Raw genomic sequence first — 212,596 nt, 5'->3', positions numbered from 1 at the left:
GTGGCTATTATTACTATCTTTTATGATATTACATGGATGATTAATTGTCAGCTAGAACCGGTTACCCACTGTCAAGGACACTCTAGGAAACTTCCTTCCAAAATGAGGGTTACATGCACAAAGTACAACCCTCGAGCTCTGGGGTTCCCCAAAGACCCATGTGGAATGGACATACTAGTGGCAATGGGCATTCTACACGGAGGTCTTGTATCTCTGTACCCACTACACTAGCCCCTTACAGCATAGGTGTTGGAATTAGAAGTGCTGCTTCCCTCACCCAATGGCTTCAAGTGGTTTCCACCATGTATAGGGTTTACAGTTTGAGTTCAATGACTCTCAGCGCTCCCACTATGAAAATTGTTCAGCAAACCTGCCTTCTAGATCTTGGGTAGCATGCTTCTGTGCGAAACCGACTTCCATTGTCAGGATTTCTCTCAGTGGTGGCTGTTCTTTGACACTGCACTACATCAAGGGGCTCTCTGTAAAAGTTAATGGATTTTAACTCACATTTCTTTAACTCTTCTGAAATCAATGATATTTGTAAATCAGGTACAGATCTTCCACTGTGCAGAGTCTGTGCAAAAGGGTGGACAATACAATGGCAATGGCAGACTCCTCTCCTTCTGTTCAGACCAGATCAATGTATAGAGGATCTCTTCTAGATTTCAGGGGTGATAATCAGAGCACAAGTTTTCAGAAAAATCTGCCAGTGCATTCCGCAATCCAAATGTTTACCCTTAAACCGTAAGATAGTAGTTGATCAGATTTTTTGGTGTGGGCATTATTCTCAAAGTTTGCTAGGTGGTAATGTGCCTTCAGAAAATAAATATTGTATTAAATCATGGATCCCTGCAAATCTCCATTTTTCCTTCTAGTTTCTTCACTTTTCCAGTTTTAGTATACCCAGTGCTCCTTAAACATATACGCACAGTAGAACATTAATTGAAGAGACCTAACTTTAAAATGTCATCAAATTTTAAGTGTTAAAAAGGGAGTAAAAACCGACATGAAAGTAGATGTCTGTTTAAGTATACATTATGTGCATAAAAGTTGGCAGTGTCTCTTTGAATTAAAAATTTCCTCAATGCAAATGTAGTTAATGTGGTCACAAAATAGATGTTAACATGTATCTGTAAATAAAATATGATCTATACCACATGCTTGTCTATTATAAGAGATTTTGGGTAGAGCAGGGGATAGATGAAACTAAAGAAAGAACAAATAAAGGAAAGGGATTTTTTTTAAATAGACATTGTATTCAATTTTATATAACAAAAAGTATTTTAGGCACTGAAGTCACATAGGAATTATATGTATGCAGAGTATAGAACTGAGTCAAATTTCAAAACACTTAGTAGTGTGTATGTGTTCATATGTGCACATGAACAATAGTGTTATAATATCAACTCCTGTAGCAATTTCATGTTATATTTATAACTCTCTTATAAATGCATGTACAAAGCCACAGAAAAATGTATAGGGTGAAATCCTCCCCCACTGAAGTTAAAGAGAGTTTTGTTTGACATCAGTGAAGCAAGGATTTTACTTCAGGTTCAGATTTTGCAACAGTTAAAAGGTATGGAGAAAGACAAAATGCATCCCTCATCTCATCACAGTCACAATCCCTCTTGAATACAGTAGCTTTTGATGTTGTCCAAATTATCAGCATAGTGTCCACTGTCAACTTTATTCCCTAAAATATTGTTCAGTGTAGTTTTGTCTGAATTCAAGCATGACAAACACACTGATCAGTTTGGTTTCCTGTTAGATTCTGTAGTTATTAAAACAAATTCTTTTGAATAGAATATTAACCAGGGTGAACAGATGTTCTGTTTTTAAAGGGACAGTCCTGTATTTAAGCCCTCCTGAAGGTTTCCTGAAAACAGGCAAATTGTCTCATATTTTCTGTCTTCCCCCTCAAATGCACACACCAGTACGGGCAGGATCCCTACTAACCAGCAGTGAGTGGGGGCATGGAGGGGGATCCAGTGGCCAACAATGGAGTTGGTGTGCAAGGCTTGTGCTGGAGCAAAGATGCAGTATGTGGGACTGGTTGCTCCCTTTGATGGTCTGTCAGTTCATCCCTCACCGTGCAGGTTCTTATCCAGCAGGGTCCTACTCCTCATTCCATTTTTGGCCAACACTGGCTGCACACTGTGAGTTGAAATGGCTGGTGAGTACAGGCAAAGGCCAGTTATATTTTGCCTCTGCTGCACATCCATCAGCCCTTAATGTGCTCCCTTCTCACTGTCCTCTCCCAGGTTTGCCCCTTTGTGCCCTCAGCCTCGCTGCTCCTCCATCCCATTCAGCTGCATCCTGCTCCCAGCACTATGCAGAGAACCAGCCCATGGTTGGAATACTCAGTTCACCAACAGCCTGACCAACAGGCTCCTTCCTTCCCTTGTTGCCTCTGGCTGGGCTGGTGCCTAAGACCCTCTGTCTTGGGACACTGACCAGGAGCAGTTCCAACGCCCCACACAGCACTGGCACAGTGAAGCATCTCTCTCTCTCAGGTAAGCTCTGGCGTGGTGGGGGAAAGCTATTTCCATCCTGTTCATATCCCAAACCTGCTGGCTGCACAGCAATCCCCTGGGTGGGGACTTAGCATCATCTTCATGTCTCCCCGCCTCCCCCCCCCCCCACGCACTCTAGGTCCTTTCCCCAATGAGCACAGAGCTGCTCCATCACTGCTGAACTGCGTCTCTGGATAGGTTCATTGAAGCCCCTGCAGTTAGCCCTGGTGCCCAATGTATCTTTAGGGCTTGACCCCTTGTTGCTCATGCTATAGCTGAGGAACAGGAAGCAGCAGGGTTACATTGGTGGCCAGAAGCAGACTGGAAGTGTTACCTGCCTTTTGACAATGTGTGGGCAGAAAGGAGCCATGGGATGGCAGGGGGCAGTGATGCAGAGATGATCTTTGCAAAGATACAAGCCAGGCCATCCCTTCCCTCCCCACCTCTGCCCTGTGGCTTCCACACAGTGCTGAAAGGCAGCTGCTGTCGGCCACATTCTGGTCTGAAGCCTAACAAATATGAGGAGAGAGGATCATGCCACCTTGTGTGCCCCACCCCTAAGTGTTGTATTGGAAAGACACAGCATCAGGTACCAGGAGAGGTTGGTCAATTCCTGTGGTTCAGCAAGGCATGGAGGGCAGAGATCACTGGGCAGGGAGGGTTGGGTTGGTTGGTCCCTCCCCATGTGAGAGAAGAGTATTGGAGTGTTTGTGTGTAAACAGCTCTATGAGTATGGAGGGGTGGAGTGTGTGTGTGGGGAGGGGTGTCACTCCTCTCCCTGTGAACCTTAAAGAAGGTAAATAAAAATTCAACTGCACAAAATTTCTTTTTAACAGGGGCACTGTCAACTTGCTTTTAATCTGAATGTTTGTACTGCATAGCTCTGATTGATTGCCATTGAACTTGTGTTCCATATTCAGCATAGGGAAATATGGTCACCCTAATGTAAACAAATCTAGAGAAAAAATAAGTTACAAATTGTATCTTGTAACTGCCAACTATTATGCATTTTAATAAAGGATAATATTATTCAGCATAGAAAATGAGGTTTGCGAAAATAATGTGAAAGTCTATGATGTTAGGACATTGGGTCTTTCTGAACATTTAGATATCTGGGATCTCTATAATAAACTCTATTGCTTAAAACAATTTTAGGAAGAACATTTTAGCCATCTTTGAAGATTATTATGCATTGCAGATTCCATTAAAGTTTTCTCCTTTGGCTTCTGCTTCTTTGTACAAAACAATGTCATTATAATAACTGAGAAAGACTGGGTCATATCTGAAATATGACACAACAAAGCGAATCAATCATACTGAAATAAAACACTGTGTAACTTGTGAGGGCGCTTGTGAGGACCCAGGGCCCAAAGGGTAGGGCCAAGAGAGAGAAATACTTCTCTGAGCCTCAGTGGTAGTGGGAGGATGGGCTCAGGTTGTGATCCCAATCCCCTTGAGGCAAAAGCAAGGTTATAAATCTTGCAGAAGAACCTGCAGTATCAGTCCAGGTCTGGACTATCATTTTGTTACCTTTTCATATTCTGTCCACTCATGTGGCACAAGAATAAATGACCTTGAAGTGAAGGTGAAAAGAGAGTTGGGCATAGCTAACTGCTTTATTACTAAACTGGTGAGCAGGTCTATCAGGCTACATACCCATAAGGTCCTGTCAGGATCAGTTACCAATGTGCTAAGCATTGTACAACCACACTTGAATATATTTCTGCCCAGAGGAATTTACAAACTAAAGTGGGATTCTACACAGGTATAATATTATTCTTTTGACGAAAATTACTCATGAGTATAAAGGGTTTGTAGATTCAGGTTCTAAAATGATGTAACTGCATAAAGATCCTTTTGAAAAGACTGAGAGTCTTTTTTCGTTTGATGAAGCAAAAACTTTACTTATGTCATGCCTCGATAAAAGGAACAAACGGCAAATAGATGCGGGTCTACAGGGCTCAGAAATCATCCTATCTCAGTGTCTGTCCTTTCTAATTTTCAGTAAAGCATTTTTATATGGTGTGGTAAATCACTATATAATAAAAAGTGCATCTCTCATGCTATCTATGCTGCATTTATATTAATATTTTTTACAATACTTGTAAATTGTCTTTTTTATTTCTTTTATAGCGTCTGGAATGTTTTGAAGTGTTAGAGTGATTTTTTAAGTTGTTTTCTTTAGCATTTTGGGCCAGATTTTCAGATGGAGAACATCATCATGATTTCACTGAAGTCAGTGGAGATATGTTGATTTATGTCATCTGAAGTTGGGAACTTCTGTTTTTACTATTCATCATTATAATTAATTATATTGATTTCTGGTTGCAACTGAAAATGATAAATTAGATTAAAAGGACATGTGCAATCAAAGGTTCTGATCTAAAAATGATTCCACACAGCATCTTATTGTCTTCATTGTGTTCCATCCACATTAATTCAATTACCAGATTAGGACTAAAATTACTAAAAGGCAGTAATACATTATTGTTTAAAACCTCCACTGAGACAAAATAAAGGCTTGCTATTCCCCAGAATCTGACAAAAGGCATTCACACATGCGTATACAGCTGGCCAAGTGGAAACATTACGACCTCTGCATCCTCAGCAACTACTTAGCTTCTGAATGAAATTATGTAGATTCATTTTAATGTCAGAGATAGAAAGACAGTACATATAGATTAAGATTTTCAAATGTGCTCAGTCTTTGCTTAAATTCATTGAAGTCAATAGTGAAACTGCCATTGATTTCAGTGTCAGGCCCTGTCTGCACAAAATGGAAAATTGCCACTGCTGTGATTGATCTTCCAGAGTTCCATTTAGCAAGTCTAGTAAGCCTCACTACATTGAACTCAGAGGGCACACCCACTGGCATCCGGTACCTCTGCTTTTGTGAGGAGTAAGGGAAGCTGATGGGAGCATTTGCTTCCATTGGCCTCCAACTGTGGGGATGCCACCAAGCTCGGCTTAAGGTTAAGATGACTCCAGCTATGTATTCTACATAGCTGGAGTTGCATACCTTAAGCCAAACTAATGGATCTAGGGTAGAGCTGGCCTCAGTTAAATGAGAACAGTTTTGAAAATTCCAATCCTATATTTTAAATTGTATAAATATATACAATATATAAATATGTCTAAAAATAATTAATGCATTCAAATCTCTTGTGATGTTGATATATATATTTTAGCCCTATTTTTTTAAGGAAAAATCTGGGGCAGAGGATAAATTATGTGACCAATGCATATCAGCGGTATACATCAGATTGCAAGCACAATCCACTAGACCAAGGTAGTCCATAGCCACTTCTTGGTGAGCTAGAATGACTATAGCTTCTATCAGCAACCTTCACTTGTGTAATCCAGATGAAAGGTCAAAGATGAACAAAGAAAAGGTTTGTGAGAAGATACAGAACTAAACTTGAAATCTTTGTCTAAGTAACTTGATAAAGATCCACACTACTTTAGTAGTGACCAAAAATAGCTAAATTTAAAAAAATTGTATTTTGACACTATTTAAATTTTATTGAGTGGGAAATAAGAAAAGGTTTTAATGTCTCTGCCTTTCTCATTGCCTGTGGTTAAAATTGCCTAACACTTTCTTTTTTATGTACATTCTCTATATACAAAGAGAGAGAGAGAGAGAAATTGTACTTAAGGGTACAAATAAAACAAGTCAAGATTAGCAAAGTTAATTTTATCTGTATTACTTAAAAAGCTAAAAAGATTTATTAGGGACTCTGTCTCATACTTTTCCATAGAATGAGTATGATATAATTTTAAATAATTATTGTTATGTAGCTGGAAAATACAATTTAGAAAGGAAAACATTACTTTACAGTAGTATTAAGGAAACAAATAAAGAATTATCTATGTTTTTGCCTGTTTTAAGTATTTTTAAAAATACTTAAAAAAAAAAGGAGAAACATCAGACACCATTCTCCCCTCCACCCCAATTCTTTGCCTGCGCCACTGCTTAAGGCTACTAGTAATAACATTTTGTAGCATTACTATTATTTATTAATAATGGTTGTCTTAAATTATAACATATTTTAAAATAATGATGAAAACAGCAAAATGTATATAATTATTTCTTTCTTTGAAAAGGAATTAATTATAAAACTTTGCTTTAAATTATTATTTTCAATAATGTGAGCATTATTTTAAGCAGTGTTATTTCCTTTGCTCAGAATACCATTTATAATCTTTGATAAACACCTATTTTTGTATGAGCAGAGAATGAATGGTTATTTTCCAAATATGCATGTTCAGTTGCCTGATGACACTTCACCATTTATATAAAGCCTAATCTGAAGACAGACCACTGGAATATGTGTGCATTTGTTTTGGGGATGTGGGTTCTGGGGTGGGGCTGCAAATGGGGGGTTTGAGGTGCACAAGAGGACTCAGGGCTGGGTGTGAGGGCTGGGGTATGGGAGAGGGTGTTGATTCTATGAGGGAGTTTGGGGTGCAGGAGGAGGTTCCAAGCTGGGGCAGGGTTCAAGTACATGAGGAGGTTCAGGGTGCAGGCTCTGGGCAGTGCTAACCTCAGGTGGCTCTGGCATTTTCTGGGGATGGAGGAAGTCCGCACAGCTTCTGGGAAGCAGCCAGCATATCCCTCCAGATTCTAGACAGAGGGGCAGCCAGCGGGCTTCATGCACTGTCTCCACTCACAGGCACCACCACTCACAGCTCTTATTGGTTGTGGTTCCTGGCCAATAGGAGCTGCAGAGCCATGCTTGGGGCAGTGCCTATGGGTGGAAGCAGTATGCAGAGACACTATGAATCTAGCTGGGGTTGGCTGGCTCCATGCTCTTATGACCCCAGCTTCCCAAGAACAGGTGGGATTGGCTGCCCTGGCCCAACGAGGAGGGGCTGGGATGTTCCTCCCAAAGGTGACACATGGAGCAGTCACATGACCATCCCGTTATATTGTGCCCTTCCAATATCATCAGGCACAAGCTGTCTATGGACTCAGCTGACCCAGGACACGCGCTGTATCCTCCACTGCTCCCAGGCACCATCCTCTGCTATTCCCGTTGGCCGTGATTCTGGCCAATAGGAGCAGCAGGGAAAAGTCTTCAGGCAGCACTTCCCTGCATTGCTGTTTCCTCAGCCAGGCAGGAGGGGCAACTGCAGCATGCAGAATCACTTCCTCCCCCCATCAGACAGAGCCTGTGGGTTGGATATAGACCCAGCTTGTCTAACTCTGGCCCAGGAGGCCAGGCTCTCCCACTCCACCATCAGGGAGCCCCGAGCCTCAGGGGCCAGATCCAGGCAAGCTGCAGGCCAGGGCTGTGGCTTCCCCACCCCTGCAACAGAGGAGTTATTAATAGAGTTGGTCTGATAATTACTGATCTGAGTGCAGGCAGGCATGGGTTCATTAGCATCTGGAGCAGAGATTTCCCAGTACGCTCCTGCTTTCATTGTCCTAGAGTTCAGCTGGGTTCTTGCCTTGGAATTGCTGTTCTCAATTCTGTATGCTAACAGAGATGCTTTTCTACCACATATTTGATGTAAATGAGGCTAGGGGAGTTTCCACAGGGGTTTAGGTGTGCCTTTTCATTGCTTTATGAAAGTCTTTCTTTTGATCATCTTTAGTTCAAGCAGAGGCTGGGGAGGTGAGGTCTTTCATGAGAGACAGCCTACAGGATGATGGAGAAGTATCCTTCTGGTTTATGTACAGGGAGGCCAGGTGTTCCGGGGCACAGATGGGGATGTGTGTCCCGTTGATTGCCACTCTTCCCCCCCCCCCCTCAATTGGGGAAGCCCAGGGTGCCAAACCCGTCGATCACTGTGTCCACATCAGTGAGGCAGATGACTCTGCGGAGCAGCACTCTATTGATGGTCTTGACCACCTGCAGAGGGACACACAAAACTGAGAGTCAATGGGGTGCCAGGGTGGCTGAAAGTGCTCCTTCCCTGCCACTGCCCTGCACCCCCACTCCCTAGGAGCAACCCTCCCTGCAATCCTGGCCACCGTGGGCAGTCCGTACTGCAGGTGGGACAGAACAAACCCTCCCGGGGAGAAGGACTTGTACCACCTCTCCCGCTTTTCCCTAGGGCAGCCCATCCCCTCCTTGCACCCCCCTCCTGGCACAGTGGCTGGAGATAGCCATATGTGCATAAGCTCTGCTCCAACGGTGGATCTCCCCACGCTGAACTGGTTCCCCACGGATTGGTAGCTATCCGGCGTGGAGAGCTTCCAGAGGGCAATGGCCACATGCTTCTGGAGGGGAATGGCGGGCATGTTCCGTTGCTGCAGAGCAGGGGCAAGTCACTCACAGAGCTCCATGAAGGTGTCCTTCTTCATCCTATAGTTCTGGGTCCATTGTTGTTCTCCCCAGCACTCCAGGACGATGTGGTCCCACCAGTCGCTGCTGGTGTCCAGACACCAAATGCGGCGGGGCACGCTGGCATCCAGGAGCTGCAGCTGCTCCTCCACGTACCCCAGGAGGGTCCGGATGATGGCATGAGGGTTGGGCTGCAGCAGATGCTGCAAGGCCGCCTGCAGAAAACGCAGCCAGGTTTGCAGCAACACATCCAAAAGAAGCTCCAGAGTGCCCAGGGGCGGCTCTGGCTCCATGGTGCAGACTGATGTGGTGTCCGAGTAAGGACAACCAGAGCACGCAGAGAAAATAATGCTTTGCTGTCCCTCAGCGAGCTAGGGAAGCAAGCAGGGAAACCTGAGTACTGGCTGTCCAGGGGGGTCCCTTTAAGCACAGGCCTCAGATAGCCTCAGGCAGCAGCCACACAAAGTAACTCCTGACCTGATGCCCTGCTGGAACCAGTTTCCTCAAAGATCTTTTGAAAAAGCCTGATGTTTTCAAAAGAACCGCGTCTAGACCGCGGTTTTACTTTCGAAATGGCGCTTGATCAAGAGTGCCATGACGCGATTATGCAAATGAAGTGCAGGATATTTAAATCCCTGCTTCATTTGCACTTTCGAAGTGCCTCATTTACATCCCTCTGTTGACAGAGGGACATAGTCTAGACATAGTTTTACAGTTCATAATAATGTGGTCCTGCAGGTGTCTCTGAAATATAATGGGATCCTACCTACCATCTCTCCGAGTGTGCTAAAACCTTCCTCGCTGAAATCCATTTTCCATTTTCTTTATTGTATTCACACGCACACAATATTCCTTAGAATCATGAACTCATAATTGCACGTTGCTAAGCTTTCACCTGTGCTGCCTTCCACTTTTAAATGCTCAATCTATTCCTCCCTATTTGTCAAAATCAAATCTAGGACATCTTCTCCCCTAGGGGTTTTTTACACCTTCTGAAATAAAAAAAAAATGTCTCTAATGCATTCTAAGAACTTTGTTGGATAATCTGCATCCCACAATATTATTATCCCAACGATATTTGCATTGCTCTTGTCCTTCATTACCACTACATCCTATGTTTTGGATGATTTTGTTAGGCGTTTATTAAAAAACCCCATTCTCCTCCTCTCCTTGATTAAGCAATCTGTAGTATATCTTGTTTTTACCCCTTTTATACCCAGAGGCTGTGTCTAGACTGGCAAGTTTTTCCGCAAAATCATCTGCTTTTGCGGAAAAGCTTGCCAGCTGTCTACACTGGCTGCTTGAATTTCCGCAAAAGCACTAACGATCTCATGTAAGATTGGCAGTGCTTTTGCGGAAATACTATGCTGCTCCCATTCAGGCAAAAGTCTTTTTCCGAAAAACTTTTGTGCAAAAGGGCCAGTGTAGACAGCAGAGAGTTGTTTTCCGCAAAAAAGCCCCGATCGTGAAAATGGCGATTGGGGCTTTTTTGCGGAAAAGCGCGTCTAGATTGGCCACGGACGCTTTTCCGCAAAAAGTGCTTTTGCGGAAAAGCGTCCTGCCAATCTAGATGCTCTTTTCCGAAAATGCTTTTAACGGAAAACTTTTCAGTTAAAAGCATTTCCGGAAAATCATGCCAGTGTAGACGTAGCCAGAGACTTTCAACAAAGCGGTGTCCTGTTTTCATCTCAACCTCAGTCCAAGAATATAAATTTTTTATGTATAAGGCAAAACTTCTTCCCCCTTTTCCCCTGTCTTTACTGAGCAAGCTATACTCTACTACAGCAAAATTTCAGTCATGCGTATTATCCTATAAAATCTCTGTGACCCAACTATGTCATAGGGTGTCTACACTTGCACCCACTTTTGAGAGAGGGATGCAAATGAATAGTAATAGAGATGTAGCCGTGTTAGTCTAATCTTGCTGAAACAAAAGAGAGGACTATGCTGCACTTTAAAGACTAACAAGATGGTTTATTAGGTGATGAGCTTTCGTGGGCCAGACCCACTTCCTCAGATCAAATTCTGGAAGAGAATTGGCATGAGCATATATACCAAAGGAATACAATGAAAAAAAGTGAACATATTATAATACTGACCAATCAGATTTAGAACACAAGAGAGGTGAGGAGGAGGGCTAGTGAAGACATTCGAAATTGCAAATGAAGACATTCGAAAATGCAAATGAAGCCGGGATTTAAATATCCCACGCTTCATGTTCGCGTTATGGCGCTATTTCGAAATAACAGATGCTGTTAAGATGCAGTTATTTCGAGAGAAAACACTTTTCTCAAAATAACCTTTATTCCTCATGCAATCCCGGCTTCATTTACAATTTCGAATGTCTTCTTTTGCATCCCTCTCTCGAAAGTGGGTGCAAGTGTAGACATACCCACAGTTGTGTTATTGTCTTTCCAGTTTATTCCCCATATATCTCACATTCGTGTACAAACATCTAACATGCTGACTTGATTCCCCCATCCCCACACATGTTCATGCTTGCCTCGCTCTTATCCCTGCTATAAAGGCTTAGTCCTCTCCCCGCCGCAGAGTCTGACCCTTCTCCCAGGTCTCCATGATTCTGATTTACCTGTGGATTTTTTCTCCTGCCCCCATTGAACCTAGCTCAAAGCCCTCCTTGCTAGGTTAGTCCATCTTTGGCTATGTCTAGACTGCAGAGCTTTTCCGGGATACTGGAGGTATGCTGAAAAAGCTATGTATGTCGTGTCCAAGGAACACATCTGCTTTTTCAAACAATTTCTGAAAAAGCAGACACATTCTTTTGCCATTCCTGTAATCCTCATTGTATGAGGAAGAAGGGATGTGTTGAAAGAGGAGGTTTTTCAGAAATTTGGCCCCGGGTAGATGGGCCAAATTTCGGAAAAGCTTCTTCCAAAAGAAAAGTGGAAAAAGATACGCAAATTGTGGTTTGCAATTTGCATACCTTTTCCTGACTTTTCTTTGTAGCCCAGACATAGCCTAGCTCTAAAGATGCTTTTTCCCTTCCTTGATAGATGGATCCCATCTCTGCTTAGCAGTCTTTTCCGGAACAGCATCCCATGTGGTCAAGGAAACTGAAGACCTTCAGGCGACACCATCTACAGAAGATGCATCTGTCTTTGCCTGATCCTCTACCCTTGACTGTCCTTTCCCCTTGCCCAAAGTTGAGGCCAGCAGCCAGAACCCTGGCATGTGGGGCTGGCAGCCAAGAGCCCCGGGCATGCGGGGCAGGTAGGAAATCCCCAGATGTGTGGGGCCGGTAGCCGGGACCCAGGAGCACTGGGTCAGAACTCAAGACCACAGGTGCTGGGCCAGGGTCCCAGAGGTTACTGCTCCTGTCCACCCTTAGCTCCTTTCCTGGGTCTAAAACCACTGCCCTCAGTTCCAGTTTGTCTGGGAACAGGAACAGCACAGGGCAGGGTCACCAATGGGAACTACCTCAGCCTCCCATCCTGCACTCCACCCTAACACACCATCAATGCCCTGTTGTGATTCCTGCACCCCACCCCACTCACCTACAGGCTCCTGCTGTTAGCCCTTCACACACAACTCCAGCTGCCTGCCCTGAGCCCCTCAAACACTCAGCCCCTGCCATGACCCCCCTCCTAATTCCTGCACTCCCACACCCCAACCCTCTGCTCTGAGTCTTTCATACATCCCAACCGTGACTCCTACACCCCCTATGTCTCCAGACTGCTGCATCTTCCCATCCCAACCCTCTGCTCTGAGCCCCCCACCCTCTGAGCCCCCCACACTCCATCTTAGGCTTAAGTGTCTTACAGATACTGTCACATCACCCCCCCCCCCCAACCCCTGCCCTATGGCCCCTCTAAAAGAGGGGGTGGGTTGTGATAGAATGGGTCCTGTAAGAAATGTAAGTTACTTTCACCCTGGTGGTGGGGGGTGTCTTGATTCCACGCCCCATGGCAGGGCTGGGCTCTGGGGGGCAGGCACAAACCCCGCAGTGAGCTAGCACGGATGCTGCTCGCTTGGCGACCGAAAGTGAGGGCAAAGAAAGGGCAGAAACGTCACTCCTCTGCTGCGCATGCTCCGTAGCGCGGCTCTGGTCCGCCAGGGCACCAGCCGGCTTGGTTGCAGCGGGCTGCGTTTGAGCTGCGTTACTGGCTCTAGCTTCTGTAGCCGCTTCCGGGAAGATGGCGGCGTGGCGAGCGGCTCTGGCTGCGGGGGCCTGGCGCTCCCTGCGGGGGCACGTCTCTGGGCTGCGGGTCCCCCGGAGTCAACGGCGGCGTCTGGGTCTGTGGGCGGCGTCTGCCGCCCTGCTTGGAGGAGGCTCGTTAGCCGCGAGTTTCAGCGGCTGGTGCGGGCGGCCAGCGCCCGGCGGGTTCCTGACGGTGCTGGCTCAGGTAAGGGACCAGCTTCCCCCGGCCCCGGGCAGGAGCTGTTAGCCGCCGTTCCCACCCGCGCACGGACCGTAGTGTCTGATACCTGCTAGAACCGCCCCCCGCCGCTCCCCCACACGCACGGTAGCCCAGGGCAGCGTCTGTTACTTGCTGTAACCCCACCACCACCACCCACGCCCGGTAGCCCAGGACTGGGGCTATTACCTGCTATAACCTCCCCCCCCCCCCCGGACATACACAGACTGTATTTAGTGGGGCAGAGGGCAATAGGCTGGAGTTGTTACCTGCTGTAATGCACCCAGCCACACATCCCCCCCCCCCCCCAAACACACAGATTTGGGAGCCCAGCAGGGCCGTTTTCTACTAGTTCTCTTTGCTCCCCCACCCCAGCTGACACAATAGCCTAAGACAGGGCAGCTTCTCATTGACCAACAAAGACCATTGGTCACAGTGCCTGCAAATTGACACCATGTCACCTGTTGCAGTGCAGTTTGTCAGGAAAGCCTGGGAGGTGAAGAGAGGTGTGGAGACAAATAATTACCCTACTTTGGGTCAGATACAGTGTGTAAGATACAGTGGAAGATGATGCATCTTTGCTTAGGTACAAGCAACATGAAATTAACTGATAGCAACCCATAATGATCATACTTTATCTGTCTCAATACTGTAGATAGACTCCTCCTGGAAGAGCCCCCATTGCTCAGTTCATCTGAGGTCAAGCAGGTGCGGGAATGCATGTGTATGGTCCCTTTGACATCAGGCAGCAGCCAAAACGAATAGTATTTCACTTTAGACAATCCTGGTCGTGTTTAAATGAATGAGTTTGGCCTTTGTCTTCAGTGGAAGCAGGGTTTTCCTCTTAGTATAGAGTGCCTTTCTCCATTCACAGTAAACCATAATTACACAATAATGTAGATAACTTAGTTGCATTTGACACAAGTATGCATTCAGTTAGCTTTGCCTGTAATTGTTCATTTACAAAGTTTGTCTTTTGCTTCACAATCTAAAGTAGTCACTTCAACTAGCATTTTTGCATTTAAAGATGAGTATTTCACCAAGAGAATGTGTTTGTCTTGTCATTTGTCTGAATTGCATAGCACACCACCCAGTAAAAATATTTTCCAGACAAGTCCATGTATTATTTGTGTTTGTGTAATCACTATCAGAATGTACTTGCCTATTAAGCATCAATATGCAAATACAGGCAGTCCCCGGGTTACATGGATCCAACTTACATCAGATCCCTACTTACAAACGGGGTGAGGCAACCCCGCACTAGCTGCTTCCCCCCAGCAGACCAGGGAGACGCGAAGCTAGCGTGCCCCTCCCCCAGCAGACCAGGGAAATGCGGAGCGGCTTTTCTCAGCAGACACCTCAGCTTGAGAATAAAGGACTGAGGGAAGTGAGGTGTGGGAGAATAAAACTGAGCTCTGGAGAAATGTTTGGCTAGAGTTTCCCCTACAATATGTACCAGTTCCGACTTACATACAAATTCAACTTAAGAACAAACCTACAGTCCCTATCTTGTACGTAACCCGGGGACTGCCTGTAAAGGGTTACTGTCAGGAATAAAGTGAGGTGGCAAAGTTTGCAGATGATAGAAAATTACTCAAAGTAGTTAAGCCCAAAGCTGATTGCAAAGAGTTACAGAGGCATCTAATAAAGCTGGGTTGATAGGTGCAAAGTAATGCTCATTGGAAATCATAATCCCAACTGTACATATAAAATGGTGAGGTCTACATTAGTTATCACTCTTGAAGATTTTCAAGTCATTGTAGATAGTTTTCTGAAAACTTCTGCTTAGTGTGCAGTGGTAGTCAAAAAAGCTAACAGAATATTAGGAGCCTTTAGGAAAGAGAGAGTAAAATATCATACTGTCCCTATATAAATCAGTGGTACACCCAGAACGTGAACATTGCAGGGAGTTCTGGTTGTCTCCATCTCCAAAAAAGATATGTTAGGGTTGAAAAAAGTTCAGAGAAGAGCAACACTGCTTAGGGGTATGGAACAGCTTTCATGTGAGAGATTAAAATGTGAAAAGCCTAGGACTATTCATTTTAAAAAAGAGATGACTAAGGGGGAGTATGATAAAAGTCTGTGAAATCATTAATAGTGTAGAACGTTTTTCACAATCAGTTCATCCAATGAAATTAATAGGCAGTAGGTTTTAAACAAAATGAAGTACCTAATCCTACAACACTCAGTCAACCTGTAGCGTTCTCTTGTCCATGGATGTTATGAAAGCCAAAAGTATAATTGGTTCAGAAAAGAATGAGATAAGTTCCTGAAGGATAGGCCCTTCAATGGGTATTAGCCAAGATGGTGATGAATACAACCATGTGTTATGGTGTCCCTAAACCCCTGACTTCTGGAAGCTGGAACTGGAAGATTAGGGATGGATCATTTGATAATTGCCCTGTTTTTGGTCATTGCCTTTGAAGCATCCAGCCCTCACCACTGTAGTCGAGATTGGATACTGAGCTTGATGGACTCTTGATCTGACCCAGTATGGTAGTTCTTAGGTTTATAGATGATAAAAAACAAAAACCTTTCTCTTGAAAACTTCAAAACATTATTATCCATATTAACTTTATCCTTTTGTTTTGGGAGTGAAGTCTTTTTTTTCCCTTAGGAGATTAAATTAACGTGTGACTAGTTGGATAAGTGGACATGCTTATAATGCTGTCAGTTCTGATTAGTGGATTGGTTATTAGGAAATACGCAAGAATTCTAATCTGCGAGTACTTCCATGAGCAAAAATGTATACTTATCCTGCCTTGTAACTAATAGTGAACACATTAAAGAGTGTAGGTCAGGCAATTATATACAATTTCTAATCCTTGGTTTATTTGAGTTGCATCATAGAGAGGCTAGGATTATGTTAGTGTTGCAGTCCTTAATGTAGAGAAATGACACTTTTCGAAGACCAGGAGAATAGTTAAGTGTGATATTTTTATTATGACTTAACTCTTAGTCCTGTCCAGCATTCCCAGTAAGCTGTGCATTTGTGCTGTCGTTCAGGAGAGATTCAGATGCCACCCAGCTGATTACTAGAGCGCCCATTGGTAAACTTTGTTTCTATTGGTGGTGCACATAAAATGTGTTCCGTACGTAGATGGAAAATAGCTGCACGTGGATGGAAAAATTAGAGAAAATACTGGTCTTGTCAACCTTGAAAATACTCTTTTAATAACAACTTAGACTTGCTATATGAAGGACCCTGTGTTATATAGTTGTAAAACCAACTAAACTAGATCTCACTGCTCCAGCCCATAGGACTGCGGGCACCTAGCTCCCACCTTAGGGCGGGGGCTGGCTCTGCTGGTTCCCAGCCCCTGCACCAGTAAGGGTGATGCTTACCTGATAACTGGTTAACCAGTTATCTATTCACATCCCTAATAGCAATAATATTATTGAAACCCATTGTTCAGGCCCGTTAACGTGCTTCTGGAAATAGTTTTAGATTGAAAAATGAGTACTTTTGTTCATAAAGAGTAGTTTCTTAATTACAATCAAATGCAACATTTAAAATACAAAAACATCAGATTACTATTTTAAGGATTACAAAAAATCTTGTCAAGGGAAATTTGCAGAGGTAAGTATTTATGTATAATTAAAATGATTTGGTGTAACTTTACTGGAGATGCTAGCAAATATTTATTTTTGTAAATGCGTAACATCTGAATTGGAGGGGCAGTTATTAGTACAGGTTGAACTTGTCTAGTCCGGCACCCTTGGGACCTGACCTGTGCTGAACCAGAGAATTTGCTGGATAATGGAAGATCAGTAGTGTCTAGCTCAGGGCTACTCAACACATGGCCCATGGCCCCTTTGTATGTGGCCTGCAGCACCGAGTCACTTCCTGGGCCACCTGCCTTCCTCATCGTTGGGGCTCCAGCAACAGCGTCAAGCCACGAGCCGAGCAGCTTTGAAACAAGATGCCTTTGCTGGGGCTGCCAGCTAGCAAGGGGGAGGGTGGCAAGAGGCGGCGGCAGAGCACGCCTGCCACATCTGCCATAGCGGCAGTGCCTCCCTATAAGGAGAGCCGTGCTGCGCGGCACTGAGACAGGCCACGTTGGTGTGTGCACGGGATGTGCGCCGGCGGCGGGGCCAAAAGGCAGCAGCAGAGCACGCCTGCCATGTCTGCCACAGCGGCAGCGCCTCCCTGAGCTAGGTCATGTTGGAGCTGCCAGGGGCAGCAAGAGGCAGTGGGGGAGTTGTGCAGCGAGGCACGCAGCAAGGTAGTGGCAGAGCTGGGCAGTGAGAGACGTGGCAAGGGGGCGGCAGAGCTAGGCATTGAGGCTGGGGTGAGAAAGGTCTGTGCTGGGGCTTGGGTAGGGTTACCATATGTCTGGTTTTTCTCAGACATGTCCTTGTTTTCACATGTTAAATCACCGTCCAGACCGGTTTTTTAAAAGGCAAAAAAGTCTTGGATTTTTTGCCCTGCAAAGGGGATCAGGGAGGTGGCGGCGGTACATGCCTTCAATGGAATGTTCAGAGCCGCACGCCTGGAACATTCACAGCCACTCTGCGTGCGGGCCCCAGCGCCTGGAGGGAAAAGCACATGGCTCCGGTGAGACCCAGGGCATTAGCCTGCACCCCGCTACATTTATATCCCTGACTACGCGAGGGAAAGGAGGCTGGGGATGCCTGGCTCTGGGGAAGGGGAGGGGCATTCTGTTGGAGCAGGAGAGCTGAAGGGTGTCTGGTTCTGGGGGAGGGGAGGGGCATTGGGTTAGAGCAGGGAATTGGGCGTTAAAACTTCTGACTTCTTACCTTTCCTGTAGGTGGGTAGTGGGTCTGTTGGTTAGATTTGGTGGGTTCCGGTCTCTGGTCTGTAAGGACTGTGGGAGCTGGTGCTTGATGGGGTGGGCAGGGGAAAGGAAGGGATTCTGGGAATCGGGATTCCTGGGTTCCTTTTCTAGCCACGCCACTTCTCCACTCGGTGCCTTTAACTTCACATTGATTGTATTGGCAGTTTTTGTTTGATTTGTTAAAATTATGACGCCAAAGCAGGAGTAGTCAATATAATGGTCTTCTGTTGATATGCGTTTTAGAAATTAAATTGCTGAACTGTCATTTCTCATTAAAAGTTCTGTCATATGGACGGAAATCAGGTAAATATTGTACTTTATTAATATCAGCAGAACTGACTTAAATGGGGCCTGTGTGTTGTATAGTCTTGCCTTAATTTTTGTATTCATGCCCATCAGTATGAAAGAAGCTATTTGCATGTATTTGCATAAATATTTTCATATATATGCAACCACACTTAAGTTGCGGCCCTCAGCATGTGATGTGGGTATTATTGTGGTCCCCGGGATTTCCAGAGTTGAGTAACCCTGGTCTAGCAGCATTATCAACGCTTCCACTGTCTCTGGGATATTACAAGACATTTGGGGTAAATTAGAGCTAAGTAATAGTACATAACACTGAGAGCTAGGACTAGTAGCTGTAAGCAAACTTTATGGATCTATGGGAAACTTGGCCACACCCATGATAAGTGGACATCTGACTAATTAAAATCATGCCAGACTATGGATGTTGCCTGACAAGAGTGTGCTGGATTAGAGAGGTTCAACCTGTAGTTTGTTCTGTTAGTAGCATGTGTTATGTTTGATACTTTTTTTTTTAGACACAGATGATTGATGATTTCATTGATTCATTGTCCTGTTGAATATACAGGCTTGCAAACTATCCTTTGTCTCTCAAAATCTAGCTTTTTGATTATGACCATCCTAAGTATTTTTTCATTGTGTAGTATCATGGGAGATGATGCAGACCCCTGGGACAGAGCTTAAAAAAAGGGACTGTTCCAGCCAAAATTGAACATATGGTCAACCTGGCCTTAAAACAAACAAAAAATTGGTAGCTTATTTTTGCATTTCTTAGAGAAAAGATATTTAAAAGCTTCATACTTGTGTTCTACAGACATGGCCGACTCAATCACATAGATGAACTAGGTGGTTGCCTAAAGGTGCTTAGTTAGACTGAAGTGAATTTTTTCCTCTATTAAAAATATTAATGTTATATCTTATAAACAAAAGCTGGTATGAGATAAACAAGTATCAAATACTGTACTTGTAATACAGTGTATCATGTCATAAGTTGAGTTATATTATTTATTTCACATTGTGGAGCATAGCTGTGTATGTAAATACAGTTAAAAAGTGTCATGGCATAATTTCAAGAGTGCCTCCTGGGAGCGGGGCCTGGCAGTTCAGTCATTCTCGGTAGTCCAGTGTTGGTCATGCAATTGAGATGGTGTTGCTCGCTGATCAGTGACCTGCAACAACTGCTCTACCATGTTACAAGCCATGATCCCAAAGACAATGTGCCCACAAAGAATTTGTATTGTGTTGAACTTGAAATATCTGGTAAGAGGTTTTAACAAGATTATAAAAAAAAATCACAAGTACTTGTAAGATTAAGATTGTTTATTTATTGTAAACTATTACTGTTAAAGTAGTAGCAAAGCCCGGATTTTTTGAATACCTGGCTGCTAATGTTAACAAATGTCACTTAATATATGCATCCCTTTCTGTTCTAATTGCAATAATGTTAGATAATAATAGATTTTGGCCTTCTGTTTAATTTTTAAATAGTTTTAAGTGAATGTTAAAATGATAAAATAACTGTAAATTTACCAGCTTTATGTTACTGCACATGCAAGGACATCATGGTAACTCACCAGGAGAGGTTTCAGTAGGTAGAAAACTACATACTCTATTGTCCCATGACAATGCAAATTCATAATTTTTCTCTTTCCATATGTTATTTATTCCACATTTAATCATTCTTACCAATTGTTTTAATTGTTTATATTTTAGTTTAATGTAAATAGTATAATACTTTCTAAAGGTTTCCACAAATTGATGGCCCAGTGCAAAAGAGTTAAAACTCAAACAGAAGCTTCAGAGGGATAGCTGAGTTAGTCTGTAACAGGAAAAACTAAAAAAAAACCCCAAATAATCTAGTAGCATTTTAAAGACTAACAAAACATGTAGATGGTATCATGAGCTTTTGTGGGCACAATCCACTTCCACAATCCACTATGACAATCTGAAGAAGTGGGTTGTGCCCACGAAAGCTCATGATACCATCTACATGTTTTGTTAGTGTTTAAAGTGCTACTAGGCTATTTGTTGTTTTTTAACTCAAACAGACTTCATTCAGTATCAAGAAACGAAGATTTTCATAGCTTCCCAAAAATCAGTTCCTTTGGAAGGAAGACAGTTTCAACTTGAAATGCAACTGTTTATAGTGCTGACATGAAACACTGTGTACAACTCAAAATGGTTAAAACTTTAAAGTGTCAGCTACCGAGCGGTTTGCCCTATATAGTATAATTAGAAAATTTACCTGCTGTTGCTCAGGTCCTTAAATCAATTTTTGTTTTTTGGAAAATAAAATGAAAACGTACGTGCTTCATTTAAATCATTGCTCTGGGATGGGGATGAAGGGTTCAGTATACAGGCTGACCTGGGGAGAGAGAACTACTCCAGCCCTCTCTCAGCACAGCAGCTTGTGACCAGGTGAGAAGTGCCTTTCCATGGCCACTGCAACTCCAGCAGGCATAGCCAGGGAAGGGGTACATATCCCCTGGCTGAGACAGGTCCAGGTTTGTCTGCCCCCTCTGCTCCCCAGCTAGAGTAGGGATGATAGATATTGTGTAATTGAATAATTGTGTAACTGCATGAAATCTTAGCGTTTACATGACTATTTGATAGTCCTCACGGATAGGGCCAGCAGCCAGTGTACTCCCAGCCCCATTCCCAGCAAGCCCCATGTCACTCCATGCTAATGCTGTCTCTCTATTGATGGCAGGTGTGAGCCAGTCAGCCAGGGGAGCTGTTTAAAAACTAGTTTCCTGTGCAGATCGGCTGCCTGCTGCCCCACGCTGCTGCCCCACGCTGCTGCCTCTCATACAGAGGTAGCAGCAGCCCTTGTCTGCAAGGATCTGAGCTCCCCACAGACATCCTCTGACTGATGGAGGCAGCAGCGAGGAGGCCAAGTGGTACTGCGGAGCTGGTGCTGGGGGAACTGGCTTTTAAGCGACCTCTTCTTAGCACCGGCTCTTGCCTGCCCCTTCTTGCTTCCTCTTGCAATCCTGGCTCAGTCCAAGCTCACACCAGGTCCAAGAGCTACCCTTGCAGTGGCTCTGCAGTTTAAATGAAATAACAGCCGGGCATGAACTGGTGTGAGCAAGGACTAAGGAAGCCTTCCCTTATCGACTAATCATGTAGTTGATAAAAAATTTATCAACTACACAATTAGTGGATTACCTACCTCTTAACATTCTTAATAGAGAGTACATTTATAAAGGTGTAGACCAAGGTTACTCAACTTTGGAAGCCCCAGGAGCCACACAGATACTCACAGCACATGCCGAGGGCTGCAGCTTAAGTATGGTTGCATATGCGTGCAAATAAATATACATGCAAATAACTGCTTTCACACTGACAGGACATAAATACAAAGATTAAGGCAAGACTACACAACATATAGGCCTCATTTAAGTCAGTTCTGCTGATATTAATAAAATGCAATATTTACCTAATTTCCACCCATATGACAGCACTTTTAATGAGAAATGGCAGTCCAGGAATTTATCTACTAAAACGCATATCAACAGAAGACCATAATATTGACTAATTTTTTGTTTTGGCTCCCACCTGCAGTCCATGTGTTGAGTCCTGCATAAACCCAAAACGCACTGCGGGTCACAAACAAATGGGCTGCTGGCTGCATATTGAGTAGCCCTGGTATAGATGATACCAAAATGGGGTGGGTTGCAAGTGCTTTGGAGGACAGATCATAATGCAAAATCATATGAACAACCTGAAGAAATGGTTTGAGATAAATAGGATGAAATTCACTAAGGACAAATGCAAAGTACTCCACTTAGGAAGGAGTAGTCAGTTGCACACATACAAAATGGGAAATAACTACCTAGGAAAGAAAATACAGGACTATGTAGCACTTTAAAGACTAACAAGATGGTTTATTAGATGATGAGCTTTCATGGGCCAGACCCACTTCCTCAGATCAAATAATGGAAGAAAATAGTCACAACCATATATACCAAAGGATACAATTTAAAAAAAATGAACACACATGAAAAGGACAAATCACATTACAAAACAGAAGGGGGATATTGGGGGGGGGGGGAAGGAAGGTGAATGCCAGTGAGTTAATGATATTAGAAGTGGGCAAGGGGAAATGTCTGTGAGTTAATAGTATTAGAGGTGATAATTGGGGAAGCTATCTTTGTAATGTGTAAGATAGCTGGGGTCTTTGTTAAGTCCCGTGCGGAGAGTGTCGAATTTTAGCATGAATGCCAGTTCAGAGGATTCCCTTTCAAGTGCAGATTTGAATGTCTTCTGAAGTAGGATGCAGGTTAGCAGGTCATTGAGACTGTGTCCTTTCTGGTTGAAATGACAAGCAACTGTTTTTTCTTTGTGATCCTGTCTAATGTCTGTTTTGTGGGCATTGATTCTTTGGCGAAGTGTCTGAGACGTTTGTCCAATGTACATAGCAGACGGACACTTTCGGCACATGATAGCATAGATTATATTTCTGGAGGCGCAGGAATATGTGTTCTTGATCTTGTAACTCACTTGGTTAGGTCCAATAATGGTGTCAGCAGAGTGAATATGTGGACAAAGCTGGCAGCGGGGTTTGTTGCAAGGGAAAGTACCAGGGTTGGTATTAGTGTGGTATGTCCTGTGGTTGTTGGTAAGGATCATCTTGAGGTTAGGTGGTTGTCTATAGGAGACTATGGGTCTGTCTCCCAGAGCTTCTTAGAGTTTAGTGTCCTGTTCCAGTATAGGCTGTAATCTATTGATAATGTGTTGGACAGGTATAAGTTGGGAGCTGTAGGTGATGACAAGTGGTGTTCTATTGTTGGTTTTCTTGGGTCTGTCTTGTAGTAGATGGTTTCTAGGTATTCGTTTGGCTCTTTCAATTTGCTTTTTTATTTCTCCAGGTGGGTAGTTGAGGTTTATAAATGCTTGGTAGAGATCCTGAAGTTTCTGGTCTCTGTCTGTCTGTGGGATTAGAGCAGATGCGGTTGTATCGAAGGGCTTGGCTATAGATGATGGATCGTATGGTGTGTGCTGGATGGGAGCTGGAAGCATGTAGGTAACTGTATGAGTCAGTGGGTTTTCTGTAGAGGGTGGTGTCTAATTTTCCATTGTTGATTTGTACTGTGGTGTCCAGGAAATGGATCTCTCGTGTGGAATGGTCCAGGCTGAGGTTAATGGTGGGGTGTAGGTTGTTGAAATCTCTGTGGAATGTCTCCAGTGTTTCTTGGCCATGCGTCCAGATCATAAAGATGTCATCGATGTAGCGTAAGTAGAGAAGGGGTAAAAGGGGACGGGAGTTGAGGAAACGTTCTAGGTCAGCCATAAAGATATTAGCATACTGTGGGGCCATGCGTGTACCCATGGCTGTGCCGCTGATCTGGAGGTATAAGTTGTTCTCAAACTGGAAATAATTGTGGGTGAGAACGAAGTTACATAGGTCTGCTACCAGGTTGGCAGTGGTGTCCTCTGGGATAGTGTTTCTAATAGCTTGTAAACCCCCCATCCCCCTTCTGTTCTGTAATGTGATTTGTCCTTTTCATGTGTGTTCATTTTTTAAAAATTGTATCCTTTGGTATATATGGTTGTGACTATTTTCTTCCATTATTTGATCTGAGGAAGTGGGTCTGGCCCACGAAAGCTCATCATCTAATAAACCATCTTGTTAGTCTTTAAAGTGCTACATAGTCCTGTATTTTGTTTCAGCTACACCAGACTAACACGGCTACATCTCTATCACTATTCTACCTAGGAAAGAGTACTGTGGAAACAGATCTAGGTGTCAGTCTATCACAAGCTCAATATGAGTCAACAATGTAACTGTTTCAAAACAAGCAAATACCATTCTGGGATTTATTAGTAGGAGTGTTGTAATCAAGACATGAGAAATAATTTTCCCACTCTACTCTGCACTGATTAGGCATCAACTGGAGTACTGTCCAGTTCTGGGAGTCACATTTCAGGAAAAATGTATACAAACAGGAGAAAGTCAGAGAAGAACAAAAAAAATTATTAAAGGTTTAGAACACATGACCTATGGAAGACTAAAAGACTTTGCTTTGTGTAGTCTGGAGAAAAGAAGACAGAGGGAACTTGGTAACAGTTTTCAAATAGTTAAAAGTTGTTATAAGGAAGATGGAGGAAAAATTATTCTCCTCAATCTCTGATAATAGGACAAAAAGCAATGGGCTAAAATTGCAGCCAACGTGGTTTAAGTTGAACATGAGGAAAAATTTCCTGACAGAGCAGTTAACCACTGGAATAAATTGTTTAAGGAGGTTGTGGAATCTCCATAATTAGAGATTTTTAAGAGCAGGTCAGACGGACACCTGTCAGGGATGGTCAGGATGGTGCTTGGGCTTGCCATGAGTCCAGGAGACAAGATTTACTGACCTTAGGAGGTTCATTCCAGTTCTATGATAGATTATGGGGTCATGAATTTTTGTTTGTCAGTGACTTGTCCATGATTTTTACTAAAATTACTCATGATTAAATCTTAACTATACTTACATTAGGGATGTGAACGACTGACTAGTCGACTATCCTATAAGCAAATGCTTATGGGATAGTTGACAAGCTAGTTGACTAGGATGCTTCAGAGGGCAGTGCCGCGTGGAGCCTGAGGCCGGAGCCTGGGGCCAGACCCTGGGCTCCATGTGGCTCTGCCACTTTGATATGCTGCATGCAGCCCGGGGCCAGCTGGTAGTCCCCCGCTCCGCACGCAAGTTAGGGCTGACCTCAGGCTCCATGTTGCGCTGCCACTTTGTGACACCATGGGGAGCAGGAGCCTAGCGGGGGACTGCTTGAGTCCCCTGTTGGCCCCATGCTCCTTGCAGCGCTTTTGCCTTTGAACTGTAGCAACAGCCCTTACAGTGTGAGCTGGGATTGCTCTGCAGCCCCTGTCTGTGCGAGGTCCCAGTGGAGACCTGATGGAACAGCCTCTGCTCTCAGCAAGCCTGGGCTGCCCTGGATAGTCTGCTTTGCGGCAGATCCTTTCCCCCATCCCTGTGCTGCTGCCTCTGATAGAGGCAGCAGCGTCGGGGGACAGGCAGCACTGCCGAGATGGTGCGGGGGAACCGGCTTTTAAGATGGCTCCCCCCCAGCACCGGATCTGCTTATCAGAGGCAGCAAAGGGGGAGAAGCATGTAATCGAGTAGTCTACTAGGCTTATTGGGTAGTCGACTACTCGCTTACATCCTACTCTCTATGCCATTACATAAATCATTGATGAAGATATTGAATAAAACTGGACCCAGAACTGATCCATGTGGAATTTCACTTGGTATGCTCTTCCAACATGACTGAACCATTGATAGTTACTCTCTGGGAATGGGTATCCAACCAGTTGTGCACTCATCTTATATTAGCTTCATCTAGGTCATATTTCCCTAGTTTATTAATAAGAAGGTCAAGTAGGACTGTATCAAAATCCTTACTAAAATCAACATATATCACATTTACCATTTCCCCATCATCCACAAGGTTCTGTCAGCTTTCTTTGACAGGATATCAGGTTGGTTTGACGTGAATTTGTTTTTGACGTACCCATGCTTACTATTACTTATCAACTTATTATTTTCTAAATGTTTGTAAATTGATTCCATGATTTGTACTACATACCCCTAACAATATCTTGGGAGTTCTTAGAGGCTTCAGGGGTACAGCTGTTGTTCTGGAAGGGTTGCTCCAGGGTGTTCACTAGTGCTGGGGGGATGGTCTGGGGAGAAGCAGCCCAGGGCTACCGCAGCAGTTGTTGGCGGGGAGTGGTCTGGGGCCACCGCTGTTGTGGGGAGACCAGTGCAGCTAGTCTCAGGGCTGAGCTCGTCTTGGAGACCTGGGGCCACCAGTCACATCTGCTAGTGGCAGAAGTCATGGAGGCCACAGAATCTTTGACTTCCATGAGCAACTCTCAGCCTTCTATATAAACTGTCTTAACCCCCGATCTCGTAAACACACATGAATGTGAGCAGTCCCATGGTGTTTGATGGAACTACTAATGTATGAAGTTAATCGTATCTTTGCAGGATGTGGCATTTAATCTATAATTTACATATAAATCTGTTGGATTATGTGGTCCATATTTAGTACAGGAAAACATTTTTTATGTTTATTTGTTTTAAAGCATGGTTCCAGCTGAGAAAAAACATTACAGTTAAAGTAATGTGACTGTTGATAAATATAGACTATGGTGTCCCTAGACTCTCTATTGGTCAGAGACTGGTTATGGGGTCACTTGATAATTCTCTGTTGTGTTCACTGACTCTGAGGTATTTGGTATTGGTCACTGTCAGAAGACAGGATACTGGGCTAGATGGACCTTTGATCTGACCCAGTATGGCCATTCTTATGTTATCTTGGGTAAAATTGCATATGAATTTTTAATGATGTGTGGAATTGCCTGTAAAACCAAGAAGAAAATGTAAAAGCTAATCTAAAGAAGCACAAGAATTTTCTAGCATATTACAAAGGGGGGAAAATTGCTCATTGCTTTTTGAGATTGTTTTATTTAAAAAATATGAAACTATTTTTGTGCCAGAACTGTTAAAATGCAATTTGCATTAACTTATGATTTTATGTGGTCTCAGTAAAAGAAATAATTCTAAGTTTCGCTTGTAATAGAAACACTTTGAAAATATAATCATGACAGAAAGGCTTTTTAAAATCAGAATGGTCTGGATATCTCACAAAATACTATTAAAATAATATTTAAAATATGCTTTCAACGTAAGTAGAAAGGTAAAATGACTTGTATTAAAATAGGCTTCTGAAACTTAGGGAGTAAGGGGGAAAGTGCACAATTTGCTGCATTCCTGACTCTGGTTGGGGAACACAGGGGTCAGATGAGCTGTGCACTTTGCTCTCGCTCCCTGACAGGGACAGGATGGGAGAGAGCATTTAGCACTGGTACAAATTTTATTTAAAAAAAAGATGAGTTGAGGACCCGAGCAATAATGTGTAAATATGCTAGTTATATATAATCTACAACAATATCTGATGCAAACTTTAATAAAAACCATGCATGTGCCTTGTGAATATATTCTTTCTTGAATTTCTCTCCTGTTAATTTAAGGATGATAAACTTGATAAACATAGAGTATTTCAGTTTAAATGTACAGAACAAAAAACTCCCAGGAAAATAACACTGCTATGGCATATTAGTCTGCAGTGGATAATTTTCAATTAATAACACTCAAAATCTTGGGCAATAGTAGGATGCTGGATGTATAAACTAGCTCCTCTACTTTTTTTTCTTTTATGGCATCAGTAAATATAAATGTATTTATAAACAGCTCTGCTAGAATGAGATTCAGTTCAGCTCTTCTTAGTTCTCCATTTTTTGTTTTCAGTGTTTCTGAAAGTGTTCCTTTTGTGCAGCAGTCCAACCAAATAAGGTAACCTTAGCTACCTCTTGTTTAATTCAGTGTGTTTTAGAGATACCTTATGTATCAGATATCCCTCTAAGCAGTCTAAATCAATATTAAATATATCACAAACATCATTCTCTGCATTACTGACATACAGTTATTGTCATGCCGTGTGCCCATAATAGAACATAGTATAGTAGGCATGGAATCCGTAGGACCATGATTTAGAAATTAATTATAGACTTAGATATTACTTATGGATGTGCATTTGTTTCATAACTTTAAATACATTATATCCATTTCAGCTTATTGAGTGAAAATATACTTATATTCTAAAATTTTGGTTTTGAAAATATTTACGTTTATTCCCTTTACTATGAATGTAGAATTTCTTTATACAGTTTTCATGGTTATAAAACAGCATGATGTCAAATCTAATAAGGGTTGGAGCTAAAATGCAAATCTTTTTTAGTCTGATCTGTCATATTCTGCTTAGGACTTTCACTGTTGCAGTGTGAACTGGGTATTAAAATAAAAATTTAACTAAGCATTCTCTCTAGACCGGGGTGGGCAATAATTTTTGGCCAAGGGCCAAAATTTTTTGAACTGTCCCCAAGCCATCCTGGAAAGGGCAGGGACTAAACTGTAGGGGTGGGGCCAGGATGCTTCTGGGCTACCCCATCCATAGACTATGATTGGTCAGGGGGTAGGGGAGCCCCTTTGTCCCTCCTTTCCCACTAGGCACCTATGCCTCTGGCAGGGCGGGAGGAGGCTTTGCGCGCGCCCCCTGGACAGTCAGGGTTTGGCGGTGGGGGAGCACATGACGTCTCCTCCTGCCTTTTGAGGAGCTCATGGTGCTTCAAAACACTGTATGGTCCTGCTGGAGCAGGAGGAAGTTTTGTGCACTCCCCCGCCCGCAGGCTCTAATTGGCCTGGCGGGCGGGAGCAGAAAGTCCTTTGCGGGCCGGATCAGCCCACTTATTAGACCAGATCTGGCCCCCCGAGGCCCTTTTGCCCACTCCTGCTCTAGACAGTCTGATACATGGGGCAAATTGGGTGAACTACTTGTTTAATTCACAGATGTAGATTTTTTTTTCCAAACTAATTTTTTTTTATTCCAATAAACATAACACATTTTTGGCTTCACATTTTAAAAGACAAACAAATGAGCTAATTATAAGCATTCTTCCTATAGCAAACTTACAAAACAGAGGTTTTTCTGACCTCTAGGCAAACTGTTTTCTGCCATCTGTTTTTAGGACATTAGATGGGAATGAGAAAATTCATGCAAATACAATATTCACTCTGGCAGGAAACCCAGACACTCACTGAAGAAGGGCTAGGCCTTTCCTCAAGAAAACATACCAGGAAAGAAATTGTCCCAAAGGAAGCAGAATGACAGAAGATACGCAGGAGTGGTCTCTGATATAGTGTTACCTAGTTTAGGGTTAATATGATCTTTTATTAGTCCCACCAACGACAATTAATCAATTTTGCCCTAGAAGATATTAGGCCTGTGAAGCTGGAAACAGTCTACTATGGTTGCCTTTATGGCACTACAGTGGCTTTCGATCTGTATTGTAAAAGCAAAATTTTTCTAAAACTTTTAAAGAATTATAAACACAGACGTTAAGTCTGTAAAGCCATAATTGAGATGGGGACTGGTGGACAGCTGAAGCTTATCTGTTGTAGCTGTTTTCTTCAGTTTTGCTTTTGAGACTGCCATGAAGCTGTCCATACTTTTCATCGGTTCTGAACTTTTGGGTCAGAGAGCAGAATCAAGGTAAATGGAGACGGTGGTTCTTTCCTTTGAATGTCTGTCATTGCAGACATCCAACTTGGTTGCAAGGACCTTAGACAATGGCTTGATCAGTAGCACAGACCCTAAAAAATAAAACGCTTTCCCATGCTCATGTGTAGTACAGAATTGAACAGTAGTGTCAGGAAGAAATTATATCTACCACTCTGTACAACACCTCGTATGCTTTGGTGCTAAGTAACATGCACTGTACTAAACTTATGAATAGAACTATATTAGCTGATGAGATATTTGGAGGTAACATATTCTAATTAGCGGGCCCAGTGAGGCAAACAGTGGTGTGTGTGGTTTTTTTTTGCAAAGACAAGGAAATAAGAGCAGGCACTGTGAATTCCAAGAAAATGAAACAATATTCCAGATATGTTAACTTACGTATTTTGAAATGATGTTAAGGCTGGAACTTCCAACAGCAGTTGAAATGCCATTATAAAAGTTTTAACTTTAATGATGTGGCTGGGTAGAGAGAGCAAGAAGAATTTTTTCCAAGCAATGTAAGGGTATTATGCAGGTGAGAAGAATTGAGAGGAAGAGCAGTTCTGCTTTCAGGGCTGTCACACTGTCTTGGTAGAGCTCCCCCAATGGCATCCCAACAGGCTAGATCCATGCATTCTTAAGCTTCCTTTGGTCTGAGCAGGCTGCAGCATTGACTGTCTTTGGCCTCTCTGGCAAAAATTTTGGGAACAGAAACTTTGCTTGTTACCCCCTTACCAAAATTGGATCCCATGGCACAGCTGTGCTGGGACCCAAGGATCTGTGCAGACTCTCCAGATGCCACAGTCATTTAAGTACTTCTTTTTCCAGAGCTCTAACCTTGTAAGCACTCTAGATTTACAGTTCATCTCTTCTGAGGCATCTAACAGTGAAAGCAAGCACACAATATATGCTTCCCCAATTATCACCTCTAATATCATTAGCTCACAGACATTTACCTTCCCCTCCCTCCTTCTCTCCCCCCGCATCCCCCTTAGGTTCTGAAATTTGATTTGTCCTTTTCATATGTGTTCATTTTTAAAAATTGTATCCTTTGGTATATATGGTTGTGACTATTTTCTTCCACTATTTGATCTGAGGAAGTGGGTCTGGCCCACGAAAGCTCATCATCTAATAAACCATCTTGTTAGTCTTTAAAGTGCTACATAGTCCTGTATTTTGCTTCAGCTACACCAGACTAACACGGCTACATTTCTATCACTAATATATGCTTTGTAACAGTCCCAAAAACCAGAACTTAACTAGCACAAGAAATACATAGGCCTAGATCAAATAAATGCCTTTGTGTTTCCTTGACTCGGTTTCCTCACTATTTAGATCAGACTCGAAGGAGTCCAGGATACCTGCTCCTGCACTGGATTTCTCTGTACCACTGAGTCTTTCAGCCAGTTTCCTTTGACTTGGCTGTTTCCACAGTCAGAAGTGGACTCCTCTGCTATGAAAGCATGCCTATTTTTATCTTTTGTTTTTCCTCACAGTTCCTCTGTTTGTAAATTCTAGCAATAATTCCTGGCATCTCCACTCTGCTTTTGGATTCCAGTCCCTGCAGAGAAGTTGGAGAAAACTGATTTCCATAGGCCACAACCATGCTATTGTCCTGATGTGCTGTCATTTGAATGGGACCCATCAAAGTTTAACAAACCTCTATTGTCAGTGATCTGGGAAATAAATGTGACAACAGATGGTGGATTCCACACACACTGAGGCATTTAATTATACAACAATTTTCTAAGAGCAACCAGAATTCATAAGCTGTGTATAGACAGATTCTCTAAATTACCAGAATGGCCAAAAGTCCATTTTTATCTTTTGAATTTCTATTATCATAACTTGGGTCTTACTCACAGCAGTAAATTTTGTTCATGTTTTCAACAATTGATTGCAGCTACACCAGTTTTAAAATAGGTGTAAGTGCTAATATTGATCAGAAAAAACATTTCACCAAATGATTCATACAAGTATGAATTAGAATCTGGTAGAAACATCCTAAAATTATGAAAACATTTTTATGTGAAAATATACACTAAATTATTTTTTTAAATAGTATAGCAGTAACCATGTCACAAAATGTCTAACATTTTCTAATGTAGTCCAGGCCTTCAAATTGAAGGGAAATCATTGTGGTAGGCCGGGGATATTGATTTGCGCATCAAAATCAAATGAATAATGGAGACAGAACTGCTTAAGTAATGCACAATTTGTTTTTGCACACTTAGATTAAGTGTACAATGAGCAGGTTCTGTCATGATGCCTTGATTTGAATTCATTTGAAATAGCTGTTTTCCAAAATCCCACAAATTATTTGTCTGTGCAAGCTGTTTTTTCCTATTTAAAATATATAATTAACATTGACAACTTTTATTTAAATCGGGTGTTCAGTAGCCAGTGTTTCCCAAGCTCCTCAACAAAACCTTAAAATGACTATTGAAGCATACAGTTTTATAGAAACAAATGACAAATACTCTGTTGGGTGTCAGATGTCTGGCTTTTGTTGCATATCTTCATGGTTATCATTTTGCACGTCACTTTTTTTTCCCCAGCTGGAATACCTGTGACTCTTTTTTTCACGTGTATTTCTATTTGAATAGTCCTGTAAATAGAAATCTAATCCTCCTTTTACCACTTTTTAATAAAAAAACCTGCTTGCTTGGGGTATCTGAAGGTCATGATTTCACTTTGGAGAATAAAATGGCAAAAAAAACCCATAAACTTTTCTGTTTCTTTCTGGAAAATTTATTTTAAAATATTGTAAATTCTCAGATCATTTGTGGACAATAAACAATGTTAGGAGTATAAAATTACTTTTGCAAAAATTATTTTTTTCAACTGTTTTTTTTCCCCCTTTTAATTCTTAGTATGCCTGTTATATGGAATGTTCTTCCTCAGAACTCCCAGGACATTGTATGAAACTGCAAACATTCTTTTTTCCCAGCTGCTGTTAAATTTTGAAAACTGACAGTGTTTAATGCCAAATAAGTATTGTATTATTTTTCTTCATTAATCTTGAGATTTATATTCTCATTCCACTTTTGACCCAAAAGGTTCAAAAATCGAGAATATTAAGATATTTCTGTACACCAAAAGTGATGCATAAATTATACTTAGGCCAGGTCTACATTAAAAATTTAAGTTGACTCAGCTATGTCTCTGATGGGCGTGAAATATCCATTCTCCTGAAGCAGTGTAGTTGAGCCAACTGACCCCTAGTATATAGAATGATAGGTATTCTGTCAACCTGGCTCCTGCCTCTCAAGGAGGTGGATTAAGTACAGTGATAGGAAGGCCGCTCCTATCACTGTAGTATGTGTCCACATAAACTTTGGATAGGCTAGAGACCATTTGACTGTCCTCCTCCATTGCCTAAAAATAACTCCCTAACTCCCATAGAAAAGTGACACAGGGTTCAGTCTCTGAGGATTTTCAGCAAGGATTGCACAGGGTCAATCTCTCCACATTCAAGTCTCAAAAGGAACTAAAAAAATTAATTTAATTGAACAACTTCATAAAATCTTATAGATTTAAAATCTTAAGAAACAATCTAATATTACAGCATAACATGGCTATTTATAATCCAGACATTATCTTCACTGGGGTTGCCATGTGTCCGGTATTCAACCAGACAGTCTGTTTTTGTGCCCTCTGTCCAGTAAAAAAATTCAGAAAATACCAGACATGTGCAATGTCCGGAATCTTCTGCTTTTTTGGCTCGGTGCCTGATGGAAGCCTGTCGGGGGAGTAGTTGGGGAGGTGGGACCATGATCGGCCCTAAGAGACTTCCTGTGCCGATTGCTGCCCCCCCCCCCCCTTGGTCTTTAGGCTTTTTGCCAGCAGCCATTTTGTTTTCTTGATCAAGCCAGAACGCAGCTTCCCTGCGGAATTAGGTAAGCAGGGGGTCTGGAAGCTGAAGGTGTCGCAGGACCAGGGGGAGAGGCCGGGGGCTGGGCCCAGTTGCCGAGTGTGTCGTAGGGTTGCCAGGTGTCTGGTATTTTTGCCTCCTGGCCAGGAAAAAATCAGAAAATACTGGACATTTTAGGTGTCCGGTATTTTCTGAATTTTTTTTACTGGACAGGAGGCAAAAATACCGGACTGTCCGTGTCACTACCGGACACCTGGCAACCCTAAGAATGAGATAATTTAGCTAAAATAGTTTGACTAAAATCAAATGAAAGCATGCAATGAAAATAGAAAACATTATTTTTCCCTCCCAATTTCTCCCAATTAACATTACCCATGCTTCCCTGTTAGAGGGTTAACAATATCACTAACCTGCTACAAAATACTTCAGAGTTAGAGAAAACAGCATACTTTCTGCTCCTGAGCTCAGCGTCTCCCAACTCACACAGGCCGCATACCCTTCTGCGGTTGCCCTGACCATTTGCCCTCATGGAGTCTGACCAACCTCCTGCCAGCAACAGAGAATCTATTGGAGCAGACCCAAAACTACTACTACACAGTTTCACAACTGGATGTGGAGTATGGCCCATATGCTGAATCTGTTACGCCAAGCCTTTTAATCAGGCCAATCCTGCTGGGATTCTTAGGCATGGAGCAGTTCCACACCGCTCAAAGTGGCTGACTGCTCCATTGAGCTCTGCACAGGAAGGGGGAACGCTTCGTATACTGCTCCCATCCCCAGCACAATCTCTTAGCTTCTACTGGCCGGAAACCAGTGCTGCCCAAACACAACTCATTCCTACCTCCCGCAATGGGTCTCTTAAAGAAATATCTCCCTAATTGGCACATGAGCATTTACACGGAAGCATTACAGCAGTGCAGCATTTCCAGTAACAAATATAGCCTTACATGCAGCCATTCAGGTATGGAAAAATGTCTTGTATTAAGGAGAGGGAAGGTTGATATAAACATCTCTGTGAAAAACTGATCTAGTCTGTGTGCCATCTGCTCATTATATGTATTCTCTCATTGCACCTTATACCTGCATAAGAGATCCCTAAATATGTTGCTCCGTGAAATATTTTTCATAGTTGACCTTGGACACATGTTCATAAAGGATATATAAAATGTTCTAACTTGAAGTTTTACATAAAAACATGAAGAACACATCTGTGCATTGTCATAAGTAGAGTAACTTGATATCTTGATGCGGCACCTTCCGAATAACACTTTTGTTTCACCACTGAGAACTTTCACTTCACATCACATTCATTTTCTATACTCATGCTATAGACATGTATATACCTCAACTTTTCAGTCAAATGTATGTCTCAAAATATAAGTACATAGACTTCATAAAATGTGGCTAGGATTCTCGTGCTGCTTCTCATTGAAATTAGGATGACCAGGTGGCTAGTTTTCAACCAGAAAGACTGATGCTGTCCAGTCAGATCTACTTACTCAATGTCCAAAGGCCATTTATTGCAAGTGTGTGTGTAGGGTGTTGAGCAGTGTCCCCTCTAAACGGGGCAGCAGCACAGCTTCACAGGTTATTAATCAGCCCCTCCCAGTCAGAGGCTCAAGGCTCCATGCATGGAGTTGACTGACTGCGTGGAGCTGATTGATCACCTGTAAAGCTGTGCTGCTGCGCAGCTTAGAGGGAACACTGGTGTGAGTCATCATGCAGGCAGAGTCCCTCCAGGCCCATGCAGGGAGAGGGGGGGAAAAGCAGGAAATGATTGAGGCAGAGGGAAAGTGGAGTGAACAAGGGGCTGGACCTCAGGGGAAAGGGGCATGGCAGAAGCAGACTCTCCAGGGTGGGGAGGGGCAAAGTAGGGGTGAAGTTTGGGGGGAATGGGCAGGGGCAGATCTTCAGGGGAAAAGGGCAGAGAAGGAGAGATTCCAGCATTCATGACGAAGTGTCAGGTTTACAAATATAACAAAGTTGGCAACCCTAACAGAAGTGCATATCACACCCAGCATGCTCCCCTTTGTCTTCCTCATCATCAGCCTTTGACTGTGCTGTGATATGTGCCCTATGGGGCCGATGATTTTTTTTGTCACATCTGTTGAGAACTGATGAAATGCCTTTTCCATTTAATTTAAAAAATTGCTATGAAATGTAAGACTTGTACATAGTACTTATTTTAATATCATCCTTGTAGTAGTCATATAATCTGCCTTATTCCATGAGTGAGCTGTGAATCGATTGATTATGGTATGTTCAGTTAGAACTTGTTTTGAAGGACTTCTGATATATTCCCGTTTTGGAATGTTTCCTTGTATACAGATGGCATGTGAATATTTTGAAACCACATTTTTGCGAAAGGCAGAATACATGCTGATTTTCTGAGGACACAGCAGGTGATATAGCCAATGGCAGGTGTATCTTTATAAATCAAAGGAATAAATTCTCACTTTCAGATATTGGATATGAAGGAACTTGGATTGTAAATACATTGTTCAAGGACCTTGTCCTGAATTATATTGTTTAATCTACTTGTGCACAATCTGTTTCCTCTTATCAGTTTTGAATTTGAATTAAACCTTCAGGTTTGATTGCTTTTTTATAGTGATATTATGAGAGTGGATGAATAGATCTACTGTTCTACACCACTCATTATTTTGTATATTATCGTGTAGACATATATTCATCGCTTCTCTAAGATACATAGGCTCAGTCTTTCTTCAGAGAAGTTTGTCCATTCTCTTTATTGACCTCTGAACCCCTAGTATTTCTGCTATCTCCTTTTTGGAGAAAGTAACCAGAACTGAGCACATTTAATTTATAGAATAAGAAATAGATTCCATGACCATTAAGAATTGTAGAATGTCTGAGGCCCAGTCTTAAGTATGTTGTGTTTAACAGAGTGTATGTTCTCCAGGTAAAGGAGGAGTAAATACGGGACCCTTGTGGTAAGTGGCTGTCTGTAGTGTGTGTTTGTGGTGCGGGGGAGGGGGGTTAATTGCTGTGTCCTGAACTTGTGTGTGTGGGTTGGTTAGTTTGAAGGAGCTTCTAAAAGGTTTGAAATCTAGAATCCTCTGTTAATTGGCTGAGCCTCAGTGACGGCTTTATAAGCTACCAAGGCTTTATAAGCTGTGAGTCAGCAACCAGGGAGCTTGCGAGCAGAAGCAGCTAACAGGGAGTTTGGAGGGGGAGGTTAGAGGGCGCTAGTGACTTCTGACCTTCTTTAAATGTAACTTTTATAATAATCTATATTCCAGACATTTAATAAGAAGCCCAGTTTATACTTAAACTTATTCATAAGAAAAATAGAGACGGAAGCCCAGCAGATGAGTGGGGACTATCCTGTTTATTGCATCGAGTGTAACATGTATGATTACCTGCCGTGTGGGTGAGTGGCATATGTGTGCACCCGTTGCAAGGAGCTCCTGACCCTCAGAGACCGAGTTCAGGCTTTGGAGGCCAGGGTGGCTGAACTGGAGGAGCTAAGGGAGATAGAGAGCTATGTTGATGAGACTTTCCGGGACACTGTAGCACTGTCCCACCTCCAGTCTGAGAGCGCCAGTGCTCTTAAGGAGGATGAAAGTCTCAAGGGAACAGAGTATTCAATGGGAACAGAGGGAAACCAACCCATAGTTGGCACCCTCCTTCCAGAGGATGTTGCGGTATCCTCTCACATTGAGGATACCTCTGAGGGGGAGGGAACGCCAGTTGTTAGGAGGAGGCAGGTGTTAGTAGTGGGTGATTCAATCATTAGAAACATAGATAGTTAGGTTTGTGATGACCGGGAGAACCGTATGATCACTTGCCTGCCTGGTGTAAAGGTTGCGGATCTCTCGAGCCATCTAGATAGACTTATGTGTAGTGCTGAGGAGGAACCAGTGGTCATGGTACATGTAGGTACCAATGACGTAGGGAAGGGTAGGAGAGATGATCTGGGAGTCCAAATTTAGGTTGCTAGGGAGGAGACTGAAATCCAGGACCTCTATGGTGGCATTCTCGGAAATGCTTCCAGTTCCACGCGCAGGGCCAGGTAGGCAGGCAGAGCTTCAGAGTCTCAATGCATGGATGAGACGATGGTGTAGGGAAGAGGGGTTTGGCTTTATTAGAAACTGGGGACATTTTTGGGAGAGGGGGAGCCTATACAGGAAGGATGGGCTCCACCTAAACCAGGGTGGAACCAGACTGCTGGCACTAAACGTTAAAAAGGCCGTAGAGCAGTTTTTAAACTAAGAGATGGGGGAAAGCCGATTTTATGTGCATCTCCGCACCATAGGATGGAGACTTCTCTTAGAGGAGAATCCATTGATAGAGATTCTCTAAGCTGTAGTCAGAAAGAGAGGGGGGGGAGAGGACAAACCATGGGCCAGAGCAGACAAACAACCACATATAAAGGAATCCAATGCATCAGGGAAGGGCAGACAGATAAGCAGTGGCAAATTTTTAAAGTGCTTCTACACAAATGCTAGGAGTCTGACTAATAAGATGGGTGAACTAGAGTACCTCGTATTAAAGGAGGAGATTGACATAATAGGCCTCACTGAAACCTGGTGGAATGAGGAAAATCTGTGGGACACAATCATACCAGGATATAAAATATATCGGAAGGATAGAGCTTGGGAATAGTGACCATAATATAATAACATTTAACATTCCTGTGGTGGGAAGAACACCTCAGCAGTCCAGAAATCTGGCATTTAATTTCAAAAAGGGGAATTACACAAAAATGAGGAGGTTAGCTAAACAGAAATTAAAAGGCACAGTGTCTAGAGCCAAATCCCTGCAAGCTGCATGGAAACTTTTAAAAGACACCATAACAGAGGTCTAACTTAAATGTATTCCCCAAATTAAAAAACATAGCAAGAGACCTCAAAAAGAGTCACCGTGGCTTAATCACCATGTAAAAGAATCAGAGAGAGACAAAAAGGCATCTTTTAAGAAGTGGAAGTCCAATCCTAGTGCGATAAATAAAAAGGAACATAAACACTGTCAAATCAAGTGTAAAAATGTAATAAGAAAAGCAAAAAAAGATTTTGAGGAACAGCTAGCCAAAAACTCAAAAAGAAATAACAAAATGTTTTTTTTTAAGTACATTAGAAGCAGGAAGCCTGCTAAAAAACCTGTGTGTTCCCTAGACGATCGAGATATAAAAGGAGCAATCAAGGACGATAAAGCCATTGTGGAGAAACTAAATGATTTCTTTGTTTCAGTCTTCACAGCTGAGGACGTTAGGGAGATTCCCAAATCTGCACCACCCTTTAAGGGTGATGAATCTGAGGAACTGTCCCGGACTGAGGAGGTTTTGGAACAAATGGAAAAACTTAATGTCAACAAATCTCCGGGACCGGATGCCATTCATCCAAGGGCTCTAAAAGAACTCAAATGGGAAATTGCTGAACTATTACCTATGGTTTGTAACCTATCCTTTAAATTGGCTTCCGTACCTAATGACTGGAAGGTAGCTAACATGACCCCAATATTAAAAAGGGCTCTAGAGGTGATTCCGGCAATTACAGACCAGTAAGTCTAACTTCAGTACCAGGCAAATTAGTCAAAACAATAGTAAAAAATAAATTTGTGAGGCACGTAGAAGAACATAATTTGTTGGACAAAAGTCAACATGGTTTCTGTAAAAGGAAATCCTGTCTTACTAATCTATTCGAGTTCTTTGAAGGGGTTAACAAACATACAGACAAGGGGGATCCCGTAGATATAGTATACTTAGATTTTCATAAAGCCTTTGACAAGGTCCTCACCAAAGGCTCTTGTGTAAATTACATTGCCATGGGATAAGAGGGAAGGTCCTTTCATGGAATGGTTAAAAGACAGGAAACAACGGGTAGGAAAAAATGGTAAATTTTCAGAATGGAGAGGGGTAACTAGTGGTGTCCCCCAAGGGTCAGTCCTGGGACCAGTACTGTTCAACTTATTCATAAATGATCTGGAGAAAGGGGTAAGCAGTGAGGTGGTAAAGTTTGCAAATGATGCCAAACTGTTTAGGATAGTCAAGACAGAAACAGACTGTGAGGGACTCCAAAAAGATCTCACCAAACTGAGTGATTGGACAACAAAATGGCAAATGAAATTTAATGTAAATAAGTGTAAATTAATGCACATTGAGAAAAATAACGCCAACTGTACGTACAGTATGATGGGGGCTAATTTGGCTATGACAAATCAGGAAAGAGATCTTAGAGTTATCGTGGATAGTTCCCTGAAAACTTCCACACAGTGTGAAGTGGCGGGCAAATAGGATGCGAGGAATTATTAAGAAAGGGATAGAAAATAAGACACAGAATATCTTATTGCCCTTATACAAATCCATGATACGCCCACATCTTGAATACTGTGTACAGATATGGTCTCCTCACATCAAAAAAAGATATTTTGGCGTTGGAAAGGGTTCAGGAAAGTGCAACTAAAATGTTTAGGGGTTTGGAATGGGTCCCATGTGAAGAGAGGTTAAAATGACTGGGACTTTTCATTTTAGAAACGAGGAGACTGGAGGGGGATATGATAGAGGTATATAAAATCACGAATGGTGTGGAGAGGGCAAATAAAGAAAAGTTATTTATTAGTTTCCATAATAGAAGAGCTAGAGGACACCAAATGAAATTAATGGGTAGCAGGTTTAAAACTAATAAAAGAAAGTTCTTCACACAGTGTGTAGTCAACCTGTGGAACTCCTTGCCGGAGGAGGCTGTGAAGGCTAGGACTATATCAGGGTATGTCTACACTACCACCTAGTTCAAACTAGGGTGGTAATGTAGGCAACCGGAGTTGCAAATGAAGCCCGGGATTTGAATTTCCCAGGCTTCATTAGCATGTTGCTAATGCATGTTGCTAGTTCGGACTCCGTGCCCGCGACTACACGCGGCACGAACTAGGTAGTTTGGATTAGGCTTCCTATTCCAAACTACCTGTACTCCTCGAAATTCAAATCCCGGGCTTCATTTGCAACTCCGGTTGCCTACATTACCACCCTAGTTCGAACTAGGGTGGTAGTGTAGACATACCCTCAGAGTTTAAAGAGAAGCTAGATAATTTCACGGAGGTTACATCTGTAAAAGGCTATTAGCCAGGGGATAGAAATGGTGTCCCGGCCTCTGTTTGTCAGAGGCTGGAGAAGGATGGCAGGAGACAAATCGCTTTATCATTGTCTTCAGTCCACCCTTTCTGGGGCACGGGTTGATGGCCACTGTCGGCAGACAGGCTACTGGGCTAGATAACCCTTTGGTCTGACCCAGTATGGCCGTTCTTACGTTATGGTCTTATGCATGCATACAGACTGATAATAGATTGTGGTGGGGTCAGGTTTTCCTTCAACTGACTCTGTTTCAAGCTGCAGAGATAAAAATTACTGTGTAGACATGCTGGCTGAGGCTGGAGCCCAAGTTCTGGGACCCTCCACCCATGCAAGGTCCCAGAATTCAGGCTTCCTCTTGAGCCTGAATATCTACACCGATTTTATTTATTTATTTATTTATTTATTTATTTATTAAATCTTGAAGCCTGAGCCATGCAAACCCGAGATAACTGATCCATGTCAACCATGGTTTTTATCTCTACATATACACAGTCATTTTCTTCAAAAATGTCCTTGTGTGTTGTCCATTAATTAGCGAAATAAAATCAAAATCCTTAAAATATGCTTGTAATTCTAATTGAAAATAAATACTCATCTGTGCATGTTACATAGCATATAGCTTGTTTAACTATCTATACATTTTAGAAATATGTTTCTGTCCATCCATGAGTCTGTTTGTTCAAGAACTCCTCCTAAAGTTAAACTATAAGAACTAGGACCACCATATTTGTCGTGCAGCTTCCTCTTATCCTAACTTAAAGCAATGTCAGATTTGGTTGTCAGGACAATAGGATGTGCTCGGAATTCAGTTATATCTCATAAAATGGAAAGGAAGGCATCTGGCAGGGGGAACAGTTATACTATGCAATGACCATGGAGGGGCAGCAAGCACCCCAGCTGAAAGCCATTAGCTGGCAGCACCTAACACCCCAGCCTTCTCTGGGGAGCTGCTGCCTGCTGCTGCTTGGCCCCCCCAGCCTTGCCTTGGTGAGCATCAGTGGGCTGCCTCCATGGACCCTTCCCCCAGGCCAGTCCCAAAGCTATGCTGGTGGCTGGGATGCACAGCTTCCTTCTTGCTCCTGGGCTGGCTCTCCTGCCCCTGCCAGTGGGAAACCTGCGCAGCCCACCCCCAGACCGGGCACCGCCGATGGGAGCCCTGCTCAGTGTCCATCCCACCCCCCGTCCCTAGGCTGGCTTCAGAGTGAAGCCGGTGGCGAGGACGCGTGCCCCCTCTTCCCCCTCTTCCCCTTAGAGGGGGGCACACTCTGGACCAACCCAGGGAGAAGCCAGCAGCCAGGCTGTTCAGCCCCACCCAGGTGACGCTGGGTAAATCTTCTAGTAACAGATAAAACCAAAATTTTGACTTAACAGATAAGTAGGATCACAAGACTTCATAAATGGCAGTAATACCAATCCCAAGCATTCAAAAATCATGAAACAGGCCCTAAAATAACATGAGGTCTTTTAATTTGCTTTCTGGTTTTTGACCTTATAGGGTTTTCAATCTTGTTGCTACAACTATTGGATCTAGAACTTTCATTTAATGAAAGCTGAGATGTTCACGCAATGACTTGACTCTGATGTGTAAAAGGGCAACAACTCCATTTAGCTGGGTTTTAAAGAAAATGACAAAAAAGTCCTTGCTAAATAAATACTAACCATATGATAATATTGTGAGTGTTAGTAACACTGAAACATGCATATGAATAATATCTTTTTTGAGTGATCCACGTAACTTGGGATTTTGACTTTGTTTAGAGATTTTGTGTTGTACAGTTGTTTACAAGTCACATAGTAGAAGACTTTTTGTTGTTACTACAACATAAAAAGTCCTGGCATAGGCCTTTAGATGAGATAAATCTGTTCTAACAGTTAAAAATGCAGTTTTACTACAATAGAGAACAAATTTGTGACAATGGAAAATATGCACAATGCGGTAGAGATCAGTCTTCCTAATTTTCAAAGTTTTTGTTACTAATAGGTCATCCATTTCATGGCCCATCTCCCACCAAAATACATGGTTGTTCTTTTAGTATATTGTTTTGGGTTGTCTAGTTAAAATATAACTGATTATTGCTGCCTTTTGTGCTGCCTCTTATAAATAGAAGAGTCCTCCACTATTGTGTGCCTGACAACTATTCATAGCATTCAAACATCCCATTAAATTACAGTATAATACTTCTCTCATTCATTTCAATGATGAATCCAAAGATATACATTTTAAATAAAAATAAAATATTAGATCTAAAAAATAAAATGAGAAGCTGACTCCACACGGCTACCTCTGACGCAGAGGCAAAAGCGCGGGGCAACAGATGGTGCATGCCAGGAGCCAATTTAAAAGCTGGCTCCTGGCATGCACTTGCTCCCAGGTAGTTGACTGCTGCCCTGCATTGCAGTTGTATGAAACTGCTGATATTTTCAGCAGTTATACAGTTACCCAATTACCCACATTTTAAAATCCCTTCTAGTAACAATGACAAAGCCATGTTCAGATCTTATAGAAAAATATACCTGTCCATTGGAAGTCAACAGGAGTAGGGCATCTAACTTTCCTTTGTGCCTTGAAAAAACTCCCTCTTAGGGCATGTCTAGAGTACATCCCTTTTTCGAAAGAGGAATGTAAATTAGAAGATTGAAATTGCAAATGAAGCCAGGATTTTAATTTCCTGTGCTTCATTTGCATAATGGTGGTTGCGCGGTCTTTCGGAAAAGGGCTTTTCTAAAGTGAAACCGCCATCTAGATGCGGTTGTTTCGGGAAAAACAAACAAACCTTTTTTCGAAATATCCTAGACATGGTTCTTTCGGGGGGGAGGGTAGACCCTTTTTTGAAATATCCTGTACTTATTTTTTTAGGCGTATAGGATCTTTCGAAAAAGGTTTTTTTTTTCCTGAAAGAACCTTGTCTAAACGGTGGTTTCACTTTCAAAAAGCCCTTTTCTGAAAGAACGTGCATGCGCCATTATGCAAACAAAGGACAGGAAATTCAAATCCTGGCTTCATTTGCAATTTCTATCTATCTAATTTACATCCCTCTTTTGAAAGAGGGATGTAGTCTAAACATGCCCTTAGTGTTCATATTGTTGAGAGAAATATGCATCTTCAGCTCCTTGTGTAGATAAAGTATATATGCAAGATAGTTATTACTTATGAACCTGAGTATTGTGTGTCAAGACTGTTCTATATATTTGATTTATATACTTGCTCCCCTTGTTTCTTTCCTCTCACCTGTGGTGAAAAGCCCTGGCCAGATGGTTCTTCCTTCTATGTCTTTGTGATTACACAAATTCGGAAGAGGGAAAAATTATGCAGGGCATATATTGGAACATTCAGTGGATTCCCTGGTTCTTGAATATGTAATTCTATTGTTATAACCCATATGTATCTAGTGTAGTTATGATCCCCACTTCTGTAGTTTTTGAGCACTTCATAATCATTAATGGATATATACTTCACAATACCTCCTGTGAAGTAGGGTACTATTATTGTCCCTATTTTCATGTATTGGGAATAGAGGCACGGAGAAACGAGTTAGCTTGCTCAAAGCCACACAGGAAGTCCATGATGATTCAACCTCAGTGTCTTAAATTCCAGAATATTACCATATCACTGGACCATCTTTCCTTTCTTGAGGTGCCAAATCATGGAACATGGTCCCATTTTGTTAGGCACTATATATGCATAATGAAAAGATAATTAGTGCTCCAAAAAGCTTACAGTCCAAGTATATGAAGAAAGACAATAGGTGGAAATTTTCTTTAGTGATGTACTGTATAGTATGTTATGGATCTATATCATAATTTACCTAGAGATTCTCAATAGACTTCTGTTGCTATCAGTTTTATGGGACAGCATCAGCATACTTGAAATATAAGGCAAATGACACTATTTAGCTGTGTATTATTATGCACAACTCACCTCTATAAAAATATTTGGTTATATGGGTAGTCCTTGACTATACTTATTGAGTGAGAGGTAGGGATCTAAATGGTTAACCAGTTAAGTGGTAAGCCTCACTCTTAATGGGTGAGATTTACTAGTTCTGGTTAACCAATAGGGGCTGGACTAGCTCCCCACGAGCTTCATAGCTTCATGCGGGTGGCTACTTGAGAACCACAGGGCCCGTTGCAGGCAGAGGCTACTCCATCCATCACAGGCCCCCCCCCCCTCCCCCCCCCCCCCCCCCCCCCCCCAGCAAAGGTTACATGCTGGCTCCCAGGGAGCTGGCTGCAGAGCTTTCAGCAAATCTTTCCTGGTAACTTATTTAATCTTTATATCTCCTGCAGCATGTGTAACCTCTAGAATTTTTAGCAGTTACCCAGTTACATTTTTAGTCAACTTTGAGAGGTAATGTTCTGGGGAAAAAAATACTTGGTAAGTGATTAATAAATTGTTCATCTTGTTCATATTTACATCAGAAAATCATCTGTGTTCTTTTTCTGGAAGCTGTATTGCTAAAAATACGTTAAATTCTTTTCTTAAAAGATTGCATGTTATATAAAGTCTGTGTAATGTGGTCTGCGTTTTTTGTTGAGTATGTGAAGTGTTGTAACTGCAGACATTGGGAATTACCTCATATAAGAGAGGAAGTTATTTTTCTTTCCTGACACTGGGAATGTAGTACTAAGAATTTTCTTTAAAAAGGCAAAAATTATAAAATTGTGTTTAATGTGCGTCTGGCTTTTAACATTCTGGAAAGTTCAGTACCTAAGCTGTTTAAGCCTTAGACCTAAATAGTTGTTCCCAGCTGCTGCCGGTTTATACCCTGGTGGTGGCCGGCGCTTCTTACCAAAACATTAGAATTCTTTTGAGTATACTATTTTGACCAGTTTTAAACAGTTTCTTGGTAAGATTTTCTATATCACTGGTAGAGGTATTTGTCTTCCTTCTTCTCTAAGGCTCCGTATTTCATGCATCCATGAGAATTGGGACTGTACTCATGTTTATTAAATAGACAGACCCACAACAATCCTACATTACTAAATAATTTAAACCATATTTTCTTTAAAATGTATAATGCATGTGGGCTAAATTTGGTGAAACTGGTACAGAGTGCTGTGAAGTATACCCAACATTAGTCAAACCATACTAGCTGAGAGATGAAACTCATCTGGAGCACAGACAGTGTTTTTGCAAATTCCTCTGGTCCTAGATGTAGGATATATGCTAAAATATTCAGGGATACACATCTCTTCTTAAGTGTTTCCATTAGCATCTAAACTAACTCAAGAAATAAATATTTAAGATGCAACAGACCTAAAGAATAAACAATTATGAAACTTAAAGACAACAGTGTTCAGTAAAAAGTCCTAACGCCAGGATAGAGCTGAAAGTAACATACCAAAATAAATATAATTTTTCTTAGCCCCCTCTCTTACCTTCAACAGCCTCCCATACCACCCTGCCCCATCCAAATAAAATTAAAGAACGTAATGCAAGCACTTGGAATCTTGCCATGTATGTACTCTGATGTACAGAGGTATACCCACATTGTTGATGATTCTTGCCCATATGGGACTCCTACAGATTACTCTTTCATTTGTGCTTTTTCTTAACTTGTATCAGATATACTCCCCTCTCCTGAGATAATTCCTCAGTCTCCTACTTCTTACGGCATTCTAGTCCTTTTTGCTTTGTAGAAGTTTTTGTACTGCATGGGCAACCCTCCCAAAAAACTAATGGTTTCTTTTTTGAGGAGTGTCACTGTGGGTGCTCCAATGTAGGTGTCTTGATGCCCCCAATGCTTGGAACCAGAACTTTTCAGCAGCAGTACACTCCCCCCCCCCCCCCCCCCATGCTACCAGCCGCCCATCAGTTCCTTTTCAACCATTCCCGGTTTGGTCAGAACATAGCAGCGCTCCATTCATTACTTGCAATTTACTAGTAAACTTTAAAAAACAGCGACAAATGGTCTGGTAGCACTTTATAGACTAACAAAACATATAGTTGGTATCATGAGTTTTCATGGGCACAGCCCACTTCTTCAGATGACCAGTTTTAAGTTTAGGATGTGCCATACCAAAATAAATAGGGAAGAAGGGAGAGGGGGGAAGGAGGAGGAGAAGAAAAAAAGGAGGACCGGCGGGAAACAAGGAGCAGAGAGTATGAAAATATCAAAGGGAAAAACAAGTAGGCAGAACTGGCAATCTTTAAACACCTGAAGATTGAATAGTTAAAAAGAAGCAGATAAGGATCAAAGAATAACAATAGATAGGAATGGTAAAATGGTAGTCCGTCGTGTCCGACGATGACACCTTGAGCTTGCACAGGCTCATTGGTTGTGGACTCACATGTGGCTGAGGAGTCCAAGCCTTGAACGGCATGGGCGTTCACAGTGGGGGCAAAGGAATTGTCCTGGCTCTGTTGGTGTGGCTGCTACTGTTGCTTTTCTCCTCTCATGAGCATCAATTAGGTGTATGCATCGCTGCTCTTTGACGTTGTCATACGCGTGTCATACAAGAGCACGCCAGCCTGTTCGGTCTTCTGCATGCTGCTGTAGCTGCTCTGGCTTTAATCCGGCATGAGCAATGTTGGGCGCTACGCAGTCTTTATACATCTTGTGAAGCCTACCTTGATTCTTTTTGCCCTGGGAGAGTTCGCCATAGAGGAGTTGCTTAGGAATTCTTGACTCCTCCTTTTCAATTTTCTAGGTCTCCAAATAAATGCACAAAAGTCACACCTCACTCCATCCCAGGAGTTCATAGGAGACACACTGGACGACATAAATGCACAGGCACAACTTCCCGTGCAGAGGTTCTGAGCGCTCTCCATGCTAGCAAAGACAGTCGTAGACAGCCCGACAGTGTCCACCAGACAGTCCCTGTAGTTGCTGGGCCCACTCCACATACATGGTTCCCCATGCCAGGCAGCACATGAGATACCTGCAGTTGTGGCTCCATATGTATTTTCAACCGTACAGGGATCACACATAAAAAATTCTCAGCCCCACAAAGAGGGTCAAAGAATAGCTCCTGTGGTGGCTCCAAGAGCACAACCTATGTTCGAGTGTCTCCTTCCAGTGGGAACCCCCTTCCATAACCATGGACACCTCACTAGAAGGATGGGCAGCACACACCGACGACCACAGCACTCAGGGTCGGTGGTCAGCAACAGAAACCACTGTGCACATCAACATCTTAGAACTTTGAGTTGTAAGGAAAGCATGCAAACACTTTCTGCCATTGATTTGGGGCACCCTGTTTCCACAACGCTATCTAAAGAGCCTGTGGAGCATGCAGCGGTCCAAAGGGTTTAAACAATGTGTTTAGTGTGGGAAGCGTATGCCTACAAGTAACCCACATGCTGAATGTTTGCAGTGTCTTTGAGATGGCCATCTTCAAGATGAGTGTAGCATCTGCAGGGATTTCAAGACTTGTATTAACATGAGAGAGACCAGAGATTTAATTTAATAGAATCACAGAACACTACAATTGGAAGGGACCTTGAGAGGTCATTGAGTCCAGTCCCCTGCCTTCACGGCAGGACCCAGTGCTGTCTAGACCATCCCTGATAGATATCTATCTAACCTTCTCTTAAATATTTCCAGAGATAGGGATTCCACAATCTCCATAGACAACTTATTCTAGTGTTTAACCACCCTGACAGTTAGAAAGCTTTTCCTAATGTCCAACCTAAGCCTCCTTTGCTGCAGTTTAAGCCCATCGATTCTTGTTCTATCCTCGGAGGCTAAGTAGAACAATTTTTCTCCCTCCTCCTTGTGACACCCTTTTAGATACCTGAAAACTGCTATCCTGTCCCCTCTCAGTCTTCTCCTTTCCAAACTAAACAAAGCCCAATTCATTCAGGCTTCCTTCATAGCTCATGTTCTGTAGACAGGTGCAGAGGAGCACACAGATCGGACAGAGACATCTCTTAGAGGAGGGTCTATTAATAGAGATACTCTATGTTCTAGTCAGGAGGAGAGGATGGAAGTGTCAGATCAGATGAGACACAATCAAATGAAAAAGACTCTAACATATCAGGAAATGGCAGACAGATAATCAGAAAAATAGACCTGGAAGAGACCTCAGGAGGTCATCGAGTCCAGCCCCCTACCCAAAGCAGGACCAATCCCAACTAAAGCAACCCAGCCAGGGCTCTGTCAAGCTGAGACTTAAAAACCTCCAGGGATGGAGATTCCACCACCTCTCTAGGCAATCCATTTCAGTACTTCACCACCCTCCTAGTGAAATAGTTTTTCCTAATATCCAACCTACACTTCCCCCACTGTAACTTGAGAGCATTGCTCCTTGTTCTGCCATCTGTCACTACTGAGAATAGCCTCGGTCCATCCTCTTTGGAACCTCCCTTCAGGAAGTTGAAGGCTGCTATCAAATCCCCCCCTCACTCTTCTCTTCTGCAGACTAAACAAACCCAAATCTCTCAGCCTCTCCTCATAGGTCATGTGCTCCAGCACCCTAATCATTTTGGTTGCCTTCTGTTGGACCCTCTCCAATGTGTCCACATCCTTTCTATAGTGGGAGGCCCAGAACTGGATGCAGTATTCCAGATGTGGGTTCCCCAATGCTGAATAAAGGGGAATACTTGGGATTCTTCCATCCCAAGTGCAGGACTCTACACTTGTCCTTGTTGAACCTCATCAGATTTCTTTTGGCCCAATCCTCTAATCCATCTAGGTCACTCTGGACCCGATACCTGCCCTCCAACGTATCTACCTCTCCTCCTAGCTTAGTGTTATCCACAAACTTGCTTAGGATGCAATCCTTCCTCTCATCCAGGTCATTAATAAAGATGTTGAACATAATTGGCCCTAGAACTGATCCTTGGGGCACTCTGCTTGAAACCGACTGCCAACCTGATATTGACCTGTTGATCACTACCCGTTGGGCCCAACAATCTAGCCAGCTTCCTATCCACCTTAAAGTCCATTTACCAATCCATACTGCTTTATCTTGCTGGCAAGAATATTGTGGGAGACTGTATCAAAAGCTTTGCTAAAGTCAGGGTATATCACATGCACTGACTTCCCCATGTTGACAGAGCCAGTTACCTCATCATAGAAGCTAATCAGATTGATCAGGAATGATTTGCTCTTCGTGAATCCATGTTGATTATTCCTGATCACTTCCCCTCTTCCAAGTGCTTCAAAATGGATTCTTTGAGGATCCCTGTCACATTACTGAGTTGGAGGGAAGCAGCCAGATCGCTGCTGCACCCCTAGGTGGGGGTGTTGGCCCCAGATATTGGTGTGGGGGGAGCCATGTGGGGTATTGAATGGGAGATTATTGTTTGTTGATCTTATGTACGCTATTTATGTGAGTGTATAATGTCTGTGTGTGTAGGTAGGAATCTGTAATCTGTGTGGAAGCTGAATATTTCTGTGAATGTGGTTAAGCATGACTATGGACAGGCTGAGTAGTGAAGCCCTGTGGAACAATGGCCCTTGATGGCCCAAAGACACACCTAAAGCAGGAGGGCGGAGACCCAAGAGCTGCCAGCAGAGAGGCTGAGGACCAGGTGACCTGCTAGATACTAGAAGAGGCCAGGAAGGAGGTATAAAGAGGCCATGTGGTCGATGCCATTTGGTTCTCAGCTCAGCACTTCATCCCAGAGGCAGCATTGCAGGGATTGAAGAGCCCGGAAGACCTGTGAACCCATCCTGATCGTAGGATGTGCAATAAGAACTTTTAAACCAGCAGCTGCAACACCTCTGCTAGAGCCTGCATCGAGGACTGGGAGATTCGGTGCATGTAACGTACTGTACTTTAATAACCTCACTCTCAGGCTTTTCTTTCTTGTAATAATAAACCTTTAGATATAGATTCTAAAGGATTGGCCCAGCGTGATTTGTGGGTAAGGTCCAGAGGGTAAATTGACCAGGGATCTGTGGCTGGTTTCTTGGAACCGGACAGAACTTGTTCGGGGTAGGTGGGATTGGGTGCTAGGACCCCCCACCTGTGTATGAGGCCCGGGGCCATCTGGGGCACAGATATTGCTGGGGTGTCGGAGGGGTTTTGCTCGGGAGGCTTCAGGCAGGTTGCTGAAGCGCTCTGTGAGACTGGTTTGTGGCCTGTGTGGAGAGGTCGCCAGTCAGGGGCTGTAAGTAGCCCCGGATTTGAGCAATTCGCCCTGAGCGGACGCCTTTAGCTGTGCCCAGACACGGCCCGGCCCGTCACAATCCCCTCCATTGATTTTTCCAGGGCCTGATTGGCCTGTAGTTTCCTGGATTGTCCTTCTTCCCTTTTTTAAAGATGGGCACTATATTTGCCTTTTTCCAGTCATCCAGGATCTCTCCCAATCTCCACGAGTTTTCAAAGATAATGGCCAAAGGCTCTGCAATGACATTTACCAACTCCCTCAGTACCTTTGGATACAGTAAATCCGCACCCATGGATTTGTATATGTCTAGCTTTTCTAAATAGTTCCTAAATAATTCTTAAATAGATAAATAGTGATAAAATTGTAGAGTGCTTATACACAAATGCTAGAAATCTAAATAATAAAATCGGTGAACTAGGGTGCCTAGTTTTAAAGGAGGATGTTGATATAATAGGTATCACGGAAACTTAGTGGAATGAGGACAATCAATGGGACACAGTCATACCAGGGTACAAAATATATTGGAAGAGTAGAACAGGTAGTGCTGGTGGAGGATTGGCACTATACGTGAAAGAAAATGTAGAATCAAATGAAGTAAAAATCTTAAATGAGTCAAAATGTTCCATAGAATCTCTATGGATAGTAATTCCATGCTCCAATAATAATATAACAGTAGGGATATCTTATCAACAACCTCATCAGGACAGTGATAGTGACTATGAAATGCTAAAGAAGATGAGAGAGGCTATCAAAATGGAAAACTCAGTGATAGTGGGGAATTTCAACTATCCCCATATTGATTGGATACACGTCACCTCAGGACGGGATGCAGAGATAAAATTTCTTGATACCTTAAATGACTGCTTCTTAGAGCAGCTGATTCTGGAACCCACAAGGGGCAGGCTGTTCTTGATTTAGTCCTAAGTGGAGCGCAGGAACTGGTTCAAGAAGTAAGTATAACTGGTCCGCTTGGAAATAGTGGCCATAATGTAATAAAACACCTTAGCAGCCCAACACTGTGGCATTTTATTTCAGAAAGAGAAATTACACAAAAATGAGGAAGTTAGTTAAACAGAAATTAAAAGGCACATTGACAAAAGTAAAATCTCTGCAAGCTGCATGGAAATTTTTCAAAGACACCATAATAGTGGCCCAACTTAAACGTACATCTCAAATTAAAAAACACAGTAAGAGAACTAAAAAATTGCCACCAAGGCTTGGCTTAACCAAGTAAAAGATTGACAGATAAAAAGACATATTTTAAAAAGCAGAAGTCAAATCCTAGTGATGAAAATAGAAAGAAGCTTAAACTTTGTCAAATTAAGTGTAAAAATATAAGAAGAAAAACCAAAAAGGAGTTTGAAGAACAGCTAACCAAAAACTCGGAAAGTAATACAAAATTTTTTTGCTAAGTACATCAGAAGTACGAAGCTGGCTAAACAACCAGTGGGGCCCTTGTACGTCGAGATGCTAAAGGAGCACTCAAAGATGATAAAGTCATAGTGAAGAAGCTAAATGAATTCTTTGCTTCAGTCTTCATGGCTGAGGATATTGGACAGATTCCCAAACCTGAACCATTCTGTTTAGGTGACAAATCTGAAGAATTGTCCTAGATTGAGGTGTCATTAGAGGAGGTTTTTGGAACAAATTCATAGAATCATATCATAGAATACGAAGACTGGAAGGGACCTCGAGAGGTCGAGTCCAGTCCCCTACCCTCATGGCAGGACCAAATACTGTCTAGACCATCCCTGATAGACATTTATCTAACCTACTCTTAAATATCTCCACAGATGGAGATTCTACAAACTCCCTGGGCAACTTATTCCAGTGTTTGACCACCCTGACAGTTAGGAACTTTTTCCTAATGTCAAACCTAAACCTCCCTTGCTGCAGTTTAAACCCATTGCTTCTCGTTCTATCCTCAGAGGCCAAGATGAACAAGTTTCTCCCTCCTCCTTATAATACCCTTTTATATATCTGAAAACTGCTATCATGTCCCCCCTCGATCTTCTCTTTTCTAAACTAAAGAAACCCAATTCTTTCAACCTTCCTTCATAGGTCATGTTCTCTAGACCTTTAATCATTCTTGTTGCTCTTCTCTGGACCTTCTCCAATTTCTCCACATCTTTCTTGAAATGCGGTGCCCAGAACTGGACACAATACTCCAACTGAGGCCTAACCAGCATAGAGTAGAGCAGAAGAAGACTTCTCATGTCTTGCTCACAACACACCTGTTAATGTATCCCAGAATCATGTTTGCTTTTTTTTGCAACAGCATCACACTGCTGACTCATATTCAGCCTGTGGTCCACTATCATCTCTAGATCCCTTTCTGCCATACTCCTTCCTAGACAGTTGCTTCCCATTCTGTATACGTGAAACTGATTATTCTTTCCTAAGTGGAGCACTTTGCATTTGTCTTTATTAAACTTCATCCTGTTTACCTCAGACCATTTCTCCAATTTGTCCAGATCACTTTGAATTATGACCCTATCCTCCAGAGCAGTTGCAACCCCTTCCAGCTTGGTATCATCTGCAGACTTAATAAGCGTACTTTCTATGCCAATATCTAAATCATTGATGAAGATATTGAACAGAGCCGGTCCCAAAACAGACCCCTGCGGAACCCCACTTGTTATGCCTTTCCAGCAGGATTGTGAACCATTAATAACTACTCTCTGAGTACGGTTATCCAGCCAGTTATGCACCCACCTTATAGTAGCTCCATCTAAGTTGTATTTGCCTAGTTTATTGATAAGAATATCATGCGAGACCGTATCAAACGCCTTACTAAAGTCTAGGTATACCACATCCACCGCTTCTCCCTTACCCACAAGACTCGTTATCCTATCAAAGAAAGCTATCAGATTGGTTTGACATGATTTGTTCTTTACAAATCCATGCTGGCTGTTCTCTATCATTTTGTCACCTTCCAAGTGTTTTATAGATGATTTCCTTAATTACTTGCTCCATTGTCTTCCCTTGCACAGAAATTAAACTAGCTGGTCTGTAGTTTCCTGGGTTGTTCTTATTTCCCTTTTTATAGATGGGCACTATATTTGCCCTTTTCCAGTCTTCTGGAATCTCTCCTGTCTCCCATGATTTTCCAAAGATGATAGCTAGAGGCTCAAATACCTCCTCTATCAGGGTATGTCTACACTACCCCCCTAGTTTGAACTAGGGGGGTTAATGTAATCATACGGAGTTGCAATTGAAGCCCGGGATTTGAATTTCCCGGGCTTCATTTGCATAAAGCCGGCCGGCACCATTTTTTAAAAGCCGGCTAGGTCGGACCCCGTGCCGCGCGGCTACATGCGGCATGGACTAGCTAGTTCGGATTAGGCTTCCTATCCGAACTAGCTGTACGCCTCGTGGAACGAGGTGTACAGCTAGTTCAGATTAGGAAACCTAATCCAAACTAGCTAGTCCGTTCCGCGTGTAGCCACGCGGCATGTGGTCCGACCTAGCCGGCATTTAAAAATGGCGCCTGCCGACTTTATGCAAATGAAGCATGGGAAATTCAAATCCCGGGCTTCATTTGCAACTCCGTATGACTACATTAACCCCCCTAGTTCGAACTAGGGGGGTAGCGTAGACGTACCCTCAGCTCCTTGAGTATTCGAGGATGGATTTCATCAGGCCCTGGTGACTTGCAGGCATCCAACTTTTCTAGGTGATTTTTAACTTGTTCTTTTTTTATTTTATCTTCTAAACCTACCCACTTCCCACTAGCATTCACTATATTAGGCATTCCTTCAGACTTCTCAGTGAAGACCGAAACAAAAAAGTTATTAAGCATCTCTGCCATTTCCAAGTTCCCTGTTACTGTTTCTCCCTCCTCACTGACCAGTGGGCCTACCCTGTCCTTGGTCTTCCTCTTGCTTCTAATGTATTTCTAAAAAGTCTTCTTGTTTCACTTTATTCCTGTAGCTAGTTTGAGCTCATTTTGTGCCTATGCCTTTCTAATCATGCCCCTGCATTCCTGTGTTGTTTGCCTATATTTATCCTTTGTAATTTGTCCTACTTTCCATTTTTATGACTCCTTTTTTATTTGATGCAAGATCTCATGGTTAAGCCAACGTGGTCTTTTGGCGTATTTTCTGTCTTTCCGACACAGCGGAATAGCTTGCTTTTGGACCCTTAATAATGTCCCTTTGAAAAACTGCCAACTCTCCTCAGCTTTTTTTCCCCTCAGTGATGGGACCTTACCTATCAGCTCTCTGAGCTTACGAAAAACTGCCTTCCTGAAATACATTGTCTCTATTTTGCTGTTCTCCCTTCTACCCTTCCTTAGAATTGCGAACTCTGTGATTTCACGATCACTTTCCCCCAAGCTGCCTTCCACTTTCAAATTCTCAACCAGTTCCTCCCTATTTGTCAGGATCAAATCTAGAACAGCTTCCCTCCTGGTAGCTTTTTCAACCTTCTGAAATAAAAGGTTGTCTCCAATGCAGTCCAAGAACTTATTGGATAGGCTGTGCCCCGCTGTGTTATTTTCCCAACATATATCTGGATAGTTGAATTCCCCCATCACCACCAAATCTTGGGCTTTGGATGATATTGTTAGTTGTTTAAAAAATTGATAAACTTAACAGTAATAAGTCACCGGGACCAGATGGCATTCACCCAAGAGTTCTGAATGAACTCAAATGTGAAATTGCAGAACTATTAACCGTGGTTTGTAATCTATTCTTTAAATCAGCTTCTGTACTTAATGACTGGAAGATAGCTAACGTGACCCCAATATTTAAAAAGGGCTCTAGAGGTGATCCTGGCAATTACAGACCAGTAAGTCTAATGTGATTACCGGGCAAATTAGTTGAAACTCTAGTAAAGAATAAAATTGTCAGACACATGAATGAACATAATTTGTTGGGGAAAAGTCAACTTGGTTTCTGTAAATGGAAATCATGCCTTACTAATCTGTTAGAGTTATTTGGGAGAGTCAACAAACATGTGGACAAGGGGGGCATCCAGTGGATATAGTGTACTTAGATTTCCAGAAAGCCTTAGAAAAGATCCCTCACCAAAGGCACTTACTCGAAGTAAATTGTTGTGGGATAAGAGGGAAGGTCCTTTCATGGACTGATAACTGGTTAAAAGACAGGAAACAATGGGTAGGAATAAATGATACGTTTTCTGAATGGAGAGAGGTAATTAGTGGGGTCTCCCAAGGCTCTGTCCTGGGACCCATCCTATTCAACTTATTTATAAATGATCTAGAGAAAGGGGTAAACAGTGAGGTGGAAAAATTTGCTGATGATACCAAACTGCTCAAGATAGTTAAAACCAAAGCAGAATGTGAAGAGCTTCAAAAAGATCTCACCCAACTAAGTGATTATGCAACAAAATGGCAAATGAAATTTAATATTGATAAATGTAAAGTAATGCACATTGGAAAAAATAATCCCAACTATACATACATGATGGGGACTAATTTAGCTACAACTACTCGAGAGAGATCTTGTATAGTTCCCTGACAACATCCACTCAGTGTGCAGTGGCAGTCAAAAAAGCAAACAATGTTAGGAATCATTAAAAAAGGGATAGAGAATAAAACTGAAAGTATTTTATTGCCTCTATATAAAACATCTTGAATAGTGCGTACAGATGTAATTGTCTCATCTCAAAAAAAAAAAAAATATTGGCATTGGAAAAGGTTCCGAAAAAGGTAACAAAAACAATTAGGGGTTTGGAACGGGTCCCATATGAAAAGAGATTAAAAAGACTGGGACTTTTCAGCTTAGAAAAGAGGAGACGAAGTGGGGATATTATAGAGGTTTATAAAATAATGACTGGTGTGGAAAAAGTGAATAAGGAAAAGTTATGTACTAATTCCCACAATATAAGAAGTAGGGGGTCACCAAATTACATTAATAGGCAGCAGGTTTAAAACAAACAAAGGGAAGTTTTTCTTCACTCAGAGCAAGTCAACATGTGGCACTCCTTGCCAGAGGATGTGGTGAAGGCTAGGACTTTAACAGAGTTCAAAAAAGAGATAGATTGATTCATGGAGGTTAGGTCCATCAATGGCTGTTAGCAAGGAAGGGTAGGAATGGTGTCCCTAGCCTCTGTTTCTCTGGAGGTGGGTGATGGGAGGGATCACGTGAGGATTACCTCGTGTCCCCTCTCTCTGGGGCGGCCTGGTATTGGCCACTGTCGGCAGACAGGATACTCGGCTGGATGGACCATTGGTCTGACCCAGTATGGCCATTTTTATGTTCTTATGTTTTATTTAAATTATCGTATCTTTCAAAACTTTACAGTGTTATTTTTATGAAGTTATTTTTATTTTGGATTAAAATTGTTCCCTTTAATATTTTTAGTAAATTTTAAATTTCATCTCTATAAACTCTTGTCTTTTATCTTAACTTATCATAAGCCCTTACTGTTTAGGAGGAGAGCTTGATGAAACAGAAAAACGCTCTGAAATATAAAGTAGATACAGATACATGCACACAAAATATTGATTGAACGTCAACTTCTAGTTTTTAAGATGGATTTTGTTTGTGTTGGCATTGAAAGCCAACCTTATTGTTTATTTTTTTTAGGATGCCATCCATAATGCATCAAATTATTTTGTCTGCTGACTTAACGATGACTTTTATTCTTTTTTTAAGTAGAAGCTTTAATGACTAGCTTGAAGCCATGTTTTTTTGAGGGATCAGTTCCATATTTCGACTGATAACATGAACTACGTGGATAATTAACAAGTTTTGAATAATGAATGAATAAAATTGCTAGGAATGTAATTTGCATGGTATAATTTCCATTTTCAGACTCTTTGTTTAAAGACTGCTAATTAAAATAGTCACACAATTAGAGTTTCTTTAGCAAAGAATCCTGAAAAAACTGATCTTGTCTAGATTTCCTTGAAGGTTATGCTCACAGTAGTGTTAGGAAATAAGTTTTTCTAGCATGTAGTTATTGTAACTAATTATTTAGGAGTGTATTGATTCTAGAGTACTGGTTTGGAATACTTTCTTATTAAAACCTTTAAAAAATCTTGACTGCACACATCTGTTTTAAAAATGAATGAAAAATGTCTTTTTCTTCTTTGTACAAATGGAAGCAGAAGAAAACGATAGTGCTTTTATAGAAAACTTGCATCAATAAATGCCTAATTTAACCTTGGTGATAGATATTTAATAATTATCTGCTTTAGCATGTGAATATAAGTTTATAAATAAAGTGTGTATCTTAAAAGTAGGCTTACATCTTGTTTTGCTTTTTATAGTCTGTACCTTCTGCATACAAATTACAAAATGCTTTTCTGTATGGTGTAAAACCCAGGAACAAATAGGTCATTACATTTCAGATAGCTTTCCTAATAGCAATAATTTATGGTAACTTTTGCTTTTCTGGGTACAGGTCTATGTTTCATGCAGGTCTTCTGGTGGGGACTCTTCAATCATGACATCAAACATCTTGCATCTTGGTTAACATGCTCCATTGATGCTTGAGTTGAAGTAAGCTGATAACATTTACATCATAGTAAAGCCTGAAGCACAACAAATATTTTTAAATGTGGCACATTGTACTGAACTTTTCATAGCTTGGGATGCATCCAAATTCATAATTACACTTACGGAGTTCCTTTCTGGACTTTGAAATCATTATGAAAAATGGACATTGCTAACTAATAACGGAGCGGAATCTTAAAGCTTCTGATCTCCAGTGTTAAATCTTTTGAAGTGAAAAAATAATAGCCTTAGAAAAATTTGATTGAAGATTACTTTAAGAAAAATGGATTTAATAAGTGGTTGCATAATTGGCTTGTGACCTGTAAAGGTGAGAGGTGATAAACAACATAAGCATGATAAAATAATTTGGCTAAACTTTTACTTTTTAAATAATGCTTTCAAATTCTATTATAAATTGATTGTAATCAAAATGGCTATATTGTTTTATTGTAAGCTCCAGTAGAGAGCATAAGAATTGCCACTTCATAAATAACAATAAATGTGCTCTGGTTATCGTCTGGTCTGGCTAATTGTTGCCCTTCCCATGCTTCCTACTAAACAAAGGGAGAACACAAATTTTACATCAGCTAATAAATTAGGTTGGGTACAACATTTGGAAATATCCATTGTTTAGTAGCACTTGCACTTCTGAACACTTGCAAGCCTAAGTATATTTTGTGCTTCTTGAAGTATTTAGCCAAGAACTTTTACATGTAGATATTCTTTGCAAGATAATCTTTCTCCTTGAGCTCTGCTAGTCATGAAGAAGACATGGCAATTTCTCTGTCTCATCCACATATATGACTATCTCATTATGAGCACTCTTGTTTCCAGTTTTATGTACAAATGAGGAAAATTGCCTTGGAATTTGACTGTCTTGATTATTGTTACAATATAATTTAAGAAGTTGGTAAGGTAATACCTTTTATTGAACCAACTTCTGCTGGTTTAAGAAAATCTGTGCATAAGCTTGAAAGCTTGTCTCTTTCTCTCCAACTGAAGTTGGTCCAATAAAAAACATTCTCGCCCTCCTTATCTCACGTACAGTGTTAAACACTGTTCCCAGTCCACTTTTACATTAAAAAAAAAAAAAAAAAAACCTTACAAGGCAAGTCATGGGGGAGGAGGTGACTTGGACCTATTTTGGGCACTACCGAAAATTGTACAAAGCTGGAACCCATGCATGGGTATGTTTTCATTAGATAAGTGCTGCTGGAAGAAGCAGAGTCCAGATATTTGCTCTGTTGTGTGATGACATAAAGAAGTTGTAGCGGGAGATGTTTGCTGACACTGTAAATGTGTCTGGCCACTTTTAGCCCAATCATATAGTCTCCATTATTCACCGATGGTCTGAATATAATGTAATCTGCCATGCCTTACTACATTCATATCTCCCTATTGCAGTCTCTTATTTATGTGGCACATATTTTTAGGTGTGATAGATAAAAGTTGTATGAATAATACGCTCATCAAGCATGCTCAACCAGCTTTACTTTTTTTCTTAACACCTTGCCTTGCATCTCTTTTAAGCAGTTAACCTAATCTTCATGTGTTTTGTCATAAAGACAAAGGACTAGGAGCATGGGAGTCAGCTTCCCATAATACAGTGTTCTCCATTCCATAATTTCATTTGCGATCCATATTTTTTATGCCTTCTTTTCAAAATCCCACAAACTTGCTCGTCCTTTCTCACTGTCCACCATCTCTTGACAGAAGCATGGGGTCTGCCTAACTCGACACTGTTGTCATGAGTGTTGCAAGATTAGTATGCCTAATCCAGCAGTATTTGGAAAGCCTTAAGAGTTTGTGTGGAGCCTGATGATTTTGGGGGGGCTAGATTGCTGTGGGACCATGATGTCCAACCAGTTCTGAAGCAGTAGCCTCTGAACTAGCCACATTCAACTGGCCAAATAGCCATATTGTTCAAGCCAAATAGCCACATGTGGCTAGTTGTTAGCATGTTGGACACAACAGCTCTAGGACATAAACAGTTCAAGGTTGTTGGTGGTGTTCACAGAGCAGGTGAAGATGAGTTTTGGGCCTGAGAAACAAGCACTGACTGGTGGGATTGCATTGTGTTGCAAGTTTGGGTTGATAAGCAGTATCTGCATAACTTTTAGATGTGCCAGGCAATATTGCTGAAGCATATCCCAGAATTCCACCACCGGGACATCAAAATGAGATCTACACTGGCAGTTGATAAGTGAGTGGTGATTACACTATGGAATTGTTTTTACTGGTGGCTGCCAAGTGTGCAAGACCTTTAATCATCTTCTGTTATGCAGTGCTATGACTCTGGGCTATGTACAGGACATAGTGAGCAGTTTTTCATCAATGGAGTTCCAAAACTCTGATGGGATTATCAGTAGCTCACACATCCTTATTTTAGCACCAGACCACCTTGCCACAGATCACATGAACAGAGAAGAACTGTTATTCTATGATAAACTTAAAAAACAACAAATGATCTGGTAGCACTTTATAGACTAACAAAACATGTAGATGGTATCGTGAGCTTTCGTGGGTACAGCTTATTTCTTCAGATGACCGGAGGTTTTTTTTGGTCATCTGAAGAAGTGGGCTGTGCCATCTACATGTTTTGTTAGTCTATAAAGTGCTACCAGACAATTTGTTGTTTTTTGAAGGAAACATCTTACCAAGGTAAAAGGAATAAAACAACCATTCCCAGAAACCTTTGAAAATTTCAGGGGTTACACATTGATGTGCAGAGCTGCCTCCCCAGCCCCCATATGAGAAGCAGCAGGAGAGGGTGGGTTATGTGACTCCACGAAAGCCGATATGCACGGTCGAGCCAGCTCCCTCTCCTCCCCCTTCCCGTGATGCTGCCTCTGATACTGAGGCAGCAGTGTGGGGAGGGAGCAGCTGTGTGTAACTGTGAAGGTTAATTGATGAGCCCAGGCTCATTGGTTAACAGTTGACACATTTACATTATTACATCCCTTGTTTGTGGGTCAGTGTTGTAATAACCCATGAAATCAGTGTCTTTTTTAAGACCACAATTTTAATGTCTAGCAAAATTATGAATTGTAGCTCCTAGGCTTATCTTTTAAAAATGTTATACAAATTTCCTTTGAAGATGAGGATTGTTAGGTCAAGATAAGTAAGAAATGTTCATTAATAGGTGACATGATATTTTTGTCTTAATATTTTCCTGTGTGAATTAATCTGAGAGCATTGTGATTGTCTGGTTTCACCCACATCATTATTGGGGGCAGAGTGGGATTTGTGGGTATGAACTGCACATCCCTAATCCTCAACGAGAACCCCCTACTGGAACCAACATTAGCTGGTATCAAACAATTACAGGGCTTACTGAATGGAAACACCATCCTGAAAGAGAACTTTCTTGAATGTTCTCTTCTGACTTTCACACAACTCCAAACTTACCATCAGATGCAAGCTCCACACAGATTAGAGCACATCAACACGAAGTGGCACCATTCCCTACCACCAGAACAGCAGAAATAAATCATAGAGCTGGAAGAGACCTCAGGAGGTCTTCAAGTCCAGCCCCTTGCTCAAGGCAGGACCAATCCCAACTAAATCAATCCAGCCAGGGCTCTGTCAAGCCAACACTTAAAAACCCCCAGGAGTGGAGATTACACCACCTCCCTAGGCAACCCATTTCAGTACTTCACCACACTCCTAGTTTTTCTTAGTATCCAACCTGCACCTCCCCCACTGTAACTTGAGACAATTGCTCCTTGTTCTGCCATCCATCACTACTGTGAACATCCTTTCTCCATCCTCTTTGGAACCTCCCTTCAAGAAGTTGAAGGCTGCTATCAAATCCCCCCTCACTCTTCTCTTCTGCAGATTAAACAAACCCAAATTGCTTAGTCTCTCCTCAGAGGTCATGCGCTCCAGCCCCCTAATCATTTGGTTGCCCTCCACTGGACACTCCAGTGCGTCCACTTTCTTTCTATAGTGAGGGGCCCAGAATTGGACACAATACTCCAGATGTGGCCTTACCAGAGCCGAACAAAGTGGACTAATGACTTCTCTAGATCTGCTGGCAATGCTCCTCCTAATGCAACCTAATATTCCATTCACCTTCTTGGCTACAAATACGCAATGTTGACTCATATCCAGCTTATCATCCGCTGTAATCCCCAGGTCCTTTTCTGCAGAACTGCTACTTAGCCATTCTGTCCCCAGCCTGTAACAGAGCTTGGGATTCTTCCATCCCAAGTGCAGGACTCTACACTTGTCCTTGTTGAACCTCATCAGATTTCTTTTGGCCCAGTCTTCTAATCTAAGTCAGTTTGAACCCTATCCCTGCCCTCCAATGTATCTACCTCTCCTAGCTTAGTGTCATCTGCAAACTTGCTTAGGATGCAATCCTTCCCCTCATCCAGGTCATTAATAAAGATGTTAAGAAAAACTGTCCCTAGAACCGATCTTTGGGGCACTCTGCTAGAACTCGACCACCATTCTGACATTGAGCCGTTGATCACTGCCTGACAGTCTAGCCAGCTTTCTATCGACCTTACAGTCCATTTATCCAATCCATACTCCCTTAACTTACTGGCAAGAATATTGTAGGAGACCGCATCAAAAGCTTTGCTAAAGTCAAGGAATATCACATCCACCAACTTCCCCATGTCGACAGAGCCAGTTACCTCATCATAGAAGCTAATCAGATTGGCCAGGCATAACTTGCTCTTTGTGAATCCATGTTGACTATTCCTAATCACGTTCCCCTCTTCCAAGTGCTTCAAAATGGATTCCTTGAGGATCCCCTCCATGATTTTTCCAGGGACTGAGGTAAGGCTGACTGGTCTGTTGATTCCTGGATTGTCCTCCTTCCCTTTTTTAAAGGTGGGCATTACATTTGCCTTTTTCCAATCATCCGGGATCTCTCCCAATCTCCACGAGTTTTCAAAGATAATGGCCAAAGGCTCTGCAATGACATTTGCCAACTCCCTCAGTACCCTCGGATGCATTAAATCCGGACCCATGGTTTTGTGTGTGTTTAGCTTTTCTAAATAGTTCCTAACCTGTTGTTTTCCCACCAAGGGCTGTCTACCTCCTTCCCATACTTAGTTGCCTAGTGTATTAGTCTGGGAGCTGACCTTGTCCGTGAAGACAGAGGCAAAGAAAGCATTGAGTACTTCAGCTTTTCCCACATCATCTGTCACTAGGTTATCTTCCTCATCCAGTAAGGGCCCCACACCCTCTCTGATCACCCTCTTATTGCTAACATGCCTGTAGAAACCCTTCTTGTTACCCTTCACATCTCTTGCTAGCTGCAATTCCAATTGTGCTTTCGTCTTCCTGATAACTCCCCTGCATTCTCAAGCAATATGTTTATACTTCTCCCTAGTCAGCTGTCCAAGTTTCCACTTCTTGTAAGCTTCCTTTTTGTGTTTAAGCTCACCAAGGATTTCTCTGGTAAGCCAGTCTGGTAGCCTACCATATTTGCTTTTCTTATTGCGCATCGGGATGGTTTCTTTCTGTGCCTTCAATAAGGCTTCTTTAAAATACTGCCAGCTCTCCTGGACTCCTTTCCCCTTCATGTAAGCATTCCAGGGAATCCTGCCCATCAGTTCTCTGAGGGAGTCAGTCTGCTTTTCTGAAGTCCAGAGTGTGTATTTTGTTTCTCTCCTTTCTTCCTTTGGTCAGGATCCTGAAATCTTTCATCTCATGATCATTGCTTCCCAGGTTGTCACCCACCTCTACTTCCTCTACTAGTTCCTCCCTGTTTGTGAGCAGCAAGTCAAGCTGCGCTTGACTCCTGGTCAGTTCCTTCAGCACTTGTACCAAGAAGTTATCCCCAACATTCTCCAAAAAGTTCCTGGATTGTCTGTGTACTGCTGTATTGGTCTCCCAACAGATGTCAGGGTGATTAAAGTCCCCCATGAGAACCAGGGCCTGTGATCTGGAAGCTTCTCTCAGTTGTCTGAAGAAAGCCGCGTCTACCTCATCTGGTGGTCTATAGCAGACACCAACCACAATATCACCCCAGTTGCTTCCACCTCTGCACTTAACGCATAGACTCTCAACAGGCTTTTCTCCCTCTATATACTGGAGCTCATATGGATATATATGTATCTCATAGAACTGGAAGGGACCTTGAGAGGTTGTTGAGTCCAGGCCCCTGCCTTCATGCCAGGACCAAGTACCATCCCAGACAATTTGCCCCAGATCCCTAAATGGCCCCCTGAAGGATTAAACTCACTATATACTGCTCTCTTACATACAATGCAGCTCCTTCTCTTTTTCTCCCCTGCCTGTTTTTCCTGAACAGTTTATATCCTGTAAACCTGCAGGCATATCTCTACTGCTACAATGATCAGCCCTTCTCCTCCTCCCCCGCCATGTACTCAACACACTAGTCACAAACCACATGTCTTACACATGGCTATCACAACCTGTGGTGTACCTCATCCAGTGGGGAGGGCTCTAAGTTACTACAGAGAATTCATTCCTAGGTGTCTGGATTTTGCCTGAATGCTCAGGGTCTAGCCGATTACCCTATCTGGGTTGTGGAAGAATTTGCTCTCGGTCATATTGGCAAAGATCTTGATAATTTTTCACCGTCTTCTGCAACATGGAGAGCAGATAACTTGCAGGTTTAAACTAGTATAAATTCTCTATACATCCAAGTCTTTAAAACATAGACTTCGGCAACTCATCCAGAGGTTGGGGGTTTATCACAGGAGTTAGCATTTGAGGTCCTGTGGCCTGCAACATGCAGCAGGTCAGATTGAATGATCACTATGATCCCTTCTAGCCTTAAAGTCTGTAAGTCTATGACGAGTGGGGAGCCTCAGGCCCAAGGGCTGCATCCGGCCCCTAGCTTGCCTGGGTCTGGTCGCCGAGGTTCCAGGCTCCCCCACCACCACCATTGGGACCCACTGCCCCATCACTGGTCTGGAGCACACACAATCTGCTAGCCTTCCTCCTCCCCATCTCCCCCCCCAGCTCTGGTGTGTGCAAGTGTCTTCCGCCTTCTTAGTCAGGGGCTATGTCAGTGAGGAGGTTGGGGGTTTATTTATTTATTTGTTTATTTTTGCTTTTCACTTGTGTGCAGCAACCCCTGATGATTTTTCTGTGACTCAGCAGCCCCCACCCAAAAAAGTCCATCTTCCCCTCCTCCCCGTCTATAAGATAATCGTTGCCTCAGATTGTTTACAAACTAAGATGAGATAGCAGTTAGATACAACAAATGGGAACACAAAGTAAGAATGAAACAGTGCTTGCTGATAGATGGAAACCAGCTGTCACAACACACCAAATGCCTGACCATTGTTGACTTAGTTCACATGCACCTATAAAAAATCATGATAGAGGGATTTGAAGAAAATAAATTTGGGTGTTTACAGTGAGTTCCTGCCTTGCATGTAGAGGGCTTGTTCAGTGATCTTAGAAATGAAGGTGGAAAGGAAAATGAGGCAGTAGATGGACAGCCAAGTGAGGTGAAAGATGGGTTTATTTAATATGGGACCAGCTAGGTATTTTGTATACTATAATACATTGTATATGTTAACTTCAATATATCTAAATGATATTTTCAATAACTTGCATATTTTATGTGCATTTCTTAGGGATGTGTGTAGTTGACTAGTCAACTACCTGATAAGCCTTGGCCCCTTCCCCCGCTGCCCCTGATATAGGAGCTGGGGGAGACGTCTTAAAAGCTGGTTCCCCCAGCACCATCTCCGCAGTGCCACCTGTCTCCTCCCTCCTCTCCCCCCAACTGCCCCCCGCTGCTTCTATCAGAGGCAGCAGTGTGGGCGTGGGGGCACAGAGGCTGCTGAGAAGCAGCCTCTGCCCATGGCAGGCACAGGCTCCCGCTGGGACCCTCTGCTGACAGGCGCTGCTGGACCTGGTGTGAGCCAGAACTGAGGAAGCCTAGCTCAGTCCTAGCTGGTACCGGGTCCAGGACCTACCCACACTGTGGCTCTGCAGTTTAAATGTAGTAGAAGCCAGGCAGAGCTGCAGCAGGGGTAGCTCCCAGACCTGGCATGAACCAGGATTGAGTGCCTTCCCCTATCGACTAATCGTGTAGTTGATGGAATTTTTATCAACTACACGATTCATGAAATACCCGCTTCTTAACATCCCTAGTATTACTTAAGATGGAAGAGATGGAACTTATTTGCTAAACTAGTCTGAAAACAGGTGAGGGCTGCATATGGCCTGTGGGCCACGTGTTGAATAGCCCTGGTTTAGGCTATAACTTAATGGTGTATTTTAGCTGTTATGTTCATAACATTTAGCTGAGTAACAGTGCCTTTAGTACATGCTAAAATGGTTGAGTTGCAGTGTAGAAGGAGACAAGAATGTTCAGGGTCCTACGTACGTTATAATTCAGCCAGTTTAGCACCTGTTACTGCATATACTGTTTTGTCTGTGCTAGACTCTTCAAGTGTGTTAGCTAATGTACTAACAACACGCATTTTATCTTCATCTATAGAAAGTCTATTATGAATTCCTGACATCTAATATTTCATGCAAAAGGAATTTTCCTCCTTTCGGTCAGTAATTTGGAAGTTGGAATTGAACTGACCATGTTTGCAAATGATGCAAAAAAAACCCAACCAAACCTATAGTCAAGGCTATTTGACATTTTTCATTGTGAGACTACTTTCAGCAATTGGGAAATTTTCCGTGCTGGAAGTCTACTTCAGGCTGAGGCATTTTTGTTTTCTTTCATTTAGCTTTTGCAGAGGGCACGTTAACAAAAAATGATTCAACTATTTCTCAGAACAAGGTTAGAGGAAAAATACATTCCTTCATCCATGTTAAAAAATGCTTGCTATCAGTAAGATCTAGCATTTCTGCTTTGTAGTAGGGGCTTGAAATTTGGCAGGGGCATTAGCACAATGTCAAGGGCATGACTTTTTATCATCTCTGTAAAAAACTTTCCAAATTTGGCCAAGTTATATGTCTCTGAAAATTGCTGTTTTCACATGCTCAGTAGGGACTTCAAATTTGGCAGATAAAAATTGTGTGCACTTGGCATGCCACAACTATGGCTGCAATGCTTGAGCAGGCTTTGCTTGCTATTGCTTCACTCATTAGCTAGGGGCCACTGTGGCATCAGGCACAGGAATTGTCAATGGTGATGCTGTTTCCTGTGGTCTCGGTGCTCCCAATGTTGGTGCCCAGGTACCAGCAGCTATCTAATGAGAATACAGAGCAGTAGGAAACGGAGCCTGAGTGGGAGAAGTGGAGGTGAGAGGAACGGGGTAAGCTGTGTCACTGAGACTGAGTGAGGACTGAAATGAGGATTCAAGGCAGTAAGCAGAGGACTGACATAAAGGAATGGTGGAGGACTGGAACTGGTATGAGGAGCTGAGTGGTGTGGGATATAAAAAGCTAAAAGGGAGCTGCCAGAGAAAACTGAGAAGGGGTGTGATTGAAATGAAAACAGGCTGGAGGAGCAAGAGGGCAGAAAGTGTTGAGATTGTCAGGGATAGAAGTGCAGAAGTATCAACAGCCATCCTGAATGCACTCCCCTCAGAACTTGAAATAGAATCTGGGATTCCTGAATCCTAAACATCCCTTACTCTCAGTAAATAACTGTGAAACTCATTGGCAAAATGTCTTGTTTCCTTGCTACATAGAGATAGCAGCAGAAGGCTATTATCAGTTACCCTGTTAGCTCCAGTGCCAGAGGTCTGTGCTGTATCTCTAAAGGCGTTAACACTGTTGCTAACTAAGTGGGAGTCAATATAATTCCTTGTGGTGTATTTCTTTTTGCAGTTTGCTTCTTTAAAACTTGAGAAACTACATCCAAAAAACTACATTAAAATAAAGTTAAGATTGCAAAATCAAGCAGGAAATGCCAGAATTAAGGTTGCCTATGATAGTGTTAGTTCAGCATCCTTGTGTATATGTATTTATGAATACAATAGACTGTTTTCTCCCCAGAGCCTCTGCTTTGTTCAAGTGCACAGGAATGAATCACAACTGTATAGTGAAGGTCATTGTTGACTATAGAAATCTTGTCTAATTTGTTGCAGAAATCAGTGTGTGTAATAAGGTAGAAGAATGTCAGAAAAGTTAGTGTTGAATGCCCACCTGGAGACTTAGATTGTATTCCTGCCTCTTTAGCAATGTTCCTCTAATGCCAGGCAAGTCACTTATAATTTTTCACAGGTGGCCACTGTCTGTGTGTTCCCAATTTTTTTTTCCTGTGTGCCCAGCTTGTAACACTTGGATTCTGATTTCCAGAAGAGCTCAGCATTAAACAACGGTAATCGGTGAAAGCTATGTTGTGAACATATGAAGTGTTACACATGATTGTCATCTCAAATTGAGCACCTAAAATTAGTGTGAATATGTCATTTAATCTCTCAGCACACCAGTTCCCCACCTTAAAATGGGAGTAATATTCTTTTGGATCACATAGGCATTGTGAAGATTAATTAATTAGTTTTTGTGAAGGACTCAGTTGCAATAGTGATGTGCACCATGGAAAAGTCAATGAATAAATTAATACTTTTATAGTCATAGCTGGATTAAAATAGTGTGCAGTAAGTAAGGGATGAGGTCATACATTGAACAGTTAGGATAAAGCAAAATACTGAATAGTTGCTCATTAAGGAAGACTTTTCCAACCTGTTCACTGAATATGGCAGAGTCCATATGGCAGAGAAAAATAGCATGTGTTCATGTAATTTAAAAATGTAGTCATAGTGCATATGACAAGAAGGCTGAATTCTGCTATTTCCTAACTCCTGAGTCCTTGATTTTAGAACCTTAACATTTTTACTATAAGATTTGTATGTGAGACTATGCAGGAAGTAAAGCAGAGAGTAGGAGTGGTGGTGTATCAATTCAAATATGTGCCCAGTGCATAGCATGGAAAACAGTTGGAATTCTGTTTTAAAAAAATGCATGAAGTCAGTAGTTCTGTGGTGGATCCTACAGTACTGGTGTTCTCCCACAAGTACTTGGTGACAGGAAAACTAAGTTTTCGTGCAATTTTTTTCCTGTATTTGGAAAATTTACACTAAAGGAAGGAAATTCAGAGCTATGCTACCCAGTTCACCTCTTGTTTCAACTGTTTTGTAAAGTGGATTTAGATACAGACTTGATGTCTGAGTGTGGGCAACTGCCATTCCTTTTAGGAAATTCTATACTTGCAGAGGACCAAGTGTGAATAGAGAAGGACCATTTATGATTTCAGTAAGCAGCCTGGAGATGTCAGATGCAGAGAAGCCATATCTTGTTCTGGAAAATTGCATTAATATAACCAGAAAAAGTTATCAATAAATGTACTAACAATATTCCAAGTAAAACCTGCTACCATCCGTATTGTCTTTAATTTACAGGTGCAGTAGTAGTATGCAGTGTATTAATATCTGAAGATACGATAATCTCGGTCCTTGCTCTTGTATATGGATCTGATAAATCCATTTTCTAAGGAAATTTGGAGAATTTGCATTTTTACAGAAAATCTTTAATTTTTACATGTTGTGGGAAAAAAACATATTCAGTAGAACCCTGTTTATCTGAGCCACCCTTATCCAACTTTTTATTAACTGAATCACTAATCTGACAGTGGCTGGGACTTGAATCAGTCTTGAGCAGCTGGTGTTCAGATGGTCAGCTCCAGGTGACTGGTGGTTTGGCTATTATGAAGAGGCTTAGATAAACAGAATTCTCCTGAATATCGATAGAATATTGTGTTTAGCTGATACCTGTATAGTAGCTAGGGAAACTAAAGTTCCACATTTCATTTTAATAATGGAAAAATGTGGATTTTGGGGATTTTTTTTTAATCTGAAAATTTTACGGGGTTATCACAGAGAACTAGGATTTCTGTAAGTAACTGAATCAACCCACAATGATGAACATGTTTGGATAGAACAATCATTTCTTATATTTTTGAATGACAAAATGCTATGATTCAAATATTTTGCTTTGGAGACACGAGCAATAGTTACATTGTCTATTATTCTCGAGTAGTCATGTAATTGCTACTCTCACTTCTGTTAAAATATATTAAAGCAGTCTCTAGGAACGCTTTTTTTTCTTCTTTGTGCTCTTTTAGCCAGATCTTTACTTTCACCTGCAGATGTTGTTACTGAGATCCATGCCTTTGTCATGTAAAGATTAGATTGATAGTGTGCTCTAGATTAGGGATGTTAGTGACTTTTTTTGAGGGGGGGTGGTGGTAAATGTGACATGTTTACATGTTTTGGGGGGGTGGCTGCATGGGACCCATCTGTCCCCCACCACTGTGCTGCTGCCTCTGAAGGCAGCAGAGCAAGGGGGGAGTTAGCAGTGCTCACAGGGAGCCTGCTTAAAAGCCAGGTCCCCACAAGCAACTGCTCCCACCTGTTCCCTCCCTTCCCCCTCACACTGCTGCCTCTGATACAGTATGTATCAGAGGCAGCAGCACAGGCAGAAGGGCTTACATGTAACTGTGAAGGTTAACCGATGAGCCCAGGCTTATCGTTTAACTGTTTAAATGTGTATACTAACACATCCCTACTTTAGATTTGTCTATACCTTTAAATCAGGGGTCTTAAATGTTCTCCCTGAGTGTGCTGTGCTTCCCTGTGGTTCCCACTATTGCAAGGAGTGTGAGAGCCCCCCTTTCCCTTGAGGACTTCTGTGGCCCTACACTATGTACCCTCAGTAATCCGTGAGGGTGCATCCTTTGGGCAGATAGGGTGTTATTGGAGGAGAGGGTGAGGTGATGGCAGGAAGGGATAGGACTTGGGGGACAGGAACAGATAGCCCCCTCCTGTACCTGATGAGACTCTCAGGCTAGATTGCACAACTGCTCCAGCTGGGAGTTGGAGACCCCTGTTTTAAATCAACCTAGATATTAAAGCTAGCTCGGAATTCAGCAGGAGGCATACCAACTGGTATATCTCCTTGGAACACAAGAAAACCATGACTCAGGCATCTATGCTAGTTGTTTAGTGGCTTCTGAGTGACTCTGAATTATTGAATTTTGATCTATAAAATCCTTAAGCTTTTCCATAACCTTACTCAGATATGACACATGATTGGAATTATTTACCATAGATAATATTCTGTTATGTTAAAATTGTAATGTAAAGCACAATTGACCGGTATTTTTAGATATACCATTTACTTTGATGTATTTGGGCATATCATTAATAGCTTGAAAGAAGATGTGATGAAAAATATCTGCTAGAAATCTAGTGTAGCTGGGTATAGAAATTTTGTAAAGATAGATGGAGATGTGACACTGCATTGTATCATTTACTTTCCACTGTTCTCTTAGCACAAGAAAAATTCTGTTAAAACAGGAGACAAGCAATGTTGTTACTGCTGGATGAGAATGCTGCTTGTTAAGACTGGCTAGCCACATCAGTATGACTGTAGAGCGCTTAGTTTTGTTACTTAAAGTGTGCATAAATATGTTTTCCAGTAATACATTCATTGCAACAAAAATACTATATATACAGTCCTTCCCACCTAAGTGATGCTTTTTATATGGGAAAACTTCCTTTCCAAACATTTTTTCTTGCAGTGCAACAGTTCTCTAAATCTTTGAAGCAGATATCACAAAGTTGCACTCTTGTTGGTTTGCTGTTTGAATGCAAATGATTTTGTTGAAGCTGTCTTTGGCTTATAGTATTCTGATCTGTCTTGAAGTTACTGAGGACAGTTATGCAGTCAAGGTTTTTAGATTGCATAAGCTACTAAGGAGAGGCAAGCAGGAAAGATATGATGGCCACATCATCTTGTGAAGTAACTAAAGGAGGGATCCATCCATATTGGATTGATGGATGGTGCCTCATTTTAAATTATATATCTGAGTTCTTGTTACCCCATCTCCAAAAAAGGTACACCATAAATATGAACAACTAAAAATATTTAGCCATGAAAATATTTCTATAGTAGGAGAGAAAAGCTTTATTAAAATACTGCTATATTCAACAAACACAGAAGTACAATTACTTGTAACATTCAGTACTTCCCAAGTTCTAACAAATAACAAAGGGTATGTCTACACTACCCTCCTAATTCGAAATAGGAGGGTAATGTAGGCATACCGCAATTGCAAATGAAGCCCGGGATTTGAATTTCCCGGGCTTCATTTGCATAAAGCCGGCCGGCGCCATTTTTAAATGCCGGCAGTTCGAACCCCGTGCCGCGCGGCTACACGCGGCACGGAGTAGCTAGTTCGGATTAGGCTTCCTAATCCGAACTAGCTGTACTCCTCATTCCACGAGGAGTACAGCTAGTTCGGATTAGACTTCTAATCCGAACTAGCTGTACTCCTCGTGGAATGAGGAGTACAGCTAGTTCGGATTAGGAAGCCTAATCCGAACTAGCTACTCCGTGCCGCGTGTAGCCGCGCGGCACGGGGTTCGAACTGCCGGCATTTAAAAATGGCGCCGGCCGGCTTTATGCAAATGAAGCCCGGGAAATTCAAATCCCGGGCTTCATTTGCAATTGCGGTATGCCTACATTACCCTCCTATTTCGAATTAGGAAGGTAATGTAGACATACCCAAAGGTAAGAGGAAAGCATATTACATTACATTCTTATGTTATTTTTTTCCTGTTACAAATTATTATTTAATATAGTAATTATAATAATAAACTTCTACTCACATCCATCTTCTTTTCATTATAAGTCCAGACAACAAATACTAACAACATTTTGGGTAATAAGTAGATTGACTTGAATATAACTGGTATATTTAGAGCCTAAGATGTTAGACAATGGATTTACCATGAATTTAGTCTCAGGATATAGATACATAAAATTATAGCACTGGAAGGAGCCTTGAGAGGTTAAGTCCACACCTCTGCACTCATGGCAGGACCAAGCACGATCAAGGTAATCTCTGACAGGTGTTTGTCTAACCTGCTCTTAATTTCCAGTGATAGAGATTCTACAACTTCATTAGTCAATTTATTCCAATGTTTAACCATATGACAGGAGGTTTTTCCTAATGTCCAACCTCTTGCTACAACTAAAGGAGAATATTTTTTCTCCATTCTCCTTGTAACAAACTTCTATTTATTTAAAAACTTTTATGTCCCTTCTCTGGCGTTTCTAGTATAGACTACACAGCTCCAGTTCTTTGTCTTCCCTTATAGGCCATATTTTCTAGATCTTTAATTATTTTTTTGTTGCTCTTCTCTGGACCTTCTCCAATTTCTCTGCATCTTTCCTGAAATGTGGTGCCCAGGATTGGACACAATGCATGAGTTGAGGACTAATCAGCACCAAGTAGAGGAGAATTACTTCTTATGCCTTGCTTTCAACACTCCTGTTAATATATCTAAGAATGATGTTTGCTTTGTTGCAACAGTATCACACTGTTGACTCATATTTAGCTTGAGATCCAGTCTGATTCCTAGATCTCTTTCCGCACTAGTCCTTCCTAGGTAGTGAGTTCCCAAATATATGAATAAAGTAGTGAATAAAATTGAATTGGTTGACAACATTTATTAGACATTCAAAGGCCCTCTAATGAAGTTTCTTACAAGAAACTACAAGACGAAATAAGAAACCATTGAATATATCTATTAATTCTTCTTCGAATAGTGTCCCCATGGATGCTCCACTGTAGGTGTTGGATCATCCTGGTGCCGCAGATTGGAGTTTTCACGAGCAGTGGTCAGCCGTACCACGCATGCGCGGCACACACCTCACTCTGTTTGCGCCTTTTGATCTCTTGTGTGGTCTGGCTCTGCCAGTTCCTTCTTGCTCCATCTGCGACCTGGGGCGGCGATCTCTCTCTTCAACGACTCTAGTCAGAGAAGAAAATTTTGTTTTACATTATTTTCTGTACATAGTTCAGTCAGATTCTTGTTGTTAGTCATAGTATTGTTCTAGTTATTTTATTTTAAAAAAATTATTTTCTGTGTTAAACGTTTCAAAAAACCGGAGGGGGGGGGATATAACAGTAATAGTACTACATAAATCAAAAGAAAATTAGCTGAAGTCTGGTTGTCCGCTATCAAGGACTCAGTTGCAACAGTGATGTGTACCATGGAAAAGTCAATGAAGGATTAAAATGGTGTGAGTAAGTAAGGGATTAAGTCATACTGACTTGAAGATACAAATTGTTTCTGAATCAGAAGTAGTTGTGGGTGAGGACAAAGTCAAAGAGCTCTGTAACCAGGTATGCAGTGCTGTCATCGGGGATGGTGTTTCTGATGGCCTGTAATCCGTCTTTATGTGGAATATTTGGAGAAAGTGAGAAATGTTTTATTACATAGTAGAAAGCAGTCCACTCAATCCACTTACCTTCAAAAGTGATGCAGATTTTTATCTTGGCACACTGCTAGGATGTTGGATCCATGTACTGCACCTTTGCACACCATCTTGGACTAGACCCTTCAATTAAAAGAAACAGGGTTAATTCTAGTGTCTTTGAAACTACATCTAGCAGCTATCACCACATTTCACACCTCAGTGGATGGTTCTTCGGTATTTGCACATCCTATCACATCTAGGTTCCTCAAGGGTCTCTCCAACTTATATCCTCTGCAAAGGTGACCACCACCTGTGTAGAACTTGGAGCTAGTTTTGGACAATCTAACCCATGCTCCCTTTGAACCAATAGCAACTGCTCCACTTACAATGATGATGCTTAAAGTTACATTCCTGCTAGCCATTACTTCTGCTCGCAGAGTTGGAGAGATAGAAGCATTGATGGCAGTTCCACCATACACCATCTTCAGCAACGATAAAGTCATGTTACGTCCACAGCCATCCTTCCTTCTGAAGGCCTGCTCAGACTGCCATATTAACGAGTGAGCCATACCCCAATCTTTCAACCCCAAGCCACACGGGAGTGTTCGCGAGACCATCCTTCATTCACTAGATGTGAGAAGATCGCCTGCATTTTATTTGGAAAGAACTTGGAACTTCTGCAAGACTTACAATGATGATGCTTAAAGTTACATTCCTAATTTCACTAGTAGAACATAGCAAAGGTCAACCTATCTCATAGCAACAAGTCTCAAACCTTATTGTTACCTGCATTAAGAAGTGCTATGCTACATGCAACAAACCATTATTGGACACACTAAAGGCCCATTCTACCAGGGCCGTAGCAACCTCTGCAGCTTTCCTTTGGAGGGTTCCTCTAAAACTGTGGTTCTCAACTGGTGGTCCATGGTGATTTTTTGGTGGTCCACAGGAACATTGTCCAAAGTCACACAGCATGAGCAGGTGCCGCCGTTAGGCTATTTTACGCTGTGTTCACAAGCATGCGGCATGTCATTCATAGCGTCACCTAGGACGCAACCGTGTTGTGTTGCCAGTAACTTCCGTCTGAGGCTCTGAGCATCAAGTGTAGGTTCCGCTGTCGTGCTGAGCGGTTGCTGTGTCATTCGTCCTGTGCTACATGTGCTGTTTTACAGGTGTGGTGTAGTTTGTTTATACAGTAATGGCAACGACAGGAAGAAATGTCAAGCAAAAGTATTCGGAGGACTACATCAAATTCGGCTTCACTTGTCAAGAAAAAGAAGGTGTGGATTTGCCACAATGTAGTATTTGTTTCAAAGTCTTGAGGAAAGACTCAATGAAGCCGGCTAAACTGAAACTCCATTTCAAAAAGTGTCACCCCAACTTGTTGCAAAAGGATGAAGTTTATTTTGAGCGGTGGGTATTAGGTCTGAAACGGCAGCACCCCGACTCAACAAGTGCATTCTACAATACGACAAGCAATGCAGTTCGCTCTTCCTACATTGTTGCATACAAAGTTGCACAGACCAAGAATCCTTATACCATTGTAGAGCAACTTGTGCTCCCCTGTACAAAAGATATGGTGCGGCTTGTTCTTGGCGAGGAAGCAGCAAGGAAGCTGAATAATATATCTGTCTCTAACAACACAGTATTGAGACAGATTAATAAGCTATCACAGAAAATCAGTGAACAAGTTGTGGATGAAATAAAGAAGTCTCCACTGTTTGCCATACAATTGGACGCATCGACCGACGTCTCATTGTGCTCTCAGCTATTAGTGTTCGCACAATATGTGGTTAAGGGAGACTTCAAAGACGAGGGTGTGTGTGTGTGTGTGTGTGTGTGTGTGTGTGTGTGTGTGTGTGTGTGTGTGTGTGTTCTGTAAGACTCTTGATACCACTACAAAGGCTCAGGATGTGATGGAAATTGTTAACAATTTCTTTGAAGTACATGGTTTGGATTGGGTAAATCTTGTGGGTGTCACCACTGATGGTGCACCTGCCATGCTGGACTCAAGATCGGGCTTCTAAACCCTGGTGAAACAGCGCACTCCAATGATAACCAGAGTTCATTGCTTCATTCATAGGGAAGCTTTGGCATCAAAAACATTGCTTGATCAACTGAACGCTGTTTTCGAAGGGTTGGTGAAAGTGGTGAATCTCATCAAATCATTTGCTCTGAACACCAGGCTGTTCAAAAGATTTTGCCTGGACATGGGTTCCGACTTTGATGTGTTGCTGTTGTACACTTCTGTATGGTGGTTGTCAGCAGGGAACGTACTCAACAGAGTTTTTCAATTGAGAGAGGAGTTGGATTTATTTCTCCAGGCTCAAGGGAAAGAGGAATTCTGAAATATGCTGGCGCAGTCAAATTTAGAACTTGTGTATCTTGTCGATTATTTTTGGAATCTTGAACAAACTGAATCTTCAGCTGCAAGGGAAAGGTGCGAATCTGTTCTCTCACCGAAGCATCATCAAGGCTTTTCTTGACAAATTGGAACTCTGGATCATAAGAGTCAAAGGCAATAATTTGGTTTAATTTCCATATGTGGATCCTATGCTTGGGGAAAAGGAAGCCATTCGGATGCAAATTCTTGATTATTTATAGAAGCTACGAGACAAATTCCAACGATACTTTCCAGAGGTGGACAGGACAAAGGATGGGTTATCTTTCATCAGGAATCCATTTACAACAGATGTTAATAGTGTTCCAGAGGATCTGCAGGAGGAATTCTTGGATCTGAAAAATGATTTTGCGGCTCAAGACGTGTACCGGCAGTCTATCATAGAGAAATTTGGGGCCAGCATGACCGGGAGTTACCCAAATCTGTCAGCACATGCAGTCAGATTTCTTTTGCCATTTGCATCAACTTGTATGTGAGAGACTGGATTTTCATGTTGGTTGCACATTAAGTCCAAACAGAGGAATCGGCTTGCAGTGGAAAGCGATATTCATTGTGCATTATCAAGTACCACTCCAAACATTGAAAAGCTTGTCAGTGAGAAGAGAATCCAAAAATCTGTTAGTAAGAAATAAATTTCAAACCAAAATTTTCGTTGTCTGCTCTTTTTTATCATGTCTCAAAAAGAAGGTGGTCCATGAAAAGTTTTTGATTGGCCTGGTGGTCCATGGACTGAAACGAGTTGAGAACCACAGCTCTAAAAGGTATTTGTAGAGCAGCGACATTGTCCACTAACAATACTTTCATGAAGCATTATATGCAATCTCTCATAAATGATCTACTGACAGCACTGTAGCGGCTGCAGTACTTTCGACTGTGGACAAGCAGTGACTCCGTTACCCACCTTCCTTATATTCGAATACTTCTACACAGTCACCTACAGTGGAGCACCTACAGGGACACTACTCGAAGAAGAGGAAGTTACTCACCTTGGTGCAGTAATGACGGTTCTTCAGGATGTGTGTCCCTGTGGGTGCTCCACTACTCGCCCGCTTTGGAGTCTCTTGTTATCTTTCAGACATCGGGGCAGACTTGAGGAACTGGCAGAAGCTGGACTACGTGAGAGATCAAAAGGTGCAAATGGCGCGAGGCGCGAACCGTGCATGTGCAGTCCGGCTGACCGCTGTTTGTGAAAACTCTGATCTGTGGCCCTGGTACAACCTGACACGTAGAGTGGAGCACCCATGGGGATACTACAGTGGAACACCCAGAGGGGGACACATCTCAAAGAACTGTTGTTACTGCACCAAGGTGAGTAACTTCTTCTTACCAAGAAAGAGGGGTGGGAGAGTGGGAAGTCTGCAGATGACACAAAGTTATTTAGGTTAGTCAAAATCAGACAGAATTTTGATGAACTACAGAGACCGAACCATACTAGTGGAATGGGCAATACAATGATAAATGAAAATTCAGTGTTGATAAATACCAAGTAATGAACACTGAAGGTAAACATTTAAATTACTCATATACTTCATAAGATTATACAATAACTGGATCAACTCAAGAAAGAGACCTCAGAATCACTGTTGACAACTAAATGAAAACATCTACTCATTGTGTTGCTGTGGTCAAAAAAACAAACCAGATGTTAGGAGGCATAAGGAGTGGGTTAAAGAACATAAGAATGGCCATACTGGGTCAGACCAAAGGTCCATCCAGCCCAGTACCCTGTCTGACAACAGTGGCCAATGCCAGGTGTTCCAAAGGGAGTGAATTGAACAGGTAACGCTCAAGCAACCCCCGGCATGATTGGCACAAACTGCATGTGAACTGATTTCTCGTGGCATGTGGAACAGGCGCTCAGCCCCCTCCCCCCCCCCCCCAATATCAGCCGGTAACTTGTGCTGCAGCTCCAGCTCGAGCCTCAGCAGCTGTAGGCTAGAGCACTGGCTCTGGCTTCCCCCTGGAAGGGGGCGGGGGAAAGGCACGTGCATGTCCCTGGGCTGCCCCTGTCCAGCCTGGGCATGCAACTCCCAGGAGCTAAATGGTTAACCCTCTCCCTCTTTCTGGCTACAGGGTTCTTGCTTCGGGAGGAGGCAGGGTGGGTGGCTGGCACACATGGCATGCCGGGCTGCTCCCCGTGGGTTGTGTTTGGGGTCGGAGAGCCCCTTCCTCAGCATCCCTCTGTACCCAGCCGGGATGGAGCCAGCCTTGGGCTCTACCTACCCCAGTCCTGGAGCCACAGCCTGCAAGCAAAGGGCTGGTCCACGCCGGGAAGGGACTCTTCCCCCTGCCTCTCCTCGCTCAGTGCTGCTGCCCTGCCAGTGAATGCGCTGGGGGCACAGGGATGTGAGGGCAGAAAGGGGAGGTGAAGGATGTAGGGGCAGGATGGGAGAGAGCAGTGGTTGCACTGAGGGGAATGAGGTGATGCAGGGAGTCAGGCTGGGAGAGGATCATGCGGGTGAGGGGAGCAATGCTGGAGCAGGGGAAGATGTGAAGGGGGATACAATTTTACTTTGCAGAAGCTGCATTTTCCTTTACTCCCCACTTCTTTGCCTCCCTCTCTAACTAGCTCTTTGGCTGCATTCTCACCCTCTGATCTTTCCTGCGTTATTCCCCCAACCTCCTTCCACCCCAGACCCCCCCCCATACTCCCACCCCACGCCCTCTCCTGCCACCAAACTCCATTCCAGACACTGCCTTCCTCACGCCCCCTTCATCCCTGTCCCACTCGCTGACAGCCCTGTCCCGCACACTGAACCCCTAATTTTTGTTTCCAACCTCCAGAGCCTAAGGGTCCACAATCTACTTAACTGTGGAACCCCAGAAAAGTTAATCTGACCTATGGGAAGCCTTGAACCTCAGTCCTCCCTGTCCCTTCCCCTCACACCATGGGACTGGAGTGCCAGAAGAATGAGATGTCTCAGTTGGGAGCCACATCAGTGAGGGTTGGGGGTTTTTGGAAGAGTATTTTTGCTTTTCACTTGTGTGGTCCCCAACTGATTTTTCTGTGGGTCAGTGACCTCTGACCCAAAAAGGGTTCCCCACCCCTGCCATAAATAAAGAAGAGTGAAACCTTTTGTGTTGGACATGATGTTTTACTTTATTTAAAATGAAGTTTGATAAACTTTAACATGAGAAAGTTAAAATGCTTAATCTGTTTAATAATTTAAATTAAACTGTTCTCCCCAGCTCCAGCAGTAGCAAAATAGGCATAATTACACACTGGGCATATCTAAAATTTATAAAGTTCGGATATCTAAAAATTTATCGTTTTTATTACTGTCTGGGAGCAATCTAACACACGGTATTTTTGTCAAGCCAGTGCAAATGGTCCTTTTATGAATGGTAGCCAGAGACCTGTATAATTCAGCCTGCAGTATACCTGCACCCAGAAAATGGGAAGTAGAATGGTCTTTTTCAACCATAGCTTTCTGAAAGATCATGTAAATTTAGGAGATGCTTATGATTGTATGTGTATTGAAGGTATGTTTCTGTTGCATGAAATAATAGAGATTTGGATCTAATCTTGTTTTACGATGTCTCCTAATAGTAGGTACATATAAAATTGTTTTACAGTTAATTGAAGAACATAATATCATTCAGTCATTTAAAGACTCTGTCCTTTTTAGGAGTCCTAGTTAGCTTTTAAAAATGTGTTCCTTTCCTTTGAAGGCTTTGTTGAGCTTAAACACAAAAGGGAAGCTTACAAGAAGTAGAAACTTGGACAAATGACTAGGAAGGAGTATAAAAACATTGCTCAAGCATCCGGGGTATTATATTCAGGAAGGCCAAAGGAGTTGCAGTTAGCAAGGGATGTGAAGGATAAAAATAAGGGTTTATATAGCTATGTTAGCAACAAGGAGGGAGGAGATGTGGAACCCTTACTGAATGGGGAAGGCAACCTAGTGACAGATGATGTGGAAAAAACTGAAATAGTCAATGACTTTTCTTTACTTCAGTCTTCACAGTCAGCCAGCTCCCAGATTGCTGCTGCACTGGGCGGTATAATATGGGGAGAAGGTGAGCAGCTCTCAGTAGTGAAATAACAGGTCAAGGACTATTTAGAAAAGCTGGACATGCACAAGTCCATAAAGGCAGATCTAATGCATCTGAGAGCGCTGAGAGTGTTGGCTGATGTAACTGGAAAAAGGCAAATGTAGCGGCCATCTTCAAAAATGGGAAGGAAGAGAACCTGGAGAACTACAGACCAGTCAGTTTCACCTCAGTCCCTGGAAAACTCATGGAGCATGTCCTGAAGGAATACATTTTGAAACACTTAGAGGAGAGGAAAGTGATCAAAAACAGTCAACATGAATTTACAAAGGGCAAGTCATGCCTGATCAACCTGATTATCTTCTATGATGAGATAATTATCTCTGTGGATGTTATATATCTTGACTTGAGCAAAGCTTTTGATATTGTCTTTATAGTATTTTTGCCAACAAGTTTAAGAAGTATGGTCTGGATGAATGGACTATAAGGTGGATGGAAAACTGGCTAGCTCATCAGGCTCAATGAGTAGTGATCAGTGGCTTGATGTCTAGTTGGCAGTCAGCATCAAGTGGACTACCCCAGGGGTTGGTGCTGGGGCTGGTTTTGTTCAGCATCTTAATTAATGATCTGGATGATGGAATGGATCACACCCTTAGCAAGTTCATGGGTGACACTAAGGGGAGAGGTAGATACACTGGAGGGTTGGAATAGGGTTCAGAGTGACCTAGACACATTGGAGGATTTGGCTAAAAGAAATTTGATGAGGTTCAACAGGGACAACTGCAGAGTCCTACACTTAGAACAGAAGAATCCCATGCACTGCTTCAGATTGGAGACTGACTGACTAGGCAGCAGTTCTACAGAAAAGGTCCTCAGGATTACAATAGATGAGAAACTGGATATGAGTCAACAGTGTGCCCTTGTTGCAAAGAAGGCTAGCGGTATATTGGGCTGCATTACTAGGAACATTGCCAGCTGATCTATTCTGCACTGGTGAGGCCACATCTGGAGTATTGTGTTCAGTTTTGGGGAGCCCACTACAGAAAGGATATGGACAAATTGGAGAGAGTCCAGTAGAGGGCAACAAAAGTGATTAGGGGTCTGGGGCACATGACTTATGAACAGTGGCTGTGGGAACTGGGCTTATTTAGCCTTCAGAAGAGAAGAATGAAGGGAGATTTGATAACAGCCTCCAACTACCTAAAGGGGGGCTCCAAAGAGGATCAAGACAAGCTATTCTCAGCGATGACAAATGACCGAACAAGAAGCAGTAATCTCAAATTGAAGTGGGGGAGATCTAGCTTGGCTATTAGGAAAAACTATTTCACTAGGAGGGTGATGAAACACTGGAATGGGTTGCCTAGTAAAGTGGAGGAATCTCCATCCTTAGAGGCCAGGCTTGATAGTCCTGACTGGAATGATTTATTTGCGATTGGTCTTGCTTTTACCAGAGGGTTGGACTAGGTGACCTCCTGAGGTCTCTTCCAACTCTAATCTTTTATAATTCTATGAAATATTACAATAGTGTGTTGTTTATTATTAGAAAGACGTGACCATGTCACATGGTACTGGAATCCATTTTGAATCTGGTATTTTTCCATGGGGATGGGAGCTGCAAAACAAAGGATTCCTGAGTTGGAGGCAAGTCTGTTTAAGCAATCAGCACTTTCTCTTTAGCTGGCTTAGAAACCCTAAGAGGATACAGAAGATCTATGAAGAAGGCTGTAGTCCCAAATCAGGGTAAAAGACCAACTCTGATTTGACGATTTTATCTGAAATAGGAGTACAGTTTAGGGTAAGAATTTACTTGCAATAAGTTTCTTGGTGGATTAGAACTACCTATGCATTTTCTATTCATTATAATGTATTAATCTACTTTGATCTGTTTTCTTCTGCAACCACTTAAATCCTACTTTTTATACTAAACAAAATATACTAATACTTTATACTTAGTTATCAAGCCCAGTATAAATAATTGTTATCCAGGGGAAGCAACCACTGTGCATATCTCTTTCATTGATAGCGAACTACCCTATGAGCTCTCCCTGTCAATTCCAGCTGTCAAGCTATCTTGTTCTTTTGTGATGTTTGAGGATATGCTGTAGCTGGCACCATTATGTTTCATATTAGAGCTAGGAGGCTGCTGTCATAGCTTCTGTTTTGTATTGATCAAAGTGTTGCTCTTTTTAAAAAAATAGTTATATGTCCAGGGATTTTTGTGACATTGAAAAATGATATATTCCTTCAATAAGCTGCTCTTCGAAGTAGTGGTTTTATCCAAGCAGTGTGAAATGGAGCCAGAGCTCAGTGTGAATGCAGCAGCTATTGAGGTCTGTGTCACATGATCACCTACCACTTCATGAAAATGTGACCAGACTGGCACACAATACAAATACATTCTCCCCTTAAATAATACCAAAACTACTTCGAATATACAGTACTTTATAGCATACATCTATAGTTGATAGTGTACATCTATAGTTGGTAGTGTATTTCATATTGGTTTCAGTTGTACTTATTTATTTTCTCACTTTCCTATTTTAAATGCTTACTGTCTTGGTTTAAACAAGTCATTCTGAACTCTCATTGTTGTCCTGTAGTTTGCATTACCAGTGCCCTCTAGTGTAATTTTTGTTTTATTTCTTTGAGGGGATACGTCATTTTGAATAGTTCATATTATATTCTAAAATTTTTGATGTAGCCTTTTATTCCTATTCACTTATTTGCAGTGGGTTTATCTAAACTGGATTTCAACATTTAATAACTGTTTATTGGTGGATGGCATGTTTAATTTTTAACTCATGTTATTACTGAACAATGTGTATTTCCTTTCTGTATTCTTTTTGTTCCACAGTATTACCTATTTCAGTTTCACCCAGCGCTACTTATGTTCTACCTTCTCTGCCAAAGTAATTATTCTTATTTTCTAACACTGTGTTTTTTCTGTAGTTTGAATTGATGTGTGATCTTTGTGAAGTAGGAATGGCATCTGCACATTTTTAATAACATTCTTTAATCATAATCCTGAGCTGGAATACTAAATAACATTTCCTTTTTTCTGGTCTCCTTCTGATGCAATATAGTATTTTGTGCAATATTGTATCTCATGGCTTGCTTGTAGTGTGTACCAGTGTAAATGATGGGGGATACAAACTGTAGAATACTCCTAAGTGGCGCGCACTAAATGCTCTATGTGGATAGTGCTGATACAATATAAAAGGTAATCCGGTCACATTAATGAAGTCCTGTTTGAAGGAGGACTACGGTAATGAATACTGTAACTACCATGTAGTTTGCAGAATCTACACAGAGCAGATAGTGTGCAACATTATGGGGTGCTCTCCGTGTGCGCGTGCACACACACTTGTCTTCACTGCAGCAAAGCATAGGCATAGTCTTACTTCATCTGGATAACTTAAATTTTCCAGTACTTTTTTTTTTTAAAGCCTTGAATTTCAATTTTTACATCAGCCTTACTATTAATTTTCTCACTTTATCTGTATTGTGGGTCCATAACTAATTTTCAACTTGTATTTCATCTTGGGTCTGTCATTTCCGTCTGTGAGGCCTACTTTGATGCCTCACCTTCCCCCACCCCCACTTGCCATTAGATTTTTCTTATTATTTTTTGGCCTGATTTACAGCCTCTCTTTACAGCTTTTGGAATTGGAATGGCCATCATTAATTTTGTGCACCAGCTCTCTCTCAGTGGCAACAGTTCAATCAAAGCAAAGTGGATCAAACTTAATACGTTTCCTCCCACTTGAGGCAAAGCAGAAAAAATGTTAGTACTTCCACTCTAGAAGTTCCTTTATGTTCTCTGATTTCCTTAATAGATTGTCAATAGCAATACAGTAGATGCTTGTTAGTAGTAGGGATGCAACAGTATAACTGTTTAAATGGGTAACCAGTAAGCCCATGCTTATCGTTACTGTGATGGTTACACACCGGTTCTCAGCACTGCTGCCTGGGAATGGAGCTCAGAGCAGGTCTGGGAGTCGGCTTAAAAGTTGGCTCCTAGTGTGCACTGGCTCCCAGGGAGCCAGCTGCCGCCCCACACGTGCAGACTTTGCAGTGTAACGCTTATACTGCAGAGCCCGCAGTGCAGCCAACTTCCCAGGATTGAGGCCAGGAGCCAGCTCCTGGCATGCATTGGCTGCTGGCCCCGCTCCCTGACAACTGGCTACACTGCAGGCTCTGAAGTATACACTTTATAATGCAGAGCCTGCAGCATGTAACTATGTAACTGCTAAGATTTTCAGTGGTTACATGGTTACCTAATTAACCACTTTTTAACATCACTAGTTAGTAGCAACATATCAGTGCTCTTTTACTGTGTTGCTCTTAAGTGGCTGTTGCTGTTTTGGAGAGTGTAAACTTTTCACAGTAAGGAAGGTGTTTTCAGGTCAAATGTTGCTCATAAGCAGAGGTTGCTTTTACAAAGTATAGCTGCAAACAGGCATCTACTGTTCTTCCCCAAGAGCTGCAGCAATAGGATGGCTCAGGAAGAAGTGAATGCTGAAAAATGTACCTGTTTGCGCTCATGCCATTTTCAGTGTAATGAACCCATGGCAAAAATTATGTCCTTGTTATAATTTTAAAAGTTTTCACACTTATTTAAATTTTCCATTCCTTGGTCCTGCAGCTAAGCACATAAAAGAGGAAGGCAGAGGGACATGTTTAATCATTTCTACAACCACTGCCAGCCTGTTGCCATCTTAGGAATGCTATTGATCCTATTTGTAGAATTTGCAGTTGCTGTGGTGGAGTAGGGATGGGAATATAGGGTGGGAAAGGGAGCCCAGATTAAACAACATTGTGTAGAAAAACCAGGCCCTCTTCCTTTGTAAATTAGTTAATATTTTGTATTAATTTGGAGTTCTCTCATCTCGACATAAGACCTAGTAGGAACCAAGGAATTGCCTGTCTGTCCCAATGAGAGTAAATAAAAGCAACTTTATTCTTATTTCCATGACAGTAAATAATGTATAATGACACTTTAAAATTGCAGTTGATGTATCACACAAAGCATACATTTGTCTTGAATTAGAAATAAAATATACAAGTTGTATGAAAAATTAAAATAGCATTTTATAACAGATATGTTTGAATAACTTCTCTTTCCTTTTTTTTGCTCATTGTGTCATGAGATTAATAAACTGCATTAATAGACAGCTAGGAAAAAAACCCTTGATTTTATTGTTTTTTGACATCAGAAGCCATTGTGTGGAAAACACAGTAAATGTAATACTTTGTATTTCATAAACAGCTTATTTATACCAATGCCATTATTTTCCAATTAGTATAATGCCTGTTGGCTAGTAATTATAGCTATTTGTAATTCCCTGTAAATGTTGTCACTGTGACTTTTTCATGATAAAAAGACAAATCACTCCATGTTTCTTGTGGTTAACATTCGTTTACTTTTAAATTGAGACAGTCCAACTTCCATTTTACACTGTCAAGCACTAATGAGAAACTGTGCAATATGTAGAATGGGTGTCATTGAATTATATTATGGTTATTCAATCATATTATTAATTAAAATTATGGTGGTAGCACCAATGTCACTGTTTCAGGAAATAGTTAGTCCTTGAAGTCAAGCACACGTTGAATGTGCAGCCTGAAAACTACTGAGATTCTGAATAGCTTTCACCAAAACTTTCTGAGGAGTTCATTTACTTTTGTGACAATGGGCTTTAAATAAATGAATGACAAGGTCTTCTACAACACTGGTTCTCAACCAGGGGTACACATACCTCTGGGGGTATACAGATGTATTCCACGGGGGTGCATCAACTCATCTAGATATTTACCGTTTTAAAATAGGCTACATAGAAGGCATTAGCAAAGTCAGGATTGACAGATAGCAACAATGTCGAATTTTGACACTATCCAGGGGTTGTCTGCTATAGGTTTCCTTAGCTTCCTTCCCCACAAGAGTTTAGAAGCAGGATAGGGAATTTGTTGCCATCTGTCACTTTGAAATGCTTGTTATGAATTTTAACTTACTTTATGGCTTTCTGTGCTACCCATCCTTGTTGCATCTAAGCTCTTTCCAGGCTCAGTCTGAAAAAGCTTTCCTGAATGAGTATTTTTCTATGCTTTGAAATACCTGCAATAGCTTTTTGACAGCTTCTGTCGAGTACAACACTTTTACTCTGCTAACCTTTCTACACCTGTATCTGGGAGAGGGTTGGAGGACCTGGCTCAGACATGAATTCTGGCAACCAGGTATGTGGTGGCGGCTCACTTCCTGAGAGTAAATGCTGGGGCAGAGGTTTGTAAAGTCCACTATAAACTTTTAAACTCTTCCATTCATATATGTGTATTTAGTGTTCCTTTTCACTCTGCCATCTTGGTCCCACATTGTTGTAGCTGTTTGTCTTCTGATGGGGAGTGTGTCAGGTTGGAAATACTTAAAGCCTGGGAAGTATTTGCCCAGGCAATATATCTGTTGGCAAGCTCCATAAGTAAGAATACTTATAGGATTTTTTTATATTCATATGCTTTGAGTCAATAGGAGAGCATTATAACCATTTAGTCTGACTTTCTGCGTAAATCAGGACATTTAATTTCACACACTGTTTCCTGAAAAGAGTTTATAACTTGTGGTTGATCTACAACATATCTTTGAGAGAGACCTTCTTGGCATCTTTAATAGTGAGGAAGAATGTGCCACTTCCCTTGATAATGTCTTTCAATGACTGATTAACTTTCACAGGGGAAAATTTTCCATCTGATTTCCAATTTTAAATTTTGCCTATAGCCATAGAGTCTATCTGCTAAATTGAACAGTCTTAACTTCAACCTGTATGGGTACTTCAGACCATGATCAAATTCCTATTACCATTCTTTTTGTTAAGACTGAATAAATTGACCACCAGATCTTATATTCTAGAACTCCAGTCATTCTTGTAGCTTTTCTGTAAACTTTCTCCTGTTTCTCATTGTGCATTTTTTTTTGGTGTTCACACTTTCAAATGGACATTGTATTGTATCGCTGCTCTCACCTGTGTCAAATACCAGCTTCTGTTCATTGTTCCCCTGTTACCCTCAGTGGAAAGGGGGCTATGTCTACACTGCAGCTGGGAGTGTCCTTTGCAGAGTGGATAGACACATGTGCTAGCTCTGTTCATGGTAGCATGTTAAATGTAGCAGTGTAGCTTGGAGTACCACAGGTGGTGGCTTGCACTAGCAGCCCAAATATGTTCCCACTCCAGGTGGTTTTGTACTTAGGCAGCTAGCCTGAACTGCCATCTGTGCTACCACTGCAGTTTTTAGTATTCTAGTGTCAGTCAGACCTAGCACATATGACTCTACCTATGCTGGAAAGCACATTCCCAGATGCAGTATGTGCATGCCCTTGAAGGTTCATGTTTTGTTGGCTATCTACAATAACTCGTATATCCTTTATCAAGTCATTGCTTTCCAGGATACAATCACAAATGTATAAATTTGCACGTCACTGTTTTAAAACATGTTGTTTGATTAGCCCCAGCTTACCAGCTTCCCGCTAAGATGCATAGCCACATAGCTTCACAGGTGATTCATCAGCCCCGCCCAGTCAGAGAGCGCCATGCAAGGAGCCCTGAGGCTTTGACTAGGCAGGGCTGATGAATCAACTGTGAAGCTGTGCTGCCACACAACTTAGAGGGAACACTGCTTACCAGTCTATTCCGATCACACAGTGTCCATGACCAGTTGTCTATATTTATTACCCACCAGTCTTTGTGTTGTCTGCAAACATAACATTGATTATGTTGATGAGGCTGATAAACTCCTCAATTTTCCCCTTTGCTTCACAATTTCCTCCTATCTAGTCAGATGTAGAATCTCATTGGAGTACAGGAAAATCCAATTCTGAAAATCTTGCTTTTTTTTTTTAGAAAGGGAAATTCCTTATTTAAATTTGCCAATTATACTGGAAGATTTTTCTCTTGACTCAAACCTTGAAAGTAACCTAAATTAAATCTGAGAGTCAAGAGTTATCTTATCCCTCCTATAATAAGAATTCTGGTAGAGGGGTATCTAAAAGTAGTTGTTTTACCTCACGTGTTTCATCAAAGATGATCAACCATTCTGTAATTTTTTTTCTTTTGGAATCTATAAATAATTCATTTAATTAAAAATGAATTGCCATTTAATTTTAATTAGCACCTAAACAATTTATACAATTATATTGTTCGTTGTAGCTCAAAACTGTATAATTACATCTTTGGTTGTTAATGAAAAATACATTTTATTCTTGTTCTTAAAGTTATCAGAGTGTAGCGCTAATGCATTTGTATGCACACTGGCAATACGTTTAATTATAGTGCATTTAAGATTGGTATGCCAAGGGCAATAAACTTTACAACAACATACAAAAGTTTAATAAGCATAAAACATCATAAGAACAATGCAGACTAAACCTTTCTTGCATCCGAAAAGCTGAAATGAGTAGAAGTTTTTATTCTTTATTGCCTCAGGTAAAAAAGTATGTAGAAACAGATAAGTGATGACAAAGCTTTGATGTTAATAAACCTAAATGGAAGTAAAAAATCAAAGTGTGTAAATGGCTACGTTATAAAAAGAAAGATGACAGAGTTATACCCTGTAATTAGATGTAATTTGTGCTTTTGGCAAAGCTATTTGTCCTGCATGAATGAGAGGTTGTCTTATGTTTTCTTGTTCTTATATAATAGAATTGCAGTAGTGGCACATCCCACTTTAAACATACAAAGGCATTTTAAAAAATATTTGAAAACAGTATGCATATTTGTTTCCTTTTGTTTTTGGAGCTATAATTTTGATCTGTGTTCTCAGTTGACCTAAGTAGCTTAAAAATAATCCAAGTACTTACTCCAAAGATGCAAAAATTTAATAGACAAAGTAGCAGAATGCAAAATACAGGAAAACCACAAACTTCAGATTTTTCAAATAATCTAAACCACAAAAGTTGTGTGTTGTTACATGCAGACTATTGCAAATCTAGCTCTAATTAAATTATTTAATTAATTTTTCTGTTTAGCAGCTGCATAAGTGACTCTCTCATCAATATTTTAAAATGTTTCAGAATAAATTCCTATCAACTAAATAACTTCATTCAGTTTGTTTCTATCTGTGTGTAATGTGAAATTTAGTTTTTCATGCTTGAGGTGTTCTTGTGCTCCCCGTATGGAAACACAGTTTTCTACCATTTCTCATTCCTGTGACCATTTAACGCTCATCCATATTTGTAGAGTAATGTACCCCACAAACACACATTGTGATAACTCATGAACAAGTGGCCCTCCTACTATCTTGTTTTAAGATATTGTCACCAAGGTACAGGTAAACAATTCAGTGTGTGTGGTGGGAGGTGGGGGGGATTAATTTAGCATGAACAACATTTTTGTTTTATAAAAAAAAAAATGCAATACAATTGAATCCTACATATGTTGTAGTATTATCCTGTATTTTTTAGTAGTTCTGTGTACACATTTGCTTCTAGTAAGAGTATCTTGTATTGTAATGGCATATACTAATTGACTATGCATTGTTGCAGGGGTGGGCAATAATTTTTGACGGGGGACCATTTCAGAAATTTTTGAAGTGGCCCTGGGTTGCCCTGGTTGGGGCAGAGCCAAGACACTATCATGCTTCCCTGCCCACAGACCCTGATTGGTCTGGAGGTGGGGGAGCCCGTCAAGTCTTTGCGCCCCCTTTTTCTTCTCCCCCCCCCACCGAGAGAACCACCAGCTAGGGTTGCCAGGTGTCCAGTCTTGAACCGGATAGTCCAGTATTTGAGCTTTCTGTTTGGGAAACAAATTGAGAAAATATAAATGAGAAAATCTAAATGTCCGGTATTTTCTAAATAAGATGTAATGTAGATTGTGATGTAATGTCAAGTTTGTCTGATATTTAATTGAAACCATCTAGCAACCCTACCACCAGCTATTCTGGACAGCTGGCTGTTCCCTCAAGGTGCCCGTGCCCCTGACGGTGGGAGGAGACTTTGCTCACTCTCATCCAATCAGGGGTTGGCGGCAGGAGAAGCACAGGAAGTCTCCTTCCTCCCTGCCCCCATCCTGCAAGGAGCATGAGGCACTTAGAAGTGCCACACCCATTGCAGGGTGAGAGGAGACTTCATGTAGCACCCAGGACAATCAAAGCCTGGAGGCAGAGGAAGCGCATGAAGTCTCCTCCTGCCCCTCCCTACAAGGAGCGCATAGCACTTCTAAGCACTGTGTGCTCCCTGCAGGGCGGAAGGAGACTTCGCATGTTCCCCTCTACCCCCAAGCCCTGATTGGCCTGGGGGTGGGGAGAGCTCACCAAGTTTCTCGCTCCCTGCCCTTGGGCATGCGATACTTAGAGTCAACCTCCAGGGTTGACTAAGCACTGCACACTCCCCAGTCTCTACACCCTATTTGGCCTGGGGGCAGGGGAGCAGCAGGGCCTCTGCAGGCCGGATCAACCTGCTTGACAATTCTGGTGTGGCATTTTTTCTGCTGCTGTTTTGGCTATCTTTGTTAAATGGGTTGGTCACCCCTGCACTATATATAGCATTTATGCTAGAAAGTATAGAGATAAATTATCCCTTTTTAATCTTTGACAAAAATGCATGTTAGTTTCAGATTGTGGTAAGTCAGACAGTTTCTAGCCTGTCTAATTTTCTCTGTTATCCTCTTCCTCATATCCCCTCCAAACCCTAGGCCTTACTTTTAGAGAAGCTGGCTTGCTGAATGTCAGGTGTCTGGTTTTATTTAAAGTGTGTTATTTTTATTTGAAGGCATGGGTTGGCTTTCATCTCCAAATTCCAGTCTTTTTCAATTACATGGCAGCTATTTAATAGAGGTTTTTATATAATGCTCATCACCAAAGTATCTTACCTCAAGTAGGTGGGAACCTCACTGTGTGTGTGTGTGTGTCTCTCTTTTGTCTTAGCAAAATATTTACTCTTTCTCTGCAGAAAAAAAGTGGTATAAAATAACTTTTCTGTTTGTTATCCTGTAAAGAATGGATGAGGCTAAATATATAATATTCTATGTGATGGCTTAAAGTTTTTCCTATGGCAATATGCTGTTACCATAAATAATTTCTTTTTAGTCCATGAATCTGTATTGATCATCTTATCAAACTGGGTTCTAAGCATGTCTATATACTCTCAGCATAACAGTTTATTAAAATAGCTATATTGTTGTCCTCTTGTTTGCACATTAATTCACAGTTCATTTAGTTTATATGTTCACAGAAATGATTACCTCTGTTCCAGTCCAACTGTGTTTGCCCACTTATGAATGTCATCCAGTACTTCAGTTATTTATAATGAAAAAAACATTTAGGCTGTGTCTAGACTGCAGGGTTTTTTCAAAAAAAAGTAGCCTTTTTTCGAAAAAACTTCACCTGTGTCTAGACTACAGCCGTATTCTTTCAAAATTAAATCGAAAACGCAGCTTTTCTTTCGATGGCGGTACTCCTAATTTCACAAGGAATAGCGCCTTTTTTCGAAAGAGCGCCTTTTTTCGAAAGAGCAGTGTAATGCAAACTGTGCTTTTTCGAAAGAACATCCAGACAGCCTGGGTGCTCTCTCTTTCGAAAAAGCAGCTTGCTTTTTAGAAAGTACTGATTGTAGTCTAGTTGCTCTTTTTCAAAAGAAACTTTTTCGAAAGTATCTTTCGAAAAAGCCTCTTTCGAAAGAGGCTTGCAGTCTAGACATAGCCCTAGAGAAAGAACACATCTACTAATGTGAATAGCCTTCTCTGGATATAATACAAAGTGCTTTAGTGTTTAACTTCACTTCCGTGTTAGATATAACCAGGGCTCACTGAATCACAGTGAGCCCTGCTCGCCTGCCTCACTATCCGGCGATCAGCGCATGGGCGGATCACCCGAACCCGGCTCTTTCGGGTTGCAGTCTACTTGCCACGGGTGAGTAGATTGCATTATTTATCAAGCCCTGGTTATAACTTGTTTAAACATAATACTACAACATTTTGTGTTTATCAAATAACACAATGATTTTTGCTCTGTGATATTAAAGCTTTCTTGAATTGCTACTTGAATTACTTGATAAATTCAGTGAGATTATGTCCATGATCTACCACAGCTAAACTGTTCTGTAGAAGCTAGAGAACAGAGTGATAGTCTGTTAGAAATGCTTTCTTGACATGCTGCAAAAGGTAAGATACTTAAATATAATGCTGAGTTAAAGCCGAACCATACACTAAATGCAAACATTGCTCTTCTGTACACATCATCCTTTCATAGACATAAGAACATAACATAAGAATGGCCATACTGGGTCAGACCAAAGGTCCATATAGCCCAGTAGCTTGTCTGCCGACGGTGGCAAACACTAGGTGCCCCGGAGGGGGTGGACTGAAGACAGCTATCAAGCGATTTGTCTCGTGCCATCTGTCTCCAGCCTCTGACAGAGGCCAGGGACACCATTCCAAGATGTCTTTTTTGAGGTGAGGAGACCACATCTGTAAACAGTACTCAAGATGTGGGCATACCACAGTTTTATACAGGACAGTAAGGTATTCTGTGTCTTATTTTCTATCCCTTTCTTAGTAATTCCTAACATTCTATTTGCTTTTTTGACCACCGCAGCATACCATGTGGACGTTTTCAGAGAACTATCCACAATAACTCCAAGATCTTTCCTGATTTGTCATAGCCAAATTAGCCCCCATCATGTTATATTTATAGTTTGGGTTATATTTTCCAACATGCATTACTTTACACTTATCCACATTAAACTTCATTTGCCATTTTGTTGCCCAATCACTCAGTTTTGTGAGATTTTTGAAGTTCTTCACAGTCTCCTTCTGTCTTGATTATCTCCAACAGGTTAGTATCATCCGGAAACTTTACTACTTCACTGCTTACCCCTTTCTCTAGATCATTTATGAATAAGTTGAATAGGATTGGTCCCAGGACTGACCCTTGGGGGACACCACTAGTTACCCCTCTCCATTTTGAAAATTTACCATTTTTTCCTACCCTTTGTTTCCTGTCTTTTAACCAATTCTCAATCCATGAAAGGACCTTCTCTCTTATCCCATGACAATGTAATTTACACAAGAGCCTTTGGTGAGGGACTTTGTCAAAGGCTTTCTGAAAATCTAAGTATACTATATCTACTGGATCCCCCTTGTCTGCATGTTTGTTAACCCCTTCAAAGAACTCTAATAGATTAGTAAGACATGATTTTCCCTTTACAGAAACCATGTTGACTTTTGCCCAACAAATTATGTTCTTCTACGTGCCTAACAATTTTATTCTTAACTATTGTTTCAACTTATTTGCCCGGTACCGACGTTAGACTTACCGGTCTCTAATTGCTGGGATCGCCTCCACAGCCCTTTTTAAATATTGGTGTCATGTTAGCTATCATCCAGTCAGTTGGTACGGAAGCTGATTTAAGGGATAGATTACAAACTACAGTTAACAGTTCTGTAATTTCCCATTTGAGTTCTTTCAGAGCCCTTGGGTGAATGCCATCCAGCCCCAGTGATTTGTTCACAAAAGTTTTTCTGTTTGTTCCAAAACCACCTCTATTGACACTTCAATCCAGGACAGTTCCTCAGATTCATCTCCCACAAAGGACGGTGCAGGTTTGGGACTCTCCCCAACCTCAAGACAAATGTTGAGAAAACAATGTATTTCAAAATAAATGCAACTTTCTGTAAAACTGATATTTTTTGCTTTAAAAATTAAGTTAAATACATTGAGAGCCATAAGCATATACTTTTGTGTGCAATCCTTAAATTCGTATTGGAATTTAATGTAATTTTCCATTTTAAGAATAGCTTAAAGGTAAATACTGTGTGTGATTGAAGTGTAATAATGCTAAGATGTGGTAATTTTATGTACACCGTATGTGTGTACACTGTATATGATTTAGTCATTGAGGTGAAGTTATTGTATATAAGGTTATATAAGACTCCTGTAGGAATGTATTGCTGAAGCTTGATAAGAGGCTGTGGGGAAAGCAACATAAAGGATCTAGATAAACAACCTCCAAACAAACACTTAGGGGACAATTACAAGACAGTGGGGAAAACTGTTATGTTTGAGCTGGCTATATACAATTCCTAACAGAGACAGCTGAGAATAAATTGCTCAGAAGAACACTAGACTGTTAAAATATCCTTCTGAGGAGAGAAGCTGTCCATTATCAATAGCTATTAGGGGACAGATTTACACAGTGAGAGGCTGTGCAGAGGAGTCTGAAAGAGTTGGATATTTCCTGAGTTCCAAGAAGGAAGCTTCAGGGACTAGCAGAGTTATTCTGTACAGGATAAACTTAAACAACAAATAACAAGGAACGGAACTGCTGCTGAACGTAAATCAGGCCTGATGAAATAATCATGGTTAGCAAGTTAGGGCTGCAGTCCAAAGTGCAGACACAGAGAAGGAGAATCGTGTGCTCTCCCCAAAATACAGGTAATGGGGTAATGGCTTGAGATATACTTGAAGAGACTCGGAGGGATCAGAGTTGCAGTTAGCCTTGGTCTAACACATTGAGATTTGATGAAGCATCAGGGAATTGGTAAGTAAGGGGCCAGAGAGAGGAAATCTAAGAAGAAAAGGAGTTCAAGCAATCTGACAGTTTCTTGAAGAGACAATGCAGAGGAGAGGTAGGAAGAAAAGCTAGAGACAAATATGGCTGCATCAAGAATTCTTTAATGACCCAAAAATTGAAACATTAATATAAAAAAAGAATTAGGAAAAATGGCTAATGCTGAGTGTAGAAGAAAGGACAAGCTTGTAGGGACAATGAGAGAGGCTAAGGTGTGTGTTACAGCTAGCAAGGCTCATAGAAGGCAATAAGGAAAGGTTCTATAAATATACTTTTGTTCATTGTTCTCTTTCTCAATGTAAGTCTGTTATTTAATAGGGAAAGAGCAAATAACATGACACAGAGAAGGTTGAAGTGTTTAATGCCTTTTTTTTTGCCTCAGTCTTTACTAAAAAGGTTAATTTTGACTGGGGATGTGAGCATGTAGATGAGTACCATCTATTACACGCAGTGCCTCTCACACCCCCGCTCCCACAAAGCCGCCTTCCCTCCCCTTCCGTTGGTGCCTCTGATACAGAGGCTGCAGTGCAGGAAAGAGGGGACAGGTGGGGACCAGTACACATTTAGCTGACTGCTCCCCCTCCCCGAGCTGCTGCCTCTATATCCAGAGGCAGCAGCAAGGGGGGGCAGGCAGAAGCTGGCTCCCACAAAGTCACCTGTCACGTCCTCCCCCCACCGCTGCCTATCCGTCTTCCTCCCTTTTGGCTCCCCTCCCCTTCTGCTGCCTCTCCACCTCCTCTCTTTCCCCCTGCATGTAACATCCTTTATTCTGGCCAGATGCTTAACACAGTTAATGTTAACACTAAGGGGGTAAGAACATAGGACAGAATATGGAAAGACCAGGTTAAAGAATATTTTGGTAAGTTACATCTATTAATATTGGCACAGCCTGATGAAATTCACCGTAGAGTACTTAAACTAGTTGAAGCAATCGCTGAACCATTAGTGTTTATCTTTGAGAAATTATGGAGGATGGATGAAGAATGTTCAACATGTAGTACCTAGAGGATACTATCTACTAATTGGAGAATGTTCAACATATATTACCTCTTGAATTTTGAAGGTGGTTTTTTTTCTATGTTCAAAAGCTTAGACAGCTGCATCCTGAATTGCTGTTTTATTTCTTGATAGTATAGAGTTTGATGTTAAGTTATGGCACAGGCTAATTTGTGGCAAGCAGGCAGCCAAATGTTGCAGACTATGGCTGAATACCTGCATTACCATTCATGGCATCCCCGCTTGCACAGTACACTTTAGCTAGTCTGAACTTAAGCGGCAGAACTTGAGTTGTCCTATAGTCTTGTTTAGCTTATCCGTTCAAGTAGATAATCCTTTTCTACTTTGGTAGTTTGTAATAGATAATTGGGCATATTTTATTCTCATATTTACCTTTTGCATTCCTATTAACTTCAGAATTGCAAAAATTTGGGGAAAGGTTACTGGAGCAGTGAAAAGTAGATTGATTAGCTGGTTTTTTTTACTCAGCTTTATTTTCAGTTACGATTTTTTTTTCAGTAGTGGTGTGTCTCTCTTAGGGAAGGATTACTGTAATGTATTTCTATTCTTCCTCCATTGTGAGAGGTCCCAGCATACATTTTTGGTGGGGTTATTAAAATGGGCGCACCGCAATGCACAGCCAGACCTGCCCCACAACTTACAGGGAGCATTCTAGCTTGGCTGGAGCAGCTCCAGCCTGCGGTAGGCCTGGCCTGGTCTGGCCAAAGCAGATTGTGGTGTGGCAGCCCCAGCAAGGTTGGAGCAGCCCTCTACATGCAGGATCTCATTTAAGTGATTAACCATAATGTTTAACCAGTTAATTGGTTAAATGGAATTTTACATTGGAGATGGAGGGAAGGTTTATGATCTTGAATCCTCTCATGGTCAAGTTTAACGACTGGAGTTTCTACTAATGGATGAAATTTTTCTGCTTTTCCTGGTGAAGTAAAATGGGAAAGATAGAAATTAGCCTCTCCTCTTCCTTCCTTCCTTCCTTTCTTCCTTCCTTCCTTCCTTCCTCCCCCCCCCCCCCCCCACCCTGCACCCCACACACTGGATTTTTACAGATTTTTAAAGTAATGTGTATTACATATTAATCTGACGTGGGTTTATCATGGCTTTGATATTTGCAATTCTGTCCTTAGGGAGCTTTTGTATTGCTACATTTTCCTGTTGTGGTATGAGAGGGATCAAGAATTTTCTAGTGAATGACAGCAAGCTTTCATCTAGTTCTGTGGGTGGAGACTACTTGCCCCTCTCCTATGCAAAAGTTATTGAGTGGGTTATTAAAGGGAATCTAGTGGCACAAGTAAGCTCATACCAATAATTCGACTATAGTTACACTGAAAGAAAACAAATTAATAGCAGCTACATGTTCAATAAAACTAAAAGATTACAACTCCTACATGGAAACTAATAGGCTACAAAGTCTTTGGCTAAAAGCCATTGGAATTTTTAAGATTGAGTTTCCATAGTTTTCCATTAATGCCCAAGAGACAAACCAAAAAAACCCAGAATTTAGCAGTGGGGCTATAAAGCATCATCTTTAGCTCATACAGAGGTCTTCAGCTGCACAAATTTTCACCAAAATCCCCACTTAATTTACTGTGTTCACTTATTCAACAAAATTAAGAGTGACAAGATACTTTCCCCTTATCTTGGTTATATAAATCAGTAAAAAGGCAATCTACAAAAGTCATTATATGTGTGTGTTATAATTTAAGTCCAGTGCTTTTAATACTCCTAAAATCCAGAGTAACACCTTAAAATTGCTTACAAGTTTATAACTTTTATTTATAATAACAATAGTGGGGCAGATTCTCAGCTGGTGTAAATAAGCATAGTTCCTTTGACCTTGATGGATTTAAGCCTGTTTGCACCAGCTGAGAATCTGTTCTGGTGATTTTTTTTCCATCTTGAGAATGGGGTTATATAACACATGTACCCAATAAATGTTTTTACCTTTTGTGTTATAAAACAGTCTCCATAGCTATTTGAATAAGAAGGAGAATTGAGTAGAGGAGCAACAAACAAGAAGAAAGTCAGAGAGCAAGCAGCACAAGATATGAAAATGCACACATCCTGCAGCCTTTTGAGAATCATGAAATCCCAGGGCTAGAAGAGACCTCAGGAGGTCATAGAGTCCAGCCTCCTGTCCAAAGCAAGACCAACCCCAATTAAATAATCCCAGCCAGGGTTTTGTCAGGACAGGATTTAAAAACCTTTAGGGATGGAGATTCCACCATCTCCTTAGGAAACCCAATTCAGTACTTCTAGTGAAATAATTTTTCCTAATACCCAATCTAGACCACCCCCAGTGTAACTTGAGACCATTGCTCATTGTTCTGCCATCCGTCACTACTGAGAACAGCCTCTCTCCTTCCTCTTTGGAACCTCCCTTCACGAAGTTGAAGGCTGCTATCAAATCCTCTCTCACTTTTCTCTTCTGCAAGATTAAATGAGACCAGATCCCTCAGCCTCTCCTCACAGTTCATGTGCACCATCCTCTAATCATTTTGGTTGGCCTCCGCTGGACCCTCTTCAATGTGTCCACTTCATTACTGTAATGGAGGGCCCAGAACTGGACACACTACTCCAGGTGTGGCCTCACCAGTGCAGAATAAAGGGGATTAATGATTTCTTTATCTACTGGAAATGCTCCTCCTAATGCACCCTAATATGCCGTTAGCCTTCTTGGCTACAGGGCACACTGTTGACTCATATTTAGCTTCTCATCCACTGTAATACCCAGGTCCTTTTCTGTTGCACTGTTACTGTCCCCAGCCTGTAAAATGCTTGGGATTCTTCTGTCCCAAGTGCAGGACTCTGCACTTGTCCTTATTGAACCTCATCAGATTTCTTTTGGCCCAATTCTCTAATCTGTCTAGGTCACTTTGAACCCTATCCCTGCCTTCCAATGTATCTACCTCTCCCTCTAGCTTAGTGTCATCCGCAAACTTGCTGAGGGTGCAATCCTTCCTCTCATCCAGGTCATTAATAAAAAGGTTAAACAAAACCAACCCTAAAATCGATCCTTAGGGCACTCTGCTTGAGATCGATCACCAACCAGACATCGAGCCATTGGGCCCAAAATTCTAGCCAGCTTTCTATTCACTTTACAGTCCATTTATCCAATCCATATTTCCTTAACTTGATGGCAAGAATATTGTGGGAGACCGCATCAGAAGTTTTGCTAAAGTCAAGATATATCACATCCACCAACTTCCCCATGTCGACAGAGCCAGTTACCTCATCATAGAAGCTAATCAGATTGGTCAGGCATGACTTACCCTTTGTGAATCCATGTTGACTATTTGTGATCACTTTCCCCTCTTCCAAGTGCTTCAAAATGGATTCCTTGAGGATCCTCTCCATGATTTTTCCAGGGACTGAGGTAAGGCTGACTGGTCTGTAGATCCCTGGGTTGTCCTTCTTCCCTTTTTTAAAGATGGGCACTACATTTGCCTTTTTCCAATCATCCGGGATCTCTCCCAATCTCCACGAGTTTTCAAAGATAATGGCCAAAGGTTCTGCAATGACATTTGCCAACTCCCTCAGTACCCTTGGATGCATTAAATCCGGACTCCTGGATTTGTGTACGTCTAGCTTTCCTAAATAGTTCTTAACCTGTTCTTTCTCCACTGAGGTTTGCCCACCTCCTTCCCAAACTGTGTTGCCTAGTATAGTAATTTGGGAGCTGACCTTGTCTGTGAAGAGAAGCAAAAAAAGCATTGAGTACTTCAGCTTTTCCCACATCATCTGTCACTAGGTTACCTCCCTCATCCAGTAAGGGGGCCCCATGCCATCTCTGATCACCCTCTTACTGCTAACATGCCTGTAGAAACCTTTCGTGTTACTCATCACTTCCCTTGCCTAGCTGCAATTCCAGTTGTGCTTTCCCCTTCCTTAATTGTTGCCCTGCATTATCAAGCAATATATTTATACTCTTGCCTAGTTTTCTGTTTATATTTACTCTTCCTGTAAGTTTCATTTTTGTGTTTAAGCGCACCACGGATTTCCCTGGTAAGCCTTTTTGGTCGCCTACCATATTTGCTTTTCACACTGCACATCAGGACAGCCTTCAATAAGGCTTCTTTAAAATACTGCCAGCTCTCCTGGACTCCTTTTCCCTTCATATTAGCATCCCAGGGGGTTCTGTCCATCAGTTCTCTGAGGGAGTCAGTCTGCTTTTCTGAAGTCCAGGGTGTGTATTTTGCTGCTCTCCTTTCTTCCTGTTGTCAGGATCCTGAAATCTGCCATCTCGTAAGAGGGGCAAATATCCATTTTCAGTCTTTTTAGCACTTAAATCCTTCTCTGCAGAACTAACCTGAATGTAAGAAGCTCCTGGCACCACAGACCTAATAGTTTTAAATGAAGTTTAGCGTGAGTAAATGACCAAATGTAGTTGATTTTGATAAATAATTTAAATTTATAATTTTTGAGATTGCTGAGCCTCCAGTCCCTTTTTCCCTAGGAGTCTTGTCTCTTGAAGAGAATAATTTTTGTGGGTCAGATTCTGCAAGCCTCTAAACAGTCTCCACTGTTGCTGAAGAAGTTTGTATTTCACAAGAGTGAGATCTGAGTCATCAGCAGAGCTCAGGACCTAGGTGAGCAAAGGCTGTCTGAAGTTGATAGGCTGTTTCTGTTTGACACAAAAATAGCTTTTTAAAATGCACAGCACAGAGTATTTTAGTGATTGTTTTTGTAAGCAGGTGGTACAATCTGCCGGGCAGCTGGTACCATGTTGACTGGCAGCCACCCAGAAGGTGCAAACCCTTTAAATAGAAACAAGTGAAAGATCTCGCACCCTCTCCTGCGCTCCCAGGCAATGCAGTGGGGCCAGGAGCTGTGAGCCCTTTCAATTGCTTCTATTTAAAGGGCTTACATCTTTAAATAGTTGAAAGAGCCTGCGGTTTATTTTTAAAATAACACGTCACATTTTATATTTAGCTTCAATAGTTCATCTCCAGTAAAAGAACCAATATTGCTTTAAAACCTGCTCTTTCCCTGTCAACTTTACTTTCAACATTTGAATTTGAGTAAATATCATTAAACTTGTGACATCCTGTGGCAACGGTGGGTATTACATATAAAGTGTATCTATTGTTTAATTTTTAATTTTAATTTTTTGTTTATTTTATTTATTTTTTTACTTTGATCAGAAATTTCATTCTTCCAAAATTGAGCAGCGTCACACTGTCATCCCACAGGAAATTTTTTTTAGATATATAGAGAGATGTTTTCAGTAGCTTATAATTTTGTTAAATTCTTCTTCGAGGAGTGTACCCAGGGGTGCTCCACTTTAAGGTGCATACGCGCTGCTGCAGTATTGTCAGATACTGTTGATAGCAGTGCCCTTTCGTCAGCTGTGCACGTGGAACAGTGCCCATATTTCCTGAAATTAACTAGCTGCTCAAGGAAAGCTAGGCAGCTCCAGCTTAAAATGCTACAGCTGAAGAACTCATCAGGGACTTCTGTGGATCCAGACAAGACCTCACACCCCCCGGACTTATGTCCCATGGGTAAGCTTCCAATAAGGGGGCTCTCAATTGCCTAAGGCCCAGGGACCAGGACAGGCATACAGAGGACAGCAACCCCAGCAGCCGCAGCTGCCACAGGCACCCAAGCCTCAGGTCCCCAGTAATAGGTTTCCCAATCAGTCCTGTTTTTCAGAGGACGAAGGGGGAGTCGACATCAGAGACAGAGTGAATATTAGACTCACCCCCACCTACGCACCTTTCTTCCTCATTGCTCGATGATACAATCAAGCCCCCCCCACCAAACGCAGGAGATTATTTCAAATCATTTCAGGAACTTTTTAAACGTGGGGCAGACACACTGGAAATATCTCTAACAGCTATGCCTGAGACCCAACATAAGCTGACGAGTATTTTATATGCTTTGCAGCAGGCCAAACTTGTGATTTTCATGAATGAAGCACTCATGGACCATGCAAAAAACCATATGGCAAATGCTGGTCACAATCCCACCAACTTACAAAAGATCTGACCACAAGTATTATGTGGCCCCCAGAGGTATAGACTTTCTATTCACACATCCCATGCCAAACCTGTGCCACCACCAGAGCATTGTTCAACACCATGGGCCTACAAATCTGGAAAAATGCGTGTTCACTCTCACTCAGATCATAGAATTTATAGGAGCATTCTTGGATTGCAAAATAACCAATAGCGTCATTCCCAGAACACAGGTTTGCAACCATCAAGGACCTGATAGCCCTAGCACAGACCAGCCTATCGACAACAGCACGGTGGTGTCTACAACTACTGGGATACATGGCAGCAGCCACGTTTGTGGCACCACATGCCTGACTGCACATGAGACCACTACAGGCCTGGTTAAGGACAGTATACAAGCCACACGTGAACCACATAAATAGAAACCTTTCCATGCCAAGCAAAATAAAGTCCACACTCACCTGGTGGACACTGCATCAAAACATGTGCAAAGGGGTCTCATTCCCGTGAGCCCCTGCAACACTAATAGTCACAACAGATGCCTCACTAAGGGGCTCGGAGAGCCCATTTGGGCAAGCAGGTCATGCAGGCCCTATGGGACAAAGAGGAGGACAACAAACACATAAAGGTATTTGAACTCTGGGCAGTACACAACACATGCATCCACTTTCTACCAATAATCCTGAACAAAATGGTTCAGATATCGATGAACAATGTCACAACAATGTCAACATCAACTGACGAGGGGGAGCATAATCTTACCAGCTGTCACAATGCAGTGAAACTGAGGGAATGGTGCATCCTGAGGACCATAACATTGATCACAACCTGCATCCCTGGCAAGGATAATGTCCTTGCAAACTGCCTCAGCAGAAATTTCAGAGAAACACAAGTGGGAGATCAACCTCACCATACTAAACCATCTGTTTCAAAAGGGATTTTCCCATAATGGACCTCTTTGCCACCCACAGAAACAAGAGGTGCCCATATTACCGCTCTCAAGCAGGCTTGGAGCCCCGATTGTTACGGGATGTGTTCAGCATAAAATGGGAAGCAAAGCACCCCTCCTATATACTTTTCTACCAATTCCGCTGATCCAACCCACCATCTTGAAAATCAAGCAGGATAGAGCCATGGTTATATTCATGGGCTACGGCTATACTGTAGCCTTCTTCTGGAAAAGCTTGTGCAAATGAAGTGTGGTGTGGAATATCTCTGCGCTTCATTTGCATAATTAGTTAGCAGCCACTTTTGCACAAGAGGCTTTTGCGCAAAAAGGAACTGTGTAGACGGCTCCTTTTTGCGCAAAAACACCTCTTGCACAAGAGCCATTCTTCCTCATTTTTTCACTAGAATGTTGACAAAAATCAGCAGCAGGAGCAGGCTTAGTGGATGTCAATCCAAATTAATTAGGAAAACTTGTCCTTGGGAAAGTTTTTCATTAGTGAGTATGGAATAAGTACTTGGCCCACATAATGTGTGAATCACTTTTCTGTCAGGTTATGGAATAGCAAGAACCCCTTCCTTCCCACCACCAAAATTTGTGAAGATCTGCTACAGAGTTAATCAACCATAGTATCAAAGAATGTTATGGCTGGAAGAGTCCTCAAGAATTCATCTAATCCAGCTCTCTGCCCTAAGGCCAGACCAAGCCCGGCAACCCGAAAGGTTTTTGTCCAACGTGTTTTTAAAAACTTCCAATGATAGGAATTCCAAAACTTCCCTTGATAAATATCAGTTGGGTATCTGTGTTGGTCTGTATTTGCAAAAGAAACCACGGCACTCTTCATTGTTTTACAACCTCCCTTGGAAGCCTACTCTAGTGCATATCTGTCCTTATAATTAGAAAGTTTCCAAATATGCAGTCTGAATCTCCCTTGTTTAGACTGTCAGTTATTTCTTGTATTACCTTTTGTGGAGATGGGAAAAAATTGATCATCCTTTTTATAACACTTCTAATATATTTGAAGACAGTTATCAGGTACCCTCTCATTTCTCTTCTTTAGACTAAACATGCCCATTTATTTTAACCATTCCTCACTGGTCTTCTAAACTGTTTGTTTATTTATTTATTTATTTGAGCTCCTCTAGGCTTTCTCCAGGTTTTTTCCACTTCTTTCTTAGTATGGTGTTCAGAATTGGACACAGTGCTCCAGCTGAGGCCTACCCAGTGCTAAATGGACAGTTATTTCCTATATATTATTCTAGAAGATTTACCTGGCATTGCTTGGGTCCTTAACTCAAGTAAGCTTTGTTTTACTTTCTCAAATATATAGTAAATACATTGCAAGCTTTTGCCAGCAAACAGCTCCCTACTTCACAAAGTAAGATCCCTGTTGCTTGGGTCCTTAAGTCAGTTTTTGTTTTTCTTCATTTAAATCAGTGGTTTAGGGTGGGGTTGTGGATGAAGGGTTCAGTATGCAGGCTGCCGCAGGGAGCGAGCACTGTCCCAGCACTCTTTCACCACTACAGTTTGGGGCCAGGTGAGAAGACCTCTCCATGGCTGCTGCAGCTCCAGCAGGCACAACTGAGGGAGGCGTGCAAGTCCAGGTTTGTCTGGTCCCTGCGCTCCCAGCCAGATGAGGAATGGAACAAATGGCACTTTCCCCCTTTCTTCCTGATGAAGGGGAACAGCTAACAAATGTCCCCATACAAATAAAGCTTCAGCCCTCCTGCTCTCTCTAAAAGGTGCCTGGGAGGCGGGTACACCCAGCCAGCCCCTTTCACCTGCCAGATGATTCTCCTTTCTGTATAGTTTTCAGAGTCCCTATGTGAGTGCGGAGGAGGGAAGGAACTGCAGGAGAATTGGGAGACTCGAGGCTAGAGCAGTTCTGAATGCAGGAGGGAGGAATGCCCTAGCCACCCCTCTTACCTGCATGGTGATTTTGTTTCTTTTCTGTGTGGTTTTATAAGAAGTAATCTGATTCTGGGCACATCCCGTTTTCCTGGCACAACCAAACCCTTACCTTGGGTAAGTTAAGTTATTATCAAAGGATGCTTCATAACGAATTCTCACTATTTCAGAGGAGTTCTTGAACAAACAGACAGGCATGCACAGATACACAAACTCTGTCTTGTGAATGGTATTAGCCTGTTTTGCAACTTCACCATGTTGCTGGTTCATGTTAAGTTTGTAATCCATAATTACTCCTAGATCTTTTTCAGCAGTACTACACCTAACTGGTTATTCCCCATTTTGTTTTTGTGCATTTAATTTTTCTTTCCATTTGTTATTGAATTTTATCTCACTGATTGAAGACTAGTATCTTCCAAAATGCATCCCCGCACAGCTAAATGTCATCCACAGATGTTATAAGTAAGATCTCTCCATATACTATTACCCAAGTCATTAATGAAAATATTCAGTTCTACTAGGTTCAAGTCTGACCCATCTGGGTCCCACTGCATTTGTCCCCCACAGTTTGACAGAAAGCCAATGATAATTACTCTTTGAGTTAAGTCTTTCAGTTGGTTATGCATCCATCTTATAGCAACTTCATCTGTATCACATATTCTTAGTTTGCTTGTGAAAATGACATGTAGAACTATGTCAGAAGCCTTATGAAAATCAAGATAGATCACACCTACAGATTCCCCCCATTCATTAAGCCTATCAGAGAAGGAAAGTAGATTGGTTTGGCATGATTTGTTCTTGACAAATCTATGCTGGCTAGTCTTATAATTCTCTTGTTGTTTACAATTATATTGTTTAATTTGTAACAGTATCTTTCCAAGTATCAAAGTTAGGCTTACTGATCCATATTTCCCTGGGTCATCTTTGTTCCTCTTTTTAAAGATAGGGTACTTTTGTTAGCCCTCCACCAGTCCTTTGGGACCTCGTGTATCCTCCTGGAGTTCTTAAAAATAATCACTAATGGTTTTGCGACTGCCTCAGCTAGTCTCTTAAGTACAGTGCTGCCTTTCACGTGGACCTATCAACTTTAATGCATCTAATTTATCTGAATATTCTTAACTTATTCATTCCCTGTTCTGGCTTGTGTCTATCCCCCTTTGTTATTAATATTAACTACGTTAGATATGTGGTCACAGTTTAGCTTTTTAGTGAAGGCTGAAATAAATGGTCATTAAATACCTTGTCCTACTTGATGGTGTCCATTATTAGCTCTCTTGCTTCTCTAAACAGAGGACCTACACTTGCCTTCTTTCTGTTGCTCCAAATGTATTATAGAGCCTCTTCTTAATGCATTTTACGTCTCTTAATTTTGTGCCTTGGCCTGCCTTATTTTTTGCTACGTACTTCTGTTGTTCTTTTGTATTCATCCTTGCAATTTGTCCATGTTTTCGCTTTGTGGGATTTTTATTTTTTCAGGTGATTTAAAAAGCTTCTGATTAAGTCATGTTGTCCTCTTACTATTGTACCTGTCTTTTCTTTGCATCAAAATAGTTTGCTGCAGCTGCTTTAATACTGTCTCTTTTAGAAACAACCAGTTCTCCTGAACTTCTTTTCCCCTTACATTTTCTTCCCCGGGAATCTAACATCTCAGTTTTATGAGTTTGTTTGAATCTGCTTTTTATTAAGTCCTCTGTCCTTATTCTAATCTGACTCCATTCTTTCCTTAGGGTCATAAAATCTATCACTTTATGACAATTTTAATAATTATTGAGTTAGTTATTTTCTACTATGAGCTAGTTTACATGAAAAGAGGGCTCTTAGGGAATTTCTGCTTCATTTTTTATCCCTCTATAACATAACATGACTTGCTGTTTAATCATGTAAATTCTTTGTTTCAGACTCAAACTTTCTTTCTTTATTTTTTATTGTGGTCTCTTTGTCATCTTGTGGACTTATCATCATCCTGGCCTCAGCTTCCAGTTTTTCTTCTATTTATTTCTTATTTAATTGCCTTTTTATGTTTGTCATCAGCAAACCCTTCCTTTTTCCATTATTATATTCAACTGCATCTACAAATATGAGCTTTTCATATTGTAATTTGAGGATCTTTTGATTTTGTTTGAAATATCTTCTTTTCTAATAATTACTCACCCTCAGTCCTGCAAAGATTTACACATGATTGCTTGTATGCACTATGAATAGTCTGGATAAAGTCATTGGGTGCCTTACTGTGTAGATGCACAAATTGTGTTAGAATGCCAGATCCTTGGTGTAAATTGGCAGAACTGTATCAAATTACACCAGATAAGGACCTGAAATTATCTTAAATTATTCTGCTTAAATGCTTTCAGATGTCAGTATTGCTATGTAAAGAAAAATGGTCATTTGCCAGATTGGTCCATTGGACAAGTTGCAGTCTTAATTTCCAAAGAATAGTGTCAAATAACTTTGCAGTACAAAGAATTCACTTTTAGTGTCTCATGTTGCTATGATGTATTTATGTGCAATCTGGGAGTGGCCCGAAATTTGCTTTGCTTCCAGTGAAGCCATAGAATTTATTCATTCCTTCATAAAGCACCTTTTGAAATTTATTTTGTGGACGAACATATCCTTTTCTATTCATAAGTACTGTACAGTGCTATAATTGTTCTTATTTTTTAGCTCTTAATCTGAATTCTGTTTAAATCTTCAAAAAGAATCTGTTCATCTAGTTTATTCAGTGTTATTTTAAGTTAACATCAAGTTAGTCTTTTTTTAGTATATTTTCATAAATTTTGAATTGTACATTTTTATTTAAGGGTTTGTCTTCCATTTGCTTTTGTATATTTTCAGTTAAAAAATTTGTTGCTAAAAGGATCAGTGATTAATATACATTGAAAAGTGAATACCTACAGTAATTAGTGAACTGACTTAAAGTATATTAAAATATATTTAATTTTAGGTACCTCTAACTTTCAGTATTCTTTTCTTGAGGACCTGTTTAAGAACTGATTAAATATAATGTAGATTCTGTAGTTAACGTACCTCTTTTTACTAACTGAATTTAGCATCCCCATTGAATCTATGCCCACCCATTCATATGGTACATCTTGTTTTCAATTTACACTGATAGGGTGTATCTAGACTACAGGTTTTTTTAAAAAAAAGTGGCCTTTTTCAAAAAAAAACTTCCCCTGCGTCTTAACTGCTGCCGCGTTCTATCGAAAGTAAACTGAAAGAACGCGGCAGTTTTTTCGACTGTGGAAAACCTTGTTTTATAGAATCATAGGATAATAGGACTGGAAGGGACCTCGAGAGGTCATCAAGTCCAGCCCCCCCACCCTCAAGGCAGGACCAAGCTCCGTCTACACCATCCCTGACAGATGTCTATCTAACCTGTTCTTAAATATCTCCAGAGAGGGAGATTCCACCGCCTCCCTTGGCAATTTATTCCAATATTTGACCACCCTGATAGTTAGGAATTTTTTCCTAATGTCCAATCTAAACCTCCCCTGCTGCACTTTAAGCCCATTACTCCTTGTCCTGTCCTCAGAAACCAAGAGGAATAAATTTTCTCCTTCCTCCTTGTGACACCCTTTTAGATATTTGAAAACCGCTATCATGTCCCCCCTTAATCTTCTTTTTTCCAAACTAAACAAGCCCAGTTCATGAAGCCTGGCTTCATAGATCATGTTCTCTAAACCTTTAATCATTCTTGTCGCTCTTCTCTGTACCCTTTCCAATTTCTCCACATCTTTCTTGAAATGTGGCGCCCAGAACTGGACACAGTACTCCAGCTGAGGCCTAACTAGTGCAGAGTAGAGCGGCAGAATGACTTCACGAGTTTTGCTTACAACACACCTGTTGATACAACCTAGAATCATATTTGCTTTTTTTGCAACAGCATCACACTGTTGACTCATATTCAACTTGTGGTCCACTATGACCCCTAGATCCCTTTCCGCCATGCTCCTTCCTAGACAGTTGCTTTCCATCTTGTATGTATGGAACTGATTGTTCCTTCCTAAGTGGACCACTTTGCATTTCTCTTTATTAAACCTCATCCTGTTTACCTCTGACCATTTCTCTAACTTGTTAAGGTCATTTTGAATTATGTCCCTATCCTCCAAAGAAGTTGCAACCGCACCCAGTTTGGTATCATCTGCAAACTTAATAAGCGTACTCTCTATCCCAATATCTACATCATTGATGAAGATATTGAACAGTACGGGTCCCAAAACAGACCCTTGCGGAACTCCACTTGTTATCCCTTTCCAGCAGGATTTAGCACCGTTAACAACAACTCTCTGACTACGGTTATCCAGCCAATTATGCACCCACCTTATCGTGGCCCTATCTAAGTTATATTTGCCTAGTTTATCAATAAGAATATCATGCGAGACCGTATCAAATGCCTTTCTAAAGTCTAGGTATATGACATCCACCGCTTCTCCCTTATCCACAAGGCTCGTTAGCCTATCAAAGAAAGCTATCAGATTAGTTTGGCATGACTTGCTCTTCACAAACCCATGCTGGCTATTCCCTATCACTTTATTACCTTCCAAGTGTTTTCATATGATTTCCTTAATTACCTGCTCCATTATCTTCCATGGGACAGACGTTAAACAGACCGGTCTGTAGTTTCCTGGGTTGTTCTTATTCCCCTTTTTATAGATGGGCACAATATTTACCCTTTTCCAGTCTTCTGGAATCTCCCCTGTCTGCCATGATTTTTCAAAAATCATAGCTAAAGGCTCAGATACCTCCTCTATTAGCTCCTTGAGTATCCTGGGATGCATTTCATCAGGACCTGGTGACTTGCTGACATCTAACTTTCCTAAGTGATTTTTAACTTGTTCTTTGTGTATCCTATCTTCTAAACTTACCCTCTCTCTGCTTGTATTCACTACGTTAGGCACACCTCCAGACTTCTCGGTGAAGACCGAAATAAAGAAGTCATTGAGCATCTCTGCCATTTCCAAGTTTCCTGTTACTGCTTCTCCCTCCTCACTAAGCAGTGGGCCTACCCTGTCCTAGGTCTTCCTCTTGCTTTTAATGTATTTATAAAAGGTCGTCTTGTTTCCCTTTATGCCTGTAGCTAGTTTGATCTCATTTTGTGCCTTTGCCTTTCTAATCTTGCCCCTGCATTCCCGTGTTGCTTGCCTATATTCATCCTTTGTTATTTGTCCTAGTTTCCATTTTTTATGACTCCTTTTTTATTTTGAGATCATGCAAGATCTCCTTGTTAAGCCAAGCTGGTCTTTTGCCATATTTTCCATCTTTCCTACACAGCGGAATTGTTTGCTTTTGGGCCCTTAACAACGTCCCTTTGAAATACTTCCAACTCTCCTCAGTTGTTTTTCCCTTCAGTCTTGCTTCCCATGGGACCTTACCTACAAGTTCTCTGAGCTTATCAAAATCTGCCTTCCTGAAATCCATTACCTCAATTGTGCTGGTCTCCCTTCTACCTTTCCTTAAGATCATGAACTCTATTATTTCATGATCACTGTCCCCTATACTGTCTTCCACTTTCAAGTTCTCAACTAGTTCCTCCCTATTTATTAAAACCGAATCCAGAACAGCTTCTCCTCTGGTAGCTTTTTCAACCTTCTGAAACAGAAAGTTGCCTCCAATGCAGTCCAGAAACTTACTGGATAGCCTGTGCCCCGCTGTGTTAGTTTCCCAACATATGTCCGGATAGTTGAAGTCCCCCATCACCACCAAATCTTGGGCTTTGGATAGTTTTGTTAATTGTTTAAAAAGGCCTCATCCACCTCTTCCACCTGGCTAGGTGGCCTGTAGTAGACTCCTAGCATGACATCACCCTCATTTTTTACCCCTTTTTACTTAGCTGTGTAGAGAGTCTCTGGGTTATCTCCTACGTTCATCTCCACTTCAGTCCAAGTGTGTACATTTTTAATATACAAGGCAACCCCTCCTCCCTTTTTTCCATGTCTGTCCTTCCTGAGCAAGCCGTACCCTTCCATGCCAACATTCCAATCATGCGTCCAATCCCACTAGGTTTCTGTAATACCAATGATATCATAGTTGTATTTATTGGTTAGCAATTCCAGTTCTTCCTGCTTATTACCCATACTTCTTGCATTTGTATATAGGCATCTAAGATACTGATTTGATCTTGCCTCCCTGTTGTGCCCTGACCCTCCTTTCTCCTTGCCATTATAGGCCGTAATCCCCCCCATTTCCAACCCATCTCCCAGTCCCGCACATTCGGCACTTACCTGTGGGCTTTGCTCACCTGTCCCCGTCGAACCTAGTTTAAAGCCCTCTTCACAAGGTTAGCCAGTCTGTGTCCAAACAAGGCCTTCCCGCTCCTGGAAAGGTGAACTCCATCTCCACCAAGCAGTCCTTCCTGGAAGAGCACCCCGTGATCAAGGAAGCCGAATCCCTCCTGGCGACACCATCTTCGCAGCCAGGCATTCACCTCCAGGATGCACCTCTCTCTGCCCGGGCCCGTACCTTTGACAGGAAGGATCGAAGAGAATGCCACCTGCGCTCCAAACTCCTTCACCCGTACTCCCAAAGCCCTGTAGTCACACTTGATCCGCTCAGTGTCACACCTGGCAGTATCATTTGTGCCCACGTGGATGAGTAGCATGGGGTAGTCAGAGGGCCGGATAATCCTCGACAATGCCTCCGAAACATCTCGGATATGGGCCCCTGGCAGACAGCACACCTCTCGAGATGAACTGTCAGGACGACAGATAGGTGCCTCCGTTCCCCTCAGAAGAGAGTCTTCAACCACCACTACCCTACGTTTCTTCCTCGAAGTGGTGGCAGGAGACTGCTCAACCTTGGTGGTGCAAGGCCTGGTCTCCTCCACTGTGGGGGGTGACTCCTTGTCTCCTGCAGAAAGTAAAGTGTAACGGTTATGTAACAACACAGTGGGAGGGTTAGGAGCAGGGGTGGAACACTACCTGCTGCCAGAAGTAACCAGCTGCCAGTGCTCACCCTACACCACCGCCTCCTCTATAAGTGGCTGGTCAACAGTCCCACAACGTAGGACAGTGACCTCAGTGGACTCCACAGGAATACTGTCCAGGAAGAATGCCTTTTTTCAAAAGTCAGAGAAAGAAAGAGAGCTTTCAGACTGCCTGGGTGCTCTCTTTGGAAAAAGTGGCTTGCTTTTTCAAAAGTGCTGGTTGTAGTCTAGATGCTTTTTTTCGAAAGAGGGCTTGCAGTCTAGACATAGCCATAGTGAGTTGATTAAATCACAAGTTGACTTTGGCTTGTTTTAGTACTGCACCAGAATTTAGAGTATCTTTGTTCCGGGATGGCCATTTTAGACTGTTTGCCCCCTTTGGAGCTGGTTTCCCCACTGTCACCAGAGAACCTGTGGGACTCCTCAGGGTCCAGATTGGGAGCATCTTCCCCCTTGTCGTTGCCCATTTGGTACCAAAAGTCATCCGCAAATAATCATCAGTTATAGATATCTATCTCGCAGTTGGGGCAGGGGCTCTTCGCCATGTGTTTATTGGCCACCAGTTTCTTACCTGTATGTGTCTTCAGAATCGTTGGGACTCTGCTCAGTCACTAAAGTCTCATTTTTCTTGATCCAAAGAAAGATCATCAGTCCTGCAAACTGCCTCTTTGCATCACTATACCATGCTGAAATCTTCCTCTCCCTTGATACTTGAAGGCTTATGGCACATCTGGACCTTCTGAGGTATATGGCTGCTACCTTGGGCATTCAGGCAGAATTCCTTGAGGGGAATATGCATAAGCTGCTGGATATTTTCCAAGCATCGGATCTGTGGAGATTAGCCCTCCTGATAAATGAGACTCTCTTAAAGCCTGAAAGAGCCCTCCAGAATACTGCAGTTTCATTGCTTCCCACAGGTCCCCAGGCTGCACGCAGTGTTTCAAAGTGGCAGTTCCCAGCTGATTCCGGGCTCCACATGGGACTCACTTGCTGACCCTGAGCTCTGTGTGTGGTGCTGCCACTTTGAAACGCCGCGGGGAGCCTAGTGTCAGGCTGCATGTGGTGTTTCAAAGCAGCAGCACCGCAGGGAGCCCGGGACTCCCCAGTTAATCCCTGGCTCCACGCAGCACATTGAAGTGTAGCAACAGCCCTACAGCTGTTGCTACACTTTAAAGACAGAGGCACCCTATTGACTAATCAAATAGTCAATATTTAACATCCTTAATATAAATCCATCCCTAAGGGTAAAGCATCCAAGAGAATGGACTTGATGGGGATGGAGGTTGCTACCTATTCTTCCCTGCAGATACATACTATAAACCAGCAGGTAATACTCTCTAAATATGACTTTGCTTGGGCCTTCATGACTGAGTTTTCAAACAAGTTGCCAGAAGCCTCCAGTGAAGAGAGAAAAGCATTCATTGTAGAAGGCCATACAGTGGTCTAGATCTCACTCCAATCACCTCTGGATGTGGCAGCTATCATGGCCAGAATTATGGCATCATTTGAAACCATGAGAAAGGGCCTTATGGTTGCAGAATTCAGGCATTATGCCTAAGGAGTAATAGACTGTTGAGGACTTACCTTTTGATGGCTGGGTTTTGTTTTCAGAAAAAAAATGACAGAACCCTGCACTCTTTGAAGGTTTTCAAGCTACTTAGCATTCTCTGGTAGTAAAAAAGCAGACCACTGTGTGTGTTTAAACTTCCTCTGTTCCTCACTACATGAGGCTTTCAGCATCTTACCTTGCTGTTACCTCATTTTTGTTTGTCACTATAAATTATTAAACGCTACGGAATGATAAGCACTTTACTTTTCCAGAGATGGTTACTTTTGTGTGAAGAATAGCCATTGGAAATGTCTTCAATCAGGAAATATAGTTAACATTGTAAAAATCTCTGCTTTTGTAAATTTTATTTGACTTGCATGCTTTAGCTATTCTGAACCCAATTTTAAAAGACTTGTTGATCAAAAAAAGACTCTGCACATTCACCAGCTTGTGATATACTGCTGAAGAAAGTTTTCAGCTACACATAAATCCAGAATAGATCTAGTTTCCTTGACATGACTCTAAATATCAGGCAAAAATCAAGTGATGAATTATGTCCGAAGAGGGTGGAGATTAAGATACTGGGCAGCCTGAAAGAATTTCTCCTATGTATAAAAAGAAACTTTGGAAGTGGAAGGAGAAAAACATTCTTTACTGTAATAGCTGAAAATAATGCTAACATACATAAATACTTGGACGTCTTTGAAAAATGTAGGAATGTCTGGAGTCTTGGGATTTTGATAAATTAAGAAAAAAGAAATGGGACCAATATAGCTATAATTGGACTCAAACTGTTTCATGCATAGTTTTATCCCTACTGAAATGAACACTTTCATCATACTGTGTCAGAAAATAAGAGCCTCTGACATGTAGATAATCTCAATCTTTAATAGTATCAGATTAGGTTCTGGACTCCTAAGGAAATTTAGTGTTTATACTGTGGATATGGTCTGCTTCCAAGAATACAACAGCTCTTAATATATGAAGCACCATTGATAGCCAGGAGGGTCTTGTGGGGGAAGTATTCAGCAGACATTTGACAACCTGTATCAGTGGTTCCATAAGCTTTCACAAAGCATATCATTATAGTGCAGTGAGGATAACAGAAAGCAGCTTTATCTCAAGTGTAGAGGAATGTAGCCTAAAGAGAATAATATTTAAGTTGTTATCAATGTACTACTCTCAGATACCAGGGAAATGGAAAAAACTTGTACTGCTGTTTGAACATCCCTGACTAACTAAGGGGCAATAGTGGTGGTGATTATAGAATCACAGGTTGTGTGTTGTGTAATGACTCCAGTTAATAGGATATAATTAATATTAATATTTCATTCACAAATCTTCATTTGAAGTCTGTTTGAATCTGAGAGAATTATCCCAAAGTCACTATCTTGAAAAATGTTTATTTTCGTTACAGTAAGGTCAACTGAATTTCCTGTCCATTAATCCTTCTGACATCCGATTTTTCTGACAACATTTTCTTGGTTATGTCTATAATTTGTACATAGTAGGCTGACTCCGAAAACATCTGATTTTTCTGTCCTCTGTCATAGTGAGGTGGTCTTTATCATTTCTGTTCACTGTGTTTCTCTTTCTAGAGGTTTACAAACACCGTTTGTTCCATCTGCAATGCTACGGATCATTTTAACATTTTAAAAATTTATTTCTGAAATGGTCAGTTTTACAGAATGTTTGGGATCTAAACTTATCCCACCTCCAAATCTTTGAAAATTATTGTAATAACTAGATGTTTAAGCTACAGTTTTGCATCAATTCCAATTTATCCCTGAGGATTCTAAATTTTCAGAATACTATTTTCCACTTCTCAGTCTTCTAAAAACAAAGCATTTCTGGAAAAGTATGGTATTACATTCATTATGTGTGCAAAATTATTTGCTTGCAATTTTTGGAAGGTTTATCCCATGCGCTATTATAAGGATTTCATAGGGTGAGATAAGAATGTTGGTGAAAATGAATAACTGAATAGTTAAGATAATAGTGTTTTGGTAAAGCTTTAGCAAGTAATTTCTAGAAGATAGTGGCACAAAATCATAATATGTATACAAGTAGGGCTTTTCGAAAAAGTACTCGACCACGCTTCATTTGCACTTTCGATTTGCCTCATTTACATTCCTCTTTCGAAAGAGGAATGTAGTCTAGATGTGCCCTAAATTAGATTTCTCGGATGCCTCTTTAAATCCTTTCCTTTTCATATGTGATCCTCTCTCAAATGAAAATGTTTTAATTTTCAGACTTAGGGAAAATTTTATGTAGGTAACAAGTTTACAAAAATAATCAGCAAAGGCTAGAAAAATTATGTTTGCTTATTAGAAAACCTAATGCATTTTCAGACATTTAAAGGTTTTATGCCATGCATTGCCCTCCTGATCACTCACTCCCACAGAAAACAAATCACTTATTTGGAAGTGAAGTCAGCAGCTTTAGAGAGAAATAAATACAATTTTACAACCTAATTATAGTAAAACACTGTTTAAAACAAAGTAATTCTAACCACAAGAATTATTTTTGTATCAGTCTTATGAGACATTTGGATGTTTTTTCTGCTCCCTGTTGGGGCCCATCTGAGTCCTGTGAACATAATTTGAACCTTGTACCAAAGATCTTAAATTGTTAGCCATTCGTGTTTTTATAACGTTTAAATCTTCATAAAATTCATAAAGTGATTCCATTTTACATTTACTTCTACATGTAGTTGCACACCCCAATTAATTTACCACTATGGAGATTTTACCTATTAATGTCAATTCACTGTCTTTCAAAGTGAAGAATTTCACATTACCAACATTTTTTTATGCCTTATGTTAGATATTCTGTAGTTGATGTAGTTTAAGGCAACTGCATCAGTTCACAGAACATCAGTTATCACCTTTTTAAGTATCAGGCAGTCTTAAAAATTAAGAAATCGTGTTATAACATGAGTAATAATGGGGCTTAAATGCAGTAGTTTTATTTCAGAGAGTGTTATAATAAACCTTAGAGTGTTTTCTGAAGTATTTATTTTTTTAATTGATTCCAATTCCATTGTTTGTGATACCTCTTTAGAACCCTGAACTTCCTTGTTCGTTCCAAATTAATTTTTCTTTTCCTTTCACATATCTTTTTAACTTACAAAATGTCACAGTTCTAAAAGGAAAAAAATATTTGGAAAACATTTTTCCTGTGTTGGCTCTTTGGTGTGGTGGTGGTGGTGTTTGGGGAGGGGGCGGTTCTGCTGTGCAGGGGATTGATACATTTTCAAGCTTCTAAGTGGAGTGTATTAAAAAATGGAAAATTATTTTGTAGGTTATCCCTTTTTAATCTGCATAAAGTCCTGTATTAATCTACTGTCGTAAAGGGAAATACTAATATTTTTCCATCTAAAACAGAAGAAAACATTGTAAAGTAGTGATGTGCCCTTGACGTCTCAGTAGTGTGCTAGCTGTCACTTACTAGATATTAATCATTACACAGTCTTAGTGGATTAACGTTATTAGAGATTCATATTCCCGCCACCTGTGGACATATTTATTATTTTTATTTTAAGAAGTGAATTTATATTTCAAATGAAATAAAATGAATAGCTGTATAACTGTCATGAAAAATGAGTTGTCTTCAGAGAAGATTTCTCTATAAGTGTCACCCTTTCAGCTCCTTTACTGAGAGTATAATTCAACATTTGTAAGTTGATTTCTCTCTACGAAGACACTCATAATCGCCTACCAAAGGTGCTGGAACAATTTTTATAGAAGGGGTATTAATGATGGAAAATGTATTTGTTTTTTGTTATTACTTCAAGATGCTCCCCCCAGCAGCACTGTCACCACCATAAATAAATGTGGCATTATTAAATACACATATGAATTAAAACAGGAACCTTGAAAATCAAGGTCCAGATCTTGTGGTGGATACTGCAGTTAAATGTTGAGACCATAAAGAATTTGGATCCAAAGATCTGCTTTCCATTGAACCATACCCAGAGTTTGTCTGCCTCTGGTGAGTAAGCTGAGGCTCAGACTTCACAAGGAGTTGAACACAAAGCTAAGTACAAAGATTCAGCAGCATTTTGTACTACCTGGTTTTCTCTCATTCATGTGAGAGTTTTCAGGAAGAAGCCCCTGAATTGGGTGCGTTCCGAACCCTCTTGATCTTAAGCCACCTCTTTTTCATGTCAGTTGTTAGTTAAGTGCTTGTCTTAAGGGACCAACTGAGAACAGGATAAGGTACATGATGCATGCATTTAAGATTTGTATCTTATTTTTCGGGGTTTTTTTTGTGATTGCAGCCTTTTAGAGCCCTAAAAAAATTGCTTTCTATTTTCTTCAGTTTGAGTTGCATGAAATCCCATACATAAAACCACTATATAAAATATTTCTCACAGTACAAAGAAAGTGAAGCCACAGAAGATTGCCTGAAATTGGGGTGTTGCCTAGTTAGATAAGAGAAATCTGTCCCAGAGGCTATAAGTTCTGAGGTCCATGTGGTTATAGTTGGTCAGCAGACACTGTGTCAATCTGCATTAAACTAAAAAACAATATGTAGTTCTTGTAATGCAATCTCACCATTGTGCTGAATAATAAATCCCTGTCAGAGGAGAAACAAAGTATGTAGGTTAAAAAGTGACAGATGAAAGGCAATGCATTTTAATGTCTAATTATATTCAGCACACCGCATGTTGGTGTGAGCTGATATGGAAATCTAAAACTGTTTCTACTTGTACCTTTCTGAAAGGCACTATGTAGTCAGTCACTGTTTAAAACATTTTGGATGTGCAAACATGTTAGCTATAAGGTTTATAAATGACAAGTATTCTGATAAGTGTTTTGAAAATATGCAAATGATAGGCTTGTCTGATGGCAAGCTAGCAGTTTCATTCAGAATGCTTCCCACAAAGAATATAGAGTGTAAATTGCCATATACACATAATGGCTCTTCAGAAATGTGGCTGGCATATGGTGAATGTGTGGTTTACAGAAATATTGGAAATCTGAATGGTGGTTCACTGAGTTACTGTTTAATTATTTTAAAAGGTTTGTAAAGAACCACTTTCTGAAGATCTTTATTGAAATTTTGTTACTTTTCCTTTTTTTCCCCCCAATATCACAGTAACATACTCATGTCTCACCATCAACACTGCTAAAGTTTCCATCGTGCAGTCCATGTTGTTGTTGTTTTTTCTTAAGAGGCTATGTTGACATTTTAGGCCTCAAATCTTAGCAAGAAAATGGCAGAAGTGCCTGTACATGTACTCGTGGTAATTGCATTGTGAATTTGTCCAAAACAAAAGTGAAGGTAAGCAGGAAAATCATGGTACATATACTGCATACTTATGGCTTCCACTCAGTTCTGTATGCAGCTCTTTGTGCTGCTTTGGTCCTTGCACAAGTGATTGCAGAATGGCACAGGACAGAGCATTACAATGGGGGAAGGAACACAACCAGCGGCAGAAGATTAGAGAAACTTTCCTAGAGATCACTCTGGAGGATTCCTGTGAAATCTCAGCATGCATCAACACCCTGTTCTGTGGTATCAATTAGCTACCTAGGGAAATGTTCATCTCTCAGAAATAAATCCAGCCTCCCCCTTTTCTATACCTCTGCACTATACACAAGTCACAGCTACTTACCCTACATCTCATCTCATGCTCCCCAGAGCAATTGCTGACACTGTTGAAGCACCTCAGGAATGGAGAAGAGCTCCTGGCTGCTTTCCCCAGAGGGCAGTCTCACCAAGTCTCACGTCTAAACTACATTCCTCTTTTGAAAGAGGAATGTAAATGAAGCAAATTGAAAGCGCAAATGAAGCGCGGATTTAAAATCCCATGCTTCATTTGCATATTTGCGTCCAAGCGCTTTTTCGAAAAAGGGTTTTTTGAAAGTGAAAGCGCAGTCTAGACAAGGTTCTTTTGGGAGGGGAAAAACCCTTTTTTGAAAGAACCCGTACTCCTCATTTTCTCAGGAGTACGGATTCTTTCAAAAAAGGGTTGTTTTTTTTTAGAGTCCTGTCACTTTCAAAAGAGGAATGTAGTCTAGACATAGCCCAAGACTCCGAGTCTTTGTCTGATTCCACCTCCTCATAAATAACATTGTCCTTTGAGTTAGGTCCCCTTTATGCCACCTCCGTGTCCTCTGAAGTACCATGAGGCTCTGACGTTTGAGGTGGGGTCATCACCAAAGATAGCATCCAATTCCTTATAAAAGCAGCAGGTTTTAGGTGCAGCACTGGAACAATGATTTGTCTGCATCAGCTCCTTTATCTTCAGTCTGCACTGCAGTGGGTCCCAATTATAGCCCTTTTTGCACAAGCCTTGAGAACTGTGCTCATACGTATCCCATTTTCTATGGATAAAGCTCAGCTGGGACTGCACAGCCATACTGATCAGATCCAACAGCGGTCCAGGAAGAAGAGATTTGTTGCAATAGCCAGTGGTGGTCATCTAGGAAGATGCAAGCAGAATTCCCCATGCTGAACCAGGAAGCACCAAATGGAATTTACAATTCCAGGGGCTTGTAAAGGGGTAGTGCAGGTTGTTGTTTGCTTGGCTGCAGGGAAGTAGAATTCAAACCTCTGACCAGAGGGGTCAGGATTAGGGATGTTAAATAATGGTTAGTAAGCTAATTGAGTAGTCGATGGAATTTCCATCAGCTACTAGATTAGTCGTTAAGAGGGTTCACTATGGCTCTGCTTTTTAAATGTTGTAAGAGCCGCCAGTCTAAGGATGGATTTTCAGACAGAGCCTTAACATTAACATACAGTACAACCTCAGTGTAACAAACACTTTGGGAAGGGAGGTCACTCAAAACTTTGAATAAAACTCATTTTTTTCAATAGTTTATAACTGAATGTTGTTGTCTTAATACAGTTTTGAAACTTTACTATGTGGAAGAAAACTTTTAACCATCTTAATTTAAATAAAACAAGTACAGAAACAGTTTTCTTAACTTGTCAGATCTACGTTTAAACTTCCCTTTATTTTTTTTTAGTTGTTTAACATAGTACTGTTTGCTTTGGGGGAGGAGACAGAGGAAGGTCTCTGCTGCCTGATGGCATAATTCCAGTTCCCCTGAGGTGTGTGGTCAATTTATATTTCTAGCATTTGTAACTCTGAGGTTCTTCTATAATTCTTTGTGGTTTAATTTCTTCTTATGTGGGCCTGCTAAAGACAAAAATAAGCCCAAGTTGATCTAGCAGCCATTTTTTATTATGCTTTTTAAAAATAGTAATAGATCTTTCTTACTGTTAGCCTTTTGAGTAAATCTGAATTTCATATCCTATTTGTAATGAGTTTTGGCTGCTATATTTATTCATATGTGTTTTTATACCACTTTCATCTGCTTATAAATGCAGGAATGTTCCCTATTGTATATTTGTCTGTTTTAATCCTATTCTGAAGATGATCTGCAAAGAGGAGGAAGATGACTTGTTCCCCCTCTTGTTTATTTGATGTGTAAAGGCTTGAAAGCCTGTGTAGGATTTTTATTATTTCCTGTCATCGTTGTTGTTCAGTTAAGGTGTTTTTCTGATTATTTTTTTTCTGGAAGTATCAGGAATGTTGAGTCTTATCATCCTTTTTTGTTGAAGGGTGGTTGGATAACTAAGGAAAATATACTCATAGGAACTATTTCAGGCCTTAACTGAAGTGTGGAAGGTGCTAAATTCTTAACAAAGCAAGATTTTTTTCCAAGTATGTATTTAGTTGGTGTTTGCAAAACCCCCAAATTTTAAATTATATAAAAATTGCATCACCTTCATGGAAAAATCCTGGTGATCAGACTTTGGTTTAAGGCTAACTCAGTGAAGCTTGTTGGGGACTAGTCTAACATTTTGTCTATAGTTCTAAGTTTAAGGTGCAGTGCTTCAATGTAGCAGTGTGGTCATGGCATCAGGGCTGAGAGAGAGGTCTCCCAATGCTTAGGTAAATCACCTCCCCAAGAGGAGTAGCGAACAGCTCTGCGAGTGCAGCTCCTAGCTCCGAGAATCTGTTTACACTGGTGCTTTACATGTCTGTAACTTGCTGTGCTTGGGAGTGTTTTTTTCACACCCCTGAGAGAGAGAGAGAGTCACAACACAGTAATGTGGCAGTGTAGACAAGCCCTAAGACAACAGTGGTAGGTTCAGAGAAGCAAACAGATTGGCGAGTATTAGAATGTTAGATGTGATTAAGGGGATGATGGCTACCAGCTGCAGCACAAATTTACAATTTAGGTATTACAAAACCTCATCCTACTTCTGGATGTCTGGGTAGAAGCTCAGCCCAAGAGTCTGTCTATAAAAAGTCTGACAGTTTATTTTAAAGGTATGCATTTTGCTACAGTTGTTAAAGTCTTTGTTCCACTGAGATGACGCTGCTATAATGCACTTTACTTGGGTCTACCTCTTGAGATTATTATTAGCTGCTGCTGGAATAGAAAGCTGCCTTCTTATTCAGCAGAATTTCGCCCAAAGAGATTCATTTTCTGACTAGCAAAAAAAAATAATAAAGTGAGACATTCAAAGTTGATAAGTGTCTGCGTTGTTTACATTTATATTGAGTTGTATTTTTATAAGTGTAAAAGACAATGGTGTATACCATAATGTACTGACATTTAATTAATTTTTAATGAGCAGTTTAGATAAGTTTGTTTGTTTCTGTTCAGAAAATGAAACTAGGGATATGAATGTTTACCTGTCCACACAGTTAACCGATGAGCTTGGGCTCATCATTTAACCCTCATGATTATATGCAAGGCCCCACTCCCTGCTGCTACCTCTGTAGCAACATGGGGGTAGGCCGTAGTCAATGCACATGGGGAGCTGGCTTCCACAGAGCAACACCTCCCCTAGCTACACCCCCCTCTCGCCTTCCGCTGCCTCCCGCATAGTAGTGCAGTGGGTGGAGGCAGGTGAGAGCCAATCTCGCAAGCACTGGTGAATACTGGCTCCTGCCTGCTTCGCCACCTGTGTGTAGATGTGTAACCGCTGAAAATTTCAGAAGTTCCATGTTTACAAAAATAAATGCATTTTAATATCCCTAAATGAAAGTTTCCTATATAAAGACCTTTGATACATTTATATAGAATACAACACAGTTCTGATCTCTGTGGAAGTAGATGGAACTTTATTGTTAAAATGAACTATATTAAACATTGAAAGGATCAGTGAGCTCTGACCTTTTATATTTCCAACCAAATGTGATTACAACAGAATTGCCAGAGATGAACTAGTAAGCATATTATATGGCATGAAAAAATTGTAGGTCCTTTTCCCTGTGGTGAACAAGCCTGTATCAAATTTGCTTCAGAATGTCTTTCCTTCCATTCTCCCCTAAAATAATGGAATCAGAGTGTGACCGCAGATTCTCTCAGCAGGAACTTTGTGACTAGCCATGAGCGGGAGCACCACAACTCTTTGGTCACAGATATTTTTGGCCACTGTTGGGATTCAAACCAGTTCCACATAAATGCCAAATGCACCCAGTACTGGTCCAGAAGTGGACTTGGAGCCTACTCCTAATGAGACATCCTGGTCCCCCATATTAGAGGGGTAAAGGTTTGGCATTTGGGTGATTTTGTTGGTCTCATTTATTGCACATAGAAACAATATACTTCTCCAGTTTTGAGTTGATCTAAAAATATCATGAAAAATTAATCTTTTATGAGAAGTAGTTTAACATGTTGCTCCTGTTGGACAGCAAAGGCAAAAGATAAGGTCCTAGACAATTAGGAAACGGCAAACGTAGTGCCCATCTTAAAAAGAGAGGAGGAGGAGGATCTACAAACCGGTTAGCCTCACATCAGTCCCTGGAGAAATCATGGAGCACTCATTCAAGGAATCAATTTTGAAACACTTGGAGGAGATCAGGAATGGTCAGCATGGATTTACCAAGGGCAAGTCATGACTGACCAACCTAATTACCTTCTGTGATAAGATAACAGTCTCTGTGGATATGAGTGCACAGAAAAATAGAGTGCAGACCCATTTTAGGTGATGCCCTTGTGTAATATACTACTAGAAAAGTCAAGCTTATCTACCATTTTGAAGTGTTGCCTTTTGGATCCTCTGATTTTTATTAGTTAGCCTGTTCCCCTTCCAGCCCTTCAGTGTGCTGAAAATCTCCTGTGCTATTGAATGAGTGGAAGAACGAACAAATATGGTGTAGTAGGATACTCAATAACTGCAAGCATCGCATGTTCACATTGTGCTCTCTCTGAACATTTGCTCCCCCTCCTCTTTACCACTAAAAATCCTTTTCTAAATTTTTAAAGTGAAATAGGAGACTTTATCTTTCATGTAGATTGCAAGGTTGCCTGACTAGACATAGGACCACAAGTTTGTCAGAATCTGGGAATGGACAAGGGATGGGTCACTTGATTCCTGTTCTGTTCGTTCCCTCCGGGGCAGCAGGCATCATGAAGCTATGCTAGTTTACACCAATTGAAAATTTAGCCCAATAATTTTATAGATAGGGCGGAAAAATAAAGGAAGAACTCACAAGGGCTTTTTTCCATTAAACGTCCTCAGAGTGGATGGAATTCTTGTCCAGTTGAAATTACGGACTGGTCTTGGTTTCTGTTTTTCTCTTTTGCTTTGTAAATGATTTTTTAATTATAAAAGCTTTCTATGTAAGCCTTATTATTCTGTTATGCTTAGCTACTCTTTCTCACTTTTCATTATGTCTACAGAATGCTCCAGAATTAATAGTTTCTCTCCTGATAGTAAACTAGTTTCTACAGTATATTTTTATATCTGTTCAAGACTTTGGGGTTGTGTTCACCTCTATATTTTTAAATATTCAAAGTTACAGATCAGAAAAAAAATCATTGTCTCTGTAAATAAATACTTTTTTTTTGCAAGAGTGAGGAGGGAAGAAATCTGATTATTGCACTAAAGAATGGTCAAGCCCTGATTTACTTCAGTGGCATGCCATATATAGGTTCAGTAGTGAAAATCTATTTGTTGGGTTCTTTTCAACAAAATCAAACTTTTTTGTTCTGATGGTTAAAATTATTATGGCGTTGAAAATGATGCAATATTGCTAGCCACAAGTATTCAAAAATCATAAATTGTACCCAAAAACATCATGAGATTGTTTACAAAGTCAGATTTAAAAATAAATTGTAGGTTTTATTTAGTTAGGTCCAAGTTTTGAGCTTTTAGAGTTCAAATTTTCAAGATTCACTTCAAATTTCATTAAAAGAAATTTTCCACCCCTTACGGATATGAAGTTCTTATGTGATGACATGATTCCCAAAGTGGAGGCTTAAGGAAAAACACAAAATATTACAAAGTTGATGATAAAATTGCAAAAATTGGCAAGACTGAGATATTTATTTTATGCAAATGTTTCTCTTTAGTGTTTTGATAACTGTCTTCAGCTTTTTTCTTACCAAAAGAAAAAGTTTCCCAAATTGTTTCATGACAAGAAAGTGATCCTGTAAAATTACAGTAATAATGTGTTGACAGTTTTTATGCTAATAAATTCTATTCCATGTGTTGGGGGGGGAGGTGTACACAAATTTACAGATGTTTTATTTAAATTTAAAATTTTCAACCGTTGAAGTTCAGCAGTTTTAATATCGCTAATAAGCCATGCTTTGGCCATTGTTCAAACAAATATTCCAATATTTTAGGAACTTGAAAATCCAATTGGTATGGGCAGTTATATAATAGGATTAACTCTTAAACCACAAATACAAAATAATAAAAGTTTATGCAAAAAAATCTTTCCATAATTTTCATTAAACCGCTACTATAGAGCAATCTTCTATTTTAAAGTTTGCTTTAGGGTACAAACTGTCGACATTATTATGAGAGAGTCATTTTAATAAGAGTGTTGAATTTTAACACCCCATAAATATGAATTATTCACTTGATATCTAAAGCAGCATTTGTTGAAGCTTGTTAAAAAGGCAATTCTGTAGTAACCAGTCGCAAAACTTTTAAACAGAAGGAGATTAAAAGGAACTGAGAGTTATTACATTAGTGTTGTTTTAAAACAGTATTTTTCAAAATCTCTGAATCAGTTTAGTAGAAGAATAAAAATGCTTTTTGCATTTTCCACACCTAGCTTTCTTCTAATGTACAAAATAAAGGTTAAGGAAATATTTTCTACTTGTAATATGATCCGTTTTAAAGTGAATTAAAAATGGTTTCAGGTGCTACACCTTTCCAAGGACCTTTCTGCTGCCAGATTTTGTTTTTCTCGTAACATTTTCCTAATTTTAAAATGGGTTTTACTTCCCTTATTGCTGTGCAAATGACCCCATTTAGCAAGCAAAACTGACAGTGCAGGAGGAAAAGTGAAATGAACTAATAATAATATTATAAACAAAAAACCACGTATCATTCAACAAAGCATTTATACGTGGTACTTCGCTTTAATGTGACTGTTTGATTTAAGTCATGTAGTTCAGAGTATAGCTACAGTGTTTTTTAAGATGGGTCTGGTCATCATTTATAGCAGGTCAGAAAATGGAATTTCCATCCTATAAGAAAATCCAACATTTCAAAAACTATTCTTCAGAAACTGTACAGTCAAAATATTTCTTGGAACAAAATCTGAAATATTTCTATTCAGAAACATTGAAATAAGCATATTATAACATACAATTTAAAAATCAGCAAAAAGTCAGTGTAAGTGCAAAACAAGATAGTAGAAACAAAATGTTCCATTCTGATTTTGAATTGTTTTTAATTTTTTACCTGAATTGACAAGTTTTCTTAAAACGTTTAGATTTTGAAGTAACAACTTTTGCTAATAGAAGACTTCCATGGAAATGTTTTCAGACATCGCTAGTGGTTTGCTTGTATTTTGCATCCTTTTCATTTATTTTCCACTTATTTATTTGCATTTTCAGATTGTGAGATCTTTTGGGCAGGAACTATATTTCCCTATAAGAGTCTATAGTATCTAATATATTTTAGATACACACTGCTATAATGACTACAGTAACTATTTGTAATAGTTTACACATGGGATCTTGGTACACTGAGTGTATCTAATTTAGATTTCCTTGTTTTTCCATCATTGGCTTTATATACAATTTGTAAGGATTGTCCAACAGCATAAATTAAATACATAATGAATACATATTCATTTTAAGAGACTCATATTTTCCCTGTGCTCACTTTTTCTCTTTGAAATGGTAAAATATTATGCATATCTCTTGTTTTTCCTCCATCTAGATTCCCTCTATACCTGAAATCACTTTCTGTTGCTGTTTCTGGGATAAAACCAAAGCTAGTGAATTTATCCTAAGTCTGTGAACATTTGTGTATTTCTTAAAGCCTCAGTCATGGTGTCAGGTGATTATTTGAGACCCTCAGATTTGATTACAAAAATAGTAAATTTCAATCTCATGATTATAGAGAAGAGCCTTGAAACTCTAAGAGTTCAAACCCAAATAAAAAGTACACAGCTTAATTTTAAGATCTCATGATTTGCAGAAATTGTTTTTGGTGTGGGCAATACTGCTTCTGCTTTGGTGTTAAACTATGATAACTATCTTAATTACAACCAGTCCTTCTTACTGTGGTGACTTGATCACATATACTGAGGATGGAAGGTTGGTGATATGACTCCTCCTTATTAGGGTAAAGCTTCTTTTTACTTTTCTTATGTTGATTTTTTTTCCTATTTCAGAAGGAAGATGTCACTAATGAGGAGATGGCAGAAAAACTGTCTATACGAAAGCAACGTTTTATGAAGTTTGCCTCCTTGGAATATGAAGGAGAATATTACATGACACCTAGAGACTTTCTGTTCTCAGTAATGTTTGATCATGTTGGCTGTAAGTTGATTTCTCTTCAGTAAATTGTACAACTGATTAGTGTGGTGGGCCCTCTTTAAGAAGTGCCTATTCTTAGCTGATGAAAATCAGAAAAGGCCAACTAACAATATTACTAGACTGCATGCTTATATATGCTTAAAAAGGACCAGTTGGCATACCTGTTGAGACTGAAGGTCTCTTGTTTATCTAAATGACAGAAATTAGCCAGGTTATACCCCAGTTACATATACCCTATCCCGGCTATCTCTGTAATTTGATTCTGTGACTTTTTCATGGGTCACATGACCCCCAAGTACTTCCTGCCTCCCTGGTTGGAGAACTCACTCACTCCAGAGAGTACAGACCCTCCATGGGAGTGGGGAGAGGAGAAGGGAGGACCATAAGAACGGCCGTACTGGGTCAGACCAAAGGTCCATCTAGCCCAGTATCCTGTTTACCGACAGTGGCCAGCACCAGGTACCCCAGAGAGGGTTGACCGAAGACAATGATCAAGCGATTTGTCTCCTGCCATCCCTCTCCAGCCTCTGACAAACAGAGGCCAAGGACACCATTTTATCCCCTGGCTAATAGCCTTTTATGGACCTAACCTCCATGAATTTATCCAGCTTCTCTTTAAACTCTATTATAGTCTTAGCCTTCACCGCCTCCTCTGGCAAGGAGTTCCACAGGTTGACAACACGCTGTGTGAAGAAGAACTTCCTTTTATTAGTTTTAAACCTGCCAGAATCGGTAGGGATGGTGTCCCTAGCCTCTATTTGTCTTGGGCTGGAGATGGGTGACAGGAGAGGGATCACTTGATGATGGTCTATTCTGTTCACTCCCTGCGGGGCATCTGGCGTTGGCCACTGTCAGAAGACAGGATACTAGGCTAGAAGATGGACCTTTGGTCTGACCCAGTATGGATATTCCTATGTTCTTATGTTTTCCCCTCATTAGCCGAAGTCCTGTTGTATTCTGTCTCCTGCTCCAGAGTGAACTACCCTTTTCTCCTCAATCCCCTAAACTCCTCTCCCAGTGTGTTGCACCTGGCTGTATTTGCTACATTGCAGTGATTCACACCAGTCCATAATACCTGCTTCTTCCTGCCTAGTCTGTTTTTTTCCTGCTGCCCAGATATGATTGTGGCTGCTCTCTCATCTTTTTTATAAAACCAGTGCATGAAGCCCCTCGACGGGGCTGATCTAGCTAATGCCTGATCATAAAAATGAGTGATAGAGACAGCTACCCAATAACCCAGCAAATGATACCAAAAGTCAGGGAGTCTCCTGGAAAGAACAAAAGACTTAACAGGTAAGAATGACTAGAATTGTTAATACTGCAGTCTACTTTGTATTCACTTATAACTGCACATGTGTATATGCTTATAAATGCATGCATTTTAAAACTTCTTTAAGGTAGCCTAAATCCCTGACTAGCCCTCCATCTCCTTTGTTGCCTTCCCAAAATTGGGTTAAAATGTGTTGGTTTTTGATTGCTTTAAACTTGCATAGACAATACAAAGAAGCACAACATGGGAGGGACAGGAAGGAACACGGTATGCATCCTGCAACAGTTTTTGTAAGTATGCACCTTCCAAGTCACGCATAACTGGCAGGTTGCAATTAACTTGATTAATATCCACACACACACACACACACACACACAGCTGCCCAACACACAATATTTTCAAATATTCTAAAATCAAAATCATTATTTTAAAATAAGCAAAATAGATTGTAATACAGTTTCAATTTTTAAGCTTTCTGCTATGTTTGCTGTGGCCTCTTGGTGGGTGTGTGTGTGTGTGTGAGAGAAATTTTTTTTCTAATGGGGAAACTTGGTTATCTTACCCCATAATTTCCAGTAACTTAAAAGGGCTGAGGGGATTTTCCATAAAACATCCAAATACAGGGTGTCCCCGCTGTAAGTCACCCTGGTATACATATGTTCCATGCTAACGTCATTGATGCTTGTAGGAACTAACTCGTTATAAGTCCTCCCATTCCCCTCACTTAAGTTGTGCAAAAAACCCACCAATGTGTGCAAATGGAAGTCAGCCTACTTTAAGTTGTTTTACTAAAAGTCCCAAGTTTTTTGGAATATATCTTGGACATGAATGTCAGCTAGTAGACAGTTAAAATAGAAGGACTCCAGAAAAGCCTCTTTCGTCCTTCCCCCAAGATCCTTGCTAAATGGTTTTTACAGTGTTATCTGGAAGGTCTAGGCCAGGGGTGGGGAACCTCAGGCCCGGGAGCTGGATGTGGCCCCTAGCTTGCCTAGATCTGGCCCCCAAGGTTCAAACCCCTCTCCTCCCCCCTCCCCCCAGCACTGAGAAGCCTGCGCTGGTGCTCCAGCCTCCCTTCTGCCCCACCGCAGATCTGGAGCACACATCATCTACTAGGCTGGGCCCACCTAGGCTCTGATGGGCAAGGGGAATGTGCAGAGTGTCTTTCTCCTCATTTGGGGGCCACATCAGTGAGGCATTTTGTTTTGTTTTTTTTTATTGTTTTTGGTTTTGGGGTTTTTATAGGTTTTTTTTGTTTGTTTGTTTTCTTGTTGTTTTGTTCTTGTGTGGGCCCTTCACAGAAAAATCAGTCGGTCAGTGGCCCCTGACCCAAAAAAGCCTTCCCACCCCTGGGTTAGGTTATGTTAAATCAAAGTGAGGAGCAAATTCCAGAATCCTGAGGCGCTGACTAGAAACACTGTGCCAGTGGACCCCTGCCTTTTATCATAAGGGGAATCCAACTCTTAAGAGCAGAAATGGCAATACAGGCAGTCCCCGAGTTACGCGGATCCGACTTATGTCGGATCCGCAGTTACGAATGGGGCCCTTCCTCTCGCTGGTCTCCAGCAGACCAGGGAGAGGAAGCAAAGCGGCGGAACACGCGGGCAGCGGACAGGGTTGTCCGCTGCCCACGTGCTCCGCGGCTTGGCTCTGCTTTGCCCCCCCGTCCCCCTGGTCTGCAGACCAGGGGGACGGGGGGGCAAAGCAGAGCCAAGCCGCGGAGTGCGCGGTCAGCTGACAGCCCAGACGCGTCTGGGCTGTCAGCTGGCCGCGTGTTCCGCCGCTTTGCTCCCCGTCCCCCTGGTCTGCAGACCAGGGGAACGGGGAGCAAAGCAGAGCAAAGCCACGGAGCCCGAGGTCAGCAGGACAGCCACGGCGCGTCTGGGCTGTCCCACTGCCCCCCTGCACCGCGGTTTTGCTCCAGACACCTGTGGTACAGCACCTGGGGCGCTGCGAGTTGGTCCCGTAGCGCCGCTCTGGGCACTACTGGACCAACCGGGCAGCACCCCAGCTGCTTTGCCCCAGGCGTCCTGATTCAGCCACTGCTGGTCAGTTTCAGCAGCGGCTGAATCAGGACGCCTGGGGCAGAGCAGCTTGCGTGCTGCTGGGTTGGTCCAGTAGCGCCGAGGAGCAGCAGCGCTACTGGACCAACCCAGCAGCACCCCAGCTGCTCTGCCCCAGGCGTCCCCAAGTCAGCCGCTGCTGAAACTGACCAGTGGCTCACTACAGGAAGCCCCTGCCCCGGGCTTCCTGGAATCAGCCGCTGATGAGTTTCAGCAGCAGGTGACTTGGGGATGCCTGGGGTTCTTAAGTTGAATCTGTATGTAAGTCAGAACTGGCATCCAGATTCAGCCGCTGTTGAAACTGATCAGTTTCAGCAGCGGCTGAATCTGGACGCCAGTTCCGACTTACATACAGATTCAACTTAAGAACAAACCTACAAAAAACTTAAGAACAAACCTAAGATGAGTCCCTATCTTGTACGTAACCCGGGGACTGCCTGTATGTCACAAAGACAATGAAGAGAGATGTTCTCTCGGGTATGGCTTGTAAAACATGAGCGAACACCTTAAACTTTACCCAGACATCTATATTGCAAATTCCACAGCACAGCTCTCAAGCACTTCCTGTGAAATGCCTCACAAAATAAACGTTCTTTCAAACGAAAATGTGAGTAAAATCATGTAGTAAACACTGGAATTGTAGCTGGATTTTGGTGCAAATTTCGGTCCCATACTAAATGCTAAAGCTGTGACAATGTTCACATTCCCCTGTCAAGCAAAAAGTAACAAGTAAGCTGTTGAGATGTTTCTTATAATAGGCGATTTATGCATATGTACATTCACTCCCATGAAGAATTTTAGGAATTATGTATGTAGTGTTCTCTTCCTGTTGGAAGACTTTGCTCTCTTTTCTGGTGTGTTTGGCAGAGGGGAAGAGAGATGAAATTCTCCTTCCCCTTTTCTGGTAACCTCAGGAGATATCATCCCCTCCTTGTTTCCCGCTGAAAAATATTGTATTGTGTTTTCCCCCCTTTCCCTTCCTGTTAGCAGGGGACTTCTCTCATTGGATGCCCTAATTCTTTTCTCTTCCACCAACTGTCTTCCTATTCCTTTACTCACCTGTTATCCTTTTTCTGTCCTCTCATCCTATCAACATTTTGTTTCTTCATTCTTTTGTTCTCATCTGTCTCCATTCTTCCCAGATCATAGCCCCTGGTTTCCTCTTCCCTGTTGAAGCATGGGGTGAGAGAATATAACACATACTCAAGAAAAATTAGCTTGGAGGCTGGTCATCTTGTTCTGCTGAGCAAGACTTGACTGCTATGCTCTGCTGTGCATTCATACAGCAACATGAAGAAGAGCAGGTCTCCCCTCTACTCAGCAGATTAACTCCTTGTAATAAGAGATTGGCCTTGTTTTTACAGCAGAAAAGCCAGAGATGCAATCATGAGCATGGACCTGATAGGGACCAGAGACACAGAGCTATTTTGGGTTATTGGACTGACCGGCAAGGCAGGCATTAAAGTTATAAATAAGGGAAATGCCTAATCTTGCTCCTGTTATGTTCAGGGAAAAAAGACTTTGTGTACATTTTTTGTTAATAAATAAGATTTCACCAAAGAATCATCAATTTTTCCTCCTAGTTAAATCAATCCCACAAAGTATTGAATATGAATTTACTGCACAGCCCAAGGGACAATCATATCAACCCACTTTTGGATGATTCATGGAACACTCAGAAACTCACATGGCTTGTAAAATCATTACTTCTGCTGTTAAAAAGTAAAGGTGTTTTTTTTCACAGTTGTGCATCATATCCCTCAATTTTTCCTGTGTGCTCTGATTGGTCAGGGTATTGTGCATACAGTAATCTTACGGTCTTAGTGCTTGAGAATTCATATATTGTGCATAAGTACCCTTCCTGCTTGCAAGATCAAAGCAAACATCAGAGTATAGGGCATTGAATACATAGAAGCTTGTTACCTGGATTTTTTACAGTCAAGCAGCAGGAAGATACATTACGAATATATTAATAAAGCCATCTTTTCAGGCATATCAGCTTTAATTGTGAATTTTTAATATATTATCTACGTTCACAGCTGGTATAACAATATCCTATTTTGAGAAGAAATTTCTCTTTTGTTAATAAATTTCTCCTTTATTAATAACTGTACTTAACAAATGTATAGTTTAACTGCAGATTTCAATCAATTTTGTAATCATTACCCACTAACATTATTTCACTTACTGATCATTTTCATTTGCAGAATTACTTGGTGTGTTGTTTTAATTGGATGTTTTTATATTTTCTCCAATGAAACATAAATAATATTTAGAAGGAATAAATGTGGTGCTGAGTGAATGGATAAATATTCTGACTGGCAATGCCAGATCAAAAGTGCCTTAAACTACAACTCAGGATGGCAAATATCAAAATATCATAGGCATGTCTAGATTCTCAAATGGTGTCCTTTGTACATAGGTAGTATTTTTTTACTGAAGCAAAATCTGAAGTGTAGCCTTTGGCAGAGTTGCAAAATATGCAATAAATGATTTATTATGAAGTGGTTTCCATAATACGAAAGCATAGCTAGATTACGTGGAACTGTACAGCAAATACATAAGCCATCATAAAACACAACCCAGATGATCTTGAACCCTGTTTTCATGGATCTTGTTCACCAATTTTGTTCATTTGCTTCCTGGTAGATAAGCCTTTTATTACTTATTTTCTGTTTAATGCAGCTTTAAAAATGTGAGATCACGGCATTCTGTATAGAGTAAATCACACCTGCAAAGTTATTTACTGTCAGGGTGATAATGAAGAAAAATATTTACAGTCCTGCTATTTAAAGAATAAGAGCTGATAACAGATGCACAACTTCCTGACAGACCTATTTTGTTTTTTCCATATTGATACAGCAAATAACTACAGGCAGTCCCCGGGTTACGTACAAGATAGGGACTGTAGGTTTGTTCTTAAGTTGAATCTGTATGTAAGTCGGAACTGGCGTCCAGATTTAGCCGCTGCTGAAACTGATCAGTTTCAACAGTGGCTGAATCTGGACGCCAGTTCTGACTTACATACAGATTCAACTTAAGAACCCCAGGCATCCCCAAGTCACCTGCTGCTGAAACTCATCAGCGGCTGATTCCAGGAAGCCCGGGGCAGGGGCTTCCTGTAGTGAGCCACTGGTCAGTTTCAGCAGCGGCTGACCTGGGGACGCCTGGGGCAGAGCAGCTGGGGTGCTTCTGGGTTGGTCCAGTAGCGCCGCAGCTCCTCGGCGCTACTGGACCAACCCAGCAGCACCCAAGCTGCTCTGCCCCAGGCGTCCTGATTCAGCCGCTGCTGAAACTGACCAGCAGTGGCTGAATCAGGACGCCTGGGGCAGAGCAGCTGGGGTGCTGCCCGGTTGGTCCAGTAGTGCCCAGAGCGGCGCTACGGGACCAACTGGCAGCGCCCCAGGTGCTGTACCACAGGTGTCTGGAGCAAAGCCGCGGAGCACGGGGGCAGTGGGACAGCCCAGACGTGCCGTGGCTGTCCTGCTGCCCTCGGGCTCCGTGGCTTTGCTCTGCTTTGCTCCCCGTCCTCCTGGTCTGCAGACCAGGGGGATGGGAAGCAAAGCGGCGGAACACGCGGGCAGCGGACAGCCCTGTCCGCTGCCCGCGTGTTCCGCCGCTTTGCTTCCTCTCCCTGGTCTGCTGGAGACCAGGGAGAGGAAGGGCCCCGTTCGTAACTGCGGATCCGACATAAGTCGGATCCGCGTAACTCGGGGACTGCCTGTATGTGAAAGCAGAATGACATGGTCCTAAAATGCTTTTTATTTGCTGTGATGTACAGCACAGCATGCTGAATTAATTTAATATTATCACAATTATTTTCTTAAAGGAAACAGTCTGCTCCAGATTTTAATTATAGAATAATCTGTAAAAATAGATCTGGGGACCTGACTTATTATTTGTACCTAGGGTAGTGTCCTGTACTGATCAGCTGAGCACGCTTTGGGAGATTTCATATTTCTCGCTAAGTGCCGTGTAAACAGTATTCAGACAGCACACAAAGGGTAGCAAGCAAAACACTGCCCTGGCAAGACAAGTTGAGTGAATAAAAAAAGTGATTAGAAAATGATAATACGTAAAACAATGAAGTATTTTATTGTTCCTCTGTTTATCATAGAGTGGAATCTAGTGCATTCACTCTGTGTTGCTATCTTAAAAAATATCAAAAGATAACTTCAACTCATTGGGTTGTATAATAAGTTTCTAAAGTATTTTAAGATATTTGGATTTTGAGGTATATAAAATATGAAGGTTTAATTCACTTGAGATTTGCTTTAATGCTGAGAGTGAATTTTCATAGAGAGTTACTAGATCTACTGTATATTTTTTAAAGTTTGTGCATCTATCCATCCACCTGAGAGTCCATATTTTTCAAGAATTCCTCTTAAACAGTAAGAATTCCCCCTTACTCTTATTGGCTCTTTGGTATGCAGCTTCCTTTTATCATAACTTAAAGCGGCATCAGGGTTTGGTTGTGCCAGGGCAATGGTATGTGCATGGAATGTTATGCATTAAATGAAAAGGGGTGTGAGAACAGGGACAGCTATTCTCATGAATGAGCACAGTGGAACAGCAAGTGCTCTAGCCCTGGAGAACAGCTTCTGGACAGCAGCACAGCCCCTACTTCCCCAGGTCACTGTGGCATGCAGCCCCCGCTGCCCTGGGTTGGCTCCAGGGAGAAGGCAGGGGTCCTTCTCTGCAGCTCCACCTCACCCCAGGGAAAGGCCAGTGGGTAGGCCATGTGGCTCTCCCTCTGCCCCAGGGAGAAGCAAGCAGGTGGCCTACATGGTCCCCACCACCCCAAGCCAGCCCCGGTACAAGCTGCCAGGTAGGCTGCGTGGCCCCAGGCAATGCCAGGTAAATCTTGTAGTATTTTAATAAACTCCATGTAATGTTTTGACTTTAACAGTAAGGAGAAGTTTGTGTACACTGAGGATATGTGTACAAAGCAAAGAGAAACGCATGCAGGTCAGCGTATGCTGGTTGCTCAAGCTGTGGGGCAGTTTCATTGCTATGTAGGCTTCCATACTTGGGCTGGATCCCAGGCTCTAGAACCCCACAGAGTAGGAGAGTCTCAGAGCTTAGGGCCCGGCCCGGCCCTAGAAGTCTACACATAGCAGTAAACAGCCCATAGCTGAAGACCAGTGAACCTGAGTCAGCTGAAGCTACATCTGAAGTCCCCTCAAAATACCAAGGTTGTATTAATGTTTTTTAAAAAAAAGAATGCAGAAACCCTTCTGCACCAGAACTATGATTGCCTATAACAGAGCTGCAGCCAGGAGCCAATATAGTATTTGGATGAATTTACGTCACAGCTGACAGTGCTCCAACAATACCTCCAGTGTTCCCTCTAAATTGTGATTAATCAGCCCTACCCAATCATTTAGCTCCCTGCATGGAACCCTGAGCCACTAACTGGGCAGGGCTGATTAGTCACCTGTGAAGCTGTGCTGCCGCACAGCTTAGAAGGAACAGTGCCTGGCATGCCTGATTCTTGAGTTGCTGGATTACACGGGGGATGTGTGTGTTCCAGATTCAGTATGGCCACTCTGAATATCTTTTAATGACTTTTGGGCTGACCTACTTCTCGGCCACCTTTCAACATTTTATAAATTGTGTGTGACACAATATACCCATGTCTACACCCTGCATACTATTGTAATAATGTTTATACAAAATTATGCCTTGTGAAATCGTTTGAAAACTCATAATTTGCTGATCATGGCAAAGTGCTGGTTTCAACATTAAATGTAAAGCTATGAATAAAAGCTGAAATTAAGACCTGAAGTATGTTTCCCAGATAAGTCCGTGGAATGGCTAAACTGGTTCTCCGTCATTTGTCAGCTTGGCTAGTGGGCTGTCATCCACTAAGTGATCATTCTTTGTCAAGGAAGGGGCCAGGAACACAAACCTGTATCTTTGCAAGGAAAAAACAAGGAGTTATTTGAGGAGTGTCTCTGTGGGTGCTTCACCTTAAATGTCTTGAGCACCACTGTGCCTCTAGTTAGAGAATTTAGGTAGAAGTGCTCTTGGTAGGCTGCGCATGCAGGGCAGCCAGTACGTGCCATTGAGGCTACTCCACATGCACAGCCAACCATCCCTTCAGTTCCTTCTCTGCCACTGTTGGTTTCAGTTGGAACCGAGAGCTGCCCTACTAGTTTTTCAAAATTTGTTCTTAAAATTGTTTGTTAGTATTGCTGTAGTTTTTCATAGATATTTTTAAACATTATAGTTAGTTAAAAAACAAAACCAAAAAAATCACACCTTTTTTTTTTTACTGTTATGACCTGTTTGTACTTGGCCACATTTTCTCCCTTGGATGCTAGTTCCCCAGGCTTTAAACATTGCCTGTCTTGCAGGCTTTCAATCCCCATGTCTGATGGGCACTCGCAGTATGTCAAGTGCCTGGGCTAAGTGCATGCTCCTGCCCAGTGCCAGCACTGCAACATTTAACTGCTCTCACAAGGAAGGCAAGAGAACTCCATTTGAAGCTCCTTTCTCTAGAAAATACTGTGCAACAAGTCAGACCCGGAACACTCGACACCGCCAAAGCAACCCTCTCCTGTGGCAATGTCCAAGAAGGCTGCTCCCTCAGATTCCAGTGCCAAGGACCCTGCCTCTGGCCAAAAGTTGAGGAAAAGAGCCCACTCAGCAGCCAGAGGTGAATCTCCTTCAAAAAATGGGGACGCTCACTAAAGATGCCTCCAGCACCGGCCTCTACTAAGGTAATGGTCAGAGAGGACTGGGACCATCAGGCCAATGGATTCAAAGGGTCAAAGGACCTTTCAAAATTGAATTCCAAGGGACCTGAAAAAGCTAAGCCCAAGTCGGCACCAACAGACGCACCTTTGGCACTGAAGAAGTCATGACCTCCTTCGGCAGCGTTGGCACCCATGGCACCTCAGGCACCAAAAAAGCATAAACGTGGCACCAACAGCACTGCAGATTCCAGCAGCACTGGCTGCAACACCACCTGCAGCACCAAAGACTTCAGCACTGCAGCATTTTACTACAGCTGAAGAGCTGCATGTAACCTTGGTACCGACAACTCGGCTTTCGGTACTGACTGTAGACCTGCATGAAGCAGGTTCAGCCTTTCTACACCTGCAGGCTTGGCATGACTGCTGTCCAGCGATGAGGATGAAGAACCTTTAGTAGGTATCTATACCCCGAGGCATTCCTCTCCAAAACAGCCACAGGCAACTCCTCAATGGCAATAACCCCAGTGGCTGCCTGTTCCTACACCAATGCCCACAACTGGCCCTACAGGGACCCCTGGGTCCTCTATAGAGCTCAGCAACACAAATACCACAACTTCAAGTGCCACCTTCTTCTCCATCTTGGGCTACATCTCTACCCTCCCTTGATAGGTCAGCATATCAAGAGGAGGAGGAGTCAGTCACTAGTGAAGAGGAGATTTCTGCTTCCTCACTGCCACCCACACTTATTTTCTCTTCATCCCTTGCATTATACTCCGCCGTCTCCACCCACAGCCGGAGATTATTTTAAATCTTTTTACAAACTCTAAAAAAGGGTGGCAGACATGCTGAAAGTTTCTTTGGTCAGTTTTCCTCAGACCCAGCACAAATTAACTAGCATCCTACATGCATCCCCTTCAGCAAAACTGGCACTACCTATGGACCCAGCCCTTGTGGATCCTGCCACAGTCATCGGGCAGACACTCACCACTGTCACACCAGTCTGTAAGGGATCAGACTGAAAATACTATGTAGCACCCCAAAGCGCTGATGTTTTTCCATCCCTCTCCACATTCTCTAGTGGTAAACGCAGTTAAAAAAAGAGTGGAAACAGAACACCCCTAAAACTGTCCCTTATGACCGAGCGGAAGCACCAGGATCTCATGAGCAGAAAGGCTTATTCTTCTGCATCGCTTCAGTTAAGAATTGTAAACTACACTGCACTACTTCCAAGTACAAACACCACATTTTCAAACAGTTATCACAATTTATTGAAAGTCTCCCAGATACAAAGAGAGAGTAATTTAGAGCCAATATAAATGAGGTTGCTTTGATATCTTGCACTGCTCTCTAAGGAGCCTGCTTCCAAAACTGCATTCTGCTCCATTGCCATGGCAGTCGTGATGAGGAGAGCTTCCTGGCTCCACCTGTATGGTTTTCTCCTCAAGGTGCAGGCAAAAGTGGAGGATCTTCCATTCCAGGGATCAAAGCTCTTTGCCGACACAACGGATGCCTCCCACTACACACTTAGTTTTGTGCACCACTTTAAAAACACTGGGCATTCATGTCCCTGTAACAAAAAGGAAGCAGGGAAAGTACTTCACCCAAAGGTATAAGCCCATGCCTTTTAATCAACCTCAGACGCAATATGAGGTCAAAGAGAGACAGCACCAAACTAGGCGTAGGCAGAATGCTGACCCAACCCTCCACATCTCAAATCTCAACTTCAGGACAAACATTTTGAAGTTCAGGTCAAGGGCCTGATAACAGAACTCCTTATAAAGCAGCCAGATGCACACCTGATATTCCGCAGACATTTCATACCCTTCTACCCACAGTGGTCTACCATCAAAATGGACAAATGGATATTGGATATAATAAAGAACAAATACTGTATCCCCTTTTTGTCTATCCCATTTTCTCAACCTCCCTTCCCACCCCTCTTAGAGATGGGACCCATCTCACAAGAACATCCTCCTCCGGGAACTCAACCATCTACTGCAACTGGAAGCCATAGATCCCATACCTCAGCACTACAGAGGCAAAGGGTTTTGCTCCCATTACTTTCCCACAACAAAAAAGATGGGAGGATGGAGACTTATCCTCAACCTGAGGAGGCTCAGCCATTACATACAGCCACAACGGTTTAAGATGGTCACCCTATCTACAGTAATCCCTGCCTTAAACAAAGGATACTGTTTATCGACCCTTGACCTCCAGGATGCTTATTTGCACGTGTCCATCCACCCTGCTCCCAAGAAGTACCTCAGATTTGCAGTACATAATGTGCACTTCCAGTAAACTGCTCCCCTTTAGACTCTCTATGGTTCTAAGGGTGTTTTCTAAGGTGCTTGTTTCATGGCCACTCACCTCCACAGACAGGGAGTCACGATATTCCCTTACCTCAATGACCACCTGTTAAGAGCACACATCAGTCACCAAGTAGAAGAGGCAGTTGCCCTGACCAAGTCACCATTCCAGACCTGGGCCTACAGATAAACTTGCAGAAATGCAAACTCGAACCAGTTAAGGAAATAGAGTTTATAGGAGCTGACCTTGATTGCATAGCGGCTGTAGCTTCTCTTCCACAACAGGGGTTTCAGTCCATAAAGGAGCTATTTGTAATAGTTCAAGATAGCCCTCAAGTCACTGCAAGAACTTGTCTCCAATTGCTAGAGCACACCGCAATTGCCACTTCTGTAATACAGTATGCCAGACTGCACATAAGACCCACACAGCTATGGCTCAGAACACCTTACAGGCCAGGCTGCGCTTCCATAACATCAACAAACTTATTTCAAACTGCTCAGGGTCAAACAATCCCCTAGATTGGATAGACCCAAAAAATGTGTGCGGTGGAATACTTTTGCACAGTCATCATCTGTGACCATTACAACGGATGAGTGTCTCCTCGGCTGGGGACCACACATAAGCATCTTCAAAACACAGGGATGGTGGTCTGAGGATGAATCCAACCTGCACATAAACGCAGTAGAACTGAGATCTGTGTTCTATGCATGCCAGCACTTTCTCTGCCTCATACGCAGTGAGACAGTTCGTATATTTACAGACAACCATGTACAGGCAGTCCCCGGGTTATGTACAAGATAGGGACTGTAGGTTTGTTCTTAAGTTGAATCTCTATGTAAGTCGGAACTGGCATCCAGATTCAGCCGCTGCTGAAACTGATCAGCTGCTGATTCCAGGAAGCCCGGGGCAGAGCAGCACTGCCTCGGGCTTCCTGTAGTCAGCCGCTGGTCAGTTTCAGCAGCAGCTGACTTGGGGACGCCTGGGGCAGAGCAGCTCGGGTGCTGCTGGGTTGGTCCAGTTGCGCGGCCGCTCCTCGGCGCTACTGGACCAACCGGGCAGCACCCCAGCTGCTCTGCCCCAGGCGTCCTGATTCAGCCACTGCTGAAACTGATCAGCAGCGGCTGAATCAGGACTCCTGGGGCAGAGCAGCTGGGGTGCTGCCGGGTTGGTCCAGTAGCGCCAAGGAGCGGTGCTGCGGGACCAACCGGCAGCGCCCCACCTGCTCTACCACAGTCCCCGGGCTTTGCTCCACGTCTCCCTGGTCTGCTGGGGGGGGGCACTAGCTGCATCCCCCCCAGCAGACCAGGGAGACGTGGAGCAAAGCTGCGGAGGACCCGGGCCGGACCGTGGCACTTCCAGATCAGCGCCGCGGTCCGGCCCGGGTCCTCCGCCGCTTTGCTCAGCATCTCCCTGGTCTGCAGATCAGCTGGAAGCGTGCGGGTCCGGCCCGGGTCCTCAGCCGCTTTGCTCCGCATCTCCCTGGTCTGCTGGCTCCCCCCCGCTCCAGTCCTCCGGGGCGAGAAAATCGCCGTTCGTAACATAAGTCGGATCCGCGTAACTCTGGGACTGCCTGTATTACAAAAATCTCCAGGGAGGAGACAGATCATACTGCCTGTGTATGGAAGTGGTCTGTCTCTGGAGGTGGTGCATTCTACCCCACATACATCTTCAAGCCTCCTATCTACTGGGCAAAGACAATGCCACCACAGACGACCTTGGCAGGAACTTCAATTCCACATGAATGGGAGAGAGACTCCAACCTCCTATTGCACATGTTCACCCATTGGGAAGACTATGGACTTGTTTGCAACCAGTGCCAACAAGAAGCGTCCACAGTACTGATCACATATGACCATTGGAATGCACTCCTTGGAGAATGCGTTCACAGTAACATGGGACGCACCACTGTTATACACGTTCCCTTCAATCATACTTAATCGGGTACTCAAAGAGAGAAGACAGAATGGGACCACAGTGATCTTAATTGCTCCTTGTTGTTCCAGACAAATATGATCTACTTACCTGTTCCACAAAAAAGCATGGTGATTGCCATTGCTCCCCTCGCCTTCTAACACAGGTGGACAGCCACATCCATCACCCATGCCTCCAAACTCTTCACCTTCAGGCATGGTTTCTCACTGGTTCACCACAACACTCACCAATTACGTCAAGCAAATCCTACTGAACTGTCGCAGACTAACGACAAGGATGTCATATATGTATAAATAGCAGTGATTCTCAGCGTGGACACAACAAAAAGAGGTAATTCCACCAACTACACCCCTTCCAGTCATCCTAAACTAACTGTTAGATCTTAAGAACTCAGGACTATCATCTAACTTGCTCAGGATATACCTGGCAGCCATAACGGTTTTTCACCTCCTTATTGATGACAAGTCCATTTTTACCCATCCCATTACAAAGTGCTTCCTGAAGGGAATTCAAAATAACTACCCACCCATAAAGACCTTAGTCCCATCCTGGTACCTCAACCCAGTACTTTGGGCTATCACCCATAAGCCATTTGAACATCTAGCTATATGCTCCACCTCTCTATGAAGGTAGTCTTTTTAGTTGCCGTCACATCTGCCAGGAGAGTAGGAGAAATCGGTGCGCTAATGGCAGACCCCCACATTTACTACATTCCACAAGGACAAGGTCATCCTTCCTCCACACCCAAAATTCCTCCCTAAGATCCCAACTTCATTTCATTGCAACAAAACTATCTACTTAGCTGTATTTTTCCCCCAAACTCCACACAGATAATAGAGGCTGCATGGCACACGTTAGACATCCACAGAGCAATCGCTTTCTATTTGGACAGGACTAAGCAAATATACAAATTACCAAGGTTATTCATATAATTCTCAGGTATACTATTCTGTTAAAGGGATAGTGGACTTTAAATATATTTGTATCCGGGAGTACATTCTGGAGAATGTACATTCTGGAGAAAAATACAGACTGGGAGTGATTTGGGTCATCCAGCAGCATAACCAAGGCTGATGAGAAGCAAGATGTGGCTGGTTTATTGCAGCGCACAGAAATATAGCAGGGAGTGACTTACGTGCCAGAGGCTATTTATGAACAGTCCAGGTTTGGGGCTACAGCAGCAAGGCATTATAAGGAGTACATCAGGTTACAAGACAGGGGACACAGTGCTACTCATTAATCTGGATTGTGCCCTGGTATGTGTCAGTGTATTCTGAGACATAATGGATAAATACATAGTACTCTACCTATATGACATCCTGATCTTCTTCAACTACTTTGAACAGCATACTGCTCATGCCCAGTCATGGAATGCTTTCTGCAGCATTACCTTAATACCAAGCTCAAGAAGTGTAACTTATCAAAATGCAGGACAATGTAGCACTTTAAAGACTAACAAGATGGTTTATTAGATGATGAGCTTTCGTGGGCCAGACCCACTTCCTCAGATCAAATAGTGGAAGAAAGTAGTCACAACCATATATACCAAAGGATACAATTTAAAAAAATGAACAAATATGAAAAGGACAAATCACATTGCAGAACAGAAGGGGGATGTGGGGGGGTGGGAAGGGGGAGGAAGGAAGGTAAGTGTCTGTGAATTACTGATATTAAAGGTAGGGAGAGTGGGATGTTTGTGAGTTAATGGTATTACAGGTGATAATTGGGGAAACTGTCTTGGTAATGGGTGAGAAAGTTCAAAGTCTTGTTAAGTCCTTGTTGGCAAGTGTCGAATTTTAACATGAATGACAGTTCAGAGGATTCCCTTTCAAGTGCAGATGTAAAAGGTCTTTGTAGCAGAATGCAAGTGGCTAAGTCATTTAGAGAGTGTCCTTTCTGTAACTTATCAGACTTCCATCGAATTCTTAGGCTTCATTTTATTCTCAGAAGAGATCCAGATGGACCCATACAAGGTCCAGACAATCCAGGATTGTCTAACTCCCCACAAAGTACATGGTCTACCATGTTTCTGTGGTTTGTCACTTTCTGTTGATGCTTCAGCCTGAATTTTTTCAAGACAAATTAACTCCTCACCCCTCTCTTCCAGAAAAATGCCTAATTCCAGTGTTCTCTTAAGGCGCAGCATGCATTCATCAGCTGAAACTCACCTATACTCTAATACCCATATTGGCTTTTCATGGTGTCACATATGGCTTCACTGTGGAGCTGACTCCTCCAGGAGGATGAGTAGGGCTGTCCCTATAGACAGACAGACCCTCCCATCTGCCCTTATAGCTGCAGCTTGAATAGTTCCTGATATGTTAAGCGAATGTTAGATGTTTCCTTAAAAGCCACATTGCTTTAATAGAATCAATTGTATTTATGCTTATGAAAATGTAACCTGTCTGTGTATGGAGTACATGAGGCAATATCAGTGAGAAAATGCCAATCATAAAGCTGTAAAATGTTACCTTTTATGGTTGTGAAGAAGGATCCTACAAAGTGCATAAATTAATGTGATGGGAAGCCAGGTGGGGACTTTGCCTCAGAAGGGATGTAACAGCACCACAGACTCGGGACTGTACTAGAAGCAGTCCCAATCCAGAGGGACTCCAGGGACTCTCATCGACTCTCAGCCGATCTCTGGGGAGCTGTCACCTGGCCAACCTCAGCCACCTGCAAAATCAAAACTAACTCTCACCGCACTTGCAGAAGGAGGGAATAGGAGAGAGTTGCTTCCCACTGTGTCCGGCACATGCCAGGTCCAGTACACGTGGCCTCTTAGGGAGAGAGCTACTTTGTGTCTGGCACATATGGCCTCCTAGGAAGAGTGCTAATAGCTTCCCCTCCTCCTTCATCCAGGTTGCCAAGTGAGATATGAGTCTTTTCCGAATCACACTGAGTGATTGGGATGGATGCTGACTGAATGTGGCCAGAAACCTGGGCCTTATGCTTCAATACCTTATGGTTTGATGATGCTAGACCACTTACTAGTGGCTTAGTGTGGGAAAGTGTCCTACTACAGAGGACAGAATAAGGCTTGCCTCCCCAAAAATCTTGTGAAACGGGCATTTCTTATGAGAGAGCTTCATTTAGCTGAGCAGGCAAGACTCTCCTCCATCTGCAGACTCATTAACAAGCTATTCTGCACCCCCCACACTGTGTAGGCACAGAGCATGCCACACTTCACACCCCATTGCCTTAACTTGCTTGAAGTTAGAGAAAGTTTATGAACTCACCGGAAGTGCCCTCCATAGGGTCACTGATGGACTGGGAGACATCCTGGGAGGAAGGGACCTGCTCCTCCATCATGAACAGGTCCTGGCTCTCGGGGATCAGTGACTGGCCATGCTCCTCCTTCTCCACCACTATACTATGTTCCAAATTGATGCCGGGTGTGTCTTAGCCAGACTCCATGGTCATACTGGGTAAGCTGTCCAGCTCCACCCTTACCCTCCCCCCAGTCGTGTCCGCCTGCTATTAATAGCAGCATGTGTGAGGTGCTGTGCCAGAGTGTACACTTCCTCCTTCACCTTGTGTTAGGACTGCCTCAGCTCTTCGATCTTAACTCAGCACTGCTGGGCATCCCTGGAATGGCCTTTAGCCATTAGGCAGCTTGCAATCTTGTCCTAGATGTCCACGTTCCTCTTGCTCGTTCAGCAATCTAAAAGGATGGATTCATCTCCCCACACCTTGATGAGATCCAAGATCTCCTGGACATTCCACACTGGTATTGTTCTGAGCCCATGGGAGCAGAAGTATTTATATTGCAGTGCTACTGAAATTGGTCGAAGTCATGTCCACATGTGCCGTGGTGTACTGCTCACTCTGAGAGGTGCTCCCAATGCTGGCCACGCAGGAAGTGCCATTCAGCTTTTCCCGGGGCTTTTTTTGCTCACTTGGGCAAGTTCTGGTCAGAGCAGTTAGAGCAGGGAAATGTGGGAAGGCCTCCTAGAGGCCAATAGCCTCAACTTTCACCCAATGCTGGGTTTACACCACCATGTGTTTGACTATGCAAGGTCAGGAATCACATTCTTCATGAAAAGCAGGAGTACTGAAATCAACTTCAGCAACTCCTAAGGATGATGCGACAGTCTTGGTAGTATAGACGCATCACTTAGAAAATTGACCATATGTCACTAAAGTTGATGTAAAGTCTTAGTGTAGACTAGTCCCTAGGTTCTTATTCCTCGTTCTGGGAGCAGATTGTCATTTAGTGGTTAGACAGCATAGCCAAATGTAATACCCTTTGTGGGATCATCTCTGAGTACTGAACCCATGATCATGTGATAGACAAGCATGAGCCTCTCCCACTTTGGGTAAATAACTAGATCTATTATTAGGGCAGCAGTAGCGGTCATAATCCCTTATACATAGTTCTGGAGGGTTTAATAAAACTCCACTGTGCTGTGGAAAGGGGGTTACAGAAGCTCTTAATCTTTCAAAAACTATATGAAAAATTGTGTGGCAAAATAGATGAAACTTGGCTTTATTGTATTAAAGACTCATTTTTAGCTCTGCCCCAAGTGACCTTTGTACAATGTCAGTTATTTCATCTGAGACATGAGTGACTGAGTTAGTTGGGATTGGTCCTACTTTGAGCAGGGAGTTGAACTAGATGACCTCCTGAAGTCTCTTCCAACCTTAATCCTCTATGATTCTTTGAACCCTCCTTTCCTCCAAGATGAAAGACCTTGTCTCAGGGCAGAAATACAACAGTAGCTAGTGGAAGTCCTGAGACTAGAGGCCATGAGTCCTAGACTTCTAATTCAGTGCAGATTCCTCTAGATATTGCCTGCTGTATATCACATGAAATCTTTTCATATCATTGTGAGACTGTCTACAGCAAGAACCAAAAAAAAAATTGCAATAAATTCACTTGAATTGGCAATGCTGAAAAGAATATAGTAACAGTAGTGCAGTGAAGAAGTTTTGAAAGTGGAACATGGGCAGTACTAAAAAGAAGACTGGGTAGATGGAGAAAAGAATTAGCCAGCAAGGATTACCAACACCTTTGGAAATGAAAGAAAGGTAGAAATTAGGTATCTTTGTGTATGTACTGTACATATATTTATCTTATAAATATTTCTGAAAGTGTGTGTGTGTGTGTTCCGAATGATCTTCAAAATGGTAAGAGTTAGAAACACCAAATTTTGCATGGATACTACTGATTTCCTAACTTAAATCTCTGAGTTGTTTATATCTCAACATTGGTTTCCCCCAGAGCCACAGTTGGGTCCACTGATAATTCCGAAAGATCTCCGAAACAGTAAGAACTAGAAACATCAAATTTTGCACAGATACTACTGATTTCCTTACTTAAATAATTGGATTGGTTATATCTCAAAATCGGTTCCCCCAGAGCCCCAGTTGGGCCCACTGATAATTAGCTTTTAGTAGCGCCTGATCATAGGCATTTGCTGGACTCTTCTGTTAAGCGTGTCACATAAATGGCAACTACGAGATCCTAGAGGATAAAGCATGTGGGCACCTGCAGCACCATCAAGGGCAAGCCCATGGGGGAGAAGCTGCAGTGAGGCAGAGAATCAGTAACCTCCCCTATAGTAGGGCACCAGCAGGTCTCCAGGATAGACCCAAATGTGGCTGATGCTGGCTGGGGTCTAGCCTTGCTAATTGTGGCTGAGAGGCCTCCAGCTATCACAGCCTCTCAGCATCTTCATGCAGCCGGGCTCTGACTGAACCCCTTCTGGAAATTAAAGTAGTTTCCCTCCCTCTACACCCAAACAAGCCATCCCACCACTTGCCCTCCTTTGGGCTTCATGCCTTTTCCTGAAAGGGCTGTGTGCGTTATCAGCAAGTGCCACGGGGATTATGTGCTTTGCAGGATTCAGCTCACAGTACAAAGAGGAGGTGGGTAGGAGGACACAGTTTTGAGCACCATGGAGCCTGAAGAGGACACAGTACACTCAGAACAGCCTATTCTCATTAGAACAGGTACGTTCAGGTGCTGCATGTTCTCATCATCTAGATATCACTAATTGCGCCTGGTCTGAAGGTCTTTCGCTTTGTCTGATCGATGCAACTGGTCCAGCTGCCGCTAGGAAGTCCATTCAGGTTTCCCCATGGAGTGTGCACTGAAGGCACTCAGGGAGTGGCTACTTGGGGAGCAGTGACTTGCTGGTGCTGCAGAGCCCAGGAGACATCCCCTCTATTTCTCAGGATTTCTGGCAAGGAGGCTGCAGGCATTGGTTTGCATAGAGTCTTTAAGGGAAGATGGGCCTTCCTGATTTGTGGGGGATTGAGAAAAGAGACCCTATGGGATTTGTCATTTTGTAAGCACATCACTGGCTATGTTAATTTCTTAAAGTAATATATGAGAAAAGTATTTCCAATAAAATATGCTATGTTAATGTAATGTAGTTCATTCATCACACCTTTTACTATATTTTCCCTGGGCGACACTGGGTATTTCTGCTAGTATAAAATAATAGAGACAGCACGAATAAGAATCTTACTAGGAGTAGAAGATCAGACTGGATGTCCCAAGTGGACTTTTTTGGCCTCAGTAAATTTATTTTTTGTAATTCTTGTATTCCAAAATACTCATTGCATATCAAAGTGAAGAGATTAAAGCATATGATTATTTCACATAATTTGGCACAGTGTAACATGATCTGCAGTTTCTGCTTAGGGGGTAAACAAGATCAAAGGAAGAAAGAAGAAAAAATCCCCATTAGTATAAGTAGTTTGTTGTCCACATAAAGACATAGTTCTTTATTTTTTCACTTCAGCCAAGCCCTCCACCCACCACTGGAATAACCTTTCCTTCCGTTTACTTCAGGTGCTGTTGCTAAATAGATTTATGCCAGTGGTAAGTTCCCACACACAGGGTGAATTCACCAGCAGTCATCTTCAAAAAGTGGAAAGTGGCCTTAGCCAACCAGAGAATCCACTTCATAAGAATTAACAATGATTTTTTTTATTGGCAGCCCATAATTATCTGTGCGCGCTTTTTTAAAAACATTTTGTTGGGTGCCAGAAAAAAATGATAACTTTTGTCATACTAAATAAGACTTTACATACATTGTATCTTCTAGGCTTAGAAGGATTCGATTTTTAATCAATCAATGTCAGTAAACATTTATTTCACTGTACATGCACAAACTGACATATTTCCATCAATAATAAAACAAAATTTACAGATAGGAAAAGTAAGAAAAATGCTTTTTGAGAACTTTAATTAGTTTGATTTAAGTGTATTTACTTTGTATATTTTGATACGTGATGCTAAAAAATTGAGTTTTGGTGGATTTGATTCGAAACAGATACCTTCATTAAATAATTACTGTTTGATACCTACACCATACATTTCTGCAAGAGTGATATTTTAAATCAATACCATTTTTAAAAATATTTAAAAATAAATAATATTATGAAAATATTTTTAAAAATAAACTGACACATATCTTAGAAACAGTTTAAGTTTTGCTGAGACATTTTGTGAACATCTACTTCATATCTAGCTGACTTCATCTGAGAGATAATGCCTAGCACAGAGGAAAGCCCCTCCCCAATTGGGCCCTTTGGGCACTATCAGATTGAGATGGATGTGTGGGTTTTGTGTGTGTGTGTCATGTTAAAATAATCTGTTAAAACAATCTCAAAACTACTTTTAGGTTATAAGAGAAATAGAACACACATTATAAAGCTAACAATTTTTAACACTATAAAATTTGTTCCCACTTTATTTCAGTGTAGAATTAAAGATATTGAGTACATGAGATAGAGCCTTCGGGGAGCTAAACCAGTGCTGTGAAACTCACTTCTGTAAGATATAAAAACAGACCACAACCTCACTAGATTCAGATAAAAATAGAAAATCCACATCTTAATTTAGTTTTTCCACAATAAACTCTATCCTTAGTTTTACATACACAAATGTATCTTTCTAGCAGTCTTTCCAGATAGAGAGAAGAAAATGTGTTTGTAACTTTTTTTTTCATTTGGGAGGTACTCAAATAATTAAGTACATACCTAGATAAACTGATTAATGACCATGAAGCAATTGATCATTTCCAGGATTCTTAATTACTGTTTGTAATTTACCATCTCTTTCAAAAAATTCTAGCAGTTTATGAAAATGGGCTTTTCTTAAAATTTCAGTCTGTTTCAGTTTCCTAATAGGTTGTGTTATACTTTGATGTTATCTCCCTACAATAGCTTCCCACCCTTTCAATTCCAGGTGCCCTTACCCAGAGAGAAATCTTCTGGTATTTTTAGGGTGTGACACAATTACTCTAAAGTGGAGATCTGCCAAAGTTAGACTCAGCCCAGGAATGTGCATAAACTACTCATTTCCTCAGTGGAAATATTGAATTGAATTCAATTATATTCATATACATTTCTGAAAAACACAAACCATGCTCTATAAATCATATAAAAAACTTTTGATATTTTTTTTATTAAATCTGCCATTTCATTGGTTATATTTATTGTTAACTCAAAGTTGTGAATACAGATCATGGTGAGGGCTCATATTAATTAGTTTTTCATTTGGTAATTCATGGTGTCAATAAGTGATTGCTAGCTAAAGTTAGATTCTTAACTCATTGTTTTCACCAGGCTCTATTGTTTATTGATCAGACATTGTTTTTTCAGTGTTTTTCCACAATTGATCAGGTCTTAGACTGACCTCTTAAGTGTCCTTAATTTTTCTGTAAAATGTTTTTAGCTTAGTACTCTCCCCAGATGAGTTTTTCAAAAATAAATGTTAAAGAATAAATTGTTGATCTCTGAATTTTTTATTAAAGTAGAAACTAAAACCATAACTTTGACTCTATTGTGGTATAAACAATCACATAAACTCTTTTGCTTGTTTTTTATTTGTTTGTTTTCACCAAGAAAGTTGGTGATTGTTGGACTCCAGGGAGAATGGGATAGGTTCAGAAGCTTAAAATAGGGGAAGAACAAGTTAAAAATTACTCAGACAAGTTAGGTGTCTTCAAATCACTAAGGCCTGATAAAATCCATCCTAGAATACTCAGAGTTGACTGACGAGCTATCTGAGCCATTAGCTATTGTCTTTGAAAAGTTGTGGAATACTGGAGAGATTCCAGAAGACAGTAGAAGGGCGAATATAGTGCCCATCTACAAAAAGGGAAATAATGACATCCCAGGAAATGATTGATCAGCCAGCTTCACTTCTATACCTGCAAAGAACATAGCACAAATAATTAAGGAATCAATTTGCAAACATCTAGAAGACAAACTGCATGTATTTGTCAAGAACAATCATGTCAAACCAACCTGATAGCTTTCGCTAAGAGGATAACAAGCATTGTGGATAAGGGAAAGTGGTAGGTGTAGTATATTTAGAATTTAATGAGGCATTTGATACAGTCTTGCATGGCCTTCTCATTAATAAACTAGAGAAATACAACATTGGTAGAACTACTATAAGGCGGGGTGCATAACTGGTTGGCTAATCATTTTGCGAGAGTACTTATCAATGGTTCACAGTTATACTGGAAGGGCATAATAAGAGGGGACCCTCAGAGATCAGTTGTGGATCCAGTGTCATTTAATATCAGTCATTTAGGTAACAGCATAGAGAGTATATTTACAAATTTGCAGGTGCTATCAAGCTGGGAGGGATAGCAAGTGCTTTAGAAGATAGTATTAAAATTTAAAATTATCTGGACAAACTGGAGAAATGATCTGAAGTAAATAGGCTGAAATTCAGTACGGACTAATTCAAAGTACTCCACATACAGAGGAAGGAGTGCTGTGGAAAGGGATCTGGGGGTCATAGTGTACCACAAGGTAAATATGAGTCAACAGTGTTACACTTTCTCAAAAAAAAAAAAAAAAAAGCAAACATTCTGGGATGTATTAGCAGGAGTGTTATAAGAAACTAATTAAGCCTCAACTGAAGTATTGTGTCCAGTTCTGGGTGCCACATTTCAGGAAAGATGTGAACAAATAAGGAAAAAGTCCAGAGAAGAATAACAAAAATGACTAACAGTCTAGAAAATATGACCTGTGAGGGAAGATGGGGTTTGTTTAGTCTGGAAAAGAGAAGACTGAGAGGGGACATAAAAGCTTTCAAGAACCTAAAAGTGTGTTAAGAGGAGGGAGAAAATTATTCTCCTTAACCTCTGAGGATAGGGCAAGAAGCAATGGGCTTAAATTGCCATAAGGCAGGATTAGATTGGATATTAGGAAAAACTTCCAAACTTTCAACATGATTAAGCACTGGAATAAATTGCCTAAGGAAGTTTCAGTTTCTGCATCATTGGAGATTAAGGACAGGTTAGAAAAACACCTGTTAGGGATGGACTAAATGGTGTTTGGACCTGCCATGAGTGCAAGAGATGAGACTATATGACCTCTCATGGTTCCTTCTGGTTTTATGATTCTTTGTATAAACACAGATATAACCATATCCCCCCAGTTTTAACAAAAATCTTCATGCCTCTTTGTGGAAAGTGTTAATGTTTCTAATTTGCAAGCAGGAGGGGAACAACTACTGCTACTGGTATTGTGAATAAACACTAAGTAAAATGTGTGTTATTTTATTATGAAAATAATATTAATAATGAAAAACATGAATGGAATTTTCAAAACTAGTATCATCTGAAGGCCCAAAGCCAGTAGGTCAGAGTAATGTGATGTTCTCATGTTTTAGGCTAATTTTAAACTTTAAAATGATTTACTTTAGCAAAATAATTAGACCTCAATCCTGGAATCTGAGCCACATTGACTGACCACTGCATCTGTGCAGAGCCCCACTGCAGTGGGACTCTTACACACTGCATCCGAGACCAGACCTACGTGAAATAAATTGCAGGATCAGAGCTTCTAACACTATTGTAACTTCAATTCATCCTGTTCTCTTTATTATTTAGAAAATAATCTGTAACGTGATGAATGCTGATGGGATATTCCATTTGCCAAATGCCATCAAAAGTAGCTGTGGTGGCAACAATTCAAAAACAGATTTTGGGAGAGAAATCTTGGTTTAGATTTTCTAACCTAGGTGTTGATGTGTTTGCAAGAAATATAGCCAAAATGGCATCCAACTAAAATCATCTTGGTAACTTTGCTAAGTCAAGGTGATAGTATTCGGTTAATTTCCTGAAAAAAAAAAAAGCTCTTGGGTAAGTATGATAAAGTGAAGACATGACACTTAGAGTATGGTTGGGTTTTATTTTTTTAAGTTAGCATGGAATGGTCCTTATTTAAAAAATAAATCAATATAAAGACATGGAAAATTCTGCTTTGTTCAGAGAGTGAGCTAAGTTTTCCCCATACTTCAGTGATTGATTTTTATTATAAAAATGGGAGATCTTAGTGATTTTGTTCATAATATTCTTTTGCTCTGACAGTCCCTTTTATCAGTTTTAAGCCTTTTCTAACCCTATGGCAATAATTGGTGTTACAGTATGCAGGCATGCACTTGTTAATTCAGTACTGTTCTAATGCTAATCCTAGCACTGCTGTAAACTTCATTCTGCATGTAATGTAAAGAGATGTTAGCTGATGGCAACATTTCTATTGTCAAAAATGTATGTGACAAAAGACCGTTCTTGCCTGTGGCAAATTAAAAACTGAAGTAGCTGCTCTTGGTGGTGTTTACTTAGTTATGGTTGTCAATTAACTACATTTTCTTGGCTGGAGGCAAATTTTTTTTTTTTTTTTTTACTCTTATGTAGGCTTGATGTTTTTAATGCAACTTCACTCATACAGCTAAAATGTCCCTTTGCCTGTAACAAGATGTGCTTGTACCTGATTGTTGCTTTGTAGATTTACTGTAAATAGCAAAAATCAAATGATAGAATCACTTAAATAGGTGGGGAATTTAAAAAATCAATTTATTTCCTTAGCCAAAATTCTGTCACACACTTGGAAGATCTGTAACAAGAGAAGTATTTTCCATTCTTTCATCCGCATAAAAATAAAAATTGAAAATGACATTTTAAAGAACTGGTGTTAGACTTATTTTTGTAAATTCATTTGTTAATCTTTGATATGTGAGTGTTTATAAAAATAAACTGTGTGAATTAGTCTAAAACTTCAGAAACTGCATTCATAAGTTTGTCTACTCAACAGACAAGTAGGTCCTAGTTCTTTCCCTTCCTGTGTTCCTCAGACTAAGGGTTGGGTCCTGGTATATATGGTCAAGTGTCAGGAGTATTGGCTTTAACAGGTCCCCATAATATTTTAAGGATGCAAGTGGCACCTTCAGGTCTAAAACACTGTCTACATTGGTTAGGAAATAAGGTTAGCTACAGTCTAGCAACAGCCATGCTTTACATGGTTTGCAGGAGAGGTACCAACAGTTTCCCTAGCCATTGCAGACATGGCCTTAAAAATATGCCATTAATATGATTTACAGGGAACACTGGTTTGTATCTCTATTTCATAGCTGTCAAGCCTATCACTGTCACTGGCTAAATATGGGTCACATCCCCTTTAATGGCTGGTTCACACGGGAAAAGGAGTCTAATACTGCTACCAGTTACTCCGATCGAGATGCAGGAATGGGGGCCCCTCCTTGTGGGGAGTTAATATGACTCCATGCAATGAAATTTCCTAACTTTTGACCCCCTTGAGTCTATTTCAACATATATTATGTGCATGTACTTGTATATGTGTATGAATAGTTTGGGTAGCACAGTGTGTGCAAAAGCACATTGGTGAGCTAGTCATACATACCTGAAACAGTTTTGTGGTTTCATCTAAATTGCAAGAATATTTTCTCAAGTTATTAATATTATTTTGAACAGTATCTTTGCCTGATGATTGCAGTAATTAGAAAAATCTGCCTGATAGAATATTTTTGTATTTCATATTACTTACAATTTTCTCATAAATATCTGAAGAAAGGCTACAGAACTTTATCAAAGTTTCAAGTCAGAATTTGTTACTGAATTATTTTTTTAAATTATTATTACAGGTACAGCATTGGCCAAGAAATTGACTGAAAAGGTAAGTAAAATGTTCTGTTCTCAAAAGGAACTGTCATTCCTTCTGTTACTAAATCTCTGCTTCACAACTGTTCTTTTTTTTTATTTGTGCATTTAAAGGATGTAGATGCTGCATTAATAAATGTTACAAAGGTTAAACCAGGAGCAACCTTTTTTAGAGACCTCGGCGATAAAGGTAACACACTTTGGTAATCAAAGTATACCTTATATTTTTTTACCTGATTATTTGTGTGAATATATTTTCCAGAAGGTTCCACAAGCCCTACTTGATTTCTAGCTAGCAAGAAGTTAACTGCTTTCTGAGATTGCTCTCAACTTTTCAAGACAAGGAAGCAGGACTGGGAATTGAAGACCCATTTAAGCACTGTTAGGACACCAGGGAATTCTGCAAACACATGTAGTTGGCGCTGTGGGTAAGGAAGCCTTTGGAGGAGGCAGAACTTCACTGCCAGTTACTAAAAGGGTTGGTTGTAGCCCAAAGTAGGCTTTTGTTTATTTCACTCACCTCTCCCTCCCCCCCGACAGATTGTTGAATAGATGTTCAGTAATTTGGATGCACCTAAATTTATAAAAATTTTAAAAAAGGAAACATCAGATAAAATTGTGCTTGACAATGTACCACCCTATTCTGGGGAATCCCTGATCCCCAAAGATAGTCAAATCCCTTTTACTTTCCTCTTCTGACAGGGCCTCAGTGACACCCTTTTTTTCTTCCCCTCACCCTTACCCATTAGGAACAGTAAGCCTCGGTTTCTCGTAATGCCACCACTTACGGGCTGGGAGTATAAACTACAGATTGGACCTTTGTAGTCCGGCACCCTTGGGACCTGAGGAATTTGCCAAACCAGGGGAGGTCCCCCCCAGTGGCCTGTGCTGCCCTCCTGCCTCCAGGCTAGTGCTCGAGCCCAGCCCTACTGTTTCCCCAGCCCCCTGGGATTCTCTAGTTTCTGCCAGGGCCAGAGTGCTGCAGCCATTCTGGCCCCAGCAGGCAGGGAACTCCAGTCCCAGTGACAGCTAGGGAGCTCCAGCTCTGACCCCAGTGCCAGCCATGGAGCATGGTACCTGTGGAGCTCCAGTCCCAGGTGGAGCCAAGCAGGCGTGGCAGTCTGTACCGCATGACAGTTAGGGAGCTCTGCAGCCACATGGCTCCGTGGCTGGAGCCAGAGCTCCCTGGTTACAGCTGACACTGGAGCTCCCCAGCCACTGGGGCCAGAACACCATGCCAGGTGCCCACCCTGACATGGGACTCCCATCCGAATCGCTGGACCCCCTCTCCCCCCACTGTGCTCCTGCCCCACCACCCAGACCTCCCTGTTCTTGGGCCCTGTGGTCCAGGATGTTATCGGACCAGAGAGTCCCAGTTCAGGAGACTTGCCAATAGTAACAGATATTCCAACCTTTAGGATTTTTTTTACTGGGAATCCAGAACCAGAAAATAAAGATAAACAGTACTTATTTTAATTTAATTTCTTTTCTAGGAATAAAGGGAAGGGAATAGGCAAAGAAATCAAGAATATCAAATAAGGGAGTAATTAACCAATCCATCTTCAACAAACACCCACAAACTAAGTGACTCTGAGGAAACAGCCCAGAGTTTCTGTGCAGGCCTTATCTGGATGGTAGAGTTGATGTAAAGGACTAGTGTCTCTTGTTGGGAAGCAAACAGCACTCCATTAAGCTGAAGTTAGCCCTTGGCATCCACAAGTCCTTGCTGTATCCTGGCACCTTGTGCAGAGGAGGCCTACCTGACACCACGAGTAATCGTTCCTCTGTGGCAGAGCACCACAGGAGCTGTGTCCTTTCCATCTGCTTTGGTAGTGTGCACTTATATACCAATAATATTTACAAATTTGTTTTTAAAAACCTTATCTACTGCACCTATTAAATGTAAACTTGAAAATGAATAAATGTCAATGATCTCTTCAGAATAGAATGCTTCATAAAGAAGAACTCAGTTCAGTTTGTGCATCAGCTAAAATGGTCAAATTAGGTTGAAACTCTAAAATTCAGTACTCTCTTGTCTGGCAGGACCACAGATATTGTTATACCAGAGAGCCTGGGTGAGGGAGGGGGCAACCAGGATCAGGGGCATGGCCCTGCTGCCGCTGGTCTGAGCTAGTGGCCAGGAGCATAGCTCAAGCTAGCAGTGGGGAGCACAACCCTAGCTGGGACTGAGGCTGGCGGCGGTGGAGCCAGTCGTGGTCAACAGCAGGGAGTGGAGCTTTGACCTCCCCAGTCCAGCAGGCCCCCTGGTTCATGACTACTCTGGTCCCAAGGGTGCTGGACCAGGGAGGACCAACCTGAATAAATGTAGTAAAAGTGAAGTAAAATTATTCTGACATGAATTCTCATGGAAATGATTCCATAGTAAAAATCTGCTTTGAGTCAGCCACATACATGTTGACTTCAGTATAATCAGTCATAGAAAGAATAGCAAACATATCACAGCTTTGTTTAAAGGTGCTAAGGTGGTTTGGAAAAACAATCTGAAATATTTTTGCTATTTTAAACTTTCCATGTTTTTTTACTATGCTGATTGTTCATAATCATAATCTCTCCCTTGTAAATCTCTCTTCTTCATTCTCAGACACTAGTGAACACCACCATCTTCCTCCCTGTTACATAAGCCCATAACATGAGTGTCATCTTTGTCTCAGCCCTCTATAGATTCTTGCATCATCCAGGCTGCATCTGAGTTTTACCAATTCTTTCTACCTAACCTCTAAGATCTCACCCTTTTATCCACCCATACAACTAAAACTATAGTCTAGGTTCTACTCGTTAGGCATCTTGATTACTACAAAATCCTTTTCCCTGACCTTGACAAATGAAAGTTTTCCCTGTCTGTTTCCATTCCAAATGCTGCTGCAAAAATAGCTTTTCTAATTCAATGCTTTGACCATGTCAGACCTTTCTTTGTCTCTCTTTATTGGTTCCTCCTTCTCCATTGCAATACTTTCAACACTCTTCATGGCTTAGCCCCATCCTGCCTATCATCTCTCAACTCCCATCTTTCATCAGTCTGAGATGCAAGCCTCCTTCACCCACTTCCACCAGCAGCATCTAGACTGGGGCTTCCCCATTCTCATCCCTAGCGGGCACTGTGACTGTCGGCAAACTAGACAGTTGCTAGTTTCTTAGAGAAGTGATGCCGCAGACCAGTCTACAGGGGTGCAAATTACACAGTACTTCAACTTGCACTTCTCTAGCTGCTCCATGTAGATTCTGCTGTTGCAATTTAAAATACATGTAGTGTGCATTGATATATAGAACTGCATCAGTACACACTCAATACTTTTTAGTCCATGCCAGCAAGGACTATGTGTGGCAGTTAGAGCACTACATTCTGCAATTCATACTGCCTAGACTGGTTTGTGGCACTGTTTCTTCCAGAAAACTGCTGCATCTAGGCAGCTGCTGACTCTGCACAGTTGCCTACATATCACACAGCCTGTGTGGGGGCAAGACAATGAACTAAGGGAGTCTTGACATAAGGACCCTGGAATTAGGATCCTGTACAGATGGCATCTTTGTGGAATGAAACACAATGGAAGGAGAAAAAATGGGTACTTCCATTGGTGCAGGAAGAGAATTTTCAGTATCTGCCTCTGGCACTGTCTTGCATGATTTTCTCTCATAAGCAAAATAGGGAAAAGCAACCTAGATGGAGGTGTTACAAGATGGGTGCATAACTGGTTGGATACCCATTCCCAGAGGGGAGTAGAAAATGGTTGCACACGTATAATATGGAAAATGACTGCCTAGAAAGGAGTAGTGCAGCAAGGGATGTGAGGGTCATAGTGGACTGTAATCTACATTTGAGTCAACAGTGCAAAAAAAGCAAACATCATTCTGTCATGTATTAGCAGGAGTGTTGCAAGAAAGACACAAATAGTAATCCTTCCACTCTACTCGAGGCTGATTAGGTCTCAACTGGATTACTGTGTCCTGTTCTTGGCACCACATTTCAGGAAAGATGAAGAGTTTGGAAAAAATCCAGAGAAGAGCAACAGAAATTATTAAAGGTCTAGAAAACATGACTTATGAGGGGAAATTGAAAATATTGAATTTGTTTAGTCTGAAAAAGGGAACAGTGAGGGGGGCAACATAGTTTTCAAGTATATAAAAGGTTACTGAGGGAGGGAGAAGACATTTTGTTTAGCCTCTGATAAGACAAAAGTGCAATGCGTTTAAACTGCAACAAGGACAATTTAGGTTGGACATTAGGAAGATTGGTTAACCATTGGAATAAATTGCGTTGGGGCATTGTGGAATATCTATCATTAAAGATTTTTAAGAGCAGATTAGAGAAAACATCTGTCAGGGATAGTCTAGAATGATAGCTCAGTGGTTTGAGCATTGGCCTGCTAAACCCAGGGTTGTGAGTTCAATCCTTGTGGAGGCCATTTAGGGAGATGGGGCAAAAATTTGTCAGGGATGGTACTTGGTCCTGCTGTGAAGGCAGGGGACTGGACTCAATGACCTTTCAAGGTCCCTTCCAGTTCTAGGAGATAGGCAATCTCTATTAATTTATTTACTTAGTTCTGGCAGGAGTGCAGGATACTGGACTAGATGACCTCTCGACAATTCTATGATTGTCAATTCTATGATTGACAATTCCAATTCTTTGAAATGTAGCTCATAAACTTAAACCTCTTCAAAATAATATTTAACAGAAAGGAAAATGTCATGGTCATTTATAAATAGAGTGGGTAATTAAATTGAATAGATTGAGGTGGCAAAGGCTTCTCTAAACATTATGAAAATATAATGATAAATCAAAACCAAATTGGAGTGTTCCCCCATTCTCTTATCCTTGCAGGAATAATATAAATTGATTAACATAAAATAAGGGTTAGCCATTAAGCTTTTGACCTTTTTACTTGGTTGTTTTAATAGTTGGGTTTTTTTTTTAAATTCCATAGTACGTTAGATCCTTTTGTTTGGTCTCCATGATGCAGAGCTCACATTTTCAAGGTTGGGCTATATATTTATGACAGCGTTTGCATTTGGTGCCCAGCCTCATATTGGTGAAAGCAAAGCAATTTCTGTTTGTGCTCAAATTGCAAGTTTTTCCATGAGTAAAATTGTGGGTTCATATATAAAGATTTGGGGTTAGATTCCTCATTGTATCATTTCCCTTTATAGCAGCATAACACCATTAATTTAGCTTCAGAGGGCTAGCCACGTTAGTCTGTAACAGGAAAAACTTAAACAACAAATTGTCTAGTAGCACCTTAAAGACTAACAAAACATGTAGATGATATCATGAACTTTCCTGGGCACAACATACTTCTTCAGATGAATGGAGTTATTAAAGGTCCAGTTTAGAAATAAATAGGGGAAGGGGGGAGGGAGAGAAATATGGAGACTCTAATTGACTATTTCTTTCCTTTTTTTCCTTTCTCTTCTCCCCCCTCTTGTTCTCCCCCCCCCCCCCCCCCCCCCCTTAAGATGCTGCAAGACTATTTTTTAAGTCTTGGTTTGTTTGTTTTTATGTCATTAGGATGTGGAATGTAGTGGGCCATCCAGCCAATGTCTTTATTCATACCTTTGTGATAAGAATCAAACCTGCAATGGTATCTCCAATCCTTGTCTTTTTCAGCCAATTGAGGATAAACTTGCATGCCACAGAGGTCTATGAGCAACTGCTGAAATTAACTAATTCTCCTCTTAGCTCTCTGACATTAAGCAGATAAAAAATGTCCCATTATGCATAGGCTAGAAGTCGGGAATCTTTTGTCATAGAGAAAATTACCTCATATCTACAAATCTGCAAACTCTGAACTCAACGTCTGAGAAAAGTTTGACTAGTATAAAATACTCTTTTGGTATCTTAAATGCTCTATTGATGTTTAAAGAGAATATCAATGTTAATAAAAACAGTATTACACATGCAACACCAGATAATTTTTTTTATAAACTACATGTGCACTTTGGGCATACTTTACTATGTAGTTTACAGAATGGCAATAAAAGCTGAATTACCCATTTTTTATGTTGATATGATATGTGTATTTATCACAGATTTTCAACTGGATAAAATTTGCTGGTACATAATTAGGTTTTTACTCTAGGTGCTTTATTTGGTGGCGACATGACACAGGGTAGATTTTGGAGGTTCTCTCTCTCACAGTCAATTTCAGTCAGTTTCTGCAGAGCTCCCACACAATAAAATGTAGTACTACATCACTATTTTAGTACAGTGCCTAGCACAAGAGTGGGGAAACTACAGCCCATGGGCCACATTTGGCCCCACAGGACTTTTAATCCCTGCCTGCTGTAGACCTGTGCCATTCCTGCAAGTAGCCGATGGGGACAGGAAGGGGCAGGCAGAGAACACCGCATACTGCCCTCACTTGCAGGCACCTTCACTGCAGTTCCCGTTGGCCTTGAAGGGGGAAACCATGCTCGATGGAATCTTCAGTGGCAGTGCTTGCAGGCAAGGGCAGTGCACGGAGATGCCTGCCCCACCTCCAGGAGATGCTGACAGATGTGCTGGCCATTTCCAGGAGTAGCACAGGACAAGGCCAGCAAGAGAGCCCTGCTGCCCCACCAAACAGGTGCTGCCTGAGGTAAGCAGCGCCAGGCTGGAGCCTGCATCGTGAACACCTCCTGTACCCCAATCCCTGTCCCAACCCCTCTCTGGGCCCCCTCCTACAACCTACACCCCGTTCCTACACCCTAACCCTTGTCCCAGTCCTACATTGATGGCCTACCATGCAATTTCCCTATCCAGATTAGGCCCTCGGGCCAAAAATTTGCCATCCCTGGCCTAGCACAGTGGGGTCCTGGTCCATGTCTAGGGCTTTTAGGCACCACTGCAGTACAAATAATAAGCACACATAAATATGCCTTTTATGTTTAATAACTATTTCAGTATTGTACAGTAGCTACATAATGCTTTGTATGATGAAAGCGCCATCTGATATAACTTTACTAATCCTCACAACACAGATGCTAGGAAGATGGTTAAGTATAATTTATCCCCACTTTTACAGGTGGGGAAACTGAGAGAAAAGGAAAAATGACTAGGCCAAATCCACAAAGTGCATCAGACACAGATTAGGATTGGAATTTGCTCTCCTAAGTCCCTGCCCTATTCTCATTTCTCCAGACAATGCTGTTTCAGTTAATGAATATTTCTAAATTCTGGAGTTGGTATAAAATAGCAAATTTAAAATATTAAATTATTTCAAAACAAATCATTATTGACTCAGTAATGAATCAAATTTGTTTATTACTAAGGCTTAAGAGGATTCCTTTTCTATCAATTAGCTAAATATAAATAATAAAAATTATGTTTATCTTTGAATAGTGTAGTTTAAACATGCCTTTTTAAACAGCTTCTACATTATACAGTGTTTACTTCACAAGTTAAAAGTATTTTTAAAGCTGTTCATAAAAAGCTCTTTAAATGTTTTTCTTAAAACATTATCATAGGGCAGATGCTTAGGAGTCTGTTGTTTAACCATGAGTTTTATATATTCTCTCTCTCAACTTGTATGCTGATATTTTGATACTGTCACATCTTTGTTCAGGCTTTTCATTTACATCGGTGTTTCAAAGGGAAACTCTGGAATTTTCCTTCAAAAGGGGGGAAAACACTTTCACCTTGTATAAAGGACATATTACTCTTTAAAAAATTCCTTTTGGCATAGGGCCCAGCTGTACTATCAGTGCAATCTAGCAGCTTGGCAGCTTTGCGTGTTGCCATATTCCCCTTGAGAATTAAAGGAAAGCTACTCTCCGCCTTTTCAAGACTGCCAAAGGATGAAATACTTTGATCCTTCAGAATAACAGTAGAGTAGTTCTCCTCCCAGGTACTAAATGTGACAAAGCACATTTAATTTATTTGTCTTTCATATAAACACTGAATTTTTTTTTAGTGAAAATCCAAACATTTAGTTCAAGTCTTTTATTAATACCAAATAAACCTAACTCGCTCAATTAGACTTGCACATGAAAGAGATGCTCAAGAAATAGAATCAGAATTTTTGTTTAATAATGACAAAAGGAAGTAATTCTAATAAATTGTATTATTTAATATATGTTAATATGAAACAGAACTGGAATGTTTTTCATATAGAAAGTTCAATTGTAAAAGTCTTTCCGCAAATATAGCAGATCAATATGCTGACTTTCAAATTCACCATTTCATTGTTGGTGCTTTCTTTTTTAGGACTGATCTCATATACAGAGTACCTCTTTTTGCTGACAATCCTCACAAGTAAGTATTTTGTTATATATAACAAAGTAGTTATTAATGGTTCTCAATCCTGCTGGGAAGGTATAACAAGTGGGGTGCCGCAGGGGTCTATTTTGGGACCAGCTCTGTTCAATATCTTCATCAACGATTTCGATATTGGCATAGAAAGTACGCTTATTAAGTTTGCAAATGATACCAAGCTGGGAGGGGTTGCGACTGCTCTGGAGGATAGGGTCATAATTCAAAATGATCTGGACAAATTGGAGAAATGGTCTGAGGTAAACAGGATGAAGTTTAATAAAGACAAAAGTGCTCCACTTAGGAAGGAACAATCAGTTTCACACATACAGAATGGGAAGCAACTGTCTAGGAAGGAGTACGGCAGAAAGGGATCTAGGGGTTATAGTGGACCACAAGCTGAATATGAGTCAGCAATGTGATGCTGTTGCAAAGAAAGCAAACATGATTCTGGGATGCATTAACAGGTGTGTTGTGAGCAAGACATGAGAAGTCATTCTTCCGCTCTACTCTGCACTGGTTAGGCCTCAGTTGGAGTATTGTGTTCAGTTCTGAGCACTGCATTTCAAGAAAGATGTGGAGAAATTGGAGAAGGTCCAGAGAAGAGCAACAAGAATGATTAAAGGTCTAGAGAACATGACCTATGAGGGAAGGCTGAAAGAATTGGGTTTGTTTAGTTTAGAAAAGAGAAGATCGAGGGGGGACATGATAGCAGTTTTCAGATATCTGAAAGGGTGTCATAAGAAGGAGGGAGAAAACTTGTTCATCTTGGCCTCTGAGGATAGAACGAGAAGCAATGGGCTTAAACTGCAGCAAGGGAGGTTTTGGTTAGACATTAGGAAAAAGTTTCTAACTGTCAGGGTAGTCAAACACTGGAATAAATTGCCCAGGGAGGTTGTGGAATCTCCATCTGTGGAGATATTTAAGAGTAGGTTAGATAAATGTCTATCAGGGATGATCTAAGACAGTATTTGGTCCTGCCATGAGGGCAGGGGACTGGACTCAATGACCTCTCAAGGTTCCTTCCAGTCCTAGTATTCTATGATTATAATGCAAGAGTATTTAATTGCTACTAGCTGCCCAGTAACTTTTCTCATTATGATTTCTAGATTTCTGTATCACAGCCCAACATTAAAAATATTGAGACTAATAGTTACTGCACAATAGAGAATTAATGTAAATGTATACTGTGTCAAATGACTGCATCCTGGATCAGTCATGTTATCAGTGATTATTAGTAACACTTTAAAGATAAGCCCTGCAACAAGGGGTCAGGAATTGAATTAGGAAGCCATTCAAGAGAATTTGGTGGAGGGAAGGGAAGGAGATATTTTTAACAATTATTACTTGGTCAAGTGTAGCAATAAGATGCTTATATCTTAACAACCAGGACTCAGTCAGTGAAATAGCAATGTATCACATTGAATTATGTATGGAAAATGACTAGTCTGTCATGCACAAAACCTTCCAAAAATGTGCTTAGGAGCTTACCTTCATAACATTGCTAAACACTAGAAATTGTGGCTTTAATAAAAACACCGGATTGTTGGTTTATAACAACAATCTATAATCCACTAATCCCCCTCTTTTTGTGCTATGATTACGGGGATGTTAATGGACCACTTCAACTTGAATGGTCTCTTGAAATATATATTAACTATTTAGGTTAAACAGTCTTTTCCACTTTGTATTTAGCTGGGAAACACACTCTTAATACTTTCCCCAGACCTGAAGAACATGGGATACTTCGAAAGCTTTTCTCTTTCACCAACAAAAGTTGGCCCAGTAAAAGATACTACTTCACCCATCGTGTCTCTAATATTCACTTATTAAAAGTGTATAAAGGACACTACATAGATAGCAGTAGTTCACAATATTCTCGTTTTGGAACCCATCGTGTTCCTTCATGCTATGCCCTGAAACAGTTGCTGCTATCTCTCCATTTTTTAATCCATTTTCTTCTAATTCCTTCTATCCTATCTGTTCCCTTCCTCTTCCTTGTGTTTTATTCCTCTCTCTCTCTCTCTTATATTTTGCTGACACTTCTGCTTGCCCTGTTTTCTGCTGATTACTTCAGTAGCCCTCCTCTCTGAAGATCATTTGTTATGCTACTTAAGGCTAGTCTGAAAATATCAGGGATAAGATGTTTGGGCTGACAGGGAGTTCTTTGAGCCTGGAATTCTAAACATAGAAAGTTCTACAGCAGCCACCTTCATTAGAGGCTTCAGTGGGAACAAGGAGTGAGGCCAGATGGCTTTCAATAGAGCAAACTGCTGCTTTCACTGCAAATGTGATGGCAGTGCTTTGTTGAGTCTGTTGGGATGACTTTAGGTCTTTGGCTTTCCTCAAAGATACTGATCCTGGGCTGGTGCTCTATACATGCCACCTCTCTGCACTACATAAAGACTTGTCCCTCAAAATGGGAAATATTAAAAGTCAGGGAGAGTTTTTGAAGACAAAATCAACATAAGGAGCATTATGAAGTGAGTCTTCTATCTGTGACACATTCCAGTTATAAGAACAACGAGAAGTCTTGTGGCACCTTACAGACTAACAGATTATTAGAGCATAAGCTTTCGTGGGCAAAGACCCACTTCATCAGTTGCATCAGAGGTTGATGGATTTCCACTCCAATTATATAACCATATAGACTCACTTTTGTCAGCGAGCATAGCCCCCCTCAAACCATTAGACTCCAAGTGGGAGGAGAACCACCAATCTTAGAAATTAATAGGTTCTAAATTAACATGTAGAACAAACAAAAGGAAGCCAGCCAGCGCAAAGTCAATCTGTAGAATTCCTTACTGGAGGATGTTGAGAAGGCCAGGTCTTTAACAGGGTTCAAAAAAGAGCTATATAAATTCATGGAAGAGAGGTCTATCAATGGCTGTTAGGCAGGATGGGCAGGAATGGTATCCCTAGCCTCTGTTGGTCAAAAGCTGAGAATGGACAATGGGGGATGGATCACTTGATGATTACCTATTCTGTTAATTCCCTGTGGAGCACCTAGCATTGATCACTGGTAGAAGACAAAATACTAGGTTAGATGGGCCTTTGGTTGGACCCAGTATGGCTGTTGTGTTGTTTTGTTATGTTATGGTGGGCAGAAGAAAGCTCTTCCTGACTTGACTACAGCAATGCATGGTATGAAGCAATCAACCTTCAGGAAATTGCAGCTAATACAGATGACAACATTGTTCATGGTTTTGATGTAAACTAATCCATCACGGAAATATACTGCCTCCCCCTAGTAGTGGCATAATAAATGGACCAATCATTATGCATATGAGCAGTACTATGCACAATAGTTCAAAAATGTTTCAAAAAGTAATTGCCTAGAAAGTTTATGACTGAGTAATATCCTACATAAACCAGGGGAAAGCAGTAAGGTCAGCTCTTGCAAATGAAAATAGTTAATTTCAAGATGATCACTGTTGATACTTGAGAGAGAAAACATTCGTCCAAGCAAATTGAAATACAGGCAGTCTCCGAGTTACGTGGATCCGACTTACGTCGGATCTGCAGTTACGAATGGGGCTTTTCTCGCCCCGGAGGATGGGAGCGGCGGGATGCCCAGATGCGCCGCGGTCCGCCGCCCCCGTCCTCCGGGGCGAGAAAAGCTGCTCCCCGTCTCCCTGGTCTGCAGGGAGACGGGGAGCAAAGCCTTGGAGCACGCCCGCAGTGGGACAGCCCGGGCGTGCTTGAGCTGTCCCCCTGCGGGTGTGCTCCGCGGCTTTGCTCCCCGTCTCCCGACCAGCAGACCAGGGAGATGGGGAGCAAAGCCTCGGAGCACGCCCGCAGTGGGACAGCCGCGGCGCGCCTGGGCTGTCCCGCTGTGGGTGTGCTCCAAGGCTTTGCTCCCTGTCTCCCGACCAGCAGACCAGGGAGACAAGGAGCAAAGCCGCGGAGCACGCCCGCAGGGGGACAGCTCAAGCGCGCCTGGACTGTCCCACTACCCGCGTGCTCTGCAGCTTTGCTCCACATCTCCCAGGTCAGCAGACCAGGGAGACGGAGCAAAGCTGTGGAGGACTTGGGCGGTCCCGCCACCCCCGTCTCCCTAGTCTGTTGCGGGGGGGTGCAGCTAGTGCTCCCCCCCCCCAGCAGACCAGGCTTTTCTTGCCTACCCATGGGGTAGAGCAGCTGGGGGTTGCCGGGTTGGTCCTGCAGCGCCGCTCCGGACCAACCCGGCAGCACCCCAGCTGCTCTGCCCCAGGCGTCCCCAAGTCAGCCGCTGCTGAAACTGACCAGCAGCTGACTATAGGAAGCCCGAGGCAGAGTTGCTCTGCCCCAGGCTTCCTGGAATCAGCCGCTGATCAGTTTCAGCAGCAGCTGACTTGGGGACGCCTGGGTTTCTTAAGTTGAATCCGTATGTAAGTCAGAACTGGCGTCCAGATTCATCCATGGTTGAAACTGATCAGTTTCAGCAGTGGCTGACGCCAGTTCCGACTTACATACAGATTCAACTTAAGAACAAACCTAAAGTCCCTATCTTGTACGTAACCCGGGGACTGCCTGTACTAGTCAGGAGTATACTGAATCCGGAAGTGTCAGACCGAATCTAGTTTCCATTGGAAAAATTAGAAATTAATGTATTTGTTGCAAAACAAATCAGGCGGTGAATAGTCATAAGTACATTTTTAAAAAGAGAACTCCATAGCAGCATCAATATGTTTTAATTAAAATCAGATGGAAGAAGATTCTGTTTTTTAAATTCAGTTGTTAGGCTGAGAATTAAAATCAGTGTTGATTCATGGGATCAAATAAGAAGGAAATGAAGCAGCTTCAAAGCAAGCAATTCTTGACATTGTCAGACAATCAAATGACATTATTTCCAGGGTATATCATATAGGAATGGATTGAACTGCAAAAACAAAGGAACATATTTATACAGGATGAATCCAATGTTAATTTTGTTTCTAAAGTTACACAAAAGGTTATCATGTACATCTTTCTGAAAGCAAATTTCAACAAAAGTTAGCTCTTCATCTGTATGTAATATCTCTTCCATATTAGTCAGTTCTTGATGTCATAATTATGTAGACTATGTGTCTATGACTAATTATTACTAGATACAATCAGATTATTCGAAGAAGCTCTCTGAGGCTTTAATGACTTTTTTAATGAGATTTCCCCAACCTGATACAGTTATTTTCTAGATCTGCTATCCTCTGGTACTGCCCCTATATAAGCTAAAATATTCCCAGTTGCTGTGCACCTGGACAGATATGAAACCCAGTATCTGGGTATCAAGGGCCTGCGTTGAAAATATTTCTTCATGATAAATGGAATCTTTATTTTACTTATTGCAGAACTTGCTTCCCACTCAGACATGCCTCATGTCACCACAATTATTTTTTGTTCAATACCAAGGCTTAGTTAATAGTGTACTCTGGTTAGTTTTCTGCTATGGGTTATAAACAGCTAAAAGCCAACATTTCTTTCCTAGTGAGTGACTTCAGGAGTCAAGCATGCATTCTTTATCAAAAACTTTATTTTAGTTAGCTCACTATAAAAGTTTGAGGTCATTAATGGTGTTTTGTTGTTCAGAACCAAATGGAACCTAGACTTGTGGCAATATGCAAGTCTGATGTTCAGATTTTACAGTTTTGCCTGACAGCGTAATTAAATATAAATATATTTGAATTCTTCTTTGAACCACATTTACATTATAAAATGCATACCATTTGAATTACATCATATCAGATAAGAGTATCTTCTTGGGACTTGCATGAGCAGTTCTAGCCCCTATGTTTTACATCAGGTACTTTCTTATCTCTAAATTGCAACACAGATTAAGTGAATCATTTTACAATAAATCATTACACTTTTATTTTCTAAAGTTATTATGGGATATGCTCTTATTCTTGAACCACAGAACTCTCTGGTGAAAGGCTTTAAATGAGACATTTACATAGAGAGGATATCAACTTAACTCTTGTTTATATCCAGTCAGCTGTGGTGGTTTCCATAGAGTTTGGATTAGCACACTGTAGTAATATTTGTCAAATATTAGTGCATCACAAGACTGGTGAATTAGAAATGCTAATTAGCAGGGGAAGGGGTGGTAATCTAATATGTAAAGGAGAATGTTTGAATGTTTGTGCTCTAATAACTTGGACACTATAAGACCTACTGCAACCAAACTTTCCATGGGATAACCTTTCCTCCAGGAAAAGGTTTTAAGGTACTGTAGGAGGGAAGAGATGAGAAACCGACACCTCTCCCTGGGGCTGCACGGAGCTTGGCAGTGTGGGGAGAAGCGGCTTCCCCACCATTGCTGGAAGCATATGGAGGCCTCTCTTCAATACTGCGATTGGCTTGGGTCCCAGCAGCCAACCAATGGGTGGGCGGGTTGCTGCCGGTGCTCGCTCTAGGCGGAAGGGGGCGGGGCTGGTGTTACCACTCAGCTGCCATTTTGAAAAAATGTCCAGAAGGAGGCTCATCGGGGACGCCAAGAGTGGGGGGGGGGGAGGGTATCAATAGGGGGGGCTGGACCATTGGGGCGAATGGGGTTAGGGCAGGATTGGGGAGCTGGATCGTTACTGGAGCAGGCTGGTCGGGGGGGGGGGCTGAACCGTTGGGAGCTAGTGGGAGGAGGGCAGAATGGGAGGACTGGATCATTGGGGGGTGGGCTGGACCGTTGGGGGGCGAGTGGGGAGAGGGCAGGATTGTAGAGGGATGAAGGAAGTGGGGCTGGACAATCCTGCAGGAAGTGAGTGAGAAATGAAGCCCATGGCGGGGGGGAGTCTCCTTTGAGGGGCACTGGCCCAAGGGGCAGCACTGGATGATGCTGGGTGGGTGAGAAATTAATCTATGGTGGTGGGGCGGGGAATCCCTCAAATCTGGGCACTGGTCCTGGGTTTGATACTGGATGATCCTGGGTGGGGGGGTGACAGTTGCATTCCATGGGAGGGACAGCTAGTCAAGGGGGTGGTGCTGGAGGAGGGACTATAGAGGTGCCAGCAGGCTCAGGTAGTTGACTCATAATTTCATCAAAAAAGGTGGGAGAAGAGTTTGTGTCACCTTGAAATCTCTGATTCAGTAGGGCCAGCCCCATTGATTGACGCATCCCTATACTCAGCTCTTGGATGAGAATTTGCAGACCCAGCATGCCTATCCCCTACTTCCCTACCAAAAAAACATGAGCTTCTACAAGGATAATTAGCAAAAATACCATCTGATAGGAAGCAAAACATTTCACTATTGAAGAGGGGCCTCCATATGCTTCCAGCAATGGTGGGGAAACAAGCCATGGTGATTTGGAGGCTCTCCCTTCCACTGTACTTTTAATGGCTCCAAGGCTCATGACATGGGATGAAAACAGAGACAAAGTTTCTATTGTGACTTTTGTATCTAAGTTTACCAAGTCAAATAGCTCTGATTCTCAACATTGCAATGCCTCTTTTTTGTGTCAGAGATTTTGCTTTATGCAGCAGTAGAAAAGCATAGGGGTCTGCCATAATGGCCAGATGTCAGGCACTGGCAGCTGCGGTGTGGCTGGAGGCTGTCAGGACCAGCTTCTGTTTTTCTAAATTTTGTTCCTCCGGTTTCCCGGGCAACACCGGGTAAGTCCAGCTAGTGTCTAATATATAAAGATAACTTGTATAATATTTTGCCAGGTTTCCCGGAAAGCAAAAAGAGGCATTTTCTTAATTTTCTCACTCTGCAAATATATAAGCTTTGTGCATGTTAGAATAAGCAAGGTCCACATTTTTGTCAGCCAGTGACTGAGAAAATGTGCCTCCAAACTAAAAATGTATCTGAAGGGCTCTCACATTCCCAAGGGAGATTGAACATTTCATTTAACATTCTATTCCTGGAGATTCTTGTGACTCTGGTAAACTGTAGGAGATGCTCTATAGCTTTCTTCTGATTGATTGATTATAGCTTGAATCAGGCAAGCCAGCTCCCAAATATCAATAGGGTCACCTGCTGCTACAGTGAACTTAAACATATTTCAGTGTCAAATTACTCCTGGGTAAGATAGTTAAGAGGACAACCCACTACTGAGTTACATAGCCTCAAATAGACAAAATAAGTCGTTCCAATAATTTTGCATTTTCCTTGTGCCTACTAAACTCTCATGTGATGAAATTGGTCTTATGGACAAAGGGCAGCAAAGTGGTGGAAGAAATGCAGTGCATGTTTTTGCAAACTGTTTGCATCACTTCATTAAAACATAGGTTCTGGGAAACAAAATACACAATGTACTTAAGGTGAAAAATTGGAGTTCAAATGTACAAAAGAAAAATACTTGGGCTGGCTCAGAACCCTGTGGCTAGTTCTCAGGTTCCTAGCCAAGAACTGTGTGTGATTTACAAACCCAGTCTCTTACTTCTCAGCACTGTAGAGACTGAATATAATGATATATAGCTTGCTTAGCTTTTGACAGTAAGTACCTGAGACCACTCTACAGTGATTCTTCAAACAAATTTTGGAATATTGATTGACTTTGGAGGTTTCTTACAGCTTTTCTGAGATTGAAAGTAGGTACAGGTCATAGAGCTAGAACTCAGAGACTGTCAGTGGCAATAGAGAAAATGGGGAAACATGCTGAGGATTCACAGGGAAGAGAATCTAGGGCAACTAAGATAGACTGAATTTTGAGAATGGGTGAGAAACAGATCAAGATATTCGGCTATATTTAGGTACTATTAGCATTTCATTACCCACATCCCTATCTTCTGAAATGGATATAAAACAGTGTTCTCTAACATTCATGTAATAGTTGCATATGCATTATATGGCTTGCTGCAAATTCAAAGCATCTAACTGTGGAAAACTGAAACTGCAGGTGATAATTCTGCTGCATTCATAGTTAACATTTCATTGCAGAACCACAAACTGGATTTCATATTGCTTTTAAAATGTTGGATGCAGATGGCAATGAACAAGTTGAAAAAAGGGAGTTCTTTAAGGTATGTAAACACATGTTCATTTTTGAAGCCTACAAATTTTCTGTAGATCAGATCCACCAAATGAACAGTACATTAAAAATTTCGAAGTGTAGTCTTTTGCATCTAATCTATGATCACATCTTACAATAGAGAGAGCCATATTTGTTAATACATTTTATTTATATGAAAGGAATATATAAAAAAGCCTCAACACAAAGTTTAAAAGTAGTTATATCATGTTTGAAGTTAACTTTTATAATCCCTTTCATCTATATCTGCAGATCTCTGAATAGTAGTAGTTGCCCCAAATTTGACCTACCTTAATGTATATTACCTGGGAAAGATCTTCCAATTTCTAAATATTGACTTAAAAAGTCACACTCTGATTTGTTTTAAATTCACTTCTGCTGTTCCACAATAATAAATATTGTTCCCAACATGGTACATAATTTAGATGTGAGAGAGAAATTCTAAGTTTGTATTTGAAACACAAGTGGGGAGAGTGTTCCACAGATGGAAAAAGAAAACTAATGATATTCCTTTAATTGGCTTTAAAATAAGGCATCCTTCACAGTTTTATAGAGTATAAAAAACTATATCAGGTATTTGATAGGGTCCTTACAGGAAATGTATCTTAAATATTCAAATGAAAATATCAGAAACCTGGACACATTTTATGCACTCTTACTGTGATTTCCTATTACATGACTGTAGATAAGATTTTAATAAAAGCAGATATAACTGCTGTCCTCCTTTTATTAATTAGTTTCCAACATTACCCTAATGATAAACAGTACTGTTATCAATGTCAAAAGTATAGTAAAATCCACTTTAAACTGAACCTTAATACATCCATTTGGTAGGGAAAATTGCCAAGGATTCAGTGGAACGTATTTCAGTGACTTTAAACATTTGGATAATGGCACCCCAATTTCTAGCATACATTTCTTAGTGTACTGCCTTTTATTTCATGCTATTTCCCAGCTCAGTGGTGGGTTTAAATGAATGACTTGCTTTAATGTTGGTTTAGAAAATATTTTAATACTTTGGAGTACCTTTTTAAAGCAATTCCTGAAACTAAGCAACTTTTCCTAGTGCAGTGTGTTCCTGTGAACTTTTAATAATTAAGACATAAAAACATAAGAATGGCCATCCTGGATCAGACCAAAGGTCCATACAGCCCAGTACCCTGTCTGCTGACAGTGGCCAATGCCAGGTGTCCCAGAGGGAGTGAATCGAACAGGTAATGATCAAGCGATCTCTCTTCTGACATCTGTCTCCACCTTCTGACAAACAGAGGCTAGGGACACCATTCCTTACCCATACTGGCTAATAGCCATTAATGGACTTAACCTACATGAATTTATCTAGTTCTCTTTTAAACCCTGTTATAGTCCTACCCTTCACAACCTCCTCAGGCAAGGAGTTCTACAGATTGACTATGCGCTGTGTGAAGAACTACTTCCTTTCATTTGTTTTAAACCTGCTGCCCATTAGTTTCATTTGGTGGCCCCTAGTTCTTATATTATGGGAACAAGTAAATAACTTTTCCTTATTCACTTTCTCCACACCACTCATGATTTTATATGCCTCTATCATATCCCCCCCTTAGTCTCCTCTTTTCCAAGCTGAAAAGTCCAAGTCTCTTTAATCTCTCCTCATATGGGACCCGTTCCAAAACCCTAATCATTTTAGTTGCCCTTCTCTGAACCTTTTCTAATGCCAGTATATCTTTTTTGAGATAAGGAGACCACGTCTGTATGCAGTATTCAAGATGTGGGCGTACCATGGATTTATATAAGGGCAATAAGATATTGTCCATCTTATTCTCTATCCCTTTGTTAATGAATCCTAACGTCCTGTTTGCTTTTTTGACTGCCACTGTACACTGCGTGGACATCTTCAGAGAACTATCCACGATGACTCCAAGATCTCTCTCCTGATTAGTTGTTGCTAAATTAGCCCCCATCATATTATATGTATAATTGGTGTTATTTTTTCCAATGTGCGTTACTTTAAATTTATCCACATTAATTTTCATTTGCCATTTTGTTGCCCAATCACTTAGTTTTGTGAGATCTTTTTTAAGTTCTTCACTGTCTGCTTTGGTCTAAACTACTTTGAGCAGTTTAATACCGTCTGCAAACTTTGCCACCTCGCTGTTTACCCCTTTCTCCAGATCATTTATAAATAAGTTCAATAGGATTGGTCCTAGGACTTTCCCTTTGAGAACACCACTAGTTACCCCTCTCCATTCTGAAAATTTACCATTTATTCCTACCCTTTGTTTCCTGTCTTTTAACCAGTTCTCAGTCCATGAAAGGATCTTCCCTCTTATCCCATGACAACTTAATTTACGTAAGAGCCTTTGGTGAGGGACCTTGTCAGAGGCTTTCTGGAAATCTAAGTACACTGTATCTACTGGCTCCCCCTTGTCCACATGTTCGTTGACCCCTTCAAAGAACTCTAATAGATTAGTAAGACATGATTTCCCTTTACAGAAACCATGTTGACTTCTGTTCAACAAATTATGTTCTTCTGTGTGTCTGACAATTTTATTCTTTACTGTTGTTTCAACTAATTTGCCCGGTACCGACGTTAGACTTACTGGTCTGTAATTGCTGAGATCACCTCTAGAGCCCTTTTTAAATATTGGCATTACATTAGCTATCTTCCAGTCATTGGGTACAGAAGCTGATTTAAAGCATAGGTTACAAACCATAGTTAATAGTTCCGCATTTTCACATTTGAGTTTTCACAACTTTTGGGTGAATGTCATCTGGTCCCAGTGACTTGTTACTGTTAAGTTTATCAGTTAATTCCAAAACCTTCTCTAATGACAGTTGCTTAATTTTGGTACATTTGTTTCTCTCTGTTTGTGCCAATTAGAAGGATTCTACTGAACTGACCAAATAAATGGTCAAGGTTCATTCAGTACCATTTGTTAAGTATAGGCCCAATCTTGCAAAGTGTTTGAATGCACTCAATTCTCGGCAGGTTCTGTGTTAAGCTCTTCCAGGTGTGAAAAAGTTCCAGGAACATGCTCACATCATCATTCAGCAGATGAAAAATAAAACCAAATTACAAAACAGCCGTTTTCTTTGTACATTTTCCATTCTTGCCCACTGATTCTGGTAATCATCCAAGATGATTGTATCAGAACAATCAAAATACATACTAATCAGTGAAATGTGTCTGTTCCAGGTACTATTTTTTAAACAGAACAATACAGTACATTGATAACATACAGGTATGGATGAATCCATTAAAGGAGATGAAAGTCTATGCTTTTCTTGTCTGACTGCCTGCAGTGCCAGTGCATTAAAAGGTCACTTTACCACTGCTTTCTTTTACTGTGTACACCTGCAAGAAGGCAAACAAGAACATTTACGGTTAAGCATATTGTAAGTCTCTCTTTACATTGGATGTGTTAAGTCACATGTCTGATTTTCATGTTTAAATCAATTCTGATTGTATTATACCGTATTAATAACTGAAAGTAATCAAAATAGTTGGTGATACAATCAATAAAAAAAGTTTAGAATCTTGGAAAGGCAATCATATTAAGTGAACACCATTGTAGTAAGAAAAATTGTTACTTTGCACGCCTTTTTGTATTAAGGAATAAAAATGGAAGTTGTAAGATGTCGTGAAATGTAATACAAACCTGTGCTAGTCATTACATTCAAAATTCTCTTTAAGGATCGGAAGAGGATTGCTTCATCGAGCAAATAGTGAAATTAGATTTTTGTTTTTCTCCCCTCTTCTTGTAAGAGTGGTCTTGTTTTGGGGAGTGGGAGAGTGAAACAAACTCCATGTGGGTACTGAACAGGAAGAGGAAAATAATCTCTGAAGGAATTGTCTCATATGGTCAGATATCAAGCATTTATGAGAAGTGAATATTTTAAAACATTCATTTCTGTGCAGCACTAGTTTGGTAGACTACAATTCAAAACTAAGAATTTATAATCAGACCTTTAGATTTTTCATATCAGCTGTAAATGCACTGGTCCTCAAGCTTTTTAGAATATTAAAAATGAAAACTGTTACATAAATGCTATTAGTCTGCCTGAACCTAGTGTCTATATAGGTAACAAATTAATCTAAATGTCTATATAACTAACACAAATCAACTCACCCCTGTTTTGTCATTAGCTTCCAAAGAAAATTAATTGCAACTATTTTTTTAGTTTATTTTGCCTCCATTTCACAATTTTGCTGCCTCCTGAGTTTTTTATTCCAGTCTCTTCTCAGTGATGTATTGTTTATTATGTACAGTCTCACTGATTGATCCTGCAACTGTTATTTTTGATATTACTGTCTTTTCTAATTATATAATGACCAAAAAGCTTCATGTCATGAAAAATAGATTTTCTTTGGAACATTACTTTCAATCTTTTCCCAGTAAAGAAATCAGATTTGAGGCACTCTTTCCGGTAGCACGATCAAAGGAGAGTGTGTGCTATCTCCCTTGCTGACTGAGTCACAATTATTCCTGGTTCTCAGTGTGCTCAGAAAAGTCTGCTCCATCACCTGGTAAATGGGCCAGTGTCCCTCACATCTGTTGGAAACCCATGAGCAATGTCTAGGCCCCCTAATTCTCAAATATGGAGTGGTCCGCTCCTTGTTCAGAACCAATGGTGCAAGTTACAGCCTTCACTTTATGGGAAAGGTCGGTAAGAAGATAGTGATAGAGATGCAGCCATGTTAGTCTGGTCTAGCTGAAACAAAAGACAGAAGTATGTAGCACTTTAAAGACTAACAAGATGGTTTATTAGGTGAGGAGCTTTTGTGGACACAGATCCATTTCCTCAGATCAATTTGTGGAAGAAAATTGGCACAACCATATATATACCAAAGTGATACAATAAAAAAAATGAACACATATGAAACTGACAAATCAAATTTTAGAACAGTGTATGCACCCACTTTTAGAATAGTGTGTGAAGATGCTGGAAGAGATTTAGAGATGCTTTTTAGCTGTGTTCCATTTTTAATCAACCCCAGATGGAGATGATTCCTTATTCTTCTACTGTCTGGTAGAGATAATGGCCTGGTTGAAAGGTAGCTGGCATTGACTCTAATCAGTTAAGACAAAAGCAATGTGTATAGCTAGCAAAAATATTTCAAGGAACTGGAAAGAACTGTAGCTGCATTCTCAAATGAAGGCATTTGTCTGCCAATTTTCAAGATGATATTCCAATTTCTGTGTCTTTCTGGATTCTCATCTAGCAGAACTGGCCAGAAACTCTTTGGCCCAAAGATTATATCTTTTTCTCTTTGATGCAGACCTCACTTTCATCCCTTTATTAGTTCAAGCTTAGACCTCTTCTTTGGGCTTCCCTTAGGGATGTAAGTGACTAGTCGACTAGTCAGCTATCCAATAAGCATAAGCTAATCAGGTTGTCAAGTAGTGACTCGACTAGTCACTTCCTCCTCTCCCCTGCTTGCTTCCTCTGTCAGAGAGAGGCAGCAACATAGGGGAATGGGAGCCAGCTTTGGGGCACAGGCACTGCAGACGCTTTTTTTCCCTTCCAACAGAAAGGCAGGGTTCTGTTCGACATCTTATACTACACCCAGCACAGGAGTGTTGAAATGGGTGACACCTTTATTTGCAGCAGAAAGGCCAAGGAAAGAATCAAATGAATACTTTAATCTTTTCTTTCCAGATTAGTGCTAAAGCACATGTCTACGCATGCCTACACTGCTGTTGCCCATCTTGATGAAGATGGGAATAGAGAGTACGCTTATTAAGTTTGCAGATGATACCAAACTGGGTGGGGTTGCAACTTCTTTGGAGGATAGGGACATAATTCAAAATGACCTTAGCAAGTTAGAGAAATGGTCAGAGGTAAACAGGATGAGGTTTAATAAAGAGAAATGCAAAGTGCTCCACTTAGGAAGGAACAATCAGTTCCATACATACAAGATGGGAAACGACTGTCTAGGAAGGAGCATGGCGGAAAGGGATCTAGGGGTCATAGTGGACCACAAGTTAAATATGAGTCAGCAGTGTGATGCTGTTGCAAAAAAAGCATATATGATTCTAGGTTGTATCAACAGGTGTGTTGTAAGCAAAACTCATGAAGTCATTCTGCCGCTCTACTCTGCACTAGTTAGGCCTCAGCTGGAGTACTGTGTCCAGTTCTGGGCGCCACATTTTAAGAAAGATGTGGAGAAATTGGAAAGGGTACAGAGAAGAGCAACAAGAATGATTAAAGGTTTAGAGAACATGACCTATGAAGCCAGGCTTCATGAACTGGGCTTGTTTAGTTTGGAAAAAAGAAGATTAAGGGGGGACATGATAGCGGTTTTCAAATATCTAAAAGGGTGTCACAAGGAGGAAGGAGAAAATTTGTTCCTCTTGGTTTCTGAGGACAGGACAAGGAGTAATGGGCTTAAAGTGCAGCAGGGGAGGTTTAGATTGGACATTAGGAATAAATTGCCAAGGGAGGTGGTGGAATCTCCCTCTCTGGAGATATTTAAGAACAGGTTAGATAGACATCTGTCAGGGATGGTGTAGACGGAGCTTGGTCCTGCCTTGAGGGCGGGGGGCTGGACTCGATGACCTCTTGAGGTCCCTTCCAGTCCTATTATTCTATGATCTTGTTCCACCAACAGATAAAAAAATATCCACCCATGGCTGGAAAAGATTAGAGAGAACATTACACTGTCCACCCAACCATGCCCTCTTCTGTCCCACCTCATCTTTTCCTGTCCCTCACAGTGTCTCAGCTTAATCTATCTTCCTTCTCCCGATCTGACCCTGTCCTTTTTCTGTTTCTCACACCTTTGCATTTGCTGCTTTCTCTTTGCATGCTATACCCTAAAGGTATGCTGACCATACGTCCCACGTTTCCTGGGACAGTCCCGAATTTAAATACTCTGTCCCAGTGTCCCCATCAAGTAGTGAAATGATCCGGAAAGTCCCACCAGATGTTTCACTACTTGATGGGGACACCGACTTGCAGGGAAGAAGTGACCGAGAAATGGCTTCATGCCATTGCTCCTTGCGCAGTGCAGCAGCGTCCTCCTCTGCCACCCAGCAGAGCACATAGGAAACTCCATTGGAGCTCTGCCAGCTGGCAGTCGGGCCAGCTTCTGGTGGCGCATGGTTTCCAGCCATCATGCCACACACTGCTCTACACCACACACTGTGTGGCTCTCTCCCCTCCGTAGGACTGCCACTGCCTTGCGGAGGCCCCAATCCAGCTGCACCACCTCCTCCTCCAGGCCACTTGTTCTTTGTTATATCAGCCGCCACTGCGGGGGGCATGGCACATCCAAAACAAAACCTAGCAGGGGCCATACGAAGCCCAGCTGAGGCACTGCAGGGCGCGATGTGCTCAGGCTTGGCAGGTGTTCTCCTTGTGCTGCCGCTCTCTTCTCCCCCACCTCTCCCCACCCCACTGGCAATGAGCCTGGTCTGGCGGGGAAGTCGAGGTTTCTTCACCACCACCCCCCAGTGCCCTCCGAGTGGGGAGCTGGTACTGCATCCTTGCAGCTGTGCCAAGATCCCCACTGCATGGGGGAGAGGCTGAGCTCCCTTCCCACCCTATTGGGGGAGTGACAGCATACTGTGCAGAGGCTTTCCGTACTTCCAGGGAGCACAAAGCCAGGTAAACATCCCTCCTCATGCCCAGATCCCCAAACCCCAATCCTCCTTGCTCACTTCCCTCCCCCAGCATAATCCAGCACCCTCCTGCACCTTCCCTCCTGGCCAGACACCCTACCCCAACTCCCCTTCTGCATCCTCCCATGAATACTGGATCCTCTGTCTTAGTGGGCTGGATGAGTTAGTAATGTGATGTAGGTAAGAAAACGGTTTAGGCAAAGACTGTAACTTGCTATATTAAGCTTCAGTCACTGGATGTGTTTTGTTTATAACCATATTTGTGCCTCTTTCTCTTGCTAAGTGTCACTTAAATCTTTGTTCTTTATGAATAAACTTATTCTTAGTTTTACTATAACCATCTCAGCGTTATTATATTGAGGTATAGAATGAGTCTTCAATTAACCGAAAAGGTTCGCCTTTTTGGAGGTAATGAACTTACTGATTTCTAAGAAGATCCAATAAGAAGGACTGTGCACTATAGTGGGACACTTCTGAGGAATTCCTGAACTGTGGTTCGTGGATTGTTACCTGCATGGCAAAATTAAGGCTAACCGAGTCCTAAAGAATTCGCTGGTAAAGTGCACAGACTGGTGTGGCAGAGGGCTGACATACTGTCTAATCTTGCTAAGGCAGAGGAATAATACAGCTTACAGTTCTGGGCTGCCCTGAATGGAGTGCCACACATGTGAACATCACAAAAAAACTAGAAGCCAACAAATTCCAATGAGCTGAACATGGACATCGAACTACTCTGTCACTCCTAGAGATGTGACATACAATACTTGTACGGTTTCTAGAGTTAACAGCATTAAGTTCAGTTACAAATTCAAAAGATGAAAAATTGTTAATTTGTTTCTGTTTTCAAAAATGAAGTGTATTCTACTAAAGCTAGAAGCTTTTAGCTAAAGCTGAGAAGATTGCTTCTTAATAATATATTTCTTTAGCAGAGAAGCATTAATTTTGCATAATATGCCTCATCCTCTTTGATTTATTTTATTTAAAGGATGATGGTCATTAGTGTATTACTGTGATGAACGGATATAAATATTAAACACTGATAAATGTTACAACGTGATGAGAATCTCTTGCTTAAGGGCACAGTTTTCTCTATTTCACCACAAACTTCCCCCTCCCACCCTCCTTTGTCCTGGAAAAGCCTCTTCAAACTCCTGAGAAGACCAAATAATTTTTTCTAGAAAATGAATAATGAATGTCAGGGGAATTTATGTACAGTTTTACAACACAACACACATCTTATACACACCTTTCTTTCAATATTACACTTTACCCTAGAATGAGTGCTTTCAGCACATTGTATATTTAAAAACAAATTCTCACAAGCATTATAACCAACGAAAAATCACATTTCTTTGGTTTGTACAAGAATAAAAGTGTTGCTGCTTTATCCCTTGTGTTTTCATATAAACAAAAAATAGACATTTTCAGATAAAGTAAAAGGGAGTTTTCAACAAAATGGCTTTTTCTTATATAAAGGCCTCATTATACTGAAGATTGTATGACCATGCGTTCAGAAAGCCAGTCCCTGTTCCAAAGAATTCAGAATCTAGGTTGATGAGACACAACAGGTAGATTAGACAGAATGAAAGGGGTTGGAGAAGAAGGGTAACAATCATGTAAGCAATAAGTAGTGCTCTTGCCTCTTCATCTACAGTGCCTCTGTCAGCCAGTGCAACTTTTCAGGCATCATGGCAAAGTGGTGGTTTTGTGGATTTTGTTAGGAAGCATTTCCCATTAATAAAAGACAGCATGAGAGATGGCTCAGAGATGTTTGAGAGAGAAACAGATTAGAAAGTGGCAATATAAATATAGATTTTTAAAACATCTCCCTTAAGTGACTTGAAGTCCACTGTGCTCTATTTATGTCTATCCCAAATGTAATGACAAGTTCCTTGTTCTTTATTTTTGCTATCCATTTGAGGATTGGTATAAATGTCTATGAAAGGTAGGTGAACTTTGCTGTGTACTATGTTAACTCAATTTGGGGAATATGTTGACTTCTCAAGCTATCTGTGAACAGTTTTAAAACATACCCATGAAGAAAGCTTGCTGCTAGGATATTTGTGAATGATACTTATTTATAGTGAACTGCAGATTAATAACTATTTTTCCTGATACCATAATTTTAAATACTATGTTCTGTTTGAAAATGTTACCTGAGTGACTTTTGAAAATGAAACTTAGGTGCTTTTTGAAAACTCTACCCATTGACATATTCAAGAATATTCTATTTTTAATAGTTCAGGCCACATTTTGATTTAAAAACAAAAAAGTAGTTTCCCTGACTTGATAACTTGCTTTGGATTTGAAATTAGTCAGTCTTGTTAACCATATGGTGCCTTATTTATGTTTTTTATTGTCTATGGGGGGAGGAAGGTCTTGCACTATTTTGAGAACTTTTCAGAAGTATTCATAAAGGGGGATAAGGAAGCATATTTTCCATCTTCATATGCTTACCTCTTAGAATTATCCTGGATGTAACATCATCCTTGATTCTTGAAATTTTTCAGAGATGGATGGTAAAAAAGCATGCTCCCAGTATAAGACAACCTTCATCAGTAAGACCAGAATGTCAAGTAAAAAGTCAGCTCATTATGCAATGTTTTGCTTGAACTTTTGAAGCATGAGAACTGTGATGGATTGGACCTCTGTAGAAAAGTGGGAGGAAAGAAAAATTTGAGCAAAATATCTTTTAAATGTATGCCAAATAGTTTGGTCACAAAAAAGAGCAATAGAAAAATATGGTATTTAATTAAAAGACTAGGTTACTAAGATATTCCTAAATTACAAATACAAGAATTTTAAGCCAGTCAACATGTTTACACAATCTGTTTCTGTTATGTTTAGCTTCAGAAAATCATTGGGAAGCAAGATGATTTGAGAAAAAGTTCTGGACATGAAACTGTATCACAGGTATGCTTATATACAATAAGTTAATCATTTTCCTTAATCAGGTTTCTATAGAATTTACACTGAACTCTGTATGTTAGTGTTTTTTGCATAATTCATCAAGTCTGCTATTTCTAATTAAATGAAAATGTATAATCTGTCACATATGCTTCTTAATTTTGGTAGGGAAATACATTACCAAAATACCTTTTTCTATTTTACTTCTGAGTTTTCTAATAAAATATATTAAAGTACTGTAATTTAGCTAATATACCCCGAACCCAAATATAACCCGCACCCAAATATACCCCGTGGTTTTTTCTATTTCAGTAAAAAAAAATCTTGTATACCTCGCGCATGAGTATAACCCGCTGGGTATACAAGACTTTTCTGTGCCGGAGGTATATTTGCTAATTTACGGTGTGGGGGGGAGGGGGAATTAGCCAGCTACTCACCGCCGCCAGCCTCCAGGTGGGGGAGCGCTCACCCCGCCCCCCTCTCCGCCCCATTCCTGCGCAGCCACAGGAACCACCATCTTCTGGGCAGGGGAGCGCTCACCCCTCTCTCACACACACACACACACACACACACACACACACACACACACACACACACACACACACATTTCTGCGCAGCCTCAGGAACCACCAGCCTCCGGTGAGTAAAAACCTCTGGTGAGGAAAAAAAAAATCCTATATACCCTGCACCCGAATATACCCCAGTGGGGGTGGGGGGTTGCGGGGTTTGTAAAAACTAACATAACCTGTGGGTTTATATTCGCTAAAGTACGGTAATGTATTTTAGTACTATATAGCATCTCTATTATTTAGTGTTCATAAGCTTGTATTTAAAAGCAACATTTTTATATTTAGTGAAAAACTGTATTTATAGAAAGAATAATACGTTGTTACAGAGGCTATATCTCAAATAGGTAACTCCCAAGCTATCTAGGGCTTAAGAGGCTAATATGAATTCACCCAAGAACCAACTGGCAACCATACAGACCATGGAGTAGCTTCCACATCCTGAATTAGCTTCAGTTTTCATTGATTTACTGTGTGGCCTAATCTTGCATTGAAAAGGTATGGATTACTTTAGTCAGGTCCATATCCAAAGAAAATTAATTGTGGTCTCTGGACCAGTTGAAGATGTAAAAAAGAATCTTAGATCTAATCCTCCAGTATTACCTGGTGCTCCCACAGATTCATAACTTAGTTAACAAATGCTCTGCTTAGTTAACCACACATCGCTCTGCTTCTCACTGCCGGCAGAGAGTATGGGAGGGCCCAACCCCTGCTGTGAGCACCAGGCCCTCTGCTAGCCCTCGGGGACACTCAGTGGCTATTGTCCCACCAGCTGCTGCCCCTTGCCTCTCCTGCCCACAGCATTTGGGTGCATATGTGCACCCTCATGTGTCCCCATGCCTTGCCCCTAAGTGGAAGCCAACCACAATAAGGATGAAGCTAGTCTGCATTGGAGACATAACTTTAAGGAACTGTTCCAAAAATATGTAATGAACTGTCATAGGAACTAGAAACTATGACAACTTAATCACCTTTCGCTCTAAGTGCTAGGCATGTTTCTTTAACTCTGCCTTCTCTAACATATATCTATATAGGAAAATGTATACTTTTAAAAACTATCCAAAGAGAACAAAGCGCTACACTTGCTTTTCCCTCAAGGAGGGATGAGAGAACAAAAGATGTGACAGATGTTAGTTATGAAGCTTAATGCATTGTTGGAAGGTGCTCAGGTTCAACAGTATAGAATAGTTTTATTTGTCTCACATAAATGAATTTATGATGATCAATTTTTTCTCATTTCTGTACTTATTTTTGTTCTGAAAATAGAGACTGTCTCTGCACAGTTCGAAATAACACTTCTTTGAACAGCTTCCAGGGGCTAATACCCTCTTTCTACTCTAGCTAATGCCTTCAATAGACCAGGGGTGGGAAAATACTGGCTCACGGGCCTGATCCAGTGTGCCAGTGTTAGCCCTGGGTGAACCCCCACACCACCATATTTACCTGGGTCTCCACAGGTATGGGGGATTGCCGCTCCCCTTGGCCTCAGATCGCTGTTCCCAGCCAGTGGGAGTGGCAGTCACCCATACCTGCAAAAGTGCAGGTAAATATAGCAGCAGCAGCCCATCAAGGCTAATCCTTGTGAACCACCACTATTTTATTGCCCACTCTTGCAACAGACTGATTCTTAAGACATTGAGTTTATTGAGACTGCTCACATGATTAAAGTTACACACATTCTTGAATGTTTGCAGCATCATGTCCCCCATTATTAGAATTTTTAAATCTATTGCACTATTTAATAAGGAAACAAATTTTATTTGAGCCATAAATCATTCTTGATTTGAAAAGGACTCATTTGGCATCAATACAAAGATTAAGGCAAAACTATACTATGCACAGACCCCATTTTAGTCTGTTCCTATAACATTAATAAAATGCAATATTTACCTGATTTCCACCCATATGACAGCACTTTTAATGAGCAATGACAGTCCAGGAATTTAACTACTAAAACACATATCAACAGAAGACCATTATATTGACTACTTCTTTGTTTTGGCTACCACCTGCGGGCCACGTGTGGAGCCCCACGTAAACCCAAACCGCATCGCGGGTTGCAAACAAACAGACCGCGGGCTGTATGTTGAGTAGCCCTGCCCTTAAGCAGTTGTCTCATCAGTGTCCTATTACATATTCTGCTTTCGAGAAAAGTACTATTTTGTAGTTTTTAAACACATTCAACTCTCGCTTGCATAGTGCTTGGACATGTGCCAATTCCACTTTGGAATTTCAACTGATAAAGAGGGTAGCAAACAAGTAGGTGCGTATTTATTATAAATCCGGGGATATACTTTGTCATCTCAGATAAAATGATATAGGTATTGTTTGTGTCATCTTCTAGCTTATAAGGAGAAATCTGAGTAGAGGAACAAAGTGCCCTTTCTGATGTAGATTTAGTCTTTAAAAGGTTATTATAAACACTTTTCAGCTGTAGTTTTCAGAGCAATATAAGAGATTTTTACTTCACAGAATGTGGACTATCAAAAGCATGTTATTTAGTTATGAGTTAGGATTTCCTGAAATAATTTATTTTTAAATTCTATTAGGTACTTTTATAATCCATCTTTAATATGTAAATTGAAAGTACAAAACAAATTAGAAACTGATACTATGGGCTGATCCGCCTTTGTTTCTTCTTAAAAATTCAGGGATGCTGACATGACGACAACAAAGTTTTGCTTTTGACTTCAAAATAAGCATATATTAATGTTTTATACATCAGTCATCATATATGAAGCCTGTGCATTTAAACTTCTGAAGCACAGATCTTGGGTGTATTTAAATTGTCTACCTGCAGGATAAATTACAGTGCCCATTGCATGAGTCCTGAAAAGATTGTTTTAAGTTAGCTCATATTTAGCTCATATTACTGGTATTTTATTAAATGTGGCATAGAATAGAAACAAGGAATGTTACTTCTTTAACTGTAAAATACTTTGTGTCACATATGCAGTAAGCATGAAACACACAGTGGACTAATGGGACTTGTTATTGATGATGCTGAAAGCTAAATAACCATTAGTATTAAATCTCATGAATAGACTCTTGTCTTTCATCTTACCTCTTCAGCAGGATAAAAGACACAGAGGCTATTTAGATGTCATAAGAATAGTTCTGTTGAAATCCCTGTGGACTTCCAAAAAAATCTCTCTTCATGTTGCTTAGTGTTTTGTTGTGTTCAAAGAAAAGCCACTATGCTAGTGGTGAAAGAAGAATAAAACACAGAAATCCAGCACATTGTGTGGCTTTAGGCTTTTTAAAGATGCAGTAGTTGAGCTATTATTTGTTTTCTGTAGAACTATTTTTTCAAAAAGAAAAAATCGTACAGTAAAAGAAGAAGCTGTTAGAGAACATTGAGATTAACAAACAGCCTTATAACAATATAAAAAAACATGATCAATGAATGCATACATGTAAATGTCTGTGTGTGTGTATGTTTCAGACTAATTTATTACTTTGTTACAAATCAGAATTTGTGTGTTGCTGGAGCTGAAGGTTCCCAAACCAACCTAGACTAATTAATTGAAAATTGTTTTTATCTAAATGTTAAATTGATTTGAAAGACTATATAAACCTAAAAATGAAGCTTGATGAATAGCTAACCAGCAATTTTGTCAGTAACTAATAACAAAGAACATAGAAAAGTATGTTGTGCTATATAACATTAAAGTCGATATTAGCATGCTATCTGGTTTCATGACAGTTACAGAGTTTAACTGATTTAAAGCATGTATAAAACTGGAAAATAATCCTTTTTTCAAGACAGATGTTATTTCCTATCCCAAATGGTTACTTTAATGGGAATCATAGGTCAAAGACACATACTGTGGATTATGATTTTATTTTGAGTAAATATTGTCAGGATACTTTGCCAAGTTCAGGTAGATGCTGTGTGTTCTAAGCAACATATGGTTGTATATAAGAGAAAGAAAAATATAAAAGGAAGATGTTAAGATTATGAGAATGAAGAGCTATACAGTATATAGATAAAAATGCAAATTACTGTATAATCAGTAATAATAGGGAATACAGTCAGATTATTTCTATTTCTTGAATAGAATTCTCTCCAATTATTTCTTTTATAATCCTTTTACCAACTAAAAGGAAAATTGTGTTATTTGGTTGAAGGATGTTTAGCTACTAAATTTCATATCAGTAGCAGAACATCAAACACTGAGGTCAGAATTCAGCTTGACAGAGAACCATTCAGCTTTGTATTGAAATTTTCTACATTCTGTCTGTAAGAACAATAGCTAAATTACAAGTAACTTTTTGGAAACTCTAGTAGTTCAAATGTGCATAGCTAATTTCATGTTTAATTGTTACTAATTGATTATACAAGTTTATTTTTTGTTTGTAGGAAACAGAATTGGAAGGCTCTGGTGTTAATACAACATTGCTGGTGCACTTCTTTGGAAGAGCAGGAAAAGAGAAACTTCACTATTCTGAGTTTTGCAGGTAGTGTACTAGTTTTGTCATTCATTGCCAATACTCATTCTTATAAGTTCCACATTTGAGTAGTGATAAGTTTGTTTCTTTTTGGTCAAACCTGTATCAGCCAATGCAAATCAATCTGAAGAAAAATGAGTGCTTTTCAGTGCAGCACACAAGTGTGATTTATAAAGCGTGCTAACAAGTTGCACTCTTAACTGCCCTGTGTAGACCTTGTAGGCATTCTCTAAAAGGTACCTAGTTTGCATTCTGTTGAAAGACTTTGCCACACAAACTAGATACCTTTTAGAGTCTTCCAGCAAGGTCTACATGAGTCAGTTAGATCATAATATGATTGCGCCCCTCTAATGTACTTTGCTGGTGTATGTAGACAAGCCCTGAAAATTTTTGCCTTCCACCACTGCAGTAGCTCTCCCTGCTCTCTAGAATAATTTAAATAGTACATTTAAACAGTATATTTGGTACCAAAGAATTAGAAGGAGATTTACAAACTTCACATGTACAGGAATCATGTGACCAATCAAAATGTTCTTGCAGTGGAACCATGCAGCTGCCTAACTGAGAATAATATACAAATTTAGGACAGGAAGTAAAGAACACCATATCTATTTTAAATATCAATGGAATGTTGTCAAGCATTACACTCTGAATTGTGTGGCTTCTATTCATTTCTTTCAGTTTGCAAGATATTTTTATTCTCATATGTCCCAAAGAATGAGACTCTGTTACTTACTGTTCTTTTTTGAGGAGTGTCCCTGTGCGTGCTCCACTCTAGATGTTTCAGCGCCCCTACGCTTCTAATTGGAACTTTTTGGCAGTAGTACCCCGCTTGAGTGCTGGCATGCAAGCGCAGCACCGCTTGCACCACAGCGAGCGTGGTGACGTGCACACACACACACCATCAACCATCACCTCAGTTCTTTCTCAACCACTCCTGGTTCAGTCAGAACAGAGCAGCACTCTGTGATAGCTTAGCTAGAGTCCATAGATACTGTTAGCTATTATTATAGTGCTAAGTACTTTTAGAAAGTTAGTCACGTCTGTCTTCTTTTTTCACACCCCACCCCAAACTCCATCGAAGTTGATGCCACAAATAACAGGGGAAAACAAATACAATTTAGATCAATCCTCTATGACAAAAATTGGAAAAGATTGGACCTCCTCAGTAAGAAATCCTATTCATCTTCATCCCTTTTCATAAAAAGGGCAAATTATTCTGCCCTTCTGCAAAATACATGTACAACCATTTTGATAAAATGAGACTTTTTATTGATAAATTACAAGAAGATGACAAAGCAGCCTACAAATCTAGCATCGAAGAGGGTATCTTAATAGCAAAGATGGCCCTCCAGGATTCTCTGGACAAGGCAGATACGGCCTCCAAGTCTCTTGCCACATCAGTGGTCATGCACAGGATTTCCTAGCTCCATTTGTCAGTCTTCCCCAGACAAAAAAAAAGACAGGACTATGCAGCACTTTAAAGACTAACAAGATGATGTATTAGGTGATGAGCTTTTGTGGGCCAGACCCACTTCCTCAGATGTGAGGAAGTGGGTCTGGCCCACAAAAGCTCATCACCTAATAAACCATCTTGTTAGTCTTTAAAGTGCTGCATAGTCCTGTCTTTTGTTTCAGCAAGACCAGACTAACATGGCTACATCTCTATTACTATTCCCCAGAGAAGTACAAAATACCATTGAAGACCTGCCATTTGAGGGTCAGAATCTATTTGCGGCCAATACTGATACTTCACTCCATTCTCTAAAAGATTCGAGGACAACCCTCAAAACCTTCAGTATATACATTCCCCCAACAAAAGAAAAAAGTTAATTTAATGTATATGCCCGGGAGCAGAGCAGCATCTTATGTACGCCAGAGGCCCTACAACCACCTGAGGCAACAGAAGTTGAGACAGCCACAGGATCAACAAATGCTGCCCCAGTCTGCCAACGGAAGGCAGATGTTTTGAACTTTTGGTCAGGGGTTCAATGTCATTTCCTCATGCCAGAGCTTACAGATTCAGCCTACAGCCCTTCTACAAAATCTGGGTCGCAATAACAACGGACAAGTGGACCCTAGAGGTCCTGAGCAATGGCCTAGCAATCCCATTCATCAAATTTCCACCAACCCAACCCCCTTCCCTGTCCTTCTTCAGGGCCCTTCTCACAAGCCCATGTTACAACAAGAAATAAATAAAGTGTTACCAATGGAAGCAATAGAAATCGTCCTAGACCATCACAGAGGAAAAGGGTTCTACTCCAGATTCTTCCTCACTCCCAAGAAGACGGGAGGATGGAGGCCCATCTTAGACCTAAGCAGGTTGAACAAGTACTTAAAAAAATCAACATTTCACAATGGCGATGTTGGCAAAGATAATTCCTCCACTAGGAAGAGGAAACTGGATATCGTCCCTCAACCTTCAGGATGCATATTTTCACATCTCAATAAGACCCTCTCACAAGAAATTTCTCAGATTTGCACTAAACAGTGAACAGTACTAGTATCGAGTGCTATCATTTGGCCTTTCAGCGGCCACCAGTGCCTTCTCCAAAATTCTGGCCATTGCAGTGACACACCTGAGAAAATCAGGAAGGGTAATCTACCCGTACCTGGACAATTGCCTGATAGTAGCTTCAACGGAATGTCAAGCCAGGCAATCCGCAGAAGCCACAATTAGACTCTTTACAGATCTGGGGCTGCAAATAAACATGCAGAAGTCCAACCTAAACCTTTTGCAAGAACTCAAGTTCATAGGGGCCATGATTGATTGCATACAAGCACAATTGCCTCTTCCAAGATTCCATGCACTTGCCATATTAGCAGAATCACTCATACACAGTCTCAGCCAGACAATGCCTAAAATTGCGAGGTCACATGTCTACAACAACTTACGTAGTACCTCCCAGTCAGGGTATATGCCAGGGCTGCTCAACTTTGGAACCCCCAGGGGCCACGATGATACTCACAGCACATGTTGAGGGCTGCAAATTAAGTGTGGTTGCATATACAGTAAACTTCCGATAATCTGGCACCTTTAGGACCCAGGGGGTGCCAGATAATCAGATATACCGGACTATCGGAAGGGGGGGCTATGAGGGGTCTGAGGTTGGGTGGGGGGGATGCCATCCCAGACCCCTCATAGCCCCACCTTCCGATAGTCTGGCTCTGCCCCAGGCGTACCTGATTCAGCCACTGCTGGTCAGTTTCAGCAGCGGCTGAATCGGGGATGCCCGGGGCAGAGCAGCTGGGGTGCTGCCGGGTTGGTCCCGTAGCGCCGCCCCACGGCGCTGCGGGACCAACCCAGCAGCACCCCAGCTGCTCTTCCCCAGGCATCCCCAAGAGCAGCTGGGATGCTGCTGGGTTGGTCCTGCAGCCCCGAGGGGCAGCGCTACGGGACCAACCCGGCAGCACCCCTAGCTGCTCTGCCCCCGGCTTCCCCGATTCAGCTGCTGGTCAGTTTCAGCAGCGGCTGAATCAGGGAAGCCGGGCGCAGAGCAGCTCCAATCGTCTGGCTGCCCGGAGCACTTCCGGGTTCCTGATGGTGCCGGACCATCAGGAGTGCCAGAGCATTGGATGCCGGACCAATGGAGTTTTACTGTACATGCAAATATATATGGAAATATATGCAAATAGCTTCTTTCAAACTGACGGGCATGAATACAAAGATTAAGATAGTCCAGGAATTTAACTACTAAAACGCATATCAACAGAAGACCATTATATTGACTACTTTTTTTATTTGGCTCTTACCCGTAGGTCGCGTGTTGAGCCCCACTTAAACCCAAACTGCTCCATGGGCCGCAAACAAACAGGCGGTGGGCCACTTGTTGAGTAGCCCTACCCATAAGCAATTGTCTCATCGGCAGGGCTCGACAGTCAATGTAATCTACTAGCCCGTGGCGAGTAGATTATATCCCGGAAGAGCCGGGTTCGGGCGATCTGCGCATGCGCAGAATGCTGGACAGTGCGGCTGGCGAGCGAGGCTCACCACGGCTCGGTGAGTCCTGCTCATTGGTGTCTTATCACACTTAAGTTGCGGCCCTCGGCATGTGCTGTATCATTGTGGGCTCCGGGGCTTTCAAGGTTGAGTAGCCCTGCTTAAGGGTAAAGCTTCAAAAACTTATTTGCAAGGGTTCTGCTATTAAATTAAGGTACATTTGTAGTATATAATTTTTTTTATCCATAGAATCATTAGGTACATTTCCTGCTGTTCTCCACATTCTGCATGCATTAATACCCCTATGGCAATTCTTTGTTAAAATGTATGAGAGAGGTATTAATATTTCCAACCCCTCACTCTTCTGAGGTTAGATGGAAGCATAATTTAGATTTTGAGACTTTCTTCGCCAGCTCCGGGAATGAATGGTGACCTAATCTAGGAGTCATACGCATCACTGAATAATAATCTTCAGAAACAGGCTCCCAAGAATTAAGTTTAGCTATAGGGATGATCTGCACAAAGTAAAGTATACACGTCTTTCCAGTCTACCAAAGTTAAAGTAGTGTTAATGGAAACAAACAGTACAGAAGCAAAGTATGCTCTACAAGCAGAAGAGCTTTTATTTCTATTGCAATTATATGGAAATAAAAGGGTATGTTTTTTAAAGTAACAAGCTCCTAAATCACATTGGTGCACAAATCAAGAATTAGTCCTTTTCAAATCAAGAATTATTTATGGCTCAGATAAAATGTGTTTCCTTATTAAACAGTGAAATATATTTATAAATTATAATAATGGGGGGCATAATGCTGTAAACATTCAAGAATGTGTGTAACTTTAATCATGTGAGCACTGGTATATACAGACAACACTACATGCATGTTCTGCAGAAACTGGCAGGGTGGAGCCAGATCACATCAGCTCTGCAACAAAGTGTTGCCCTGTGGACATGGTGCATACTCCACAAAATAGACATCTGCCATATATCTTCTGGGCAAACAAAATGCCACAGCAGATCAGATCAGCCATTGTTTCCACCAGAAGCACAAGTGGGAGATACACCCTCAAGCCCTGAATTCCATCTTCCACAGGTGGGGCTTTGCGGAAATAGACTTATTCACAGCACCACTCAATGCCAAGTGCTCCAAGTTCTGTTCCAGAGCGGGCTTGGGCAAGAACTCTATGGGTGACACCATGATCAGCAACTGGCCTCACAACCTATTGTATGCCTTTCGGCCTTTTCCCTTCATAGGGAAGGTAATTCATAAGATAAGGCACAACCAGGCAAAGGTGATCATGATAGCACCTGTGTGGCCCAGACAGACATTGTATCCTTACCTGTTTCTGATGTCAGTTGCTCCTCTGATTCCTCTTGCTCCATGGCCGGACATAGTGCACCAGGACCAGGGCTGGGTTCTGCAACCCAAAGCTCACATGCTGCATCTGACCACATGGCTTCTTCAAGGTTAACAATGCACTCATTTACCTGCTCAGAAAAATTAAAAATCATAATCCTTAATTTCCATAAACAGAGTACAAGAAAAACTTACCTGTACAAATGGCAACGCTTTTCTGAGTGGGCTATCCACAGAGCGCTACAGCCATGGTCAGTGAAGCTCACAACAGTCCTAGAATACCTCCTCGCACTAAAATCTCGAAGTTTGTCTAAGGTGTCCATTACGGTTCACGTTGCGGCCATATCAAGCAAGCATGACAAAGTGGACGAACAAACTCTGTTCTTTCATCCGACCACTAAGAAATTTATAAAAGTTCTTGACAATACCTTCCCTCCAGTAAAGCCAGTAGTTCTGTCTTGGGATCTCAACTTAGTCTTGAACACACTAACTCATCCTTCAGCTTGGCGACTTGCTCCTTAGCCCACCTTTCCATGAAGGTAGCATTTTTAATAGCAATTACAACAGCCAGAAGGGTCAATGCACTACTCACCCTCGTGGCCGACCCACTGTTTACAACATATGACGAAAACAATGTCGTACTCAGACCACATTCAAAATTTCTTCCAAAGATAGTCTCATGATTTCCTCTCAATGAGCTTATATGCTTACCAGTCTTCCATCAGAAGCCTCATCTGGACGCCGATTAGACATCAGACAGGCCATTGCATTTTACTTAGAACAAGACAATTTAGACAATCACATAAGCTGTTTATATCAATAGCAGACAGCTCTAAAGGACAAGCAAATGATCTCCAAGTGGATCGTGAACTGCATTTGCAAATGCTATTCCATCAGCAAAGTCACATTACCAACACCTATACAGGCACATTCCATGAGAGCGATGGCCACATCAATGAATTCTTGTATAATGTGCCCATCAGAGAGAGATGCAGGGCAGCAACATGAGCCTCCACAAATACCTTCACAAAGCATTATGCATTAGAAACTTACCGTTCATAGTTTACCATCTTTGGGATGGCAGTCCTCTTGTTGGTCCGCTGATCAGACCCAAAGCCCCTTCTTCAAGAGGCTAAGGGGGGTACTGCTCCACAGTCACCTACAGTGGAGCACCCACAGGGACACTCCTAGAAGGAGAAGGAGAAGTAGTAGTAGTAGTAGTAACAACTCACCTTGTTCAATAACTGGTGTTCTTCAAGATGGGTGTCCCTGTGGACACTCCACAACCTGCCCTCCTCCCCTCTGCTTCGGAGAGGTAACCTCTCTATCATAGAGAAGGAACTGAGGTGGTGATTGACAGCCCGTGTGTGTTGGCATGCTCGCTGTGGCACGAGGGCACCCAGGAGGAGTACTGCTGCCAAAAAGTTCTGATTAGAAGTGCAGGGGCACTGAAACACCTACAGTGGAGCACCCACAGAACACCCATCTTGAAGAACGCCAGTTCCTGCCCAAGGTGAGTAACCTCTATTTTATGATACGCCTTTGTTACTAATCGTGCATATACGTGCATGCACCTCCTAACCTATGATGAATGGCATACTAGTCATAGCAAGTGTTACAAGGACTACAAGGTCCTTTCTTTGTATGGGGAATAGGGAGACTCCTCACTGGGACTATCAAGTGAAGATCTTCCCTAAATTTGATCTGGTAATGCCAACAATGTAACGGACTCATCTCAATTTTATAACTTCATTGGGTATCAGTGTGTCACCACTACAGCTACCCAGTATGGGTTGAAACATCATAGCCATATTGTGATGTCAGAAAGATGTGTCTATCATCAAGTTAATCTTAATGCAAAATTTCTTGCCTTCTCCCCTCTCAACTTGAAAGCCCAACAGTACATGTGACTTCCAAAAAATTCAGAATTTAAAACATCAAGATAGCTTATTGTAAGTAACGGCAACACCAATAGTTCAGAGTTTTAAAGAAATAACCAGTTAAAATCTTCTATTATTGTGGAACAAAAATGTCCTGACTCAATACTAATTGCTGCAGTTGCATCTGCATGGGTACTGTTGAGCACCATGCTTTTACATCACCTCAACTTATCTGTTTTCATACTTAAAGAGGACAAGATTCCTTTCACTAATGTTCCATTTCCTTCAAAGGTAATCGTAATTAATAATCTGCTAAAAAAGTTGCAGCATAAAATACATAATCTGATTTATGTCCAACTACAATAGAGTCAGTCAGCCCTGAACTTAGTTGCAATCAGTAGAGGTTTAGGAAAAGCCAGAACAAAAATGGGGAGAAGCATTTCTCCTAAAACTGTAAAGCATTTCTACTCCACTGACTCAGGCATATACCAGTCTTCAAATAAATAAACAAACTTCTCTCTTTTGAAGCTCTTGACTCAATAGAACGCTAAATGAGTATAATAAGTTTAACTTGTCTGCAGCTACCTTCTTTATAAATATAGTAGTCTCTCTTAATGAAACAGAGGACAGATAGCACCAGTAAAAGGTTGTGTTTGCATATATAGTGTAAACTGGAATGCCTCAGGTTTTAGATAAAATCCTGCATTGACCTAATGAGGCATGACATTGATAAAACTATGTACCTAGTACATTCAGAAAATGAAGGTTAAAGACCTTTGCCTACCACACAAATAGAGGCCTGTAATCAAAATCAAACTCCCACATCTTGCTCTTAAGCTTTGTGGGATAAGTGTAAGGTTTAATGCAGGTAATTTTTCAACAGTGGCAGTTATTTTTCATAGAGGTGGAATGTGCCTCTTTATCACTGCATATACACTCCATTTAAGTTGCGACATGACAGTGAAGTTTGTTTAACACATAGAAAGGTGAATAAAAGGATCGGTGTCTCTCTAACCTGTGTGGAGAGATCACTTTTCACATGATTTTATTTGCAAGTAAATCAAGCACATCATTTCTGGGTTCCTATTGTTCAAGGAAAATGTGATTTCTATCTGATGGCCTCTCACAACATTTTACCTCACACGGGAAGCTATTGTTGGCTGTTTGATCAAAGTGCCGTGCTGTTTTTACAAGACATGATTGATGAGCTATATAGACAAAGATCATTGTCAAAAGGAAAAAATAATGATGGTAAATTCTTTTATCATTTTCCAAGTTGTTGCTAGAAAGTCTTTTCACTGATCAGTGCAGCATCTAGAAAAAGTTGGAATGATTAGATTTGACTAAGACACATTAAAACCTGTCATACCATTTACATATAAAATTATTTGTGTACTTCAGATTTTGCAAAAGAAAAAGGAATATGGTGCAATCCTGTGCATCTGATCTAATTGGAACTGTGGCCTGATCAAATAATCAAAAAAATTGAATAATCTGGAGAATGAGTGGGGCTCAGATTATCCACCCTAGAAGTGGCAGGGCTCAGGCTGCCAGCCCCCAGGTTAGTGGGTCTGACAGTCTGGGCCCTGCTGCCCAATTCAGTTTATATAGGAAGACCAATAATGTAGGCTTGATTAAACAGGTTTCTACTGTATCTTCTTTATGAAATTTCACTCTGTTTACAGGTATAGGTCTGTCCTGGATCCAGTACCATTCATATTTTCATTAAATGACTTAGATAAAGGAATGGAGAGCATACTATAAAATGTGTGGATAACATCAATCTGGGAGGGCTTGTAACACTTGGTGATCAGATTTAGAATCAAAATGATCTTGACAAATTGGAGAATGGTCTGAAATTAATAAGATGAAATTTAAAAGACAAGTATAAAGTACTACTTTTGGAAAAGAAAAATCAATTGTACAGCTGCAAAATGAGGAATAAATGGCTCAGCAGTACTGAAGAAAAGGATCTGCATGTTGTAGTGGATCACAAATTAAATATAAGTATACAATGTGATGCAGTTGCAAAAAAGGCGAATATTCAGGGGTGTATGAAGAGGAGTCATATGTAAACACAATAGGTAATTGCCTCACTGTATACCCTATGGCTGCGTCTACACTGGCATGATTTTGCGCAAATACTTTTAACGGAAGTTTTTCCGTTAAAAATATTTGCGCAAGAGAGCATCTATACTGGCATGTGCCTTTGTGCAAAAGATTTGCTTTTGCGCAAAAGCATCCGTGCTAGTGTAGCTGCTCTCTTGCGCAAGAAAGCTCCGATGGCCATTTTAGCTATCGGGCTTTCTTGCGCAAGAAATTGATGTTACCTGTCTACACTGGCCTCTTGTGCAAGAACACTTGCGCAAGAGGACTTATCCCTGAGCGGGAGCGTCAGAGTATTTGCGCAAGAAGCACTGATTTTGTACATTACAATGTCAGTGTTCTTGCACAAATACTCACAGCCAGTGTAGACAGGTGGCAAGATTTTGCACAAAACCGGCCGCTTTTGTGCAAAATCTTGCCAATGTAGACACAGCCTATCAGTAGGACCCCAAATTTGACTGGGGCTGTTGCTTGTTTATGCTAGTGCGCACATTCAAAACCCCACTTGACTGATATGTTCTTATATAAGTGGTGGGCAACCTGTGAGCCATGGGCCACACATAGCTCACCACAGTAAGCTGCTGACAAGCCACCAGACAGGTTCTTTACCTTGCCTTCGCAGGTACAGCCACACACAGCTCCCATTGGCCATGGTTTGCTGTTCCTGGCCAACAGGTAATTGTGGGAAATGGCAGCCAGCAAGCCCTTGTGGTCTGTGCTGCTTCCTGTAGCTCTCATTGACTTTTACAGGTTAGGAAACGAAACATGCAAAGGCTACATAATAATTGTTCTGGGTGAGACAGAGAGTCAGTCAGTCACAGAAATGGGAATAGAACTCAAGTCTTACTCTGTCTGCTTAGGTGCTTATATGGCCTCAACATGGTTGAACCAGAGCACCTCCAAAGTTTATAATAATAAAGTGCTATACAGTGAATCCACGCTGCAGAAATTGATCCACTGGCAGTTGATTTATCATGTCTGCTTAGACATGATAAACAGACCTCTGAATGCCCTTCTGTCAACTCCAGTACTCCACCAGGACAAGAGTAGGTGGAGTTGACGGGAGAACAGCCCCCAACAACCTTACCACGTGGAAAGCACCGCAGTAAGTATGTCAGCTTCAGCTACTTCAGTTGCATATTTCAGATGGATGGAGGTGGGTGTAGTGTAGATTAGGCCTAAGTCATATAAATGTGATCAAGCTACTGCCACTACCAAGATTTCCTTCCTAGCTAGATACTTTTCAAAAAGTATTAATATTTTTTTTAAAGTCTTAGGATTTTTAACTTTCACATCTGATGATAAAAATACCCTGATGTGATGAATCATACTCTGTTAACTCAAAATATTGGGAAAATATCACATCTGAATTTTTAAATTGCATTGTTCAGCTGCTGCTATGAGAAACAGCATGAAATCTTCCCACTCCAGTATGCCAAAAGCAAAGCTACTAGCTTGAAGTGCAATACGTACTGGAATCCTTACATCTGGATAGATAATCCATCTCATCTCACCGGAGGCTCTGTTCCCAAAGGGAGGTAGAGGGGAAAGAGCCCATGCCTGATAAACACATTCATATAACAAATTACTGTAACAGTTCGTAGACCTTTACTCACTTTTTGCCAATTCACCTTGCAATTAAGGTATATTTGTAAGCCCAAGTATCAAACACATCTCCATGAGTCAGAAGCAAGGCTGGGCAAAATACAGCCCAGGGGCCAAATCCGGCCCACGGACCACCCTGCTGGGACCCTCAGGCACTCAGCTGCTGCAGTTTAAAGCGCAGTCCATACAGCTTATCTGCTCTGCAGGGAGGGGGAGGCTTTGTGTGATCTCCCTGTCCCCAGCCCAATCTCTCAGCTCCTATTGGCTGAAAAATACACAGCCAAAAGGAGTTGAGAGATTGGCCTGCGGAATGGGGGCAACACAAGCCTCTTTTCCTTCCTGGCGCTGAGAGTCGGGTGGAGGGAACAAACCTGCGGTTTCAAGTGATCTGGGGCTGCAGCAGGCAGGGAGCCCAGCCTTTCTTCGGGGTGCTGCAGGGCTGCTGGCCTAGATAAGTACTTCCCAGTCAGAGGCTGCCTCTGGCACCCCTACCCCTCCTGCATCCCAACTCCTTCACCCAGGTCACCATCCAAATACTCAATGCCCCAGGTCACAACTCCTTCCCAGACCTTGTACCCCTCCTACGACCATCCCCCAGGCCAGAATCCTCTCCTGCACCCAAACACCTTCCCAGACACTGCACCCCAATACCCTGTCCCAGGTCACCACCCAAACCCTCTGCAGTCTGCACCCCCTTTTTCCCAGGTCACAATTCCTTCTCAGACTTTGCACCTCCTCCCAGAGCTCCTCCCCCAGGCTAGAATCCCTTCCTGACCCTACACTCCAATCCCCTGACTCAGGTCACAATCCGCTCCTTCACCCAAACTCCCTCTCAGACCTCACACCATCTCCTGTGCTCCAGTCCCTGTGCACTCATAGACTTTAAGGTCAGAAGGGACCATTATGATCAACTAGTCTGACCCCCTACACAGTGCAGGCCACAGAATCTAACCCACCCCTCCTAGAATAATCCTCTCACCTATATCTCATATATTGAAACCTTCAAATAGTTTGAAGACCCCAAGATGCAGAGAATCCTACAGCTGTGACCTGTACCCCATGCTACAGAGGAAGGCGAAAAACCTCCAGGGCCTCTGCCAATCTACCCTGGAGGAAAATTCCTTCCTGACCCCATATATGGCGATCAGCTGAACCCTAAGCATGTGGGCAAGACTCACCATCCAGACACCCAGAAAGTTCTCTATAGTAACTCCTATCATCCCTCCATTGACCTATTTACCACTGATAATGAATGGTTTCTGTACCCAGCCTCCATCCTAGATCCTGCATCTCTTCCACAGAAAAAAATCTTGGAGTGGCCCCCCACCAAAAATTATTGCCCATCCCTGGTCAGGAGGGGGGATGTTGGAATATGTAGTTTGTTACAACTTTCAGTCTGTGTCTAGTGCGGATAAAGGCTAAAAGGGCCAACTCACAGAGGTAAATAAGTCCCAGGATTTTTGCCTCTGAATCTTCAGGGAGAAGGGAGATCTGAAGACTTCATAAACCGAGGCTCCACTTAGATACTCTGTATTCCCCCTACTAGGCTAGAGCAGAGGTTCCCAACCGCTGGTGTGTGGACCAGTGCCGAGCCGCAAACCACTGGCTGCCAGGCCGCAGCACAGTGCCAGGCCATGCCCATGCCTTAATGATTGGCTCAGCAGGACTCTGGAGCAAGACCCAGTCTGCCCAGAAACTCCCCTTCTCCTGTCCCTGGGATTGTCTCTTCTCCCTGTGCCCAGCACTGCGTTGGCTCCTTTGCATGATGCTGCCTAGGTATGTTAAATTCCGATGAATTACAATTTGCATCGACTATTTAAGTAGTCAGTAAGGGTGCCTCCACCTTTGAAGTGCAGAAACAGCCCCAGGGCTGCTGTTACACTTCAAAGGTGAAAGCGCTGCGGGGAGTCCCCCACTAGCCCTGTGCTCCCCATGGTGTTTCGAAGTGACAGCACCCATGGAGCCCAGGATCAGCTGGGGACTGTCTTGCTCCAGGCTCCATAGTGCTCTGCCATTTTGAAATGCTGCGTTCAGTCTGGGAACTCCCCAGCTGGCCCCGGGCATCACCCCCAGCCTGGCCAGACCAGCTCCTGCCCCATGGCAGGCAGTGCTTGGGGGACAAGTAAGAGAGACCCCCCCCCTTCCCCTCCCAAGAGCAGTGCTCTAGGGCTATGGGGGAGGGAGGGAGAAGGTTTGGTCCTTGGCTGCTCCCAGCAGAGTTGGCTGCGATCCCTGCCCGGGGCCAAGGGAAGCTGTTGCCAGCTCCCATCATTTGCAGGGTGGGAGTAGCCAGCCCGGGGGGGGGGGGGGTCTGAAGAGGGGCAGATAAGGGAATGAGGGGGAACAGGGATGTGTGAGGAGGGAGATGCAGGAGGTGCTGAAGGGAGGTTGAGGGGGAGGAAGAGCAGCCTGGCTGCAGAAGAGAGAGAAATAGGGCAGGGGTTGTACTGAAGTAGATGGGGGAGATACAATGGCAGTTCCCCTACCCCAGGGGGCAGGAGCGGGGAGGGCAGAGGTGACTGGTGGATAGCACTTCGGAGCACCATCTCCTATGCTACTGACAAAATTTCAGTTGCTAAATAGGGTTCTTCACATGCCCCCTGCATCCCTCCCTTTGCAGACACTAGTCACCCCTGGGGGAGGGACTGCCCCACCTAACAGCCCAGAGGGGAATTCTGTGATTTTTTTTTTAGTATTATAGATGTGTGCAAACTCTGATCTGTTACAGCATGTATTGCAGAGTGATGTGATATAAAATAACATGTGACCTCTTAAAATTAATTACCATAATGAATATGCAAATATTCAAATAAAATGTTACCAGTCCGCCAAAAGTTTGTGAACAGGTTTGCCAATCCATGTTTTAAAAAGGTGGGAACCACTGGGCTAGAGAACTTAGAAGTGAGCTGAATACTGGGATCTACTCCAGGTTATTGCGTATGTGGTAGAAGACTTCTAATTCCACACTGGATACAGTTAAACACCTGATACGGGAGATAGGATGGGTTTATACCACCCTAACCCTTGTTAAGCAAATGAAGTTGTAGCCTACTGTTTAACATCCATTCTAGTGATTGTCTGTCTTTCATGCATTTTCTGATCAATGAAGCATTATTTATGCACCCTCTTGCTTATGCAGCAATAATTATGTGAAGGAAAATATAAGAGAGCGTATGTTGCAAAGGCAATCTTGACTTAGCCCCTACAGACAACACAGAGCTCCTAGCTGCTAATTGTTCAAGTGATCATTAAAGAACTAAGGATAGCTGTACTGACTAAAATGCCTTTGTTTCAGGGAAAAGAATTCACATACAATGAGGCCATGCAAACACTGATAAGCAAAGGAGTCTCTACCAGTATTTGCCGCATTCCTTCCCTTGCTACTTTATTTTCCAAGTAGTTGCTTTGTCCTAGTATAAAAGTACTTTATTTCATCCTCTCTGTCATTAGTTATTGCAACTCAATAAAATTAAGTTCTTCTTAGAACCTGTGAGTATTGAGAAGAAAGCACAGAGAAAGGCAAATCATAAAGGGTACTGTCGGGAATAAGTGCCCTATTATCTTCTATTTCCAGTACAAAAAATTAACAGAGAGATGTGGGCAACAGAAATATAATCAAAGTTAACAAAAGAGGAAAGAAAAGATATTTAGAAATATTGTTACATATGAGAGAGCTACCTGGATTCCTGGATTTTAAGGCCAGAAATGGACCCTGTGTAATTATCTCGTCCAAAAATAAGGCAATTCAAAGCCACATCTATATGTACAGTTGTAATTTCTATTGCTGACAGTTGTAGCCTCTTTCATAGATTTTCTTTTATGGGGGAAATAATCCTCTAATATTTATTCTTTCCTTCATCAGATTGTGCTCTTGTTTTTTTTTATCTTGTAACCTTCCCAAGCAGTTGTGACATTTTCTATCATTTTCAGCACTATTAAGATGTAATATCTTTTGCAATTGTCCAGTCCTTTCATTCCTTGATTTTAACATTAAGTTAAAATTAACACTTGTTAATTCATAAACTATATTTACCAGGTCATTCTCTTTGCATTAAATTGTCTTTTTACTGGCTGGCAATCATATAATTTTTATATATGCATCCACACTTTGTTGAATTGTTTACTAGTGTACAGTACAATATTCCCTCCTATTCATAGTGACTGCAACATCAGTGAATGTGCATAGACTTAGAGAGCGCCCTAGTGGTATAATTGTTGTAACACAACACTGAAAGATTTATATGCACAGGTAAAACTAATGAGGAGTTCTGTGGCACTTGAATTTATTAGTCTTTAAGGTGCCACAGGACTCCTCATTGTTTTTGCTGAAACATTAACACAGCTACCCCCCTGAAACAGGTAAAATTGTATCTTGGACATACTAAACAATTAGTACATTTAATATTTATAGCTGGGTAGTTACATAGACTTTAAAATGCTATTTCTTCTGTGGAATAACTAGTTTTGTATTAATAGTACTAGTGGTTAATGTATGTATTTCACTATGTTTTTACATTTAGATTTATGGAAAATTTACAAACAGAGGTTCAAGAAATGGAATTCATACAGTTTTCAAAGGGTCTGAACTTCATGAGAAAAGAGGACTTTGCAGAATGGTTATTATATTTCACAGATGAAGAAAACAATGAAATTTACTGGCAAAATGTGAAAGAGAGAATCCAAGCAGGAGAGGTTGGTATATTGCATGTATTATTTTTGTTTTGCTTTCATATTTTAAATTTTCTAATTAGATAAGTATGTACCAAAAATGGGGTTATTTTCAAATAGAGGAGTTCTTACAGTCTTTCAGATTTAATGTTGCTTTCCATAAACACAGTGATTGTTTTTAATGACTAGACAATAGCAATATTAAAGGTAATAGCCACAATAATACCTACATAATAGAATCAAAGGAAATAGTCTTCTTTGGTTTTGGATTTATTATCAAAGATACCTAATTTGAATTATTTGGTACTCTAGAATATCAGTTTGGATGAATTCAAGACATTTTGCCAGTTTACAAATCGCTTAGAAGACTTTTCAATTGCCATGCAAATGTTTACTGTAGCCAATCGTCCTGTCAAATTGGGTAAGTAGTAGAAAACTTAGTATATTTACCTTTAAATAACAGGAAGAATACTTCATAGAGAATGTGTGAATAAGTTATCTCTAAAATTAGCACTGTAGACTCCAAAAACTATACTATTAAAATTTTAATCCAAATAAATTTAGCTTGCATGTATAATAGTAGCATTTATAACCACAAGTATTTAGGATTTCTAAATTCTGACATATACTGTTAATATATATCATTCATATGAGTCTGAATGTGCTTTAGTAATATCTAAGGGTATGTCTACACTAGCTCGTTAATTCGAGCTAGGTAGGCAAATCAGGCAACCGGAGTTGCAAATTAACCCCGGGATTTAAATATCCCAGGCTTTATTTGCATGTTCCTGTCCGGCCACCATTTTTAAATCCCCCTTAGTTCAAACGAACTGCCCGTGGCTACATGCGGCAGTTTAAAGCTAATCTGAACTAAATTCTTAGTTCGGATTAACTGTTACACCTCATTCCACGAGGAGAACTCTGGTTGCCTGATTTGCCTGCCTAGCTCGAATTAACGAGCTAGTTTAGACATACCCTGAGTGTATCCTATTTACTTAGTGATATCTAAGTACATTTGATTGAAAGGTTTTAATGCAGTAATGCATGTTTTGTAGCAGATTCATGTCAACAAAGGCCATTAACGGTAGCGGTTTGTTCTTGTAACAAGATGCTGTGATCCATCCTTTTTCATCTTTTTACCTCTAGTCATGTTCTCTACTTTCCCAGTGTCTGCCTAATATTGTGCATCCCCTGCTCTAAGAAATACAGCATAGTTTCTCAGAATCAAATATCTAGATTTTTGAGGAAGGGAGCTGCTATTGTCATCATTACAAGAATGACAAACATCTCTTGATTGCAGCCAGTGGGCTGACAGAATTGCCAGACCCCTGGGCAAGGTGTGGAGTCTGGTTCCATGTCCCAGAAGGAGTGAGGTCTCCAATGGAAGGAGCAGGGTTGGGGCAGCTAGTCCTCAGTACCATCTGGTCAAGGTCATGTCTCTCCTCTGTCCACCAGCCCTTAGTGCCCCCCCCCCCCCGCCCTCCCAAGGCGCTGCAAGTAATTTAAAAGGCACAAGGTTCCGGCCACTGCTACTACTGCAGTAACAGTGGCAACAGCAGCCTTAGGGACTTTTGAGCAGCATAGTTGTACTGACATCAGTTTGTCATGTAGATGAGGACTCGGTCTTTCTGTTCCAAATAACAAAAAGATTAGAAATTGAAGCACTTAAGCACCACACTTAACATTTCCATCCCCCGCTTGCTTCACTCTGTTCTTTTGAGTTGCTTACACAATAGATAAAAGATTTTAGTTTAGTCCTATCGTTAGAGCAAGTTAGGATAATTTGGGTTTTGCAAAACTTTATCAATCACATTTTGATTTTCTCAAAAATCCAGCTCAGTATGGCTGAGATCTGAGGTCCATTTTATCTGATGCTTCCGAGTTTCAGGTACACACATAATAAAGTGGTCTCTGCTCCAAAGAGCATACAGTCTATGTTGGCTTAAACGACTTCCATGTTCACGCTAAAATTTTAGTATCTAAAGACATAAGTTAAGGCTCCTAAGAACATCATGGTGGATCAGACCAAAGGTCCATCTAGCCCAGTATTCTGTTTTCCAGCAGTGGCCAGTGCCAGGTGCCCCAGAGGAAATGTACAGAACAAGCAATCAAGTGATCTATTCCCTGTCACTTGTTCCCAACTTCTGATACCATCCCTGCCCATCCTGGCTAACAGCCATTCATGGACCTAACCTCCATGAATTTATCTAGTTGTTTTTTGCTCTTATAGTCTTGGCATTCATAACATCCTCTGACAAAGAATTGCATATGTTGACTGTGCACTGTGTGAAGAAATGCTTCCCTTTGTTTTAAGCCTACTGCCTAATAATTTCATTTTGTGACCCCCTAGTTCTTGTGTTATGAGGAGTAAACAACACTTCCTTATCTATTTTCTCTACTTCAGGCATGATTTTATAGACCTCAATCTTATTCTTCCTTATTCATCTCTTTTCCGAGATGAAAAGTTTCAGTCTTATTAATCTTTCCTCATACGCTTTTCTGAACCTTTTCCAATCTTTTTTTGAGATGGGATGACCACATCTGCATGATGTATCAAGATGTGGGCGTACCATGGATTTATATAAAGGCAATATGATATTTTCTCTCTTTTTATCTGTTCCTTTCTTAATGATTCCCAATATTGCCAGGGCAGCGCTAAGGGCTGGCAGAAAGAAGGAAGGTGTGGTGTGGTCCAGGTGGCACTGATGGCTGACTGTCCACCCCACCTTGCCCAAGGGCCCGGCAATTATGTCAGCCCCTGTAGTTGCAATAAGGAGATGTTTGTCATTCTTCATAATGATGACATTAGTATCTCCCTTCCGCAAATATTGCAGTCTGGACCTGGCCCCACCACTTCTGCCGAAGGCCACACCCCTTCTGGGAGCACAGAGACTTCCCCTCCACCTTGCCACAGGGGCCTGGTGAGGCTGTTGGCTTCCCTGCCTCTGCACTATCTGTACTGTGTGTGTTCTTTTAATGTTCAGCTTTTATGGCTGATGCTGCACATTGAGTGGATGTTTTCAGAGAATTATCACACTGATTCCAAGATCTCTCGAGTGGTAACTGCTAATTTACACCCCATCATCTTACATGTATAGTTGGGATTATGTTTGCAAATATGTGTTACTTTGCATTTATCAACATTTGATTTCCTAATAAACTTCATATATCAGGTCACTTTTAGGTTTTGGTACAGTCCTTTTTGCATGGATGTTAATCTGTCCTTTTGTTCTGTACTTATACAGCAAATAGCCTAATGCGGTCCTGGTTCTCGACTGGGATATTGAGTGATGGTAATACAGATAATAAAGAATAACATTGCTAAGGGCCTACCTATAAAAAATTTAGTTCATAGCAAGCTGGGATGTGACTCTGTCCTGTGCTAGCCTACCGTGGACTGACTGCAGGGACTTTGCTGATGTGCATTAGCAGTTTGTTAACATGTTTTGATTCAGTCCTCTTTGAAATATGAGTAATCCAAGTGCATTAACAAACTGTTAGTGCACACATTAGCAGGATCTGCATGGACAGTTACTCTGCAACACACTAGTGCAGGGTAGATTAACTCCCCCACTTGCCATAAACTAACTCTTTCTGTTGACAAACCTTTAGGGATGTTTCAGCTTAGAAAAGAGGTGACTAAAGGGGGATATGACAGAGGTCTATAAATTCATGCCTGAAGTAGAGAAAATAGATAAGGAAGTGTTATTTACTCCTCATAACAAGAACTAGGGGTCACCAAATGAAATTAATAGATAGCAGGGTTAAAACAAACACATCCTAAATAACATAGGTTAGGACTCAACCAGTGGTACAAGTACCCCTACGGGTACTCGAGAGAAGTCTGGGGGGTATGTCAACACAACTGAAATTTGGAGAAAACTGAATTTTTGTTTTAAGTTTTACAGCACTTTATTATTTCTGTACTTTTTACACCCAAAAATTTCATCGCCCGCCCAGCTACGATTAAGTTGTTTAAACAAATGAGTTGCAATGGTAGAAAAAAATTGTGTTTCTGAAAACTGTAGGTACTGGGGGTACTTATAATTTTTGTTTGAAAAGGGGGTACTTTATTAAAAAAAAAAAAAAAAAAAAAAGGTTGAGAAACACTGAGTTAGGATACCCAGAAGATATCATAACTTGGTATAGAATCTTATTTATGATTAAGTTTTTTTTCATTTCTTTCTAATGTGCAATATAACATCATGTTTTTTCTAGCGGAGTTCAAGAGAGCAGTGAAAGTGGCAACAGGACAGGAACTCTCAGACAATGTTTTGGACACAATCTTCAAAATCTTTGATTTAGATGGAGATAATTGCCTCAGCCATGGCGAGTTTCTGGGAGTACTGAAGAATAGGATGCATCGAGGCTTACGGGTAACAAAACTAGAATTGCCTAAAATTTGCTATTAAAATATTTAACTGCCTTTAAATTACATACACGCAAATACATTTTTAAGCCTTTTTTCTAACATTTGTAAAAGTGAAGGCAAAATTAGTAGACAGGGAAAAACATTAAAATCTGATGATTCCTACTACTGCTAAGTATTGAAGAAAAGCTATCCCATTACCTAACATGCACACTGCTCTTAAAAATTCGGATGCTTGTTAAGGATCTGGAATTCAGTGTCTGAGAGTGTCTGTCTATTTAACCATGAACAAAACAACTCTCTGAAGCAAGCATCTCAAAGAAGAGACTCCCAGTGAGTTTTTAATAAGTGTTGTCAAAAGTGTATATGGACACCAATCATGCTGAGCATGCTTCCCCTTCTTTATCACTGCCCCTACGTTAACATCCATAACATTTGCATTATGCTGCAAATTGATTTCTCTTATTAGGGTCTATAATCTGCATTTATAATTCTATTTGGAGTATCTCTTATGAGTATAGCTCGTCTGTGGTATACAGGAGAAACTGGGAACTTCTAACATCCATAATGTGAGAGAGAGCAGATGTTTAGTAAGCTGGCCTCTTAGTGGTATACTTGTTTTATTTGAGGGCATGTAAATTTGATCAGCATTTATTTTAATTCTCTCTAGATGTATCTATATTTTATATAATTGTTATAGTTAAAGATGGACATGATCCAGAATGACAGATCTGAACTCCCTGATCAATGGAAAAGTTTCAATACAGACTGAAACGCCAGTTTGGGCGTAATACCAATTATAGTGAAATGTTCCACTAAGAGAAAAATGACCTTCACCAGCCAATCAAGGTTAGCTGTTCCCTGTCTGAGAAACACAGGTTTTACAGCAGAATAAGAGGATTTTAACATAGTAAGGTGTCATGAATGCTGATTGACTGGTGTGCATGTAATGATATGCTAATTATGATACTCGGTATTATCCATATGAACTGTGGAAGCAGCAGCATTACGGTGCTGATGTGCTTTTGTGTGTTGAACAGCCATAATGTAGGGAAGATGTTTTATATGTAAAGATGGAACAAAACTCTGTAACTTTGTTATTATTGATAACAGGTACCACAACAGCAAGGGGTACAAGGATACTGGAAATGTGTGAAAAGAGAAAGCATTAAAGGAGCAAAAGAAGTCTGGAAGCAAACTGGGAAAAGTCCTTTCTAAAACAATTACTTGTTTTTCTTTATCATTATAAATGTCATGGGTTGGGGTTTTCATGTATTTCTAGTTTATATGCTGGCTGAATCATGTGCATTTTATGCAACTTTTAAATATTTAATCCAATTTCTGATAGTAATTTTACAGTATTTATCAATATAATCAGGTTTGCCTGTGGAACTGTTGTGACATCTAGCTTCTGTACAGAAAAGTACACTCCATTCCAGGAAATGCTAAAGTTTACAAAAATGGGTATTGGCAGAATACCTGTGTGGAGAGAGACCCTGCTCTCTAGCATGCGGGATACCTGAGTTTTAGAGCTGTTCACTTGCTGAGTATACTGCAGAAGTAACATTTGCAACCTGAAAATGGAAGACCAGTAACATAGCAATGTCATGCAACCCAAAATATACCTACCAAGTTTCCTTTACAAGGATTGGGAGTTATAAAGGCACAGACTAATTGCACAATCCCTCTGAGATACAAAGTTTTGGTATAAAAAAAAAGCTTGACTGTATTGTGAATGGCCCATAATACATATGAATGTACATTTGTTTGCTGTTTTGGTAATCGGATTAACATATCTCAATCAAAACTGGAAATGTAAGATTGTTTACAGAGACACTGAAAATTGTAAATGCTTTGTGAAAGTGAATAGGCTCCTTAAGACCTCCTCAACAAACAGAATAAATTAGAAAACTGAAGTAAAGACCTTAGTCATTTTTTAAGATTCTACTCTGAATTGCTTGCAGTTGTCTTAAATCACCTTGCTTTATTATAATGTGGTGGCTCAGTGTTTAACAAAGGGACCACCACCTTTGTCTATTGGAGTCTTATAATTATTTTTAAATAGTTTTTTTTAATCTTCACAAAGGTATCATAGTGAGCCTACATTATCTCAGGAGCCCAAGATTACCAAGGCAATGTCAGGAAAGTACAAAGGTAGACAAAATTAAAGTATTTATTACAATACAAGCAGCATGTAATGAGATACAAGCCCTTAAATAGTGAGCGAAGGAACAGGTTTATGTGTAGGTGTACACATGCATAGTTGTGATGTATATTTTTGGTTGGCTTCTGTAACTTTGAGACACCATTAGCTTTCTTTCCCAATCACTGAAGGCTGGAAACTAATCCTGTTTATAAAGGCTCCAGACTTCTCACCCCATTTCCCACCTTATCCTGACCCAGATTAGAAAGTTAAGGCTTCCAAAATGGCTGTCTTTCTTGTATTAACACTTCCCAGCCTGTCTTGTGAGCATGTCTCATAAAAAATTAGGCTGTGAGCAAATGCCTGCCCTCCTTTTAAATATGACTATTCACCAATTTCCAGGTAGTTTTCTCTTCACTGCATTTGAGCTCTTCAAGGTGTCTTACAAGTTCTTTTCCTTTCCTGGACCTTCTAGAGGAGCTGGATACCAAGACTATCCTGAGATAGAGAACACCAAGGACCCCTAATATGGGATTATCATTACTCACCCTAGAAAAGGTAATAGACTAATACTTAAAGAAACCATAACTTAATGATGCAGCCCTCCCAATGTTGCCTAAGCATGCTGAAACACAAGGAGAAAACAGCAATGCCACCAGTCAGCTACCGGTGTCCTGGACATGAAGAGGCCATCCAGTAGAATAGCATCATAACCATCCTGCATGGCCTTTCTCCAGAATCAGACACCAATAACCACTCCTGTGCTGCCTCCAGGAAGCTACAGGGTTGAAATGAAACACTGAAATGTCTCAGTTCCTCTCTCAAACTGAATCCACAGAGTTGTTTGGCCAACAAGATGTCTGTTTATAAATATTTGGGAGATGCTCAGATATTGTGATGATGGGGAAGCCATAACTGTGTATGTGGAAGATAGCTAAAGGGGTGAAGCTAGGCACTATTTTGACAGCAGCCCTCCCCCTGCAAAAAAAGAAAAAAAAAGAAATTACATGAAGATTTGTCCTTATAGGCACAGGAAGTTCCAGACCACTATGCTACCAAAGCACCCCTCTTAGGACATTGAAAACAGAGCCTGGAAAAATAGGACAGAACCAAACAGCCCAATGCTTCTCTAAGATACTTTCTCCAGTGTTACAGAGGAGAACAACATGCCCCCAGATATACCTTTGTTTAAGTTCTAACTTTAAGGCAGGAAGCCTTTCGATTGTCCACATTTATTTATAATTTTAGCTCATAAAAGTTGCAATTTGGGGGGATGAAGGTTACTTGTTTTCACTTTTATCCTGTGACTTAACACATTTTTCAATATTCTATTTTAATCTTTGTTGGGCTGCTTTTATTAAATATTTATTACTTTTTATGACTGAAAAATAAATTGGTCTATCTATCTATGTCATCTCTAGAAGCTTAATGCCTTCGTTTATATTTGGGTGTATGCAGTCAGCAAGGTAAGGTCTTGACAGCAAGTTACTAAAAAGTGAGATTTCAAATGTATAGGTCATTATAAACCAAAGAGTTTCTAATAAGTTACATATAAAGTTGAAGCTCAGAGGAAAATGAATAAAGATGCTACAACTTTTCCTACAGATCAGGAGAAGGCAAAATATGGCCCCGTGGGCCAGATCAGGCCCACCAATCTGCCCAATCCAGCTCACCACCATCCTGTGGTCCAGTGGGAGCATCATGCAGGCTTCCTGCCTGCCACACTTCCACATGCCCCGCAAAGGAGGCAGCTGCAAGAGCCATGTGCTCTGTGCATGCCATGCGCTAGGGAGAAGCACTTTGCACACTGCCTCTTCCCCACCACAATCATGTAGTTGGGAACTGCCTGGGCCATGCTTGCAGCTCAGGCCGTGTGTGGAGGTCCCCTTCAGAGGGCACGCTGTGCACAGAGAGCACATGGCCCCAGAAGACAGCCATTGTGAGCAAGGGGCACAGCAGACAAGGAGCCTGCCTGAGGGTCTGTCAGCCGACGGTCAGCGCAGTGAGTGGTGTGTGTGTGCTATACACCCGAGACTTCAACTGCTGAGACCGGGGTCCCTTGCAGCGGGCAACCTGGAGGAGGTTGACGAGCGCCCCAATTCTGCCAACCGACGGTCAGGGCAGTGAGTGGTGTGTGTGTATACTATACACCCGAGACTTCAACTGCTGAGACCGGGGTCCCTTGCAGTGGGCAACCTGGAAGAGGTTGACGGGCGCCCCAATAAGTTTACAGGAAGAGCTTATTACACTTCAGATTTTAGCTGCTAGAATCCGTGATTCCTTCACAGCAGGCAGCCTGGGGGAGGCTGCGAAGTGCCCCAACGGATCTGCCACCTGGGAGTGACACAGATCCAAACGCCCAAGCTCTCCCTATATCTGTCCCTTAAGACCGGCTGAAGTTCTTTTAAATTGTGCCTGGTTCTGTTACAGCAACTGAAGGAGTCAGGTTAAAGCTTAAACAGTTACTATTTTATTGTTACAGGGTAAACTTAGTTGTTAAATGCTACTGCTGTGTTACAGATAACACAGCCACTACAAAGGACAGACAGAAATTACACTAATAAGTCACTTATAGGTACCATGACACCCCTTTGGTTCTCTGAGCTCTTATTAAATGCATGCAAAATAGACATCTAGCAGGTATATATTCTCACCCCTGCGTTCCAGACTTGGCGTGGCCAGCGTCTTTCTCTCAATCCCTTGGGAAGAAGTAGGGCATCCCACAGACCTCGGGAGACAATCAATACCTGCCAGCAGGTATAGATGATTGGAGCTCAAATGGGGTGGGCTACTATACCCCTCTTTATTACCCCTTGGGTCATGTAGGCTTCTTCCTGGTCTCAAGTGGCCAATTAGGAAAAATGGCTTTGAATGCCAAGTTTCCCACGAAGGGTGCAAAGCATAATTCACACCTGGGAAAATGCAGACAATGGGCACCTCTGGTATGTGATGGGCGAAGATTCCTCTCCTGGGACAGTGCAGGCGTGTCAATTACTGATACTAGTCATCAGGACGGCAGGAGGCCCCGGGTCGTCAGCCCATTTACTGTCTGGTTTCTGTTTATGGTAGAGTCAGGGACAGGCAGCACACCTGTGTTCCCAGGGCATCAACGGCTGACTGCCTTTCTCTTGCTCTCTGGGGGGGGGGCGGAAACCAAGATGGGGTTCGTGTCTGGCTACAGGGTCCCACTGGGCTGCTGCCTGGGAAGCAGCCTAAGGTAAGTGCCTCCCAGCCAAAACCTACACCTGGTCTCCCTCACACCAGCTCCCTGTCCCAGGTCACAATCTCCTTCCAGACCCTGCATGCCCTCTTACATCCCTCCTCCAGACCAGAAACCTCTACTACCTTTATGCCCCCCTCCCAGGCCCTACACCCCAATCCCCTGCCTCAGGTCACAACCTTCTCCTACCTTATGTCACAATCAAAACACCTGCACCTCTGCCTCAGGTCAGAACCCCTTCTCTCACCCAAACTCCCTCCCAGACCCACATTACCTCCTGCACCTCAATCCACTATCCTGAGCTTCTTTCTATACCCAACCTCCACC

The 212,596-nt window shown here is 41.5% G+C and overlaps 1 protein-coding gene across 1 annotated transcript; it reads left to right on the top strand.

Moving 5' to 3' along the window:
* The first annotated feature begins 12,874 nt into the window (after positions 1-12,874).
* Positions 12,875-210,052, top strand: MICU2 (mitochondrial calcium uptake 2). Its single transcript, XM_089775607.1, has 12 exons — positions 12,875-13,167; positions 126,934-127,081; positions 154,268-154,299; positions 154,398-154,473; positions 162,481-162,528; positions 171,361-171,443; positions 181,903-181,968; positions 186,892-186,989; positions 202,390-202,561; positions 202,850-202,958; positions 206,756-206,913; positions 208,020-210,052. Exons 1-12 carry the CDS (start codon positions 12,958-12,960, stop codon positions 208,122-208,124), a joined length of 1,305 nt encoding a protein of 434 aa, XP_089631733.1. The 5' UTR covers positions 12,875-12,957; the 3' UTR covers positions 208,125-210,052.
* The last annotated feature ends 2,544 nt before the right edge of the window (positions 210,053-212,596 follow it).

This window comes from Pelodiscus sinensis, chromosome 1, assembly GCF_052426305.1.
Source record: "Pelodiscus sinensis isolate ZL-2025 chromosome 1, ASM5242630v1, whole genome shotgun sequence".
Classification (NCBI taxonomy): Eukaryota; Metazoa; Chordata; order Testudines; family Trionychidae; genus Pelodiscus; species Pelodiscus sinensis.
Note: the sequence above shows the minus strand (reverse complement) of the source record. Positions and strands in the feature narration are given on the sequence as shown.

Coding starts and splice junctions, on each gene's coding strand:
- MICU2 (XM_089775607.1), top strand. CDS start 12,958: ATGGCGGCGTGGCGAGCGGCTCTGGCTGCGGGGGCCTGGCGCTCCCTG. Junction 154,474..162,480: donor TAGAGACCTCGGCGATAAAG/GTAACACACTTT, acceptor TTTCTTTTTTAG/GACTGATCTCATATACAGAG. Junction 171,444..181,902: donor AAAAAAGGGAGTTCTTTAAG/GTATGTAAACAC, acceptor TGTTATGTTTAG/CTTCAGAAAATCATTGGGAA.